Here is a 274,525-nt window from a genome sequence, read left to right as displayed (position 1 = left end):
CCTTTGTTTCTAACTGAATCTTTTGTTATGCTGCTGAGGTCCTCACTAAGTTCCTTGAGCATCCTTATAACCAGTGTTTTGAACTCTGCATCTGGTAGATTGCTTATCTCCCATTTGTTTAGTTCTTTTTCTGAAGTTTTGATCTGTTCTTTCAATTGTGCCATGTTTCTTTGTCTCCTCTATTTGGCAGCCTTCCTCTATTTGTTTCTGTGTATTAGCTATAGCTGCTTTGACTCCATGTCTTGGTAGTGTGGCCTAATGTAGTAGGTGTCCTATAGAGTCCGGTGTCACAGCCTCCCCTATCACCCATGCTGGGTCCTGGAGGTATGCCCTTTGTGGAGTCAGAGTACACCCTCCTTTTGTAGTTGAGCCTAGGTTGCTGTTAGCAGGTCAATAGGAGGGATTTTCCCAGGTCAGTCAGCTGCAAGCATTGGCTGTGACCACTAACCGCCAACCTCCACCCTCTGTGGAGGGTCAGCTGTGTGGGGGCAGGGTGGTGGTGCTCCACTGTAGTCTGTACCTGTCTACTGGGTGCACTGGCCCTGGGGTTTCCTGGGTGGTGCAGACCAAGGTCAGCCCCTCCCTGTGTTTTGCCTGGGCCACCCTTCCTGAGCTATAAAGCTATCTGAGATAGCTGCTACTTTTGCTGGACTTGGAGATTTCCAGGTGAAGCCAAGCTGTGAAACTAGGCTGGCTGCTGCTAATGCTGGGCCAGGGGCTCACTTAGGCCAACTGTTTCTTGTTTGATAGAATTTAGGAAGTTGTGAAGCACAGCCATGACCAGCTAGCTATTCATATGGAAAAGCAGCTAGGGTGGGTCTGTAAGATGGGTGGTGCTGAGTCTCTGGGGATCTCCAAGGTGGGTCACACAGTGTTAGCTAGGTTGATGGGGTCTCAGATATGGTACCAGCTTGCCAGCTCTGTGGGGGAAAGATTCAGAAAAGGGACAATGGTCTCTGCTTACCTTGATGCCAGACACTTAGTTTCTCCCTGTATAACACTGGTACCTTTCAAGCTGCTACCACGGTGCTGGAGCTCAGGGGGAGTGAGTCTGAGTGAGTCTGTGTGTGGGTTCTTTAAGAGAAACTGCTTGGGGCTCCAGAAGTTTCTCCCACAGACTCAATCCCTGCTGGTTTTTGCAGCCAGAAGCTGTGGGACTTATCTTCCTGTAACTGGAACCCTGGGCTGGGGTCCTGGTGTGGGGCTGGGACTCCTCACCCCTGAGCTATCCCTCCTGAATTTTTATCCACCACATGTGGGTGAGGGTCCAGCCCATTCCAGGTGCCCCTCCTACCAGTCTGGGTGTATGTGGTTTTTTTATTCCATAGTTGTCAGACTTCCATTCAATTCGATATCTGATGGTTCTGAGTCACGGTTGTTCTTATATTTTAGTTGTAATTTTGATGTGGTTGTGCAAAGAGGCAAGCCATGGCTGCGTATGCTGCCATTTTAACCAGAAGCCTGTGACTAGTATATCTTTGGATTAATGCAGGAAGTCCTCTTAGGCTTTCAAACTGGCAGGGATCCTGTTTGGAACTAATATTTTGGGAGCAATTAGAGGTTTGTATGAGGGAAACAAAGATTTTGGTGACATTGCTAGAGCAATATTGCATAATGTTAAAGCACCAACCTATAAGCTAAGGGATCTGGGTTTAACCGCTCTTAGTTTTATATCTAAAGAGAAGATAATAGAAACATTTACCTCACAGTGTTGCTGGCCGTATTACATTAGTAATGATTTGTAAAATGTCTAGCACAGTGCCTGGCCCATAGTGCTCAATAAAGTTAGCCATGAACCCATCTGCATATTTCTGGATAAAAAGTCTGTTTAACAGAATACTATGAGATCAACAGATGGGGTAGTTAAGAAATTGAGCTCACCTGAGGTAGCACTTAGACGTAAGGAGTGGAGAACCCACGGAGAAGGAAGGTGTATCTCTAAATTCTGCCCCAGTTACAGCAGTGGAGCTGAGGAGGAGGGAGGGACCTAGGAGATGCTGTACTCTATCTGCCTGGACTCCTCACAGCCCATTACAAGTGACACAGGGTTTGGGTCTTTTCCAGACACGTGGATGTGTTGTTTTGCTGAAGAGATCTCTCACTGAACATCATCCCCAGGAATTTATTTGAATAAAAACTTCCCCACCCAGAGGCTTCTTTCTTTTGCAAGGTTAGATTGAGCAACAAGCAGGTAGGAATTTCCTGCCTAGATCATTTTGTGGGTGGGGTAGAAGTCATGGCCCATTTATTTATTTTTAATCTGGTCTTAGGTGTCTGGTTTGAAGAATTGGTAGTAGGAGATGTATGTATTATAGGAATTGGCCCTATAATGAAATTGGAAAGGAAACCTCAGGGCCTAAAAAGTATATTAGGCCTTGTCTCATTTTACTGAATTGTTGTATAAAGTTTAAAAATTAATATATAAGGCTGCTCTGTTTCCAACAGAATGGATTTTATAGGCCTATGGAGTTCTGTGTACAAAACTGAAGTGGTGGTTGGATCCAATATGTCTATTAATATCTATGTCGTACAATTATGACTGGATTATGTAAGAGTTAATCATCGCGCTGGAGAACAAAACCAAAACAAGTAAACTAAGACTCAGACATGCAGCTGAGGCAGTAATCTCAAAACGTGACCTAGAGAGGGCTTTCCAGTGACTTAGACTGGTCCAAAATGCAGTTCATTTAATAATCATTTATTGAACAACTAGTACAGATACCGCACTATGCTAAATACTGGGGATAGAAAGATGGGTAAAACACTGACCGCGATCTTGAGAAACTCATTTCTAGATGGAGGTGCAAACATACACACACACTGTGGTCTTTTTCTTCAGGTCTGTTTCCAATACAGAATTAAGTACAAAGCCTCCTCCTCCCAACTCAATCACCCAGTCTCACTTCCACGTGCCTGGTGTTTAAGATGTCATTTCCGCATGAAAATGCAAGCCAAAATCATCTGTGAGTTCTGGTGCTCAGGACCCCAGTTCTGTCAGCTAAGCCAAGGGAATTTTAGTGGTCTCCAAAATATGTGTGATTCTGCAACAATCCAAGAGCAAGAAAGTGAATTCAGACATCAAGGTAAAAGTTCAAAATTTTAATGAGCCCATCCTGCAATGGCCTTTACTGATGGGCAGTTTTGGGGGGTGGGGTGGGGGAATTGACATTTAATGGGTGGCAGCTACTATAACAGAATGTATTTTTTAAGGAGCAAGTTTTACATTTTTGAGAGCTGTTTCGAAGAACAGTTGGGTTTGTAGATGGAAGAAAATTTAGACTTCCGTGTGTCTATAAAAATCAAGCTGTGAACTAAACTAAGGCTATGTAATTCCTACCTGGAAATCTATGTGACTTACGTTGAAATGAAAGGCTTTGGTGAAACTTTGGAAGGACAAGTTATCTGTTTTGATACCAAGATAAACTTTGACGATAATTTAAGGTAACTATAAAGACATATTTTCTATGAACAACAAATAAAAAATGCATTGGTTGAAAATGAAGTCACCAGATATGACCTCAAATACATAAAACTAAATGGGAATATCACTTGCTTTGTGAATAGTGCTGGATTAGACATGCCTCCATATGACATGAGTTTGCATAACAGTCCAAACCCACCCAACTTTTTGGGTCTCAGTAGTTATGTAAGGGAAGCACAGGTGTAGTAAATGTTTAAATTGATTGTGGCTGATGCTTAGGTTGAGACCACTCTCAACATTGTTTTAGGTGGAACAGTGAAATTTCCTGTCATTGCTGACTGGCAGCATGAGAGACTGCCGAAAACTAGAACTCATGGCTCTGGGGGTCAGACTTGAAGGAATCAGTATCTTGAAGTCTCAGAACATACTCAACGATATTCATCTCCCTGTCACTTCTGGCATTGACTTAAAGGATGTAGTCAAGAAGGCTGTGGCCAGCAAGGCAAAGTTGTTCTTCTTCTTTTTTTTTTTTTTTTGTCTAATCCATGGAGGATAGAAGTCTCCATTCCCAGAAAAAGGGATAGTTCTCATTACTAGGAAAAAAGATAATCTCTGTGACCATGCATTTATTTTAATAAGAAAAAAGCAACACATTCCCCCCTCCCCATTTTGAAAGAATGAATTGGAAGTGTACTTTGAATAAATAAGAAGATGAATGGATTTATGAGTGGATACATCAGTGTGGATGAGTGGACAGATGGAGGGGAGGAAAAGGTGATGAACAAGTAACATGGATAGGGCATTTATCTGTTCTGAATTTTCTGAGACTATCCATATTTCAAATATTTACTCTCATTGTCAAATTGTGTTTTATATGATGTGTCAGTTTTTTCCCCCAGAAAATATGTTGCCCCATAAATGGAGACATTTTACCTACTAATTTAATATGCAAACTAAAAAAGATGAAGATTACCATAACATCCTGTCTTTATTCAGCACTTACTGAATGCTATCTGCTAGGTTCTGATGAGCAATGACATTAGAAATGTAAATGATGTGGAGCCTGTCCTCAAAAAGCCCACTGGCTATTGGCAGAAAAGGTCATGAGAACAGGTAAATTCAATGCGAGAGAGTAAGTAGTACACTAGAGATATAAATGGATTTCTGATGGGAGCCAACTAGAAAGAGCGTCTGTGATATATCTTTCTTCAGCATGCCTGGAATTTCCTACACGCAATAAAAATATTCCACTGAAGAGCACGTGTCCTCTTGGCTCAGTGGCGTGTCAGTACAGTGCCCTCTCATTCATGAGTGCACGACAGGTATGCATGTCACGGAAATGCCTGTTGCTTTACACTTTATGGCATCACGTGTTTAAGTATATCACATAGTTACCATATAGAACAGCCTGGAGTGATGTGCCTTTGAATGTTTGACTTCTCAGCTCTTGCAATTCCACATAGCAGCCAGACTTAAGTACCTGTTCTTTCTTTTGTTATTGTAGAAAAAGCATTTCTTCTATGAAGCATCTTGAAAATGCAGAAACATTACTTCTATATTCACAATCCATTAACTTCCTTCACTTCAACAAGCGTCTCTTGAGAGTCTACCATGAGGAAGACCCATAGTTTCTAGGGGAGAATCCACGTATTTACGTCCTAAAAATTAGTTGTAGCTTAAGGATAATAACACCTGATGATCACAGAAATAACGATAAAAACAACTACTACCTGCACGTTGCTGTCATCACGTACCAGGCATTATTGTAAACACTTTACATATTAACCAGAACAACATGGGGCTCTCGCAAGTCTCTGACTCAACCGACTTCTTTGGACTTAGGAGTAAAGGATGTGAGAAATTGTGTTTGAATGTGTGAGGAAGTAAAGTCCTCTTTTGAAATCCCCTTCTTACTTGCTAGATCACTTGAGCCAGTTTTTCCTTAGAGCCAGTATAGAAGGAACTGTTACAGATGGCAGAATTATCAACAAACATTAAAGGCAGAGAAGTAGCCAATAATAGTTGGGAGAACTGTTGAGGCTCAGAAGTCACAAGAAGGTGAACCAATGTCTTTTTTTATCACATCTATCATTTTAGGTAACTAGGAAAGCATGCTTTAGTTAAACAGAATAGCATTCAATTATATTTCTTCTGTTCCCTGTTCTGCTCTTGTCTTTAGATTTACCAGTAAGTGCTGAGTGACTGGGACACCTATCATATATTAAAGTAGACAAGTATTCATTTTAAAATAGGAAAGTAGGGAAAAAGTATTCAAGAGAAAAATAAAAATTCCAAGAGCCATGCCATCATGCTTTCAACATCCCAATGTAGAGTCAGCTTCAGGTGAATAGTGAGTTGCAAAAGTATCCACAAATGTTCTTTTTGTTTTTATTTTTCTCATTGAAATGGCAGGAAAACCCACTAGAAGAGTTGCTGGTAGCTCAATCCTGATGGAATATAATTTATAATTTTGTGGTTATGTTATGAGCATGAACTAAAGACATATTCTTCTGCAAGTGAAGAATATGAAGAAATCTCTCGTATACTTAGTTATATGGAGAATGTCTTCAAACTGTAGATAGTCTTTTACATTCTAATTGAAACTGGTTTTCATCAATGGGAAGAATGGGGCCAGGGATACTTGGAACAGTAGTTTTGCATAAGAATCCCTTGGGTAACCATTTTCCCAATAAACATGCCAAAACATCACCTAGGTCTAGTGAATCAGAATCCTTGGGGGATGGGGCCCGTATATGTATACGTTTTCTGAAAACTCTCCCAGGTGATTCCAACGTGCACAGCTAATTAAAACCCACAAACTTAGAAGGTAAGCCAAATTCTATAAAAACATCCACTGCAGCTCATTTATTTCATATTTTAGTATGCTCTTGCAATAAAATTATAAAATTTGTATGTTACCTTAGGCCGAACCTTGTAAACAGGACTGTTGTGAATAGGCTGCAATGTGGTTATCTCCTTTCTTTTCCTAAATGAAACTAGTTCTTTACCAGCCCAATAGCAAGAGCATTTAATAGACATTCCACAGAGACAAACAGTGTCTGCTATTAACGTTTTTTAGGCCTGGTAGATATGGTAAGGCCACAAGAACTAGGCCAATTCCTTTACAAAGGAACAAGATGTAGCAGACAGTGAAGAGGGTAAGGCCCTAAAGCAAAACATTTTAAAAAAGAATAACAGCCAACATTTACAGGCCCTTACTTTGTGCCAGGCCATCTGCCAAATGCTTTGCTTGCATTATCTCATTTCATCCTCACAACAACCCTAAAGGTGGGTTCTATTATTATCTCCACATTAAAGATGAGAAACCTGACACGGAGAGGTCAAGGTCACAAAGCTAGTTAGTCAGGATGGTCACAAAGCTCTCAGGGTTCCAGGCAGTCTGACTGCGGAGCGCATATTTGAACTACTACGTGGTAATTGTGTCTCAAAGTTATAGTAACTGACTAGTATTTGGTGAGAAGGAATAAAGAGTGCAAGTTTTATTGTTTTGTTTTTTCCCAGATTGTTAATCAAAAGCAGCCTCATGCACAGTGGCAGTTGGGATGTATTTTAGAAAAAGGGCAAGAGGAGTGGATATCACCATATGCCAAGAGACCATACACACCTCCTTCCTCTTTCACTCCTCTTGCTCTCCTTCTCTCCTTTGATCTTTTCCCTTTCCTCTTCCGCATCGCTTTTCCTTCTTCACTGCTTAGGTCATTGGTCTATAGACATCATCTACAGAAATTTATTAGTGTTCTTGGGAAACCTCAGGTGTAGAGAGAGGACAGAAAAAGCCAAACGGTATGCCAGGCAAAGAAGGAATAGTAGGAAGTATGAAGTGAGAATGCTATGAGGGGAAAAGTAAAAAAAAAAAAAAAAAAAAAAGCTAGGGCTGTATCCAAGCTGTGGGGAGGGAGGGTGCCATAGGTGGCTCTCCCAGCAATTAGGGCACAAATTGGGTTCATAGGGAACTGGAGGAAAGGGAGGTGGCTACACGTTTGAAATGGCTGAGCTGAGAAATACGAAAGAGGTATGCAGCTGGGCACAAACAACACTGCTATCTCTATTTCCTCTGTGCCCAAGCAGGAGATGTCACCAGAAGCTGGTAAGGATAAAAGGTCACACAGTTTTTTTTAACTGAGAGGGACCACTACTTAATAAGACACTTGTCCCACGTAAATGTCAATGCAATTACAAAGTCAATATCTAACCACTATACTGTACACCTGAAACAAATATAATATTGAATGCCAACTGTAATTAAAAAATAAAAAATATATTATTATGTGGGGGGAAAAGCATTTAAAAGTGGAATTATAAAATCATGTCATGTTAGAATGAATGGGAGCTTTGAAATAAGTGAGTCAGGTAATTTTTAAAAATTTTAGCCATAAAACCCCTATAAATGACTTTCAACTGTGAACCCCAAGATGTAAAACTGACAAAGGCAGATGTGCTCTCAATAAAGCGGTCGTGGGCCAGTGTCCCTCTCCTCCCTCTCCTTGTTCCCACTGCATCGTGACTACCTGAGACATTTCTAAGAAACCTTAAGGCTCAAAGGGACACAATTTAAGAATCAACAATTTGGGCCCTGGCTGATGTGGCTCAGTGGATGGAGTGCCGGCCTGCGAACCAAGGGGTTTCTGGTTGGATTCCCAGTCAGGTCGCATATCTGGGTTGCGGGCCAGGTCCCCAGTTGGGGGTGCACAAGAGGAAACCACACATTGATGTTTCTCTCCTCTTTATCCCTCCCTTCCCCTCTCTAAAAATAAATAAATAATTAAAAAAAAATCTACTGTTTGGTGCACCAGCCCCCTTTTACAGAGAAACAGTTGAGGTGCAGAGAGGTGACAAGACTTGCCAGAAGGAAATACTCCTCGCTTGTGCCCCATGCAGTGTGTTCTCTGCAGTACCACCCTGCCTTCGAATCAGTGAACAGAATATACATATATATTAGCACTTTTAATGTGCAGTACTTGATCCTGGATGCTATAGTTTAGGATATAAAAGTATAAACTGTGGGCTTCAAAGAGTTTATAACTTAATTGGGAAAACTTGAATTAACAATGTAAAAGCTGAATAGCTGAAAGAGACCGTGAGGTGGGACCTAACTGACCACTGCAGGAGTGGCATACATTAGAACTTACTGATGTCTGTCCCCGAGGGTTCGGTTTTTACCCTCAGTGGGAACCTTTTGAGCACATCTGGAGTCCCTTGACTTCTTACCTGCAGGCTCAAACTGCCCAGCTGCTCCCCCAAGGAAGGATTTAAAACCCCCACTGGCCTCCTTCCTCCTGCTCAGTCTCAGGTGTAGTCTGTGAGCTCTCCGGAAGCGCTTTCTGCCCACTGCTTCTGAGCCCATGTTGTGAGAACTTGCCTTCTCTGAGAAGTGAGGCCTTGCTCTGCTTTTTCAAGTTCTCCTCCTTAGGAGTGGACTTTGCCCTTAAACTCTGGTGACTGAGGCCTTTACCTCCTGGTGAACTTTCCTGAAGATGCTGGCTGGAAATTTCAAGAATTGTCTGTGTTGGACCTCTCTCTCTTTATCTTTTTTGCCACCGTGTTTTGTGATGGTTTTGTTACTTTATATTGCTTGCATGTCAAGTATGAGTCTGCTGTTTTCTGGGTGTACTATTTTCTGGAAACAGTGTTAAACCTTTGGGTTTAAGCAGACCTTGTCCACAGTGGCTGAAAAGGTCCTGACTCTTCTTGTTGGTGACTTTTCCTGGTCTCAGCTGTTACCAGACTAACTGAATGTACTTTATCCTCATTTGAGTGCATATATATATTTCAGGACTTTATGTTCACTAAGGGGTTGGAGAGTTGTTTTTGACAACCTGACTTGCAAATAGGAACATGAGTGAACTAACAACCTCACCCATACCTCCGGAACCTGACTTTACCCTGGTAACACTGTGTCGGTGTGGCGTCTAGTCGAGTTCCTGGAAGAGAATATTGCTCTGAGACCTTGCATCTCCTTCCTCAATGAGGAGGACCAACTCTTGAAGACCAAGGATATGGGATATGTCATACAGGGTGGCCCACCTCACTGACAGTTTGACATACGTGGAGGAGTTACTGGAGTCCTGTATAGCTATTTGGTGTTTTTTGCTAGTGTTCTAGAGCCTAGAACCTACTGATCATATGAAAATCAGGCTGGATCATTTGACTTAAGGGGTAAGGAACCAGACACCATGTGAGTACCAGACACCATGGCAGCACTTATGGACGAGGCCTGACAAATTTGTAGGGAGGAAAACTGTTGGTGTGAGAAGCAGTCAACCATCTTTTTAATTCTAGGCTAGAAGTCTTTCTCCAGTGGCAGGTGAAGTGCGTCACATCCGAGAGGAGCTCACGCCCCAGTTATTTTCTGCAAACCTGTGTCAACTGTGGCAGTGTGAGAATTTTCCAGCTGTCTATCTGGGGTACACCAAGGGTGGAGATGGCTCACTTCCATACTAAAGGCCAAACAGCCCTGCTTTATGTCGTCTGCTTCCAGCACCTGCACAGGACCTGGGACTGGCTTCCTAGCCAGTGCTTCATGTGGAAACCACCTTGTTTGGAGGGATGGGGGGTCGCACTTTTCACGGCGTCTTCTAGTAGGGCTGGATGTTTATCCACCTTGACTAAGTTTTTAGTGATAAGACTATTGGCCGTAGCCTCAATATCCAGGAGCATGTAGGACCTCACCAGCTGGCACTCCCATTGGGCACATGTGCTAGTGCTTATTTGGCTAGGCATAACCGATGCGAACTGACACACCTGAGAACTGGGCTTTCCTTTAAATGCTGTCTCCTCCATGGTCTAGGCCAGGGGTGTCAACTCATTTTCACTGGGGGCCACATCAGCCTCACAGTTGCCTTCAAAGAGCCGAAATAATTTTAGGACTGTATAAATGTAACTACTCCTTAGGTGTTAAGGAGTTGAAATTACATTTGGCCCTTTGAAGGCAACCACTTTGAAGGCTGATGTGGCCCCCGGTGAAAATGAGTTCGACGCCCCTGGTCTAGGCTCCTTTAGTCTGGGACCAGCATTCCACAGCTGGTGGCAACATTCCCAGTCTCCCCATCGGTGTTTCTCGTGCAAGGAGTGTTCCGCCATGTTTCCTATGGCCCAGGGACTTAGGTCACGGTGATCAAAGTCTGAAACCCAAATCCTTACGACCCCCTCGTACCAGATACCCCATTTGTGTAAGGAAAGAACCCGGGGTACTCTGGCTGTGGAATACTCTAATCTCGCCTGCCTGCCATCCTTTACCTTGGGACAGTCTCTGCCAAACACTTGTTCCAAACCTGGCCTAACCAGGAGAGTGAGCTTGGATCCTGACGTGAAAGAGGAGTGACCTGAGAGCACAGCTGTGGGCCTGGCAGGACGGTCCTGAGGCTGTGCTGTGCCTCTGATGCTGAGTCCTAGATCATCTTGAGACTCAGCCATACTTTTTCAAATGGCATGACCAAGAATGCAAGGCATTATACAGAAGTGAACTCCTTCCTATAATCTCTCTCCTTGTGATAACTAGGTCTGACCCCCTCCTCCCTCCCCAACCACCTCTTCAAGATATTGGGAAAATCATTCATTAGACTTCTTTTAGCTAATTGACACCCTGGTTTCATTCATCATCACTCTGTTCACTTCAACAGCGAATGAAAAGGAAGGGGACGTTTGCAATCTATACCATTCCATCTTAGCTGCTCTCATAGACGCCTTCAGTATGGCCCAAGGACTGAGCTGCCCCCAAGACTGATGGTGCTCCATTGCCAAAACACCTCCTAGGGCAGACCCCAGCCCTCGTGGAGCTCCTGCCAAGGTGCACCCCTCCACTGCTTTATTAATTGGCAGATCCAGGGGCCCATCTTAGACCTTTGGCACTGGCCACTGTGTCAACATTTTTGATTCCCAATTTGCTATTTGCTCTGTGACTTGTGGCTCTTTTAAGGCCTGTTCAACTTTCTGCATCTTTTTGTAGTGCTTTGGATTCTATAATTTCTAGTTCATTTTTCTTGGTATAAAACTGGACTGATTTTTTAGTGACTCTTTGTTGGCTTGTAACATCTGCTCAATATTCCTGACCTTGATACTAGTTTTTAGACTCCTTTTTGGACTCTAAACAGGAGAAACCTGGGATCACTTCAGTGACGAGGTACCTCCTCGTGGCTTGCCTGTGAGTCAGACGCCTTTGGTGATCCCCCTGCTCTTGAGGCAGGATCTTGATTTCTTAGTATTGGTATTTGTCCAGGATGCCTTTTTCCGGAAGTTGCTGCTTCCGCTGCTGCCATCTCCTGGTCAAAGGTGCTCCCTGCATTGAAGGAATGTAGCTCTGAACTCACTGTATTTCTTTGGGACCTACACCCCCGTATCTTCAACAATTTATCCCTAACACCTTTTGTTTCCTGAATTCTCAGGCAAGGTTTGACTAACTGCCCTGCCCCACCCCTGCCTCCATGGGTTAGATTAGAACCAATGAACACAAAGCCACCGTCACAATAACATTTATACCCATTGGACAGAAAGAGCATTTGAAACTTTAGAGGAATTTGTAACAAAGGGGATGACAAAAGGAATCTGTTAGAGACTCAGAAACCCCACACAATTATTTTGATAGAGATGGAAAATATTTTTTAACTTGAGATCATGGTCTACTTGTATCACCACCTCAATAATTCAACTTCACGAAGTTTCTTATTTCAAATGATTTTTCAAAGCTATCTATTTCCATTATAGTGTGTTAAATTTCATGTAGAGTTCCATAATCAATGCTAATTAATTATTAATTCCTCACCCTGAGACTGTCAACAGGCTTCCCGAAGATGTTGAAAAGTAAATTCTAGGTGTAGTTAATTTCCTATTAACTTCTTGTTCCCCTAAGCCATGATTTCAAATAGGAGAGAAAATGATAATAGCCAACTTCATTCCTGACACTGAAAGATGGAACAAAAGAAGAACGTAAGACAATTAATGCTGTTTGTCTTTTTAAAAATTAATAATATAGTATCTACACTTTCAGTTAAGACTCAGAACATACTATTTTATTGAAGGTTTAAAACTTGCACTGTGTAAATTATTCTTGAATGTATAATACTTGCTTAAAAGATGCAACCACTTGCTTAAAAGATGCAACCACTTTCTTAAAACATTTCTCATGTTCGCCATGTCTGTATCTGTCTTATAATGCTTGGATAGACTTCAAAATTTCCACAAAGACATTTTTTCTGCAGTGGTGTCCCTCAGCATCATACATGCAATTGGGAAGAGGAGGGACCTTGAGTTGGACTCCTGCCTCTGTAGTATCTGTGTAAACCTGGAAAAGCTGGTTAACCTCCCAGCGCCTCAGACCCCACATTTGTAAAATTGAGAGCATAAAACTTACTCCTACAGTTGTTTTCATTAGGACTAAATAATAATGTATGTTAAGTGTTTAGTCCTTTAATACCTCACTGAAAGGTAGTAGTAGGTAATTTTTAACTTGTAAAACAGAGCCCCTTTATTCATGTGAGAACAGAGACATTAATGTAAATCACTCCTAAAAATGCCTCCAACTATGTTTGTCCCAAAAAGGCTAGTGTGAGTAAATCTTTGCCCTTCAGAAGTTTGGCAAACAATTTGTGATGTTCTTCCAACTGGCAATGCACTGGGGTCCTTATGCACACAAAACGGTACTTTCTGAAGAGGCTGTGTACGTGAGTGTGTCTGTGTGTGCACATGCATAAGCTTTAACAAGTATGTTCAGACTCCTCAGGATAGGAGAGTTTATTTTTTGTTTTTGTTCTATTTTTTAAATATATTTTATTGATTTTGCTATTACATTTGTCCCATTTCTCCCCCTTCACTCAACTCCATCCTGCCCACCCTCTCCCTCCCACATTCCTTCCCTATAGTTCATGTCCATGGGTCATACTTATAAGTTCTTTGGCTTCTACATTTCCTACACTATTCTTACCCTCCCCCTGTCTATTTTCCACCTGTCATCTATGCTACTTATTCTCTGTACCTTTCCCCCCTCTTTCCCCTCCCACTCCCCTGTTGATAACCCTCCATGTGATCTCCATTTCTGTGGTTCTGTTCCTGTTCTAGTTGTTTGCTTAGTTTGCTTTTGTTTTAGGTGTGGTTGTTAATAACTATGAGTTTGCTGTCATTTTTACTGTTCCTATTTTTGATCTTCTTTTTCTTAGATAAGTCCCTTTAACATTTCATATAATAATGGCTTGGTGATCATGAACTCCTTGAACTTGACCTTATCTGAGAAGCACTTTATCTTTCCTTCCATTCTAAATGATAGCTTTGCTGGATACAGTAATCTTGGATGTAGGTCCTTGCCTGTCATGACTTGGAATACTTCTTGCCAGCCCCTTCTTGCCTGTAAGGTCTCTTTTGAGAAATCAGCTGACAGTCTTATGGGAACTCCTTTGTATAACTGTGTCCTTTTCTCTTGCTGCTTCTAAGATTCTCTCCTTCTGTTTCATCTTGGCTAATGTAATTATGATGTGCCTTGGTGTGTGCTTCCTTGGGTCCAGCTTCTTTGGGATTCTCTGAGCTTCCTGGACTTCCTGGAAGTCTATTTCCTTTGCCAGATTGGGGAAGTTCTCCTTCATTATTTGTTCAAATAAGTTTTCAATTTCTTGCTCTCCCTCTTCTCCTTCTAGTCCCCTATAATTTGGATGTTGGAATGTTTCAAGATGTCCTGGAGGTTCCTAAGCCTCTTCTCATTTTTCCGAATTCTTGTTTCTTCATTCTTTTCTGGTTGGATGTTTCTTCCTTCTGGTCCACACTGTTGATTTGAGTCCCAGTTTCCTTCCCATTACTATTGGTTCCCTGTACATTTTCCTTTGTTTCTCTTAGCATAGCCTTCATTTTCTCATCTAATTTGCGAGCAAATTCAACCAATTCTGCGAGCATCCTGATTACCAGTGTTTTGAACTGTGCATCTGATAGGATGGCTATCTCTTCGTTGCTTAGTTGAATTATTTCTGGGGCTTTGATCTATTCTTTCATTTAGCTTTTTTTTTTTTTTTGTCTCCGAACGCCTGTTATGTAGTAAGGGGTGGAGCCTTAGGTGTTCACCAGGGCTGGATAACGCTGTCACTGCACTGTGACACTGTACGTGGGGGAGGGGTCTGAGAGGGAGCAATGGTGCTTGCTCCACTCTCTGCTGGTTTTCAGTCACTCCTTCTGCCACCCACAATCAAATTGGGCCCTTTTTGTGCTGCTTCCTGAGTGGGTGGGTTTGTGTATGTTCTAGGCCCCTGTGGGTCTCTCCAACGAGCTCTCCTGTGAGGCTGGGAGTTTCTCCTGCTGCTACCTCAACCCCACTGGTGTTTTCAATCAGTGGTTTGAGGCTTTATTTCCCCATGCCGGAACTCTGGCTTGCAAGGTCTGTCACCTGGTCCACCAGCTGCAGCCTTGCCCACCCCACTCCACAATCCACCACCTCGCTGGGTCCGCTAGCTGCCGCCTTGCCATGAGTCCTCTCCACCTGCCTGTCTTCGCAGGGAGGATGAATGTTTCTTCTTTATTTCCTTGGATATTGGACTTCCACACAGTTTGATTTTCTGTCAGTTCTGGTTGTTTTTTGTTTTTAAATTGTTGTTGTCCTTCTTTTGGTTGTGTGAGGAGGCACAGTGTGTCTACCTATGCCTCCATCTTGGCCGGAAGAGGAGTGTTTAAATAAATTGTTATCTTGCCTTAAAAACATATTTCCTATTTAAATAGCTTATATACTTTAAGTCAGAATTGCTATATTTATAAAATGGAATATGGACTTGCCAACAGTTAGAATTTTTGAGACATAATTTCATGCATTCTTTAATAATTTGATAATCTGAGCAGCGTACCATCTGGCTTCTTGGTCCCTTGTATCTTATAAAATTAAAACATTTCATGTAAAATAAAAGTTCCAAATATATTAAAAACATGGCAGTTTGTCACTCTGAGCAGATTTTTGAAGAGCTCTATGTTGATGAATAATACAGAACATTTTTATTCAGTGGTTGAACACTTGCGTAAGCAGCAGGGTTGATTGTTCAGTATGCCAATTGCTGCGCCCTGGCCCCAGAGATTTTGAAACGCACACTATACTTAATTGGGGTTCAGAGACCATTACAATTTATAATTGCTTTTAGTTGACTCATGTCCACTGGGGTCTAGAACTCTGCATTTTAAAAAATCTTCACCTGAGGATAGGTTTTATTGATTTTAGAGAGGGAGAAACATCGATCAGTTGCCTCCAGTATGCACCCAGACTAGGGATTGAACCAGCAACATAGGTATGTGCCCTGACAGGGGATTGAACCTGCAACATTTTGGTGTATGGGATGCTGTTCCAGTCAACGGAGCCATCTGTCCAGGGCTGGAACTCTGTGTTTTAAACAAGTTCTCTGGGGACTTTAATGCAGCATGTCTAAGGATGGTCTGAGGGCCATCCTCTGAGAAACGTGCCCTAGTGCAGTGGCCTCTAGCGTGCAGTACGTACAAATTTGGTACCTGGAAGACTATGTTGGAAATTCTATTTGTAGTTTTATCTAAAGCAAATTAATCTTCATTCACCTTTAGTATACTGGAGGCTTCATTAAGTCTGCATGTCTGATTGCCACATGTCACCGACTTTGAGAGGAGCTCTAAAAGAAGAGTGGAGTGGGAGTGTGCAGGCAGGGGAATTGCCTGTGGCATCCTCCCTCCTTTGCTTTAAGCAAGCCATGATTTTTGTGCCCGGTAAATGCTTATACAATCAAAAAACTATTTTTGCAAAATGAACAAGTGGGTTAGAATCTAAATTTCCTACAGTGAAGATGAATAAAGATAATAATTCAAGTACAAATAGCCAATAGAAAATGGCAAAATTGATGCTCCTACTATAAAGTCTTAGTTAGCCATAATACAAGTAAAAGCTAAGACCATCTAATCATCTGTAACAAAAAATCTGCTCCTCAAAATAGAGATGATCATAAAGATACGAAATGACTGGCATCCAGTATAGTAAGTGGGGAAGCTTGCCCTCTTTGAGCAATGTATTTGACCTTTGACTCTTTGACCTTTGTATTTTAGGATCTTTGAGATTAATGACAGTATGAAACCATTAAAGTAGTTAGACATTTTTTATCAATTGTTTATAAACTTTTAAGAGATTTTTTTCTTGTAGAGTTAAAGAAAACATTTTTTGAAAATTGTTCCATTTTATCATAACCTTTAAAATTCCACAAATCCCCCTCCTCTGGCCACCTTAAAGATTTTCCTGCACCCTGAGCTGTCTCTCCTTATTCTCTTCTACTTGAAAGTATGATGCAAAAAACAATTATGAAGTAAGCAGGACTTCAACTTCAAGAATAAAGAAACCATTTCTGGGGTAGAGGTTAATGCTTTACAAATAAACCTTGTTTTGGAACTGACCAAATCTTCAAAGCAGAGTTTTTTATATTCTGTATTACCAATTAGAAGGCTGGCCCCTTTTCTTTTCTCATATATATATATTTTGGTTACTTTTCCTCTAATTACTGCATGAGATTACTTTCACCATATGACTTGTAAAACTCCCAATTTTCATTGAACTTTAATCACCACGGCATGAATAACGCATTGAGTCCTGAAATGTCACAGTGAAGAGCAAATGGTTTTATATAATGTATTCTTGCTGCAGTTTCAAGAAGCCAACAATTCAGGGAAGCAGCAGAGAAGACAAAAGTTTGAAAAGGAAATTTGATACAAATTTGTCATTTACCCAGGAGGGATAAAGTAGGAAAAGAATAAGTGGAGAGGAAAGACTGAGGAATGAAGTGTTATTTTCCTTAACTATAAATAAGGAAAAAAGCAAAACTAGTACACTTGCCGCTGGGGACAAGTGGGGAAAAAACCCAATGGTAGCCAAAAACAAACATGATCTGGGTTGAGGAGAAGGGAACGGGAAATTAGAAACCTCACAAGCACAGGAAGTGCATTTGAAACTGCAGTGCAACTGCAGTGCAACAGTATCACATTTTGGAGCCATAGTAAAAATACAACAGTTTTCAAGAATTGTTGGGAACATTTTTGACCTTTCCTGATTGACGAACCTTGAAGTAGAAATTTAATAGCTATTGGAATTCTACCTTTGAGTGCTTTATTAGTTATGGGAGTGCTTACCCTTCTAGCATTCCCTTCTTAGGTTTTGAGACAGATCAGATTATAATAACCCAGCCAGATGGTGTTTAACCCCCTTCTGAATCACCCTGTTAACTGTCTGCCCACATTTTTCTTGCTAATAGAACCCTAATTTTGTTTTTCTGCAGGTAGAGTGCAGTCTATCAAAGTGTCCTGATCTCAGGGACAGGTCTTATCCCAGCCCCATGGAATTAATCATGACTGTCCTAAAGCAGCCACAGTAATTCTCCTTCCTTCCGCTAGTGATTGGTCTGGGGTCAGCATGTGGGGATAGTTCCTATTGCTGCTGTACAAATCAGCACACTTACTGTTTCACAGTTCTGTTTGTTATTAGTTTGGGTTGGCTCATTTGGTTTCTTGAGTTTTATAAGGACAGAATCAAGTCATCTGCTGGCCAGGCTCTCATCAAGATGCTCTGGAAAGGATCTCTTTCCACGCTTATTGGCAGAATCCAGCTCTTTGTTGGATTCTTGTTTGGTTGTAGGACTGAGGTCCCCATTTCCTTTCTGGCTATCAGCTGGGGGCCACCCCTAGCTCACAGAAGCCTTCCTCCCATCCTTGCACATAGACTTCACCTAATGGTCCTTCACACGTGGGATCTGCCTTCTGCTTGATCTCTTTTGCTCAAGCCAGAGTAAATATTCTGCTCTTAAGAAATCGTGGGGTTGTACTGTGCCTCTAGAAAATTTATTGTAAGGCCTGTAGACTTAATTATATCTGCATAGTCGCAGGTTCCAAGGATTAGAGTGTGGTTTTCTTTGGGGGCCCATTACTCTACCTATGATGTAACCCATGTTTGATCAAAGTAACAGGGGGGCCCACTGGCAGCTTTATTTCTTGGATGAAAAGACAGAGACCCTCCTGCCTTTTTCTAGCTAAAGGTGTTAGTATGTGGACAAGATGTCTGGAGTGGCAACAGCCACCTCATACCAGGAGACAGCAAGAACGAAGTAAAAAAGTTAACATACCAAGGATGGTGGAGCAAGAGACTAGAAAGTACCTGGGTTCTTGATGACATTTTTGAATAGCAGAATCAAGGCCAGTGATTACTCTTTCCTGATAGCTTGTCATATGAGGAAAAATAGCTATTTAGTTAAGCAATCAAACCAGTTTTCTGTCACTGGCAACTAAAAGCAATTCTAAATGATATGCTGCTCTTAGCCTTAATTTCCGGAACTTGACTGTGGGACAGACCTCAGCTTTTCCAAGCTTTAACATACAGTGTCGGCTAATCTAATTAAATTCATTTACACTGTAATTCATAGTAAATGTCTTCAATGGTGATGCCAATCCTAGCTTCACCCTGGGACTGTGCTTAGGATTATAGAGTCCAAAAAAAGGGTCCAGGGGTCAGCAAACTATAGCCCATGAGACAAATCCTGCTGGTATAAGCCAAAGGAACTAAGCATGCCATTTACATTTTAAAAGGGTTGTTTATACAAAACAGAAACAGAATATATGACCAGAGACCATTGTGGCCACAAAGCTGAAAATATTTATTATCTGGTTCTTCACAGAAAAATCTTGCCAAATGCTGCATTAGTTCCTAAAGGACTGAAGCTGAGACTAGGGTTTTATTAAGAGTCATTAGGTCAGCATGCAATAGCTTTGAAGAATTATACATCACCGTGGAAAGCTTTTGGCACAGGCGAAGATAAAGTTTATTTTCAAATTAATTTTCTTCTCAGTTCAACATTTATTGAATTCCTATTTATTACACGACTATGGAAGATACTGGAATTATATAATAAATAAAATAGGGTCTTAATGTAACTAAAAATTGGTTCAGGGAGTCATCTGCTCTGTGAGAAAAGATAAAGGCCTGCAAAAAAAGGGTTGCATGCAAAATTTTACATGTATCCACCTTTTTCTAAGGACATGAAGGCAAGGATAGACAGTAGGTTGTTGGAAATTTGGGCCTGTAACTCAGGAGCAGAAGACTGGAAAAGGAAAGAACAACCATTTACAGCTACTTTAGGTGTGGTAGTTAATTATTACTTCAATCCCAAAATGTAAATGCTACTTTTCAGTTTCTACTTCAGGTCATACTCTAATGTCCATGTTGTTTTTACTAAACTAAACTGCCTCCTAAATGGAAGCCTGGGCTGAAGAAAGGAAAGTCAGGCCTGAAAGTAAGGATTAGGGAATGATCCCCAAATCTCATTAAAACTCCGGGAGACACCCAGGGAAAGACAGTAGAATAAGAAGAAAGGTTCAAACCAAAAACCTGAAGCACTGCCTGCATTTAATTGTGGAAATAGGGAGGGAAGCTAGTGAAAGACTCTGAAAACAACTGATTAGAATGTGTAAAGAGAGCTAAGAGAGAGTAGTTTCGAGGAGGCTAAGGATTTCAAAAGTTTTAAAAGCTTCAGTACCTTCAAGTAGGTTGGATACAGAATTGAAACAATTGAATTTGGCCAATGGGAGATAGGGGAATGTTTTACAATGCTGTTCAGTTTGGTAGCCAGTAGTCACATGCAGGTTTTATAATTTAAAAAATTCAAACTTTAGTTCCTTAGTTGTACTAGCTATACTTGAAATGCTCAAAAGCCACATGGGCTCGTGGCTACCACATCGGACAACTCACATTATAAAACATTTCCATCATAAGAGGAAGTCCTATAAAAATGTGTTTTTGAAAGTAACGGTAGTGTCGAAGCAAGACCGTGATGGGGGGGGGGGGGGGTTCCCTACGCCCTCTTCAGTAGTTTGCAAAGTTTGGTGGATCTGACCTCTTCAGCCTGCATTTGCTAGTTTCACTTTTGCTATTCAGTTCTAACCTCATTGCTCTCCCTGGACTATTGCAATGGCTGCCTATCTGCCTTCCAACTTCTTCACATCGTCTGTCCTTTATGCAAATCATTCCTCCAAACAGCAGTCTCTTGTCAGTGCCACTAATGGCACCGACTAGTCAGCCAGCCTTAACTTTTTTTTGATAATCCATTGTGGTGCGGGTGTGGGTAGGGGTATCGCATCGAGACTTCAGGGAAGTACGGTAATTTCCTCTCCACTCCCAAATTTCCTCCCCTGCACTTAATAGCTCATAATCCAACGTGGGTACAATGATTAAAACATATTTAATCACACAAATAACATTAGAGCAGGAACAATGGCTAATCATCACTCTCTTCTGTGTCTTTTTATTTCAAATCTTTTTCCTTTCTGTCTGCCACTGCTGTGTCCCAGTTAATAATTTGTTGCTTTCCACTTTACCATTGCAACAGCCTGTTAAATAGTCTCCTTACTTCCAGTCTCTCCTTCCACATTCCACGAGAAGCTCTGGTTATATTGCTCCATTCCTTCCAGGGACCCCCTTACGCCTGCAGAATAAATAATGTGGTCTTCCATAATCTGGCGCAGCCTACCTTTCCTGTCCTACCACCCTCTACATGCTTCTTACCACTCCGTGGTACTCACCATTCCCCGGGCACGTTCACCTGTATTCACCTCCCTCTCTCTCGCCCAAGCAGTGTCATCTTTCGGACTCTGGGGCCCTCTGCCATTCCTCGAATATTCAGGAGGAAAGATGCACAAAGAGCCCAAGAAGGGGGTGCGTTACTGAGGGACCCAGGAACACAAATCTGCTTGACCGTGTGTCTCTGGGGAGCTACCCTAAACAAGCTGCACTCCCAACCCTTTCTACTTCCCCGAATAACACAAGCGAATTTTCACCGTAACAGAGAAAGATTTACTGGTCAAATCTCTGAACAGAGAACGACTCCTTCCGGAGCTCCGGGAGAGGCGAAGGGGGTTGTGGGAGCTCCCTTCGTCGCCCTGCAGGCTCATGGGAAATGTAGTGCAGTTCTCCAACATGGCTGCGCCCAGGTGAGGTGATTTCCGAGTACCCTCGGCAGCTTTCTGGGGTTGATGGGTGAGGCTGGTGAAGGAGAGAGCACCCACCTGGCGAGAACCCTCCCCTAAGCAGAGGCGGAGGTTTGTGGCACTTCTTACTCGCGGGCATGACGGCAAATCGTTGCTCTTTCTTGTCGGCCTGTTCGGGTCTCTATCGGCTTCACCGCGTTGGGCCGAAAACCTAGGGAGCAGCGAAGGGATAAAGTCCCCAGCGTTACTCTGGTGCGGTCCCTGGGCAGTAGGTTGTCTTTTTGTTGGGTGGTTCTGTCAGTGTTTGAAGTGCATGTGTTTGTGTTTAGTGCGGATGCCCATGTGACTTCTGTGTCAATCAGTTTTTCCTCTGGGACCTGGTGGTTGCAACCTGGGGAGTATTATTTCGGCGCTTCTTGGGGTTTTATGACTCGTGCCAATCCAGTGAAGGAAAGGCATTTCTAGAGATCTGGTAACTCACACAGCTGAATCTTGCTGTGCTATTATTTGAGTTATCCCAGAGACTCTTGGGCTAGTGTCTGCTTTTGGTTTTGATTTCAATTCACAAAATAGCGCCTGCGGGATGCTAGGCTGTCAAGTCTGTGCCCTTAAGTTGATGACAGCCGTCTGGGTGAGCGCAACACACAGACAGGCAGTTGTACCACAAAGTGACAACTACAGAGATAGAGATGCTCACCAAGTATTAATGAAAGCATTTAAGGCGGCTTCCGTATTCAGAATTATGAAGAAGAGATTTAGGAGGTAAGATGGCAAGGTTAGTAAGTTTAAGTTTGGGCTTACTCAATAAACGTTTATGAGGTGCTAGATTCTGTTCTAGGTGCTGAGTGCTACAGCGTGAACAATCCAGACAAATTTCCCCTTTCGTAGAGCTAACTTTCTAGTAAATTACAGGAGGAAGATGGAGAATGAACAAATTAGTGAGGGCATAAAAATAGTGAGTAGGTGTTCAAAGAATCAAAACGGGGTGATATGAAAAATGATGGGGTCAATTTTTTCTAATTATTTTAAATTAAAAAATTTTAATAGGTAATGCAATTTGATTAGCTACAAAGTTCAAAAGTTACAAAAGAGGAAAGCTCCCTTTCATTCGCATACCAATCTACCCATTTCTTTTTCCTGAAGGTAACCCATATCACTAATTTCTTATAAGTCCTGGAGATTTGTATGTATACCCTGTATATCTGTCCTATACTTCATAATCAGGCCTCATTTGATAGGGATTTAAGTTCTTTCTAATCTTTGCTGTTAATTAAGTATAATTTATATACAAGCACAGGAATGTTTGTCTATAGCGCTTGGTTCATTATAGGCATTCTGTTATTCAAGGAGGGTGAGGACCCACTACTGTTATCACCTAGGGCAATATCCAATTGAGTATATTGGGGTTAAACGTACTAGCAGAGCATGTGTGATCTCTAAACTCTTGTTATCCTACAGAGAGACTGGACATGATTAGACTTGACCTGCATGGGTAGTATTCCAGTAAATAGTGACCTCACTCCTGTAATATCCCATAACACTCCCGTAACATGGCAAGGAGCATGCAAGCCTTTGTACAATAGTGGAAATTCCTTGGCCAGGGAAGTGGCCTTGTCAGAAAGGGAGCATCTCCAGAGCTCAACAACTGGTATCAGCCTATTATTCCTTGTTGAGGTGACTCAGACTGGCTGGGCCAGTTCATTGCCAAGTCACTGGAATGGGGAACAAATGAGCCTCCAGAGCTGTTGGGATTTGTTTCTTCACATGTAATGATGATATTGCATGACCAGTGAAGGAGAAGGGAAAGGGAATAACAGAAATGTGATTATGAGGCTCCATCTGCTGGTGCTGAACTCTTAATGTCCTACTTTTTAAAAGATGTTTGCAACATTTTTCTTTCTCATTTCTTCCACTTTGCAGTCTTTGCTCATGTTACACACTAAGAAAAAATCAGTGCATTCATCCCTTGTTCTCCATCGCATACAGCAAAGATGCCGTTCCAAAGACGATGACCTGGAATGGAATGGCAATAAGACAGTTCCTTTGAGGGTCCTCAGCTTTTCTTCTTAAACCATTCTGATCTGGCTCTTCTGGAAACTAATTTAGTAATAGATGCATTTAATCCTTGTAACAGTTATGTGATAGTGAAGGATTAACACAACTAGACATTAGTTAAAGCAGTAAAAACTTTTTATTCAGTAACTACTGACAGTAGGGGAAAGAGCTGCACAAATTCTTTTCTTTTTTTTCAGGCTTTGGTAAGTTTTATTGGATCAAAATTTCAACAAAAGGTGTCTTTTATTTACAGAATTTAATGTGCGTGGGCACTGTCCAACCCACTTGGACACAAGTGAAGCCTGTTTATATATTTTCTTATTTTCAGTTTGCATACAAAAAAATGTGTTTGCGTCACATACATAAAAATCCCGATATTGTAAATGACAACCCCCCTTACCAATCCCTTAATTAAATATAAAAACAGCTTCAAAAACATATAATTTAGATTGTTTAATAGTGAAATGTAATCCAGTAAGACTGAAACTAAACATTTCAGGTCCTGTACCAAATAGTAGAATACTTGGAGGCCTTCAGGATCCTTTGACTGATTTACATCAATGAGAGAACCTATGTTTGGTGTAGTAAAAGAAATGTGTTCATGTCCAGTTACAATTCCAAGTTCCTGTTGGCCATCCCTGTCGGGGGGAGGCCACAAAGCATCATCTTCCTTTGTAGTTTCACTGTCATCAGCAATTCTCTTCAGTTCTTCCATTACACTCTTGTGTTATGTAAGCCGCGTTTCTGATCATGACATCATTTTTATAATTGCTGTTGTTGGCATATCTAATTTTTCCATCCGACCGGAACTCAAACTCCAGAAACTCGTGTCCAGACTTGCCCTTGTGCCCGACATAGTAGCGCAAGTAGAAATCGCTGGCCAAGGCCATTTTTGTCTGCAGAAGCCCGCCAAAGGCTCAGCCCTCATTTTGTTTTATAGGGAGAATGGGGAAGGCATAGAATGAGGTGCTTAATAGAGTCAGAGAGAATTGAAAATAAGACGGGGACCCCTAAAAAAGCCCCCGGAATTATCTTCTGGAGGTCGGGCCCCTTGTAGCACAGGCTTCCCCCACTCGGCGAGGGTTCTAGGATCCCATCGGTGTACCAGCTGGTGGTGTTGTAAGAGGCTGCTTTGGCTTCAGTGAATTTTTTTTGAAGACTGTTTCAATGTGTTTGTCCATTTCTTGATGGGTGATTTACAGGTACACCTGCCCACACTGCACTGAGTGTTCAGCAGCTTTTGACCAAAAACAGCGTGACCCCCAAGCCCCACCCTCCCTATTCACCTGATCTCACTCTGAGTGACTTTCTTTTATTTCCCTGATGGAAAAACGTCCTCAAAGGGAAATGTTTTGCTGATGTGGACGAGGTGAAACAAAAAACAGCAGAAGCACTAAAAGGCATCAAAATCAACGAGTTCACAAACTGTTTTGAGCAGTGGAAAAAACATCTTGATAGGTGTATTGCATCAAATGGAGAGAGTACTTTGAAGGTGACAAGTTTAAACATGTAATAAATACACAATTATTTATAAATAAATTCCAGTTTTTCTGGGGTTCCACCCTACTCCCCCTCAAATCAAAAAGACTGGTCAGTGCAAATGCCAGTCGGCCAGCCTTGTTTGCTACTGGCAGTTCTCAGAGTTTGATGCGGTCCTGCCACAGAGACTGGGAGCCAGGCCCTGTCCTTCCTGATGATTGCATTTCAAAGGAATGGCTCTCAGAGACACTTCTGAGTTGCAATAGATACATGCTTATAATTGTAAGCCTTTTTTGGTAAATGCTCTAAGAAAGGGAGGTCAGGGGTCTGTGGTCAGATTTTGCTAGAATAGTGAAATGTCCTGGCAGCATTTTGAGTGAGTATTTTAATGGGTAGCTGGGCATTTTAATGGGTAGCTGGGGTCATTCTAGGGACTTAGCTTTGTGCTATTATAAGCCATGCTAGAGTTTGGGTCAGATTTTTTAGTCCAGGGTTTGGATGGAGTTATGTACCAAATAGGCAGTATTCCTAGTTTATTGGTGAAGAAACCTAAGCACAGAAATAAATAATTATCTCACACTGGCTCAGCTTAAGTGGTAAAGCTGAGTTTTGAACCTGGAACTTGAACCCCTAAACATCCTTAAACTGTCTTACAGCACTGCAGAAGCTCTGGGGAAACAAACAAAAAAATACAATTTAATCCCTGTTTTCAAGGAACTCATAGCCTGGTAGAAAGGGACATACATTAGAAAAAAACATTATAACTAGTGCAATGTTAAAAATATCCCCATAGCTACTTCCTTCCCATCTAATGATGACACCTACAACTTTCTGACCTTGTTCCCTCTCCTTTTAACACTCTCTAGCTTAAGAAATACCTAGGATGACTTCATGTGTCTCTTTCATGTCACATTTCTCTCTTTCCTCCCAGAAAAACTTCTCTCCTGAACTTTGTGTTTATCTTTTCCTTGCTTTTTTTTTTTGCATTTTGCTGTATATATTTCTAAACAATCTATGCTTTACTTTTGGGTTTTGAACTTTATATAATTGGAATCATACTGTATATTCTTCTGTGAAATTTTTGTTTTGTTTCTTTTTTTTTCCTTTCCTAACATTATGTTTGTGAAATTTGCCTGTAGCACATTTTACCTAGAACCTTATAAGTAAAGGAATACATCACTTATGGTAAAATAGCTCACTTAATACAGCTGGAGCATTGGAATGTTTTGTAGAACCCCAAGAGATGCTGTTAGGTGTTCTTGCTTCTTTGTTACCTAAGTATTTCTGTATTGTCCATGCATCTGTTTGTTTTCATTTCTTTTGGTTGGTAAAAGGTAAAGTAAGCATTTAAAAAAATTGTCATGTAGAAATATTTATGAACTATAGAGTACTCATATATGAATAGCATCAATATAACTGCCCCTTCAGGACTCTTAAGGTTGACATTTTGTGCTTTTTTTTTTTCAGTATTGCCATGGATAGCAACCATCAAAGTAATTGCAAACTCAACAAAACTGAGAAGAAGTTCTTAAGGAAACAGATTAAAGCCAGGCATACTTTGCTGAGACATGAAGGCATTGAAACAGTATCCTATGCCACTCAGGTGACCTAAAGCTATTATTACCATTTGAATGTATATCTGTTGCCATGTTAATGTGTTACAGTGATATTTGTTAGTAATTGCCCAGAGAAGAAGGCTGTAATTGTTCAGTCCTGTATTACATCTTTATTAAATATACACATTAGGACCTGCTAACTTTTTATTTTTGGACAGAGCCTTAGTGTACTTGGAATTTCCATTGATTGTGTTGGTTGATTGAGAGGAAGTTGTGGGTATGTATTAACTTACCACTGTTTACAGTTTATAAAGCTTACTCAAATCCCTTATTATATTTAATTTCCTAAAAATCCTTATGAGATAGATGAGAAAACTAAGGTTTTGAGGGGTTGTGATATGTCCATTGATATTAGGTGGCTGAAACCTAAAGCTAGAGCTTTTGTAGTCTTCCTTCTTTTCTTCCTACTTCATCTGTATTTATCAAGTGTTTTAACTATATGCTATAAACCACTTTTTCCATATTAGATTTTATTTACAAAGCCTTTTTATCACTTTATGGCAATAATTACATATTGTGGGACTGAGACTTCCTGGGCCATGAATGAGAAAAACTTACTTTGACTCTTAGATCCTCCACTTATTTGGACATGAGCAGCATCTTTTGACCTCAGCTTTCTTGCCTGGAAAGAACAGAGCATCGCATACTTTTTTTATCCGTTGGATTGTCAGATTCTAAGAGGACATGTACGTGACAGTACTTATTAAAGTACCACGTGAATATCAGGTATTCTTATGATGCAGGGTGAGAGTAGGAAAGAAGCTTAGCCACCATTTAACTGAGGACCAAAGACAACAATTGAGAAGGTGAAGCTGGGATGAAAATTTAGGTCTTTGGTCTCTTAGACCAATGCCAGGACTCTTCCCGTGTGTCGTGCGTGTGCCGTCTTCTGTGCAGTGACGTGGTTCAGGAGTGAGTACTCGATTGAGGAAGGTTGAAATTCAGCTGGTACAAGGCCTTTAAATTTTGTTACATATGAAGGACTTCAGAGAATTTAAACCAAATACCTTTAAAAAGTTTGGGATAGACAATAGATTAGGGTTAATATGTTTGCAAACATTTTCTGCCAAGAGCCACTGAAACTGTGTGGTATTCAGAAAACTATACTGACATTCCCTGTACTCGTTTCTTCCCAAGTGTAACTTGCTTGCTCTTCCCTGCACGGGTCATGAAGGGAAGTGGTAAGAAAAGAAATGCGTTCAGGGTCTTGGCTGCCACTGCAGCTTGTTTTTGGTCTCGTATCTCTAGGAGCTTTCTTCTTACCTTTGTGGCTTCCAAAGTGTCATCTTATTTAGGTTTGATATTTTTCTCCACAGTATTTTTAAGGGAAAAGAATACAATTATAGAAAGACCTCTAATTATATGTTATCTGTTCAGGGGAGAACAAAAGCTCTTTTCACCATGTGCTATAAATACAGGGGCTTTTGTGTAAATTTATGGCCATTTGTGAGAGTTTTCTAGAGCAGTGACCTTCAAATTGTCAGGACTGAAGATAACTTTTAAGATATTTCTGGATTTCCTTCTTCATATTATTGGGAAAATTGCTTGGCCAAAAATCATAAATAAAACAATTATTGCATTTAAGTACATTGTATAACTCATATGTAATAGGAAACACTGAACTTTTGTGTGTGTGTGTGTGGTTTGCCCTTAGAATTGCCTGCAAATCACTTAGACAGCATCTTTGAGTGCCACTAGTGTTCTCCAAGTCACACCTCATCTTCCTCAGTTCCTCAGGGGACACTTGCCAGTTACAAAACCTTTGCAATTTCTTAGATTTGGGAATATGGAAATGTTTTTGTAATTATGGCTGCATATAACCAAATTATTTTGGTATTTTAATTTATAAGTCTCACTGAATGAGGTCCAGGACAAGCCATCTGAGGCTAAATTTTACACTGTATTTTATAGTTTTGTAGTAGTGTGTTTGTTTATTATGGTACATGTATACTTGCTTATATAAAGTATTGGCTGTCCCCCAAAAGCATAGCACTTTACTTTTCTTATTATCCAATTTTATAACAATTCTAATACATACTTTTAAAACAAGGTTCTAGATATTCCTGTTTTGCATATAATGAAACTAGTACATTATGTTCTAATCTCCAACTTAGTATAAATCAGGTGTTAGCAAACTACCATCCTCAGGTCAAATCTGGCTTGTGAGGTAAGAGTGAGTTTTACATTTTTAAAAAAGATTTTATGTATTGTTCTGGCTGGTGTAGCTCAGTGGATTGAGCACAGGCCTGCAAACCAAAGGGTTGCCAGTTCGATTCCCAGTCAGGGCACATGCCTTGGTTGAGGGCCAGGTTCCCAGTAGGGGGCACGCGAGAGGCAACCACACTTTGATGTTTCTCGCCCTCTCTTTCTCCTTCTCTTCCCCTCTCTCTAATATATAAAAAATATTTTCAAAAAAGATTTTATTTATTTTTAGAGAGAGGGGAAGGGAGGGAGAACGTGGGAGAGAGAAACATCAATCAGTGCCTCTTGCACACGCCCCGACCGGAACTGAACCCACAACCCAAGTGTGTGCACTGAAAAGGAATCGAACTAGAGAGCCTTCCCTTTGCGGCACAGTGCCCAACAAACTGAGCTACACTGGTCAGGGCGAGTTTTACATTTTTAAATGTTGTTAAATAAAAACAAGACTGTGTAACAGAGACTTATATGACCTTTGGAGCCTAAAATATTTACTATGTGACCCTTTTCCGACGTTGGCCAATACCTGGTATAAATGATGGAACTAATGAGAGTAGGCTCTCAGTGGTTTACTTTTGTTATGCTACAAAGTTTTTAGGAGTCGTGAATCATAAATTAAAGATCCTAACACTATGTAGAATGTTCTTTTTTAGAGTACAGAGACTAGAAGGGCACTAGGCTATAATCATTAGAATCCCTTGAATGAAGTTTAGTGTAGGACTGCAAATGACAGGAAGTAAGCCTGAAGTTTAAAAAGGAACAAAAAATTAATTACAAAATGAATGAATTACTCAGGCCTAGAGGAAAATTGTCCTATTTTATATTTAATATGATCTGAATTGGTTTTTCTTTGAGCCAGTACCTTTACTTTTAGTTTTTACTAAACACTGTATAATGGTGATACCAAAAGTGTGAATTCTGGAAACTGACAGGAATAAGTTTGAAACCCAGCTGCTTCTGATCAGTACCTTAATCTGATTTTCTGACCTTCAGGTTCTCTCTTGATGAAGTGGGGCTAATATTACACAGTTTGTAGAATGTTGTGAAGATTATGTTCATGAGGTTTAAGTAGGACAAAGCATGTAGCCAGTGTCTGGCAAAAAGCAAGTCTTAGTAACTCCTTGTTCCTTCTTCTTTTCCCCTCCTCTTTCTGTTTCATTAAGTTTTATTTATGAACAGTAAAATTCTGTCTTTTAATTTGTATGTAGGTCATAAAGAAATGAATATTTTACTGAAAAGACTTTAAAAAATCCATGTTATTTAAAATATAGGAGTATTTTTAATCCCCAAATATAGTAAATTGATTTACATACTTTGTATGAAATTAGACAACCAAATAACCACTATAAGGAAACCCCTTTTTCTTTTATAGTTATACCCTTGTAGAAATCTTATTTTAAAATAATCCTATTTTATAATATTTAAAAATATTCTTTCAAAATAAAGTTGATATCAATTTTTCATGTTAACTATCTTTTTTTGTTTGTTCTTTAAAGATTCTGGTTGTTGCCAATGGTGGTTTGGGAAATGGTGTGAGTAGGAACCAACTGCTTCTGGTTTTGGAGAAACTCGGACAGGTGGATGCTCTCTTGATGCCACCCAGTAAGCCCTACTCATTTGTGAGATACAAAACTGTAGAAGAATCCAAGAAAGCCTATGCTACCCTCAATGGAAAAGAAATAGTGGATGATCTAGGACAAAGGATCATTCTGTACTTGAATTATGTGGAAAAAGGTATTATCATTCATGTATCTTTTTAAAATTAGTTCTTGCTTCTGTTTGAGTTTACTTTTCATACCTAAGTTGGGAGTTTCAGTATGTGTAGACAACCTGACATGTTTATAGAGGGACATATTGTGGGTATTATGAGAAACTTTTGTTTCTTTTTTTTTTTTTTTGCTTTAAATGACTTTCCCCTTTTCAATTACAGTTGATATACATTATTATATTAGTTCCAGGTGTACACCTCAGTGATTAGACATTATATAACTACTTAAATGATCACCTTGATACATCTAGTACCCATCCGATACCATTCATACTTACTACACTATTATTGACTATATTCCTTACACTGTACTTTACATCCCCATGGCTGTTCTGTAACTTCCATTTGTACTTCTTAATCCCTTTACCTTTTTTACCCATTTCCCCAAATCCCCAGCCATCTGCCAACTGTCAACATGTTCTCTGTATCTATGAGGCTGTTTCTGTTGTTCTTGTTAGTTTAATTTGTATTTTAGATTCCACATATAAATGAAATCATATGGCATTTGTGTTTCTCTGTCTGACTTTTTCATCCAACACAACATCTAGGTTCATCCATGTTGCAGATGGCAATATTTCATTCTTTTTTATGGCTGAGTCATATTCCATTGTATATATTTACCACTTTATCCATTCAACTATTGATGGACACTTAGGTTGCTTCCTTATCTTGGCTATTGTAAATAATGCTACAGTGAGCATATGGATGTATACTGTATTTTTTGGACTATATGACACACCGGACCATAAGATGCACCTAGGTTTTAGAGGAGGAAAATAGGAAAACAATTTTTGAAGCAGAAAATGTCCTGCCCCTGCCTCCTGTGACCTCGCTCTACCACTGCCGCCCCCCTCCCCCAGCAAGCCAGGTAAGCTACATTTAGACTATAAGATGCACCCCCATTTTCCTCCCAAATTTGGAGGGGAAAAGTGTGTCTTATAGTCTGAAAAATACGGTATGTCTTTCGACTTAGTGTTTTGGGTTTCTTCAGGTAACTACTCAGAAGTGGAATTGCTGGGTCCTTCTTTGCCTCTTGTTATATAGCCTTTGTTTTAAAGTCTGTTTTGTCTGATACAAGTATTGCTACCCCAGCTTTTTTTGTTTGCTTGTTTCCATTTTCATGAAATATATTTTCCCATCTCGTTACTTTCAGTCTGTGTATAATTTGAATCTACAGTGAGTCTCTTGTAGACAGCGTATGTAAGGGGCTTGCTTTGTTATCCATTCAGCCTCTATATCTTTTGATTGGAGCATTTTTAAATCCATGTGCATGTGAAGTAATTGTTGATAGTTATGTATTTATTGCTATTTCATTTAAATTTTTAGCCTTTTCATTCTTCTTAAAGAAGACCCTTTAACATTTTTTGTGATACTGGTTTGGTGGTGATGAACTCCTTTAGTTTTTTCCTGTCTGGGAAGCTCTTTTATCTGTCCTTCCATTCTAAATGATAGCTTTGCTGCGTAGAGTAATCTTGGTTGTAGTTCTTTGCTTTTTATCACTTAAATTTGTCTTGCCAATTGTTCTGGCCTGCGAAATTTCTTTTGAGAAATCAGCTGAGAGTCTAATGGGAACTCCTTTGTAGGTATCTCTGTGCTTTTCTCTTGCTGCTTTTAAAATTCTCTCTTTGTCTTTAACTTTTTGCATTTTAAGTATGCTATGTCTGGATGTGGTCCTCTTTGGGTTCATCATGTTTGGGACTCTGTGCTTCCTGGACTTGTATGTCTATTTCCTTCACCAGGTTAGAGAAATTTTCCATCATTATTTTTTCACACAAGTTTTCAATTCCTTGTTTTCTCTCTTCTTCTTTTGGCACCCCCAAGATGCAAATATTGGTATGTTTGAAGGTGTCCCAGAGGCTCCTTACACTATCCTCAATTTTTTGGATTCTTTTTTTCTTTTTGATGTTCTGATTGGGTGTTTTCTGCTCTTTCATCTTCCAAATCTCTGATTTGATCCTCTGCTTCATCTACTCTACTGTTGATTCCCTATAATGTATCCTTCATTTCAGTTAATGTGGTCTTCATTTCTGACTGGTGCTTTTTAATGTTTTCTATCTCCATTTTTATGTTTCCTGTTCTTTGTTGAAATTCTCACTAAGTCCATCTACTTCTCCTCTGAGTTCATTGAACATCCTTATAACCAGTGTTTTGAACTCTGCACCTGGTAGATTGCTTGTCTCCATTTTGTTTAGTTCTTTTTCTGGAATTTTGTTCTGTTCTTTCATTTGGGATATGTTTATTATCTCCTCATTTTCTTTATATCATTGTTCTTTATGAATTGTTTTAATATCAATTAGTGTAACCTTGGTTTCTGACTGGATCTTTTTATGCTATGAGGTCCTCACTAAGTTCCTTGAGCATCCTTATGACCAGTGTTTTGAGCTCTGCGTGTGATAGATTGCTTATCTCCATTTTGTTTAGTTTTTTTCCCTGGAGTTTTGATCTGTTCTTTCATTTGGGCATGTTTCTTTGTCTTTTCATTTTGGCAGCCTTCCTGTGTTTGTTTCTATGTATTAGGTACAGCTGCTTTGACTTCTTGTTTTGGTAGTGTGGCCTAATGTAGTAGGTGTCCTGAAGGGTCCAGTGGGACATCCTCCCCTATCACCCAAGCTGGGCACTCCAGGTACACTCCCCATGTGGGCTGTATACACCTTCCTGTTGTAGTTGAGTGTTGATTGTTGTTGGCATCTCAGTGGGAGGAATTTACCTCTAGGCTTATGGGCTGCAAGGACTAGATTTGACCACGGTGGAGGATCAGCTATACAGGGACCCACCAGGCTTACTTCAACAGGGTTCTGGTGCCCACTGAGTCGGTCCCTTGAGTGTGTTGCTTTTGGAGGTGGTTGGTGGTACTGGTGTGGTCTGAAGCTGTCCACTGGGTGTGCTGGCTCTGGGACCTCCTGGGAGGTGCAGGCCAAGGTGAGCTGCCACCTGGCATGAGCTATAAAGTAACCTGCAGATGGCTGCTGCTCTTGTTGGTCTTAGAGGTGACCAGGAAAGGGCAAGCTACAAACCCAGGGTGGCTGCTGCTTGTGCCTGGCCTGGGGCCACTTAGTAAGAGGTGTGGGGCATGCTGAGACCAGATGCTGCTTGCTTAAGAGATGTTAGGAAAGTCTGAAGCATGAGCTATGGCAGGCTCTATGGAAAAGCCACTGGCAAGGGCTGGAGTGGGCCCACAAGATGGTTGAGGTGAGGTCTCAGGGAATCTACAGGGTGGGGTGAACAGTGTTAGTCAGGTGGTTGGAGACTTAGATATGGTGCTCACCTGCTGGCTGTATAGGAGGAGGGCTCAGAAAAGGAATGGTAGTCTCTGCCAGTACTTCTGTCTGGGAGAAAGCTGCCCCTCCAGCTCTTGCCCTGATGCCAGACAACTCAGTTCCTCCTCATATATACCTGGTGCCTTTTGAGCTGCTGCCCTTATGCTGGAGCTGAGAGGAATGAGTCCGAGTAAGTCTGTGTGTGGCCCCTTTAAGAGGGATGCTTGTGGGGGGGGCTCCAGAAGCCCTCCCTCTCACTCAGCGGCAGTCCGCACTGGTGTTTACAGCCCGTAGTTATGGGAACTTCTCTTCCCACCACATGTGGGTGTAGGACTAGCGCAATCCATGTCTCTGCCCTTCGTACACGTCCTGATGGGCTTCTTTATATCCTGAGTGGGAAGACTCCTGCTCAGCTAGATTTCAGGTGGTTTTGAGTGATGGTTGTTCTATAGTTTAGTTGTGATTTTGATGTGGTTGTGGGAGGATGGGAGTTCTGCGCTGCCATCTTGTCCACAACCAAGAAACTTTGGTTCTTAGTGAGATTTAAAAAATGACTCCGTCTTGTTCAAATAGAATATTTTAGTAACTGCTGTTCTATTTGCTGTGGGTAATTGCAGTGGATAAAATGTACCATAATTTTTATCTTGGTCTTTGTTTTGCACTTTTAATATGTTCATGCCTTTTAACATTTCTGTTTCATAAAATGAGGATTGAGAGTTTTTTCAACTGATAAATGGCTATTGGATAGTTATTTGTATATAGGAACTTTAAGTTTTGTATGTGACTATTTTAATTTGGTTTCCCACAGCACAATGGAAAGAGTTGGGGCTTCAAGCCTTACCGCCAGGCCTCAAAGTAGTGGAAGAAATTATTTCTTCTGAGGTTGAGAAACTGCTTTTGGAAAGCATTAACTGGACAGAAGATAAAGACAATCAAAATTGTGAGTAAACCTTTTAAATTTGATTTTTAAAAGTGTCTGCAAAATACTATGTTACTAATCCTTCTTTTCTTTTCCCTCTTTGGTTTATTAAAACTCTGATATTTCCTCAAAATTACTTAAAGTAGCCTGGATCCAATGTTAGGCAAGTCTTACCAATAACTCCTAGTAGCATTAATAATAAATGATACTTATATAGTTGTTAATTTTAAACTCCAAACTGATTAATATAGACTAGCCAACGTTGGCTGACCTACCATTGGTAAGCACTTTTATATATATCATCTTATTTGATCCTCTCTCCAGAAGGCAGATTTCCTGTGAGGAATCGGCATGTCATTCGTCGCCATTCTGTTATTTCGCAGTTAGAGCCATGTGGAGGCATTTGCAAATTGGTCACTCTGACTGTTTCCAGGTCACTAGTGGTCTTGTGAGTGGCAGTATACGTGCTTAAGGCTTTCAGACTGATTGGGTGGAAAACTCTTAAGTTGTGAGATGGAATGATTACTTTTATTAAAGACAATAATTTAGCAGTTAACAAAAGTTGCTATTACTAAAGTAATCCTTATAATGTTGACTTTGAAATACATGAAGGAATGAAATTCTTTTTTTAGCAAATAGTTTACTTTCTTCTCTTCATACAGTTCAAAAATCCTTAAAACACAGAAGAGTAAAGCATTTTGGTTATGAATTCCACTATGAGAATAACAATGTAGATAAAGACAAGCCGTTACCTGGGGGTAAGTAATTGTTAATCAATGCTGGTCCAGAAAAAGTTTAATATATTAGAAATAGATCATAGTTTAGGGTGTTCCATTTGTTGTTTTTAGGTAAACTTTCAAAACAGTTGATTAAACCTAAAACATTTTAATTAGCTAAATAGTGCAGTTTTGTGTTAATAAACTTCATGCATACAGATAAAGCTAACATTTCTTTTGAACACTGTACTTACGTTCTTCTTAAAAATAGTACCGTTAGCAGTTTAGCATATATTATTCCAAACCTTTACAAAATGAGTTTATATCCAGATTTAAGAGTGTATAGTTATAAACATGTAGCATTATATTGTATAAGTTGTATATTCATATATTACATGTAGTGCTCCAACTTGTTCTTATCCCTTTATGATGTATCTTGGAGACCTTATATAGTTTTTCATTTTATTGAATGATAATAGTAGCTTATTTGATCAGTTCCCTTTTGATAGACTTTTTTCCTCTAGTTTTTAGCTTTTTTTACAAGTAGTGCTTTGGTGAATATCTTTGTACATGTCTCTTTATGCATCAACCAAGAGTTTCTAAAAGGAGATTAGTAAATTTAGAATTATGTCAGTTACGTTTATTTAAAAATGTTAACAGAGCCCGGTCCAGGAGGCTCAGTTGGTTGAAGTGTCGTCCTGTACCCTAAAGGGTTGCGGGTACCGTCAGGGTACATACATAGGTTACGGGTGAAATCCACGGTCAGGGCACGTATGGGAAGCAACCAAATGATGTTTTTTCTCTCACATTGATGTTTCTCTCTCTCTTTAAAAAATTGACAAAAGCATATCCTTGGGTGAGGATTTAAAAAAAATGTTATAGGTACTGACAAATTGCCCCTAAAACAACTATAACATGATATTCTTACCAACTGTGTACCCCTTCCCCTCTTCCAAACCAAATGTGATAGTTGTAAAATTTTTAACTTTATAGTTACCTGATTAATAGTGAGATTGGTCATTTGTATTTCTTTTCCTGTAAATTCCTTTTCATATTTTTACCATTTTTTCTAATGTTTAATTTATTAATAAGAATTTACTATATAATGCAGATATTCATCCTTTGGTTGAATTGTTAAATTTATATTTTTATGACTTTGGTCTTATTTAAGGGTTACCTTCTGCCATGAAATAATATTTATAACTTCAATGAAAGTTAGTTCCACTTTGAAAAGTGTTTTTTTAAAAGAAATAATTTAAAATAGATTTAAAATATATTGAATAATTTAAATTTAAAAAGTGATCAATTTAATTTACAGCATAGCATATGGTAAATTTTATAATTTTATTGCTATTTTACGAAATACCAAAATTATAGTCAGCAAAATTGTTATTTTTGGATATTTAATTTGATAAAATCAATATAACTATTTATTTAAGCATTCATCTTTATTCACATGTGCACAGATTTCTTTTTTTTTAAATATAGTTTATTGAGAATGCTCTTACAGTTGTCCCATTTCCTCCCCTATACTTTAAAAGATTATTAGGAAGGTTTTCTTTCTATTTTGCTTTGTGTGTGGGTTTATTGTTATATTTGGATCTGATTACTAAATTAAAAGCTGTGTGATTTTTATCACAGTGACTATTTTTTATTCTTGGGTAAAATATGCAAAGTAAATATCTTAATGTGTTTCACCTTTATGATAAATGACTTCAGGTCTTCCTGACATTTATGATAGCATTTTGGAGAAATGGTTGAAGGAAGGTATCATTAGGCATAAACCCGATCAATTGACTGTGAACCAGTATGAACCTGGGCATGGTGAGTATTTCTTCTTTTAAAATCACAGTCAATTCATAACTAATCAGAATATAACTCTCTTAAGATCAAAGATATGTTATAGCCCAAACTCTTAGAATGACTTGCTTATGTTTTGCTGTGTTGACTTTAATCCCTTGCAAATCTGTGTCAGTCCCTTGAGAAACTTTCATCTCAAAGTGTAAAAAGACACAATTGGTATTTTTGACTTTTCTTTGTTCCCCTCTCAATATTTTATTTAGAGAGGGAGAAGATTCCTTTAAAAACATGGGAGACATGTATAAAGGAAGAAACCAAATAATTTGCAAATGCCAGCATACCTTGTTTTATTGCCGTTTGCTTTATCATGTTACACATGTTGGCACTTTTTACAAATTGAAGACAAGGCCCTCCACCAGCAAAAATATAACTCACTTTATTGCAGTGGTCTGGAATTGAGCTATGCCTGTACAGAGAAGAAGGCTAACTGGTTGGATGATCTTGTTCTTTTTTTCTCTGTTGAGAATGTGGAAGACAATTCTAGGATGACATGTTACTGAAAAATCTTTAGGTTGTTGATATTTTTACACTTGTTAGTAGCATCTTCATCTGATATTTGTAGTAATCGAATGATCTTAAAAGTTTTATTAATGCAGCAGTTACGGGCTTTTCCCCCTGCATTTATCACCCTGTATTATGATTGCTTATTTGCCAAAGTCTTAACTGTGGTCTTTAAGCTCCTTGAGAACAGGGACTGTCTTACTTCCTTTATGTACTCTCACCAGGTAGCAATGTTCCTTTCCCTTAAGAGATGCTCAGTTAACACAGATTGACAGATTGGTGGGGGAAACCATATCTTAATTATTTGTATGCTTATCTTTCACACCTGGCTATTGCTTTTGTTTGGGTAATCAAGTGTTTAAGGGAAAAAATGCCTTCGTTATTTATTTCTCATAGCTTCCTCTTGGGCTGGGGGTGAGTAAATGTTGTAGTTAAGCGGTGACTTTCAAGCCTTGCTTTTAGAATCAAGTCTCACTTGAACATGAAGTTAAGATACTTTTAGTGTATATTTATTTAGTTTATGTATTTAGTCACACTGACCCTAAATTATTCCTTGTAACTAAACTTATAGTGTACTCCTGATTATCAGACAATGTTTTCACCATAATGGTGTGAGGCTATGTTTAGAGATGTCTTGAATCTGTTAAAAGGAAAAATGAAGTAATGTATTGTCCTGTCTTCCATCTCAGGAATTCCTGCTCATATTGACACACATTCTGCTTTTGAGGATGAGATCATTTCTCTCAGTTTGGGGTCGGAGGTAAATATTTAGATTTTTTATTAGCTATCAACAAATGTCTTGCTTTATATTCAGTATCTTTTCCATAGGATTTCCCACATTTCTTAATTCAGATGAAGATTTGTAAAATGAAAAGTAAAGGCACCATTAACACTTTCATTTCTTACAGAATGTGAAATTATCACAGCTTCTTTTAAGTGTCAGAAGTTTTATCTATAAACTCATCAGATGCCAGGAAAATCCCTGTCATTTAATTTTTTACACATTTTACTTTTAAAAGTTATTTAAGATCCAGACTTTTTCCTTGGCGCAGTAATTTACTGAGGCAGCATTGCCATCTAGTGGCAAAAGATAGTAGCTGCAACTGTAGAAATGTGAAGCAACTAAAAGTGTACGTGTCTGAAATTTTGTAAACCTTTTAACCTATATTACTTGATTCACTCCCTTCAGAAACTTTGACTAGTGCAGGGTAATGACTTTATTTTTACAAATGAAGGGTTAGAGATTCATGTTTATTCATTGACTCGTTTGTATAGCTGCATTTTACTTGAACTGCTGGAGAAGCTATCAAAAAAGGAAAAACAAAACCAGAAAACCTCATAGACGATAGTACGGTGATTAGCAGGGGGAAAGGGGATGGGGGGAGGTAAAAAGCCGTAAAGGGGGGGATACATGGTGATAGAAGGAGACTTGACCTTGGGTGGAGAACACACATTATAACAGACTATGGAATTGGACAACTGAAATGTACATGTCATCCCAATAAAACAAAGAAAGAAGCATGATTTAAAATGATCCATCCAAACTTCAGATAGGAACCAGAATTTTAAATCTAGAAGGATCCTTTCAATATGAGGTCATCTAATCTAAGTAGAGTTGCTTCACAATCTGATTTTGTTCCTAGAGGAAAAAACTATTTACTACAGTATTCTTTTTTGTATTTGTGTAGTTCCCATCACTAGGTCTTCTGGTATTTGGCTTTTTAACCTTTGCTGAACTTGTGTGATCATATTGATACTGTGACTAGAGAGTAGTGCTATTTGTTTCATAAGACAAAACTATCTTGTTAATTTCATCTGTGGATTCTTATTAAGTGCTTTCAAAAATAATGAGGATGGGAAGAAAAAAGAAAGAGCTCTTCTCTGGTTATTTTCTTTTTTTTTTTAATATAGTTATTGATTATGCTATTACAGTTGTCCCATTCTCCCCCCCCACTCCACTCCATCCTGCCCACCCCCTCCCTCCCACATTCTCCCCCTATAGTTCATGTCCATGGGTCATACTTTTAAGTTCTTTGGCTTCTACATTTCCTACACTATTTTTACCCTCCCCCTGTCTATTTTCCACCTATCATCTATGCTACTTATTCTCTGTACCTTTCCCCCCCTCTCCCCCTCCCACTCCCCTATTGACAACCCTCCCTATGATCTCCATCTCTATGGTTCTGTTCTGTTCTAGTTGTTTGCCTAGTTTGCTCTTGTTTTTGTTTTAGGTGTGGTCGTTAATAACTGTGAGTTTGCTGTCATTTTTACTGTTCATATTATTTATCTTCTTTTTCTTAGGTAACTCCCTTTAACATTTCATATAATAAGGGCTTGGTGATGATGAACTTCTTTAACTTGACCTTATCTGAGAAGCACTTTATCTTCCCTTCCATTCTAAATGATAGCTTTGCTGGATACAGTAATCTTGGATGTAGGTCCTTGCGTTTAATCTTGGGTAATGTAATTATGATGTGCCTTGGTGTGTTCCTCCTTGGGTCCAGCTTCTTTGGTACTCTCTGAGCTTCCTGGACTTCCCGGAAGTCTATTTCCTTTGCCAGATGAGGGAAGTTCTCCTTCATTATTTGTTCAAATAAGTTTTCAATTTTTTGTTCTTCCTCTTCTCTTTCTGGTACCCCTATCATTTGTATGTTGGTAAGTTTCAAGATGTCCTGGAGGTTCCTAAGCCTCTCCTCATTTTTCCGAGTTCTTGTTTCTTCATTCTTTTCTGGTTGGATGTTTCTTTCTTCCTTCTGGTCCACACCGTTGATTTGAGTCCCAGTTTCCTTTGCATCACTATTGGTTCCCTGTACATTTTCCTTTGTTTCTCTTAGCATAGGCTTCATTTTTTCATCTGGTTTTCGAACAGATTCAACCAATTCTGTGAGCATCTTGATAACTAGTGTTTTGAACTGTGCATCCGATAGGTTGGCTCTCTCTTCCTTGCTTAGTTGTATTTTTTCTGGAGCTTTGAAGTGTTCTGTCATTTGGGCCTTTTTTTTTTTTTTTTTTGTCTTGATGTGTCTGTTACTTTAAGGGGCGGAGCCTTAGGTGTTCACTAGGGCAGGGTATGGTTGGTTGCTGTGACGCTGTACGTGGGGGAGGGGCCGAGAGGGAGCAATGGTGCTCGCTTCACTCTCCTCTGGATTTCAATCTTTCACGCTGGTACCCACAATCAAACTGGGCCCCTCTGGTGCTGGTTCCCGAGTGGGTGGGCCTGTGCACACTCTAGGCCCCTGTGGGTCTCTCCAACAACCTGTCCCGTGACGCTGGGAGTCTCTCCTGCTGCCGCCCCAACCCCCACGGGCGCTTTCAATCAGAGGTTTGAGGCTTTATTTCCCCAAGCTGGAGCCCTAGGTTGCGTGGTCTGCTTCGCTCCCCCGGTTTATCTATGCTCGAATGTGGGGCCGCGGGGTGCTACCTGCCACTCTGCCTGCCCCGTTCTCCGCCACTCTGAGTCCGGCCCTCTCGGTTTATCTGCACGAATGTGGGGCCGCAGGGTCTGCTAGTGCTCGGACTGCCTGCCCCGTTTGTCCCACACTCCGCCAGTCTCGGTCCCGCCACAGCCATGTGAGTCCTCTCCACCCCGGTGCCCGTCTCCGCCTCTCCTACCAGTCTGGATGAATGATTATTTTTTATTTCCTTGGTGTTGGACGCCCTTGCCGTTCGATTTTCTGTCAGTTCTGGTTGTGTGAGGAGGCGCGGTGTGTGTACCTACACCGCCATCTTGGTTCTCCCTGGTTATTTTCATTTTACCTCTTATCTTGGTTTGTAGCTTTAGGGGCTCAGTAAAGGACACTTTGTCTTTTCCTCTCAACTGTGTAATCTACAACGCTTTTGTGCCTCCAAAAGTATTCCAGGTAATGTACACATATTATAGGATTGTATATGTTAGGACGCTTTTAGCTGCAGATAACAGTAGGAAACCCAATTAAAAATAATTATACAATTAAAACAAGTTAATATCTTATAAAACAAGATGTTTTAAAGAAGACTAGTTCCAAAGTAAATTTATTAGCTTAGCTCAGCGATGTAATCAAGGAACCAGTTTCTTGCCCTCTCAAATGCTGTCTCCCTACCTAAGGACGAGCACAGGGGAAGGAAGTATCCAATACAGGGTAGGATGATCGGGACATGTGAGAATAATATACCCCCTGTGAACTCAAGTAGGCTTTTGCTCTTAAATACTCCTTCTCTGACAGGTTTTTCTGCTGTAAAATACAGCCTGCATTTGTTGTTCGTGCATGTTTTGAGATACACCCTTGACATAAACCTCTTTGTGATAATGAACTAGTAATGTTATTGGACAAGTAATTAGTTCAGCAAGTACCATAGACTTGGTCAGCTAAGGGTGAAAATGAACATTTAATGTGCATCTACTTAAAACTAGAACCAAATATTTATTGTAAATAAGAAAAAAAACTTTTTTTGATTAGTACTTATCTGGAAAAATGAAACTAAAAATTATGAAGATAGTTTAAAACTTTTTTATTTAACAAAATTTATATTTCAAATATGCAGTCATTTTTAGACCAGAATAAGTCATATACCTTTGCGTTAGTATTGTTTTTCTAATAAAATATGGTAGCAGTTCACTTTTTTAAAGTATATTTTATTGATTATGCTATTACAGTTTTCCCCCTTTATCCCCCCTCCCCCCGGCATCTCCCAACCCTCCAGCATTCCCCTGCCTTAGTTCATGTCCATGGGTTGTACATATAAGTTCTTTGAGTTCTTTTTCCTATACCATTTTTGACCTCTTCCCATCTATTTAATGCCTACCAATTATGCTTCTTCTTCCCTGTACCTTTCCCCCCTTATTCTTCCCTTCCCCCTCCCCACTGAAAACCCTCCATGTGCTGTCCATTTCTCTGATTTTGTTCCTGTTCTAGTTGTTTGCTTTGTTGTTACTGTTTTTTCTTTTTTTTTTTTAAGGTTCATTTGTCGATAGTTGTGAGTTTGTTACCATTTTACTGTCCACATTTTTGATCTTCTTTTTCTTAGATAAGTCCCTTTAACATTTCATACAATCGTGGCTTGGTGATGATGAACTCCTTTAACTTGACCTTATCTGGGAAGCACTTTATCTGCCCTTCCATTCTAAATGATAGCTTTGCTGGATACAGTAATCTTGGATGTAGGTCCTTGCCTTTCATGACTTCAAATATTTCTTTCCAGTCCCTTCTTGCCTGCAAAGTTTCTTTTGAGAAATCAGCTGACAGTCTTATGGGCACTCCTTTGTAGGCAACTGTGTCCTTTTCTCTTGCTGCTTTTAAGATTCTCTCTTTGTCTTTAATCTTGGGTAACTTAATGATGATGTGCCTTGGTGTGTTCCTCCTTGGGTCCAGCTTCTTTGGGACTCTCTGAGCTTCCTGGACTTCCTGGAAGTCTATTTCCTTTGCCAGATTGGGGAAATTTTCCTTCATTATTTGTTCAGATAAGTTTTCAATTTCTTGCTGCTGTTGTTCTCCTTCTGGCACCCCTATAACTCGGATGTTGGAATGTTTAAAGTTGTCTCAGAGGTTCCTAAGCTTCCCTTAATTTTTTTGAATTCTTGACTCTTCATTCTGTTCTGGTTGGATGTTTATTCCTTCCTTTTGTTGCAAATTGTTGATTTGAGTCCTGGGTCCTTCCCTTCACTGTTGGTTCCCTGAATATTTTGCTTTATTTCATTTTGGGTATCTTTCATTTGTTATTTCATTTTTTGACCAAGCTCAATCAGTTCTGTGAGCATTTTGATTACCAAGGCTTTGAACTCTCCATCAGGTAGGTTGGCTATCTCCTCATTGCTTAGCTCTCTTTCTTAAGTTTTCCTCTGTTCTTTCATTTGGGCCCTATTTCTTTGTTCGGGGAAGCTGTTAAGTTATAAGGGGGCGGGCCTTAGGTATTCACCAGTGTGGGGCAACCCTCCTTGCTGTGCTGCAGCACTGCTTGTGGGGGAGGGGCCAGAGAGGGAACAGTGCAGCTCCCCTGCTCGTTTCTAGCCCCACTTTCCAATGAACTCTCATGTGAGACTGTGAGTTTCTCCTGCTGTGGCAGCTGCCATGGCAACCACCATAGTCCACAGCCAGCTCTGAGTCTCAGTTTCCCCTTCAGTCAGCCCTGCTCGTGTAGCCCCCTGCTTCACTGCAGCCAGCCCTGCCCTCATGGTCCCCACCTTGCTGTGGGTTCTCTCCATCTGCCACCTTACTGGTCTGGTTGTTCTATTTGACTGTTTCTTTAGTTCCGTGGTTATTGGAGTTCCCTGCAGTTTGATTTTCTGGCACTTCTGGTTGTTTATTGATTTTAGATTGGTTGTTATCTCCTTTTGGTTGTGGGAGGAAGTGAAGGGTTACTACCTGCGCCTCATCTTGGCAGGAACTCCAGCAGTTCACTTTTATGGCTTGATTATAAAAGAGCCTTCTCCCCCAAAAAATTATTAAAGTCTTTATCAGTTTTTCCAAAGTCTCTCTTAATCCTTTGATAATCCAAATTATTTCATTTTGAAGTACCAATTTTTTATCATTGTTATTTTATCTCTTTTCTTCAGTTATAAAAGTCCTGATTCTGCCAGATTTCAAATATTAAGTAGTTTAATGACATCCCTTTCATCATCTTCAGGAAGTCTTCTACCTTTTGCAAGAATTTTGATATTAATTTTTTTTGTACTTACATTGCATTGGCCAATATTTGTAGCATCAGGATTCACTGAAAGGCTGACCAAAAGGGTTACCACAATGAGTAGAGATAGCTGGTGGTATTGAACGAAGAAATATTTGGGCAAGTACTAATTTTGTAAGAAGTTGGTTCATCAGAAAGTATTTCCTATTATGACTTTTACTACCGAGTGACCTGGGAAATTAGGTATTTTGTTAGTGAAGACCCTGTTTATTGAATGCCTACAGGGGGCTACATCTTTCATTATATTACCTGTTCTCTTTCCAGGCTTATGTACATAGTTATTGAGTCCTGCTCGATCTCATGAAATAGGGTATTGAATACAGGTTTTTTGTGAAATGTCTTGAGTGATCCAGTTTCTCTATTGCCACCTGACTGGTTTTAGGGCTTCTTTGGGTTTTCTCAGGCTGGCGTCTGTGTAGTTTTCCCAAGAGATGTTCTGCTGCTAGAACAATTCTCATCACTTTTATTTGTCAGGAGTGACTCACAGAGTATTGCTTTTCTAGGAGTTTATTGCTTTAACAGGCAAACATTTCATTATTTTCTGATATTCAGCACAGATTGTGGAAAAAAAGATATTTTATTTATAGAGCTTAAAAAAACAAATACAATGTGGACGCTGGGCATATTAAACATGTCTCCAAGTTCATATTCAGCCCTCATGGTTTGCATATATAAACAATATTTACAGCCTCAGAAGCCAAGTAATTTCTCCTTCCCATTTTTATCTTGATCCCAGGACTCAGACTTTATTCTTTAACCTGCTTAGTCCTTGGAGTATTTACACTTACAAAGTTCTGTCAAATGGATTGTCTCTGCTGTGCAGCTTTGATCTCTCTTCTGTTTTTTATAGGTTATTTATGATATTCCCCATCTTCTCAATAGTGCCCTTAGCATTAAAAGGATAATGGTTTGCCACCCTAGTGGGAGTGTATTTCTTTTGCATTTGTGGTATGTGTGTGCCTGTGCATGCTTTGTATCTGCCATGGTTATTATTTTTTAAAAATATTTTATTTATTTATTTTTAGACAGAGGGGAAGGGAGAAAGAGAGGGAGAGAAACATCAGTGTGTGGTTGCCTCTTGTGCGCCCCCTACTGGGGACATGGCCTGCAACCCAGGCATGTGCCCTGACTGGGAATTGAACTGGTAACCCTTTGGTTCGCAGGCCGGCATTTAGTCCACTGTGCTGCACCAGTCAGGGCTGCCATGGTTAATTTTATATGACTGTGTATATTGATGTAGATGTGGAAACAAAACATAACTCTGACATGGGATATTTAGTTGCATCATAGTACAATCAATGTGGCATTGGGTGAAATTTATTTTTTTTTTACCCATTATGTCTCTAACATTCAAAATTTATAGGGACAAGTAGATCTGTTTGTGGTCCAGAAATAAATGCTCTGCCTTATTTGATCATGTTTGCTTTTATACATTGAATTCTGTTTTCACTTTTCAGCATTGTCTCTAACAAGTTGTGTTCTGAAGATCCTGCTTTTGTATAATTTTCTCATTTTTTAAGATCTCTTGGAAGCTAAAATTCTCTTTGTGTAAATTAGGCAAAAGGGATTCTGCTGGCAGTTCTTAAAGTATACTCTTTATGTTGCTTGTATGGAATAAGATCTTTATTCATGCTTCTGCAATGAGCATAACAATAAAGAGATAAACCTATTTCAGCCAGGAGTCTGCTATCGGTTTGTTTCATAATGTGACATTATAAAATAGAACATTTTGTTTTATTTGGAGCCTTCAGAGTATCAATTCTTCTGTCTTTTTAGTTGTAATTTGTAGCGACTTTCATTCTAGATGGCGGCATAGATAAACATGGCTTGCCTCCTCACACAACCACATCAAAATTACAGCTAAAATATAGAACAACCGTCACTCAGAACCATCAGGAATCGAGTTGAATGCAAGTTTGAAGATTATGGAATTAAAGAAACCACATCCATCCGATGGGTAGGAGGGTGGGGCACAGATGAGGAATGGGCTGGTCCCATACGCACATGTGGTGGATAAAAATTCGAGAGGGATATCACAGGAGCGAGGAGTCCCAGACCCACACAAGGCCCTCCGGCCCAGGGTTCCAGTGCCAGGAAGATAAGACCCCGTAACTTCTGCCTGCAAAAACCGGTGGGGATTGAGTTGGTGGGAGAAATTTTTGGGGTCCCAAGCAGTTCCTCTTAAAGAACCCACACATGGACTTTCTCACACTTACTCTATCTGATCTTCAGCACCAGGGTAGCAGCTTAAAAGGCACCAGTGGCCTACAGGGAAAAAACTGAAGTGTCTGGCATCAAGGCGAGAGCTGGGGACAACTTTCTGCCAGAGAGAAAGGTGGGCAGAGCCAAAGTCCTTTTTCTGAACTCTCCCCCTGCAGAACCACAGAGCTGGCAGGGTGGTGCCATATCTGACACTCCCATCAACCTGGCTAACACTGTTTGGTCCACCCTGGAGATCCCCAGAGCCTAAGTCCCACACAACTTACTGTCCCACCCAAGTTGCTTTTCCATATGAATGGCTGGTCTTGGCTCATTCTTCACAACTTCCTAAATATTCTCAACAAGCATCAGCCAGCCTTAGTGAGCCCCCAGCCACCATACCTCTTGCTAAGTGGCTCCAGGTCCAGCACTAGCAGCAGCCAACCTATATTCACAGCTCAGCTTCGCTTGGGCATCTCCAAGCCTAGCAGCCATCTTAGATTGCTCATAGCTCAAGCAGGGTGGCCCGAGGCAAAACACAGTTGGGGGCTGATCTTCACCTGTACCACCCAGGAAACCTCAGAGCCTTTGTACCCAGTAGACAGCTACCGACCACATCAGAGCACCACCGCTCTGCCCCAAACAGCTGATCTGCCACAGAGGGTGGTGGTTGGTGGACAGTGGTCACAGCCAGTCCTTGCAGCTGACTGGCCTGGGTAAATCCCTCCTATTGCCCTACCAATAGCAATCAAGGCTCAACTACACGAGGAGGGTGTACTCAGCCCACAAGAAAGGTGCACCAGTTTGGGTGATAACAGGAGGCTGTGCCACTGGATGCTACAGGACACCTACTACATTAGGCCACACTACCAAGACAGAGTCATAGCAGCTCTATCTAATTGTAGAAACAAACACAGGGAGGCTGCCAAAAGGAGGAGACAAAGAAACATGGCCCAAATGAAAGAACAGATCAAAACTCCAGAAAAGAACTAAACAAATAAACAATCTATCAGATTCAGAGTTCAAAACACTGGTTATAAGAATGCTCAAGGAATGTAGCGAGTACCTCAGCAGCATAAAAAAGATCCGGTAAGAAACGAAGGATACACCAATTGAAATAAAGAAGAATTTACAGGCAAACAACAGTAGAGTGGATGAAGCCAAGAATCAAATCAATGATTTGGAACATAAGGAAGCAAAAACCAACCAATCAGAACAATAAGAAGAAAAAAGAATGCAAGAAAAATGAAGATAATATAAGGAGCTTCTGTGACTTCAAGTGTTCCAATGTTCACATCATAGAGGTGTCAGAAGGAGAAGAGAAAGAGCAAGAAGTTGGAAATCTATTTGTAAATATAATGAAAAAAACTTCCCTAATTTGGTGAAGGAAATAGACATGCAAGTCCAGGAAGCACAGAGTCCAAAACAAGAGTGATGCAAAGAGGCCTAGTCAAAGACATATCATAATTAAAATGCCAAAGGTTAAAGATAAAAAGAGAATCTTAAAAGCACCAAGAGAAAAGAAGTTATTCCCTGGCTGGTGTGGCTCAGTGGATCCAGCACCAGTCTGAGAACCAAAGGGTTGCTGATTCAATTCCCAGTCAGGGCACATGCCTGGGTTGTGGTAGGGGGTGTGTGAGAGGCAACCACACATTCATGTTTTTCTCCCTCTTTTTCTCCCTCCCTTCTCCTCTGTCTAAAAATAAATAATAAAAAATAAAATAAAATAAGTTAGTTGCCTCCAGGAGAGTTCCTATAAGAATGTCAGCTGATTTCTCAAAAGAAACTTTTCAGGCAAGAAGGGATTGACAAGAAATATTCAGTCGTGGAAAGCAGGTTCCTACAGCCAAGATTGCTCTACCCAGCAAAGCTATCATTTAGAATAGAAGGGCAGATAAAAAGCTTCCAAGACAAGACAAAACTAAACCACCATGAAACCATAAAAAATCACCATGAAACCATAATAATATGAAATGTTAATGGGACTCATTTAATAAAAAGGAGATCAAAACTATGAACAATAAAATGGCAATAAATACATATCTATCAGCAATTGAATAAAAAAACAAGCTACGCAAACAAGAACAGAGACCGAATCATGGATATGGAGAGTGTTTTGCTGGTTGCTAGATTGGAGGGCTGTGTGGTGGAATGGTGAAGAGGTGAGGGGATTAAGAAGTACAGATAGGTAGGTACAGGATAGCCCTGGGGTTGTAAAGCACAGTATAGGAAATTGAGTAGCCGAAGAACCTATGCCCCTAGAGACCCCTAGAGACCCCTAGATGTGAACAGTGGTGTGGGGATTGCCGCAGGGAGTGGGACTTGCTTGGTGTAGGTGGGCAAAGGGGGAACAATTAGTACAACTGTAATAGCATAATCAGTAAGACAGAATTTGTAGCAAGGCAGGAGTATTACACCATTCCATGTACAGTGTAGAACTAGAGTAAAATTTATCATTTGAGTAGTTGTTAATTGCAAAGTCATTTAATTTGGACAATAATGATATTAGAAGATACATCCAAATTTCAAACATTTTACTTTAATTTACAAATAAATTTACTCACCAATGTATCGATGGAGAGTGTTTCTGTGAGGGTCCACAGTCTGCCTTGGCTTTCCATTTTTTATTTCTTTAAAGTGAGACAAAAATTTAAAGACATCCATCTGAGTTTTTATTTTAATTTCAACGATTTTATTATTGAATCATGTTACAACAGTTTATTAATTTGTTTATTTTCTTTGAGTCTTTCAACAATGTTCAACTTAGTTTATACAGAAAAAAAACCTTGCCTTTTTAACTCAATTTTCATTGGTTTACATAATATTTAATTGAATTAAATAATTGCAAACCAGTGTAGCCAGCACGAAGAGGTTTGGGAACATACACATTGACTTGTTAAGCATATGACTCAACCAGTAAAAACAGAAGTACATGAACCTATTAGAGAGTTTCCTATTATCATTAAACAGGGCATGAGTATGCTTTACAGAAGAAATGGAGCATAGTGATTGGTTAAATGGATGTCTGTTAAAATAGCTTTTATTTATGTGACCAACATTGCCTCAGGCAAGGTGGAGATACCAAAACATTTCCAGCCTTGATTATTTTTCCCCTCAGATTTCAGACCTGAATATCCAACCCTCTAAAAGACATTGTCTCTCCTCTAAATCAAAACATATTATCGTTTATTTTCAGCCATTTACCACCCACTGCTATTCTTTCACACAAAACAAAACAGACTTTTGCTCTTCCTGGGTTTCCTGCTCTGGCTTATTGCCCCCCAATTGATTAATTTAGAACCTGGGAAATATTCTTGACCTGTATTTTGAAGATTATGAGTTTTGCTCTCAAGCACTATTTTTACTATATCCCACAACATTTTCTTAAAAAAAAACCCCAGCATTCTAGAGGTGTAATTGTCATACAATAAACCACACATATTTATATATATACTCTCATGAAATCTTCACCACACTCAAGCAATGAATATGTTCATTGTCCCCAAAGGTTTTCTCATCTCCCCCTGTTACTCAACACCTTAGATTACTTTGTATTTCCAGAATATTTTTATACAGGAATCATACAATGTATACTCTTTGCTGTGTGGCTTCTTTCACTTGACACAATTATTTGAGATTCATTCAAATAACGAACCTAATCAACAAAAGAAAAAAGCAAACAAAATATAACCAGGGACATGGAAGTTAAGAGCAATCTAAGAATAACCAGAGGGGAGTGGGGAGGGGGTAGTGGGGAGAGGGGATTACAGTAACTACTATAAAGGACACGTGGACAAAATCAAGGGGGAGGGTTAGGCGGGGGAGGGAGGTGGGTTTGGCTGGGGTTGGGTGGAGGGGTGGGGAGAAAATGCAGACAACTGTAACTGAACAGCAATAAAAAAATGTTTTTTTAAAAAAAGTCTAAGCTTAATTGGTATCTTTACTTCCTGATAAACAATGCAAGAACACTTTAACCCCATCACTCCTGTCTATTTTACATCCTACTATTTTTGTGTTTGGATTCTCTTAATTTTGAAACATATTTCTTTGATTTGGATGCTGTTCATTGAGACCTATTTACTGTTTTCTTTGCTCTTCTTTCTTATATCCCACACCTTCCATCTGGAATCATGGTCCTTTTGTATAACATACAATGTTTAAATTTCCTTTATTCTAGGTCTGCTGTTGGCTAACTCCATTTTATTTTTGGTTGAAGTGTCTTTATTTCACTTTCCTTCTTCAAGGCTATTTTCACTGGGTAGACTTGGAGGTTGGTTATTTCAGTGCACAAAAGACTTCATTTATTTTCTTCTGGCTTTCCTGTTGCCCTGTTACCTTTGAAGGTGGTCTTTGGTTTTTTCCCTCTGGCTTCTTTTAATGTTTTTTTAATCTTCCCCCTTTCCCCCTCCACAGTATTATTTGGCTGTGCCTAATTATCTTGCTTATTTTGATGGGTTTGTTTATTCTGCTTAGGATTTATTGGATTTCTTGAATTTATGGATTGTTCTTTTTCCATCAGTTTTGGAAAACTCTCAGCTATTATCTCTGTAGATTTTGCCTCAGTCCCATTTTCTTTCTTTATCTACTTTTTCTCTATATTCTCTGTTTCATTTACCCTGTCTCCTGTGTTTTCTGTATTATGTCTCTCCATGCTTTACTTCAAATAGGTTCTTCTGTCACTAATTCTTTTTTTAGTCTTGTCTGATTTGCTGTTAAACCTGTTCTTCAGTGGCCTAATTCAGTCATGGTATTTTTCTGTTTGAGGATATCTGTTTGGCTTTTGTTCAGATTTATAGTGTCTTTAAAAATATCATTTCCAGTTCTCTGCTGAAATTTTCGAGCTTAGCATTTATATCTCTTAACATGATAACCATCTTTGCTTGATAGCCTCTGATATTTAAATATTTGAGGTTTCTGTGGTTCATTTCTGTTCTCCCTGCTAGACTATCTTTTTTTCAGAGCAGATTCAGAGAGTCTGAGATGAAGACTGGTTTTCTATATTTATAGAAAGCTCACAGGCAATTGTGACATTTAAATAGGATTTTGAACCATTGAGTTAGAAAATGCTGAAATGCTAAATCTGTATAATATCAACTCCAAAGACAGTAGCGTTTCAGATTAATCTTTCAGACAAAGAGTAAATTGAAATGAAGTAATATAGGCCCCTAGTGGCAGTTCTAATCATTATTCAATTAAATATTCCAGTGCAGTGCTAGAAACTGAAAAAGTTAAAGCCCGTGTGTATTGTTTTCATCTTCTTAGGTGTTTGCAGTGGGACTGGATACAGCTTTGGATAAGTTAGGAGACTTGGGTTCTAGCACATTCCTATCAGTAGCTTTTAATGGACCGTGGAGTGCTTTCATTTCTGTGCTTTCTGTCATAAATTGAAGTTGGCATACAGTCTTAAATTTTAATTGTCATAAAGAATTGGTAATCATTTAATAGTAATAATAGCAGCTGCTGTTCCTCCCACTCCTGCCTCCAACACTCCATACCATGGTGGTCATTACCAGCCACCACCTGTTCTTTGCATGTGTATGTCACAGCTATATTTTAAACTGAGATATAATTGACATATAACATTATATTTCAGATACTGATGATTCGATACATGTATATATTATAAAATAATCACCACAGTAAGTCTGGCTTACATTCATCACCATACATAGTTAGAATTGTTTTCTTCTCATGAGAATGTTTAAGGTCTCTCTTAGCAACTCTCAAATATATGGTACAGTATTTTAACTATAGTCACTGTGATGTACCTTACATTCCCAGGACATAGGAAGTTTGTGCCCATTACCACCTTCATCCATTCTACTTTCCCCCCACCCCCCGGTTGTGGCAACGGCCAATCTATTCTCTATATCTCTGAGTTCTTTTTTTCCTTTTTTTACATTCCCCACAAAAGCGGTATTATATGGTATTTGTCTTTGTCTGAGTTATTTTACTTAGTATAATGCCATTACAGTCCATCCATGTTGTCGTAGTGACAGGATTTCCCTCTTTTTCATGACTGGATAATATTCCATTTATACACCTAACACGTTTTATTTAGTCATCCATCAATAGACATGTATAGTTGCTTCCATGTCTTGTATTTTATAATGCTGCAGTGCATATGGAGATATGTGTATCTTTTCAAGCTAGTGTTTATGTTTCCTTCAGATACATACCCGTGAGTGGAATTGCTGGATCATGTAGTAGTTCTATTTAGAAATTTCTGAGGGTCTTCCATACTGTTTTCCATTGTGGCTGCACCAATTTGCATTCCACCAACAGTGCACAAGCATTCCCTTTTCTCCATATCCTCACGGACATTTGTTATTTCTTGCCTTTTTGATAGCCATTCTGACAGGTGCGAGGTGATATCTCATTATGTAGCTACCATCTATTTCATGCTACGTCTTCATAGGCATTATAGCAAGTTCACGTTTCCTTATAAGGAGCAATCCGGGGCCTCAGGAATAGATATACACATTGCTGTTATTGTTCTTGTTACTTTGGCTGTCTCTCATTTCGGTTATCTGTGCATGGGAATCTGTTGATTTATTTTGTGTAAGGAAGAAAGCCAGAAAATAAATAAATGAAATTTAGGAAGCCTTCTACCCCCAAATGTAAGATATACCACCCTCTTTTTTCAACTATATTGTTTATGATGATTTCATATACTTATTCAAAAATATTCTTTGAGTGTAATCTACTAGACAGAGTCTAACAAGTAAATAAGAATTAAATCTAACAAGTAAATAAGAATTAAATCTACAAAAATTTTTTAAGCTACAGTGTTTCATTACCTTTGTAGCCTTATCATATATAAACTAAAACTTAATTTTACTAAAGTGGTTTGTGATTGACTCTTCTTTGGAGAGTCCATTTTTGGATGGTGGTGGATTTCACTTCACAGTTCCTGCAAACAAATGAAACTGCGTTGTGTTGAGAGCTGATAGCAAGTCTTTCATTGCAAACACATAAGCACGATCATATTATCTCATGGGCATTTAAGCTTAGCATTATATATATTGAATATTGAATATTCATTGGTGGCTAAAGTGTCTCCAATTTAGCACCTTTTCTTTACAAGCTTATTTTTCTCTTACACATTTTTTATTTTGTTCTCTATTGTGCCATTTAGCAGTGTGTTTAGACTATTAAGCTAAAAGATACTTTCTCTGTTTATTGTACATTTTACTTGAGCTCAGCCAGATAAAAATAGATCAAAATCACCTGTACCAGGGGCAAAAGAAGAAGAGATAGCAGAATCTATTCATTCAGCAGCTGGGACCTAGTTTTTTTGTTAGGCAGAATTGTGTTTGAAAGGCAGAATTTGCTGACATGTGCTGTAAAGTAGGTTTGTTTGTGGTGTTTCCTTTTAAAAGTTTAGCCTTGTCTCATTTTGCTTGTTTCACATATGCAGTACCTTAGACAAGTTCCCAGGTCTGCTCTAACTGTGTACATGGTGCTTGCTGAACTAGGACAAGTTTTCACACCATGAACATGAAATAGTGCTCTGCTTCTTGCGTCCTTTCTTAGGAGCAATGAGAAATAAGTTCCTGTGGCTACAGAGGTATTCGGTGGTACAGTTGCTGCACCTTACTTCCTGCTGGACCACTGCTCTATGTCATACGGTGCCCTCTCATCTTCATGTTCCAATTCTTCATGTTCTAGAGATTTTTTCCTCTCACGACAAGAATATTGAGGCCTTTACTTTATAGTTACTTCTCACTAGTGGCCAAGGGAGCAGAGCTTTGTTACTCATTTTCAGATGGGAGGTCTTGTGTCCTGTGTATTGATTTCTGGGATTGTCGCTGCCATTGTCTCCTTCCTTTGAGTTCCACAAGTTTCCATTTTCAAGAAATTTAGCAAATGGATTCGAGCCTCTTGTTTTTGTTGTTGTTTTAAAACACACTTTGCTAGCAGGAATGATGGAGGGGAATGGGTTTGTTGTGGTTTTTGATTTTCGCTTTTCTACAAGGATGGATACTAAGCCGGCTTACATGGCGTAGGTAGATGATGTAAAGGTCACTGACATTAGACTTTGGTCTCCAAGGTGTCCTAGGGAAAGTGTTTACAAATTCTTCTGCCTTGGAAAAATATGGCATACCAGTAAGCTTCTCTGCCAGCTGCTTGTCAGGTTAGCAAGTATACTTCTAGGAGTATCATCTTTTGTAGAGAGACGGAAAACTATATTTGTTTTACTAAAAATATTCAAAGTTCTTCTCCCCCACAGTGGACTAATTATCTCATGTGTAAATGTAGGGTAAGTATGTAAACATGCATTTTTGACATTGTTGTGTTTTTTCTTGAATGGTTTATAGCTTCAATCTGGGTCCGTGCAATTGTGTTGGTCTCCTTTTTCCATCTCTCTTTCCCACTGTTCAAACAGGGTAGACATGGCCATGATGAAGTATGTGGAATCACTTGTTTTCTCTTTAAAATAAAAAGACAAACTCATTTCATTTGAGTCCAGTGAAAACATTATTGCGGCTACGGAGGATTTTTATTTGTCAGGCTGCGGGAAATAGGCGGATGTCTCTCCATTCTGCTACGTTCCGTAAGGTGTGTCCTGCAGTTAAGGTCACTTCTGCCCTCGCTGCTTTCCTCGTTCTCTGTGGACCGCATAGCCTTCTTCACACCCTGCTGTCTCTCGCCCAGATGCCCTTCAGGGTTTCAAAAGATGAATGACATCAGCCCATTTCTAACCAAACAGGATCGAGATTAAGTTCTTCTTCTTTCTCAGAAGTGTACGATACATTCTTCAATTTCCTGTTTAGCCAACACGGAGGTCTGTTTATTCCTTCATGTACTTTTTGTTAAGCATCTTTACTTGAGTGATAGAGTGATGGCTGTGTCTGGGGTTTAATCTTGTATTTTGGATGTGGAAAGGTTTTACAAGATCAGAATGTCTAGGCCTTTATGTTTGCTTGCCTTGAACTGAACACTGTCTTCAGTCAGGCCCCGAGAGCCTTCTGGAATCTTGATCTTTATTGACTCTGCCATCTCAGAAAATAAAGAAAATAGGTAAAACCAAAAGGGGTAATTGGAAAAAACTCCTGTGGAGCAAAGCTATTACATTGTAGGGTGATTGAGCAGTTGCAGGGAGCATTACTCATTGTCAATCTATAGTGAATTTTCTAAATCTTTTTTTTTTTGTCTTTAACAAGCATTATTTAGTTAGATACAGATACTTTAAGTATGATGATACTGGTAATACTTCATATTTGTGCTGGAATGCTTTAAGAAGAAAATGTGCATTTAATTTCATAAATAAAATTATTTTCTAATTAAAAATATTATACTCTAATGTTATATACCTGTGCAATAATAGAAAATAGATATATTGGTCTCTGCCCCAGGTTCTTGGCACAGAACTTCTAAAACCCTTATAATTTCCTAAGTGATAAGAGACTAGGAGCATCTTTTGTTCTAATATTTTCTTTCACTCTAGTTCCTAACACAGAGTTTCTAAATCCCTGTGAATTTCTTGGGTAATAGCAATGTCTTTTGTTTAATGTGATGACTCTAATTGGCTCCTGGATGGGGGCTGGTCACCAGAAAGCCCAAGTAATGATTAGAAGCTTGGAATTTTCAGCGCTGTCCCTCATTTTGCAGATAGGGAAGAGGGGCTGGAAGTGGAGTTAATTGATCGTGCCTATATGATGAAGCCCCTGTGAAAAGTCCGATAGTGTGGGGTAGGGAGAGCTTCCAGGTGGCTGAGCACATGAGGTGCTGGGGGAGTGGTGAGCCCAGAGAGGACTTGGAGGCTCCGTGCTCCTTCCCACATCCCTTGCCCTCTGCACTTCCTCCATCTGGATGTTTATTTCATCCTTTTATAGTCAACTGGCAAATAGTAAGTGAAGTGATTCCAAATTAACTGGTATTATGTTCACAGTTCTCTTGTCAGTTCTAATCATTTATTGAAACCAAGATTACCCTATTTTGAAATCATTACTCTCTGTAGATAGGAGAAAATATATTTAAATTTCACAAATATTATAGGTGTTGTGTATTGTAAAATATGTTGGCTGTTAATTAGGTAGAAATTGTAACCTCTAGGTGTGCAGAGAACATGTCTCTTACCATTGCAGCCTTGGACGCCTCATGTGATGATTATTCAAATACGCATAAATACTATATGCGTATTGGTCTCATGAATGAATCGGGGTATAGTCTTGCAGAATATTTTCCCATCAACAGCTTTCATCCAGAGAGTTGTCATTCCTTTAAGCCACAAATGATTGTCTCTCATAAAATAATTAATAAATTATTCTCATTATTCTTTGCTGTGTGTAGACCTTAATGTCTATTCAGAAAATTGAGACCTGTGTGTATTGATTTAAAAAGAGGCCACAGTGGGTTTTTATTCCCAACATTTTATTGTGGAAATTTTCATACTGAGAAGTTGAAAGAATTGTACAATAGATACCCGTATACCTATCACCTGGATTCTATACTTAGCATTTGAACATATGTGTTTTATCAAGTATCTATTCATCTATCAATCCTCTTTAGTTTATCTTCTTTTATTTATATATTTTAGGGAAGGTTCAGGCATTAGTATACTTACCCCAAAAACTTCAGAATTCATCTACAATGTTTATAAATGGAATGCTTTTGGAGTAAGACTATTTGAAATTATATGTAATCATTTGGAACAGATAATTGTTGAAAAATTAAATTCTAATATCTTATTTTATTTTCAATATTTAGATTGGAAGGTCAGATGAGAAAAGGATAAACCAGCTTAGATCTGTATAATTTTTTATAGTTTCTAAAAATATTCATACAATATTTTGATATAATATTATTAGTAATAAATTGACACAATATTATTAATAATAACAGTAATTGAATGCTTACTTTGTATCTGGTACTGTGCTACAGTTACCTTTAACAAAGGTACTGTGCTAAATTCTCTTCATCCCACTGATTTGGTTGTTGTATTTATTTTTTAAGTGGATTGATTTGTTCACTTAAATATTTCTAAGCCCTGAGGCATGCCTTTTAAATTCACATTTGTCAAAATGCTGCTGTGTTTAGTCTTAATTCTTTTGGTGTTTGGGTTCCTGAGAACAAAAACATTTTCTTGGATATTGTATCTTTATAAGTTGCTGTTCATAATAATGTTTGAGCACAACTTGGGAAGAGTGACTGAAAAAGTTCATGTGTTCTTTGGTGATCTCTTGTAAATTAGCCTCTAATATCCAAAATGTTGCATGACTTTAAAAGCAAAATGGATTATATGAGAATCTGCATCTAATAATTATTTCTCCTTGGATTATTAAGTGTTACAATTCTATTAATAATAATAGTCACTATTTTTTTTGTATTTACTGAGTGCCAGATACCGTGGTTTGAATCATTATATGTTTAATTTATTAAAACGGAGGCACAGAGATTAAACGGCTTACTTGTCCCCTAGGTAATATGACTAGGAAGTGGAGGAGCCAGCCTGTGCATGTTTCAGCTCCCCAGTCCTTGCATTTGACCTCCACCCTAGTGTTTTGTGTATGATCCTTAGGCCACTTGCGTCGTAATTTCCTGGGGTGCTTGCTGGAAATGCAGATTCCCGAGCCCCTCACCCGAGACCTTGCTGTCTCCCTCTGGATGAAGTATGTTTTTTAGTTGTTCCGTTGGTTTTTGTGTGCACCAGAGTTTGGGAACTACTGTGCTATGCTATCCTATAAGCATTATCATGTTTTAATCTCTCTTAGCCTAGAAAGATAGCCAGAATCAGTGAATTGTTCCTATCCTTGGAGTTCATGACACTTTGGATTAATCTTTATGCTTTTGTCTTCAAGATTGTCATGGATTTTAAGCACCCAGACGGTGTCACAGTGCCAGTGATGTTGCCTTGTCGGAGTTTGCTGGTGATGACAGGAGAATCCAGATACCTGTGGACCCACGGGTAGGCACCTGATGACAGGATACCCTTTGCTCTGTGAGACTTCCATTCCCTTCTTTCCTGTGAGAGCCACAAGAACCCTGCTCCACACCTGCACATTGTGTCCTGTGGGTTTAAGCCCCCAGGGACACACATGGAGTTTTGTTTTGTTTTTTAAAATTAACCTTTTCTTCTGAAAAAAATTCAAATTTACAGAAAAGTTGCAAGCATAGTATCGTGAACTCTCTTCACCTTTTACTTAGATTTAACAGTTGTGAACATTTTGCCATGTGTTTTGTCTCTCACTTGTTATCATCATTATTATTCTTGCTGAGTCTTAGGAGGATAAGGAGGATAAGTTACTTCATTGCATATTTCCTAAGAGCAGGACACTTTCTGTATCGGAGGTTGGCAAATTATGGCTTGTGGGCCAAATTTAGCCCTTAGTCTAATTTTATACAGCTCTTTAGCTAAAAATGGCTTTTAGATTTTTAAAGGGTTAAAAAAACCCAAAAAACCCCAATGTGCAACAGAGACTGTATGTGGCCCTTGGTGCCTAAAATATTTACTGTGTGCCTCGTTACAGGAAAAGCTTGCCAATCCCTGTTCTATAAACCTTCAGTGCGGTCCTCAAATTCAGGAAATTCAATATTGGTAAAATTATCATACCAGTACTCTTATCATACTCTTATTCAATCAATTTTTAACTTTTGCTAGTTATGCTTTATAGTACTGTTAAAGAAAAACCAGAGCCTATCAGGAGTTAAAGTAGCAAAACTAGATTTTACTTGGGAATTCTTGCAATAGGGGAAAGAGACCTCAAAATAGAACTGGGCTCAGTTTTAAATACAAGGAGAAATGGGGATCTATAGCCAGAAAGCCCAGGGCTGAGGATGGGGCTTGCTGGATGGCAGGTTACTAAGAGGAAACCTCAGTGGTAGGTAAGGAGGGGATTCGGGCTAAACCAACCATATGGTTCTTGCTGAAGGCAGGCCAGGGTGATCGGGTACTGGGGGATGAGGGGAATGAAGAATTTGGTCAGCTATCGAGGACGATCAGATATCAGGGGCAGGGGATTCTGGCTCAAGTGGACTCTGCAGGATTCTTGTTAGACTCTGGAGGACACGCCCAAATACAGAACCTGGTCAGGCTCAGAGGAGTCAAACTAAACTTCGGTCAGGCAGGGAATCTTTGTCAACACGTCACGGTTAGTTTTCCCTCTGATCTAGGATTCTGTCCGTGATCCTGTATCACCTTTAGTTGTAAATTCTCGTTAATCTTCTTTAATATGAACCAATTCCTCAACTTTTCTCTGTCTCTCATGACATTGACACTTTGAAGGAGGCCAGTTGTTTTTTAGAATACCCCTCAATTTGAGTTTGAATGATTGATTCTAATCTGAAAGAAATGGGTTATGCACTTTTGGCAGGAAGATACCTTTCAGCCTTTGAGAAGGAAGCATCACAATGCTGAAATTTACATGCATCGTACTTAAAATACTGCTGAGTTCTGTACTTATTAATACTGACCTGCTTGGAAATTCAGCTGATGTATTTATAAGAATTCAAGGAAATGAACATGTAAATGAATTTGTAACCTGTCCTAAATGTGAGCCATAAAAACAGGTGGCCTGATTTTGCGCACTCACTGAGGCTTAAATCTGCCTGGCTTCTTCTTCTTTTTTTTTTTTTAATGGTTGTTTAAAATATTTTACTTACAGGAAATGAAAATGGTGATGTGATCCAATAGTTTCAATTATTCCTAGAATTTTGATAATACTCACATTTTCTCTTTTTAGGTTCAAGCATTTTTACTATTAGTAACATTTAAACTTAAGAGTAATGGCATTTATAGCAAGTACAAAATAACAAATTACTTTTTATAGGCCAATGTTTTAAAAATATTTTAGTTTATTCTGACTAATGGTACAGATTAATTCTAAACATTGTTTTGATCACATTATTCACTTGTTCAAAGCACATTGTGTTGTAAATGTTAAGAGTAGTACTCTGGAAGATTGAATTGCAGGTAATATTTATTTTTAAACCTCTCTCTAGAATCAAAATTCTCTACAATAATTTCAAGGGAAAAAAGCTCAGTATTATTTTTAAAGGCTCTAATTGATACTCGTTGCTTGTAAAGTGATTGCCTGTAATGCATGTATTAGGAAGAGAGCAAAGAGGAGGGGGCTTATAGGGAGGGAGGGGGCACCGACAGAGACAGGAACAGAGAGAGACCGACCAAACGAATGGTATACCAGCTATTGAGGAGTTCACCAAAATCTCTGTGTAGAAGGGAGAATAGATTGAAAAAGCACATTTGATGTACTTAACACTACAGGGTAGGGCGCAAGTAGGTTTATAGTTGTGAGTATATGAAACAGTGTATTCTTATATTATTTATTATTGTATTTTTTGTAGAACAACTGTAAATCTACTTTTGTCCTACTTGTGTGTATAAACTATAGGAAATAAACCTTGATAAGAACTTTTTTATCTCTGTGGTACAAAAAGCACTAGAAAGCACTGGTGAATAGAAGAATGTTGATTAATATGGTCCTATAACATTAATTCCAAACACTTATAATTTGATCTAGTTTTAATTTAGTATTCTAGCCACCATGCCCTAAATCAGCAGTCAGACTCTTTGGCTGGGGCAGTGATGGTCCACATGGTAACATTTAAAAAAATTTCCTGCATATAGAGGACTTCTGGCCAAGATGGAGGCCTAGGTAGATATGGTTTGCTTCCTCGCACAACCAAAAGGAGGACAACAACCAATTTAAAAACAAAAAACAACCAGAACTGCCAGAAAATCGAACTGTATGGAAGTCCGACAACCAAGGAGTTACAGAAGAAACATTCATCCAGGCTGGTAGGAGGGGTGGAGACAGGCGGCTGGGGTGGAGAGGACCTGCAGCAAGGCCGTGACTAGAGAACTGGGTGGTCCCACATTTGCGTGCAGATAAACTAGAAGGAGCAACTGGGGAGTCAGACAGACTGTAACCCAGGGTTCCAGCACAGGGAAATACAGCCTCAAAACCTCTGGCTGAAAAACTTGTGGGGGTTGTGGTGGCGAGAGAAACTCCCAGCCTCACAGCAGAGTTCATTGGAGAGACCTACAGGGTCCTAGAATGTACACAAACCCACCAACCTGGGAATCAGCAGCAGAATGGGGCAATTAGCTTCTGGGTAGTAGGGGAAGTGAGAGCTGAGAGCCGAGCAAGCAGCATTGTTCCCTCTCTGACCCCTCACCCACATACAGTGCCACAACGCAGCAAAGAAGGTTGCCCCACCTTGGCAAATACCTGAGGCTCTTCCCTGACAATGTCACAGGTGCACCGAGAAAAACAAATATGGTCCAAACGAAATGACAGATCAAAACTCCAGTAAAAGAACTAAACAATGAGAAGATAGCCAATCTATCAGATGCAGAGTTCAAAACACTGGTAATCAGGATGCTCACAAAAATGATTGAGTATGGCTGCAAAGTAGAGGAAGAAGTGAAGGCTATGCAAAGTGAAATAAAGCGAAATATACAGGGAACCAAAAGTGAAGGGAAGGAAACCAGGACCCATATGAATGATTTGGAACAGAAGGAAGAAATAAACATTCAGCCAAAACAGAAAGAAGAAACAAGAATTCAAAAAATTGAGGAGAGGCTGAGGAACCTCTGGGACAACTATAAACATTCCAACATCTGAATCATAGGGGTGCCAGAAGGAGAAGAGGAAGAGCAAGAAATTGAAAACTTCCCCAATCTGGCAAAGGAAATAGATTTCCACAAAGTCCAGGAAGCCCAGAAAATCCCAAAGAAGTTGAACCCAAAGAGGAACACACCAAGACACATCATAATTACATTACCCAAGATTAAACAGAAGGAGAGAATCAAAAGAAGCAAGAGATAAGGACACAGTTACCTATAAAGGAGTTCCCAGAAGACTATCAGCTGATTTCTCAAAAGAAACCTTGCAGGCAAGAAGGGGCTAGAAAGAAGTATTCAAAGTCATGAAAGGCATCACCTACATCCAAGATTACTCTATCCAGTAAAGCTTTCATTTGGAATGGAAGGGCAGATAAAGTGCTTCCCAGATAAGGTCAAGTTAAAGGAGTTTGTCATCACCAAACCCTTATTATATGGAATGTTAAAGGGATTTATCTGTTAAAATGAAGAAGATCAAAACTATGAACAGTAAAATGACAACAAACTCACAGCTATGAACAACTGAGCCTAAACAAACAAACAAACAAACAAAGCAAACAACTAGAACAGGAACAGAATCACAGAAATGGAGATCACATGGAGGGTTATCAGTGGGGGAGTGGGTAAGGGAGAAATGGGGGAAAGGTACAGGGAATAAGTAGCATACAGGGTAGGTAGAAAATAGACAGGGGGAGGGTAAGAATAGGTATAAGAAATGGAGAAGCCAAAGAACTTATATGTACAACCCATGGACATGAACTGGGGTGGGAATGCCTGAGGACGGGGGGTGCAGGATGGAGGGGGATAAGAGGAGGAAAAAATGGGACAACTGTAATAGCATAAACAATAAAATATCCTTAAAAAAATTTCCTGCATATAAAAATCAGGAGATTTTACATAAAAATCTGAATTTTCTGCTTTTGAAAATTGGGAAGGTCTGACAACACTGGGCCACAGTATCATCTGGTAGTAGTCGCCAAGACTGTCAATGGTTGTCTTTTTCTTTTTTTTTTTTAAGATTATATTTATTTATTTTAGAGAGGGGAAGGGAGGGGAAAGGAGAGGGAGACAAACATCAGTGTACAGTTGCCTCACATGTGCTCCTTGTTGGGGACCTGGCCTGCACCCCAGGCATGTGGCCTGACTGGTTGTCAAACCGGCGACCCTTTGTTTTGCAGGCCTGCATTCAATCCACTGAGCCACACCAGTCAGGGCAATGGTTGTCTTTTGATGAGTCCTACATTTTCAAGTTCTTTAAAGTTCTTACCACTTTCTAACCCTTGAAATAAGGCTCAGTATCACCTGTCACTTATCACAGTGCTTGCATAATTGTTTTATTTTATAACAGAGTTAAATGAAAATAAATATTTCTTGAACTCATGTTGGTATTAAAAGTAGGAAAAGGAAACCTAGAATGAATGAGAATGTGTGTTTTAAGAAAAATGGAAGAAAACACTTTGTTTTTTTTGAAATGAGGACTGTCCCTGTGTGTTTAATGGCAACAGTATATTTCTAAATAAATCCATCTGCTTCACTCATTTATGTTATTTGACTGGCCTTGGGCGGTATTATTTCATGAGTTTATGTGAACTCTCCTTGAAATTATTTTTGCAGTTTTCTTTGTGCCAGGCATTATTGTAAAAGCTCTACATATATTAACTCATTTACTCACACGGTCTGAGTGGAAAGTTTCTTCCATGGTTTTGTCCCCATTTTTAAAGGAAATTGGAGCATAAGGAGGTTACATAACTTGTGCAAACTCACAAAACCATTAAGATCAGAGGACAGGCAGTTGGGCTTCAGGATCTGTGCTCTTAAGCGTGATGTTATAGCTAAACTTGTTTGCTCCCTCTCCTCTGAATTGGTACTGTGCCTTCTCGCCTTCACACTTTAGCCAACTCTGAATGCAGTAAATTTCCTTTTCTTTTCCATTTACTTTTTTAAAGATTCCATACAGCTCAGCTTTTACTTCCTTTAAAATTTATAAAGCTTTTTCTGACTACATTGGCCTGAAGTAATTTCTTCTATATCTTAACTCCTAAAACACTATATTATTTTCCACTGCCTTGCAGTGTTGTTTTTATTGTATTGAGCTACCATATTTTGCTGGTATAATGCATACCTATGTTTTTGGCCCAAACTTTCAGGAAAAAAATTTTTGTTTTAATTTTTTAATTCAATTCTTTATTTTTTTTACTGTATTTTGCCATGTATAATGAGCACTTTTTTGCCCAAATTTTTGAGGGAAAAGTAAGGATGTGCATTATACATGGGTAGGGCTAATTCCATATCTATATACATGTTTTTAATTCTTTTATTTATGCTTATGCATTAGAAGTGTAACCAGAGACATTGAAATAAAGAACAAAGTGACAGTAACCAGAGAGGAGGGGGAAGGGGGATAACAGGCGAAAGAAGGGGAAAGGTCATCAAGTAACACGTATAAAGGACACATGGACAAAGCCAAAGGGGGTAGGATTGGGGGTGGGGCAGGGGAAAGTGCTAGCAGGAAAATGGAGACAACTGTACTTGAATGACAATTAAAATATGTATATATTTTTTTAAAAAAGAAGTGTAGCTGTAGGAAGCAGTAATGATATCCATATGCAAAATAATACCCCGGAATATGATAATTGGTTTTGTTTCTAAATATAAATAACTTAGAAACTGAATTAAAAAATAAAAATGAAAGTTTTTTTTCCTGAAAGTTTGGGCCAAAAATGTGGGTGCACATTATGTGGGAGCACGTTATACATGGCAAAGTATGGTATATTCAGATACTTGTTTTTTGTATTATAAAGGAATTTTAGCATTTATTTTTGGACATATTTTGGTACAAGGAATTTTATGTAATAAATAATCACAAAACACAAGAACAGATACAAGGTACAAGAAGTTTTATGTACTGGCAACAAATTTACAATATTTATGCATCATAGAAGGCCAAGAACTCTTCGCTGTGGTCAACGTCAGAAGTATTGTCTTCTTCAATTTGTATATTTCTGGTGTCTTCTGAAGAGTTACTTTCCTCATCTCAGTAAATTTCATCGTCCTCAGTTACATCCATAGCATTGCTGATGCCTCATTTTTTAAACAATTTCACAACCACTCCCTTCTTGACACCATTCTATGATCTCAGGATCCAATCATGAACCTGGGGCGATGGATGATTTCTTGATTCTGCTGTATGTGTTAAATCATTACCAGCTGACTGCATCCACGTCGACCACTCTTTCTTCATTAGGGCCTTGAAGGGCTTGTTTACTGAACGTTAAGAGGTTGCAGTTGGCTGGTTAGTCCAATAGGTATCACGGCAAGTTGGGTTTTCAAGTCTGCTGCAATTGCTTTTGCACTTTGTGGAACATGGGCTTTGAAGTGATCAAAAACAAGCAAAGCTGTTTTTTTAAGTAGTGCTCCAGGCCTTCATGACCAGACTTTGTTAAACCAGATTTTCATTCCATCTTCACTCATCCATCCTTTTTCATGCACATGGACAATAACTCCACTTGGGATCTTTTCTTTCGGAAATGTTTTTCTTTTAAGGATGATCATAGGAGGTAGCCTTGTCCTACCTGCACAACAGGCTAGAACAACAGTGAAATGTGTTTTCTCACGACCACTAGTTCTAACAGCCACGGTCTTTGTTCCTTTGACGTCCACAGTTCTGTTGGCTGGCACATCAATGTGAGTGGGACCTCATCTCATCCATATTGGCAGTTTGGGACAGCTCAGAGTTGTAGGGTTTTCAAAGGTTGTTAACATAAGAATAAAATTCCAAAACTTGATCCCATAGGCTGCTGGAAGTTTTGGGGCAAGTTTAGTTCATGTCCTCAGGCTCAGACCTTCTCTCTTCATAAAGTGAAAGCACCATTTAAGTCAGGGGTGTCCAACCTGTGGCCCGCAGGCCACATGTGGCCCAGGATGGCTATGAATGTGGCCAACACAAGTTCATAAATTTACTTAAAACATTGCTTAGTTTTATTACTAAGTTTTATACTAAGTTTTATTACTTAGATACGTACATTTTATATGTTAGTGGTCACAAACTTGGGACTTGTTCAATAGGACCTGCTTGATGATTTTAAAAGATTATTGAAAGGGCTGCTGTGTAATTAGGGTTATTTAAGGATTTTTTGCTTCTCTGTGGTGGCAGATATCATGAAAATTGTGCAGACCATTTTTGGCTCATCAGTTTTCGTTAGTGTTTGTGTGTTTACTGTGTAGCTCAAGACAACTCTTCTTCCAGTGTGGCCCAGAGACACCAAAAGGTTGGACACCCCTGATTTAGGTGTCCCTGAAAAACCATCAGTGTTTTTTCTTGTGCAATCCTTTTACCTTCTTCTTGTATCATCTTGGTCAAAACAGAGATCCCAGTTTGACGCTGCTCCAGAATCCAGGTCTTCACCTCCCCACCTCCACCTGGTTTGGAAGTTTACTTCTCATTGCCTTCTTCTGTCTTGGCATCTGAAGAACTTTCCTTCCTGTTGTTTCCACAATCTGATAACACTCTCTGTGGGAAGAGGCCCAAAGTGTCTCTCGGCAGCTCTGTTGCCAACCTTTTTAACATATTTAATAACTTGAAGCTTAAAGCTTGCAGTGTACGAAAACCGTTTCAACATTTTCCAAGGGATTTTCCAGTAATTTCTCCCACCTAAAGTGCATGAAAAGCAATGTCCTGTGATTCACCCTATGGTAATGAAATAGGCATCACCTAGCTTATCAAGTGGCTAATAATCGGCACCCTCTATCTTGTTCTGTGGGTAACAATACCTCGCTTTTCCTTTCATTTCATTGAATTGTGGCTGAAACTGCTTTCATTGCAAGTTCATCATAAGTTCAACAAAATCGTAATCCAGTGTATTATTTTTGCATATGGATATCATTATTACTTTCTAGAGTTGTACTTTTAATGCATAAGCATAAATAAAAGAATTAAAAACATTATATAGATACAGAATTACTACTGCCTGTGTATAATGTGTATCCTTATTTTTCCCTTAAAAATTTGGGCAAAAAAGTGTGCATTATACATGGCAAAATACGGTATTTAATGTATAAAAATGTTTTCATTTTTCTATTTAATATTTTCCCAACTGGATTATAAGTTGAGTGCAGGGGTAAAAAGATATTCAGAGATGTTTAAAGAATTCATTATTCTTAACATGGATTACCTATTCCTAAAAGTTTGAGATTGGTGCCAGAAGTAACGTACAGCTTGACCTTTGCGTATGATTTAACTCTAGGCAAGTAAAGTAATTGACTTCAGAGAACTATATTAGAGAACTACTTAGTCCCCAAGAAAGAAATTTGTTTGCTAACAAGAGGTTCAAGAGACTCATTTTTCTGAAATATCTTGACTTTGCTGAACATCATAGTTTTAATCATTTTAAGCTATCAGAGTAGCAGTCATATAAATTCAGGCAATAATTGCTTGCTTTACTCCTAAAAAATTTCCTTTAGGGCCAGTTTTTAATTTTTTTTTCATTTTTTAAAAATATAATCTTTATTGTATTTTTCCCATTACCATTTAGTCCCCTTATACCACCCTCCCCGCAGCAGTCATCACACTGTTGTCAACGTCCATGAGTCCTTTTTCCTTTTTAGGACAAATGTTTTAAAAGAGCCACTCTCACAATTTGTTTCATGAGGTTGGCATTATCCTAACACCAAAATGTGTTAGGATATGATAAAGAAGAAAATTATAGACCAGTTTCTTTTACAGATGCAAAAATTCTTCTTAAAAAAACATGTTTATTGATTTTAGAGAGAGAGGAATGGAGAGAGAGAGAGAGAGAGAGAGAGAGAGAGAAAGAAAGAAAGAAAGAAACGTGGACATCGACTGGTTGCCTCCCACACATGCCCCTACTGGGGATTGAACCTGCAACCCAGGCACGTACCCTGATCAGGAATTGAACTCCCAGCCTTTTCGTGTATGGGACAACACTCCAACCGAGTCACACCAGCCAGGGTAAGATACAAAAATTCTTTAACAAAATGTCAGAAAACCCAGTCCTGTGATACGTTGAAAGTACATCAAGACCGAGTGGAGGTTATCCCAGGATTGCAAGATTGGTTTTAACTAACATCTGGAAACCAAACACTATAATTCACCACGTTAAAAACCAAAGGGGAAAAATATATAATCATCTTGATTGATACCGGAAGTGTTTTTGACTGAACTCAGCATCCATTCATAATAAAAACTTGGCAGACTAGGACAAGAAGTAAACTTCTTCAGTCTTATACAGGGTATCTGAAAAACCCACAGCTAACATCGTACTTCATGTGTGATACTGAATGCTTTTTCCTAAGATACTGAAGTGGGCAGGGATGACTGCCCTGACCACCTCTGTTTAATATTATATTGCATGTGTTAGCTGATATAAGTCAAGAAAAAGAAACAAAAATCTTACAGATTTGAAAGGAAGTAAAATTCTTCATGAATGTAAAAATAGAAAATCCTAAGAAATCTACAAAACACATGTTAGAACTAATAAGTGAATATAGCAAAGTTGTAGCATACAAGGTTAATATTCAAAACTTAACTTTTGGAAAATGAAATAAAATGCTTTTAAAAATAGCAACAGGGAGGAGATTGACTGTGGGAGTTGGGGGTGGGCTGGGCAGAGGAGAGCAAAAGGGGAAAAATTGGGACAACTATAATAGAACAATAATAAAATATTTAGTAAAAAATAAAATAGCATCAAGACTTGTAAAGTACTTCTTTTCAGTACTCTGAATTAATTAATTAATTAATTATGATATGATTTAAAAAGCTATCAACCTGGGAATTCTAATTCTTTGTCTTAAATCTTAAGCTGAGATTTGATTCTCACACAAGCGCACACACAACATTGTACTAGTTTCAGATGCACACCATAGTGATTCTCTCTGTGTATGTATTGTGAAACGGTCATCACAGTAGGTCTAGTTCACACACAGCTACACGTTTTTTTCCTTGTGATGAGAACTTTTAAGATTTAGTCTCTTAGCAACATTCAAGTACACAATAGTTTTATTTAACTATAGTCACCATACTGTATATTACATCTCTAGAATTTACTTTATAAATGGAAGTTTGTACTTTTTCACTACTTTTCATTCATTTCACAACCTTCTCCCCCCTCCACCCCCTACCCACTCCAAATCACCAATCTGTTCTCTGTATAAAATTTTTCATTTTTCTTTTTTTTTTATGTTCCACATATAAGTGAGATCAATGGTATTTGTATTTGTCTGACCTATTTCACTTAGCATAATGCTCCCAAGGTCCATCCATGTTGTTGCAAATGGCAGAATTTCCTTTTTTATTGGCTGAACAATATCTCATTGTGTGCATATGTGTGTGTATCACATTTTCTTGTTTCATTTATCCATCAACGGACCCTTAGATTTTCTCCATATCTTGTCTATTGTGGATAATGCTGCAGTGAATATGGGGTACATGTATCTTTTTGAGTCAGTGTTTTTTTTCCTTTGGACAGATGCTCAAAAGTAGAATTTTGGATCATATGGTAATCCTATTTTTAAGTTTTTGAGGAACCTCCATACTATTTTTTATGGAGACTACACCAATTTACTTTCCCACCAGCTTTGCACAAGGCTTTTTTTTCTTCACATCCTTGCCAACCCTTGTTAGTTCATGTCTTTTTGATAATAGCCATTCTAACACATATAAGGTGATACTCATTGTGGCTTTGATTTAAAATTCTCTGATGACTAGTGATGTTGAGCACCTTTTCATGTACCCGTTAACCATGTGCGTGTCCTCTTTGGGACATCCATTCAGAATCTCTGCCCATTTTTAAATCATATTGGGGTGATATCTTTTGCCATTGAGTTGTTTGAATTCTTTATGTATTTTGGATATTAACTCCTTATCAGATATATAATTTACACATACTTTCACCCATTCCATACACTGACTTTTATTAATGGTTTCCTTGGTTATGCAGCAGCTTTTTAATTTGATGTAGTCCCACTTGTTGTTTTTGCTTTTGTTGCCTTTTGAGATTTCTAATTCTAACCACAGATTGAGTGAAACAGCATAATATTGACAAAATGAAAATTGAGAATTAAAATATACTACATTATTTTATTATAGGATCAAATTTATTTTAATTGTATGGTTGAACTTTGTTCTGAATGTTAGAAAAACTTATTTGTTTCTTAATAAAGAGATATCAACAAATTAAGTATAAAATTATACCTTTTTCTAATTTGGGAGATTTTTCAGGGTTAGCACATTTTCTGTGAATTTGAAATCCCCTTCTGTAGGGTAAATAAAACAATAGTTGGCCTCAGATTTATTTGTTTTATTTTATTTTATTTTTAAAATATATTTTATTGATTATGCTATTACGGTTGTCCATTGCCCCCCTTTATTCCCCTCTACCCTGCACACCCCCTCCCATCCACATTCCCCCCCTTTAGTTCATGTCCATGGGTTGTACATATAAGTTCTTTGGCTTCTCCATTTCCTATATCTACTCTTAAACTCCCCCTGTATATTTTTTACCTACCCTGTATGCTACTTATTCCCTGTACCTTTCCCCCCTCTCTCCCCTACCCACTCCCCCACTGATAACCCTCCATGTGATCTACATTTCTGTGATTCTGTTCCTGTTCTAGTTGTTTGCTTAGTTTTTTTTTTTTTTTTTTTTTTTTTTTTTTTAGGCTCAGTTGTTCATAGCTGTGAGTTTGTTGTCATTTTACTGTTCATAGTTTTGATCTCCTTCATTTTAACAGATAAATCCCTTTAACATTTCATATAATAAGGGTTTGGTGATGACAAACTCCTTTAACTTGACCTTATCGGGGAAGCACTTCATCTGCCCTTCCATTCTAAATGAGAGCTTTGCTGGATACAGTAATCTTGGATGTAGGTCCTAGTGACTTTGGACCTACTTTTTTCCAGCCCCTTCTTGCCTGCAAGGTTTCTTTTGAGAAGTGACCTGATAGTCTTCTGGGAACTCCTTTGTAGGTAACTGTGTCCTTTTCTCTTGCTGCTTCTAAGATTCTCTCCTTCTGTTTCATCTTGGCTAATGAAATTATGATGTGCCTTGGTGTGTTCCTCCTTGGGTCCAGCTTCTTTGGGACTCTCTGAGCTTCCTGGACTTCCTGGAAGTCTATTTCCTTTGCCAGATTGGGGAAGTTCTCCTTCATTATTTGTTCAAATGAGTTTTCAATTTCTTGCTCTTCCTCTTCTTCTGGCACCCCTATGATTCGGATGTTGGAACATTGTAAGATGTCCTTGAGATTGCTAAGCCTCTCCTCTTTTTTTTTGAATTCTTGTTTCTTCATTCTGTTCTGGTTAAATGTTTCTTTCTTCCTTCTCCTCCAAACTGTTGATTTGAGTCCTGGTTTCCTTCCCATCACTGTTGGTTCCCTATAGATTTTTCTTTACTTCACATAATGCAACTTTCGTTGCTGCCTGGGTCTTTTTTATGCTGTTGAAATACCCAGTGAATTCCTGGAGCATCCTGATAACCAGTGTTTTGAACTGTGCATCTGATAGGTTGGCTATCTCTTTGTCGCTTAGTTGTATTTTTTCTGGAGCTTTTTACTGTTCTTTCATTTGGGCCACTTTTTTTTTCCCCTCTGGGCGTGCTTCTAACCTTGAGATAGGCAAAGTTTTTCTTAGAAAGGTATCAAAACACTGTTACTGTAATAGAAAAAAAAGACAAAGTAAGTGTAACAACATTAAAAACTTCACTCATCAAAAGATACCATTAAGAAAATGAAAAGGCAAGCTACATGTAAGGAGAGAATATCTATAATACAAATATCTAACAAAGATTGGGCATAAGATTTGAACAGATCCTACACACATAAAAAGGATCTGTGGATGGCTAATAAGCTCATGAAAAGATATATAACGTTATTAGTCATCAGAGAAGTACAAATTAAAACCATAATTTCATATTACTTGCCACACTTTTTAAAATAGCTAAAATTAATAACTAGAGATACCAAAATATTTTATCAACAGGAGATTTTGGGTAAATAAATAGTGGTATGGTCATACACTGAAATTCTACACAGTGATGAAAAGGCAGTGTACTACTTATACACACAACATGGGTGAGTCCCAACATTATTATGTTGAGTGGGTAAAGCCAGACACAACACAGTGCTGGGTGTACATGAAATTCAAGAACAGCCTATAAATGATACCAGAACAGTGGTTGCTTTGAGGTGGGGAAAAATTGACTGGAAGGGTCACAGGGGAATTTTCTTGGGTGATGGAATGCTCTGTATCTTGATTGAGGTTGTGGTTACATGGTTGTATATGTTTGTCAAAAGCCATCGAACTGTACACTTAAGATCCGTGCGTTTCACTCACTGTGAATTTAAAAGGGCCATGTTTCCTCACCAGATCACTTGTTTTTTCCATTTGAAAATTTGCTCTTGGTCCAAAGACCCCCTTTAAACTTTCGTAACAATCCACAATGGCTTATACTTCTCTTTTTTATTTTTTAATCTTTGTTTTTTAAAAAATTTAAAAGTTTATCATGCCCTCTTTTGTTCCATTATCTGTTTTTTTCTGCTGTTGGTGTCCTTGACCCTTCATTTCATGTATTAGGAAAGTTGTATTTGAAACTGCAATGATGTTTATATAGTAGTCTACTTCTGTTAGATTTTTTTCATTTTTTCCTTTATTTTGTGTCTGTGTTATTAGTTAGGTGTGTACAAAAATACAGGGCTTTTATATGTTTCTTTTGGGATAACCCTGTTACCATTATTAATGCCCTTTTTTATGTCTAATAATACTTACTGCCTTAAAGTCTACTTTGATTGAGCTATGCCATTTTTCTTTTGATTTTGCTTGTCATGTATAAAATTTATTTATTTTTTTGGTATTTTTTTTGTCTTTTTATTTTCAACTATTGTCTGTCCTCATATTTAAGTGTCTCTTGTAATCTGCGTATAGTTGGATTCTGTTTTTTTCAATCTGGTCTGAAAACCTTTGTTCTTTAATTGGATTTTTAGTCCTTGTACATTTAACATAATTACTGATATTGGATTTAAATTTGTCATGTGTTTGTTTCCTTTTCCCCCCATAGTTCCATTTTTTCCCTCCTTCTTAGAATTGGTATTAATTAAATATTTGTTATTCCATTTTTTCGCCTTGAATAATTCATTAGCTGTACATTCTTTTAATATGATTATCCTGAAGATAACTTCTTAAAAGATAAGAGACTTCTATTTCTTTGTTTTTTCTGCTGTGCTTAACAATTCAGGGAATCCAATAGATATTTGTAATATATTCTTCTAGATCTCTATTTACTTAATGTTTTTAAGGGATCTGAAATAATATTATGAATGCAGTGCTAAATAAATTATTTTGATTGTTGATTTTAGAATAACACCTAGAAAATTTGATACTGTTCAAGCATCCAAGGGTCACAAAAGTGGAATTATCACCCGTGATGTTGGAGACTTAACTTTAAACAAGAGGGGAGTACGGACATCGTTCACATTTAGGAAAGTGAGGCGAACACCTTGTAACTGTAGTAAGTATATAATTTTGATTCTATTGTAAAATGGAATAAATCTGGTATGAAAATCTTTAAAGTCCCAACAGAACCAAAGAGAGCTTTGTTTCAGCTTCTCTAATGGCATTTTCCACGTTTGCCTGGTAACATACTTGCATACACTTTTCTTAACCACATTAGAGTTTATATTATTTGAAGGTAGGGACTGCATCTTATTCATGTTTGTCCTCTACAAACAGTACTTGAGCATAGCTGGATACCAAATATTTTTTTATTGAAGTTACAGTTTAGAGTGCTACAGTTATAAGACATTTGCAGGACTCCTTATTTATTGTTTTCTGTTGATAAATTGCCTTTGTGTCAGCTAAAAATAATCACAAAAGTAGGTTTTCTTGGAAACAGCTTGTCAAGTTTTTAAATTACTTTTCATACACCCAAGAGGGAAGTTAGAGATGACAGACTGTTCTACAGTGAGCAGATAACTCTAGGGGACAAACGGTGGTTAGCCAGCTTGGAGACCTGCGAGGGGGTGAAGGAAGTGCCCCACCCACACTTTGTCAAGAGATGTCTACACAACTGTGTCATGACCTGTGTGTCTTAGATTCAAATAAAAACCCCTTTCATTTCATAAATAATATTTGTACTGACAGTGATGTAAGACCTTTTTTACATCCTAGGGGTTTTAATTATGGGAGGTATCTATCATTTGTTTTTGGATTTAATCATAATCTTAAAAACATTTAAAATTAAACACCCTTATTATATCTAAAAGACATTATCCTGTTAGAAAGCTTGAAATCTCTACTGTGGCTCTTGATCTCAGGAAACTTGAAGTCTAGTTGGACAGACAAGCTGGTCTTCCTATGCAAATGTTTCTTTGTTGTGGGCATTCATTAAATGGAAGGGATCCTGTAAGAAGCTCTGATCATGTAGTCAGTTTACAGATTTTTTTTTAAGTTCAGGGCCGTCTTTTGGATAATTCTGATCAAAATTTATGGATTTTTAAATGATAAGCGTTGCTACTCCTTTAGATAACTTAGATGGTCATAATTCCAAGAGAATAAAATTTTACTAAGTCCAGTTTAGGATAACTGTAGGTATAGTGTAGTGTAATTATAATTCTGATTTAACCAACATAGTGAAACCTATCTGGTTTTACATCTGTGTTTTAGAGTCCTCGGACTTTCTGGGGCCACCTTTTTCTTAAATGAACACTTAAAATGTTTAGAGCTTCACTTCACACATTAGTAGGGACCAGATACCTTAGACCCATTTGAGACTTTCTCAAGGGTTGGCATACTCCAGTTACTGAAAATCTCTGAAGCCATCAATGCTGCATCCCAGTTCTATTTCTAGTTGTTGTCCTAGTCTTGTCTGTGGTTTCTCTGGGAGTACTACCCTTTTACTTGGTAGAATACTACTCTTGAAAAGATGTTGTCTATCACAAACTTTGGCTGAAGACTAAGGAAAATTATAGCATGGCAGAGAACAGGCAAGGATTTATAATTAGTATTATCCATTATTGCAGGGAACAACTTCAAAATTAATTTGAGACATTGTAAACTAAATTTCCTCCATCACATCCTCTACTTGGTGGTGTTCTTAGGATTTGCTAATTCTTTTGAAGGAGGCAACCCAGTGTTGTCATTGAGAATGTGGGTTGTGGAGTCTCCACTCCCTGGGTTTGAATCCTGGCTCTAGGATTTACTGTCTTTGTCACTTTGGGATGATTACTTAATATTCTGTGCTTCAGCTTCTCATCTGTAAAATGGATGTAATATTAGTACCTATCTCATAGTGTTACTATGAGAACTGAGATGATTCATATAAATTTCTTCGAATAGTGTTTATTAAATACTTGTGATTATTACCAAATGACATATTTCTTCTAGGTTTTGTTCTTCTAAGAGCCCTAGAGCCCCCAGAACTCCTATCTCCTTTACCCACCAGGAGTAAAACCCTAAATCTTGTTAATGTAGCTAAATTTCTTCTGCTTATGCCTGGCCCATCAAGACGTTTTCCTGAGTAAGAGGACCCTTGATGCCAAGATGAATAGGCATCTTCATTATAAAGCATGCAGAATTGCAGTCACGTTTTCTTGCAAATGAGTTTCCCCCCTTCTTTTTCTATTAGGTCCATCACACATATAATAATTAGACTTGCTAGGTAATAGCTATTTTTTCACTGATGAGTTATAGGCTTCTTATCCCTGGTCACCAAATTTGAATTGCTTTTCTTTTTAAGAAAGCATAAGACCTTCTGAATCATTTGGATAAAAATAAAAGGTTTATATTGCCTATTTTTTCATTAGGTTACCCTTTGGTTTGTGACAGCCAGATGAAGGAGCCACCTCCATCATTTCCCAAGAATGATAAAGAAGCCTCACAGTTGGAGCAAGAATACGTCCATCGAGTTTATGAAGAGATCGCGGGACACTTCAGCAGCACAAGACATACTCCTTGGCCACGCATTGTGGAGTTTTTGAAAGCTTTGCCACGTGGTTCATTAGTAGCTGATATTGGATGTGGAAACGGAAAGTATCTTGGCATAAATAAGGAGTTATATATGGCAAGTAATTGTTGCTTCTGGCTTTCTTTCTACAATACGTTATTCATAAGGGTATTATCACCTTCTTCCTCATGATATGATGGGGTTTTTTTTAGGTTGCAGAAAAATTATAACCAACAAATTGAAAATTAATGAATACTCTCATTCTTTTTTACCCCCGTAGATATTCATGGGCATGCTGTTGTTTGCATTTTTCCCCCCTTTAGACACTGCTTTCTAAGAAGAATATTTTATCAGTAAAATATCTCATATTTATAAAAACTCTTTACACATTAGAAAGGATTTTTATAGAAACCATTTTCTTTGTTTAGATCCTCCTAGATATGAGAAAGATAAAGCAAATATTCTCATCCATCTTTTTTGTAACTGAAGAAACTGAGGCTCACAGAGGTTATATTGTTTCCCTGATGTCATATAATATGGAAACATAAGTTGAACTTGGACCCATGCCTTCTAACTTCACATCTAGTGTCCTTTTTCTCATACCAGAACAACAACATAAAGGTTATTTTGTATTGGTGTCTTATTTTTGAAGGAACTAAAGCTCAAGCAGATTAAAAAATTGACCATGGTTACAGTGCTGAATGTAGGATATGAACCCACTTCTTGTCTGATGCCAAAGTTTCTGTTTTCAGTTACTTACTTTCCTTTTCTGTGGACCACTCTTTTTTTTCCCTGCTGTGCTACCAAGTAGGATGTTCTCCCTGCACTAGTTCATCGTTGTAAATATTCATGTCAGCACTGCTCCATGAGTACTGGAGCTTCTTTTTCTCAAAATTAGGATAGGAAGGACTAGAAAATAGGAGTAGGTTAGGAAAATGAGAGCAGTTTCATTCATGGGCTATGGTAGTATGTCAGATTGCTTATACTTTATGTTTACTTCATCCTAGATCAGGGATGTCAAACTCATTTTCACCAGGGGCCATATCAGCCTTGAGGTTGCCTTCAAAGGGCCGAATGTAAATTTAGGACTGTATAAATGTAACTACTCCTTAACAGTTCAGCAAGATCTTGGTACTGCCGCCGGGTAGAAACAAGGTGCTGGGCCGGATAAAACAAGGTGGAGGGCCGGATTCTGCCTGTGGGCCTTGTGTTTGCCACCTGTGTCCTAGATATTATACACCTACATGAAGAAAGACATTTAATATTGCAATTAGTAGGAAAGGTATAGTTTGTACATTCAGGTAAAAAACTAACTTTTCATTAAGATCAGACATTAGTATTTGTATATTGTTATGCTTATAATTAAATTTTAGTTTATAACAATAAGGTCTAAAAAAATTTAAAAATATATTTATTGATTTTAGAGAGAAATGAAGGGAGAAAGAGAAACATCGATTGGTTGCCTTCCACATGTGCAACTGTGGATCAAACCCACAATCTGGGTATGTGTCCCGACTCAGAATCAAACTGCCAACCTTTTAGTATAAGGGATGATGCTCCAACCAACTGAGCCACACTGGCCAGGGCTAGTGAGTTAAGTTTTGATGTGTCACTTAAAATCACAACTCTAAGCACAGTTCCAAACAAGGAACATGCTGTCTTGTGGTATTTTAAGATACTGTACGAAAGTGTCTCCCAGTAAGTTCTGCTTTTATACTTTCTTGATGCTAACCTGTGGCTTCATCTAGTTAGGTATCATTTGTGACAGTGAAACTAAGCTGAAGTCAACTTCACTGACTTAGTCATAATGATAAAATTTTCCTGTTACTATTGAGAAAATGATTACTTGATAAACAGGTAACCAAACCAAAATCTGAAGGAAGCTGGTTCAAGAAGGAATATATTTAGAAGGACTGGAAAATCACAAGTACAGTCACTCCCTATTGTCTGTGTTCATTTTAACAGTGGCAGTCTGCATGTATTCCTTCCTGTCTATTGTTCCTGGAGCCTACTGCCTTGTCTGAGCTTTAGGGAAGGCTCAGGAAGTGTTGTTTAAGCAAATGAATGAAAATTACATGTCTGGTTGTAGCTCTGGCTTTTATTTTATCAGAAATTGAATTATTTATGAAAAAAAGGGAAACCTGTTTTTAATCTGCTGAGGCTCCCATGTGGATGGAGCCACAATGCTTGAATGTATTTTGAATAGCCATCTTTGAACGTGAGAATGTGTATTTTGACATTCATGAGGGGGTGTGACCTGTGACATTCATTTTAGGTATTCAAATGTAGGCTAGTCTCATAATCTAAAAAATTACTAATATCACTTTATATGTAATTTCTTTAGCAAAATGCATTTTTAAAATACCAGCTTGGGTTCTCATGGAAATAGTTTTATGAACTGCTTTTAATTTCTGTCAGAAGTGCAGGTGGTGAATTTGTTCTTATATGATTTCAACCATGCCTGGGCTTACTCTTCTCTTTAATTCAAAATTTTTACATTCTAAGAACAATTTCTTTTTTAGACTTTTTCAGTTACTTTTCATTTTTATCAAGTAACTATTGGCTTTATTTTCAGAGTTAAATTTATAAGCAAATATTTTATACTTTCGAGAGACCAATTGCCTTTATAATAGTAACAATGATAGATGAGGTGTATGTGGCCTGCCTCGTTCTCTAAAGTGATTGTTCTGTGTAGACACACTGAGTCCAAATGTGGTTCTTAGGCAGTTGATTAACATGTGGTATGGACTTTCTTGGTTGCTGTACACAATTGGGATTACAAATATAATAATAATACCAGGAGTCAATTTATAATTATAAGAATTGGAGATATGTTTATATAGGCCTCTTCTGGACATTTCTTCCTTCCTTCCTTCCTTCCTTCCTTCCTTCCTTCCTTCCTTCCTTCCTTCCTTCCTTTCTTTTTTTCTTTCTTTTTTTTTATTGTCAACTACCCTAGAAAAGGAAAGAGCAGAAAGGAAACTAACAATGTCAGATACCTCTGTGTGCTAGGGCTGCGCTGTGTTTTCTCATGTACATAGTTCATGCCATTGGTATTACTGTCTGTTTTACAAATAGAAAAACTGATGCTCAGGTTTGACATGACGAAGGGTAAATGGTATCAGGGTAAGTATTAGAATCTCATTTCCAACCCCAGAGTCCATATGCTCTGGTGCTCTGCCAAGACAGACTCTAAAGGCTAGCTGTGGTGACAGGGAACACCAGACTGTACACTCAGACATGACAGGAATCGTGTTTGTTTTGTTGTCCACTTACTTGTCACATAGTAAAAGCCTATTACTTGTTTGTTGAACAGTTAGGCAGGAGCGCCCTGACTGGTGTTGCACAGTGAGTTGGGCATCCTCCCACAAACCGGAATGTCCTCTGTTCAGTTCCCTGTGAGGACACAGGCCTGGGTTGTGGGCCAGGTCTTTGGTGGGGGCGTATGAGAGGCAGCCGATTGATGTTTCTCTCACACATCGGCGTTTCTTTCCCTCTCTAAATAATAAATAAATAAAGACTTTAAAAAAATAGGGAGGAACAAACCTGTGAATTCACATGGTTTCTTATTGGCCTGGCCAAAAAGTCCATTACGTTTTTCCATATGCAGGCCCTAGTAGTGCTTAGTTGTCTTTAACTTCTTTCCAAACAATATTGTTAGATTGTATACTGACAGCTGTCATATTAGCGTGCATTAAAAAAAGGTTTTATCAAAATTGTTAAATTTTTATGTAGCCATTAAGTGTTCTGCAGCCTTAAAGGAAAGGTGACAGCCTCAAAATGTGTGGACCTTAACTCAGAGTAAGGTACCTTTAGGGTACCTGGATTTCTCTGCATAGGACAAGGGTTTTGGTCCAGTCCTTCTTCCATATGCTAATAATAACTAACATTTGCATAGCACTTTTATCATTAGTAAAATGTTTATTATACATTATTTGATTCTCATATTAACTCTGAGAAGTAGGTATTTTTATGAGAAGGAAAAACAGGCTCTGAGATATTAAGTAGCTTTCTTATGTTGCTCAGCTAGTTATTGCTGAAGCCAGAATTTAAATTTAAATCTAGATTTTAGAATGCATTTTACTATACTTTACCTTCTTTGCCTATTTGCCTGCACTTTAAACTATATGCTACCAGTGTGATTTCCTATAATTGTATATTTTGTTAAAAGTTTTAAAAATATATTTCTTAAGAAATAAAAATAATATAGTCACAATTCAGAAAATAAAAGGAAAGATATTCACCTGTTATCCTAATACCATAATAAAGTAGTTTATTGTGAGGAATGTCTTTTCAGTATTTATCCTATAAATTCTTTATATACTCATAAGTTTGCATATAGTTTGATAATTCATTTTATATTACTTAATATTTCCATTTTGATTTATAGTCTTATATAATTCTTGGACTTCATGATCTTCTAGAGGTTGACATTGTTCCACGTGTGGTTGTGTGCAGCGGGGAGCTCTTATACAACATTGTAGCGAGCACGCACGTTGAGAGACACTGTGATACATGAGGACCGAGAGAGTCTTAGGCTTAAATCCTTGCTCCGCCACTTAGTTACTGCCCACCGTGGGGCAGATTACCTGGGTTCTTTGCAACGAATTCTCCTTATCTGTAAAATGGTGGTAATAACACCTAACTCAAAGTGTGTTATGAGGGTTAAGTACATTAATACAAAAAATCTACTTTAATACTTTTTAAAAATATATTTATTGATTATGATATTACAGTTGTCCCATTTGCCCCCCCTCACTCCACTCCATCCTGCCCACCCTTTCCCACCCACATTCCCCCCTATAGTTCATGTCCATGGGTCATACTTATAAGTTCTTTGGCTTCTACATTTCCTACACTATTCTTACCCTCCCCCTGTCTAGTTTCCACCTATCATTTATGCTACTTATTCTCTGTACCTTGCCCCCCCCTTCCCCTCCCACTCCGGTGTTGATAACCCTCCATGTGACCTCCATTTCTGTGGTTCCATTCCTGTTCTAGTTGTTTGCTTAGTTTTCTTTTGTTTTTGTTTTAGGTGTGGTTGTTAATAATTGTGAGTTTGCTGTCATTTTTACTGTTCCTATTTTTGATCTTCTTTTTCTTAGATAAATCCCTTTAACATTTCATATAATAATGGCTTGGTGATGATGAACTCCTTGAACTTGACCTTATCTGAGAAGCACTTTATCTTCCCTTCCATTCTAAATGATAGCTTTGCTGGATAGAGCAATCTTGGATATAGGTCCTTGCCTTTCATGACTTGGAATACTTCTTGCCATCCCCTTCTTGCCTGTAAGGACTCTTTAGAGAAATCAGCTGACAGTCTTATGGGAACTCCTTTGTAGGTAACTGTGTCCTTTTCTCTTGCTGCGTCTAAGATTCTCACCTTCTCTTTAATCTTGGCTAATGTAATTATGATGTGCCTTGGTGTGTTCCTCCTTGGCTCCGGCTTCTTTGGGACTCTCTGAGCTTCCTGGACTTCCTGGATGTCTATTTCCTTTGCCAGATTAGGGAAGTTCTCGTTCATTATTTGTTCAAATAAGTTTTCAATTTTTTTTCTTCCTCTTCTCCTTCTGGCACCCCTATAATTCGGATGTTGGAACGTTTCAAGATGTCCTGGAGGTTCCTAAGCCTCTCCTCATTTTTCTGAATTCTTGTTTCTTCATTCTTTTCTGGTTGGATGTTTCTTCCTTCTGGTCCACACCATTAATTTGAGTCCCGGTTTCCTTTGCCTCACTATTGGTTCCCTGTACATTTTCCTTTGTCTCTCTTAGCATAGCCTTCATTTTTTCATCTAGTTTTTGACCAAATTCAACCAATTCTGTGAGCTTCTTGATTACTAGTGTTTTGAACTGTGCATCTGATAGGTTGGCTATCTGTTCGCTGCTTAGTTGAATTATTTCTGGAGCTTTGAAGTGTTCTGTCATTTGGGCCATTTTTTTTTTTGTCTTGGCGCCTCTGTTACCTAAAGGGGCGGAGCTTTAGGTGTTCACCAGGGCAGGGTTACTCTGGTCGCTGAGCTGTGATGCTGTACGTGGGGGAGGGGCTGAGAGGGAGTAATGGCGCCCACTCCACTCTTTGCTGGATTTCAGTCACTCCCTCTGCTACCCACAATCAAATTGGGCCCCTCTGGTGCTGGTTCCTGAGTGGGTGGGCTTGTGCACGCCCTAGGCCCCTGTGGGTCTCTCCAACGAACTCTCCTGTGAGGCTGGGAGTTTCTCCTGCTTCCGCCCCAACCCCCATGGGTGTTTTCACTCAGAGGTTTGAGGCTTTATTTCCCCAGTGGAGCCCTGGGTTACGTGGTCTGCTTTGCTCCCCGCCGTTAGTCCTGGTTTATCTATGCGCGAATGTGGGGTCTCAGGGTCTGCTAGTGGTCAGACTGCCTGCCCCGTTCGTCCCACGCTCCACCAGTCTCTGTCTCGCCACAGCAATGCGAGTCCTCTCCACTCCGGCTGCCGTCTCCGCCCCTCCTACTGGTCTGGATGAATGTTTATTTTTTATCTCCTTGGCGTCGGACTTCCATGCCGTTCAATTTTCTGCCAGTTCTGGTTGTGTGAGGAGGCGCAGTGTGTCTACCTACGCCGCCATCTTGGGTCATACTTTAATACTTAGTGGTACTCAGTAAAAGGCAATCATACTAGCCTGTTTAGCCTTTTTCATATTGTGGACCATTTTCTTAGGATAAATTTTTATGAGAATAATTATTGGGTCAAAAGTTGTGAACATTTTTATTTTCCTTAAAAAATGTTTGCCAAATTCTTTTTTAAATTGGGTGAGCCAGTTTGTATGTACTGTCACTGACTTTATGAGAGCAAGTTTTATCATGTTGTTATCACTGTGGTGTACTGTGGTTTTAAAATGTTTTGATACTTTGATAGGAGCAAAGTGGAACCTTGTTTTAGTTTGCACCTTTGACTATTCAGTTGAATATCTTTTTCAGAATTATATGTGTATGTTTTGTTGAAGATTCAAAAAATTATATAGGAGTATAATTATCCATTTTAAGACCAACCAATACGTGTTTTTTGTCATTGATCTCTATCCAACACACAGAGTTTTTCAGTATCTGTGAGTATTTGTAAATAAGCCATTTTCTGTCCTGTTGTTGACAGTATGCAGTATTATTAGGAAGAGCTTAAAATACTTGGCACTATCCTTGGTATAAAAACTTAGGGAATTTAAAAACAGAAAGGAAAGACAAAAAACAGTGATGGTTCAGCTGTACTACATGGAGGACGTAGTCAGAGTGAGTGGGAAATGGGAGTACAGAGCCCTGGGGTCACTGGTCGCAGGGACTCTTCATCAGACCCCGCGCTTTGTTACTAAAATTGCCCCACTCTTGTTGGTGAAAGGAGTGAAGAAAAAGTACACTTTCTCCGATTTTGTTTGGCTGCCATTCTCCTTGTTCTGTTTGATCTGTGGTTCTCAGACAGTAACTTTCCTCCTTTGAGTAACTATGGAGCTCTGTCTCTGGAGATTTGTTTTATGGGCAAGTTGGATTTCTTCCTGTTGACTTTTAGCAAAGTACAGCAACCTATCAGAATTGGGCACCTCAAACTTCTATTTCCATGAATTAAATTTTACTGTAAAATAAGCTAGCAAGCACCAAAATCTAATATACATCTTCCTTGAGTAGTATTTTTATCTTGTTATTGTGACTGTTGGCTCAGTGACATAGAATGTGGATGGAGATAAATAAAGGTAATAAGCCAGTTATGTACCTTAACCTGGTAAAAGGAGCAGCTAGTTGGGAATTGTGCCACTGTTGTTACTATGGGTCCTTAGTACTTTTCCATTATAAAGTATGTCAGAGGGAAATTGCTATACTTTACCTCTGGCTTGGTACCTTATATTATACCTCAGAAATGAATGCAGCTTTGGGATAGAATGTAGAAGCTGTTTAATGCCAATTAGAAATTGAGGAAGTTTATATTAACTATGACTGTCTTGGCAGTATGATTTAACTCAGTAAGAATTGCTTTGACATGAAGATTCATATTCTTTGTTCTCAGATGGATTGAGAGAATCCAAATGGTCAATGTCCACTACACTGATAAGTGAATAAATATAAGTGAATTGTTAAGTGAATAAGTATAAGCTTGAGGTGGCTACTTCTGTTTGATGAAATCTACTTGTACATATCGTTTCTCTATTGTAGAGACTGGGTTAGGTGGAAACATTTGGGGATAATTATTAGCTAGTGATTTAACATTTCTTAAACACTCCCATTCTTTCCTCGGTTTACACGTGCACATTGTGCACATGCCTGCTCTCTGTGCACGCACATGCACGCACACATGACATTGTTAAAACTAAACAGCAATGTTGTGTACAAACCGACAATAGCAAAACTAGGGAGGAAGTAGGTAGTCTCGACCCCCAACCACTTCCACAGGAGCAGACGCATGCACAGAGCGTGGTAGACCTCGCCTGCTTGGGAAGGTGAGCAGATGCCGCTCGCTGCCCTCTGTGTTGTCGTTCCCACAGGATGGTTTGGTTATACTCACAGGTTTAATTACGTACAAATTTTGAATCCAGCACTTTATTCTTGATAGATACAGGGCCTGGCACAAATAACACCCCTTTTTATTACATAATCATAAGCATATAATTCTATAACATAACAATATCACTTTTAAGCACACCATATGACATTTAGGTGAAATGTTCAAATTAAAACTATAAATTATTACACCCACATTATTACCCTATCTACCACATTCAAGCAGGCCTTACTTCTGCCAGACTATATATATACATATATGTGTGTGTGTATATATATATATATATATATATATATATATATATATATATATAGAGAGAGAGAGAGAGAGAGAGAGAGAGATACTAAGTGTTTAGCAGAACAAATATCAATAACTTTAAAAATGAAGTAAATTATTTTACTTTTTTATTGTTTTGGTATTTTATTTTCTGATTGCATAAGTAATACATATTGAAAGTAAAAAGAAGCAGGAAAAATTCAGCTATTTTGCTGCTAGCTGGGCCATCAGAGTGTGCTGTCTACAGTAATGAGAGATACCTTAGGTCCTCTTATTTGTAGCTCCCTAAAAGACTGTCTGTGTTTATGGGATAGTTTCCACTTTAAGTGTGTGATATTACAAAGAGATCTAGATTCTGAATGCTGATCAATTAGATGCCAGTTAGGACCTCCCATATATACCACTGTCATTGGTTTCCACTCCCTAATTTGAAGTCTGTTTGATACCTGTTAAGGTAATGAATGCTGTCCTGTGAATTATATATTCTGACTTTGTACTAGTTGTAAGAATGGATAATATTGTGGTTTTAGACCATTTCACAATGAATATGAAATCTGTCTCATAACTTTATATTAAGGAATAAATTAATTGCTCTTAACTTCTCATGACATTTAAATAAGATGTTATGACTTTCTTTCTCTATTGTAGATTGGTTGTGATCGTAGCCAAAACCTTGTGGACATTTGTAGAGAGAGGCAATTTCAGGCCTTCGTCTGTGATGCACTGGCAGTACCGGTCCGCAGTGGGTCTTGTGATGCCTGCATTTCCATTGCTGTTATTCACCATTTTGCAACAACAGTAAGTACTGTTTTTCTCTTTCCCAGAACTTGTAACTCGAGTGGCAGGAAATGTTCATGGACTTCACTGGTTTGGACCCTGTACTAGCTTTTCATTCCTTTCCTTTCTCTTGTCACATTTTGCACTGTTTGCTAAAAGAATGTGTGCAATGGAGTTAGATGGGAGGTATATGAGGGGGGACCCCCCAAAAACCCTGAGTTTGTTTATAAAAAATTGTGTATTTGTTCTTACATGTTTAAACTTCAGTCACCTTCAAAGTACTCTCCATGTGATGCAATACACCCATTGAGATGTTTTTTCCACTGCTCAAAACAGTGTTTGAATTTGTGGATTTTGATGCCTTTTACAGTAGTGTCTCGGTACTCATCTTTAATTCGTTCCAGAACTCGTGATGAGTGTTGAAACTGATGAGTACTGAGCAAGTGATGAGTGCTGAAGCATTTTCTCTTGAGGGGCGGTGTGTGACTCATACAAGCTCGAGTAAGCGCGATGAGTCCCGAGCAAGCACAGAGCGCTGAAACAATTTTCTCTCGTGAAAATGCAATGAGTTCAGGGTTTGATAAGTTGAGGCCAGCGAGTACTGAGGTATGACTGTAGCATCTGCTGTTTTTTGTTTCACCTTTTCCAACATGGCAAAATGTTTCCCTTTGAGGACTTATTTCATCCAGGGAAACAATAAAAGAGTCACTTGGTGTGAGATTGGGTGAATAGGGAGGGTAGGGCACTGGGGCCATGCTGTTTTTGGTCATAAACTATTGAACACTCAGCTCAGTGTGGGCAGGTGTGCTCGTAAATCACCCCTCAGGAAATGGGCAAACACATTGAAAGAGTCTTCAAAAAAAATTCACTGAAGCCAAATGTAGCCTCTTACAACACCACCAGCTGATACACCAATACAGATGAGTTCCTAGAACACTCACCTAGTGGGGGAAGCCTCTATTTACAAGGGGCCCGACCTCCAGAAGATAATTTGTTTTGGGTGGGTTCCCCCCTGTACTTAGTTAAATTGAAGCCTGATGGGACTTTATGCTTTTATTGCTTCATGTTTCTGCCTTTTTCCTATCTTGAGTCTTACTCATCTTTAAGTTGTTTTTTACTATATCATTTTATTTTTTTAATGTCCAGAGTTTATAATACGAGAGCCAGAAGCACTTTCTCCTAGACTCAAGTTTGTAAATTCTCAGTTGGCTTGTGAGGCCAGTAGGGATGCTTCTTTTTGGGTAGTTTGCTTTCTGGGAAGACTTCATCAGGTCCTCAATGGTCATCTGATCAAGTGGAATTATGTTCTTCGTCTTCTCCATCTTTTTCTCTTGTTGCTCAGTCCTGGTCTTCGAGAGAGACAAAAACTCAGCACAGTTTTTCACATCTTCTTGTTCTTCAGCATCCACCAGGGGAGGGGTCCCCAGCCTCTGGACCACGGACTGGTAGCAGTCCGTGGCCTGTTAGGAACCTGGCCGTACAGCCGGATGTGAGCAGTGGGTAGCGAGGGAAGCTTTGCTTGCATTACTGCCTGAGCTCCACCTCCTGTCTCCCTGCCCACCCCCTTCCCTGTCTGTGGAAAAGTTGCCTTCCACGAAACCAGTCTCTGGTGCCAAAAAGGTTGGGGACCACTGCACCAGGGCATAATATTTATCCTCTGGCACAGGAACCTTTAGGGCATTAAACTTCTCAAAACCATCTACCAAGCCATCCTTTGCTACATTGGCCTTGTAGTAGACCCAGTTGATAGCACGTGGATTCTCAGGTAGAGTAGCCAGTCTGGAGGCGAGGGTCTCATTTCAGGAGTTCAGGGAGCTAGCAGTGGCCTTCTGTTTTCAAAGTATGATGTCCCCAAAAGCTACTCAGTCAGTGTTCTTTATAGCAAGTTTTCACCCAGCCATCTTGAGATCCTTCAGACTCCGGTGGCCCATGGTCCACAGCAGCCTCCTCACCTTTAAATACTACCTGTAAGACTGAGAGAACTCTGTGCCTCTTAAGTACACCCTTTCCTCAGCCTCTGAGCCTCCTCTCTATTTGTTCCCCATCCTTTTTTCTCAACTCTCACGCTCATCCCTAATATTGGAATCTCACTTCCTTCCCATTCCATTTTTTCTCTTTTCAAAAGTTGGGTACTTAACTGGTAGCAGTATGTCACTGATGTATGTATGTATGTATGTATGTATATATGCACTTATTTTAGCATATTAAGTAATCTCAGCTGTTGTACTCATGCCTTTAATCAGTCACATATGTTACTAATTTTAAAATAAGTGAATTTTATATTTTTATAGGGAAAAAAATCTGTTTTTCCTGGAAGTCAGTGATTTCTTCCCAATCTAAGCGATAGCTTTATAGATGACCCTGTGTGGGGTCACCAGCAGTTCCAGTTTATCTTGTGACCTTCACTGAATTCAAAACAAAACAAAATGGAAAACCCTCTATGCCTCTATTTTATTAACAGAAATAAAAATTTCCTTTTCCTTCCTTCTTCAATACTGTTTTTTGGCCTCTGAATCACAGAACAAAATTCTCCTTACGTTTTTTTCCTTATTTTCAGTTTTATATAAGATATTTCATTAGATTTTCTAGGCAGTTTATCTTAATTGAAAACAGTCCTATAGTCAGTTATATTTCTCTATTTTATCTCTCTCTTCCTGGCTGATAAATGGCAACATATTTTTTGCTAGGAGCGCAGAGTGGCAGCTCTTCAAGAACTTGTTCGACTCCTGAGACCTGGCGGGAAGGCACTCATTTATGTTTGGGCAATGGAACAAGAATATAATAAGAAGAAGTCCAAGTATCTCAGAGAAAACAGAACTAGCCCAGGAAAGAAAGAGGAGATCAGCAATGACACATCAGTGCAAGAAATGTTTGTGGAGCAAATGCCGGGCGTGGGCAATCAAGATTCAGCATGCTCTGTCCCCTGTATTAATGACTCTCCGAAGGGAAGATGTAATTTGCCTGTTCACACTAACAGGACTTCTTTTCATTCTCAAGACTTACTGGTTCCATGGCACCTTAAGGGAAACCCTGGTAAAGAAAAATCCATTGAGCCGTTTGGTCCAGTAGGAACCCATGACGCAAGTCCTGTGTTTCATCGTTACTACCATGTGTTCTGTGAGGGAGAGTTGGAAGCTGCCTGCCAGACTCTGAGTGGTGTCAGCATTCTGCAGAGCTACTATGATCAAGGGAATTGGTGTGTGATTCTTCAAAAGGTCTGATTGTCCCTATGAGCCCATCATATGCAGGAAAGAAATACTTAGCTTTCTTCTCTTTTTTAAAGGAGAATAAATTAACTGGGTTTTTAAAGAGAAAACTTGTGGTTAAGTGCCAAAGGAGTGCACCTGAGGGGACTTTGACATCGAGATTAGTGAGGAAACGTTTAGTCTACTACTGTTGCTGACCTCACTTTACCCATAAATGTAGGCTTCCATGGGGAGGAACAGGGATGGCCTTTTGAAGTGATTGAAATAGTTTACGAAGTATTTGGGATCCTGGGGTAAGTGTATAGCATTTTGAAGATAAACTTTTTTTTATAAAATGTTACTAAATGAATTCAATTTTGTAGAGTCATAGTGAAGAAATTATATAACACTTTAATAAAATACCTGTCAGAAAATTATCTGAAATTTTATCTCTGATTGTTAGCTCCATAAAATAATAAACAATAACCACTGTGTCATCACACCTGACCGGCTTGACACGTAGTAGGTGCTCAGTAAAATTTTAGCCAATCAGAAAATATCCGTACATTAGTAGGAGTTTCACCAACAAACACTGGACTTCTGTGTACCTGTTACTCTTTTCAGCATTGGGAGGGGAGTGGTGGACAACCTTGGACAAAGTCCTGGTCCTTGTGGAGCTTAAGTTCTGGAAGGAAGACAGACAATAAGCAAATAAATAAATAAATGCTTCGTGCCAGATAGTGATAAACGCCATGGGGGAAAAACAGGAGTGGAATTTCACCTGGCAACAAAAGATTATTTTTAAAGGGCTAAATAACTACTAATCCTGACTGTAGTTTATTACCACGAGTTAACTGGTATTCCTAATGCCTTGATGTAGGTGCTAAAGGCAACCCAAGTATGCTCTTTTAATTCCTTTATTTTTTTTAAAGATTTCATTTATTTATTTTTAGAGAGAGGAAGGGAGGGAGAAAGGTATAGAAACATCAGTGTGTGGTTGCCTCTCGTGCGCCCCCTACTGGGGACCTGGCCTGCAACCCAGGCATGTGCCCTGACTGGGAATCCAACCTGCAACCCTTTAGTTCCCAGGCTGGTACTTAATCCACTGAGCCACACTAGGCAGGGCAAAACTCCTTTATTTAAATAGAAAAAGTTAGAACCGTCAGTCGGACCTAGTTATGCTCTTACAGCCAAAGCTGTGGTTTCATTAGTGGGCATTTCTTGTTTATTCACAATTTGTTCCAGTCCAGGTGCAAACAGGGGTTATTTTTCACCTACAAATGTTTCATAGTTACCAAGTTTACTTACTACTTAGGTCAGGCTTCCAGGAGGAACAAAGGTAGAAAGTTCCTCAAAGGGATATACAGCCTTTAAACAGATGACTGTGCAGTGGGGGAAAGGAAGTAATTAGACCTTTTGAGGATTACTGGACTCTGACTGTGATCTGACACTAATTCCAGGAAACCCACGGCATCACTGTGGTCCACAGTCAGAGCAGGGACTTATGGAGGTCAGGTGGTCAATGGAGTTTTTCTCACTGTGGGCCCATCTTGTAGTTATTTTCTAGTTCCAGAGTAAGTAATTGGAATAGACGTACTCAGCAACTGCCAGAATCCCTGCTTGGTTCTCTGTGGAGTGAGGGCTATTGTAGCTGAAGTAGAAACCACTAGACCTGCCTCCCTAAGGAAAACAGTAGACCAAAGGCAATACCACACTGCTGCAGGGATTGCTGAGATTATTGCTACCATGAGGGACTTAAAGGATGTAAAGGTGGTGATTCTTACCGTATACTGATAAATTCCCATTTCTGGTTGGTATAAGAAACATGGATATCGGAGAATGACTGTGGTTACTGTAATCTTAATCATATAACTGCAATTGCAGCTGCTGTTTTATTATTTTTTAATTAAAAAAAATTTTTAACCACAAAAATGGTTTTATTTTGTCACTGACAAAATGCTCAACACTGAGTGTATCATTATTTTATTTGGTTTACTTAAATACCACTTAACTATGCATTATAAATATATGTTTACATTTAAGAAATATATTAAAGCAGCCTTCTGTAAACATAACTCCTTCTCAATATACTACCCTGCTTTGTTTCATACATAATCTACAAAATCACAAAATTGTTAACTCTTATGGCCTAAAGAGTATACACAAATTTTGACAAAGGAGCTTGACAAAGGTGTTTTATGACTTTATAAATAATAACACGCAGTTTTTATTATCAGATAAATGACTCATCATCACTAAGTCTTATTGTCTCCCAACCAGTTCCCCCAATAATAGACCTTACAGTGCACCAGGCATTTAAAATTCAAAATGATCCAAAGACTAGATTTTTAAGCCAGTACAGAAGGTTCCATTTAAATAACAAGGAACCTTTCTAAAATCATTTGTCCAATAAAAAAAAAAAGCTACTAAAGAGTACTTGCTTGTTCTGTCCCTTAAATGGAAGCTAACAAAGTCTAAAATAAAAGCAGATTAAATTTGCATTACTCTTGGGAAAAACATTCCATCAAGATTTTGTTACAGAAACAGAATCAATACTATCCTAAATTTTCTTAAGTTTATTTTGAACCAAACTTTTTTTAGTTAAAACTTCCAAGGTACAAGTATGCACACACAAACATAATCTTAGACATTATGGAACATTTAATTATTTGGTCTTTCGTTAATGACTGGGAATGTTTATTCCTTTAGAAAATAGTAACACATCTATTAAATGGCGTCTCCCACTCAGTGCTAAGATGGCCACTAGTTACCTGTTGAGCGATTCGATAGCTGCTCGGGATACTGGGTAAGCCTTCAAGTTATTTTTAAATTCACAAACGGCGGTTGCAATTCTGTCGACTCTCAGCCCAATGCAGAATAAATCCACTGTTATTTTGCATAAATGATTCAAAATTAGTTTATAATGGAAATGTCAGCAAGTCATGACTAGCACATTACTACTAATGGCTTCCACTGCACTGCAGCCGAACAGCGGATGTGCACACTGGCGGAATGCTTAGAAAATTAAAGCTAGCAGAGCTAGAAATAAGGAACACGTGAGTGTGAACGTCACAATGCCAAAGCATTCAAGGTGTTTTAAAAAGTAAGATGTGACGTCAACACATCTGATGGTTCTCTCTGTAAGCCACTTTTCATTGACTTATAACGCTGTGGTTTTATAATTCCTTTAAAAAGGAAAATGTTGCTACACTGCTTCATGCGGGAGTTCTGTTGTACACATTCTTGACTACAATGCGACCTTCAAATCCTCCTGCAGAGCTCGACCTCTCTTCAGGATTTCTCCAGAAAGTCAGCTCGTCATATTTCAGCAGCCTTTCGTGCTTCAATGGCCTTAGGGAGTTCCTTAATCGCTGACGATAAAGCTTCTGGATTAATTCCTTGTTCACAAAGCTGTATACAAATAGAGTCTTCATAGAGCAGAACGTCCGTGATCTCCCTCACCTCATTCAGATTCACCACAGCTACTACTGGTCCTGGTGGAGGCCAAGGGAGTTGGAAGAAGGGTCTGACCTGGAACTCAGCTGCTGTTTCAGATGTGGTTTAATTCCTTGAGCAAATGAACACATCCCCTAGTCCCTGGTTTGCAGCTGGTTTAACTATCAAAATACATCCCCAACTCGTACTTTTTCTTAGTTTATTCTAGCTAAATACTGTATTACTTGAGTAGTTCAAAAAATGTAATTACTGAGCCACATTTTGGGTTCTTGATCTGTACTTCAATAAAAATCTTAGTTCTTTGACACTGAAATTGTGATTTACTTAGCAGTAAGCAGCGGCTTCTCAAGGACATACCTCGAGGCACAACCTCATAACTAGGTATTCAAAAATCTTCCCAGGCCTCTCCAGCTCATTAATTACCCCCTGCCCTGAGCGCCATACCATGTACAGCATGTACCTCAGAATTTATTACTGTGAATTGATTCTGCTTTGTGCTGTTCACAATCATTTCTTGCATTTTATGTCACCAAGCCCTGCTGATTCCTTCTAAATATTTCACGCATTGATTTCTTCTCTCCTGTCTTAAGCCTCACCTCTGATTATCTACGCTGCTACCAAAATGAGTTTTATAAAATCTGAAGATTGGCTCTTTACCTAAACTCTTAACTCCTGTTTATAACAGATGTGACTTGTTCAAACTGTTCTGTCTAGGTCTCTCCTCTTAAATCTCTTGGTCCTCACCTCACACCCAGGTCTCTATTCATACCAAATTATTCGCTCCTTCCCATGCATGCCTCATATTTTCCCTCTATTGCTTACTGACTCTTACACTTCCTGCTCCCAAAATGTTCTCTCCTGTTATTCTCTCATACTCAAATCTTACTTATTGAGACCTACTTTCAATATCTCCTCCATGGAACTCTTCCCCATTCCCCCAGAATAATTTCTTTTTTAATTCATAATTTCATCTGGGGTGCTCTAGTTCATTCCTTTGTACCTTATTTGTGTATATGAATTATCTTCTTTATTTTAGAATGCAAGCTTACTAAGAATAAGAACCCTGTTGATACATAGTAAAGAATCAGGAATTATCAGTTGAAAGAATGTCATAATTAAACATATTAATGCTAAAGTTTGAGAAGGAGATTTTATATATATTATACTTCTTGTGTCAGGTTTCGTTACCCTAAGAAGCACAGATGTGTAAACGATAATCTGGCATGATAGAGGTTTAGTAATGGGGTAAGAACTATATCATGCTATTGGGTTTTAAAGAGGACACATTGTCACTCCTGGTGCTTGAACAAACCATTCATTGGTTTGCTCAGTATGCGATGGAAGTATTAAATACCTGCTATATGCCAGGCACTGGGCTGATCCTAGGTAATGCAGTGGTGAATGAAACAGACTTGGCCCTTCTCTCTCTGAAGCTTAACGTGTTGTGAGGTGGACAAACAATACACAAGTTAATATGCAAATGATTATATAATTGCAAATTCTGGTAAGTGCTCTAAAGAAAGAAATTGGACATGCTGACAGAGAGTAAAAGCTGAAGAGCTCATATAGACTGATGAGGCTACCAAAAAAGTAAATACACTTTTAATTTAAAAACTTTAATAAGGAATATATTCACATCATTCAAAAAATTTAAAACACTAAAAGGTGTCTTACCACTGTGTAGTTTTCCATGAAAACCTTTTCATTATTAAAAAAAATTTAAAATACTACCAATTCAACACCTATTATCTGTATGCCCAGTCCCTGGCATCTTGCTGCTTTCAATTGTAACAGCAAACGGCCCCCAGTGACCCCTGCCTTCCATCTTCATTTCTCCCTTTGGATGTGGGCTGGCCCCTGGAACTTGCTGTGATATCACACGATGGGATGTCATTTCCATGATTAGGTTATAAAAGACTCACTTGTGCCTTGCTAGCACCTTTCTGTTTCCTTCTTGGTTAACATGCTTTGTTGCCGGCTGCTGTGTGGGAGAGGCCACGTGGCAAGGGCGGACTTTGGCTAACAGTCAATGACGAACTGAGGCCCTTAGTTCAGCAGCTCGTCAGCAACTGACACTGCTGACAATCACTGAATCAGCTTAGAAGCAGATTCATCCGTAATTGAGGCTTCCGATGAGACTGCATTCTGGGCTGACAGCTTGATGGCAGCCTGGTGAGAGACAGCAAGTCAGAGAACCCAGCCAAGGGTGTCCAGATTCCTGACACATGGAAACTAAGATTAAAAAGTACATTATTTTAAGCCAGTAAATTTTGCAGCAATAGGTAACTAATACACCAATCTGTAGCTATTATAAAAATATGCATCTACATCTGTACATTTGCATATACCTCAGTAATGTATTTAGGAACAACTCCACAGTGAGAAATTTCTAGCTCAAAGGGAATGATGTTTGTAAATTTCTTTGATATTTTCATACACCCATTAAGGAATTCATACCAATTTATAATCCTACCAGCAATGTGAAAATAATTCCCCATCTGAATTATGAAAATGTTGGTTTTCCCAATTTGGTCTTTTAATTTTATTTATTTATTTTTAGAAACAAGGGATGGGAGGGAGAAAGGGAGAGAAACATATGTGTGCAAGAAAGGCTGCCTCTCCCATGTCCCCAACTAGGGACCTGGCCCTCAACCCAGGCATGTGCCCTGACCAGGAATTGAACCAGCAACCTTTCAGGTCACAGGTCACTGCTCAACCCACTAAGCCATACCAGCCAGGGCGAATTTTGTCAGTTTAATAAGTGGAAAATTATAGCTCAGTGCATTTAATTTGCATTTCTCTTAGAGTGAAATTGAATGTATTTTAAGGTATTAAGTCATTTTTTTTTAAATTGTTGTTCAAGTACAGTTGTCTCCACTTCCCCCCCAACATACCCCCCTGCCCCACCCATCCCTGCCTCCCATCCTTGAACCTACCCACCTTTGGCTTTGTCCATGTGTCCTTTATATGTGTTACTTGATGACCCTTCCCCTTATTTTCCCCCATTATCCCTCTCCCACTTTCCCCCTTGTTAGTGTCACTTTGTTCTTTATTTCAATGTCTCTGGTTATAATTTGCTTGCTTGTCTGTTTCGTTGATTAGGTTCCACTTATAGATGAAATCATATGGTATTTGTCTTTCATTGCCTGGCTTATTTCGCTTAGCATAATACTCTCCAGTTCCATCCATGCTGTGCAATCTTTGGCTTCCAAACTTCACATAACCTGGGATTCTGATGGCTGTTCACTCTGTTCTTCAGAAGATTGGCTAGGTGTCCCAGCTGGGTGCATGGGCGAGTGGGTTTCAGCTCCCCCTACCCTGCCACCATCTTCTGATCTGTATTAAGTCATTTGTAATTCCTCTCTTGCGAATTGTTTCCACATCTTTTGACCATTTTTCTATTGACTTAAGTTCTTGTCTATTGACTTTCAGGTATTAGCCCTTTGTGAGATGTGGAAATGATTGTTGCGGTTTCCAAGGAGGACATTGCTGGTTTTGAGACTAACATGGTTGAAATTTTATTGTACTATCTAGCCTATTTCTATTTTAGTTTGTTTAATTTAGCTCCTTATTGAGTTTTGTTTAAACAATAACGTTAATTTTTAAAAATGCTATTTCAGCACCCAAGGATATGAATGTAATTATTTTTTCTTATATCTATAATCTGATAAATTATTTTAATAGATTTGTTAATAGTGAATCATTTAACATTTTTTTCACTTGTATATTTTACTTTTTCATTTAATAGACTAATATTTTAATCAGAATTGTTGCATTGAGATTTACATATGAAAATAGGGTGGGGAGTTCTGGTCAAGATGTCGGTGTAGGTAAACACGATACTGGTGTCCTCCCACAACTGTAGCAGAAGTACAGCTAAAGTACAGAACAACTACCACTCAGATCTGTCTGCAATCTAGCTCAACAGAAGTCCTGCAACTAAGGACATAAAGAGGAAACTGCATTGAGACTGATAGGAGGGGTGGAGACACGGAAGAGGTTGGTCCTACACCTACATGTGTCAGATAAAAATTGGGAGGGACATCTCAAATGCACCGATCCTCCCCTGAGGAGTGAGGGGTCCCTGCTCCAAACCAAACCCTACAGCCCAAGGTTCCAGTACCAGGAAGAAAAGTCCCCATAACTTCTGGCTGTAAAAACCAGAGAGGATAGTGGCTGAATGACACAGGGGCTTCTGGAGTCCCAGGTGTTCCTCTTAAAGGGCCCCCAGACACACTTATTGGACTGACTCACTCTGTGCTCTGGCACTGGGGCAGCAGGGACACAAAGGCTGGAACTGAAGTGTCTGCATCAGGGTGAGAGTTGGAGGGGCAGCTGACCAAAGTGCTGACAGAGGCCATTGTTCTTTTCTGAGCCCTCTGCACACAGATCTGGTAGGAGCCATGTCTGAGCCTCTATCAACCTGGCTAACACTGTTGGCTCAGCGCTAGGGGATTCAGCCCTGAGAACCTGCCCCACTGAGCTTTTGGGCCCATCCACATTGTTTCCAGTCACTTTTCCATTAAAAATGGCCTTTCTTGGCTCATGCTTCAGACTTTCCTAAAATCTCTCAAAAAAGCAGCACCTGACCTTGGCATGCCTTGTACTTCTTGCTAAGTGGCCCCAGGCCTGGCACTAGCAGCAGCCAGCCTTGATGTGTACCTTTTCTGGCCTTTCCTGGGCATCTCCAATCCCAGCACAAATAGCAGTCATCTGCAGATAGAATTGTAGCTCATGCTGGGTGGCCCTGGGCAGGACACAGAAGGTGGCTGCCCTTGCCCCATACCTCCCAGGAGGCCCCAGAGCCACCATGGTAAGTGACACACTCAAGGAGTGTCCTCAGTGGGCATCAGAGCCCCACTGAGGTAAGTTCTACTCTATGGTGTGGTCCCTTGCACAACTAATCCTCCATGGTGGTCACAGCCAGTTCTTGCAGCTGATCAGCCTGGGGGTGAACCCCTCCTATTGACATGCCAACAGCAATCAAGGCTCAACTACACCATAAGAGTGTACACAGCCCACACAGGGGGCACACCTGGAGTGTCCAGCTCTGGTGAATGGGGAGGGTGTGTCACTGGACTTATAGAACACCTACTGCATAAGGTCACTCTACAAAGACTGGGAGACTTCGCAGCTCTACCTAATACATAGAAACCGACACAGGGAGGCTGCCAGAATGAGGAGACAAAGAAACATGGCCCAATGAAAGAATAGAATGAACTCCAGAAAAAGAACTCATCAAAATGGAGATAAGCAATCTACCAGATGCAGAGTTCAAAACACTGGTTATAAGGATGCTCAGTGTACTTGTGGGAGGAGTAGAAAAACTTAGTGAGAACTTGAACAAAGAAATAGGAAACACAAAAAGCGAGATAAAAAACATAAAGAACCAGTGAGAAACAAAGAATATATTAACTGAAATGAAGAATACGTCAGAGAATCAACAGTGGAGTAGATGAAACAGAGGGTCACATCAGAGCTTTGGAAGATAATAAAGCAGAAAATACCCAATCGAAACAGCAAAAAGAAAAAAAGAATCCAAAAAAAATGAGGGTAGTTTAAGGAGACTCTGGGATAAGCATACCGACATTCACATCATGGAGGTGCCAGAAGGAGAGCAAGAAATCGAAAAACCTATATGAAAAAAATAATGATGGGAAACTTCCCTAACTTGATGAAGGAAATAGGCAAACAATCATAGAGAGTCCCAAACAAGATGAACTCAAAGAGGTCCACACCAAGACACATCATAATTAAAATGCCAAAGTTTACAGATAGAGAAACTTAAAAGCAGCAAGAGAAAAGCTGTTTGTTACTCGCAAGGGAGCTCCTGTAAGACTGTCAGTTGATTTCTCAACCTTTGCAAACCAGAAGGGATTGGCAGGAAATACTCAAAGTGATAAATCATACAACCGTGATTACTCCACCCAGCAAAGCTCTCAGTTAGAATGGAAGGACAGATAAACAGCTTCCCAGACAAGAAAAAGCTAAAGGACTTCCTCACCACTAAAGGAGTATTAGAAAAGAAGTTAAAGGGTCTTCTTTAAGATAGGAGGGGGTTATGAATATGGGTGGAAAAGTGAAAGGATTTAGAAATACAAACAAAGTTACAGAATAGTCATGGGGATGTAAAGTACAGCACAGGGTATATAGCCAATAATATTTAATAAATGTGTGTGGTGTCAGATGGGTACTATATAAAGGTGATAACTTAAAAGTTATATAATGTCTAATCACTGGGTTGTACACCTGAAACTAACGTAATATTGTAAGTCAACTGAAACTAAAAAATAAAAAATATTTAAAGTAAAAAGAAACCTGTTTGTAGTTTTCTTTTATCTGCAGTCTTTGTCAGGTCTTAGTATCAATGTGATATTCTCTTTATAAAACTAATGTGGAGCCCTGGTCTGGTGGCTCAGTTGGTTGAAGTGTCCTTCCGTACACCAAAAGGGCTGTGGGTTCAATCCCCGCTCAGGGCACAAATCTAGGTTGTGGGGTCGATCACTAGTCAGGGTGCACACGGGATGCAATCAATTGATGCTTCTCTCACATTGCTATTTCTCTCTCTCTCTCCCCACTCTCTCTCTTTCTAAAAATCAGTAAGCATATCCTTGGGTGAAAATTAAAAAAAATAAAAGTTAAAAAACAAACTAATGTGGAACTTTTCTCTCTACTTGTCCATTTCTTTCCACCTCATCCTCAAGCTCTAAGGTAGTTAAATAGTATTGGGATCATCTGCTCCTTAAAGGACTGGTAGAATTCTTTCTGAAGTAATCTGTGTTATTCTGTCTTGTTTTGTTTGTTATATTGATTAGGGATTAGCTCTCTTGACAAATTCTCTATTTCTTCTATGGAAATATAATTATATCTTCTGCCTCTTCTGGGGTCAGATATTATATCTTAGAATATTATCCCTTTTTACAGAGGTTTTCATAATTGCACAGGGTTCCATAAAGTGATCTTTTATGATTTTTTAAAATCCTCACCCAAGGGTATGTTCACTAATTTTAGAGTGAGAGGAAGGAGGGTTGGGGAGAGAGACAGACAGACAGACAGACATTGATATTAGAAACATCAATTGGTTGCCTTCTGTATGCGTCCCAACCAGGGATCAAACCTGCAACCCACATATGTGCCCTGACTGGGAATCCAACCTGCAGCCCTCTGGTATATGGGACAATGCTCTAACCAACTGAGTCACCCAGCCAGGGTTTTTTAATGATTCTTTAATTTTTTTTTTCCAGTGGTTACTTTTTCTTATTGTTTTTTTATTTTGGTTTCTGAACTTCTCCCTTTATCACTTGATTTAGTTAGTAGTTTGTCTAACTTTTCTCCAAAGAATTAGCTATTGAATTTAACTGTTTTCTTGTATTTTCTAACTCATTAATATCCTTCCTTCTGCTTTCCTTTTTGAAGCACATAGTTAATTCATTTATTTTCTTTTTCCTTTTATATTGGTGTAAGTTTTCTATTTCCTCTAAGCCCTTGTTTAGGTTCTGAAAACATTGATTCCATCTTGACTGATTTTAAGAAATCTGGCAATTTCCATCGATGTTTTCTTTTTGATCAAAGAGTTACTTACATAAAAGACTTTTAAAATTTCCAGGCACAATGGAAACTTTTATTTTCTGATTTTCTAATACATTTAAAAAAATTCCCTAACTTTTTTTTCTAATTGCATTTTTGATCTGAGAATGCTGTCTGAGCTGTTTCTACTTTTTAAATTTTACTGAGACTTAGTTTGTGGCCTAACATATTACTTTTTGTGAATATCTGAGCATCTGAAAAGAATGTGTTCATTTTAGGGGTATAAAGTTAGCTATATGCCAGGTCTGTCCAGAAGGTATCCAGCCATGTAATATGAAAAATAGAGACAATTGAAGAAGATACAAGAAACATTGTGCATAGGACAATGACACCTCAGTCTCCTTCAAAGTAGGCACATTGGGACCTCACACAGTTCTCCCAGCTGCCCCATCATATTTTCCTGAATCTCATCATCGATGGTCTAAAGTCTCTTCCCTTTCAAAGGTGATTTTAGTTTTGGAAAAACCCAGAAGCCACAGGGTACCAAATCTGGGCTGTAGTGGGGCTGAGTTACCTGGTTGATTTTATGTGTTGCCAAAAAACTCTGCACAAGATGTGAAGCACGAGTGGGCATGTTGTCGTGATGAAGCTGCCAATCACCAGTTGCCCATAGCTGCGGCCTTCTGAATCATCTGAATAGTTTCTGTAGAGAAATGTTCAAGCTTAATGCAAAATTTGATGCAGATTCATTGCCCTACTCACTTAGTCATTTTGAATGTGATGGCCACACAGTACACATGCTCGCTCAATGGCGTCTACTGCTGCCACTGACTAGTACAGTGAAGTTGTCATTGTTCACACATGTGCATTCCAGTCCACTCTCCTTGGCTGCCAGGTTACATTGATGTCACACAAACTATTCTTGTTATATTAACAATGGCTGGACTTTTTCTGGACAGACCTCATGTGTATATCAATTAGATCTGTCTTATTTATCACATTACTTGAGAACTCTCTTTACTTATCATGTTGGATTAAAGCCATCATTAACTTTTTTACACCAAGGTTAGGGTCCAGTATCATTAAACATGGTCTGTTTAAGGATTGCTCTCCTTATAAGTTGGGGTCCAGCAAACAGCCCAGATGACACACTCTAATTAGTTAATAGGGGAAAATTTAATGATGGAGCTGTTTACAAAAGTGAGGGTAAGATTAAGGAAAGCCATCAGAGAAAGGTGAAGTGCCCATGCTGGCAGCAGCTGGGAGCCATTATTCTCCCTGGGCCTGAGGCAGCGAGGCCAGGGCGAAGGGCATGGTTATGGGAACCCAGAGAAGGTGGCTGTGCAGAGGGCTGTCTGACAGCAGCTGTGGCCTTTGCTAAGAGAACACAGACTATTTAATTAACAGCCGGACAGGTACGGAGTTAGGGGAATAAATACCCTCACTTCTCTCTCCTGTCCCCGGTCTTCTGCCTGTGTCTCTCACTGGCTGAACCCAAGAGGAAACCAGAAGCAAAGACTTCTGGTAAGGTGGTCCGCAAAAATCAGCTTCCTGGGGCACAGAGGTGGGTGAAAGTCCGGAGTGGATTTCCTCACACCTGACTGACTGCTCACTCCCATTTGGCCCAAAACCTAAAAGTTAATTAGTTTTCTCCTTCCCTTTCCAAGGACCTAATAAGACCGGATATCATCTTGGGAGTGAGGAAAATTCCTTTCAGAGAGAAAGACACAGAACTAGGTAATTTACCAGAACCAATACCTTGCAAGCTTACACTAGGTATTACTATTACTAGATACCTCTGACCTTCCTCAGAAATTAGAGGATAATGAGGGGTAGGAAGGAAAAAGACAGAAGTTCTCTGAGCTCTAAAGTCAGAGAATCTCTACTTTAAAGTTCAGTTTAAACAAGACACATGGGCTCATCTGATCGTGTTCTGTCCTCTCTCTACAAAACACTACATAGGTTAAGGAAGATTTCATTAAGGAACAAAAAAAATCTTTGTGTCTCTAATTAGAGAATAATCTTGATAAAAATCCTGCTTGAGAAATGAATAGACCCAAGTAATCTTGGGTTACACAACGTTCATACATGAAAGCCAGGATACTGTCAACATATTTGATCATCATGAGAAACTTTACGCCAAATGGCCAAATGACAGTTTTTATCCTGGGTTCCACTAAAAGAACATCTTCAGATTGTCAGGACTATTGTGAAATTGTATCATTTAAAATACTGGAAACTTCCCACAGAAGCAGATGGTCCTGCTTCTATCTAGGCAGAGGTGTTTTTTTTTTTTCCCCAGGCAGTCTGGAACATTTTCTTAGCTGAACAAAATGTCAGTGAGAAGTCTCTCATGAGGGAAAATTGGGTTTGAAAACTCCAAGCCGGATGAGTTCCTCCAAAGCCCTTCTGAAATGAGAAAAGCCCCCGGTGATCTCCGTGCTTCCCAGAGGAGGAAGACAAGGCAAGCATGCCTGTCACGGTCCAGAGAGGGGAGGTTTGCACTGACCACCAAGTGGACTCTGGTCCACCCATTACCTACCTGTCTGGAAAACCAAAAGATGTGGTTTCAAGAAGAAACTTGGACAATCACGGAGAAAATGCTCTTGAGCACAAAGTAAATCTCTGCATAAAGAATTACCTGGTGGTGCCTGATGGAAATGCAGGTTCCTGGGCCTGGGCAGCTGGATAAACTAGAATCGCTGAGGCTGGGACCCGGGTCTGTGTGCTTTTTGACAGGCTCCCTAGGTGATGTTTGTGCTTTAATGGTAAAAGGAGATTTGATTCTGTGCCTGTTTTAAATACTTGCGATGAGCTCAGGGGACCCAGGCTCAGCTTGCAGCTTCCATCATTGACCAACTGTGTGGGCTTGGGGAAATAACAAACCACATCCACTGTCTGAACCAGAGGTTCTTCATCTATAAGTTGGGGGGAGATAAAGCCTCCATTATACAGTGAATAACAAAGGTTAGAGGAGAGATCTATGGAAGAACTTTGTGAATTGCAAAGACCTAAATAAATGATCATTGGTTAGTTATAACAATGAGAGAGAGTGGAAGTGGAACAGATTGGTGTAGGAATTGAGAGAAAGGCAGAGAAACATTTGACTAGGGTAACCAGGGAAGAAATTCATGGACAGCGTGGTGTTTTAGCTGCGCTGTGAAGAATGGGTGAGGATTTCAGTAGGTGGAAACGGTGGGGTTACAAAGAGGTGAACCACAAGGCACACACCTACATGATAAGTCTGGTTTGACTAGAGCAGTCGTTCTCTACCTCACCGCACAGTAGGATCACTCGGGAGCCTTTCAAAAACACAGAGGTCTGGGCCACACCCCAGGCCAGTTAAGCAAGATTCTCTGAGAATTGGGGCCTAGGCATCTGCAGATGATTCTAATGGGTAGCCCCGGCTGAGAATTATTCTGACCACGTCATCTATATAGGGGAGAGGGGAATGGGAGATGAGGCTGGAGAGGGAGGTTGGGGTATGACTACACAGGGTTTCACATGCCAGTTAAGGAGAGTAGAGCTGATATAATTGGAGCAGAGTCCTATGGTTTTCTGAGCAGCAGAATGATTACATTAAAGCAGCCTCAGGGAGGTTAATCTGGTGTAGGTGCACATTGTAGAATGGACTGGGCTGAGGGAAGGCAGAACAGGGTGCAAGGAGACTAGTTAGGAAGCTAGCAGAGTAGCTCATGGATGATGTAAAAGAAAAACATGTGAGGCTCTCTTAACAAAAAATAAGATAAAAATGAATTTTTTCTTTAAGGGGGATGTACAGCCTCAAAGCACTGTAGGGCTTGACAGCTGGACTGAAGGGTAAACAGCAGGTGTCAACACCTATGTATTTTTGGTTCCTTTCCATTATAGTAATTGATCTGAAACCACCTAACTTAAAAAGTAAAGAAGGTATTCTTTTAGCACTCAGAAATTTGAGGGCTTACTGTTTGTTTTTTTAACCCCTCTCTCTGTTCCTTCCTTCTCACAGATTAAAGACCTTTGGTGACTTTTGTTTCAAATGCTTCTTAACCATTGTTCAGGTAATTATACTTCAGAGAACAATCATAAATGTGAAAATTAAAGGTAATTTTTAAATGAATTAGTTAACTTAAAAAAATGTAAAAACTTACCAAGCTTTCTTAAAGGGGCAGGGATGTCGAGAAAGATAAATCTGGTGTCAGTTGCTCCACTGTGGGAGGCGCCACCCTTCCTTCCTTCCTTATCTCCACCTGGTTCTCTTCCTTCTTTTTGGGATCGAATAGAGAAGCTAACCCCAAACATTAAAATTTTATTGCCCCAGAGGAGACTAACCAATTCTGTATCTAATTTAGCAATCTTATTCAAGCATTTCTTTCCTACCAGTCTATAAATTTCAGTTATTCACATGATTCTGCAGTGAGTGATCTTGTCCTCCCACTCGCTGGTTCTCTCATTAAGGGTCGAGTAAAACTGTGACATGTGCTAAAAATTTTGCCTGAGCATTTTGTACAGGATCTGACTATTGGTAAACCCAATCTGCAAATGTCACATTCAGGCGACCTGCTTCATGTGAGCCAGGCTTGTGTTTAAGAAGCAGCATCCATGGGTAATAAACGTACTTAGGTCTTTGGCAGCTGTTGGTCTCCTACAGCTCACTGGGTGACGGAAAGTAACGGCCAACTATTGTCATCCCCCAGTCCTGGTCACCGTGACTGACGTTGTCATTATTTTTCAATGCGGGGTGCTGTGGAAGCAGGGAGAGAATATTTCAATGGTTCTCTGACACAGACAACTTTTTAAAAGTCCTATTTCTTCTAGAGCTGCATTGTCCCATATGTTAGCCACTAACCACAGGTGGCTATTACAATTTAAATTAATTAAAATAAAATTAAAAAGTTTAGTTTCTCAGTTGGACTAGTCACATTGCAAATGCCCAGTGACCACTCGTAGCTTTGGCTACCACATCAGAAAGTGCAGATGAAGAACATTTACATCATTGCAAAAAGTTCTACTGGACAGCGCTGGAATAAGAAACTTCATCCTCGTGTGAAAGTGTACAATAACGCAGACTCCCCCAACCCCAGGAGTACTTCTCTGGAAATCTGGCTTGAGAAATGAAATATCTAAAGAGGCATCATTATTCTGCACCATGCCATGATGTACTTTGCACACCTCTCCCCTTTGGTAAATGCTATCTTTTTCAGTGACACTTGTTCATGAAAACAACTGGACGTCAGATACAACATGAGCCCTCAGTATGTACTGTAGCCCCTTCGTGTGAGCTGAGGCACTTCGGAGGAAAAATGTGCTATAGCCTAGCAAGTAGGGTGGGGTTTCCTATTGATACGATTTTGTTCTACTTGCTTTCTAGAGGTACATTGACACTGAACTTTACAGGTTTTTGTTAAGTAAGAGAAAAAGAATGCAGACCATTGGGTTTTCCTTCAAGATGAGAAGCCATGCTGAAAGATAAGCTAGAGTTTGAGGAAATAAGCAGAAGCCATAGAGGAGTGGTAGCACCCAAACTCACACATTATAGGCCTCCTGGCATCTGGCTCTCTGTGGCAACACGGATATCTTTGGAGAGTTGCCCCTTTAGATTACAAATTTACTGGGGAATGACCACGTTTACTTTTTGAGATATTTAGCACGTGCTCACTAGTGGCACTCAATTAGTATAACCTAATACGAAGTAGAGAACGATAAAAGTTGTTGCAGTTACGGAGCAATGAGGAGACTCGCTGCCACTCAGACAGGGCCTCCTACCTGAGGTGGAAGGTGCACTGGTGACTATTATAGTCTAGGTTTGGGCCTCGGGTTTGCATGTTCAGAAACTCACTTTTGATAGGGAGGCCAGAGTTGATCAGGAGCTCAGTGCTCAAGGTCGTAAGAGACTGATCAAGTCCTTTTTGTGCCTGTGCAATGGAAGACATTTCTTTCCAGAGACTAGACTTCAACAGCTAGCACATGCTATACGTATGTTCTTGCTTGTAGTTCCAGGCACTCCCTTGTCAGCACTAAGGTTCTTAGGAGGTAGCATTCGTCCTTAAAGATTCTGTGGAATCCATAGAATAAAGTGAAAATGGTGTCCCCTGAATTTGTGCCATGACAGCTGGGAATTCTAGCCCAGATAACTGAAGAGTTCGGAGGGACATTTTTCTTACGCCATGATAAGAATTGACAAAAGAACAGATCACGTCTCTCTGGTGATTGGCGTGTCAAAGTCTTCTCAGCTTTTTCCTCTTGGACAAGGTGGCTAATGCCTGTTCTTAGCTTTCTTTCTTTTCTAGGCTCCCAAAGACTGTTCACTTTCTATCACATGATTGTTCCTCAGATGTAGTTCACCTCAGTGCAGAGCAGGAACACTTTTTAAAAACATAATATGCTTTGACCTGTAAGTAATAAAATTGGACTAAAATGGACATAGAAATATGTTTTCCACTCTCTACCCCTACTTTCTACTTAGCACCTAAATAATCTTTTATGTGAGATTAAAAGGGCTCAATCATTACAAGAAATATTTTTTTCTTTGATGTTTTATTAAAGTTATGCCTAATATCACTGTCTTTTCTACTGTGAAAGGCAGTAGAAAGTAAATCATGGGTAGTAATATTCTTACTGAAATCAGATTGCCTGGGGTTGTTATGTAACTTAAACTCTCTGTACTGCCCATCTGTAAAAGGAGAATAACACTAGTACCTTTCTTATATGGTTGTTCCCAGGACTGCAAAGCCGATGCATGTAAATTGCTTAGCACAGTTCTTGGCCTGGACAGCACACTCAGTAAGTGTGAGGTTTTGTCCTCCCTCTCTCTGTCTTTGTCGGCTCTTTATCCTCCCTCTCCACCCTCTCTCAAAGTTTTGATGATCTATTTTACTATAACATCACTTTCACTATGAGGTACACAGCCACGGTTCCTAAACCTGTAACTTTGCATCGTGCTGTCACTGAATAAATGTACTCTCTAATTTTTTCCTTTCTGTCTAGGTTGTTCTCCTATTAGTGTTTGGTTACCATAACTATCTGCATGTTATTTTTTTGTTTTGTGTTTATATTCCAAAATGTAGCTACTAGTGAATTTACAATTACACATGTGGCTCACGTGATATTTCTGTTGGATGGTGCTGCTACAGATTTTTCTCTTCTTTGGATCAATTAATCTTCACTCTCTTTTTGTGCTTGTTATGCTAATCAGTGGTCCAGTGGTATAGCTAATCCAAGTCTTTTCTAAATTCCACCTGAATTCAGATGGCAGCTGACTTTACAACCCAGTTTTTGCTTGCTACTATTTACAGGGGCCATTGACTCACTTCCTTGGATTAACTAGTGAATATTCGCCATAAACCATTTGGATTGGCAACCTGCCAGTTATGCAGGAGCTAAAAGTCTGACCCAAACAATGAAATTGATTCCTCCGTGTGCTGAGCTGCTTCTCTCTTATTGGAGATAGACTTTTTTCTTTTTTATCATATTTATTGGGGTGACACTGGTTAACAAGATTATACAGGTTTCAGGTGCACAGGTCTACGGCGTGTCATCAGTACACTGTATTGTGTGTTCACCCCCCAAGTCAGGTCTCCTTCTGTCACTCCTTCTGTCACCAAGACTGACTGGCTCCAGCCAGCAAACAGTCTTTTGTGGCGTCTCCTCATATAATTCTAAGGCACAGTGGTCAGGGAAAGCACACTCATTTTAATAAAATTACAAGCACAACATAACTAGCAAAGGATGTCTGCTGCTGGGTAAAATAATTGTGCTCCAAAGCATGTATGATTTAGGACAATGCTACATGGAAATATGTCATTACTCTCTTCCATTGCTCTGGGTAATTAAGAGTTAATTGCTACTTAAAACACAATGAAGTTTTTGCATGTGAAAAATAGAAATTCACAGTGTGTTATTCCTTACATTCCTAGCTTAGAGCACTAAAAACCTGAAGACTATAGGTTCAGCCATCCCAGGTCCCAAACCAGTGAAAGCAACTGGCAAAACCTTGGAGGTTTCAAACCTACTGAGATGGAAGGGATCAATTTTCTTGACCCCTTGCCACGCAACATATCAGTGTTTCTATTGAGTGGGGCGTGCAAGTCTGTACCAGCAAGAGCTGGAGGAACTAACAGGGGCAGAAGATATGGCCACCTCCATGGAGAAACAAAGTTGTTAAGTTATCAAGATCAAGGAACTTTAACCAGTTCTGCTCTGAGTAGGGCAGGTGTCAATATCCAAGGGATTCAGGCCAAGGGGAAGACCATGGGGATTCTTAGTAATCTGGTAGGAGTCAGAGTCACACAGTTTGGAAGGTCCTTTCAAAATAGTGTGAGAGATAACCAAAGCAGGGGCCAGTCCCAGGAGAGGCTGTCAGGTGGGGGAGATCGGCTCAGGGTCAGGTTTTGGTCTCAAATCCAGCCCCAGTTGTGCCCCAATGGAGGGAAAACTGGAAAGTGGAGAGAACTAGTCATGCAGATAAGCCACATGGAGCGGGGATGGGAAAGGAAATCATCGAATGTGCCAGATTCAACCCAGGAATGGCAGGTGCTCGGTGAAACAGTAGTCACCTCCTTCCCTAGGCTCCCAATATCCTGCTAATTTAGACTTTGGCAAAATATTGGGTAGAGCCAAACTTACTGTGTAGCAGACCTCTAATGTCCTCAGTAGTCAGGACACATCAGACAGAGGGACAGAGAATATTTTCAAAGCAATTCTACTGCAGCCATAGACAATAAAGAGTTGGTTATGGTGACATCTCTAACCTTAAATTCAATTATCAATGTCAATTTATTAAAGTTAAATTAAACACATTAGCACTTAACTAATGTGGACCAGGGGAAGTGAAGATAATTTTTGGACTATGTGGTCTTTTAATATAGGCTGGCTACTTTGGGAACCAATGATCTGTGACAATTCCGGAGAAGTACTGGCAGGTGGACTTACAGGGGAATGGTTTTCTTAGTTTTTTTACTTGACTTGTAAATATAAAGGCAATAAAATCTAGCCAATGCATTTGCCATAAAGATTTTAAAAAATGATTTGGTGCAGTATCAGGTACTTAAGAAGGGTATGATAAGCCCTCAGCGAAATCTAAAAATAATTGTTGCTGATACATACACGGAGCACTTACAGGTTTGAGGCACTGTTCTCAGGTTTATGTTTTAACTCACTTAATTCTCACAAAAGTTCTATAAGATATATTATTATTATTTCCATTTCCCAGATGAGGAACCAAGGCAGAAAGCAGATTATGTAAACCGACACAGTTATTAAGTGGCAGTTAGTATTTAACTGGGGAAGTCGAGCGTTAGAACCTGGCATTTAATACCTCACTGATCCCTTGATTACAACAGAGGTTAGAAATCAGGGGCTTTTGAATCTGTTATTGACTTCCGCACATTGTTAGTAAAGGCTCTTGGCTTTTCCTTGAACTCTAATCTAAAGACAGGCAGCCTTATGTTGAAGAGGAATTAAGACTGGTTTAACGTTGCCCTGGCCAGGTGGCTCAGTTGGTTAGAGTGTTGTCCCGTACACCAAAGTCTGCGGGTGCGATCCCCAGTCAGGGCGCATACTTAGGTTGGGGGTTTGATCCCTGGTCAGGGCACAAACAAGAGGCAAACGATCAATGTTTCTCTCTCACACTGATATTTCTGTCTCTCTCTCGCTCCCTTCTTCTTTCTGCAAATAAAATTTAAAAAATATCTTTAGGCGAAGATTCTTTTTTAAAAGATTGGTATAATGCTAGGATTCCCATGTGATAGATTATCCTAATTGGGACACTTTCAAAAATAAAAAGGGGTACTATTAATAACTTCACTAGGAAAACTAGAACATACATCCAAGGTATGTTTTAATTTCAAAGACATGCAGAATACTGGTGAGGTTGCCAGTATTGTACACGTTACATATTAATACATGTGTATTACTATATGCGGGATTTTTCCCTCCAGACCCTGTACCTATATTTTAAGGGAAGTTTGAAGGATTTTCAAGAATGATCTTGACTATGCTTGACATTTGCCTTACTCTTGGATGATGGAATTTAACCCCCATAGAATGTGAACTCACTATGTAGATAGGTTAAACTTTTTCAAACATATTCTCTTTTTCTCAAGATTTTATTATAGAGGGTAAGAAAGGGAGAAGAGAGGCAGAGAAACATCAATGTGTGGTTGCTTCTCATGCGCCCCCCACCGGGGACCTGGCCTGCAACAACGGCATGTGCCCTGACTGGGAACCAAAGCGGCGACCCTTTGGTTGGCAGGGTGGCACTCAATCCACTGAGCCACAGCAGCCAGGGCTCAAACAAGTTCTCTTATCCAGCAGGCTAGCCAACCTGTAGAAAAATGTTTATTGAGATACTCAGTATAAACTGCTAACTTGACTTCCTGTAAGAAATAGCATGAATTTTACATAAATGAGGTCTGAAAAGAGTGGGTTTTTTAATTTTTTTAATCTATTTATTGATTTTTTCATAGAGAGAGAGGAAGGGAGGGAGGAAGAGAGAGAAAGAGAGGGGAGGTGTGGGGAGAGAGAGAGAGAGAGAGAGAGAGAGAGAGAGAGAGAGAGATTCGTTGTTCCATTCATTTATGCGTTCATTGGTTGCTTCCTGTATGTGCCCTGACCAGAGATTAAACCCACAACCTTGGCCTATCAGGATGACTCTCTAACCAAGTGAGATACCTGGCCATGACCTCTGAAAAGTGTTTTAAACTACAAGTAGATTAATACATTTCTTTAGATAACTCATTTATTCGCAAAAGTTGTTGAGCTCCCATGTGCCAGGCACTTTGCTAGATGCTAGAGATACAGTAGGACACAAGCAAATAAGCAAGTAAATAGTCAAGATAATTGCAGGTAGAGGTAAGTGCTCCAGTGAAGATAAAACAGAGTGACGTGACAGAGTAGTTGGGGAGTAGTGTCAGGGCATGGAAGTTAGATTGTGTGACCAGGGTAGGCTCAGGGAAGGGACATTTGACCTCAGGCACAAGTGAGCAAAAGTTGAATCATGTAAGAGTTCCTGGCAGAGAGAACACCGAGTGCCAAGGCCTGAGGTGGGGAAGAGAGCGGGAGGGAGTCTCACATGACTGAGGCAGCAGAGTATTTGTGAGGCGGGAGGAGGTGAGGTAAGGGAGGCTGTGAAAGGATAGCAGCTGTGTAGCTCCTTCGCCCCCCCATCTTTCAACACCTCATTATCCCTTGAGTCTGGCGGTCTTTAGAGAGGAACAGGACTGAATAATGTCAGCACTGGCAGGAGTCAGGCCTCACTGATCTTCCTTTTTCTTTCCATGGTGGCGGGACAGGGCAGAGCAGACCCTGTGAGATGAACACAGATTCAGGCAGCTCGTGAGGGTGAGCCAGGGCATGGCAGGCAGCTCTGATTCCGGCTGTAACAATACCAGTTTGTCTTTTCCCTACAGTGCCTAGTGGGGTGGGGGCACAGGAATATCAAGAAAAGAAGGATCAAAATCTAGTCTTCACTGTCCTGCTGTGCCCACTTCTGTTACTCTTCCAGTAGAAGGGCTGCTTCCTTCTCCACGATAAAAAGACCTTTCAAAGTGTTGTGACTGATAGTGATACAAATTTGCTGTGTAAACCATACCAGAGTGGTCAGACAATATTTAATGTCATGCTCTCTTCAATGCTTTAGGTGCCAGGTGAGCAGGTGCGGCAGCCTTGCCAATCAACTCTGCCTTGGCTTGTTACCCTGGCCCGAGCCGCACCAGGTGTGCCGTGTGCAGCCTCCCTAATAAGGTGAATCAAATCAGACACTCTCCAAGAGGCCGTCGCTTTTTTTTCCCTCAAAACCTACTCTGGAGCTTAAAAGATGACATTCATATCCTAGAGGAGTGAAAAGCATGTGGCTTCTTAGAAATTCTTACCTTAGAGACATAAGTGCAGCTACCAATCAGAACTCTCCCCTTAGATACAGATGTGCCAGGTATCCCTGAGTTGCCAGAGGCAAAAATGAGAGGGAAATGGCCTACCCCAATCTTCCTTTATCCGCACAGGGCCAACTGGATTAAGCACTCCTGCCCAGACTCCTGATGCAGAGAACTATTTATTGGGATGTAAAGAAGACAAAGGGCGAGGTCCTTTGTCCCTTGGTGAGAGATAATCTCATAACTGAGGCTTCCTTCCTCACGGTGATGGAAACTCCTCTTGTACCCAGGCTTAAGCAGTACTAGACCTCCGACTTCTGCAGATTTTTCAAGGGAAAAGCCCAGGAGTTAAGTCAGGTGTCAGTGCCATTCGAAGCAGCAGGATTCTTTGAAGTTTGCTACATCAGGAGAAGGGATCACTCCAGTTCACTCCTAGTGAATCTGTTAGATGTAGGGGCGGTCGGTTTACCCGTTTTTGTTTGTTTGTACCTCCTGAATGTGCCATGTTTTCTCATGCCTCTGCACATTTCGTCACACTGCTCTTTCCAGAAGTCCCCCTCCCCTCCCATCCGTTACTCTGCTAACTCTTACCGGTGTTTCCAGATTCAGTTTAGGATTACTGCCTTTTCAGAAATCTCAACACTGAGCTAGGAGCATCTTTCACCCCATCCCGGCATCTGCAGTCCTAATCACCCCAGGGATTTCTCTGTCAGAGCCACTACACACCTTGAAGTTTATTCACCAAAAGTGTAATTATGGTAGACACTGTTTTAGGCACTGAAGCAAAAATAAACTAAAATACCTGCTCTAACAGGACTTATTTGGGGTGGAAAATAGGCCGTAAATGAATGAATACATTCGTGTAATAAGATACTACGCAGGTGTAAAAAGGAATCAGGAGGAGAGACACATCTTGCTACGGAGTGATCTCCAGGATGTATTGTCAGTACTTGGTACAGTTCTGGATGCAGCCCATCGCTTCTGTGCAATGTCACTTAACTTTATTCCAATTAACTAGTTACATCTAGATGTTGGATTGAATTTGTGTTTTTGTCTTTTGTTTTTGGCAAAAAAATGTCTTGTCAGCGATACTATGTACTTCCTACTGTATCACATCATAAAGAAAAGATGTCTGGTATGTTTCCTTTTGTGCTTATAGTTTTAAAAAAGAAACTAAAAAAACATAACCAAAGGCTAATGAAAATGATCACCTATAGGGAAATGAGTGAACAGGAATATAATAAATAAGACCTCAGAGTGTGTCTTGTTGAAACTGTATAAATATGTACATAATATAAACAGAGCATTCCCACTGAAGGAACAGCATGTGCAAATGACCTGCACACGCTTGGTCCACTCAGGAAGAGTGAGGATGTCAGTGAATAATTTTGGTTTGCTTGTTTGCCTGTGCTGCTAGACTGCAAGGTTTTAACAATATAGCTGATGGTTTTCATCTAGGTAGACTCTGACTTTCTATAGAGCCTGGCTCATATTCTACATTTGATACAAGTTTGTTGAATAAATGAGTGAAGGTTGTTTGAATCCAGTCATTCAGTGTCCTGACCAGGGGGAAAACGGAGAAGAGTAAGGCACTCGTGGGATCTCATTGCCATAAAATAATGAATTTGTAACTTTCCTCATCAGTCTTCTCTGAATCAGAGAAAGGCTAGAAAGTCTCTAAAACAGGATAACTGAGGCAAAATTAAAATATTAGCGTGCTATTACAGATCTTTAATGTATATGGGAAACCAAAAAGCACAATGCTCCTTGGAAAGTAACACTTTATTAGTTGTACCTGCATTTTACTATTACAACTATTTAAAAGCAACAGTTTAACAGAAATAAAACATGTAAACTTATAAATGATAAAAATTATTAAACAAAATTTTTTAAGTAAATAAAATTATAAATATATAATAATAAGCAAATCATTGCAACCATGAATTCTTTAAATGCACAAGTGTGTTTACTTCCTAGGTGAGAATAAGATAAAACTCTCAGTCCTTTGCTCTTTATTTCTCTCTCTCTCTGTGTACTACATGTACCTTGTCCCCACATGTGTGCCCATGTACAGGGACCAAAGAGCTGAATGAGGTGCGACCCAATTGTCATGCTGTTCTCTCAGTTTACCTCTACCTATGTTGAGGCCTCCAATTTAATGCATAAAATACATGCACAATAATGGAAAGGAAATGTTTTATTGGCCTCTGAGTGATTGGAGATGCATCTTTCGAGTTTCTGGAAATAGGAGACTGGTTAAGGAAAGGTGAAGAAAGATTCCTTCTGTCCGCTAGAATCTAGGCTCAGCGAGGGCAGGGCGCTCATAGCCACGGGGCCTAGTGGAGCATTTAGTTTATAGGTGCTCAGTTGATGGTGAAGATGTGAATGAATTCAGTGTATCCATTGGCAGCACGCTTATGCTGCTCCATTACATTCTATTCTGATGTGAAGAAGGAAAGAGCAGAAATCAGGAGTGTTTAGGGGTTATCTGGGGCAAGAGAACTCATTCCTTTGGAACTCATTTTCCTGCTCTTTGAAATCATTGGACGAGATTATTTTAAAAATTCTTTCCATTTCTAATAGACAAATTATCAAGGCACCTGCTTAGTACCACTGTATTCATCCTCTGTTTTCCCCTTTAAAGTTGACAGCCGAGAAACCAACATATTGTAGCAATCTATGGAGAATAGAATCATAAAAAGGCAAATAAAATTTCTAGACCATTGTTCAATAGAACTTTCTGTGATGATGGAAATGTCCTATGTCTGCACTTTCTAGGAGCAGAATGGAGGAAACGAACACTAGTATCCACGCATTTAGAGGTGCCTATTTTAAATTAAATGACTTAAAATGGGATAAAATATAAAATTCAGTTTCTCTATAACACTGGATTTCTTTCTTCCCTTCCTTTCCCCTCCTCTTTCTTTCCCCCTCCCTTCCTCCCCCTTTCTTCCTTCCTTTTTTCCTTTTCTTTCTCTTTCTTTCTTCTCTCTCTCTCTCTTTTCTTTCTCCTTACCCGACAGAGGAACGGTGAGGGAGAGGGGCAGAGAGAGAGGGGAGATCAATCAGTTGCCTCCCGTCCGTGCTCCCACCGGGGACTGAACCCTCAGTAGCCACATGTTGCCAGTGGCCGTTCCTCTTGTGCACTGCGATACAGATGCGGTGGCTCTGTGACACCTTGTAGATGAGGACGGTGCCCTAGATGTTGGTCAAGCAACAAGGAATCTGGGTCTCACTGGGATGATGGAGGAGTTCCACCACCTGTTGTAACCACCTTCACATAGTCAGACCATTATACAACTGCAGGTTGACTTCTGTCTCACTTGAGCTGTGGTGTTTTTGGGTTCCTTTGTTACGGGAGCTTACTCTGTATTGGAGTACAGTGATGTGACTAAGGAAAGGAAAGGTGGTATGGGAGCACTTATTCCAGTCCTGAAGGGTGAGGAACATTCATTTGAAATAGTGTTTTGTAAAAAAAAATTCTTTCTTGTATTTTTTTCCATTACCAATTAATTCCCCTATACCCCCTCCCCCCAGCAATCACCACACTGTTGTCCATGTCCACGAGTCCTTTTCCCTTTCTGCTCAGGTGTGAATTGAGACAGTGGCCTCATGTATAAGCAATATCAACAAAATATTTGTTTTTAAAGTTCTGAATACTGAACCTGAACTTTAAAAACCTCTGTCTAAGCTTTACATTTAATATAGACAACAGATGTCAAATCTTACTCAGAAAAAAACACGAACTCTTTGGTGCCAAAAGAGCAGCCTCTCATAGGCAGTAGTCTTCAAGAAGCAAAAGGTGTCCCGTGATCATTTTGCTGCTGTAATTCCTTGTTGTGTCAATGTCATCACAGAAGGACTTGCACTAAGGGAACATCATAAATAAGTGACACGAGAAGAAGATTTTTTTTTTTTGTCTCTGATAATTGAGCCCTCATTCTCCTCCCAGGGCCTGGTTCTAGAACATGTGTTAGCAATTATCTTGGAGAAACAGATTAGATATAATCATCTGTTGAGATTGGTAATATTAAAATGGAACAAACACAAAAGAATGTCTAATCATTTAAATTTTGAGCCTAAGAAATCAAGTTTAAAGCCTTTTTCTCTGACTCATAATTATATATTTTTTATCATGCAAAGCCAATGGGTTTTACAATGTGAAACTCATTTGGCATGATTAAGGTTGATTAACTCGTTTCTGTAACTATTAAAAAGTAGTAGAAAAAAATCTGGAGAATGACTTGTACATGGTGCACCTTCTCAGATGTTTGTAGAAAAAGTAAATGAATGTTTTACTTTGTTAAAATTACTGTTAAACCATTTCACTCATTAACAAGCAAGAAGTGACTCATGACAGGCTGAAGTTTCTCATTTGGCATTGATAGGCAATATAGAATAGTGGTTAAGCCCACACACAGCAGCCAGAGATTATCTGAATTCAAAAAGTAGCTCTATAATTTTTGAGCTATGTGAACTTTGCAAATTATTTAACATTTCCATGTCTCAGTTTCTCATCTGAAGAATAGATAATAGCAACTCCTACAGCACAGGGCGTTGTTCAGGACTATGGGAATAAACTTTTATAAAGTACTTAGAACAGTGCCTGGTACATATTAAGTTCTGTATGTGTTTGGTTAATAAGCTGTTAGGTTGGCCAGGAAGCCCATTTAGTTTTTTCCATAAAATAAAAGACACATTTTTTTTCATTTTCATCAATAACTTTATTGATTTGGACATCTTGAGAATGTCAGCTATTCTCTGTGTGCTATAATGTTGACTGCTCTCAATTAATGTCTCGATTTGATCATTATCAACTTCAACTGGTCTCCCCAGCCATGGAGCATTGTCCAGTGAGAAATCTCCAACATGAAACTTCACAAACCACTTCTGACACGTTCGATCAGTCACAGCACCTTCTCCACACACTGCACAAATCTTTTTTCGTGTTTCAGTTAATTTTTTCCTTTATCGAAATAATAAAGCATAACATGCCAAAAATGTTGTGTATTTTCTTCCATCTTCAATATTAAAAGGGCTACATAAAACTTCAGCAATTTTGATGTTTTTTTAAATGCATGCTGATATGACACTGTCACAATACAATCTAACAAAATTGTTTTGAATGAAATTAGAGACAACTAAGTGCAAATGGAGCCCTCTTATGGAACAAAACCAAACAAACTTCTTGGCCAACCCAATACATTCCAGAGCGATAATTTCATGACAGCAACAGGTGATGTTTCTGGGTAGTATGGAAGGTTTAAGTCACTAACACTCAATCAGAGGTTCACATCCCCAGGGCGGGCACAGAACCTCTAACTTTAGATTGAAGAATTATATTCAATATGTGCATGTTTAATATCATATTTCAATATGTGGAAAACCTCTAGTTTTCTAAAAATATAGACTATAGAAAACACGAAAGTACTCCCAGCAAGCTATTTGGTAGATACTGACAAACTGACTCTAAATTTTATAGGGAAAGAAAAAAAATCCCTCAATTAGCCAACACAATACTGAAAAACAAAATAAAATACTCGCATTTCCCAACATTAACATTTTCTATAAAGCTACAGCAAAAAGACAGCATGATATTGGTGAAAAATAGACATGAATTAACGGAACATAAAGAGCCCAAAAATAACCCACAGAAATGTAGTCAATGATCTCTGAAAAAGGAGCAAAATTAATTAAATGAAGAAAGGACAGTCTTTTCAATATACGGCAGCAGAACAATTGAACAAGCACACGCAAAAAAAAAAAAAGAACCTAGATACAGACTACATTTTTCACAAAAATTAACTCAAAATACATTATAAACCTAAATGTAGAGTGCAAAAATATAAAGTACGTCCAGAAGGAAACATAGGAGAAAAACAAGCTATGTTACCTTGGACTTGGTGATGGGTTTATAGATACACCAGTCTGTGAAAGAAAAAATTAGTAAGTTGTACTTTATTAGAATTAAAAATGCTGCTCTGCAAAAGACATTGTCAGGAGAATAAAAAACAAGCCACAGAACTGGAGAAAATATGTATAAAACACATTTCTGATAAAGGACTTCTATTCAAAATATGCAAAGAAATCTTAAAACTGAACATAAGAAAAGAGAGCTGGAGAGACACTTCATCTGATATACAGATAGCAAACAAGCATATAAAAAGATCTTCACCATTATTTGTCATTATGTAATTGTAAATTAAAACAATAAAGATATTATGCATACCATTTAGAATGGCTAAAATCCCCCAAACTTACACCAATTGCTAGCAAGGATGTGGAACAACAGGAACTCTCGACCAGTGATAAAGGGAATGTAAAATGGTGCAGACAATATATTTATTTATTTATTTTTATCACTTTATTTTTTATTACTGTTTGCATTCAACACTATTTTGTATTAGTTTCAGGTATACAGCACAGCAGATAGAAATTCATACAGGTTACAAAATGTTCCCGCCAATAATGCGATTGCCCACCTGCGCACCACAGATAGTTTTTACGTATTGTTAACTATGTTCCCTGTGCTTCACCTTACGTCCCCATGCCTATTTTGTGGTCACTAATTTGTACTTAAACCCACCATCTTATATCACCCTACCCCCCAACAACCTTCCTCTCTGGCCTCCGTCAGTTCTCTGTGTCTGTGTGTTTCATTTGTTCATTTACTTTGTTTTTTAGATTCCACATATAAGGGACATCATATAGTATTTGTCTTTCTCTGACTAGCTTATTTCACTTAGCATTATACCCTCTTGGTCCATCCATTTTATTGCAAATGGCAAGATTTCATTCTTTTTATGGCCAAGTAAGATTCGATTGTATATATGTACCACAACTTTTTCATCCACTCATCTATTGATAGGGTGCAGATGCTTTAGAATAGAGTTTGGTAGTTTCTTCCAAGCTGAGCATAGTTCTACCATACCATGCAGCAATTGTACTCCCAGGTATTTACCCAACTGATCTGAAAACTGTCTACACAAAAACCTGCGTGTGAATGTTCAAAGTAACTCTACCCACAACTGACCCAAAGAGAAAGCAACTGGGTGTCCTTTGATATGTGACAGGGAAGGTAACGGCACATCCATACAATGGGACGCTATTCAGTGGTAAAGAGAAATGACCTATCAAGACACGAAAACACATAGATGAGCCTTACTTTCATATTGCTGAGTAAAACAGGGCTACACACTATATGGTCCCAGTTATATGACATTCTGGAAAAGGCAAAAGGGTAGAGATAGTGGAAAGAGTGGTGATTGCCAGTGGTTTGGGGACATTTCAGGGTGGAGAAATCATTCTTTATAATATTTTACTGGTATATGTACATGGCATTGTGCATTTGTCAAAACCAATAGAACTCTACAGCACAAAAGTTAACCTTAACGTATGCAAAATTAACAAAAAGTTATATAGGAGGTGCGGGGATTCAAGGATGAAGTGCAGGACACAAAAGAATCTGTGTTACAAAGAGAGGAAACAGCCTCACTGAAGGAGGCGGGAAAAACGGCTGTGGCCTAAGTAACTTTGGAAATGAGTGGAGTCTGTAAAACAAAGTAAGAGAAACCTCTCATAAGCACTGTTCTGTAGCCGATAAGCGAGCTGAGTAAGTAGGTAAATGGTCAGTAAGAGGCGGGAGCCAGGTCTCTCACTGCTGGAGTGGGAATTTGCAGGTAAGCAAGGGGAGGAGGCTGGAACGATCTATGTGGTAACTGAATCGGTGGTATCGGTATGAACTCATGTTTATCTTAATATAGACAAGGATGGTCAAATACAGAAATATTTATAGACTTGTGGACAACATGGCTTAGTAAATAGACATAATTTTCTTTGTCAGTTAAGGGGGCCTACAAGGAAGGACACTCCAGTAGCAATGAGCACGCCTTGCACACTTAGCTTTCTAACACCATTCTCCTAGAAGGATTTTTTTGAGAAATGATTGATTGTAGAACTGGGGCAGTAAAGATGATCCTGGAGCATCTGTCACACCAGAAAGTAAGGAAGTGCTAAAACAAAACAAAACAAGAGTCCATACTGATGGGACATGTAAAAGGGACACAAGAGCCAACTGAAGGAGCTCCCAATGGCCAAAGTTGCAACAATTGAATAAGAAAATAAAGTAGTATGGACTTTAACTGAGAGTATAAATATCCATGAATCCACAGTGACACAAATGATTGCATTAAATAAATAAAGACAAATCTATGAAGAAGTCGAAACAGTTGATGCAGATATTCCACCCTGAGGAAGGTGCAGCAGAGGCTCCTTTCATGTGGGCCACACACAGGACCTTCTTCTAAAAAGCACAGTATGGAAAGGGAAAAAATCCTGGCAAGCACTACCTCAGCCCGGTGACCACTGTTCATGTCCTCAATGATGAGCATGAGAAAAGTCCCGACTGAGGGGCATTGTACAAAAACGCCTGATCAATACTCCTTAGAACCGTCAAGGTCATCAAAACAAGGCAGGCCTGAGAAACTGTTACAGATGTGAGGAGCCTAAGGAGACACAGCAACTCGTGGGATGTGATAGATGGGGTGGGGTCCTGGCAAACAAAAAGGGCATGAGGTTAAAACTATGGAAATCTAAATAAAGTATAGACTTTAGCAAGATATTAATAATAAGAGGACACTGATTGTGGGGTAGGTGGAAACTTCCTATTTTAACTTTGCAATTTTTCTGTAAATTTATAACCGTTCTAAAATACTTGGTGAAACGAACAAAATGTATATCTTTTCATCCAGTGGGGAAACAGAGAAGGAAAAATGAAAGAGTACTTTCGAATGGTGTCTAAAATTAACATGGACTGCAAAATGAATGTGAATATGTGATGAAAATTACGCTGAATTTCCCAAAGCACATAACAGACTATTCAAGTAGGGTGTTAGGGATCTGGGAATAGAGCCCCATATACTGGGGGTGTGATATAGACATGGGCGTACGATAAAAGTACCGTTTCAAGTCAATGTAGAAATAATGAAGCAAATCAATAAATGATGTTGGACTTTTGAATACTTATGTGGAAAAAAATGTTACATCCTGTGCAGATCTGTCTACCAAATCTACTTCCTCTTCCATAGTCTAGATTTTTAACTGGGAGCGGCTGCAAAGCCAGGGGACTTCTTTTCACATCCCTTGTGCATTGGGGTGTGGCCATGTGATTAGTTATTGGCCATGTTTTGTGAGCACATGGAATGTATTCCATTTTGGGCTCAAGTTTCTTACAGAGTAGGCATGCTTCTCCAACGCTTTTTTCCTTTCCATTGGTTGGATGCCGAGAGAAACACCCTAGGTGCTGGTGAAACAAGATGAAAGCAGTCTGGGCTCCTGAATGACTCCATGGAGCAGAATTAACCATCGGGAGGAACACCTACCACGGGCCATTGTAAGAAAGCAATTGTAAAACTGAGCCATTTTTGTTTGTTAACCATAGCCTAGTGTAACTTAAATTTAGGACCATTTTTTCCCACTTATATAAAAAGTTTCCTGATTCATGGAAGAGCTTATCATAGAAATAAAGTTGAAGAGGCAATGTACGAAATAAATATAGTGAATATGTTTATGGAAAGGTGCTAACCTCAAAAGTAATCAGGAAAGAGCAAAGTGAAACAGCAGTGATATAGCATTTGAATTTCATTTATCTATTTCACAAAAACTTAAAAAAACCTGGTATACAATATTCATGAAGAGTTGTAACCGTCATGCTAATGGTAGTAGTGTAAATTGGTAGACTGGAAAGCAAATTTGTGTGCAGACACACAAATATATGGGGCAAAGTGGGGAGGGCGAGCAAGGGAGAGTTTATATTGTTAGAATTTTTACTGTGGAAATGTATTATTGTAATTTTACATAATAAAGAAGCAAAACATTTTGAAATCGGAGAAGGGAAGATCTGGTAAGCTAGGAAATTTGTAACATATAATTAAATCAAAACAGATGGTAATAATATTTATAAATACTAATGGAGGATTTTTGAAGCCAAGCAGGTATAATAGAGAAAATATGATAAAAAAATCCTACAAATAATTTTTTTAAATTTAGAAAATTCAAGAATGTGTATGTGTGTGTGATTGTAGATGGTGGAGAAAAGGGGTCCAAAAGGCTTAATTTTGATGAGAATGAGAGGGTTGGGCAAATAGATGATCCAGGTAAGGATATATGAATTGTTATTACTTTTACTTAATAATGAAGATATAAAACGTGTAGTCATGTTATAGAAGAGCTGTAAGATAACAACTAGCACAACTAGAACATATAGTAGGATTTTCACACCAATGATGGAAAGCTTGACCGAGCCAGTGAAAGTAAGGAAAGGGTAAAAAAAAAAAAAAGAAAAAAGAAACAGTAAAACTAATTGTACAGAGTAAAATTTAAATAGAAAAGTGTGATATCTGATATAGCAGTTATTACACTAAATGTGAAGGCACTTATTTCTCTTAAAAGATAGGGTTAAAAATTTATTTTTATTAAATAAAATTTACAACGGCTTAAATAAGCACCGATAAATTATGGAGTACAATGCAAAATTCACATGACTTTTTCACATCCTGGAGAAAAAAATCCACCAAAGCAAAACACCAAACCTTCAAAATAATTTTGCCTTGTCCTCTACCTTTCAGGTCAGCCTCCCTGCAGCCCATTCCTCCAGCCAGGGAAACACTTTGGCGAGAAGGGCACTTCGGTGGAAAACTCTTGAGATGTACAGGCTTAAACTCTACAAGCTTCTAAACTACTACGGTGATTTTAAGAGGAAATAGGTGAGAATATTGTTGGTATCGTGCAAAGAGCCTAATCAATATACAGTGACATTAATCCTGCTCAGGGGGACCCCAGGCCTCGAAGGAGGGCACCTCCTCAGTTCAGCCTTCAAGCCCTCCCTAAAACCTGGTGTTGCAGTAATCACCGGAACCTTAAGCGCAGCTCAGATCCGCGCATGCTCCCTTGGTGGAGCAGCCCCGTTCTCTTCCAAGTCGGAAGTCCTGTTTGTTTATTAATTACGACAGTCGTAAACTAAGATTTCGTGACGGCTTCCTAACTTTAGCACGACAACAACTATGGCGGCTGCCAGTCGTCATTTTGAAAGTGCGAGGAGTATCGAAGAGCGTAAGGAGCAGACCCGGATCGCCAGGGCCGAGGTGTTGCGCCAGGTACATCCGTTTCGGCGCTTTTGGAACCAGGCAGAATCGTGGGAATGGAGGTTATCTGGGAGCCGGGCCTCTGGCTTTTCTCCCTAACTCCTCTCTTCTCCCCCACCTCAGTATCACCTCGTCTGGGTTAGAAGTGGGTCTCTCTTTGGGATGCGTGCGGACTCCTGGGGATCTCCCGCCTCCCAGATGCTCCGGCAGGCTCCAGTGGCTCGTTTTCTTTTCGGGAAGCCCTGTTTTTGTCCTCTGTTTTTCTTGTTCACATAACCCGTCCCTAATATTGCTGTCCCATAGGCTGCGCACTTTCGAGGGACTTGGCCACTAAAAACGAGTCTCCCCAGTGTATTTCACAGCCCCAGCCCTGTCTCGCTGTGTTGTGAAACGAAAACTTTAATCTTCAGGAACGTGAGACGCATTGGAGTAAATTGTCTTTGACCATTACATTCTCCTGTCCTACTATATTGGTATCAGTTCTTGGCTTATTATACATCCTTACTGATGCAAACAAGGGTTGACACAAGAGACCAAGAAAATCTTACTCCTCGGAAAAAGGTTGAGAACCGTTGTATTTCTCATTAAGACTGAGATGCAGAGAGGTACCTTACAAAGAATGAAGGAAGTAAATTGTATGAAATTATCTGAAAAGATGTAAAAAATGTGGCAATGAAGGGGGAAATGAAAGGGAGAGTATCATAGAGTATGTGAGGGTTTTTGTTTTTATTTGTTTGAAGATGGAAGATTTTAAACAGGTTTAAATGCAGATGAGAAGGAGCCAGTAGAGGAGATAGGAAGGAGAAGGCATAATGATACGGCCAGATTTTGAAGGGAAAGAGTGGGTGATTGATTAATCTTTGACAGGTGAAGGGTCAGTATTGCTCTTTGATTTGAGCATATGTGACATATATGTATAATAAAATATTTTTCATTCTTGTCTCTTTGGTACTGTGGGCAGCTTTTGGAGAGAGTAGGGTTTGTAACCTGTGATAAATATTACAATGGAGATATGCATAGAGTTTGAGAAGCCCGAATCCAACTTTGGAGTTTGGGGAGAGAATGAAGAGGCAGGAACAATCTCTTAGGAAGAACTTATTTTATTTGACTTACTTTATTGTTGAAGCATGAATAAAAACTAGCAATATGATCATTTGCATTTAGAAAGATGACTCTTCCTGAAGCGTTTTTTGGGGTGTGGGTAGAGGGTTATGGGCATTGCAGATTGAGGGTATGGACGTCAGTCCCTTATCAATTAGAAAAGTCTCAGGCAGTCGCACTGGGATGGTGAAGGGGCAAGAGATTAAAGTCAGACTTTAAGTTGGGAGCTTAGGGAAAGGGGAAAACCTACAATAGGTCCCAGGGTTCCGTCCTTGATTGGGGGCTCAATTCACTAGAGATTGGTAATGTGATAGGTAATGTGGAACGAGAGGGTTTTTCTTTTCCTTTTCTTTTTTTCTCCTAAACTCTTTCCAAATGCTTTGGTAGAAGCGAATTTCTGTCAAGGGAAAATTGATTTATGAGAACATATATGAAAGTGAGAGAATTTGTTTTACTTTTTTGTGAGAAGCAATTGGATCAGTGTTAATTTTCCTCTCAACATTTTAGGCCAAATCCAATTTTGAAAAGGAAGAAAGGCATAAAGAGCTTAAACGACTTCGAGGTGAGGATACATGGATGCTGCCTGATGTGAATGAGCGGATTGAACAATTCTCACAAGTGCGTACTAAGAGGCTTCCTTGATTTAAGCATGTCTGACTTATTTTTTGTACTTAACTCAAGTTCATATTGGAGGAGCTACTTCATAGACTGTTTTCAAAAGTTATAGAATGAATATTACATAGTAGGCATTACAGAATAGTTTTATCTCTGGCAAAAATAATATATTTTGATATTTTGGACATTATGACATTGGCCAGATTTTGTTACTTGAATTGGCTGATAGAAAGTTTAGCTTCAAATTTCTGAACCATTTGTACAGGCTTATGCATTTTAAGCTTAATGTCATGTTTTTTGTCTCAATTCCTGTTTTCTTTTTTCATAATTCTAATTTATGCTATCTTGTTATATTTTAAATGGCCTGATAATCTAGAAATTCTTTTGGGGCCATAGAAGGATATATACACATACATACATATAAACATGTGTTTGTATATATGTGTGTGTTTATTTGATTATATATGTCTGTCAAATGAATCTACAAATAAATTAAAACTTCCCTCATATTTTCTGATAAGATATCTCAGCTCTGTGATTTATTAGTAGTGCATATATTTTAGAAGTATGCTAAGGTTTCTTAGAAGATTTTATTCATGTAGTCATGTTTCTTGTTCCATTTCCTGAAAAATTTAAAGTTTTTTGGAACGTAGATTTTTTTCCTTGAGATACTTCTTTTAAAGTAAGTTAAAATTTAAGTCCTTTTTTCTACAAAATGATTATTTATAGGAACACTCTGTGAAGAAAAAGAAGAAAAAAGACAAGCATTCAAAAAAAGCAAAGAAAGAGAAGAAAAAAAGGAGCAAGAAACAGAAGTATGAAAGAAACAATGAGTCAACTGATAGTTCATCAGTAAGTATGTACTAAGACTAAGCAAAGCATCTACTTGAGAAAATTTAGTTTAAAGAATAATGTATGGGAGCTTAATAGATAGGAGAACTTAAAAAATATTAGTAGTTGGGATATGAAAATGCCTGGTAGACGTCTACTTGGAAATGTTCAGGGAATATTAGAAATACGGGTCTTAGGTTAAAGAGAGAGGTAAGAAGATGGAGATGAGATTTGGGAGTCACTGCTTATTGAAGCCATTAGAATAAATGAATTGTCAAGGGAAACTGAAAAGAAAGAACACCTACAATGAGGAGCCAATAAAGACGTTCCGTAGAGGCCGTTGGAAAGTTAAGAGAAGTGGGGTAGAGCAGTGCTGTACAAATGAGGGAAAGACATTCCAAGACATTTCAAAGTCTGGTACCCCTATTTGCTTTTTCACAGAAATTAGCATTTAAGTCTTTAACATATAGTGTGTTTATATATTTATCTTCAGGGCCAAAAGAAAGAGAATGCTGGGTCTGCTCTGTCTCTAGCCGGTTCTGGGATGAGCAGACTTACAAAGGAGAGGAAGGCAGGCCAAAGCCTTCCAACTTGTTTCCAGGAAGGAAGAGTAATACTGTGCTTACAGAGCAATGAGCCGGAGATGTTAGGGATAATTGGTCTCTTAGGTATGATCTTCAGAGGCTGTGCTTTCAGGTGAATCACCATATTCCAAAGTCTGGCCCTCCTGTAGTTTCAGAAAGTAAAGTTTTGGCAGCATACCCTGAGATGATGATTGGCTCAGGAAAGCCTATCTTAATGAGAATGCAGTGTATAAACTCATAGTGAGAAATATAGCTGGATTGTTTTGTCAAGTAGCTAGCATATTTAGTAATGGTAGGAACATTTAAATATATAGAAAAAATGTTTTTGGAGTATAACGCGAGGCAAATACAGTTAGAAAATCTTAAAGTAAAAAGAAGATAAAGGCACTCTCTTTACATTTGTGGGTTTGGGTTGCGGACTCCATGGAGAAATTGATAAAAGTGATCTTTTCTACAAAAAGAAATTAATATACAAAGTTATTTATTTCATTAGGCTTTACAAAACTCCCTTGAGTTTACGTGGGATCACAGGTTAAGAACTCCCATCCCCTGGGGCTAGATCTGCCAGGCTGACTAAACATGTCATTTGGTTAGGGACATTTCCCTATATTAGAGACATATTACCCTGTTCTTTGTTCTTTCCTGGAAATGTATGTAAGTTTTTTTTTTGCAACATACAATATGTACATTCATATATACCTATTAAGTTGCATAACATATACTTGAATGCATGCTCAGTACTCACCTCATACTGAAGTGAATTTAGGAAGGAAAGAGAAGCCTATGCTGACAGTGAAGGGAAGGAAAGATGGAAGGATAGTTAGAGGAGTATGTGTATTTGAGAGGTCTTTTTGAGAAAATATTTTTAGGGAAAGAAGGATAAATAATGAAGAGAATGACAGCTGTGGATTAGCGAGGCCCCAGGGAGAAAGCTTTGATCAAGAGTAGCAGCATCTTCTGAGCTAGGAGGGAAGTTGTAGAGATGTGCACAAATCAGATAAGTGAGGAGGTATTGGGGAAGGGGAGCAGATTACCGACTGTTTCTGCTGCTGTTCTCTGTTTTGTGGAGAAGATAAAATCATCTGAGTAGATAATTTGGGAGTGGAAGTAGGATGGAAGGATTGGGGAAATAATATAAATTTGAAATGATTTTGCTTCAATAAGAGAGAAGCAACAAATGAATTGCTGAGGATCCATGTGAGGTTGTAAGGTATATCTTGACTTTATCAAGGTTTCTGTTTTTTTTAAAGCCAACTTTACTGAGGTATAATTTACATATAATAAAATGCTCCTATTTAAAGTGTACTATTTGGTAAATACATCTGTTTAACCCTGCCAATTAAGATAGTCACTCCCTCTTCCCCCACTCTGGGAACAGGCAACCATATATCTGCTTTATGACGTAATAGATTAGTTTTCCTTGTTCTGGAATTTCATATAAATTATTTGTATAATGTGATCTTTTTTGTGTTGGGCTTCTTTGGCTCAGTATAATATTTTGCACTCATGTATGTAGTTGGATGTTATCAGTAGTTCCCTTTTTCTATACTTTGGTGTATGAGTATATCACAATTTGTTTATCAGTTTACCTGTTGAAAATCATTTGGATTGTTTTTTTTTAGCTTGGGGCGTTTATGAATAAAGTTACTGTGAATGTTTGTGTACAAGTCTTTTTGGATACATGTTTTTATTTCTCTTGGGAAAATGTCATTGTTTTTAAAAGTGGTGGGACTATTTTACACTCTTATCAGCCGTGTGTGAGATGAGAGTTCCAGTTACTCTGCATTCTTACCAACACTTGGTATTGTCCGTTTCTGTACTTTTGTCCATCCTACTGTATGTAGTAAATTTTGTGTGAAGTCATCCCTGAAGACCAATGATGATTGTAAAGCATCATTTTAAGTCTTTATTTGTCATTCTGTGTTTTCTGTTGTGAAGTCCAATGTATCAATTACTTTCTTTTCTCATTATTTTTTCTTATTATTACTTTTGGAATCCTGATCTTTGCACATCTCAAGATTGTGCAGATTTTTTCCTATGTTTTTTTTTCTACATGTTTTATAGATTCGACCTTTTTGCTTGTAAGGGATCCATTCTGACTTAAGTATTGTTTATGGTGTGTAGTGCCAACATTTAGTTTTTTTTCGTAATGGTTTCCAGTTATTCCAGCATCATTTGTTGAGAAGGCTGACTTTTCTCTAATTATCCTTATGTGAGCTAATTTCTAGATTCTCTCTTCTGTTCCACTGAGGTACATGTCTCTCCTTGGCCAATAAACAAACTGTCTTAATTATTGCAGTTTTAGGGTAAGTCTCAGAATCAGGTATTATAAATTCTGTGATTTTGTTCTTTTTAAAAATTGTTTTGGTTTGTTACATTTTAAAAATAAATTTCGGAATCACCCTAGCACTTTCAACAAAAATGTCTGTTGATATTTTGATTGTAATTGTTTGCATCAGTGGATTAATTTTGGGAGAATTCATATCCTAAAATAGCAAGTCTTCAAACACATCATGAGCATGGTATAGCTCTTCATTTATTTCTCCGCTTTAATTTCTATCAGTGTTCTGGAATTTTCAGTGTAGGAGTCTTACGTATCTTTTGTTATTTTTTTCATTTTATTTTCTTGGGGTGCTATCATAAAAGGAGTATTTTTAGAAAATAAATTTCATTTTCTATGTGTTTGCACCTTTACAATTGATTTTTATATATTTACATTTATCTTGTCACCTTAATATATTTACAAGTACTAGTGCTAGTAGTATTTATTTATTTATTTATTTTTAGAGAGAGGGGAAGGGAGGGAGAAAGAGGGAGAGAAACATCAATGTGTGGTTGCCTCTCCCACATCCCCTACTGGGGACCTGGCCCGAAACCCAGGCATATGCCCTGACTGGGAATTGAACCCGTGACCCTTGGTTTGTAGGCCAGCGCTCAATCCACTAAGCCACACCAGCCAGGGCTACTAGTTTTTTGTTGTTGATTTCTTAGTACATGATCATGTCATGTGTGAATAAAAAAACTCAATTTTTTCTTTCCACTCTGTGGCTTTTTTTTCATTTATTAATTGTTCACTAGCTAGGACTTCAATTTAGTGCTGAAAAAGAGTGGTGAGAGTGTACAACCCTGTCTTGTTCCTTATCTCAGGAGGTAAATGTTTAGTTTTTTACCTTTAAGCATAATGTTAGTTGTGGATTTTTCATTTATGCCCTTTGAGGCTAAACAAATTCTCTTCTATTTTTTTTTTCTGAGAGGTGGTGTCTTGAGCAAGCATCTGTCAGATGCCTTTTCTGCACCTACTAATATGTGATTATATGATTTTTCTCTTCTGTTAATGTGGGAATTACGTTGGTTGATTTTTGAATGTTATGCCAACCTGCATTCTTAGGATAAAACCTATTGGATCATTTTTGTTTACTTATTTATAAAATATTTTATTTTTAAATATACATTTATATATATTTTATATATAAAAACATTTTGATATATATATATTTTCTGGTTCATTTGCTTACAATTTGTTGAGAATTTTTGCATATGTATTTGTGAGGGAAATTGGGTTTTGGTAAGGGGAATGCTGGCCTTATATAGGAATTGGAAAATATGCTCCAGTTTTCTAGAAGAGTTTGCACAAGATTGGTGAGTTTTCTTCCTTACGTGTTTGTAAAAATTTACCAATGGAACTTTTTGGGCCTCAAGTTTTCTTTGTAGGGTGGTTTTTAAGCACAAATTTAATGCCTTTAATATCTATATTAAATATTTTCTATTCTTTAGTTAGTTTTGGTAACTTAGGTTTGCAAGGAGTTTATTTCACATAAATTGTTGAATTTATGTCAAAAGTTGTTTGTAATATTCCCTTATTGTTTTTTTAATGTCTGTCAAATCTGTGGTTATATCCTCTCATTTTTTATTTTGGCAGTTTTGTTTTCTCTTTGTTTCCTTCGTCGGAGTCGGTTTTGGGTTATCAGTTTTATTCATCATTTCAAAGAATTGTCTTTTGGTGTCATTGATTATTCTGTTTGTGTGTTTTCTGTTTCATTTATTTACACTGTCTTTTAATTATTATTTTCCTAATTCTTATTTTGTGTTTAATTTGCTCTTCTTTTTTCTAATTGCCTAAAGTGGATGCATAGATTATTGATTCTAAATCTTCTTTTCTAGTAATTATTTAATCTGTAAATTTTCCTTTTAGCGCTGTTGTGTTTTCCTGTAACTAATTTTGATGTGTTATATTGGGTTGGCCAAAAAAATTCGTTTTTTTTTTTCCCATAAGATGGCTTTAGTAGTGCTTAGTTGTTTTAACTTCATTCAAAACAATTTTAGTAGATTGTATTGTGACTGCTGTCACATCAGTGTGCATTTCAAAAAAATAAAAATTGGTGAATATTTGTGTAGCCATTTTAATATTGAAGGTGGAATAAAATAAGAAACATTTTTGGCATATTCTTTATTATTTCAAGAAAGGTAAAAATGCAACTGAAATGCAACAAAAGGTGGAGAAGGTGTTGTGATAGAACGTGTCAAAAGTGGTTTGTGAAGTTTTGTGCTGGAGATTTCTTGCTGGACGATGCTCCATGGTTGGGTAGATCAGTTGAAGTTGGTAATGATCAAATCGAGACATTAATTGAGAACAGTGAACATTATACCGCGTGGGAGATAGTGGACATACTCAAAATATCCAAATCAATAAAGTTATTGTTGAAAATAAAAAATGTGTCTTACGGAAAAAAACACATGAACTTTTTGGCGACCCCACTATTTTCATTGTTAGTCTTTTCAAAATATTTTCTGACTCTTTTTTAAACTTATAGGTTATATATGTTTTAAAATTTCCAGATATTTTTGGATTTCACCAGTTTTTAATTTTGAATTGTGCTATTGTCATTAAACACATTCTGTATAATTTTGTTTTTTAAAAAACTATCGAAACAAATTTTATTGCCTAGCCTGTGATTTATCTTGGTGAAAAGTTCATGTGTGTATTTGAAATGAATGTGTGTCTACCTGTTGTTAGGTGTAGTGTTCTATACATGTCAATTTGGGAAAGTTGATTAATAACCTTAAGTCTTCTGTATTCTTACTGATTTTCTGTTTGTCTCTTTTATCAGTTTATGAGAGAGCAGTTATTAAAATCTCTAAACTGTAATTACGGATGTATCTATTTCATCTTTGAATTTTGTCAGTTTCTGTTTTATGTATTTTGAAGCTATGTGAAGTACATACACATTGAGGATTGTTATATCTTTTTGATGAATTGACCATTATATTATGAAATGATCCTCTTTATCTCTGGTCATGTTCTTAAGGTCTACTTTGTATCATATTAATAATGCCTCTTCAGTTTTATTTGTGTTTATATGGTATATCTTCTTTTATTCTTTTAGTTTTAATGCATCTGTTTATGTTTAAAAGCTTTTTAAACATAAAAAACTTTTAAAAACAAGAAAGTATTTTTCTTGAAGACAATGTTTATTTGGGTCTTGCATTTTTATCTAGCCTACCAATGTCTTACTATTTAGTTAGAGGATTTTTCTGCACTATTTAATGTGGCAGCCATATTTGATTTTTAAAATTTAAATTAAAATTCATGAAAGCTGTATCAGGTTGAAAGTTCTTTTCTTCACTCTCACTAGCCAAATTTTTTAAGTAGTCACATAATGCTAGGGTAGTGGCTACCATATTGGACAAAATTCTGTTGGATGGCACTGGTTTAGATGTTATGTTTAAGGTAATTATTGCTCTGATTGAGTTTAAGTCTACCATGCCACTATTCCCTTTTCTGTTTCTATAATTTGTTCTTTATTTCTTTCCTCTTCTTTTTCCTGACTTCTTTTGGGTTAATTGAGGGTTTTAAAAAATATATATTTTTTTAATTTAAGTATATTGTATTGATTTTGCAATTACAGTTGTCCCAATTTTTCCCCCTTTTGCCCCTCTCTGCCTAGGTACTCCCCTTGCCTCCAGCGGTCTCCTCACTTAGTTCATGTCCATGGGTTGTGTGTGTAAGTTCTTTGGCTTCTCCATTTCCTATATTATTCTTAGCTTCCCTCATCTATTTTGTACCTGCCAATTATGTTTCTTAATCACTGCACCTTTTTCCCTTTCCCCTTCCCAGCTGATAACCTGCCAAATGATCTCCCTATCTGTGATTCAGTTCCTATTCTAATTGTTTGCTTAGTTTGTTTTTGTTTTTTAGATTCAGTTGTTGATAGTTGTGAATTTGTTGCCTTTTTAATGGTCATGGTTTTGAATTTTTTTTTTCTTAAATAAGTCCCTTTAACATTTTCTGTAATAATGGCTTGGTGGTGATGAATTGCTTTAGCTTTACCTTGTCTGGGAAGCACTTTATTTGCCCTTCCATTCTTTTTTTTTTTTTTTTTAAGTTTATTTAATTTAATTTTTTTTTTATTCTTGTGTATTCTATTATAGCTGTTGGAAACAGGGAACAGATTCACAGGCATTTGGTTGTTGAATTGTTAACTTTTCTTAGAATCTAAAATATCTGCCCTGTGTGATTTTTAAAATATATTTTATTAATTATGCTATTACAGTTGTCCCATTTCCCCCCTTTATTCTCCTCTGCCCTGCACACCCCTGCCTCACCTGCATGCCCCTCTTTTAGTTCATGTCCATGGGTCGTACATGTAAGTTCTTTAGTGTCTACATTTCCTACACTATTCTTAGCCTCCCCCTGTGTATTTGTACCTACCATTTATGCTACTTATTCCGTGTACCTTTTCCCCCTCTCCCCCGCCACTCCTCCTCTGATAACCCTCCCTGTGATCTCCATTTCTGTGATTCTGTTCCTGTTCTAGTTGTTTGCTTAGTTTGTTTTTATTTTTATTTATTTTTATTTATTTATTTAATTTTTTTAGGTTCAGTTGTTAATAGCTATGAGTTGTTGTCATTTTACTGTTCATATTTTGATCTTCTTTTTCTTAGATAAGTCCCTTTAACATTTCATATAATAAGGACTGGGTGCTGGTGAAATTCTTTAACTTTACCTCATCTGGGAAGCACTGTATCTGCCCTTCCATTCTGAATGATAGCTTTGCTGGATAGAGCAATCTTGGATGTAGGTCCTTGCCTTTCATGACTTTGAATACTTCTTTCCAGCCCCTTCTTGCCTGCAAGGTTTCTTTTGAGAAATCAGCTGATAGTTTTATGGGAACTCCTTTGTAGGTAACTGTCTCTTTTTCTCTTACTGCTTTTAAGATTCTCTCCTTCTGTTTCATCTTGGCTAATGTAATTATGATGTGCCTTGGTGTGTGCTTCCTTGGGTCCAGCTTCTTTGGGACTCTCTGAGCTTCCTGGACTTCCTGAAAGTCTGTTTCCTTTGTCAGATTGGGGAAGTTCTCCTTCATTATTTGTTCCAATAAGTTTTCAATTTCTTGCTCTTCCTCTTCTCCTTCTGGCACCCCTATGATTCAGGTGTTGGAACATTTCAAGATGTCCTGGAGGTTCCTAAGCCTCTGCTCATTTTTTTGAATTCTTGTTTCTTCATTCTGTTCTGGTTGAATGTTTCTTCCTTCCTTCTGGTCCAAACCATTGATTTGAGTCCCGGTTTCCTTCCTGTCACTGTTGGTTCCCTTTTCATTTTCCTTTATTTCGCTTTTCATGGCCTTCATTTTTCTTCTAATTTGTGACCACATTCAACCAATTCTGTGAGCATTGTGATTACCAGGGATTTGAACTCTGCATCTGACAGGTTGGCTGTCTCTTCGTTGATTAGTTGTACTTTTTCTAGAGCTTTGATCTGTTCTTTCATTTGGGCCATTTTTTTTTGTCTTGGTGCTCCTGTTATATAGTAAGGGGCGGAGCCTTAGGTGTTCGCCAGGGTGGGGCAACCAACGTTGCTGCTGGTGCAGCTGTATGTGGCGGAGGGGTCCTAGAGTGAACAGTGCCGCTTGTTCTGCTCTGTCGTGGCTTTCAGTCACTTCCCTTTCCACAAGCAAATTGGGCCCTTCTGGTGCTGATTCCCAGGTGGGTGAGTTTTTGTACATTCTAGAACCCTGGGTCTCTCCAAAGAGCTCTCGTGTGAGGCTGGGAGTTTCTCCCACCGCCTCAGTCCCCACAGGTGTTTTAAGTCAGAGGCTTTGGCATTTTATTTCCCCCGCGCTGGAACCCTGGGGAGTTAACTCCTCTGATAAACCACAGAGGAGTGTGTGGTTTTTCTCACTCCTCTGTTGTTCCTCCCAGTTCATCTGCATGTGAATGTGGGACAGCTTGCTCTGCCAGCCACCGCCTTGCCCTCCCCTGTCCTCCAGCTGCCACCTTGCTAGGAGTCCTCTCTGCTACCCGTCTCCGCTCCTCCTACCAGTCTAAATGAATGTTTCTTCTTTAACTCCTTGGCTTTCTGTCAGTTTTGGTTGTTTTTTGTTTTTAAATTTGTTGTTGTCCTCCTTTTGGTTGTGAATGGGGGTACAGTGTGTCTACCTATGCCTCCATCTTGCCCAGAAGTCTCTGCCCTTCCATTCTAAATGATAGCTTTGCTGGGTAGAGTAATCTAAGTGGTAGGTCCTTGCTTTTTATCACCTTGAATACTTCTTGCCAGCCCTTCTTGCCTGCAGTTTCTTTTGAGAAATCAGCTGATAGTCGAATGGGAACTCCTTTGTAGGTAATTCTCTGCTTTTCTCTTGCTGCTTTTAAGATTCTCTCTTTATCTTTAACATTTGGCATTTTAATTATGATGTATCTTGGTGTGGCCCTCTTTGTATCCAACTTGTTTGGGTCTCTGTTGTTTGGGGTTTCCTAGACTTGTATGTCTGTTTCTTTTGCCAAATTAGGGAAGTTTTCTTTCATCATTTTTTTCAAATAAGTTTTCAGTTTCTCGCTCTTCCTCTTCTCCTTCCGTTACCCCTACGATTCAGATGTCGGCACCTTTGGTGGTGTCCCAGAGGTTCCTCAGCCTGTCCTCATTTTTTGAATTCTTGTTTCTTCTTTTTGTTCTGGTTGAATGTTTATCTCTTCCTTCCAAACATTCCAAATTTGTTTGAATCCCAGCTTCTTTTCCTTCTCTGTTGGTTTCCTGTGGTTTATTCTTTATTTCAGTTAGTGACCTTCATTTCTTCCTTTATTTTTTTGCTGTGCTCATAAGGAGGTCTCTGAGCATCCTAATAACCAGTGTTTTGAACTCTGCATTTGATAGGTTGGCTATATCTGTTTTGCTTAGTTCTTTTGGGAGGATTTTGTTCTGTTCTGTTCTTTCATTTGGACTTTTTTTCTTTGTCTCCTCAATTTATCAGCCTCCCTGCATTTGATTTTGTATATTAAGTATAGCTACTTTTACCCTAGTAGCATGGCCTGTTTAGATGAGGCACCTGTAAATTGTGTGGGGTGGAGCTTTAGGTAATTGCCAGGGTGGGCCAACCTTCACTGCTTTGTGGCTGTGTGGGGAGGCCTCCATGGGGGGACTGCTACCTCCTGGCATCTGGTGGTTCGCCAGGTGCTCACTCCATTTCCAGTCACCTTACCCCCTTCCTGTGTGGGACTCGTGCCCTTCCAGCTGCTGCCCTAGTGGTGAATCCCAGAGTGGGTGGGTTTGCGTCTATCCTAAGAGGATGCTGACCCTTTAAGTGGTGAAAATCCGGCAGTTTCTTCCACCGCCTCAGCCCCTGTAGGTTTTTACAGCTAGAGGTAATGGAGATCTGTCTTCCTTGTGCTGTAATCGTGGGCTGTGTGGTGTGGCCTTGTGCTGGGATTGGTTGCTCCCAAAGGTATCCCTCCTATCTGTTTGCTGCCACCTCCACCAATGCTGCCACCTTTCTGTGCCACGCCGCTTTTCCTCCTGTCTCTGGGACTCTACCCCTCCTGCCAGTCTGGATGAGTGTGTCTTCTTTAAGTCCTTGGTGGTTGGACTTTCATACAGATTGATTTCTGACGGTTCTTGCTGTTAACTAGTTTTGAGATCTGATTGTAATTCTTTCTATGGTTGTGTAAGGAGATGTAGCATGGCTACCTATGCCTCCATCTTGACCGGAAGTCCCTTTTTTTAAGTATTGTATTGCAACTCCACTATAGGCTTACTGGGTATACCTCATTTCTTTTTGAATGACTGCATTAGATTTTATATATATCTTTTAACTTACCGTGCTTTACCTTCAAATAATATTATATCATTTCACATTTATAAGAACATCACAACAGAATGTTTTCATTTCCCCTTAATATTATTTTGTACTATTGTTGTCAACATTTTACTTGTACATATGTTACCAACTCCACAATAGATTGTTGTTATTTTTATTTCAAACAGTTATCTTTTAAACTTCAAGTTAAATGTGAAAAATCTTTTTTATTTACCCACAAATTTATTATTTCTGGCATTCTTTAATTATTTTGTGTATGTCTAAATTTCTAATGTTTTCCTTTTGCTTGTTGTAGAAGTTGTTTAATATTTCATGAAGTATAGGTCTGCTGACAGTGAAATCTCAGCTCTTGTTTGTGTGAAAATTTCTTTTATTTTTGTCTCAATCTTAGTAACAGTATTTTTACTAAATACAGAATTTTAGGTATAGTTCTTTGTATGTGCTTTAAAATGTCAGTTCATTGTCTTTTGGCCAGTATTATTTTTTTTTTAAGATTTTATTTATTTTTAGAGAGAGGGGGAGGGTGGGAGAAGGAGAGGGAGAAAAACAACTTGTGATTGCTCTTGCGTGCCCCCTCCTGGGGACCTGGCCCACAACCAAGGCATGTGCCCTGACTGGGAATTCAACGTGTGACCCTTTGATTCACAGTCCCTCACTCAGTCCACTGAGCTACACCAGCCAGGGCAGCAGCATTATTCTTAATGAGACTTGTGTAGACATTTTTATCCCTGTTCCTCCATGTGTAATTATTTTTTGCTCTGAATACTTTTAAAGTTTTTTTCTTCACCATCTTTTTTTTCTTCTTTTAAAGGAAATCAGTTATGATGTGTCTCGATACGGTTTTCTTTGTATTTCTGTGCCTTGAGTTCGTTGTGCTTTTTTGATTTATGAGTTCATAGTTTCCATTAAATTTAAACCTTTCTGGCAATTGTTTTGTGAAATGTTTTTTCTGTCTCTTATTTCGCTAGTCTCCTCAGTACTGTCCCACAGGTCACCTAGCCTCTGTTCATTTTCTTCTGTGTTTCAGTTTGGATAGATACGATAGTTATGTCTTTAGCTTCAAGTTCACTGTCATTTTCTTTTGTAGCATCTAGTTTGCTCTTACCCTGTTCAGTGATGTTTCCGTTGTTGGTATTTTTCTTCATCAGATATTTCAATTGTGTCTTTTTTATATCTTCAAATTGTTTCATTATTATGTTCATATTTTTCTTTCCTTGAGCATATTTATAATAGCTGTGTCAAAGTCCTAGTTTGACATTGCTATTATCTCTCTTTTTTTTTTGTTCTTTTTCAATTAACTGCTTTTTCTTGCCTTTAGGTCACATTTTTCTGCCTTGAATGTCTAGAAAATACTAGCTGGATACTGAGGCTTGGTGAAAGTTGTATTGTAACTGCTGGATTTTGTTAACTTCCTTTGGGTGTTGAGTTTTCTTTGGCATAGTTAGTTACTTGTGGATTAGCTTAATCCTTTTGAAAGCTGGTGTTTAAGTTTCCTTAGTGTGTATCTAGAGTAGCCTTAACTCTATAGAGCTGATTTAGCCTTACTAGTATGACATGCTAAGGCATGGCCCTTGAGGGTTTTCTGCTGGTTGTTTTGGGTATTTAAAATTTCTCTATTCTGGTTGGTAGGAACTAGAATATCCTCTGGCACTTTGTGAGCTCTGGGAATTGTTCTGCTTATAGCTCTCTAGTAATTGTTCCTTGAATGGTGGTTATTCTTTGCCTGGCTTTGTGGACTTTGTCCTAAGCGTGTTCACTCTGGTATTCAGTTAAAGACTGGGTGGGGGGGGTCTCCTGTGTAGGTTTCTGGAACTCTTTCTCTGTACAGCTCCCTTTTCGTGGGTATTGTCTGAGCCTTCATAAAGTTAAAATTATGTTTCCTTGGCTCAGTGAGGTTGTCATATTTGGCTTGAGTTATTCCTCTTGTGCCATGGTCTGGAAAGTGCCACTAGGCAGAAGGCAGTAGAGATTGTAATGGTAGAGTTCATTTCATTCGTTTCCTTTTCTCAGGATCATAGACCTGCCATAAGACTCAGCATCCGAAACAATTATTTCATACTTTTTCTATTTTCATTTCTATTTCTATATTTTTCATCTGATGGCATTTATTTTGTCATGGACAGAAGCAGAAGTCCTCAAGGACCTTTGACTTATTTTTAACTTGAAGTACTTTCTGTCTTGGTTCTATATTCTAGGTTTTGACTATTAGGCTTAGAGGTTAATTTTGATGGCTACCCAGGAGGAAGAGAGTTGGAGCCGTGAGAGGTCAGGGGGCATATCGATGTTTTATGAGTTTTATAGGTAAAGTGGAGGATTGAAACTAAAATTGGCAAGAGAATGAGGTCAGCATGGGGAGAGGGCATTTACTGAGGAAATGATGCTTGAGTTGAGACTTGAAGGATGAATAAGAATTAGCCTGGCATTTAAGGGGGTGTGTGGCATTTCATGCCAGAGGAAATGTAAGAGTGAAGGCATGGGAGTATGAGATAACATGGTGTATAAGTGTGTGTGATATATGTATCTATTGTAAGCAATTTAATAGCATTAAATTATAAAATGAGGGGAGTGAGTGGAAATGAAACTGTAAGAGTTGATAGAACCTTGTAAACGAAGAGGTGGCTGTATTCTGTAGGGATATCATCTATTTAGGTTCAGTTGCATTTATGAGAAAATCTCTGAATTGTCATTGGTTAAACAAATAGTTAATATTTCTTTCATAAGAAAGAAACCAGGTGGGCATTCTAGGGCTAATGTCTAGGATAGACATCTACCATCTTGCTCCTCCATCATCTTTATAACGTTGTCTGTTAGTCTAGATAATAGGAAAGAGGATATCATCTCTTTCTTAACTTCCAGAAAGTCCCACACAATACTTTATTTTCATGTCATTGGACACTTTATTATAGCCTTCACTTTCCGGCAAGTGAGGCGCATTATGTCTCCAAATAAAATTGGGTTCCTTTGGGAGGAAAGAAGAGGAGCAACTGGCAGCCTTTGTGACAGGGAGCTACAGAAGAGGAGCACTGTGGTCAGATGTGCCCTGCTGTTGTTCTGAATGTATTCAGGGTGCGGGCTGGAGAAGGAAGGGGCGCAGGACAGACTGGAGAGCAGGAGACTGATTTGGCTCTTCCAGTTGTCTAGGTGAGACGTAAGAAGATTTAATGTAGGGTTGCTGCTTTTTGTTTGTTTGTTTATTTATTTATTTATATTTATATTTTTAAATTAAATTTATTTATTTATTTTTATTCAGTTACAATTGTCTGCATTTTCTCCCCTTCCCTCCACCCCACCCCAGCCAGTCCCACCTTCCTCCCCCACCTCTACCCCCCCCCCCTTGATTTTGTCCTTGTGTCCTTTATAGTGGCTCCTATAGATCCCTCTCCCCACTATCCCCTCCCCACTCCCCTATGGCTATTGTTACAATGGTTGCTGCTTTTTAAGAATGGAGAGGAGGGGATATGTATTAGTTGGCACTCTTGGGTATAGGTAACAGAAACCAAACTTAAACTGGTTTATATGATTTATTTGGACTACAGAGTCTCATAGGACATCTAGGAATGCAGTTGGGATTCAAGAATAGCGGGAGTTAAAAGTCATCAATGCTTTTATGAGTTTTCTTCTAATAGGATACCATGTGACCTAGGCAAGTAACTTACTTAGGGGAGCTCTTCTTATCTGTAAAACCAAACTAATATTTCATGTCAGATTTTTTAAGGAGTCGCATGAAAAATATGTGAAAATACTGATTATGATACTTAATGTGGAAGAGGTGATTGATATATCTGTTGAAAACAAAACCCAAATTCTGGCATACTGTTTAGCACATAGGGGATGCTGCTAAATACCACTTCAGTGATTGAATAATCTGTTATTTAAACATAGTAAGTGCTTTTCCAGCCTAGATGTTAACTGAGATCTCTGCATTTTTAGATCTGGAGGAATCTTATATTTGAAACTGAGGCAAACTCGTTTAGTTGGGTGCTGTTTCCTTTGTTCTAGTTCAGCAAAGATGTCAGTACTGCTTGATGTTGGTAGGATCTGTAGCTCTGTGGTGAAGTGAGTTCTTTATCCAGCAGTTCTGATCTTTGCGTTTTGCTTTCCCTTGACTTGGTAATAAACTACTAAAAACATAGAAATAATTTTAATTGGGGCTTTGTAAGTTCATTCCTAAAGAAAGAGTTTACATGTTCTTTCTTTAAATTTTTCAATGTAATTTTTTAAAGGGGAAGTATAGTGTATGAATTTTTTCTAGGAAGCTGATTTTCTGCTATTTAACAACAGCACACAGTTTTTATAAACAAGTGTGCAAATTTGAGAATTTACTTATATGCTAAAAATTCTTAGAGCTCTGAAGATGAGTGGGTTGAGGCTGTTCCATCCCAGACTCCTGGCAAGGAAAAGGCCTGGAAACTGAAGAGTGAAAAGTCAGAAAAAGAAGATAACAACCAAAGTATTCAGGTAAGTCACCTGATTTTAAATAAAGAAGTGTGAGCTTATAAGACTAGATGAGTATTAAATGAAAGATGATTGTACTTTCTTATGTAGAAAAACTAGATTTTGAAAACAGTATACTTTATGAATAATTTTGGCAGTAATGCTATTTATTGAGCCTTTAGACTCCCCTTCTCCTTCCATGGGAAAGTAAGTGCTTATCTCCATTACGATCCCTCTGGAAGGGTTCCTCCCTCTGGTTCTTGATGGAGAAGTGGGGCTTCCCCTGCGTATACTTGAAGCCTTTACTGTTACCTTTGTCCGCCCTTTCTACAGTGTGTAGAGTTGAATCACAGTTTTTCTTTTCCTTCGCCTCATAATTTCTGTAGCAAGCTTATGGTTGGATGGTTCCCAGATTTTGGGTTATAGTTCATGTGCCTGAGGAATAATGCTATTTATACACTATTAGCCACAGGGAAGAAAGAAAGCTGAAAAGGAACTAATGTTTGAGTTGCTGTTGAGTGTCAGGCTCTAGTCTGGATGCCTTAAACCTCTTTTCTTGTTACCCCTTAAAACAGTCCTGAAAAATAGGGATTTTATTTCATTTTATAGGGGAGAGAATAAGACGTAGACTAAGAAACGTGTTTCAAGTTAGATAATCATACAGGATTAAACCTAGGTTTGAGTGCCTCTTATTATTAAGTGCTTAGTGTTAAGTTTGATTTTAGATCAAAATGACTTTTTTTTTTTAACAGAGGGATGAATGGATGACTGTTGATTTTATGTCTGTTAAAACTGTGTCACCATCATCACTCAGAGCTGAGAAGGAAACTATAAAGAAAATAGAGCAAGAGAAAACCCAAACACTTGAACAGGTAAGATATTGAAAATAGTTTAACTTTCTAATTTGCCTTAATAAACTGATAAGACATTTTATACACATGTAGTTTTACTTGTAATATATTATTTGTTTGTGGTATGTAATAAAAATCAGTGGGAACAACTATGATATATAAGTTCTTTTAAAATAAGTTTCCTGTAGGAAGTCAGTTTAAAAATATACTTGATTTATTAATCTAGGGCATATATAGTTAATTGGGTTTGGTTTATAGCCTGGGTTCATAAGGGCTTGAACAGTGCTGCCTGTGTGGTTTGGAAATTATTAAGGAAAGAATTTATTTGAAAGTGTTCTTCAGTCGGTAGTGCCTGGAGTGCTTGGCAGCAGTAAGCACCGGTCCTTTCTGGAGGATCACGCTGTCCACTTACACAGCGTAAGTCTCCCAGGAGTAAGTTCTGTGGAATGTGTGCTCATCATCTAAGGTTGTAAAGTGCACTCACGTACCAGGGTGGTCTGTGAATGAGAGTCATCCGAAACAATAAACAGCAGAATCAGACCCATAAACCTTTATGTTAGAATATTGACTAGTTTTGTACAGTAACAGGAGTAGAAAATATGAGTAAAGGATCACGTAGAAGGCAGATTTGAGAAAGAGCAAATAAGAACTTAAGGAAATGAAAATTATTGCAGTTGGAATTAGAAAGTCAGTAGATCGTTGAATAACAGATTGAATCCAGCTCGAGAGAATTAGAATAAAGAAGAGTCTTTAAGAATTTACCTTGGGTGAAGCATAGAGGGGCTAAAAAAGGAAAAGTATGAAAGAGTGATCATAAGAGTCCTGCGATCAGTGTTGTTTCTGTTTTTATTTCCTGCAGTTTAATTTTAATTCTGAAAATGTAGGTGTGGTTAATAGTATTGGCTTATAGTTGAGCAGCTCTCCATTTGAAACGTTGGAAGCTAGGGGTTTTGGAATGTCTCGACAAGTTCTGTAAAATGTCTTTGTCTCTGAGTTAGACCTGAAGGAACTGAGACTCGTTGTGCTAAAAGGAAAAGGAAAAGTGCAACGGAAGGGTAATCTGTGGGCAGGGGAGTAAGAAAGGGGAGCTGTCAGAAGTCCGGAAGTTGGTTTCACCCATTGCCACTACAGGCTTGCTCCTTAAATAATGCTCTGCGGTGTGTGCGTGTTGATGGCCTGCTTTGTTAGTCCTGCTTCACTTGGGGTCTTTTGTTTTGCTGTATTCAAGACTGTTCTCCGTGTCAACCAATAGAACATAGTGATCTCCTGAATGAATATCTTTAATAGATTGAAATAATGATTAGTTTTTCTTAGAAATACTTTCAATAAAAATGCTTTTGCTTTCCTAAGAATCTGATACTTTTTGTGCTTATCATAGCAACTTCCCAGCTTTGAATTTCAGGCTTTCTAAATTAACATATCTTCTCTTACAAATTCTTATATGAACCTCTGATTTAATTAAATCAGCATCTATTGATTTACTCATTTGCTATGTGGTTTTTCGTTCTTGTTGCTACCACTGTAGTTTGAATGCCACTTCTTAGATGTCTGTCTTCCCTCCCTGAGCCTTACCTCATCTCTACTGGAGTTGAGTTAATCGTGTGTTGTAGTGAACTGAGGACAGTCCCTGGAACTCAGAACCACTTAAGGTTAAATGTTATGGTTCAAGCCCTAATTTCCTCTTACCTGGGCAATTACAGTCACCTCTGTGTTTTTCTTTTTTTTTTTTTTGAGTTGATTTTTTAAATATATTTATTGATTATGCTATTACAGTTGTCCCATTTCCCCCCCCACTCCACTCCATCCTGCCCACCCCCCTCCCTCCCACATTCCCCCCCCCATAGTTCATGTCCATGGGTCATACTTATAAGTTCTTTGGCTTCTACATTTCCTACACTATTTTTACCCTCCCTCTGTCTATTTTCCATCTATCATCTATGCTACTTATTCTCTGTAGCTTTCCCCCCCTCTCCCCCTCCCACTCCCTTATTGACAACCCTCATGTTCTAGTTGTTTGCCTAGTTTGCTCTCGTTTTTGTTTTAGGTGTGGTTGTTAATAACTGTGAGTTTGCTGTCATTTTTACTGTTCCTATTTTTGATCTTCTTTTTCTTAGGTAACTCCCTTTAACATTTCATATAATAAGGGCTTGGTGATGATGAGCTTCTTTAACTTGACCTTATCTGAGAAGCACTTTATCTTCCCTTCCATTCTAAATGATAGCTTTGCTGGATATAGTAATCTTGGATGTAGGTCCTTGCGTTTAATCTTGGGTAATGTAATTATGATGTGCCTTGGTGTGTTCCTCCTTGGGTCCAGCTTCTTTGGGACTCTCTGAGCTTCCTGGACTTCCCGGAAGTCTATTTCCTTTGCCAGATTGGGGAAGTTCTCCATTATTTGTTCAAATAAGTTTTCAATTTTTTGTTCTTCCTCTTCTCCTTCTGGCACCCCTATAATGCGGATGTTGGAATATTTCAAGGCGTCCTGGAGGTTCCTAAGCCTCTCCTCATTTTTCCGAGTTCTTGTTTCTTCATTCTTTTCTGGTTGGATGTTTCTTTCTTCCTTCTGGTCCATACCATTGATTTGAGTCCCAGTTTCCTTCGCATCACTATTGGTTCCCTGTACATTTTCCTTTGTTTCTTTTAGCATAGGCTTCATTTTTTCATCTGTTTTTCGAACAGATTCAACCTAGTCTGTGAGCATATTGATAACCAGTGCTTTGAACTGTGCATCCGTTAGGTTGGCTATATCTTCGTCGCTTAGTTGTATTTTTTCTGGAGCTTTGAAGTGTTCTGTCATTTGGGCCATTTTTTTGTTTGTTTGTTTGTCTCGGTGCGTCTGTTACTTTAAGGGGCGGAGCCTTAGGTGTTCACCGGGGCGGGGTAATGCTGGTGGCTGTGCTGTAATGCTGTACGTGGGGGAGGGGCCGAGTGGGAGTAATGGCGCCCGCCTCACTGTCCTCCGGATTTCAATCTTTCACTCTGATACCCACAATCAAACTGGGCCACTCTGGTGCTGGTTCCCGAGTAAGTGGGCCTGTGCACACTCTAGGCCCCTGTGGGTCTCTCCAACCACCTCTCTTGTGAGGCTGGGAGTCTCCCCTGTCGCCCCAACCCCCAGGGGCGCTTTCAATCAGAGGTTTGAGGCTTTATTTCCCCGAGCTGGAGACCTGGGTTGCGCAGCGGTCTGCTTCGGGGCCCGCCGTTCGTCTGGTTTATCTGTGGGTGAATGTGGTGCAGCAGGGTGCTACCCGCCACTCTGCCTGCCCCACTCTCTGCCACTCTGAGTCCTCTGGGTTTATCTGTGCAAATGTGGGGCCGCAGGGTCTGCTAGTGCTCGGACTGCCTGCGCCATTTGTCCCACACTCCGCCAGTCTCAGTCCCGCCACAGCCACGCGAGTCCTCTCCACCCCGGTGCCCGTCTCCGCCCCTCCTACCAGTCTGGATGTGTTTATTTTCTATTTCCTTGGTGTTGGTCCCCCTTGCTGTTCGATTCTCTGTCAGTTCTGGTTGTGCGAGGAGGCGCAGTGTGTCTACCTACGCCGCCATCTTGGTTCCCCCCACCTCTGTGTTTTTCAGCACCCTGCAACTGATGTCAGGTTGTTTTGCAAAGTGCAGTTCGATCATGGTGTTCTTTATTGATGTCTCCAGTGATTCAAGTTACAGAGAACGTGTCTTTGCCATTTCCGATGTTTTTTTCTGGTGGAAGAAGCTCCACTAGTGGTATTTCATGCCACCCTCTTTTCTCATAGTGTTCTTGAGGATATGGAGTAAATTATCTATTTTGAATTTGGAGAGAATAAACTAGGCGCGCTTTGCTTATTCTGCCTTTCCTGCTTGTGGAACATGCTGACTGCAGAGACCAGGTGGGGAATGAGGTAAGGGGGGTTGGTTCGGTGTACCTGTACCTGGGAAAGTCTGCCTCGTTGTTGGGGCCAGTGAATAGGCCCATTTGATTTTAATGGAAAGAAAAATTCTCCAATTAAGCCTTCATCAGCAATAAAGGTAATTTGTCTTTTAGCTCCCATGTTTCTTATTGTATTTTTTAAAAAACTTTTTCAGGGCCTGGATTGGAAAAAAAGTGCAGCATTTATTGTTTTACTCTAAAGGCTCCCCCGAAAGCTGCCTGCAATTACAGTCCATACACATTAGATTGGCCTCTTTCTTTTAGGTAGTTTGTACCTCAACCAAACCAGGTTAATTGCTTTCCTTCATATTTCTCTGCAAATACCTGTCTCTGAATTTTCGTTCATCTGTTTTTGTCTGAGTGAATTCCTTCTCTCTCTATGTCTGCATCCTCTTTACCCTTCTAGGCCTGACTTGATATATAATATGAAATTCTTCCTATTTCCTTTGACTGAAATAAATTTCTTCCTTTTGCTTCGATAGCACTTTATTTTTTCCTTTCCTATATAGTATTTGCAGTTTTCTCTAAAGTACTGTAATTGAATAGTTTTAATCCTGTTTCCCTTACGAGATTATAAACTTTTTGAGAAACCATTTTGTTTATATTTGTGTCTTCCCTTAGCAGCTAGTATAGAACTCTGCATATGGTAGGTGCTTTTAAAATATTTTGTACACTTGAAATTATAGAAGATTTATTATTCTTTACCCCATGATTTTACCTTGTTGCTACCTGGATTTAGTTCTGAAGTTCATAATCTAAATTTTTGGTTTTTGCTTCAGTAAGAATTCCAATTGTTGTATGCAGAAGTAGACCACTGAGACTAGTGACTGAGACTAGCCAGTTTTCAGATCTCTACACATCAGTTTGAGTGTGTTGGTCCTTGCATGTCATCATATTCTTAACACATGATAAATACTTGGTTTGAGGAAAAAAATGGCCCTACCCTTAGAACCAGATGTTAATTCTTATAATGGGAGTGGGGACGAAGTGAAAATAATGGGGAGAACTCTAAAATGATGGCCCTTAATGAAAGCTTGGTATGAAGCATGTTGCTTTATATCTCTTGTTGATTTTGAGGATATCATTTCTTTTGTTTTCTGTGCTATCGTTTTTCAAAATGTGGATCATGAACTTAATTTATTGAAATCAGTATTTAAAAATACTGATATCAGCATGTATTTCATGCAATAAAGATACATTTTGTTTCCTTAGTTTTAGAGACAGACACATGCACACACACACAATTTCTCTTTGGGTCAAGGTCACAAAAAAGTTCGAAAACCGGTGCTCAAGGTTATGTCTGGGTTCTCTGGGCCTCTTAAGCCCACGTTGTGATATATATAAACTATAGACCTATAGCGCAAACCTATAGAATGAGTCTGTAGCATTGAAGAGATGCGTACCAACCTTTCAGTCTTTTCTTTACAAGCAAGAGATCACCCCAGCCCAGGGCTTGGCTTCGAGTGGTAAGACTGGCTTCATTCTTTGTTGAATGAAGGAGGAGGAGCACTTTTAGTGTTGATCTTACATAAATTGAACTAAGGACTATCGCTTTCTGCTTGCACATAGAGTTCAGTAGGCCTGTGGCTTCAGTTCTGCTTATTACTTCTTTGCATTTCTCTTCTGTTCTGGGCCACAGAATTATTTATCTTTTTTTGAACTGAAGTATGTTTTGTATTTTGTTTATCTTTTCTGTTTGTCCTGAGCAGGGGGGTTGTGATGATTGGAACTTTTATGATCCATTTTGACTAGAAGGCCTGAGAGCGTTGTAGAGATTGATTTATGTTGATATGTTTTATTTCTATTTCACCTTTTAATCACTGCATAGTCTTTCATTGTCTCTGACATACTGTAAATATTTATTCCTTTTGGGTATCTATAAATACCTACATTGTTTGCTGTTTTTCACTTTTACAAATAGTGCTAAATGAAGGTCCTTATATATAGGGTGAGCAAAAGTAGGTTTTACAGTTGTTAGTATATGAAACAAACACAGAGTTTATTCTTATTATTTATTTATTGTATTTTCCACATGAACAACTGTAAACCTACTTTAGCCTCACTCTGTATTTTTTCTCATGCACATGTGTGCAGATTTCTCCACTGTGCGTATCTAGAAGTAAAATTGCTGCTATATAGTATGCACCTATCTTTTATAAATATTTTGAAAGAGATTGTAGCAATCTATACTGCTCAGACAATGTATGTTCTTTTACCTTACTAAGTATCTGTATCGCCAAACTTAAACATTTTTGTCATGCTAATTGATAGGTGAGAAATGGTATTATATTGTTTTTATATATATCTATCTGATTTCTAGGAGAGAGGTTTTTATTTGTTTTTTGGTCATTCAGATTTCTTGTACTATGAACTGTTTATGTTCTTTTGCTTATTTTTCTTCAGTTTTCTTTTACTTAATGATTTGTAGTTTTGATTTGTAGTAATTCTTTATATACTCGGTCATTTTTCATTGGCATGTTTTTAGATAGTGTCTCATAATTTGTCTAGCGTGTTGTCAGTTGTCCTCCTCAGTATGTAATGCCAGCTTTTTTTATCCTGTTGCATATGTGATGTGTATCTCTTGAGTGTCTAGATAAGACCACTGGAAGAAATTCCTTGATTTTAAATACCATGAGATACTGTAGTACAGGTGACAGAATCTTTTTTAGTATAAAAGAAATCAAATCTTACGGTTTTGCTTATCCTCTAAGTTAAGCTTTAACTTAAATTTTGTCCTTTGAAGATGTACTTTTTTTGTCTATCATAATTTTTCTTTTTGATAATGTAGTCGTTCATGTCATTGGAAACTAACATTTAACTCTTTCCAGTCATCTAATTGCCATTATTAATTCTAATAATTGCCATTATTAGTTCTCACATTTTCTGACCTCCTAAAGTCAAGATTGGAACCCCTAGTATGTTGTTCCATAGCACCCTTTACCTTCATAGCACTTAATGTATTGATGCTGCTTCATTGTCTGTCCCCTTTCTCTAAACCATAGTTTCTTTGTTGGCCAGGACTGTGCGTGGCTTATTCATTGTAGCCCCAATGCTCAGCATAGGCTTGGGACACAGGAGGCACTTGACTTGTGACTAGGCTGCCATTCCTGATTTTTGCTACCATGTTCTGACTGGATCCCTGCTACTAATCATTAAAAAAAAAATGTTTTTATTTATTGATTTTTAGAGAGAAAGGAATAGGGTGGGGGAGGGTGGGGGCAGGGAGGGAAAGGGAGAGAGAGAGACAGAGACAGAGAACGAAAATAGGAGATAGAGAGAGAAACGTTGATTTGTTGTTCCACTTATTTATGCATTCATTGTTTGATTCTTGTGTGTGCTCTGAACTGGAATCAAACCAGCAACCTCAGCTATTGGGACAGTGCTGTAACCTACTGACCTACCCAGACAGAGCCTCCTGCTTCTAATCTTGCTTTTCTTCACACTCTCTCCTCTGAAACAAGTTTGCTCCTTGTGTAATACCAATTGAGTCTCTTATGGCTCACTGTTCCTCAGCATAAAACCTTAACAGCAGTGTAAAATGGTTTATGTGGCCTAGTCCCTGGTTATTGTACAACCTAATTTCTTAACCACTGTTTGCTTATACTACTAATTACTTTAAGTTCCCTGAAAGTGCTGTTTTCACTTTTCTCTAGGGTTTTATGAGCATACTGTTGTTCCTTTTACCTGGAGCACCTCTGTGCCTCCCCCCACAAAAGAAAATTGGGCTAATTTCTGCTCATTCTTAGGTCTAAGACTGCACATATTGCTTACTCTAGAAAGCCTGTAATCATTCAGCGTAAGAGGAGTTTGAATTATATGTGGCTTTAGCACTCTACTTTTATAAAGCGTTTGTCGTTTACTTGTTTGTTGCTTGCGTTCTTATCTCATAAGCTAGCAAGGGCAGAGTTAGGCATATCAATTGTTACATCTTCTGTATCTAGCACTGTTCTGGTTCATAGTATAGGCCTTTAATGGAAGCATTGGATGAATGCTATTTAAACACTATTTCCTGAAAGTTGCAAAAGAGTGTCTTAAGAATGTTTTAACTATTTGTCCAAGGTTACAACTGTTAACTGAGTCTCAGATATGTTCTTTATTAATACATTTTATGGTGGGATTATTTTTAAACTATAACTTCTGAAAATGTTTTGTTCCAGTCCAGGCTGCAGGAAAGAGAATTGAATCCATACTGGAAGGATGGTGGGACAGGTCTTCCACCAGAAGACTATAATACGTCATCGGTTACTAAAGGTATCTCTATAATTTTGTTGTAGCCACACAGGCCTTTCTTATAACTTGGTATTCTGAAGGCAGTGAACTGAGTTTGTGAGTAGATTGGCAACATGCTTTATAAATTTCAAAAATGCTTAATAATCAAAATCAGATTTTGGGATGTAGTAAATCTAAATTTTATCACTGGTTATATTAGTATTTCTGTTTGATGCTGTAATTTTGATCAAGTTCATGATTATTTTTGTTTGTATTTTCAAAACAACTCTTAAGTGTATTGATTATCTGATGTGAAATTTGTATGGTTTCATGTTATGAGCATCTATGGATTATTAAACGTTCAGTTTGCATATGACAAGCAATGATTAAATGCTTGCAGTCTTTTTGAGTTCTTATTTAAATTATTAGTAATTGGGAGAATGATACATTTGGCGGCAAACTAATTATATTTTTATATTAATGATTTTAAATTTGAGGTTTATTTTGAATGGATTAATACAAAGTATGATTCTGCGAGGAAGTAATAATGCTTGTTTGTTACATTCAATAACAAAATATAAAAAGTATTAAGTCTGAAATTTCATGAAAGTAATGCATAAACATTAAAGATGTGATTTCATATATTTCAGAAATTTCTACTTTTTCAACATTTGTAATAATTTATATTGACCTTAATTAAGATAATGCTATTATTTTCCAGCAGATGAAAACAAAATATTTGTCATATAATTCTACTTCATACGGTAACTTAAAAAAATACTTATATGCCAATTAAGTGTTGCTTTGATATAAAATCAACTAAAAGTTTAACTACAGTTAACCTAATGTACAGATAATACTACTGTAAATCATGATACTGTTTTTTCATCTTAGTAATTTATCAGGATATTTTTTTGCTTTTTATACATAGTTTACTTTTATTTTGGCCATTTAAAATTCTTTTGTATTTTTAAAAAAGATTTTATTTATTTATTTATTTTTAGAGAGAGGGGAAGGGAGGGAGAAAGAGAGGGAGAGAAACATCAATATGTGGTTGCCTCTCATGCTCCCTACTTGGGGGGACCTGGCCTGCAAGCCAGGCATGTGCCCTGGCTGGAAATCAAACTGGTGACTGTTTGGTTCACAGGCTGGCACCCAGTCTACTGAGTCACACCAGCCAGGGCTAAAATTCTTTGGTATTTTATGTATAGATTCTCTAGAGCCACCTTACAGGTTTTTAAAAAATGTGTAGTTTTTCTTTAGTAGTTTACTTTAAAGGTATTAGCAATAATAACATTTTATTTATTGCCTTTCAGCATGGGTAGAAATGTCTTTGTTGGTCATATAATAGTAACTGTAGTCATACAAAGATCCTTTTAAAATACTATTTTTCAGAAACTTAAAAACAAAAGTTTGGGGAGTAGTAAGTTAGCTCAGTAACCATTACTAGGTAGAGCCGATGTTATGATCCAGGCGTATGTCACCAATATTGTCATAGGACAATCAATGGGTTCATCTGTGGGAAAACTTGGAATTAACAAAACCAATCTTTGGGTGTTTGCAGTCAGCAGCTTCTTAACTTCACTGAGTGTAGAAGACCCAAAGTTCTGCCTTAGGTAGGATCTTTCAGTGGGACGAAAGACACCAGGAGAAAGATGACCTTTAACAAAGCTTTTAAAGAGCTGTTCTTTCTTCCCCTTCGTCACATGCTTTCACCATTTCCCTTTCCCACTTTGTGTTTTCTTAGAAAGGAAAAAGGACAGAAAGCTTATGTCTGTCAGAGGTTCACATCCCAAAGTTGAAATTAGTTTTAAGAAGTGATCTGTAGTTTTTACTGCATGTGCAGATAGTGTGGTCTTTCTGTTTAGACCAGTGGTAGCGCTGAAATGGTTAGGCACCTAAAAGTGTTACAAGTTTAGTATTGAGGTATGTAAAGGTGATACGGTATTACAGTTTAGGAGTCAGATTTCGGAGATAGTGTACTTTTATTAGACCTTTGCATTTCCACTTACTAGCTTCATGATTTTGGGAAAGTTTCCTGATCTCTCTGAGTTCAGTCACTCATCCGTAATAGGGACTAATGATAGTACCTACCATATAGTTATTGTGAGGATCAAATGAGAAAATCTGTTAGCACAGTATCTGGAATATAGTAATACTTAATAATGACGATGATGTCAAATACTTTCCTTACGATTAAATGTTCTGGGAAGATTTTATCAACTTTTCTTTTTTTGGTAATGATCGAGGTGCTATATTTTTTAATAATTAATTCGTTAATCTTAGGTTGCCTTTATTTAGACACAATTCAGTGGAAAAGTAAGTAAACTTCTTAGCTTCCAAACAAAATTATTTAAAATTATATTTTAGTAATGGGAGTATTTGTACATTTTAAAGTATACATGGCACATTTACATATCAGCTTATTTTCATAGCAACCATGTGAAGATAGTAAAGTAGACATTATTGTCTTAACTTTATAGCCCAGGAAACTAAGGCTGAGAGTGGCCAGGTAACAATTTGCTTATAGTCATGTGAGTAGTATTAGAGCCCAGGTTTTCTGATTTCTAGTCCATGGTTAGTTAATCTAGATTCTTCATGAGAAGACTATGTTTGTTACCATGTAGTTACTAAATACTTGCTCACAAAACTCTTTTATGTTTCCATTATTTTTGTAGATTCTGTTCCCTCTATTTTTGAATTGTCTTAGAATCTTGAGTTGGAAGAAATTTCAAAGGTGGTTTCAATCTACTGTGTTATATTACACATAAAGATTCAAAGAAGTCAATGACTTCCTTAAGATCTTTGAACTACTTAGTAGCATCAGCAAGACTAAAAATCGAGGTTTCCAAATCTTTAAGTTTATTGCTATAGTTATATTATCCTGTGTTCTGAGAATAATGGGGAGTGTAGCACTGATTCATTTCATTATATATGGTCTATAACCATATGGTCTTTTAATTATGATGGAAGCATACTTTTTTTCAGTCTCTTAATTTTTGACTTGTAAAAATAGCTTTAAATACAGGTATATATTAAGTGTTGCATACCAATGAATTTCTTATAACTATTTGATATATGTTTATCTCAGCAAAGAGGCCTGGGGCTATGTTTTATTCATGTTTTTGCTCCCTACTGTATGCAACAAATGTGCATATCCATTGTAAATTTCACTAAATATTTGTTGAATTGAATTTTATGATTTTGGTGCTGCAAATTGGTATATTTATTTACTTTTTAAATATTAAATCTGGTGATTTCTCTTTTTAAAAATACTGTATTTGTGATCTTTAATCATAAAATTAATAAGACTATTGAAATAGAATATAAACTGACTGAAGGTGACATTATTATATAAATACTTGTAAATGTGTGGATTTTACTCATGACTGAATTGACTGAATTTTTATTCTTGCTAGATTTTCATAATAATTTTCAACACAGTGATTTCAAAGTAGTCTTACTTTTTCTCAGTTTTTTTTCTCTGAACTGTTAATATATTGGTGATCATTCAGGAAATTTTTACGGTGTCCATTAGCATTTTATCAGTTTTACAAATAAGTATTTAAAATAAAAAATTGAATTACATAGTTGGGACACTAACATAGGTATTAATTGTAAGAGGTTTATCTAATCTCTGTAGAAATTGCAGATTTAGACTAACTTCCTTGAGTAGTTTCTTGTTAATTTTAACCTCATAGACTAGAAAAATAAGGAAAAAAAAGAGCAAGAGCAGAATAAAAAGTGAATCATTGAGTTTACTAGAGATATAGGTTTTGAAGCAGAAAGTATTTTAGACCTGTAAGAAAAGACCCATTATCTTAGAACAAGTTGCTTAGTAAAGATAAACTTAGATTTGAATGATGGACTAGAATTTGAGGGTTGAAAAATCTGTCTTTTCAAGTAACCATTTTATTGATGTTTGACACTTACAAAATAGTATACAACTCAAGTATACTGACCATTTTCACAAAGTAAAAACATCTGTGTTATTGGCACACACAGTTGGAGAAGCAGAACGTTGTTAGCATCCCCAAAGCTCCTTTGTGTCCTTCTGGTCTCTACACTCTTGCCAGAAGGGTTACTGCTGGTTTCTAGCACCAAAAATCAGTTTTTCCTGGAATCATACACTGTATGATTCCAGGAAAAACTGGAATCAGTGTGGGGTTGCCTCTCATGTACCGCCCACTGAGGACCTGGTCTGCAACGCAGGCACGTGCCCTCTTTTCTTTCCTGCTGCTTTGCCCACATTTTCAGATTCATCCATGTTTGTATAATTGTACTCACTCATTCTCATTGCTGCATAGTAGTCTTTTTTAGAAATATAATTTATATAATACATGTCCATTTGACTAATGGTAAACATTTGGGTTGTTTTCTAGGCTGGTGGGATTACCGCAGATTTTTAATGAAGATTCTTATATGTCTTTTGGGGTCTATGTGTTTGTGTTTTTATTGGTTATAGAACTGGGATGATGTAAGGTAGTCCTATATTTGGACAAGGAAATCAGGAACAGAATTTTTACTTAAATAATTGATTAGATTTTTTCTTTGTACATATCAAAAGTGTGATGTGTATAGAAGGAAATATAAGTGACTTAATAAAGTTTGTTGAAGGCATTCAGATTTTCATAGTTGGTAATCATGACTAACTTAAAATAATTTGAATTAATATACATTTAAGCATTATCTATAATTTCCTTATTTCATTTTGTGATGTATGGAGGTAGTTTCTCTTCCCCACCCCCCACGTGTGCCTTTGTTCCTTATTTATTTCCGGGAATGCCTTGCCTACTCTTACCTTTGTTTGAAGAATCCCAACTCATTTTTTTGAGCCTGGTTTGTGAAATTTTTTCTTACCTTTCCTTTAGAAATAATCCTCCCTTTTCAATTTTTTCTATAATTCTTCATATCTTTTTTATAATATTTGGCCAATATTATCTCTGTTGTTATTACTTATATCCTTTTATCCTCATTCTTTTAGATTACAGTTTTTTGAGGATAGTTTTACTTATTTTTTCTTTCTCAGAGTCACAAACCTGTACTTTGCATATGTAGGCATTCAAATATATGTTAAATTTTAAATACACTTATGCCTTTTATGTGCAAGAAGAATATTCAATTTTATACTTCAGAAGTGATTTTATAAGGAATAAATATTAATACTGTTATACCAAATGAAAAGTATAACTGACATTTAGTATTGAAATTTAGTTTCAGTAATAGAAGATGGTGGATTAAGCTGGCTAAGGAAATCTTATCAAAGAATGCAGGAACAAGCTGAGAGACAAAATAGAAATTTTGAAGACATTGTAGCTGAAAGATATGGGGTAAGTATTCATATTAAGGAGATCATGTGTTATTTTAAGAGTTATATGGAAAATTGTGTCCTTTTTAAAATTCTGTTTGAAATTAAATATGTTTAACTTTGTCAGTGTTTTGTACCATGAAACACTTTTGCATTGATTTGGTATTGAAATTTTTAAAAAGATTTTATTTATACACATTTTTAGAAAGGGGTAGGGAGGGAGAAAGAGAGGGAAGCAACAGTGTGGGGTTGCCTCTCATGCACTGGCCACTGAGGACCTGGCCCACAACGCAGGCATGTGCCCCTACTGGGAATTGAACTGGTGACCTTTTGGTTCGCAGGCCGACACTCAAGCCACTGAGCCACACCAGCCAGGGCTGATTTGGCATTAAATTTTAAATCTATATACTGTTGAAACCATTTTTCTGCTTTTCATTTATTATGTAAACTTACATGACATTATCAATATAAAATTGAGATTATGTGCCTGTTTGATATAAAAATAACATTTTTTCATTGTGAGGAAAGCCTCCATTGTATACCTCTAGAGATATCCACTGTTGAAATTTTGATTTATATTTCAGTTTCTTCCCCTAGAGTTTTTGTTATGTTCCAGAGTTTTGGAATATAACTGTTTTTTAAGAATATATCTATTTCTTGAAACAATGGAACCATGCACCAGTACATGACATTTGAAGACCAGTTCTCCTAGTCACCATCTGTGGATCTTTCAGTTTCAGTAGCTACTGATGTCCTTTTTTTCTAATTTCCAGAAAAAGCAGGTTTAGAAAGTAGTAAGAGTTTGAAAAAAGAGGGAAAAACTATCTTTTAAGATAATTTTTGTGAACATCTTGATATATACATTTTTCTAGATAAAATAAATTGTTTTGTTAAATTAGGCTTATAATTTTATTAAATAGGCTTATAGAATATATCCTGTTTCTTTCACACTTACTAATATACACATAGTTGGATGTCAGTAAATACATACATTTTAATGACCTTTTAGTATTTTAAATATATTTATTTATTATGTACCATTACTTAATAGTCAATGGAGGGACATTTATATGTTTTTATTTTTTTAAATAAATAACACTGTTAAATAGCACTTTGCTGACCATCTTTGTACAATGCATTTTGCATACTTAATCTGGATATTTTCTTTCCTTTTTTTAATCCTCACCAGGGACATGCTTATTGATTTTAGAGAGAGGGAAAAGGAGGGAGGGAGAGAAAGAGAGAACCATCGATGCAAGAGGGAAACATTGATGGGTTGCCTCTCATACTCACCCCAGCAGGGGACTGAACCTGCAACCGGGAATTGAATCTGTGACCTTTTGGTTTATGGGACAACGCTACAGCCAACTGAGCCACACCAGCCAGGGCTTATCTGGGTATTTTCTTAAGATGAATTACTAAAAATGAAATTGCTGTTTTAAAGGATATAGCAAAATGAGATAAAGATATAGCCAAATTTCTCTACAGAAAGATTGATCAAATTATATTTTCAGTAAAATGACTTTGGTAAACAGATTTTTCTTTACTTTTATTTTTTATTATTTTATTAGTAAATTGGAATATTTTTCTTTTTTTTTAAAGGATTTTATTTATTTTTAGAGAGTGGGAGGGAGGGAGAAAGAGAGGGAGAGGAACATCAATTTGTGATTGCATCTCCTGCACCCCCTACTGGGGTCCTGGCCTGCAAGCTAGGCATGTGTCCTGGCTGGGAATTGAACTGGCAACCCTTTGGTTTCCAGGCCGGTGCTCAGTCTTTTGAGCCACACCAGCCAGGGCTGGAATATTTTTTCATATATTTTCTGGCCATTTGTATTTTTTAAGTGAATTGATTATTGATAGTATTTACCCATTTTTTCTTTGGGGTATTGATTTATTTAAGACCTTTTAATAAATCTACTTATATTTCTTCCTCTTAGTTTCATTTAAAAAATAATGTTTAACAAATATTTTTTGATTGACTACTATGTGTAAAACTATACAGATAAGTCAGATGTGGTCCTGGACTTCTAGGATTTAAAGTTCATGTTCTAGTAAGGGAACAAGACATATATAAATGACTTTAACACCAAGCCAACTGTAATAGAAATAGTAATAGAAAAGAAGAACTCTATCAGGGTGTGGGGGGATGAGAGGGAGGAAGGATTGTATTTGTTATGGATAAGTTTATTCGTACCTAACAAAATACATTAGGTTTTTCTTTCATGACTTAATATTCTTGATAAAATTCACTTATAGGCATTCTCCATCCCCAAAATCATAAAAATGTGCATCTATATTTACTTTGAGTATTCAGTTTTATTTTTTATACATTTATTTTTTCTGTAATATATATTTGTATATGGTTTGAAGTTGATATCTAACTTTCCATAAATCTTCAGATTGTTGTTTACAATATATTGAATGAATTATTCTTTCCCACTCATTTGAAATGACATTTATTATATATTAAATTGTCTTTTATAAAAGGTCTGTTGTTTTACTTTCAAATCTATTCTATTAATTTTTGCATTTACTGGCATTGGTACCATACTATTATAATTATTATAATTTTTAGTAACTGATGCAAATAGCAAATAATTAGTGAGTATCTACTATGTAGTGGAGTCTTTTATTAGTTATTAAAAAATTAGTTTTTCATTATGTGTTTATATATTTATTTATTTTGCTAAATTTAGAATCACTTTGTCAACTTCAAGCTCAATAGAAACATTTTCCAAAATTCATCATAACCTTTCAACTCTTTTAGGCATTATGATTTGAATTTAATTAAATGAATAGATAAATTAAGAACACTTAATACCTTATTATGTAGAGTCATGTTATCCTGGAATACTAGATATTTCTCTATTTAAATTTTCATTTACACTCTTTAGTAAATTTCCCTGTGCAGTTTTTATTCGTGTGTCCTTAAGGATATTGTAAATATTTTTTTCAGTTGTATATTAAATCTTTTTTCCCTTATATTTTTTGATGTGCTGTTGGTGCTAGTCTGCTAATATTCTAAACTCTAATGTTTTAAGCCTCATTAAATCTAATTCTTAATTGGCTAATCTGGGAAGATAGTTATATGCCATTGATGACTACTTTTGGCTTCTCCCCTTCAGTATTACAATATTTGAACTGTCTTGACTTCTCAAATAGAATTTTAGAACTTTGATAAAAACACTGGAAGCAAGTTTTCTTGTTTTTCTGTGTTTAATTGATACCTTCCTGCGTTTAAGCTGAAGATAATCATCTTTAAAAAGTATCTATGCATTCACAGTTTAGTCAGAGATGCTTTTTTGTTTGGTTGCTTTTGTTTTTAAATTAGGAAAAGGTGGCTAATTTTTATGAAATAACTTTATAGGTGTCTTTTGAGATGATATATTTTTTCTTTTTCTTGTTAATGAGGTGAGTGGTATTAATAGATTTCCTAATGTTCAACCATTCTTGCATTCTTTGAGTGACTCCTATTTTTAAAAATTAATTTTTTTATTACAGTTGACATTCAGTATTATATTAGTTGCAGGTGTTTATATAGCTTATGAAATGATCCCCAGATAAGGCTACTTTGCAACCCAACACTATACATATACTCATTACAGTATTATTGACCCTATGCTGTACTTTACATCCCTGTGACCATTTTTGTAACTGCTGATTTCTACCTGCTTAACCCTTATTTTGTAACTGCTTAACCCTTTCACCTTTCTTACCCATCTGGCAACCATCAGTTTGTTCTCTGTATATGAATCTATTTCTTTTTTTTTGTTTGTTTGTTTATTTTGTTTTTAGATTCCACATATAAGTGAAATCATAAGCTACTGGCCTATTTCACTTGGCACAATACCCCTAGGTCCATTGATGTCACAGATGGAAAGATTTCATTCTATTTGGTCATGACATTTCCTTTACTGAATTTATATCTTAATATATGTATAAGTTATCTTTTTACGTTATTAAGTTTTGATAGTAGGAGTTATTATGTTTATTATTTGGATTTCACATTTTATGTAATTTCTTAATTCTTTAGAACAGTTGAGTCATCATAGAATGAGGCAGTTTGACCTGTAGTTAAGAACATTGGCTTTGTAGTCATATGGTCCTGAATTTCATTGTCAGGTTTATTAGTCTATTGCTTTGTGACCTTAGCTTCACTTCTTTCCCATTTTAAAAGCATGACTATTAGTATCAATCTCATATAATTGTTGTGAATGTTAATAATTATTTGAGTGCTTTTCATATGCCAGGCACTGTTAAAATCTTTGTGTTAAATAAGTTAATTACTTACTTAACTTATAACAACAGTACAATTATTATTATTTTGTAAATGAGGAAACAGAGGCAAACTCAGGTTAAATAACTTACACAAGATTGCATAGTCAACACATAGATTTGAAGTTGGGTATTGTCCTTCGAGCCTACTAAAATTATGCAAACAATGTAATATAATAAGCATCGAATAACTTGTAGTAATTGCTGTTATTGTTGCCTGTATTTTATCATATTTTATTGAATCTAAGAAGCCACTAATTCTAACTGCCTATGAAGAGGTGCTTTCATTACAAAAATATTTCCTCTACCTCACTGCCATCATTTCTGTTCTATATATGTTGTCACTGAATTTAAGAAACAGGTTAAATCTATGTTTAAAAAATTTGCTTTACATGAAATATTACGGATTATCTCTGCCTAGTGTAAGGTAATAACTTTAGCATGTTTTCATTCCCCCATCTCATATTTTAGATTTTATTGAAAAATATTTGAAATTTTAATTCCAGTTATAAATTTAAAAGTACACATCTTATTCTTGACAATTATATTAAACTTCTCAACTACCAGAACAATTATTTAGAGTTACTTGTTACATTTGCCATTTGGTTGATAGCATGTCTTCCTTTTTTCAGTGATCTTTGCTCTAATTCATTTCTGGTTTGTCATTCTGATCCTGAGTAATTTCCTCTACCCACTGCCCCTAAATTAGTCAGTGATTTGCTTTCTGACCTTCTGCATTTTTGATAATGGTTTTCTTTTGTCCATACTAGGGTAGGATAGTTTGATTGTGAATGGAATATAGAATTATTGCCTTACAATTTTTAAAAAAAATTTGATGTTTATTCCATTATCTTCTATCATTTAGTATTGTAGATGAGAAGTTAACAGTCTTACTTTCTTTCCTTTGGAGGTAATGTGTTGTTCATTTACCTATTCCCATCTGTTTATATGCTCCTTATGTGAATTTTGAGACTCAGGAATTAGGGTTTTTAACATATGAGTCTTTGTATGCTTCATTTTCTTCCCTTTCCTAAGGATATTGGGTGAGCCCTTTGGATCTGGAAAATTAGTTGGGGAAATTTTCTTACATTATTATATTTTGTTAGTGCTTGCTTCTCTCTTTGCTCTTTCTTTCTGGAAATACTAGTACATGCATGTTAAATTATCTTAGATTAAGTGTCCATGTTTCTTTTTCCTTATAACATATCTATTTACCATCTTTTCCTAAGTATAGAGAATTCCTGGGCTAGTGTTGAATTCACTAATTTGTATTCAATACTTCTATTCATCCACTCACTGTATCTGATGCTTATAGATGCACAATTTTTATTTACGAGTCTTTCTTGTTCTTGAACTCTGCTTTTTTTTCATGGAGTCTGTTATGTTTTTAGCAATGTACAATAGCAACTGCTTGAATCTCAGTGACAGTAGGAATTATTTTATATAATTATTTTACTGTTTTCTGTATTATATATTTTACTTAAGAGCCTTCTTTTCACGTCCCAGATTTTTTTAATTTGGTAAATTTTCACTGAGTAATCATATTTTTAAAAGTATTCATTTTGGGGTAGTATATTAGTTTGCTTGGGCTGCCATACCAAAGTTCTACTGACTGAATGGCTTAAACAACAAAAAATTTATTTTCTCTCAGTTTAGGAGAATGGAAGTCTAAGATCTAGATGTCAGCAGGTTTGGTTTCTTCTGAGGCCTTTCTTTTTGGCTGCCTTCCCAAGGTGTTCTCACATGTTATTTTCTCTGTATTCTTACCTGGCATCTGTGTGTGTGTCCAAATTTCTTTTCACAAGCACGTCAGTCAGATTGAATTAGGGCCTAACTTAACAACCTCATTTTAACTTAATCACCTCTTTTAAGGCTGTTTCTCAGTATGTTCATGTTCTGAGGTACTGTGGGTTAGAACTTCAACATAGAACTTTGGTCCAGGGGAGGGGAGGCACTGTTCAGCCCGTATCAGGTAGGATGCTTGGCCTCCCCCCCGCCTTTTGTTGGGTTTTTCTTTCACTGTGTTTCAATAGTGCATCATGGCACAGAGGCATATGGGGTATAAGTCATTGAACCTTTTAAACTTTTATATATCTTCTTTAATTTTTCTCCTTTTTAGTCAATGGAAATATTTCAGTTGAAATTAGAAGAAGCTGAAAAAGCTGCATCCACAAAAGAAGACTGTAGACGAGAACGTTGGAGGAAGCCAGCATATTCAGAAAAAGCACAAAGTGGTCAAGAAAGTAGAAAATCAGACTTGAGAAAATCTAACAAAAGTTCAAGGGATAGATGTAGTTCAACAGATATTACTAGTAATAAAGATAAGTTTAGTGGTGATGAAAAAGATAATAGATCTGGGTCTTCAGAAACATATAGAAGAGACTTTAATTCAAGACAAAATACAGAGTTTTCTTCTCTTGGAAATTTGAGACCTAAATTTTTAAGACCCTCTGATGACGAAGAACTTTCATTTCACCGCAAGAGCAGAAATTTTGAACCATCTGGTTCATCTTCAGCACTGGCTGCTAAGGGTTCTCTGCATTGTGGTTTTCAAAAACCCACAGAGAACAGTGAAGAAAATTTATCATCACAGGTTCTATGTGATGAGAGAGGAGAGAAGAAACATTCAAATCAAAAGCCATTAGAAACCTGTGGCAGTGTTGACTATGGACACATTTCAGAAGATGCAAGAGAAAAATCACAGAATGAAAGCTTGAGGGATGCCTCTCTGAAAAAAGAATATCTACAGGACACAAAGTCTTCATTTGCTGGGTATTTTGTCATTTGTTTTTTAAATTGATAATATTAAGGTCTATTCGATTCAAGGAAGTAAACTGTATTTTTAGGACATCTGTTGTTAATTAGGTGTGAGTTGTAATCTCCTCTTAAATTTGATGGAAGAGATAAGACATGCACATTTAACAATTCAGTCACTTCATTTTATGGATTGCATTTCATTTCACAGTTTTATTTAACATAAAAAGCTGCAAGAATTCAATAGCTGTATTTGCTTAAAATTTGTTGGTTTTTTGCAACTCATAAAACTGAGTTAATAATCCTTTTAAATGGATGCACTACAGAAAATATTTTGGTATGTTACTGTTTCCATATTACTTTCTTTTTTTTTAATCTAAATATATTTTTAAAATTTTTATTGTTATTCAATTACAGTTGTATACCTTTTCTCCCCATCCTTCCACCCCACCCCAGCTGAACCCCCCTCCATCCCCCAACTCCACCCTCCCCCTTGATTTTATTCCATATTACTTTCAAAGGAAATTACCCCATTGTTAAGAGTAATTATAATTGTAAATATCGCATGTCTACTGGAGGTCTGGGAGACTGAAGGAAGATATAGCCCAAAAGAGAAGTGAAAAAGGAATGTGAAGGAACCTGCACAGGGCAGCATGAATTGTATAGTGGTGGTTTTATAGAGGAAAAAAATAATCCACTTTTGATAGTTGAGAGGTTTTAAACCTAGTGTTAAGAGTTTTCAAAGCAAAATATAGGTAGGATAGTGGTTGTATCTGTAATGATTAGGGAAGTAGGTAGTACTTACTGGTTTTATTATTCTTGTACTTATTATATACTTATATAAAGTGCTGGATCAGTAGAATAGGAAACCCAGGTAGAGTGAAATCAGGCCTAGGAAAACTTGACTTAGCCATAGAGGTAGGTCTGTAGGAGATAACTGTGAATAGAAAATTAGTATTCAAAGGATAATGACTAAATTATACTTGAATGTTCAAAATATGTTTAAAAATACCACCAAATGAATGTGATACTGAAGGAAGAGGTTTTAGGAAACAATAGAATTCAGTGGTGGCAGGCATAGGTTTAAGCATTGTGGTCCTGGGTCATGAGTCTGATAAATTGCTTTTGTTAACGACTCCATCTGAAGCTATGCATTGTAATGCACAGTGTGCTGCTTTCAGTGGGAGGAAGCTGGCAGAATCTGGACAGTCAAATGGGCTGTGGTTCTGTGGTTCAAGCCAGGGCTTTGCTCCTGGGAAACCAAAGGAGAAGCCTAGTTGTACTGACCTTATACACATGACAGGGATTAGAGAATGTTTAAGGCTGTGTACATGTATAATTGTCCAGGCTTTACTCCAGGTACTCAAGAGGGTAGGCTGTTTCCAGTTCCCAGCCGTCAGTGGGATGAAGCTCTTATTTCCTGATTTCATTAGGATTGGCTTAACACTTGGATGATCTGTACGTCTTGAATTCCGTGGCTGCAGCTAAGCAGATTATGTGCAACAGCCATACCTCTCCAAGTATTCTGTCTCTTTCTCTGATTGCTTCATATTTGCATGTTATATTTAAATGGTAAGCTTCTGATAGATATATTCTAATACAAGCACTCACTAAAAGCTGTATTTTTTTGGTATGGAGTCAATATTCTTTGTTAGCTGCAGTAATTGTGATGTTGCAGTTGGTTTGAGGCTTTCCACAAATTCCTTGATAAACTGGAGAGGGAAAGAACAATCTAGGAGTCATCCACATGTGTACACCCTGAGGTCAAAGTAAGAGACCAACACAGGACCTTGAAGAATGTCTATTTTTAGGGACTGGAAAGATTTCAGTGAAGGATTATTAGAAGCTCTTAGTTTATCTCAACATTATCCCTGCTCTGGTATATGTTGAATTCTCTATAAAATGTCAGAGTTGTAGGGAGGTTTAGAACTAATGAATTTTAGAACTAGAAAGAAAATCATAGGCTTGATTTTAGAATTAGAAGAAATCATAATCTGACCCCTACATTTTTGAGATGTAGAAATTAAGGCAACTGAGGTTGTGAACTGCTTACTGTTATGTAACTAGGTCTGCCAGATTTAGCCAAAAAAAAAAGTTCCTTGCAATATTTGGACGTACTTGTAATAAAATATTTGTTATCTGAAATTCAAATTAAACTGGATGTAATGAATTTTATCTGCAACTATATGTAACAGTCATTTCCTGGGTCTGTGATCGTTTTACCAGAAAGAACATATGTAATATAATTATTATAAAAAACTTTATATATGTGTGATGTAGTTTCACAATGCATGTACAATTTTGACCCTTGTTTTTTTCCAGTTAATATATCTTAAAGATCTTTTTACATCAGCCTATATGTATGTACTTTTTTCATTTTAAAGGCTCTTTCATATTCTATTGTAAAACATCAATAGCTCCCGGACAAAATAGGTTTATAGTTTGTTGCTCTAACAAATAAGATTGAGGTGAATATTTTGTATGTGCCTCTTTGCACACTACTTAAGTATAGCTGTAAAATGAATTCCAAGGAGTGGAATTATGTTTTGTTGTGTTAACCAGTTTATACTCTTACCAGTTGTAGATGAGAATGACTTTTTTCCTTCTTTGCTGGTAGTGTTATTGAACTTGTTAATCTTTGCCATAGACTTGTTGAGAAACAGGAACTTTCTTTGATTTACATTTAAATAGGAGTGAAGTTGGGTATATTTTTATAAAAGTTGATCATTTTTATTTTTGTTAACTAGTGTTATATTTTGCATATTTTTAAAGTTTTTTTGTGAGAACTCTATAGTTATCATTCAATGTATATAGTTTTTTTTATCATTTGTAGTTTTCCATTTCTTTATTTTTCTTTTTTATTCTTTCATTCATTCTTAATGTGATCATATTTATCATTCTTTTTCTTTGTCCTTTTTGGGTCCTATCTAAAGTGGCCAAAAAACACCCTCTAGTATTGGCCCACATGATTAAGAGCTTCAGGCTTATTATCTTTAGAAATAAAATGTATTTGCATATGGTTTTGTTTTGTGGGAAAATAGCTATGTATTTTGAGGAATTTGAGACCTAGAGTAGTACATAATATGAACAAAACTAATGTGATGTCCTTAACTTAGATTTTATAAAGTTAATGTAAGGAACTAACTCATATTATGTAATATTTTAATCTTTGGATGTCATTCTCTACAGTTTATTATTGTGGCCTGGATAGACAAAAGAAGGATGCCAGGTTCTGAAGGCTTTGCGAATAGGCATGAGATCCTTAGAGTAGAGAGAATATCTGAGGATAAGTGGTGAGAAAAGAATAATTAAAGGAAAGAGATCTGTGACTGTCAGCATGCAAAAAAAATTGCAATATGATATACTCAAGGTTTTAGATATGTCATTGGGCTAGAGCTCTTTTAGGTGTTTGTTCCTCTTTTAGTTACTTGTTCAGCAGAAGTTTTCAGCCAGAGGGGTGTTTGTGTGTGTGTCCTAAAGGAAATACGTTTTAATATGAAAACAGGATTTTCTTTTTAGAAATTAATTATGAAGAAGACTTCTGAAGTAGCAGTTATCCTGGAAAGTTAGAAAAGCTTGTCCTTTTCTCTTTTCTGTAGGATAATTGCAGATGTCACGGAGATGTTTCTTTTAGAGCATGTACTCATCCTTGTAAAAGCTTATGGAAAGTGAGGGTCCATTCTGCGCTGTTTGCTGGTGTTAGCAAGATGAAGTAATGTATTCTTTGGTCATTGTGTGCCCAACAATTCTTATTTAATGTCTGTATGTGATACCTGTTACTGTCCTATTAAAGTATATTAAGTATCTATTAATATTTAAAATATTAAGTATTAGACATTTTTAGAATTCTAGTATATCTTCTCATTTATCCTCATCTATTATTCATCTACTAATAAACAGTGTAATTTCTGTTAGAAAATATTCCCACTCCTCAAAATGTTGTAGAGTGTGAATTTCATGACAGTGAACGTGGCCTCTTTTAAAGGTCCCTTGTGCTTTCAATTATCTTCTTGAAACTTGTGAGCTTTGGTTGGATTTTAGCATATCTTCATTTTCCTCTTTTGATTGAATTTTTAAGCTTGTATCGAAAAGTGAAGGGGAAGAGTAACATTTCTCAAAAAAAGGGTAGATCAAGTAAAATACAAAGATGTGCCTTTGGATAAACAATAATAGAGGTCATTGGTAATTTACTCAAGAGTATTATCATTGGCCCTGGCCTGTGTGGCTCAGTCACTTGGAGCATCATCCTATGCACTGGAAGGTCACAGGTTTGATTCCTGGTCAGGGCACATGCCTGGGTTGCGGGTTCAGTCCCCACTTGGGGCACGTAGGAGAGGCAACTGATTGATGTTTCTCTCTTTGTATGTGTGTTTCTCGCCCTTCCTTCCCCACTCTAAAAATCAATAAGCCTGTCCTCGGGTGAGGATAAAAAAAACATTATCATTGTAAAATAGGATTTATAAGCCAGATTTCATAGACTAAGTTATGATTACGGGTTATGAAATGATAGAGATAGAAAGTATATGTGGGATCCATGGATTGAATGAAGTGCCTCCTCACTCTCTACCTTTTTTTCTTTTAAGGTGAAGATACTTGAATATGTTTATATTTTAATGGGAAAGAGTCAGTGTCATTTTTAGAAGAAGCTAATACATGGAGAGATGATAGATGGACTAATTGAGCAAGACCCCAAGATTAGTGTGGATGAATATAGGATCCAGTGTACTCATACAAAGTAGAAGCATTAGCTTTGGGTGGCAATGTTAAAGAAATGGAAATTGTGGCTACAGATTCTGGGTGACAGGAGAAAATTAGAGGAATTCTTTTCTGAGGACTTAGTGCTTTTCGGCATATGATCCCCAGAATATTAGTGTTCCCTTTTTGGTCTCTATATGGACTACAATGAATATGGTAGCTTCAGAAAAAAAAAAAAAGTAATGTAAGAAAGTTCACATACAGCTAACACAATTGAAATGTCCTTGCCTTGTTTTGGCTTACTGAGATTAGCTTATTTTACTTTTACCAAAACATTGGTACCTTTGGAACACAATTATCTTAAAATTGTTAGTCCACTTGTACATTATGTTTGCTTTAAGTATTCATTAGAAACCGAAAGTGTGAGGAACAGACTGTTTCTTTTACTCATTCAAATTTGAGAAAAAGCCTGGAGGTTATTTTTGTATCAGAGATGTCTCTTGGAACTAACTTACATGATGTTGACAAATTCTTTTTGCTTTTCTTCTTACATTTTGTGGATGCTTCTACTTCCTAAATCTGGTTACATAAAAATAGTTGACATGGTATCTGCCTTCAAAGAACTCACAATATTGAAGAGGCAGTTATGTAGATATGTGAACAAATAGGGTACGTAAATGCCAAGATACTTATAAGGATAGGTGGTTAACAGTTATAGTACTTGAATACAAGAAGGGGCAATACTCTTCTGGGATAAGATTAGGAGGAAGAGAATCCAGGAAATTGTGTAGGGAAAAGTAGTGAGCTCTTGAAGGATAACCCATTAGGCACTAGTTGGGGAAGGACATCCAACGTTGAGGGAAAACGTGGAGAGAGGGCATGGCATAGTTTAGCATTTGCAAATAGTATTTTGGAACATAGGTGCAGTAGCATCTTTAAATCTTGTTAGAATGCTTGGCAAGCATTAGCCTCTCTACTGAGTGGGAGAAAAATGGATAAGCAGATATTGCAAATATTGCCTTTTTTGTCCTATAAATGGCTCCAGAAACATTTTTTTTTTTTTGAGTTGGACAATATCCTGTAGTGATAGGGAATAAATATCTCCAGGATTTGAATAGATTATACTTGGATTTTAGAGTCCAATGTAGTGTGAAGGTTAGTTTGGGAAGTGGAACAGATTTAAAGATGATATTACTGGTTGGGAGAATATAGCTGAGAGAGAAGCAGTCGTGAACCAGAGGAGTGAATGTAGAGAGGAGGAGCTTGAGTTGGCAGCCATGACTCAGTGGGGAAGCTTTTAATTCTGTGGCCCCTCAAAAGGATTTGGTTTCTTCTTATCTGTGCACCAGCTCTAAACTGTTAACTGCCCTTGACCAGATTTCACAATTGGATTTGAAGCATGATGGACAAAGAACTGATTGGAGGATTCTTCTTTGACTCAGTAATTGGCTTTCACTGGCAAAGGGAACTAACCTTTCTGAGAGCACCAGGTTAAGCGTTCTGTTTGGAATGTTTGTTCCTTTTTCTCAGTCAGATGTGAAGTATCTGGTCTGAACAGTAGCTTATTTTTATATCTGACATGTCCTTGGAATTTAAATTAGATAACTTTACAAATTCTTTCTGCTCATATTTCTATAAATATATTGCTACAGTTACTGTAATTTTTACAAATTATTGCATTTAATCCTGATAAGGTGAGGGTAACTATAAATCATTCTCTGGACCCTGTAGCCTCCGGGAGGTTAAGATACTTGCCTGACCATAAAGCTAATACATGACAGAGTCTGGATTTGAACTCATGTGAACTTGACTGCAAAACTTCTTTTCTCATAATACTAAGGGGATTTCTTGAAGGGATAATGCAAGATAATGATTGGTGTTCTAAAGAAGAAGCTTTTAGTGCTTTATGAAAAACTTGCATTAGGAACTTTTAGAATTTAGGAGTCTGTTTTTAGGTATTTATACCTTTATTTTGGTGCATATTTGTTAGTAGGCATGAGTCTCTTGACATTTGATATAGTAGTTTATTAACATTTCTAGTCTTTCTCCTTAGAAGGAAATGGATTGATGGATGCCTTTTGGCCTTCATTTTTTTGTTGACCCTATCTCACTTAAGCTTACTTGCAGAATGGCTGATTCTCTAAATAAGTGAGCTCAGTAAGAACTCCTGTATGGACTTGTGTCTGGATTATAGTAGGCATCCACTGGATTAACAGAGAAAGGTTTTGAGAAATATTGGGGAAACCACCCCCTCACCCATTTTCTTCTTCCTCCATTTTTTAATCTCAGTTGGCTGGTGTTGAGATGAAAATGGATGAACTAGACCGGAACTTTGTAGGGGGAAAGAAACCCTGGTCACTGAAGAAAAGCAGAAAAAAGAATGAAAAACAGCCAGAAAGTTTCTCATTTAGGAATCTGGCAATGGCGGCAGACTGTGGGGCAGGCCAGCTTCTGCGGGAATAATTGCACTGATGCTCTTTGGAATGGGCACAACTGTTAATCTGTTTTATATTGTACATGCATATAAAATTTAATATTTATAATTTCCACATAAAGGACAGGAATAGTAAATTTTCAAAGCAGAGAATTTTGGAATTAACTGAATGGGAAAGAATGCAAATTGAGAAAAATTATGTTGATTAGTAAGTCAAAATTTTTACTGAAATATGATTAGGTTGCCTGGAATTCAAACAGATTACATTTACAAGACAATAGAAATGACTTGTACCTCAGAATTTAATTTAAAAAAGTGATTGGAAACTATTTCCCATACGAAAAAAAGTACAACTAATGATACCAGCAGTACCTCAGTCCACAGAAGAGCATAAAAAGTAATGAAGTTATCCTCTTTACACAAATGCAGTGCCTGTAACTGTTTGTCTTACCAGTTTTTAAAATGTAGACTGAAAGAGCTTGAGGGGAACAAAAATGTGTTACTTTCTAATGATGTTTTACGTGAAATATTTTAGGTATCTTAGTTTCAGCACCAGAATATTGCCTTTCCTTTCACCAATGAGAAGAAAAGCTCAAATGCTGTCTATGAAAAGATTTTATATTTTGCCCAAAAGGAATTCACTATTTAAAAATAATTTCTATATATGGTTGGTTATTAGGTCAAGTTTTGATTTGGAGGTCTGTTTATGTGTTTTTCTATTTCTCAGAATGTATATTGAAAACTCAGTAGAGTTTTCAGTAGAGTATGAGTAGAGTATGATGATATCTAAGAATTCATAGAAACTAGTAATATCATAGATATACTCTTTATATTTGAAATTTATGACAGAATTTTTTCTGCTTTTTAAATTTTTTATCACTCTCCTATGATGGTTTTTAAAAACAACTTTACTGAGCCCTGACTGGTGTAGCTCAATGGGTTGAGCTTGGGCCTGTGAACCAAAGGGTCACCGGTTCAATTCTCAGTCAGGGCACATGCCTGGGTTGCGGGCCAGGTCCCCAGTAGGGGACACCAAGAAGCAACCACAGACTGTTTCTCTCCCTCTCTTTCTCCCTTCCTCTCTCTCTAAAAATAAGTAATAAAAATCTTTAAAGAAATAAAAACAACTTTATTGAGGTATAATTGACATATAATAAGTTGCACTTATACTCTAAAGTGTGCAATTTGTTAATTTTGAAATATGTGTATTCTAACAAAATCATCATTCCCAAAAGTTTCCTGGTACCCTTTCATAATCCCTCTCCTCCACCTCTCTCCACACCCTCCCAACCCCTTTAGACAACTATTTATTTTCTTTGTTTCCTTAAAGACTTGTTCTCATTTTTTAAAGTCTTACATACATGGGGTCATATTTCACATTTTCTTTTTGGTCTGACATCTTTCACGCAGCATAATTTTGAGTTTTGTCCATTTTGTTGTTATAACAGTCATTCATTTCTTTCTTTTTTTTTTTTTTTTTTGGATGAGTATGCCACTGGTAGGTATATCACAATTTGTTTTTCCGTTCATACATTGGTGGACGTTTAGAATATTTCCAATTTGGAGCTATTGTAAGTAAGCTTCTTTGAACCTTCAGGTACAAATCTTTGTATGTACAGGTGCTTTTTTTCCTTTTGAGTAAATACCTAGGAGAGGAATAGCTAGATCATATGGTAACCACAGGTTTAAATATTGAGAAACGGGATGTTTCACCACATGGCTATATCATTTTACGTTACCACCAACAATACATGAGATTTTTAGTTCCTCCACATCCTTCCAGGAACTTGTATGGTCAGTCTTTTAAATTTTAACTATTCTGGCGGATGTGTGGAAGTATCTCTTCGTGGCTTTCATTGCATTCCCCTAATGACTACTGATGTTGAGCATCTACTGATGTGCTTGTTTGTCATCCGGATATCTTTTTGTAAGTGCTTAGGTTGTGTAGTAATTTTAGTTCTTTCAGCTCTTTGTTGGTAATTTGAATTTTTTTATTTGATCAGTAAGGCTAGAAGTTTATCAGTTTTATTGATTGTCTTAACCGATTTTGGTTTCATTGCATGTCTTTATTGTTCTGCTTTTTATTAATTTCTACTCTGATCTTTATTTTTTCCTTGTATTTTGTTTATTTGAGGTTAATTTTGCTCCTTTTCCTGCTTTCTTAGTTATAAGCCGACATCATTAGTTTGAAAGCATTTCTAACAGAAATACTTAGTGCTATAAATTTCCCCCTAAGCAATGCTTTAGCTGAATCTTACAAATTCTAATATATTTTATTTATATTTCTGTTCAGTTTCAAATACTTTAAAATTCTCTTTGATTTTGTTCTCGTCCCATGGGTGATTTATAGGTAAGCTATAGGTATGCTATTTAGTTTCCAAATAGTTGAAGATTTTCCAGTGATCTTTGTTGATGGTTTCTAATTTAATTTCATTGTGGTCTGACAACATAGTTTGTATGACTTGATTCCTTTAAATTTATTGAGACTTGTTTTATGACTCAGAATATTGTTTATCTTGGTAAATATCTGGTATACATGTAGAAAGAATGTGTTTTCTACTGTTTTTGTGTGGAGTGTTTCTGAGTGTCCGGTAGGTTTAGTTGATGGTGTTATGCTCATCTTCCATATCTTTGCTGATTTCTTATTTACTTACCCTATCAAGTATTGAGAGTAGAGGGTTGAAATCAACTGTAATTGTAGCTTTGTCTATTTCTCTTGACAACTTTATCAGTATTTTGAAGCTCTATTATTAGGTACATAATGTTTAGAGATTCTTCTGCACAGTTGATGTCTTGACCTCTTCTTTATGAAATGACTTTTTTTGTGTGTCTTTGGTGGTATTTTTTATTCTGTACTCTAATTTATCTGATATTAAAGAAACCACTTCTGCTTTCTTTTGACTAGTTTTAAAACATGATATCTCTTTTCCCATTCTTTTATGTTTAGCATATTTATGTCTACAGTGCATTCTTGAGTTTTGCTTTATTATCCATGTGACCGTTTTTGCTCTTCAATTCAGGTGTTTAGACCATTTATAGATAATGTGGTATAATTAGGTTCAAACCTGTACTTTTCTTACTTGTTTTTTATTTGTCCTGTCCTGTGTATTATTTTTCCTTTTTATATGGCTTCTTTTGGATTGAGTACTTTTATGATTGTTTCATATCTCTTAATGTTAATCTGTCTCAGGGAAGTAAGCAGGGCAGCTGTATGTTCCAGGAATATGACATTGGCTTGAGATTTTTCTTCTGTGAAGCTTCCATAGTATAGATTTGGTACATTATATTAGTTGTAAATTAGTTTAAGCCGTCTGAATAATTCTGGGTTGACTTTGCAAAACGACACATGATTGTCGTTTTTATTCTTTGAATGCAGTTAAATATGTTACTTCTTTAGATTATTAGTGGTATCACATTGGATGAAAAGAGTTTCTGCAGATGTGTGGAATTATGGTCTAGTTCTAGTGTTTTTACTTATTTTTATTTGCTTGTTTTAGAATGTGTATGGGAAGATTAAATAATGAAGAATATTTGACATATTATTTGCCTCATTGTTAGTGGACCTTTTCCAGTTATCATTATGACTCATAAACCATCATAGCATTGTGACAAGAACCTTAGACTATTAATTTATGGTGGAACATTGAGATTGTATGTGTTTATTTATGAATCACGTTCTCTTGGTATTGATGCTTTGTTGAGGCTAGTTATAGTAACATCTGAGTCTTGATGCTGTTATTTGCATTGTAGCTGTATTTCATATGCTCTTAATCTCCCCTGTTCAAATAGAAGTAGTCCAGAGGATGAGTCGGTCCACATCCTGAGTGTTGATGAGAAGAACAAGTTGGGAGCCAAGATTATCAAGGCAGAGATGATGGGAAATATGGTAAGGCTTGTATGTTGTTCCTTTGCAGAGTAGTAATATTTAACTTAAGATGAGTAATTTTGGAATTTCCTTAGCAATGTGGATATAGCACACTTTGAGGATAACTGCTGCTTGTTGATCATTTAAAGAAATTATTTAACACTTCTAAAAACAGAGCTGTCTGTCTGCTTCTAAATAAATTACCTGTTTTCTCTGTCAGATTTCTGAAATTTAAGATTCTAGGGAACTAAATGCTTTTAATTTTATTCTTACTATTTGCTTTGTTCTAGCATTTCTAACTTGAATTCAAACAAATTACACTGAGCAACTTATTGAGCATTTTTGAAGGAGATGAAGATATCACTGACTTATTTCCCTTTTTAAGTTTATTTTTACTGTTGACACTATTACAGATATCCCCACTGACCCCACCCCCCTTTTCCCACCTCCACCCATGCCCCTCTGCCTCCTCCTCCTTTCTGGCCATCATAACACTGTTGTCTGTGTCCATGGGTTATGCATATATATGTTCTTTGGCTAATCCCTTCACCTTTATTCATCTAATTCCCCCTCCTCTGCCCCTCTGACAGCTCTCAGTCTGTTTCATATATTCATGCCTCTGTTTCTGTTTTGTTCGTCAGTTTATTTTGTTTATTAGATTCCACATATAAGTGAGATCATATGGTATTTATCTTTCTTTGACTGGCTTACTCCACTTAGTATAATAATCTTCACTTCCATCCATGCTGTCACAAAAGGTAAGAGTTCCTTCTTTTTTTACTGAGTAGTACTCCATTGTGTAAATGTACCACAGCTTTCTTATACTCATCTACTGATGGTCATTGGGGTTGTTTTAGATGTTGGCTATTGTAAACAACACTGCAATGAACATAGGTGCATACATTCTTTTAAATTGGCATTTTGGAATTCTTAGGGTATATTTCTAGAAGTGGGATCACTGCGTTGAAAGGCAGTTTCATTTTAAATTTTTTGATGAAACTCCATACTGTTTTCCACAGTGGCTACCCCAGTCTGCATTTCCACCAACAGTGTACCAGGGTTCCCTTTTATCCCCATACTCGCCAGCACTTACTGTTTTATTGTGGGTATTCTGGCAGGTATGAGGTGATAATCTAATTGTGGTTTTATTTTTTGTTTTATTTTATTAAGACTATAACACATATAACCATATAATGAAATTTTTGCTTATGTTCTTTATAAATTATCCATTTTATTAACTATTATGGGAATAAGTTTACAAAGTACTGAATAAAGAATGCCAGATACACTATGAATGTTTTAAAATATTAAACTGGGCATAGTTTGCAAAAACTATAATAATATGTTGTTTTTGAAGCTATTTTTTTTTGTTTTTGATTTTTAAATATATTTTATTGATTATGCTATTATAGTTTTCCCATTTTTCCCCCTTTATTCCCCTCTGCCCTGCACATCCCCTCCTTCCTGCATTGCCCCCCCTTAGTTCATGTCCATGGGTCATACATATAAGTTCTTTGGCTTCTACATTTCCTACACTATTCTTAACCTCCCCTGTCTTATCTTCTACCTGCTATTTATGGTTCTTATTCTCTGTACCTTTTCCCCCTTCTCTTCCCCTCCCACTCCCCCGCTATGTGATATCCATTTCTGTGATTCTGTTCCTGTTCTGGTGGTTTGCTTTGTTTTTGTTTTAGGTTCGGTTGTTAATAACTACGAGTTTGTTGTCATTTTACTGTTCATATTTTTGATCTTCAATTTCTTAGATAAGTCCCTTTAACATTTCATATAATAAGGGCTTGGTGATGATGAACTCCTTTAACTTGACCTCATCTGGGAAGCACTTTATCTGCCCTTCCATTCTAAATGATAGCTTTGCTGGGTAGAGTAATCTTGGATGTGATGCTTGCCTTTCATGACTTTGAATACTTCTTTCCAGCCCCTTCTTGCCTGCAAGGTTTCTTTTGAGAAATCAGCTGATAGTCTTTTTTTTTTTTTAATTTTTATTATTATTCAATTACAGTTGTCTGCATTTTCTCCCCAACCCTCCACCCCACCCCATCTGAACCCACCTCCCTCCCCCGCCTCCACCCTCCCCCTTGATTTTGTTCATGTGTCCTTTATAGTCGTTCCTGTAAAGCCCTCTCCCCACTATCCCGTCCCCATTCCCCTCTGGCTATTGTTAGATTGTTCTTAACTTCAATGTCTCTGGTTATATTTTGTTTATAGTCTTATGGAAACTCCTTTGTAGGTAACTGTCTCCTTTTCTCTTGCTGCTTTTAAGATTCTCTCCTTATCTTTAATCTTGGGTAATATAATTATGATGTGCCTTGGTGTGTTCCTCCTTGGGTCCAACTTCTTTGGGACTCTCTGAGCTTCCTGAACTTCCTGGAAGTCTGTTTCCTTTGTCAGACTGGGGAAGTTCTCCTTCATTATTTTTTGAAATAAGTTTTCAATTTTTTGTTCTTCCTCTTCTCCTTCTGGCACCCCTATAATTCGGATGTTGGAACATTTCAAGATGTCCTGGAGGTTCCTAAGCCTCTGCTCATTTTTTTGAATTCTTGTTTCTTCATTCTGTTCTGGTTGAATGTTTCTTCCTTGCTTCTGGTCTAAACCATTGATTTGAGTCCTGGTTTCCTTCCTGTCACTGTTGGCTCCCTGTATGTTTTCCTTTATTTCACTTTTCATAGCCTTTATTTTTCCTCTAATTTGCGACCACGTTCAACCAATTCTGTGAGCATCCTGATTACCAGGGTTTTGAACTCTGCATCTGACAGGTTGGCTATCTCTTTGTTGCTTAGTTGAATTATTTCTGGAGCTTTAATCTGTTCTTTCATTTGGGCCATTTTGGGTGGGTTTGAGTACATATTAGGACCCTGTGGGTCTCTCCAGTGAACTCTCTTGTAAGGCTGGGAGTTTCTCCTGCTGCCTCAACCCTCACAGGTTTTTTTCTCAGTCAGAGGTTTTGAGGCTTTATTTGCCTGCACTGGAACCCAGGGTTTCGAGGTGTATCTCACTCCCAGTTGTTCCTCCCAGTTTATCTGTACTCGAACGTGGGACCGCGTGGTCTGCCAGCCACTGCCTTGCCACAAGTCCTCTCCCCCCAGCTGCCTGTCTCTGCCCCTCCTACCGCTCTGGATGAATGTTTCTTTTATAACTCCTTGGTTGTTGGACTTCTGTACAGTTCGATTTTCTGTCAGTCCTGTTTGTTTTTTTTTTTTTAAGTTGTTTTGTCCGTCTTTCGGTTGTGCGATGAGGCACAGTGTGTCTACCTATGCTTCCATCTTGGCCGGAAGTCTAATTGTGGTTTTAATTTGCATCTCTCTTACAAGTAGTGATGTTGAACATTTTTTCATATGATGTTGGCCATCTGTGTATCTTCTTTGGAGAAGTGTCTACTGAGGTCTGTTGCCCATTTTTTAATTGGATTGTTTGTCTTCCTGATGTTGATTTGTATAAATTCTTTATATATTTTGGAAATTAACCCCTTATCTGATTTATCATTGACAAATATGTTCTCTTATATAGTGGGTTTCTTTAATATTTGTTGATGGGTTTTTGTGCTTTGCAGAGGCTTTTTAGTTTGATGTAGTCCCATTATTTATTTATTTTTTGTTTCCCTTGCCCAAGGAGATAATATTGGCAATAGTACTTCTACAAGAGATGTCTGAGATTTTACTGCCTGTGTTTTCTTCTAGGATTTTTATGCTACTTTTTTAGTCATGTTTTGTTAAGGACATGTATTACTTTCTTAAATTCCCTTACTTAGGAAGCTAAATTATGAGCGCCTTATAAGGATGGTTAATTAATTTATTCAAATTTTAAGGCAATGTGTTTGTGTCTGATAATGTGCTAGATACTTTCGAATAGGTTAGCTCCGTGATTTTTCAACTGGTGTGCCACAAGAATTTTTAAAACATGCAATACCTGACTATTTAGTCAGGGACACTGACTCTTTTCCCTTAGATTGCTAAATTAAAAAAATAACAACAGTCACTACAACAATTGCCATCTGGTATAAATAAATCCAAGTTTTTTTTTTTTGTCAGATCGACAGAAAACAGTATAGTTTTTTGGTTCACTACAGAATTTTAGTAATTAGTTTATGTGGAAAAAGGTTGAGAATCACTGGATTAGCTCATTTAAATTATGTAATAATGTGATTTAGACTGATTGGCTTCAAAATTGAATAGGAATAGGGATGATTTGGTAGGAGCAGCATCTATCTATCTATCTATTATATTGTCACATTTCCGTTACACTGATCCATGTTACATTGCACATGGCAGATTAGCAAAGTCAGGTAGCTTTTTATGTCTCGACAGAAGAAATTCCCTCATGGTCCTAGGAATGTACTCATCTCAAACTCAACTGTAGGTAGTCTTCTGTTTTGTTGTACTATCAGTTCAACACTCTTAGCAGAACTGAAGGTGGCCAAATAACATACTTATATTTTTATTCATTTGTTTGTCTAATAAGAGGCATATCTTGCATATGCTGCTCTCCCTCTTTGAATCTGGTCCTTGGTAACAATGAACTTCAACTCAGAACTTTAAACCAGAAATTGATGAGATGAAAACTGACAACAAAGAAAATAAAGTTTCAGTTTTGAAAGCAAGGGGTTTAACATGTTAAAAGAAGTGTTTCTGTGTACTGCAGTGGAGAATGCTATTTTTTGCTTGTCATATAAATCTACTTGCATCTTTATGATTTATTGCTTTGATGCAGTTATTTTATGTAAATTCCTGTAGAGTTCCTAGAGTAAAAGTAAAATATATTTAGATTTTTTTCTAAATTACTTATCATCAATAAAGAAGGTCATATTTTAAGTCTTGCAATATCTCCCTTCTTAAAAATAACTAAGCTTTTGAGGACTGGAAATTTATAGTACCTAAGAAACTATAAAAATGTAATTCTTAAGGTTATATATTTCTTCCATCTTCCTATCTTCCCTAAAATACATATTGTTATAATTGTTTACTTTCAAAATGCATCCATTATTCTCTCTGTTCTTCTTGTTTGCTTAGAATAATGGATAGAGAGAGCATTCGCCAGATGGGAGGGGATGTGGGGGAATGGGTGAAGAGGTGAGGGGATTAGAAGTACAAATAGGTAGTTACAGAATAGCCACGGGGATGTAAAGTACAGCGTAGGAAATGGAGTAGCCAAAGAACTTATATGCGTATGACCCATGGACATGAACAAAGCTATGGGGATTGCCTGCGGGAGTGGCAGGTGCAGGGTTGACGGATGGCAAATGGGAAAAATTGGGACAGCTGTAATAGTATGATTAATAAAATACAATTTAAAAATTAAAAAATTGGAACTTCAAAAAAATTGAAAAAAATGCAAACAAATGCCACAGGTATTTGAGAAGTTAGTAACTGAAATAAGTTTGTTTAGAAGTAGTATACTAGGCTGTGATTTGGTAACTGAGTTTAGGTGATGGCTTCATGGGTGTTTACTATGCTCTTTTTCTTTCTATTGTATGAATTCGAAATATTACACAATGAGGAATTGAACTATATATATTCACACATGTTTTTCTTGTTTTTCTGTTTGAAGGAACTAGCTGAACAACTTAAAGCCCAACTAGAAAAGGCAAATAAATTCAAAGAAACTGTAACACAGATTTCATCAAAAAAATCTGGGGTAGAGGTAAGTAATAAAAGTTTGTTTGTAGGTATAAAATTACCTTGTACAATGCTACTTGGCAGTGGTAGTATTTTAATATGAAAGGTGTCTCTGTCAGTGTTTTTCTGTGGTATGTGATTGTTTGCTTGTTTTTAAAATTTATTTTCATATGAATTGTTTTATGTTCCACTAGTGCAGGTGTGTCAAACTCACTTTCTTTCACCGGGAGCCACATCAGCCTCGTGATTGCCTTCAAAGGGCCAAATGTAATTTTAGGACTGTGTAAATGTAACTACTCCTTAACAGTTAAGCGAGAGCTCGGCTCTGCCGCCGGGTAGAAAACAAGGTGCCAGGCCAGATAAAACAAGGTGGAGGGCTGAATTCTGCCCGCGGGCCTTGTGTTTGCCACCTGTGCGCTAGTGTGTCCTGATGGGAAAAAGCCCAGGCCAAGGAGACCTGCTTTTGTTGTGGACTCTGTCATTTACTGACTCTTTGTGCAAATCACACTGGTTTTTAAGTTCTTGCCCTTTAGAATGAGAGCCTTGGGTTTGGTATGCATGTTATGTAAAACAAATTATTTTGTTCCATGATTCATTCATCCATCTATTAGTGAACAAAACAGATAAAAACACATCCTGCATGGAGTTTCATGAGGGTAGGGAGAAAGAGACAATAAATAATAAAATAATAAATTAGTCAGCATGTTATGTAGTTATTTACATATAGGTGGTATTTAAACTGGTGTTGCATGAAGTCACCCTGAGAATAAAGGTAGGGAGAAAAAGTTGAAGAGCTGAGTTGGGTGCGTTAGAATGTTGAGAAGTTTATAGCGAGGCTTATAACTAATTTTAAAGGACTGTACTCAAAGATTAATTTACATAACTTAATGTTGGTATGAGAGGAGAATGTTTGCAGTGGAGATGAGAATGTATTAAGTCAAGTTCCATAAAATTTTCTTCAAGCTAACATTATTAATGATTTAGACAGTAGTATAGAGTGTATATTTATGAAATTGGCTGCTTTTACTAAGTTGTACTAGCTAATGTTTTTAAAAAGTTGTTAATTGAGAACTTCTTGCACAGGTTAAGGAATTGAGAATGAGAAACTTTGTAGGATTAAAATGTAGGGACTAAAGGAAAAAAGCTAAAACTAGGTACTGTACAGTATATCATATAGTTTTGCCAAATTTATTTTTCCAGGTGTCATTGTGGTCATAATACTTTTGTGCTCTGAGACTTTTGTGGGTTCTTAGTGCTAACTACGTTAAATACTGGCCCTTCCTGCAGTACAGCCTCTCACAGGATAGCCCCATTTTTCAACCCCACCTCCAAAGCTGTCTCATACGTAACCTACCTGTCTCCTCGACATTTACATATGCTATTAATGATCTGTGTCAGATCCACCCTCTTGAGCCTTGTCCACTTTTCAGTTTCTCTCTGCCTCCTTTATGAACCCTAAGAATTCTCAGTGGACTTTATCTGTTCACATTTGTATTCTTGTCATTACCCTCTAATCTGTACCTATCTTTTTCCTGACACTGTATATGGAGGGTTCTAAAGTTGTGGCTGGACTTCAGGTTATCCTTGAAATTGAAAGCACTTCAACTAAAAAAAATTAAAGCAGATATTCTGTTAAATAACATTTCTTCTGATTAAGGATACTGTAGAGTAATTGACAGATTGTATCTCATCCCTTGAACATATAACTCTATATTATTATCGATGCCCTGAGGTATTTTAGCTCCTCCTAGCTTTTGAACATTGGACCTCGTAACTCAGTGGAGTAGAATTCAAACTTGTGTTCAAAGTTGTGTTCAAAGTAGTGTACAAAGTAGAATTTCTATTTGTCAGCTTTTTTGGGAAACTGTTTCGTTCTTTGAAGCTCTCAAAGAACCATTTTTATCTTAAGGATTCCTTGACCGGAAAGAAAATTTATCTTCTTTGAAGAGATGAGATACTTGCACGTTTAGTTCAGGTTTTGTTGAAACAAACCCCTGCCAACAATTCTGAAGTAATTTCCTACTGCCATTAAAGTATTTATTCCTTCAGAGTCAGGGCCTGATGGCTCATCTGCCTTTCAAAGTACAGTAGTTTAGTTAAGACACGAGAATGGAATTCATATTTGTTTACTACACCACAGAAATGTGCTGACTTTATAGAGGAAAATCTTGGAATACTTCTGATAGAAATTTTGCCTGTTCAGAGGAAAGAAAATCCCATTCATACAACAGTTGAACTGAGAGGAATCCTTTCATTTTTTACTTTGTTAGAAGTGTTAGGTATTATGAATAAGGTAAATCTCTTGATTTAATGATCTATGAATATAATTTGACTTTAGTGAAAAACAGGAAACACTTGTGATTATTGATTTGCTTATTCTATTCCCCTTTACAGGGTGAACTATTTAGTATGTAGGGGAACGGCTCTTTCTTTTAGTTCATTTATAGTGCCTACGTTAATGCTTGACACATTATAAATAACGAGAAATACTTAAAATATTTGTTGTATGAGTGTCTACAGTTTATTTTCTTCCCTATAGTTTTCTATTGTAAACCTTAAAACACCACGAACTTGGTAAATCCTCTAGTCTGGCCTTCCTATGAGTGTAGCGTCCTTATCTAAGTAATCACCCAGGTGCATAGTATCTTCATCTAACTTCTGCTGGGCACTGAGTGATGAGATCCATTGACTTTGGGAGGATTGCCAGTTCTGTGTCAGGACAAATCTAATCTTATTCTTTACTATTATTTGATGCTAATCTGCCCTTCTTTAACCAGTGAACAGTCCGTCAGGGAATCACATCATGGACACATTTCATTTAAGGGAATTCAGCTCTATACTTTTTCTTTTTTCTAGCAGCGTAGGAAATTCAGTGTACTGTTTGCAGTAAATAATGAAATAGTCACCACATAATGAATGGTGCAATGGCTCAAATGTTTAGTTCACACTGCTGGCAAAGAAGAGAAATGCGTTATTATAACCCCCAAGCAGCTGTGTGGAGATGGTTTCATAGGCATCCTCTTGAAAGCAATTGGAGAAATTAACTGGAGGCCTTAGAGGGTCATAGAGAAATATTAACTAATAACTAATTAAAGAAATAGATAAACTCATCTGTGGCATTTTGTACATAAAGTCAGGCACTTGAAAGTACTTCCAGTAGTTCGACCATAATTCATTATTACTGTAACACTGTGTTTTGAATTGGATTCTTAGATATATTTTAAGTTCACTATATTACCATTGCTGTGATTCATAGACTGTGTTGTATGCCTACCTTATTATTTTATGTTTTGGCATCCCAACCACTGCAACTGATACCCAGAAAAACTGTAAAACAGAAAAAAGGAATTCCAAGATTAAAAAAAGTACAGTAATGATTATTTGCCTTTCATTTTTAAGCAGTGAGGTTTGACCGTTATTCAACAAATATGTTTTTTTTAATTTTTAATTTTTATTTTTTATTGTTGTTCAAGTACAGTTGTCTTCATTTTCCCCCCACCTCTCCTCCTGGCCCCACACATCCCCACCTCACACCCTTGATCCTACCCCCCTTTGGCTTTGTCCATGTGTCCTTTATACATGTTCCTTGATGACCCTTTCACTTCTTTCCCCTGCTATCCCCCCCCTCCATTGGTTACTGTCAATTTGTTCTTTATTTCCATGTCTCTGGTTATATTGTGCTGCTTGTTTGTTCTGTTGATTAGGTTCCACTTATAGGTGAGATCATATGGTATCTGTCTTTCACCACCTGGCTTATTTCACTTAGCATAATGCTCTCCAGTTCCATCTATGCTGTTGTGAAGGATAAGAGTTCCTTCTTTATTTCTGCTGCGTAGTATTCCATTGTGTAAATGTACCACAGTTTTTTTATCCACTCATTTCCTCATGGGCACTTAGGTTGCTTCCAGCACTTGGCTATTGTAAATTGTGTTGCTATGAACATTGGGATGCATAGGTTCTTTTGAATTGGTGTTTCAGGATTCCTAGGGCATAATCTCAGCAGTGGAATTGCTGGGTCAAAAGACAGCTCCATTTTTAGTTTTCTGAGGAAATTCCATACTGTTTTCCATAATGGTTGCACCAGTCTGCATTCCCACCAACAGTGCACTAGGGTTCCCTTTTCTCCATAACCTCACCAGCACTTGTTGTTTGTTGATTTGTTTATGATGGCCATTCTGACCAGTATGAAGTGGTATCTCATTGTGGTTTTAATTCACATCTCTCTGATAGCTAGTGATGCTGAATATCCTTTCATATGTCTCTGGGCCCTCTGTATGTCCTCCTTGGAGAATTGTCCATTGAAGTTCTTTGCCTATTATTTAATTGGGTTGTTTGTCTTCCTAGAGTGGAGTTGTGTGAATTCTTTATATATTTTGGAAATCAAACTCTTGTCCGGGGTATCATTGGCAAATATATTGTCTCATACGGTTTTTTCCCTTTTCATTTTGCTGATGTGTTCTTTAGCTGTGCAGAAGCTTTTAATTTTGATGAAGTCCCATTTGTTTATTCTTTCCTTTATGCCCCTTGCCCTAGGGTTCATATTGGTGAAAATATTGCTGTGTAGAATATTTGAGATTTTTCTGCCTCTGTTCTCTTCTAGGAATTTTATGGTGTTGCAACTTATAGTTAAGTCTTTTATCCTTCTTGAGTTTATCCACAAATACTTCTTTTAAAAATTTAAATTTTTAATTATTTATTTTATTTTATTAAACTTATTGGGATGACATTGGGATTAATAGGATCATATAGGTTTCAAGTGCACACTTCTGTGACACATGATCTCTACGCTGTACTATGTGTCCACCACCCACAGTCAAATTATCTTCCATCAACACATATTTGGCCCCCTTTACCTTTTACTACTCCTCAACCCCCTTCCCTCTGCTAACCACCATTCTGTTGGCTGTGTCTATGAGTTTCAGTTTTACATTCCATATATGAGTGAAATCATGTGGTTCTTATTTTTTTCTGACTGATTTCTTTCACTTAGCATAATGTTCTCAAGGTTCAACCATGTTGTTGCAAATGGCAGTATTTCATCTTTTTCTCTTGCCTGAGTAGTATTCCATTGTATATGAGGTTGTCTGGAAAAAGTCCAGCTATTGTTAATATGATAAGAACAGTTAGCTCAACATCGATGTAACCTGGCAGCCAGGGAGAGTGGACTGGAATGCGCATGTGTGAACACTGACAGCTTCACTGTACTGTCAGTGGGGTGGTCGACGCTGTCGAGTAGGCATGTGTACTGTGTGGCCATCGCATTCAAAATGTCTGAGTAAGTAGAGCAATGGTGAATCTGCATTTAATTTTACATTAAGCTTGAACATTGCTCCACGGAAACTATTTGGATGATTCAGAATGCCACAGCTATGGACAACTGGTGATTGTAACTTCATCATGACAACACACCTGCTCATGCATCATGTGTCACACAGAGTTTTTTGGTAAAACATCAAGTCACCCAGGTGATGCAGTCCCACTACAGCCCAGATGTGGTGCCCTGTGACTTCTGGGTTGTCCCAAAACTAAAATCATCTTTGAAAGGGAAGAGATTTCAGACCATTGATGTGATTCAGGAAAATACAAGGGGACAGCTGATGGTGATTGGGAGAACTGTGTGAGGTCCCAACGTGCCTACTTTGAAGGGGACTGAGATGTCATTGTCCCATGTACAGTGTTTCTTATATCTTGTATCTTCTTCAATAAATGTCTCTTTTTCATATTACATGTTTGGATACCTTCTGGACAGATCTGCTTTATCCATTCCTCTGTCAAAGGATACTTTGGTTTTCTCCATGTCTTGGCCACTGTGAATAATGCTGCAATGAACATAGGTGTTTATCTATCTTTGTCAATAAATGTCTTTGAGTTTTTCAAGCAGACACCCAGAAGAGGGATTGCTGAATCACATGGTAACTCTATTCTTAATTTTTTGAGGAATTGCCACACTGTATCCCATAGTGGCTCTACCAGTTTACATTCCTACCAGCAGTGAATGAGGGTTCCTTTTTCTTTACAATCTCTCCAGTACTTTTTATTACCCGTCTTACTGATTATAGCTAAGCTGATAGGTGTGAGGTAGTATATCATTGTAGTTTTGATTTGCATTTCCCTAATAGCTGGTGAAGTTGAACATCTTTTCATATATCTGTTGGTCATATCTGTTTGTATATCTTAGGAGAAGTGTCTGTTCAGGTCCTCTACTCATTGGATTATTTGTTTATTGTTGAGTTGTATGAATTTTTGTATATTTCACATATTAACCCCTTGTCAGAGGTGTTTGCAAATATCTCCCATTTGGTTGGTTGCCTTTTCGTTTTGCTGTCAGATTCTGTGCTGTGCAGAAGTTTTTAATTTGGTATAGACCCACTCATTTATTTTTGCCTTTACTTCCTTTGCCTTTGGGTTCAAAATCATAAAATGTTCTCTATGGCCAAAGTGTATAAATTTAGTACCTATGTTTTCTTCTATGTAATTTATTATTTCAGATCTTTTATTTAGGTCTTTGATCTATTTTGAATTAATTTTTATATATGAGGACAAACTGTTATCTAGTTTCATTATTTTGCATGTGGCTTTCCTATTTTCCCAGCACTATTTATTGAAGAGGCTTTCTTTTTTCCATTGTGTGTTTTTGTCTCCTTTGTCAAAAAATATTTGCCATATACATGTGGTTTCATTTCTGGGCTCTGAGTTCTCTTCCATTGGTCTGTGTGTCTGGTTTTTCTGTCAGTACCATGCTGATTTGATTATCGTGGCTCAGTAGTATAATTTGAAGTCAGGTAGTGTGATACCTCCAGCTTTGTTCTCTTTTCTCAGGATTGCTTTGGCTATTCAGGGTCTTTTGTGGTTCTGTACAAATCTGGTGATTTTTTTTGTTCTATTTCTATAAAAAATGATATTGGAATTTTGATGGGGATTGCATTAAATTCAAAATATTGCTTTGGGTAATATGGCCATTTAACCATGATTCTCCTAGTTCATGAAGATGGAATATCTTTCCATTTCATTTTATATTTTTCATTCTCTTTAATAGTGCTTTGTTATTTTTGAGTATATAGGTCCTTCACATCCTTTGTTAAGTTTATTTCTAGATATTTTATTCTTTTGCTTGCAATTGCAAAAGTTTCATTGACTTTTTAGTGAATTTGACTTTCTTTATACTGATAATTCATGTAGAGAATAATTATTTCAATAGGGTATAAGCTTCGTATAGGCAACGACTATATTTCTTTTAGTTACTACATAGGGTAGGCACTTTTACAAATACTGAATGAATGAATGAGTCAGAGAGGTAAGGCAGAACCAGGAAAGTGAAGTGCTTAAAATTGGGGAAAAAAGACTTTTAGGCAGATAATATGGGGTCTGGCAGAAGTAATAATGCCCAATTGAGTGTGATTGGTAGGGTAATAATATGGGTATAATAATTTATAGTTTTAATTGGAACATTTCACCTAAAATGTCATATGGTGTGCTTGCATGTGATATTGTTATGTTACAGAGTTACATGCTTACGATTTTGTAATAAAAATTTTTGTAATAAGAAAGGGGCACTATTTGTGTTGTACCCCGTATAATAAACAGAATCAAATGCTCTCCAGTCAAGTTAGATGGTAATTGGTATTTATTAGATTTAGTAATTTGAAAGTCTTTAGGAGATTAGCATTAGCAGTAATATAAACTTAGAAACCAGATTATAGTGTTTTGCCTATCTCCGTTATCCAGTAAGAAAATGAATAGAGAGATGCCCTTTAAAACATGACAATTCATTAATTAAAGAATAAAAGTAGTGATAATTTTTACCATCCACTTAATATTGTGTGTGAATGTAAGATCAAGAAGAAAATTGAAATGAGAATAATTTGCTTTGTTATGTTTCAACTTGATTTTTGATAAAGTAGTTTACTAATAGTCTTTATGTAGTTCCTTATTAAAACCTTTCCAGTAACATTCTCTTTATCATAGAATAAAGTTTACTCTTATTCTATACTGTACCAGGCATGTAAGTATTTAGCTAAAAATTTGTAGGAAAAGATTACAGATTGGAAGTGTGGGAGATGTAACTTCTTCCAAAAATTCGGGAAAGTGGAAAGCATTTCAGAACTGATAATGAAAAAAATAGAAGTTGTGTGGAGAAGCTAATTTAACAGTTGTGTAGAGGAGCTCATTTAAAAAGCTTGTTTTGTCATTTAGTTGCTTTATTTCTTATAATTGGGTTTTAGGATTTTTTTAAATTGAAGAAACATTTATAAAAATGACAACTAATGCATAAGTGATAGACCCTTTTAACATTGTCTAGATGATCACCTTATTTGAAGTTTGCTTCCATGATTCCTTTAAAAAAAAAATCAAGTAAACTTTTGATATTTTCCCCCACTTTTTCCCTAAAAAGATTATGATCATATTACATTATGGTGGGTAAGAAAAGTCTAGGAGACTTAAGATAATCCATAATATTATGTGAAAGCTAAATCACTTTTATGCTTTTATGTCATTGTCGTTATTAAATATAAACCTTCAACACTCTTCACAGTAGTTTTGAAAGTTATCTCTAACTATTTCTAAAGGGTGAAGACCAGCAAGAAGTGATTCTTGTCAGAACAGATCAGTTGGGAAGAGTTTGGCCTGTGAACACACCAGGAAAACCTCTGGAATCTAAAGGAGGAAGAAGGAAGAGACAGATGGTATGTGTAACACACATCTTTGTTTCTTCAGAATTCCTTTTTTTCTTCTTGGGGCTTTCTTTTCATCAGACTACTTCAAATTATTTTCTGAAAATTCTGCATAATGCAAATATTAGATGGCAGTAAATTATGTCATTATTTTTATTTTTAGTTAGATCCCTTTGCCTTTTATAAAATGGAATGTAATTCACTACAGTTTTCAAAAAACTGTGAACGTTGACTTTTTACGGCAATTTTAATTTTAATGTACATTTCTTTAACATTATTTCTAGCTTCCTTTTATATACTTTCCATAGGTTTTATGGAAAACTTTGATCTCCTAGACCTTTTATCTGTGTTAGCTACTTTGAGACCCGGTGGTGGGATAGCCATGCAACGTCTTAATTATGTAATTGCTGTGATCTTTATAAACCTAATTGTCTTTCCCATCTTTCAGCTCTAGCAATTCATTTTTGTCACTACCTTGAGGCTCCTGAGATGGAAAAAGCAATGTATTCAGTTTTCCCAAATTAGGGTTTTTTAAAAAAAATTTCTAAGATCATACAAGTGGTGGTTTAGTCCACAAAAGTTTAGTTCATTCAGTTTTTCTGTCAAATGTTTACTGTTTTCCTGTAAAGTACCTGTGCTGCTAGATATAATAATGATCTCATTCAGCAAAAAGGCCTGGAAGAGATAGCTCTTCTAATGAAATGTGAGGGTTTTGGGGCTTGGAGGGGGGATGCGGCAGGAAAATAGGAAAGGTTTAAACTACATGAAATGATAGAACTGACTAGGGACCCAAGTTGCAACCCAAAGTTGCATTGCCAGATAGCATTGGGGGCTCTTTCAGAATTGCTTGCTACCAAACAGTCTAGGTACAGCAGTACAGAGGTAGACACACTTATTCAAGATTGAGGTTTGCTTTTCGAGTACAGTGAAAGGATAATAGAGCCAGAAATTGAGGACCTGGAGCCAGAGAATGATTGAAGTCATGGAACATGCCATTTAAGTAGTGAAAGACAGGAATAGTCGGGGAAAAATATTGGGGATGTGGTTCCAAAGATTTCAAAGAAATTAAAGAGCGGATTTTATTTGTATAAGAAAGTGTGAAAATAATATTGGGGGGCTTTGATTTGGGAGGAAATAAATAGCACTTTTATTTTTCACAAGTAGGTATGGAACCCATTGGTAGGAAAACACAGGATTGATTTAGTTACGAATCACAATATTTGCTCTGTTTCTGATAGAGCTGTTTGATTTGGGTTTGCTAATACTTTTCTGTTTTCAACATGCTTACTTAGTTTCTGGATAACTGCAGACTTCCCTCCATAGTGGTAGGGAATTTTACTACAAGGAGGAGACGAGTAGAGGGGACAGAAAGGAGACAGTTATTCTCCCTTTTCCCCCAAACTCAGAAATCCGTTAATGTCGTGGCTTGTTCCCTGGGCAAGAGGAAAGGAAAGGAGCAGAAAAGTAGGGACTGTTATTCTAATGGAAATTGTTCCACATGGAAACAAATAGAATAGGAATTTATAGGAAGGTAAGATTGTGATACATAGTGGGATTTGTACATTTAATATCAGATTTCTGGGTAATTCATTGAAATGTTTCAGAAACTTATGTTTTCACTAAATTAATGTTCACTTTGTCATAGGCTTCAACCCATGAGGAAAAAGAAAGGGTCAGATACTTTCGTGATGATGATAAGCTAAGCCTGAATGATTTAGTCAAGAACGAAAAGATGGGAACAGCAGAAAATCAAAACAAACTTTTTATGAGAATGGCATCTAAGGTAAGATATATTCTTAGATATCTTTGGATTTTTGGAAAGCTGCTTACTCATTCTAGTGTTGATCTACTTTTCAGACAGAGCTGGTTCTTTCTAATCCTGATTAATTTTATTAAATTAAAACCTGGGTAAGACATATTAGGAACATACATTTTGGAATTGATTGGGAAATATATATTTAGGATTTAGTTTGTTTTTAAATATGAACTATGGCTTAGTTTTTTAATGTATTCCATGAAAATGTTAATTACATATTTGATCTACCATTTAAGGGTAAGTTTTAGGCCAGAGATTAATGTCAACAGTGTGATGCTATTAGGTTACCAGTCTGTTTTGTCACAGTGCTCCTCCAGTTCTTCATAATTATGCCACGAGAGTGTATTTGGTATAATATACTATAGATTAGAGAGAAGACATCTTGGAGTAATATTGTCTATTTATATGAAAATTTTATTTTTACATGAGATTGTATATTAATACATAAATATGGATAGTAGTGTGAATTTTTGTTTCAGATAGTATTTTTTGTTGCAGTCTGTTCCATTGCAATCCTTTCCAAACACTACCATTAAAGTTTTTTATAAAAGAGAAATATTTAACTTAGCTCTATAATAAAGTTTTACCCCACTGGAAAAATTCAGCTCACTGACTATATATTTGCAAATAAAGTTTTATTGGTATACAGCTATGCACATTAGGTTACATATTGTGTATAATGGCCAGGTTGAGGAGTCGTGACAGACTTTAATAGCCTACAAAGCTGGTATTATCTACTGACTGGTCCTTTACAGAAAACATTTGCCCATCCCTGCTTTATGATACCAGTATTTACTTTTTGATGGTAAAAATTTGAACTGGTGTCTGATGGACAAGGAGGGACACTGTACTGTACTTTTTCAGACTTTTTAAAAAACTGTGTGAACATATTACCTGGTGAAAAAAATTAAAACTGGAATAAAGGTAACCAAAGTAACTGAGTGTGTATGTGGGGGGGAGGGGTAAAACAATCTTGGGTTTCAATAGAAATGGTAATTCTTCCGATCACCAAAAAGCGTGTCGGATGTTAAGGTTAGCACATTAGGATCATTTTACTTTTGTTTATTGTGTGGAAAATACTAGAAATTGCCTCAGCTCTGGAAATTCAGTGCAGAAATAAAGACATTTTTATGAATGTTTTCTCAGAAATGGGACAGATCACTTAATGTGGAAGTCTGAATTAAATATAGTTTTTAGTAATCTATCATAGTCCATTTAGGTTTATACACAAGATAAAAACTTGTTAAAAATTGTAATAGTCATTTATGGATTCAACAGTTGTTTATTGAACACCTGATTTGTGCTGTAGGTAGAGAAGTGGTCAAGTCAGAGTTCCTCCCCTCAAAGGATGACACAGAAAATGAACAAATACATGATAAACATATAACATAAATAATGTATCACAAAGTAGAATTTTTTTTTTTAGGGAATAAAGTAAAATGGAGATAGAGTGGTATCTGCAGTAGAGTGTTGATTGAAGGCCTTTTGGAGGTGATATTTTAGCAGAGTCTGAACCAAGTGAGGGAGTGGTCCATGTGACTATCTAGGGGAAGAATATTCCTGCAGAAGAATCAGGGAATGCAATGTGTCTGAAGCAGAGATAAGCTTGAAGAGCATTAAAAGACAGCAAGATGACACATGTAACTGGTAGTAGGGGGAAAGGGAAGTAGAAGATGAGATGGGAGACATACTAGGAGGCAGATCATGTAATGTCAAACAGGCTATTGGCATAAGGACTTTTTGTTTTTGTTTAAATGGTGGGAAGCCTTTTGAAGGTATTTTACCAGGACCGTGGCATGATCTGGTTTATGTTTTACAGTTGTCCCACAGATCTCGTATATTCTGGGGTTTTTTTCCAGTCTTTTTTTCCTCTCTGCTTTTCAGTTGTGGAAGTTTATATTTCCCCATTCTCACACTCAGAGATTCTTTCCTCAGCTGTGTCCGGTTTACTAATAAACCTATGAAAGGCATGCTTCATTTCTTTTACAGTGTTGTTTTTATCTCTAACTTTTTGTTCTTTCTGAAAATTTTCCATCTCTCTGCTTCCATTATCCATCTGCTCTTGGTGAGCCTGTGCCCCTGGAGCGTGTACCTCACCAGTATTTCTCGCTGTTTTCCAAGCTTAGTTGGGATAGGATGGCTAGAGGAGGCTGGAGCTCTATAGGTAGGTTAGGCTCTGATGAAACCCTAGCCAGCTGAGCTTCAGTAAAATAGTGTTTACTGAGGGCAGACCTTGCTAAGAAGAACAGAATGTTGTGGTATATTTTAAAATGGTTCCCTTTCTCTGGGAAACAGGAGTGGATTTTTTTTCTAATCATTACTGAGGACCTGGCAGAGCTCCTAGAGGGGTAAAGTTTACAAAAGTATGGGGTGGAGGGCCCTGTGACTGGGTTCTCTGGGAAGTTTTTAATTTTCAGGCTGGTCCACACTGAGCCTCTAGCAGTTGGTCAGTTACCCTGACACTGCTTCCTGCAGAATCACTGGTTTCTGCACGGATGAACTGGGACTCTTTGTACCCACCTTCCTGTCTCTCCAACTTTGGGGGCAGCCACTTTCCTGATGGGACTTAAGAAATTATTAATGATGAAAGTCTGAAGACAGCCCTGGAGCACTGTCTGGAACAGGATAAAAAGGATTTAACAAATGAGACTGAGAAAGGAGAGGGAGAGAAGGAAAACTGAGGGTGTGGTATTTCAGAAGCCAGAGGAGACAGCAAGGAAGTGTTGAATAACTGTCAGCTGCTTGTGAGAGGTAAAATGCATCCGTATTGGTAAAGAAGAAATAACATTTGCTCTGCTGATGTTATAATCTTGTATGTAGAAAACCCTAAAGACTACCAAAAAGGTATTAAAACTAATAAATAATTGAATAAAATTTCAGGACACAAACTCAACATACAAAAGTCAGTTGCATTTGTAGACACTAACAATGAACTATCTGGAAAAGAAATAAAACTATCCCATTTACAATAACATGAAGAACAATAAAATACTTAGGAATAAATTTAACAAGGAGGTAAACGATCTGTACACTAAAAACTGTAAGACATTGATAAAAGAAATTGAAGACAAAAAGAAATAGATACCCATACGCATGGATTGGAAGAGTTAATGCTGGTAAAATCTCCAAACTACCCAAAGCCTTCTGTAGATTGAATGCAATAACAAAATTCCATTGGCACTTTTTACAGACATAGTAAAAGCAATTCTAAAATTTGTATGAAACTGCAAAAGACCCTGAATAGCCAAAGAAATCTTGAGAAAGAGGAAAACTGGAGGCATCACACTTTCTGATTTTAATCTATAATACAAAGTTACAGTAATCAAAACAGCATGGCACTGGCATAAAAACAGACACATAAAACAGTGGAACAGAATTGAGTAAATATCTATGACCCATATGTGGTCAACTAATATTTGACAGTGGAGCCAAGAATACTGAATGGGGAAAGGTAATCTCAGCAAATGGTTTTGGGGAAACGATGTCCAAGTGTAAAAGAATGAAATTGGACATCTATCTTACACTTTTTACAAAAATTAACTTGAGCCAGGCCTGGCTGGTGTGGCTCAGTGGATTGAGTGCTGGCCTGCAAACCAAAGGGTCGCTGGTTGGATTCCCAGCCAAGGTACATGTCTGGGTTGTGGGCCAGGTCCCCAGTAGGGGGTGTGTGAGAGGCAACCACACTTTGATGTTTCCCTCTTTCTCCTTCCCTTTCCCTCTCTCTAAAAATAAATAAATAAAATCTTTAAAAAAATTAACTTGGATAAAGGACTTAAATGTAAGACCTGAAACCATAAAACTAGAAAAAAACAGGGAAAAAACTCCTTGATGTCTGTTTGACAATGAATTTTTCTATATGACACCAAAAGCTCAAGCAACAAAAACAAAAGTCAACAAGTTTGACTACATCAAACAAAAAAGTGTCTGCACAGTAAAAGGAACTCAACAAAATCTACCGAGTGGGAGAAAATATTTGCAAACTATCTCTCTGATGAAGGATTAATGTCCAAAATATATAAAGGACTCATCCAACTCAATAGCAAAAACTCCAATAATTCATTTAAAAATAGGCAGAGGTATTGAATAAACAAATTTTTGTAAAGATGACTTACAAAATGTCTAATAAGTACATGAAAAGATGTTCACCATCACTGATCATCAGGGAAATACAAATCGAAACCAGAATGAGATATCATCTCACACCTGTTAGAATGCTGTTATCAAAACGAGAAGAGAGAAACGCTGCTGAGGATATGGGAAAAAAGGAACTCTGTGCACTATTGGTGTGAATTTAAAGTGGTGCAACTGCCGAGGAAAACAGTATGGAGACTCCTCAAAAAATTAAAAATAGAACTACCACATGATCCATCAATTCCACTTCTGAGTGTATATACAGAGAAGATAACATCTGCAGCTCCATATTAATTGCAGCATTTTTCACAATAGCCCAGACATGCAAATAACCTAAGTGTCCACCAACAGAGAAATGGATAAAGAAAATGTATATATGTATGTATATAGATACATATATATGTTTATGTACATACAGACCTTGAAGGCATTATGGTAAGTGAAATGAGCAGACAGCAAAAGACAAATAGAATGTGATTTCATGCATATTTGGAATCTAGAAACATCACACCCATGGAAGCAGAGTAGAGTGGTGGTTGCTAGGGCTCAGAGGGAGGGAAGAGAGTAGATGCTGGTTAAAAGGTACAACCTTTCAGTTATAAGATGAACGGGTTAAGGGGATCTAATGTACAGCATAGTCACTGTAGACAGTACTGTATTGCATACTTGAAAGTGGCTCTGAGCGTAGACTTTTAATAGTCTTAAAGCAACAACAATTATAAAATGGAAATTATATAACATAAAGGATATGTTAATGGACCTTTTTGTAATAAACATTTTACAGTATGTACGTGTCAGATCATCACATTGTACATCTTAACCTTACACAGTGTTATGTGTCAGTTAGATCTCAGTACGGCTAGAAAAATTTTTTATCAATGGTATTTGATCCTTAAAGGTTTCATTCCCAGTCTATGTTAGCTACAACAGGAATTTTTGACTTAGAAAATTATGTCCTAGTTCTATAAAATGACAATTTGGATTAAATATTCACATGAAATCATCCTTATTAAATGAATTTACAAGAATTCTCCCTAGGATAGATAGTAGGCACTCATTAAATATTTTCCCTATCTTCCATTCAGTTTTTATACTATTCATAAATGAATACTTCTTTTAAATGATTTAGATATTGCCTAATAATTGGCAGAAATCAGCCAGAACCGATAGCAATAAGTAAACCTACAAACTGGACAAACTTTTGAGTGTGTAACTAATACACATAAAATTCAGATTTTAAAAAAGTATTGATTGACCAATTTATGTATTGCTGAATTTGTAGTGGTGCTATTAAATTTTGAAAAGCCTGAGGAAATTATTTCCTATGTATTATTTAATGGGGCTGTTAATTCTGTTGAAGCAGCTAAGGCAATGAAGTGCCATCCTGCTGTGTCCTCCTGCAGTCAGTTGTTTTAACTTTATCAGGTCTTCTCTTTTTTGGCTAAAGATTGATTTGTGTGTGATAACAAAAGGAAGAGGGTTGGCTTGAATCATGTTCGGTAATTTCTTACAGAAAAGGATAAACTTTCATTTTTAAATACAAAAAGTAATGCCTGTCCCTAGCCTGTATGTGGTGGAACTAATTACAGATTGCTGTAGAAGAAATGTTGATTTGGCATTGTGATTTTTGTTCATCATGGCTAATAATTAACCATAGCATATTAGCAATTTTTTTGTATGTTTAATAATTAAAATTAGCTATGCTAAAAATTTGAAGAATGCTAAAAGTTTATAAAAACAAGTTATTTGGAATATTGACCATTTCTATTAATAATGTGCTTAATCCCTTCACTCTTAAAAATTTATGAACTAATGTAGCTGTTATTAAATGTTTAGAGATAGTAATATCATTGGTGTGTAATTTAGATATTTTAAGTATTTTCTTGAAGACACTACAAGAGCTCATTACCCTATGCGTCTTTCATTAGTTAAAAGGCTTTGGTCTAGGATAGAGGTTAGCATGCTTTTCCCTAAATGGTTAGATAGTAAATATTTTTAGCCTTCTGTTGCAACTAGTAGCTCTGCTCTTGTGGCATAAAAGCAGCTCTAGGCAGTATATAAATGAGTCATGTGGGTATATTCCAATAAAACTTTATTTACAAAAAAAAAAACAGGTGACTGTCCTGATTTGGCCTGTGTACCATGGTCTGTCCATCTTTGGCATAGAATATCTAAATGTTACATATTTTTATGGCATATGTCTTTGAATTTGGGTGATTCTTTTACTTAGTAGTTACCTTGAAAATTGATCTTAAGAGAACTTGGGAGAGGTAACTCAAATCAGGAATAGGTGATATAGATCGAGTTCCTGTTTATTTGTTTATTCAGTCAACAAATGTTAATTGACTGCCTTCAGTGTGTGAGATGTTCTGCTGGCGAGGGGATACATGGCACATTAGGGAGACATGATCCTTGCCTTTAGGGAGCTTGTGGGCTAATGAGGAAAAAGAAGCATTCGATAAATAATTATGAGCAATGAATCCAGTAACTATGGATGTGAAAACTACTGTCAAAGACAAGTGCAAAGTCTTACTGAGAGCAACACCAGGGTATCCTGACCTAAACTTGGAAGTAGGAAATATTTCTGGATTTACAGAAAATTTGGTACTACTTATGGTTCATATTCAGTTCTGTCCTTTTGTATTATATGTATTTATTTCATTTTTACTGTCCATTCTTTTTTTTTTTTTGTAATTCTGAAATTCAGATTATGTTCACTTTGCAGTCATATTTTACCATTAAATTTTTAATAGCATCTCTTATGACCCGGTTAATAAAGCTGACTCATGTCAAATATGAACTGGATTATATTTTTATATTTGGATAGGATGATTATAGTTGGTGGCTCTTTTAATCCTTTCTATATTTTTTCTGAATATTTACAGCATAATTAATGAAAAGGAATAATAAAAATACATCCTGACAAAAATGAGTATGTGCATCTATTATCATATAGTATGTATGTAATTTAAGTATGGATAACTGTATTTATTATGATTTCTTAGAAGAAAATAGGTATAGAGTAACTTTTGGTATCTTCCTTCAAAATCATAAAACTAAAGAATATTTAATTCTAGAAAGGGACTTTACTAATGTTGCTTAACTTTCCACATTAAACTAATGATGAAATGAAGACTCAAAGAGAATTAAATGGCTTATGCAAAGCTAAGTAACTTTTCCAAGTTTGCATAGCTAATGAGTTGCAAAAACCAGTAGCAGAAGCCTCAAGCTTTAACTCCCAGTCCAGCGTGTTTTCATTAAACAGTACTACCTGTCAAATGACTCAGGTTAATGGATAGTTGTTGATTGTTGCCCAAATTTAATTGTCTTTGTACAATTTCCATGTGTCATTTGTTGGTATTTGGGAATAAGTGGTATGTGCTTTGCTCTTTCTTAAAATACATTCTATTGACTCCAACATTCTTTAAATATAAACTCTTCCATTTAAAATCTAAGACGTCAGTGTTTCCTTGGCAACATAAACTTAGGCACATCTTCATGAGATCTATATACATCTTTCCTCATTTAATTTTGTTAGCACTGTGGGCAGCAATTTTTTACTTTTTGTACTGGTAGTGTGGTAAAAATGGACTGCAGGGGAGGGAAAATGGAGGGGACAAGAAAAGAATAGGAAAGAGAAACACTCAGAGTAATTAGGGTTTTACCTTAAGTTGTAAGAAAACAAGATTTTATTTTCTAATAAAAGATACTTATGTTTCTGTTTTATTTTTATTTTGACTTGAGTTTTACTTTTCTGAATCTGTGACACTCAACGCTTGATGTTTTCTGATGGAAGTAGTCTTTAAAATACTAAGTACATATTCCCATAATATATACTAGAACCTAAATTCTTTATGCTTTGTTTTTGCATGAAAAAATAATACAATAATCAATAAACAATAATGAATAAACTCTCACAACTGTAAACCTCCCTTTGCCCACCTTGTCTATTTTCCTGTGATCGTAATCCTTCTGGAGCAGAGTTTCTCGGTGGTGGCATTATTGATATTTTGGGCTGGCCAACTCTGTTGTGGGAGGACTGTTTGTTTATTATAGAATGTTTAGCAGCATCCCCGCCCTCTACTCAGTAGATGCCAGTAGCATCCACACCCACCTCATACTGTGACACCTGAAAATGTCTCCAGATATTGCCACATGTCCCCTGCTAAGAAAGTCACCCCCAGTTGAGAACACTACTCTAGGAGAGAATAGTAACTACTGTTTTTTGAGGACTTGCTATATATCGGGCTGTTCATATACATTGATGCTCATAATTATCTGATGGCCTTGGTATCATTAACCCCATTTAATAAACAGAAACTGATGCTCAGAGATACTCAGTGTGTTGCCTGTAGTCCCATATTCCTTTCCTGAACCTGGTTCGTTTTCAAAGTTTTTCCTGTATCAGTAGATGATGCTACTGTCTACACTGGATCAGGAAGTTAGGATTCATCAGTGACACCTCTCTCCCCCTCATTTTCCACATCGAATCTGTCACCAAGCTTGTCCTCCCCCTACTCCCAATCACTGTGCTTCTCTTCATTCCCATTGCTGCACCAGGTGTATGAAAATAGCCCTGTAACTGGTTTGCTGGCGTTTCTTACCTTTTTCCGGGTTCTTTTTAACTCTACCTTACTGAAGGCAGAGTAATTTTTTCCCCCCAAAATGTATATCTGCTACTTTGGCCTCTATGTTAAGGCATTTCAAATGGCATTTGGCTGTTGTTAGGTTAAAGACCAGATTTTTAAACGTGGCCTAACAAGACCTTGAATGATCTGCACTTTGCCTCTCTAGTAGCCTCATCTTGAATCTTGTTAGCTTTGCTTTGCTTCCTTGGTTCCAGCCATGCTGGTTTTCACTCAGTCCCTCAAATGTGCTTTCCCCTCTGCTGCCACAGACTCTTTGCCTGTGATGTCTCTGCTCTCCTTTACCACCTTCCATATCGTCGACTCCTCCTGTTCATGCATACTCTTTCCGGGAAGCTTCTTTCACCTCTGTGCGTTGGTTCCCTCTACTAGGATTTCAGATTGCCGTTGTAGCTTTAATTTGACTTTTTTACTGAGCAACTCTTTAGTTAATGTCTATCTTTCCCACTACTATATAAGTTCTATATTTTGGAGATTATGTTTGTTTTGCTCACCATTGTATCCTGGCTATCCATGAGAGTCCTTAGCACATAAGAGAGTTCAGTAAGTATTTGTTGTCCGGAATCACATACTTGAGACTTGAAGTTGAGTGCAAAAATACCTTTCTCACTACTTTATTTCATAGAAAATTCAGATATTTTCTGTTTTTCTCAACAATGCCTGTTGTTTTGATTTCCAACTATTATTTTAAAAACAAGTACAATCTCTCATGTCTGATCATTGTTGACCATCTTATCATCAACCTTTTCTACATTTGTAAAAATTTTGAAGTGGTCATACCACTGAACTGCAGAGAAACAGTTCAAGTTTTATCAGATAGAAGAGGTATGGTCATAGGGATAGTCAGATAATGGGGCAGCTTTCCTGGAATGTGTGGGTAATTTGTAGTACACAGAATCAAGAATTGAACAGATGTTTTTAAATTTCAAAAATAGTGATATGTTTGAAAGCTCCAACACTTAACAAATAGCATGATGAGAATATGTTAACTGTTAAGCTGCATGAATAAAACTAGTAAAAGTTTAATAGCATCCTTTTAAAAAATAAGCATTTGTCTGTAACCCATGCATTCATTTGAACATCTAATACATGGAATTACACATCAGCCAATAATACTACTTTGGAGAATATTCTTGAGTTCTACTTGTAATACCTATTATACTTGTTGGATTAATATGCATGACTCAATAAAGCCATAGATGGAAACACTGGAAAAGTAAACTTAAAATTATGCAATACCAATTTTAAGAAATGTGAACAAACCTTTTGGAATAATTTTCTTAAAGGTGTTATACAGAAATGTTAAATTATTTATACAGCAAAACAAGGACAAGAGGGATTATGTATAATGTTCTCAGGTCTTTTAGGCACAGAAAGATCCTAATGAAAAGCATTGCCAGTTGTTTGTAAAAGCTAACATTAAGGTTTATTTTTATTTACGTAGGTAATAAGAGAATGTGAAATTAAAAATTGCCCTGATTTTGCTTTTTGATAGGTCAGATCTCTTACGCTACTTATGGCATCAGAAATACCAACTTTAATGTTCTGTATTTAAGATGAGGTTTTCTTAATTCTGTGATTCAGCATCAGCGATTCCTTCTCTTTTCTCGGGCATGATAATTTGTTCGCGTGTGATTGTTTTTTTTCTTCCGTGAAAAAAACAATCATTTATGAAAGGGTGACTCATTCTTGTGCCATAAAAACTTACATTTCTAACAAGTTAGTTTTAGTTCTCATGTTTTGTGAGGAGCAAAGATAATAAGTAAGAAGTCAACTTCAGGATTTAATCATCTGGAAGTAAATGATTTGTTATGTTACCTCATCAGATTTTAATTGATTTATTGGAATTCCATTTTTTTTTTTAAATAGACTTTGATAGTACCTAAAATTATGTGTGGTCCATCTGGCATACTGTTTAGCTGCTGACTTTTTAGCATCGCCGAGGTACATGATTTAACAGGAGAGCAATTTTTAGAAAGAGTTTTTCAGCTGAGAGTTGCTATAGGAGGATGTATTTCATTTGAGATTTTCATCTCAACTAAAACTTAAACTTAATCGTCATTTAATCATCAGCAGGCAGTGCATCAAAAGATTGCCTTCCTTGTATGCTTGCTTGTATTCATAACTGGAACATGGGTATATTTTTAGTCATTTCATAAAGCTGATACTTGAAAATTAATAATCATCAATAAAGTAGTTGGTAGTGATGGTGGTTTTTCATGAACTATGGTGGTTTTAATTATTTGTAGAAAAGTTAGGGAACATGGTACTTCAAATAGTAAGAATGTGTAAGGTGAAGACCAAAATCACAACTCAAGTTATGTTGTCTTAATACATCATTTGCTCTTATTTGTCTTTGCCAATTGACTTTAGTTCCACTTTGAAAAGTAATTCCTTGTTAGTCTTTGGGTTTTAAATAATCTTAAAAATGTATGGAATCATTTCCGTATTTTATTCCTCTAACATGTTATAGTGAATATTTCAGTATCATAATGCTACAGTATATAAATGGTAATTGGTAGTGGGAGAAACGGGATTCAAAAAGTTGCTTCTAGATAAAGTGTCATTATAGACCAGAGAATAAGACAGGCATGTGAATTTTTTTCCCCATGATGTGTCATGGTTTCAAAATGTAGCATTTGTGCCCTGGCTGGGTGCCCAGTTGGTTGAAGTGTCATCCTGTACACCGAAAGGCTGTGGATTTGATCCTCAGGGCATATACCTAGGCTACAGGTTCCATCTCTGGTCAGGACATGTTCCTCCCAGTCAGTGTTCCTCCCTGACATCTCTCTTTCTCTTTCTCTCTTTAAAATCAGTAAATATATCCTCAGATGAGTATTAAAATGCAGCATTTTGGTTTCTTCTCTTGATGCTAATCAAATGTTAATAGATTGTAGGCTAGCTTTTTAAAGTTTCTGCTCTAAATATAACAACTATTTATTGATTACTTGGAGAAGGTACCTTAGGAGCCCTATTTTTTTATTACTGTTTTTGCCATGTGTAATGCGCATGTTTTGTCCAAATTTTGGAGGGAAAAATAAGTGTGCATTATACGTGGGTAGTACCTGAAATAACTTGTATCTGTTCTTGAGTTTTGTAACTATTTGTTACATAAAATTTCTTGTACCATAATATGTTCAAAAATAAATGCTAAAATTCCTTTATAATACAAAAAAACAAGTTATCTAAATATAAATGAATAAAGATTGAATTAAAAAATTAAAATGAAAGATTTTTTTCCTAAAAGTTTGGGCCTAAATCAGGCTGTGCATTTTACACAGCAAAATACGGTATATATAATGCTAATGTCCTGGTTATCCAGTTTTTGACAAAATGTATAATCAAAGCAGCAAATTAAAAGTGGGGAACAGACTACCACAAGAAATGCTTGCAGCAGTGGAAACTGACAGCTGACTCAATATTGAGAGCAAAGAATGAGATGGAAAAACGGAGGGAAGTAACTAACAAACCGTGCACGTCTTAGTTGATAGAGTTCTCACAGAAGCAGCCAGCCTTACAGAGGACAGTTCTGGAGTTATGACACATTGTAGTAATTGTCCCAATCACTATACTGTATTGCCAGGGAAAGATTTATATTTCCATATACTATGTTTGAAAAGGCGGGAAGGTTTATAACATTGGGAACATTTCCTTTCAAAATAAAATAAGAAATGTTTTTATACTTAAATGGTAATCCATTAGCTATTTGGAAATTTGGCTGTTCAGAAAGACTCTACCAGTTCACAGTAACAGTTGTGTTATAATCATCATTCATAATTTGACATCTCCCACGTTTTTACCAATTACAAGTCACTATTTAATAAAATCTTGACTTCTCTTCCCTTGAAAATATATTTAAGAGGTTTAGCTCTTGACTATGATATGTATTCCAAAGGAATGTTTTAACAGAATATTCTTTAAGATGCTTAAATACTTAAATTATGATTTGGAAGAGTTGCTGGCAAGGGAAAGAAAGGGAGTAATAAAGGAAAAGAGGGAGAAGTTGGGAGTAGTGTATCTGAGCAGGCTACAGAGAGTCAGTTCCTCTCCAGAGTGTGTAGAGAGGGGCTAGGGGTCAGTGCATGGATGGCAGGATTAGTTTAATAGGAGCACACCTGCCCTTGCATTATAGCAGGAGGGAGGAAGTACGAGCCCTGTGTTTGGATGGTTTGCAGGTTTAGTGTGGTAGGAAGATGAGGAAAATCTTTTCTGATTTTAATTCTTGAGGCTGTCTACTGAGAGTGAGAGGGGAGTTGGTGGAGTGCCCAAAGTTGAGTGGTGGTCTTCTGCAGTAGCCACGGTGGAGAAATGGCAGGTTTTTCTGTGTTGAAGAGCCACTTCAGCTTATGAGTTTATAGTGGAACTTTTAGCAAAATTTAGTGACTTTTCTATAATAACGTACATAGGACCAGAGAACGAAGGTGATTGACTGCATTCAGAATAGGCTAAAATAGTATTGGATTTGGTCATTAGGGATAGTAGACTGAAGCAGGGGAGTGGTTTTGCTTTATTTTCAACTGTCATATTATACAATTGACATTTGAAATGTCTGAATTTTAATAGTGTTATATACTGTTTTCAAACAGTGGTTAATGATATTAAAAATAATATTATTCCTGGAATATTCTTGAAAAAATGTTGTAAAAGCAGAGCCCTTGAACAAAAGCAGCTTGTTACTATTTTTAGAAGGTTAAATCTGCATCAGTCACCTTTCTGTTAGAGAAACAGACCTACTAAGAGATACACAGATACGGGTTTCTCACAGGGATTTGACCTTAAGAAATTGTGGGAGCTGGTTAAGCAGTCTCTTGAAGGCTTTTGTGTTTGTATCTGATGTGGGAGCTTGAAGTCCAGAGGGCAGGCACTTTGGAGGGAATAGTGAATGTAAAAAGGAGGAGAACAAGTTGGAATCCACGAGCATGAGCTGAAACTACCAAGAATGGACAGAAACATGTGTCAGTTCTTATTGCCTCTGACCTTGGTGGTATGGATATTCTATAGCCCAGGCCAGGAGCTAAATGCACACAGCTGGCTTGAAAGTTGGAGAAGCTGAAAGAGGATGGAAGGAAAGATAGAGCAGTTGCAGGTGAAGCTGCTGCCTTACAGCCCGAGGTGAACTGCATCAAAGTGATAATGTATGCGTTGTTGTGGCTTCATTTCTATTCGCCAAGCCTCCTATAAGAATCTCTTCTGTTGCCTGCCCTAACCATAACACAGATAAGGGAATTCTGGTAAATGTTTGACAGATGAGACAAATTGACAATGACCGCAACCCATGCCTTGTTACCTTGGTACATCTCCCTAAACTATATTTAATTTCCAAATAAAGAAAAGAATGAAGTCATGCTTCTAACATGTTATAACTATTCCATAAACAACCAAAAGCTTTCCAACTCTTTTACCAGAATACAATACAAAACTACTATTAATATATTTTGTGTTAGATGGCAAGGGGATGAGAGGGGAAGAAAAGAAAAGGAATGGTTAATATTTACATGTATATTTACACATACATGATGTGGACCCCAGTCGACAGGGTCAGTGTGTTGTAGCTGCAATAAACAAATTCACATGGACTATAGAAGTCCTGTGGAGAAAAAGGGACGGCATGGCCACTCTCTAAGTGAGAGAGGGCGAGAGGGCCCGGACCCCTGCCTGAACAGGCTTTTATTGCGTTTCTGGGTACATTACATTGAGGATGGTCCTCATTTACTGTGCACAGGTTTGCTGTAGGTGATTACCTTTTACAGATAACAAACAAAAGAATGTTGCTAATTACTTCAAAGAGAAGGATGTTGCAGATCAAGGGGAAAAGTGGTTGAACTGCTTATACTTCATACTTGGGAGGTTTAGCTTAGATTTTAGGAAGTTACTTTAAAGATATGCAGTAAGCATTTGCTGCCTCAATTCAAGGTGAGGGAGTTTTAGCACAAGCGAGCCTCATAGCAGCCTAGGTACAATGCAGGCCTGATTCCCCACGGGAGAACCTATCTGTGGGCGTGGGTCCTGTGTGCCAGAACTCAGTCCCCACTGGCCTTTCTGAGTAGGAGCTGGGCTACATTGCCCATACCACGCCGATAGGTTCCCTATGTATACATGTTCATATAAAATATTGAAAGGCTATTATAACTACTGTAGTATTAATTTCTGAAACTGGTTATGTGGTTTTGGCAGAATGATGGGGAACATGGTAGATTAAATGGGCTGGATCATTAACTGGTCATTTGATCTTTTCCTCCCACAATTTTTTTTTTGCTTTCCCCTCCTCCTAGACTCACTGCATTCTCCACAATCTATTAATAATTTGTCCATTAAAAAATGTTTTTAAAAATGTTGATTATTGTTGCCAAATATAGGAAGATGGTGTAAGAAGAGGGAATTATAGTTTTTGTTCTTGGATAGATGAATATCATATTTCAGTTGTGTTGAAGTACCATTCAGACATAATTGGCAAGACTGTACCCTATTTAATTCAAACACTATGAGTAAGTCAGAAAGTTTGGCAGTATCCATGAACACAGATATAAAGAATAGGAATACTGTCTTCTGTGTACAGAAGATTTTATTTATATTGAATAATATTAGCCGATCAGTTATGAACTGATTTTTAATAACAATGTTTTCGTAGCATGTGAAGGCTCAGTTATATATAAAAATGCAGATTCTTTTCCTACTAATATATTTTTAGAGAAGATAAATACTTACTATTACAATTGGGTATGTTTATTTTGGATGAAATTTAAGTTTTCTTCAAATTCTCTATTCTGCTTGAAAGACTACTATTCAAAGTATACTCTCTTTTTTTAAAGATGGGTTTCTTAAGCATGAGAGGCCCACTGTATACAATACTAGGCACTCTTCAGTTTTACAGTTAGATTCACCTGTGTTTGATTCCTTGCTCTGCTTCTTAATAGCTGTGATTTTGATTGTTATGTAGTCTCTCGTGGCCTCAGCTTTTTAATCTGCCAAGGGAGAATGACAGTTCCTATGTCGTAGGGATGTTTGGATGAGAGAGTACTTAAAGTTTTTATTAGTACCTAGCACATAGTTGCTCACTATTATGAAAAAGATCAGTTATGATATTTAAAAAATGTAAAAAATTTTAAATAATTGAGATACGGGTCTGAAGTTAAAATAATAATTTGTAAGTTAGGACAGTTTACATAAATAGACAAACCTGAAAGAATAAAGAGATATACCAGGATTAATATGAAGAAAAAAGAAGATACAAATAAATTCTTACTATGGACAAGGAAGCTAATGTGCTCTGGGAATACCTAAGTAGTAATCTTTTTACCTGATTCTCTCAGTCATATTTTAGACATTTTCTTCTGTTTACATTTTGTTCCATTTTCTCTTTTCTTGTAGTTATTTAAGGTAGGAGTTGACATTTAAGGCCTTTCTTGTGTTCTAATACAGGTGTTCAGTGCTTTCATTGCCCTGGGGAATTCTGCTTTACCAACATCCTACATGTTCTCACATGTTGGGTTTTTGTGTAGTTTTGGTTTTTTTGCTATTCAAAAATACTTTCTAATTTTCTTTTTGTTTTTGTTGCTGATCCATGGGCTATTTGAAAGTGTGCTATTTAGTGTCCAAATAGTTGGCAATATTCCACATATCTTTATGTTACGAGTTCTAATAACTCCATTGTATTCAGTGTACATACTTCATGTTACCTGAATCCTTTTACATTTATTGAGACTTGTTTTATGGCCACGAATGTCATCTATCTCGGTAAATGTCCTGTGTGCACTTGAGAAGAATGTGTATTCTGCTGATGTTGGGTAGAATTTCTGTCATTGTCAGTGAAGTCAAGTTGGTTGATGGTTTGTTCACGTCTTCTGTATGCTTAGTGATTTTATACTTGATCTATATAAATTTTTGAAACTGGTGTTTAAACTTCTTACTATAATTGTGGGTGTTTCTATTTCTCGTGCAGTTCTGTCAAGTTTTGCTTCATATATCTTGAAACTGTTATTAGGTACATAAACTTTAGGATTGTTATGTCCTCTTGATGGTATGACTCTTTTGTCATTATGAAATGACCTTGTCTGTCCTTCACAATATTCTTTACTTTGAAATCTACTTTCTCTGACATTAATAGAGCCACTCCAGCTTTCTTCAAATCTTTTAAATATCTGCTAAGATCCAAGTGTCTTGCTTTTGCTTTGTAATTGATGATAAAAGGTAGTTCTCTTTTTGGTGCTTAGTAGACTAAGTAGAACTTAGAACTGAGTCTAATGGAAGTGAAAACACAAGTTAATGGGCAGTTATGATACAGGGTGGTCATCATAAGACTGATGGGAATACAATATTGGAGGAGCTTAGAAGATCTAGGGAAGTTATTTCATGGAGGTGACAACTAACTCTAAGCCTCATATTGGAATATGAGTAGGAGTAGATTGGCAAAATGGGTCAGAGAGTGGTATGTGCAAAGCCTGAGCATAACAGTACTTTTGGGGACTAAAAATAGGGTGGCTGGAGCATAGAGTTTGCATAAGGATGGGATCAGATGTGACTGGAGAGGTTATCAATTCCAAATCAGAAAGAGATTTGTAATAATGGTGGTTCACATTTATAAGTCCTTACTGTGGGCCAGGCATGTGTTGTGAGGATTAAGTGAGATAACCCTATTGGACAGATAATGTTGTAATGACCATTATAAAATGAGGAAATAAAGCATAGACAGCACAGAGAGATTAAATAACTTGCCCAAGGTTATAAAGATAGGCAATAGAATTTTACCAAGGTCATTCTATCAAGTTTAAGCTTTTAACCATTATACTTTTCTGTGTCTATGATTTAGTAGACCAAACCAGAGTTTGGACTTGATTCTGTTCACAATGCAGAGCTCTTTGAGGATTTTAATCAGGAACATAAATTTGTGTTTTGTGTTATAAAAGTATCACCCTGGGTACAGTTTATGTTGGGGGTGGTGTGGAGACGGCACCTAGAGATATAGTTGAAACATGTTTCATGTTCTGTGTGGAACATATGCTGATTTTAAGTGAAAGTGTTTCTCTGTGGTCCAATTTCTCATCTAGTAAATGGAAATGAGAATGGTCCTTTCTTCATAGGAATGGAAAACAATCACCGTATATAGAATTGCATGTAGTAATTACTCAGTAAACATTAGCTGTGATGATGATGATGGTGGTGGTGATGGATTGGCCCTTGAAGGTCAAGCTTAAATTTTAGTCATGTTTTCTTTTTCTCTTGTTTTTAATGTAAGAGTTATCATAGAATTTACAGATATGATTTAAATATGCTATAGTACAGTAAAATCTTTACTAGTACCTTTTACCTCTCACTACTGTTTTGGTTTTTCAGTTTATGGGAAAAACAGATGGAGACTATTATACTCTGGATGATATGTTTGTCTCCAAAGCAGCTGAGAGAGGACTTTTCGGTGAAGAGGAAGAGAACCAGAGGAAAAAAGCTATTGCTGAACATCGGAGTCTTGCTGCACAAATGGAAAAATGTCTGTATTGTTTCGACAGCTCTCAGTTTCCCAAGCACCTTATTGCTGCAATAGGTATTAAGGTAAGAAATACAACATTTATTGTTCTAAGGAAGCAATTCAGTGGTGTAGGTAGTTTTGCTTTTTTCATACTTACACGATTCCTAAGGAATCTGTCTTCTCTTATTATGTGTTTCAGATATTTTTCTCTTCTAGGGCCTTGTGACCCACAATTCTTAAAATCATTTTTAGAGTGAGTGTACATATTTAAATGACATGATTCTGCTCTTTAGAGAGGCAGCATTGGGTAGTAGTTAAGGCCCTGGACTTTGGGAGCCGGACTATCTCAATTCAAACTCTAGCTCTGCCATTTACCAGGTGTGTGACCTTATTTTTATGGTTGGCACTTGATTCTCCTTATTAAAATCACCTCAGAGATAAACTCAGTCTAAAGTAGCTTCTTATTATTCCCTTACTTTCTCATAGAACCTATTTATTTCCTCATGGAATACCTCATACGTTGAAGAAGTTTACTGTATTTTGTTTCACTTGTTTATTGTGTCTCTTCCCCAATAGTCTATAAGTTCCATGAGGATATAGGTAACTTTTCCTCCTCATTGTATGCCAAACATACATGTTTATAATATTTCAATAAATTTATGTTGTTGTAATCACTTATTTCAATACATTTAATAATTAAAGTCACTTATTTCAATAAATATTTGGTGGTTTAATTCTTATATTAGGTAAATCATTATTATGTACCAGATATATGCCAGACCCTAACTAGTCATTGGGGAAGATAGAGACTCAGATATAATTGTGGAGCTTGTTATTCTAGTGAATTAGGGAAGAAAATAAACAAAGTAATAATTTCTCTGATTTATGAAAGTGTTACTTATCACAAAGCAGATTAAACAAGAGACTGGGATGAAATGATGGGAAGTATTTTTGAGAAGGTGGTAGAAAAAGCTTCTGAGGAGGTATTTTGTAAAGATATGAAAGATGAGAAGGAACAAACAACATGAAGACATGAATGAGTAATGTTTCAGGACGGGGCATAAGTGAGTGAAAAGCCTTGAGGAGGAAATGAACTTGGCATTGATGGAACCAAAAGAGGACTAGTGTAGATGGAGTGGAGTGAGTGAGAAAAAGTGATGGGAGAAGAAGTGGAATGAATGAATGCTAATTTTAGGTAATCGTAGTTTTGGGAACATACATATACATTTTTCTTAATTAATTTGTTTGTTGTTGTATACACACATAAACACCCCTATATACCCAATGGCTTTTCAGTTCCGCCTATTGCATTTAGGTCGTTAAGATAGTCAGTTTATTTTCTTTTTCTTCTTTCCCTCCATACTTTATGAAAAAAGATAAATGTAAAAATCCCATTCAAAATTTGGTCAATTAAAGCAAACCCACGTTAACTGGTTACTTGTATAAATTTTTGTTAAGATCTTTTCCAGACCATTACATAAAATTTTATATTTTTGTAACTATGACTTATGAATAAATATTTCATTCCTCTCTAGTCTGATCCCTACCTTTAAAAAAAGTAAGAATAAATTAGACATAAAGTAACAGTTAAATTTTTCCTGCAGTGTTTCAGGAGAAGTGTGGGTTTGTTTTCAGTGACTTCATTTCCCTGTGCTTGAAGACAGTCTGGGTTTAGGGAGACACAGGGTGTGCAGGCCTTTGTCAGTCTCCTGTTTTGTAAGGCCCACAATTACTTTGCTGTTAAGCAGAAATGATACATAGTATTTCAGAACAATCCAAATTCTCACTCTTCTTGATTTTCTGATATTTAAAGTTAATGTTTTAAATCCAAATGTATTAATGGGATGGTATTAGTACTCATTAGAGTCAGACAGTTAATACCATGCTGGTCATCAGCTGTTTCTGCTTTCTCTTGCCTTTTTGTAAAATAAAAGTCACCTAGCTACTTTTGTGTCTTACCACTATGCTTTGCTTTAAAAAAAAAGAATTGACTTTTTTAAAAAGTTTTTTTAATAGTTTATTTTTTATTGTATTTTTATTGTATTTTTTATTGTATTTGATTTTTTTGACTTTGGTTTTTAAGAGCAGTTTTAGATTTATAGAAAAATTGAGAAGATAGTACAGGGTTCCATATACCTCACACCCAGTTCCTTCTGTTATTACATCTTATATTAGTATAGTGGATTTGTTACAAGTAATGACTCACTGCTGGTATTGTTTTTAATTGTGAATATGTTTGTGATTTTACTATAAACTTAGGTATTTACAGTATCTGTTTTAGGTATTTATATTTACTCCTGCCTTGTCCTTTGTCAGGAAAGTTTTAAAAATGTGCATTATTTTCTTAAATAAATACAGAAATATTGTCTGCCATACAAAATTTTTCTAGCTAAAATCTAGCAAAAAAAATAGCAGAAAATGAGATCAAACCCCTTTGCAGAATATTATTTATGTTTCTCATGAATACCTTTTGCTCAGTATACACGAGGTCTGTCCAGAAGGTATCTAGCCACATAATATGAAAAATAGAGACATTTACTGAAGAAGATACAAGAAACTTTGTACATAAGACAATGACGCCTCAGTCCCCTTCAAAGTGGACACCTTGAGACCTCACACAGTTTTCCCAGTTGCCATGAACTGCCCGTCTTATTTTCTAGAACCTCATCAACAGTCTGAAATCTCTTCCCTGTCAAAGGTGATTTTAGTTTTGGGAAAAGCCAGAAGTCACAGGGCACCAAATCTGGGTTGTAGGGTGCTGAGTCACCTGGGTGATTTGATGTTTCACGTTAAAAGCTCTACATGAGACATGATGCCTCAGCAGGCATGGTGTTTGATGAAGCTGCCAATTACCAGTTGCTCATAGCCGCAGTCTTCTGCATCATCTGAATAGTTGCTGTAGAGCAACGCTCAAGCTTAATGCAAAATTTGATTTGGATTCACCATTAGCTCTACTCGCTCAGTCATTTTGAATGTGACGACCACACGGTACATGTGTTCACTCAGCAGCATCTACTGCCCCCACTGACTAGTACAGTGAAGTTGTCATTGTTCATACATGCGCATTCCAGTCCACTCTCCTTGGCTGCCAGGTTACATCAATGTTGCACAAACCATTCTTGTTATATTAACAGTAGCTTGACATTTTCCAGATAGACCTTGTACATACTAATTGACCCTTTTTAAAAAGTGATAGCTTATAATGGAGAAATAGCACCAGCTTATAGGTAATACATGTATGTAAATAAATGGAATTTAGCCAAAGAAGTAAAGCCATACAGAGGTTATTTCCTTTTTCTCTTAGTTGGGTTAATTCTCTTTTCTCAGCCAATGAGAGGAAGGAGGACTGAATTAATAAACATTAGTTAGACATCTCTGCTGTTTCCAGGCCATGTGTTTTTTTATCTTTGCAAAATTATGTCAAGGGCTTTTAAAGCATGTAGCTTTCTCAGATCAAGAATAAAGTGTCATTCATTCTGCCCTTGGGGAAGCTTAATCTTTGATATGTAACAGTTAAAACTGAAACTTGTGTTGTTACTTTGCAGTTGATTAAAAGCTATCTTCATGGCTTTTAAAATATTAAGTATTTTTTAAAATACTAGAATATATTGCTTATAAACAAGGGTGCTTTATTAAATGTTAGTCAGATTTCCCTACTAAGGGTTTATCTGTTGCAACTGAGAATAAATAGCAATAACATTTCACATTTGCAATTTTTTTCTTTGTAGGTGTATTTATGTTTACCCAATTTTCAATCTCTTACCGAGGGTCACTGCTTGATAGTCCCTTTGCAGCACCATAGAGCAGCTACCTTATTGGATGAAGACATCTGGGAGGAAATTCAGGTTAGCATGATAATGTTCATTATTATTGTAACACTCAATGAGCAATGTTTACAAAACTCTTGTGATAAATCCCAACAGGTTTTATACCTTCATTGATTTTTACTTTCTGAACTTAAAATCCTGTATGCATTTCCGTAGTTGTGCATATCTGTGGATTATGATGTTTTCACCATGGTCCCTCATGTACTGCATGCTTTGAAAGCCTTTTAAAAAATTTATTGAGATATATTGACATATAACATAGTTTCAGGTGTGTGGCTGAAAGCTTTTGTCTACTAAATAAACTGACAAAGTAATTACTATTTTCACTTTTAAAAAATCAGTGTAAGATTTCTATTTCTAATCCGTGCATTTGTGAAACATGAGATAATCATTCTTACCACAGTAAGATAATACAATACAGCCAAAAGAAAAGACATTTTCAGAAAATAAAAAATAAATTTTGGAAGTCAGATGTGTATATTCAGCAGTTATTATATTTATATAATGGAACTGACTGTCTCTGCTGCTGTGATTTTTGTGGAGATTTTATTACCAGCTTTAATTTCTGTTCTTTAATAATCTGGCCCAGAGTTTGGATTCAAGGACTCTTTTTTCATCTTTTTTTTGTGTGTGTGGCCTCAAGAAATTGTAAAGCACAATATAGGTGAAATTGCTGCTGAATTATTTCAAGACCTCATAGTGATGGGGGGGTAGGCGGGTGGGAGAGAAAGGGAAAGAGGCGAGGATGAGATGGGTGGAGGGAGGGAGGGAGGGAAGGAGGCAATGAAAGAAACTCTTGTTTTTCTGATACCTGACAACTGAATAGGGGCTGCAGGGACTCCTAGTTAGAAAAATGTGTGGGAACATTGAGACTTCAAAAGAGACTCTCTCTGGTCTAGAGCAAAATATACTGCCAAATGGATTTTAAGTAATACAGAAATCAAGTCTGTGTGTTTTATATTTCTGTAAGAGGTTAAGCTACTTGATGAAAACATTGGGGTGGATAAAGAAGAAACTTGGTCAGTACAATACACATGCGTCCATGAGTATAAGATAATCCAAGTGTTGTGAGAAATGCAGGCACAAGAGCATTTATTAATTCTGCCCAAAGTTATGGTATATTCTAGTACAGGTTACATTATAGTTTAGCAGATTTTATAAGCCATATGCATTACAGAAAATTGAGTGAGGGAGGAAAAGCCAAACTGGTTTATGTGGATAATGGCATTATAGCTCTTTTTGTGTGTGTGATTGAAGAATATGTTGGAAGTTGTAAATTACTGTAACATAGTAAATGAATAAAATACCTGAACTCTAGCTTATTTAAAGAAATAGACTTTTATGATTTTTATTTTTACTTTCAAATATGTATGAAAACTCAAGTTATGTCTTGGTGAATATCCTTATGGTCATTACCTCTTTTAGAGAATATATTTACAAAAATGATTAGATTTAGCAAAATACATTCTTGATAAATACAGGAGCCATTTCAAGTGATTTTTTTCACCATTCTCTAGTAACATTTAAATTAATTTTTATATTTAATAAAAAATACAAATATAAGTTTCAGCAGAGCCTATGGGAATAATCACAAATTTTGAATAAGTTCCATTTTTTTTTAGTTTTATTTAAAACATAGTGAAACTCTTATCTCTTTTAAGTTTATTTTTATCAGTTTGACAAATATGTTTGATCATATGTTACAGCCAGACACTGTAGGTCCATTTTAAAATATCCAGAATTAACAGTATGGTGGTGGAGTTGTGGGTTCTTCTCTACAGTGGGCTTCACTTTCGGAGTGATGTAAATGGGCCTGTTTCATTGGGAAACCTCTAGTGTTGGTACCTTTAGGTCTTTTTCTTTGGGCCAATCAGAATCTCTAGAAAAACCCTTTTATTCTCTTGCCTGGAGCATTTAAGCCAGGTTGCCAGTGTTTGGGAGTTGAGTGGGGGAAGAAGGCTGGGTGGCAGGATGTTGAACATTTATTTAAGAACATTAAGTAACACTTCCTATAATGCCCAAGTTTTCAGACTGTATATTCTCAATTACCTAGTTTTCCCAGCCCTGCCACCTTCTCCAAAGGATAATCCTACAGGGTTAGGCTCCTGTGGAGGAGGGACTCTGACCTGTTAATTGCTTTTCTAAAGACTTTATCTAGCCATCTATTTCTCACAGCACTTCGCTTTTACTTCCACAGTTACTTAGTGTTGCCAGTTCCTAACCCTTTTGAGGATCTGCAGCTTGGCTTGCTTCTTTACTCTCTCTCATAAGCCCTTCCCTCTGTACCACCCAGATATGAACCAGCCTGTTGTGCTTAAGTCAGATAGTCACAGGTGAACTGATTTTCAGTGTATTTTCTCTCATTCTTTGTTCTAGTAGTTTTGTGCTGTTTTTAAAAATTAATAATCATTTTTGAGAGGTTCCCCTGTGAAGGGCATAGAATTAAATGTGTATATTCTATTCTGTCTCATAACATATATCTTTGGATATAACTTTATCTTTACAGATGTTCTATTTAGGAAATTTGAGTAAATAATAGTATTAATATTACATGATAGCATTGAAATTTTTAAGGAAAATAGTTTTTATTTCAAAATAGTTTACTCATATCTACTTGATATTTTTGTAATGTAACTTGGTACATATAAAGAATTCTAACACCCTGTAGTATAGTTTACTTAAATATATCGTAAGATGACTAAATGGTAATGGAAGAAAATACAATAAAGATTATATAAAAATGTTAAAAAAACAAAAATAATAATAATTTGAACATTGTTTTTACCACACAAAAATATATTGTAAGGAATTTTAGTCTAGGTGTGTTAGCTAAATGAAGAGTGGCAGTTAGTTTAGAAATGTGGAAAATAATGATTACCAAAGGGTGAAGTGTTTGCTACGAGGGATATAGAGATTGAATGTTATCCCCATAGCATGGGATGTCTGTATCTCTCTAGCATAAAATAGTTTTTGATAATGAACTAAAAAGCTTTCTTCATTGTTTAGTTGTCATATAACTATAAAAATGCATATTTAAATATGTACATTTTATTATATTGAACTTTAATCGAGTTGATAACCTCAGATTATACCATTAAAATTTATTTTAAAATTAAAGTCATGTAGAGAGAAGTACTTAAATGTGTATGTATGTCCTCTTTGAAGATATTAGTGTGATGTTTGTATATTTTATAATATGGAACTATTCTTGTATCACTAATTTAGTACTTTTGAGTTTTCATTTATAATCCCTGACCTCTTGAGTCTGTCTGCACTACTTCCAACAGCTAAACCAGGAAAGGATTAAGAGCAAACATGAGGAAGAAAGTTTGTGAGATAATGTTTGGGTTGCTTAAATTTTGATTTTTGATTATTACTGTTGTTGCTTTTTATCTAATTTTCCCTTCAAAAATGTTTGGTTTTCAAATATATAGCTCCACTCTGGTAATGATTTTCCCTTCTAGTATATAAAATTATCTTCTCACCACAGAACTAGATAAGGAAATAAATAACAATTAATTAAAAATAGTCATAATACATAAAAATTCACAAACATAGTAACTTAAAATAGAGACAATCTAAAAAAAACTGTATAAAACCAAATTTGTATATTTCCCATTGATTTTGTTTTTTAGTTGTTTTGTGCATGAAATATCAGGCAGGTGAAGGTAACTGCCTGGGACGTGCAGTTGAGTAGAGGGAACTATAGGGCTAACTGTTGTCACTTTCTGGTTCATCAGCAGCTTCAGTCATAGCACTGTTGTCAGTGAATTGACCATCTTATTATTCTTCAATTCTCTTACAAATAAAACCTAATTCATAGTACCTTCAGACAGCCGATGTTAATTTCTTGTATCACAGTCCAGTGTGGATTGGACGGACAGTTCTCTAAGGCAGATCACCTATAAGTAGCAAGTCAGGCGTCCAGACCCCTTTCCTGGTCCGGCTGTCCTATGGTGGAGTCCTGCTCTTTCAGCACCTGGGATGAAAGAAGATGAACATGAGAAGGCACACTGCTTCAGCAAGCAAGCGATGTATGTCATTCCACATACATTCATTGCTCAGAGCTAAATACAGCCTTACCTAAGTCCCAGGGAGGCTGGGAAATTTAGTGCTCTTGTTTGCCCAGAAAGAGGAAAAGGAAGGAATTTAGGTAACACAGTCTTTTGAGGAAGCATTTTTATCTGCAGAAATCAGTTCGGTGGCATGGCAACTATAAAATTTGAATAATCAATTTTACCATATAGACATCTATACCAGCATTTTATATTATTTATCATAATTTAGCCTCAGTTGTATGTGTGCTGTATCTATTAATGTGATTTTATCAAGTGTACTAAGTCAGAATTTTTAAGAGGAAATAATCTATAATCATCTATAATGATTTATCTCACAATCACCTGTAATGAGATTATAGGTGAAAAATCAGCAGTCCCTTACATTATTAGCCAAAGACTTTGAATTTAACAACAAATTGAGTGTTTCAGGTAAAGAGGCTGTGTTCAATTTAATAATATTGCTGTAGTGAGAAATGAAAAGTGAACCCCATTATCTGTTGCTTACTAGGTACCTCTGTAGTTCACCTCAAATTGTAATTATTTGCCTCCCTCCCTCCCTTTCTTCCTTTCTCTATTTGCTCTTACTTTATAAAATGAGTGGAAAACAGAAAAGTGATGAGTGATCAATAGTAAGTGATCAGTGGAGGCCTGGCAGGAACCCATAATGTTCATCCCCTACCCAGCAGTAATAAGTAGTCTCTTCCATTTTGGGGTGTCAGCAGAGGCTGAGTGGGGGACCTGAACTTCTAGACAATGTCTCAACAGCATCCTGGTCGAATGTGCAGAGAATTATGTTGAGTGAAAAACACCAACCCCAAAAGATTATATGATTCAATTTATATAACATTCCTGAAATGACAAAATCAAAGAAATGGAGAACAGTTGGTTGTTGCCAAGGTTTCAGAAAGGGGCTGGGGGTGGGAGTGAGTGTGACTAGAAAAGTTGGCAACAGTATTGGAAATGCTCTGTATCTGGACTGCATCAACATTGAAATCTTGGCTGTGTGTGGTTTTGTAAAATGTTACCATTGGGGGAAACTGGTGTAAGTGTACATGGGATTGCTCTGTATTATTTTGACATACTGATATTTTATCATGTTTAAATACTTTTAATTAAAATATTAAAAAGTTATAAATCGAGCCAACAAAACTAAATAAAAAGTGTTTCATCCTCCTACTCAGACGAATATACTTGCATAACACTCCACAAGGCCAAGTTTGAATCTGTAATTCTCTGACACTGTGGGGTCTACACATGGTGCTGTAGGGAATTGGCTTTTGGCTCCAGGTCTTCAGTCTGCTCCCTGTTCTTCTAATCCCTGGCTGCATGCTATACTGTGATGGGTGTCCTCTAAGTACATGTTAACATTGTGGACTCCATGTGTAAGCTCCTCGACAAACAACTGTTCTTCAGGTCTAGTAGTGTGAAATAAATAGTGACTAAGTAAATAAATAAAACAATAAAAAGTAGGGATTTTTAAAATAATGCTGGGTTATTTGGGAAAAGAAAACAGTCTTTTCAGCTTTGGTTCATTTGATTTTCATATGCTGGTAGGTCTAAATTATATGTGAAAATAGGGGATTGCTTGAATATACAAGGTTGCAAATGAAGGGTCAGCAGACATAAAAGGGAACCAGCAAATGAGGATGCAATAGGAAGCAATTAGAAGTAAATTCTCCTTGTCTGTTACTGAATTTAAAGATGCCTACCTGCTCAGAGCACCTTTTCCAGGCTTATGGATGTTTTCCTATGATTTTACTGTCAGTTTTGCATCTTTTACTACCTGAATTTGATTTTATCTCTTATTTTAGTGTATTGGAACCAATAAATATATACATAAAAATATGCAGTGTGAGTTTCAGTTTTTTAAAAAAATGTTTATATATGTGAAATTATGTATTGCCTTATTTACCTAACCATTTTTCTTTCTTCAGATGTTTAGAAAATCATTGGTAAAGATGTTTGAAGATAAAGGATTGGACTGCATATTTTTAGAAACTAATATGAGCATGAAGAAACAGTATCATATGGTTTATGAATGCATTCCTCTTCCGAAAGAAGTGGGTGATATGGCTCCCATCTACTTTAAGGTATTTATAGATAATCTTTACATGCATACGTATATTTTGCTACAGTGCTGTTTTGTAAATACAATCATCTTTATTCTTGTATTTTTCTTCAATACACCTACATGAAATTTTATATAAATAAATAAGTAAATACATAATGCTGTATAAATTTCCATAGAAAGCGATTTAGGATTTTGAGCTCTGAAAGCATGCTTTTTTAAATGTGTGAATATGCTAGCAACTGGTAATTTATAATTACTCTTTCATTTTCTCAGATGAAAAATCAGTTTTATCTTGAGTACTTCCACATCAAAATTATAGTCATAACTCAAGAAAACTTATCGTTGAAATTTATGAGAGCCTTAGTTACATATAAACAGTACAAATAACAATTTCTGACAAGTTATAGCTGTAAGTTTTAATATTTAGTACCTCATTATGCTATTTGTAAAAAGAAACTAATATCTAACCTTGACATCCACTTTTGGATATATAGTAAATTACGAGAGTTCTTAATTAAGTGTCATAATATTCAAGCAACTTTTACTAAATCGCATGTGTTTGATGCTGACCTGAATATGCTGTATTGATGGTTTATAGACTTGTGTAAATATATACGTGTACAACCGTGTATGAAATAGTAACATGCACAATGGAAAAAGGAGGTAATATTTCGTGTGATGGTGTTGGGAGACTTAGGAATGCAATGTTTAGACAGTATAGGATGGTAATGTTTATTAATGTGAACTATACATTTCAGTGAAGAGGATTATAAAATGTTTTAAGGCTAGTGAGGTGGTGAAAATCTACTTTTCCTCTAGACCTCTTTTAAAAAATCTGAATGTTTGATTTAAACAATTATGCTATTAAAGTATAGGAGGGTAAGTCAGATTACCCCCAAATCCATGCCAATCCTATGTTAAAAAAATCAGTTGAGTCAGTTGAGAAAGAGACTGTTATACTGGTGTTCAGTGGGGGTGTTTTGGTATTTCCTCAGTATATATAGTCTTAGGTGGTTGTGAGTATAGGCATTGAGATATAGGGTACAACATATGGTCATTAAAAATGCATTTTTTGGATTCAGCTTCAATTTTATATAGAATGGGCACATTGGAGTGTCAACACAAGCGACCCATGCCTTTTAATTGGGGAACAGTATATCTGATGCATTTAAATTGTCCTTATTTGAATGTTAATTTCATCATTAAAATTTGCTTTGTTAATAATGATACTATACAAAAATGAGATTATTTCATACTCATCACCCTGGCCTTTGTATTAAATATTTCTTTACCATAAATACTAGTCATATTGCCTAGCCTAGAAAGTCTTATAATGCCATTCGTATGTTTTTCCCCTGCATGTTTTTACTTCTTTGTTATGTAGCCAGAAATAGTTCAACTACTTGGTTGCTAAAAAGCATGTAAATTACTCTTTTCATACTGGGAAGAAGAGCTGTAAAACTAAATGTATTTATTTGAGTAGATTTCTATGAATAGAGTAAGGAATTTGTAAACTTTTATATTCACAATTTATGTGCAATATTAAATTGCTTGGTGTTATTAAGGATTTTTTTTTTATCATATAAAGTTGAGCTGAAGTTAACATAAGTACAAGAGTTAAGAGTGAGAAAAATACAGCTTGGTTAAAGGTAAGACTTTAAAAAATCAAGGAGTTCCAAGTTTAAATAATAGAAATTAAAGCCTATCCATTCAAAATCACTTACAATGTATAATATACCCTGTAGTTAGTTTACTGTGTTATTTCATTTTTAAATTGTCTCATTGTATTTGCATATATATTATTTTTCATTAACAAATGCCTATTTCTTAGAAAGCCATAATGGAATCTGATGAAGAGTGGTCTATGAACAAGAAATTGATTGATCTCTCTTCAAAAGATATCAGAAAGTCTGTAAGTATCTTTTCCCCCCTAATATTAGAAATTACACTTAAGGATCCTCATTAATTTCAGCATCTTACTTGAGAATGACCATTTGTCTGGTTCTACAAGTAAAGAAGAAATTCTTTTCATTTTGCTTGATCTAGCAAATGCACATTTGTTCAAATGCTTGTTTGAATGTTTATTCCGGCCCTCCTGGCCCTCCTGTAACTGGCTGTGACAGCCATCACACTCTGCCCCGGGAGTTCCTCTCACGGGCTTCCCAGCCTCCGTGGGACGAGTGGTGAGAGAGGCTTTCTTGTCATAGAATTACAGTGAGAGACATTTTCCTACAGGTTCTATTTTGAATTTGGAACTTGCTTTTTGTTTGTTTGTTTGATTCTTACACAAGGTTTCCTGTTAAATCCCTTTAAAATAGTTAAATATAAGTAGGTAGTTACAGAATAGCCACAGGGACCTAAAATATAATATAGGAAATGGAGTGGCCAGAAAACCTACTCATGATCCATGGACATGAACAATGGTGTGGGGATTGCCTGAGGGAGTAGGGGTGTTGGGTGGAGGGGGGCAAAAGGGGAGAAACTGGGACAACTGTAATAGTGTAATCAATAAAATGTAATTTAAAAAGAAATATACAGACTGCAAAAATTAATTGATCTGACATATAACATATAAGTGCATTTTTGTTCATGAGAAGTAGACAGTATTACATAAAATAAGATGAAATAAAAAATAAAATAGACTACAGGTTCATTATTCTGTTGGGGAGCTTTTTCACCATTTTTCCTAGTTCACTGTTCTTACAGAACAAGTTTTAGATACAAGGTTCACATAAGTTGAGTTCTTTTGTAATGACTTCTTTCTTTTCTAGAAATGCAAATTAAAGGGAATAGAGGTAGAATTGTGACTTCCATTTTTGTTTTTTTATTTAAAAAGTGATTTAGTTTACAAATGTTTATTAAGTGTTTCCTATTTACCAGGCACTATTTAGATGCTTGTCATGCACAGTGGAACAAAACAGAGAAGATCCCTGACTTGACGGAGCTTACATTTTAGGGCAGGATTTGGGAACCTCCAGCCTGGGTGCTAAATCCAGCCTGCTGCCTGTTTTTATAAACGGAGTCTTATTGGAAGACAGCTACACCCATCTGTTTATGTTTTGTCTTCGGCAGATTTCATGCTACAAGGGCAGACAGAGACTATGATCTGCAAAGCCTTACCCCCTCACATATTTTATTTAACTTGAAACTTCTCTAAGCGTTTTTAAGTTTGCTGACCCCTGTTCTAGAATAATTGTCACTAGAATATTTCTCTCCCATTTCTTCTTTGGGGGAGCTAGACTCCTGTTATCTGTGACTGATAGGGTTCCTTATTACATTTATTATATCCCAGTCAAAAGATTCAAATTCCATTGCATTATTGAAGAAAGTTTTAACTCTAAGATAAAATATTCTCTACCATCTTTTTTCTTCCATTTCTGGTGAATTGAGCTAGATAATATATTTAAAAACAAAACATAAAAACCCTCCTAAATGTCCTATGTACTTCTGTCTTAACGAGCCTATAGAAAAATGTATCTAGTGTACATACAGCTTTTGTGCCTGTTTTTTACTTGTTATACCATAATTTCCATTGCCATTAAATATTGTTTTAGAACATGATTTTAATGGCAGTTGAAAATATTTTAAAGAAGAAGTTTTGAAAGAAATATATTCTCCATTTGCTACACTGTATATGGAGTTTTCTTACTGGTAAACCACCACCTACCTAGTATAAGTTTGTTTTTTAAAGATCTAGATAAATACTTAAGTACCCAGAGGGCTCTAATATTTTAACTTAACCAATATGCAAAATAAGAAACATACAGACTCTTGGTAGTATATTCAACTTTGAAGTATTTCAAATATAGCACTAGTTGCCTTTTCTAAGTCACCACATAGCATTGCATCTGAGAGTCACAGCAGATGGAGAACAAGCCAGGTGACTTGTTAAGGTCCTTTTGAGCTTCAGGATTTAGGAATTAGTGGGGGGAATTGTGGAGAGAACTTGAGTATAAGAATAATTCCAAAGCAGGTCACTTTTTAGGTTAATAAGCTTTCCAATATCTTTTTTAAGTGATAAAAGTGTTTTGAGCATGAAGTGAACAATCTTGAGTTATTTTAACATTATTTTTATTCTGAAAAAAAATCTCACTCTCCTTCTTCCAAGACTGCTGCGTCCTTGGCAGTTTCATGAAGTGTTTTACCTGCCTTATTGTGCGTGGGGTGTTGTTTTTCCCTATAGTAGAGTCTTAGCTTTTAGCAGAGATTCACGTATTTGTAATTCATTCTGATTCTTTGTTGATTTATGTTTTTCCTTGCTGTGTGAGTATAAGCTTCTCTTTTTAGGCCCATTTTGTTTACTTTCTGTGGGTCTTTGGACACCTTTGCAGTGTAGTATGAAGTTTATGGAAACATACAAGGGAAGCAGATCTGAATATTTATTGTAGAAGAGTTGACATGATATTCAATAACTTGTCATAAAAGTGGTCATTTTTTACATAGCTATTTTATTGAGATTTCATATGAGTTCTTTCTGAACTTTTAAATGTGATTTTTAAGTTTAATTTTATGAAAAACATATAACACTTTAGGGGCTGATTTTTTAAAAAACATGTAACACATTCAGAAACTGATTTTTTTTTAACTAAGGAAAGTCAGTCTCAAGAAAATTTTGGATTTACCCAGAGACCTTCGAACTCAGAGACAATTATATGAAGTCAGGAGTAACATCTGGAATATTAAAAGGAGAATATTAAAATATTACTGTTTTTCTACCATAAATAATTTTTTTGCAGGTATAGTGGTTATAAAAAACAGGTAACTCTCAGTACCTGTGAAGAGTGGTATCAAAGTTTTAACTTCTTTCCCTCTGGCTGGTTAGGCAAGGAGAGACAAGTGCTAAATGTGCATATATTTTGATACTAGGAAGACCATGGCTTGTACCTTTTGCAGCAAGAGCACAGAGGAGGAGTTGTGGTAGAAGCTGTTCTTCGTGTAGCAGTAGTTCAGAGTTCGTTGTGCCATCTTGGCAGTTCTGCCGTAGACAGTTGGCATTTGGTGTACGTATTAGTTTCCTAGTGCTGCTGTAACAAATTACCACACACTGAGTGGTTTTAAACACCACAGATTTATTATCTTATAGTTCTGGAGGTCACAAATATAAAATGAGTTTCACTGGCCTGAAATTAAGGTGTTCAGCAGGCCTGCGTTCTTTCTGGAGCCTCTCGAGGAGACTTTTTCCAGCTTCTAGAAGTCACCTGCATTCTGTGGCTTCATCTTTAAAGCCAACAGTGTATGATCTTCCAATCTTTCTCTGAGTCTCACCCACCTTTTTCTCTCTTGTGAGTACTTTTGTGATTACATTGGGCCCACTGGATAACCCAGAATAATCTCCCCATTTCAAGATTGCATAACTTAATTGCATCTGCAAAGTCCCTTTTGCCATATATAGTAATATATTCACGACAAAATAATGGATTAGATTATTGGTATATTTAGGGGGTCACTATTCTGCCAAACACAGTATAATACAAACAAAAGGCAAGGGTACTCATTACAAATCGCTCCCTTGAGTTCTCTCTCCTTCCAGTGCTGTCCTTTAGTTGATGTATTTCTGTGATACTGTTTCAGTCATTCAGCTTTGTGTTTCACACATGAGGATCTACTTCAGAGAGCAAAGATATTCTCATGGAGCCTTCTGTCCTTTTTTCTTTTTTCCACCAGTTTGGCACAAGACACTAGTGTTCGGGAGACGGAAATACAAGTGATATTTGAAGACCTTGACTGTGCCAAATGCTAGGCCACGTGCTTTATGTGAACTTTCCGTTTGATTCTCACAGCAAACCTCTGAGCTCTTCACAGTTCTCATGAGACTCAGCGATGTCAAATAACTTGCCTGTGCTTACATAGTTGTAAGGGTTGGACCTGTGATTAGAGCCCGTCTCTTTATTTTTTTCTTAATTATCTAGGTCATGCATGTTTATATTTTAAAAATGTGAAGATTAAAAAAATACAAAGTCATAAAACAGTAATCTATTTCTTTGCATATTTTATAAACTGATTGGTTTTTACTTATAGTTTTCCTATGACATACATAACTCTTTATTAGCCCTAATTTAAAATGCTTTATGTTATTTCAAGACGACTGCTTTCTTCCACCATACTATACTGTCTCTCTTCAAGTCACGCCTTCTGGAGGACACAATACAAAATACATAGATGTGATTCAGAGTAGATGCTGACGGTATGAGGGGATTAGAGAGGACAGGTAGTACTATTATGTGACTCACTTGAATAACTTCTGACAGAATTGGAGCTTGGAGGGAAAACTTGCATGGACAAAGATTTACTTAATTGATAAATAAATAAATTACAGCCTTTTCCAATCAAGATAGAGTTTAAAATACTGTGTGTGTGTGGAAAGAGAGAGGGAAAGGAAATGGGAGGAAGATAAAGACCCTTGACCAATGTAGATTTGAACTGCATTGATCCACTTAATGTAGAATTTTTAAAATAAATCACTGTATTGTTTTTGATCTGTGGTTGGGAGTCCATGGATGCAGAGGGCCGCCTGACTGTATGCATTGATCTGTGCCACTTTATAATAGGGGGTTGGAGCATTTTTAGATGTTAATACCCGTGGGGTCCTGGAGCCAGTTCCCCAGGGATGCTGAGGGTAATTAAGTTCATCTGGAGTCAAGATATACATGGATTTTCAAGTCTGTGGTGTCAGCACCCCTGACCGCTGAATTGTTCAAGGGTCAGCTGTAGTTAATCCTGGAAATATTTTGAAATGAGGTTGGTAAACTAAGTATTGCCATACCCATCTCACTAGTTACTAAAATTATGATTGTTCAGGTTTAATTTATCTTAGATCAGTAAATAATAATAAAGTCTCAGTGGTATTATAAACAAAGCTTTATGTATATGGCTAGGCCCCCTTCCTATTCTGCATTGCAAGAAAAATATAAGAAAGCTTATTTTTATTCTCTATTTGTATAGTCTAAAGGAAATTACTCTGCTGTTATATTTTCAAAACATACTTTTCTTTTCTGTTTTTCCCAAAGACAGGGAAATAATTGGCTTTGATTATAATTGTTGAATGTTATGAAGAGCTGTCTGACTGAAAGGCTGCGAAATGAAAGGTTTGAGAATGTTAGGTCGTTGCTTCAGTATCGACTGTCATTGAATCAGTATTCAGTGATTTGGAAATTCATTGTATACTTTTTCTTGAGGGATACTTAACTACTGCCATGCGAGAGAGCAAGAAGAGGGATTAAGCATGGCTTTCTGATTTCATATTGTATTCATGTGCAATTTATCTGTTTATTTAGGTACCCAAAGGCTTACCTTATTTCTCTGTGGATTTTGGCCTCCAAGGTGGGTTTGCCCATATTATTGAAGATCAACACAAATTTCCTCATTACTTTGGAAAGGTATGTTCATAAATTTAATAAAATTTCCATATTTAGCCATTTGGTAGCACTTTTCTTTTGAAGGGAAGTCAAAACTTTGGTAACAGTATATACAGTGAGGTTGTTCAGTACTGTTCTACCCAAGCTTTAGAGGGATGACCTAGACACTATTAATACAGTCACCCCAGAATATTTGGTACAGTCAGAAATGTCACTTTGGAATGAAAGATTTGTTACAGTGTCAACAGTGACTACAGTGGAGTCAACCAGCTTTGTGCTGAGAATGATACTCAGCAACATTTATTGAGGGCTTATACTGATACAGGTATTATTCTAAGCACTCACTTAATTCTCACAATATTTCTGTTATGTAGATATTGTTATTACTATTTTACAGGTGAAGAAACTGAACTGTAGAGAGGTTATATAATTTGCTCAATGTCATTTGCTAACAAATGAGAGAACCAGGGGTACATGCACTCATGATTTAACTGGAGAGCAGACGATCTTAACTCTTCATTTATAATTGAGCATCATGTAGCTAAGGATTATGTGACTCATTTCATGCATAGTTTCTGGCCAGATACCAGAATGCAGGTCTGATGGTCAGTAGGTTCTTTTCAGTACTACAGACTGCCTTCTAGGGGCACAGCCCTTACACGTGTCTGCTGAGGGTGTGGCTAGTGTGTAAGTAGTATTAGGGACTGGAATGAATTAATGTAGCCAATGAAGCACTCTAAAGAACTCTAAAGAAGTCCAGGCAATAAGAGCTCTAGAAGTGACCTTGCAATCTAGTGTAGCTCGGCCTTTCTGCTCAGGTCATCTCCTAAATCCTCGAGGAGACTTGATGAATTCCCAGGGTTCCCTGTTCTTCCTCCCCACTTTCATCTCCTGTGAAAGACCAGCATCTACAATGAATGGGGACATGTCAAGAGGAACCTCAACTCCAGAGGTTGGGCTTACAACTTTCATGCTGTTGCCCTTACAGGATTAACCAGGGGCCCAAAATCGTGTGCATCTTTGAACTGTTGAGGTATATTACAGAAACTAATTTGAGAAATTTTCAGAATATTTTTTCCAAACTTAATTAGAAAGAAATTTGTTTTCATTGTTCTGAAAAATTCTGTTGTTATTCAGTGACGAATTTTGTCATTGAACATATGTGTGGATTTAGTTTTTTTAAACTTGATTCTGATGAAAATGAAGTAAATTATCATTTATTTGTGTAAATTTAATTGGAAAATTGTCTTCACTCAAATGTTATGCATATTTATAGTTGATATGATACTGTTGTGATGTTAAAGTGAAAGCTTCTTCAGTTAACATTGCATCACTGATTAATTTTTCACAAAAAGTGCTTTTGAAGAATCAGTTTGTGAGCCCAAGAATTCCTTTATTCTGCTGCCTGAGCAGTTGTTCACAAAGCAAGAAGGGATTGTCTCTTTCCATTAACAACTGTGTTAGTAACAAACAAGAATCAATCCTATGTGGTACACATAAGAAAAAACTTGATGTTTCATAGAGACAATATTAGGTCAGTTTATAAGCTAGGCTTTCTTAAACTGTGTTGCTTACTTGGACCGATGCCAAGAAACTCTTGCATTCAATCTAAATTTACCTCATTTCCCCTGATGTCTTCTATGAACTATTGGCTTCTTTATTTCCCAGCCTCAATGATGGAGATTCCCATTTCCATGAAACTTTTCCTGATATATTTAACAAATGGAATCTTTTTTCTTTTGAGTCTCCTTATAATTTGCATTTACCTGTTCTACTTTGTAAGACAGTCCTTTTCATAGTTGGGTTATTACTCTGGCTCTCACCACAACTCCACATTTGTTATGAGCTCTCTGAAGACAGAGCGCTCATAAGTATGTTGGTTTCTTTGTACCCCTTCAGTATTTCACTCTTCCTTTACACAGTAGGTTCCCTTGGTATGGTTGTTAAGATGAAGAATCTATGTCTTAGATTATGTCCAAGATCTTACCACACATAGCTGGATTGAGTATGCAGAATTCAAGCCTTAGCCCATTGTTTTCCTAGACTGCCTCTCTGTAAATATTACAGTCTTCTTGTACCTTTCTGTACATGGATACTCAAAAGCACATATTTGATTAATTTCTGTACCTAACAGCACAGAAAGAAGATCATGAAGGAAATAATGTAGAATAATAAAGAGATAAAATCCATTTCTTTTAGGGATTGGAGTGTGACTTTTAAAATGAAGATGATTTTTACCTTTTAATTCTTGATTTATATGTATCATATTAAAATTGCTTTTGATTCCTGAAAAAGATAATAGTAGAGGAAATTGATTTATAAATACACTGGCTAGCAGAGAAAACATTAATCTGAGATTCAGCCACAGTTGAACAACAAAGTTAGTAATTATTAGATGTTGATTAACTCTTACTTCACTCTGGAGCAGCTAATAAGGAGTAAATCAATTAAAATTCACTTTCTCAACTACTATAAAGGACACATGGACAAAACCAAGGGGGAGGGTGGAAGCTGGGGAGAGAGGTGGGTTTGGCTGGTGTGGGGTAGAGGGATGGGGAGAAAATGCAGACAACTGTACAACAATAAAGTAATAAATTAAAAAAAATCACTTTCTCTTTCTCTACTTTGCTGCTATGTGGTAGGTGTGTTAATGAGCAACAGAATGGACAAACTGCTTGACAAGGAGACACAGCTAGGACTCCTAAGGTTACAGGGTTTGCATAGTTAGAACTAATTGAAAACAAGATGTGTTTAACTTGAAACTAATATTTATGTAAAGTTTGAACATTTTCATGGAGAACAACTTAGTGCTGTATTTAGTAGCAGAATAAGCAAATAGTTTCATTCCTGTTTTCAGTATTTATACATACGTGTTTGTATTTTTCTCATTCTTTAAAAGGAAATCATTGGTGGGATGCTGGATATAGAACCAAGACTTTGGAGGAAAGGGATCCGAGAAAGCTTTGAGGATCAGAGGAAGAAAGCACTGCAGTTTGCCCAGTGGTGGAAACCATTTGACTTCACCAAAAGTAAAAAATGTTGAGTCATACCTTTCATGTTTTATTTCCTCTTCAGATTTTTTTCAGCTTTATTTCCATAGCACCTAGCTAAACTACTGACCCTCGGGTCACAGCGAAAGTCATGCTCCGGATCTCTGACAACTGTGCATCACTGGATTTTGTCATTTCCTTCCCCACCTGCTCCTGCGGACTTCATTGCAGTGACTGGAACTAAGACCAGATGTATTGGGTGACCTGCTCACGTTCCTGTTCTGTACCCACATCTTGGTGTTCTGAACTCGTCAGTGAATACATAGAAAGGCTTTTCCAAAGGATTAGCTAAGAAGTATAACAAATCATTGGTTGAGAAGGAGATGGGTTGGCTTCAAGGGTGACTCTATTGATTGACTTCTTTTCCATTTTTAAAATGAAGAGTTGGCATATTCAGTAATAATACTTGAAATTTCTTTTCATAGCATTTTATAGAAGATCTCTTAATCTTCTACCAGTAGTGTGTGTGTGTGTGTGTGTGTGTGTGTGTGTCACTGCGATTCTTTTTATTAAAGGAAAAAGAATGTTCCAAAGGTAATAAAGAATTGAACGAAGGCCCTGACTGGTGTAGCTTATTTGGTTGGGTGTTGCTCCGTGGAGTGAAGGGTTGCTAGAACGGTTCCTGGTCAGGGCACATGCCTGGGTTGCAGGTTCAGTCCCCAGTTGAGGTGTGTGTGAGAGGCAACTGATCGATGATTCTCTCTCACATCAATGTTTCTCTCCCTTTCTTTCTCCTTCCCTTCCTTCCTCTCTAAAAATAAGAAATAAAATCTTTTAAAAAAGACATTAATTTAAAAAATAATTACATGAAGTATTATAACATGTTCATGATTTGTTTTTAATTCTAGATTTTAAAATAGTGTCTTTGAATTTCAGTGATTTTAAAAGTAATTGTTCTAAAAATGTGATTTTTAAAAATTATATTTTATTGATTATGGTGTTACAGTTGTCCCAATTTTTCCCCCTTAGCCTGTTTCCACCCAGTATCCCCCACTCCCTCAGGTAGCCCCCACACCATTGTTCAAGTCCATGGGCCATGCATATAAGTTCTTTGGTTACTCCATTTCCTGTACTTTTTTACTGTACTTTATATCCCCATAGCTATTCTGTAACTACCTATTTGTACTTCTTAATCCTTTTACCTCTTCAACTATTGCCCCACAACCCTCTCCCATCTAGCAACCATCAAAATGCTCTCTGTATCCATGATTCTGTCTCTGTTCTTCTTGTTTACTTGTTTTTTAGATTCAACTGATGATAGATATGTATTTATTGTCATTTTATTATTCATAGTTTTGATCTTTTTCTTAAGTGGTGAGTCCCTTTAATATTTCATATAATCAGGGCTTGGTGATAATTAACTCCTTTAGTTTTTTTTCTTGTCTGGGAATCTCTTTATCTGCCCTACGATTCTAAATGATAGCTTTGCTGGGTAGAGCAACCTTGGCTATAGGTCCCTGCTTTTCATGACTTTGGATATTTCTTGCCAATCCCTTCTAGACTTCAAAGTTTCTTCTGAGCAATCAGCTGACATTTTTATGGGAACTCCCCTGTAGGTAACTAACTTCTTTTCTCTTGCTGCTTTTAAGAGTCTTTCTTTATCTTTAACCTTTGGCATTTTAATTATTGTGTGTCTTGGAGTGGGCCTCTTTGCATCCATCCTGTTTGGGTCTTGCTCTTCTTCCTGGACTTGCATGACTATTTCTTTCACTAAATTAGGGGAGTTTTCTTTCATTATTTTTTCTTGCTCTTTCTCTTCTCCTTCTGGCACCCCTATGATGTGAATGTTGGTGTGCTTAAAGTTGTCCCAGAGGCTCCTTACAGTATCCTTGATTTTTTGGATTCTTTTTTCTTCTTGCCGTACTGATTGGATATGTTTTTCTTCCTTATGTTCCAAATCATTGATTTGTTTCTTAGCTTCATCCACTTCACTGTTGTTTCCCTGTAAATTGTTCTTTATTTCACTTAGTGTCTTCTTCATTTCAAGTTGGATCATTTTTATGCTGTTGAAGTACCCACCGAGTTCCTTGAGCATCCTAATAACCAGTGTTTTGAACTCTGCATCTGATAGATTGCTTATATCCATTTTGTTTGTTTTCTGGAGTTTTGGTATTCTTTCATTTGGGCCATGTTTCTTTGTCTCCTCATTTTGATAGCCTCCCTGTTTGTTTCTGTGTATTAGGTAGAGCTGCTTTGACTTCATGTCCTGGTAGCATGGCCTCATGTAGTAAGTGCCCTGTAGGGTCCAGTCACACAACCTCCCATATCACTGAAGCTGGGCACTCGAGGTGCTCCCTTTGTGTGGGCTGAATACACCCTCCTCTTGTAGTTGAGCCTTGATTGCTGCTGGCAGGTCAGTGGGAGGGATTTACCCAGGCTGGTCAGCTGCAAGGACTGGCTGACCACTGACCACCAACCTCCACTCTCTGTGGAGGATTAGCTCTGCAGGAACTGGCTGGTTGTGCTCCAGCACGGTCTGCAGCTGTCCACTGGGTGTGCAGGCTCTGGGATTTCCTGGGTGATACAGGCCAAAGCTAGCTTCCACCTGTGTTCTCCCGTGGGCCGCCCTATATGAACTATAAAGCAACCTGAGATGGCTGCTACTTGTGCTGGGCTTGGAGATTCCCAGGGGAGGCGAGGCTGTGAATCCAGGCTGACTGCTGCTAGTGCCAGGCATGGGGCCACTTAACTGTTTCTTGTTTGAAAGGATTTAGGAAGTCAGGCAGGAGACAAGACCAGCCATTCATATGGGAAAGTCACAGTTAACAGTTTGGGTGGGCCTGTAAGTTGGGTGGAATGCAGTCTCAGAGGATCTCCAGAGCAGGGCAAACAGTGTTGGCCAGGTTGATGGAGTCTCGGATATGGCATCCGCCTGCCAGCTCTGTGTCTCTGTGGGGGGAGGGCTCAGAAAAGGGACAGTGGCTACTGCCCACCTTTCTGTCTGGGAGAAAGCTGTCCCCTACCTCTTGCCTTGATGCCAGACACTTTGGTTCCTTCTTGTATGTCACTGGTGTCTTTCAGGCTGCTACCCTGGTGCTGGAGTTCAGAGGGAGTGAATCTGAGTAAGTCCATGTGTGGGCTCTTTAAGGGGAACTTCTTGGGACTCCAGAAGTTTCTTGCACCCACTCAATCCATGCTGTTTTTGACAGCCAGAAGTTGTGGGGACTTATCTTCCTGGTACTGGAGCACTGTGCTGGGAGGCCTGGTGTGGGGCTGGGGCTCCTTGCTCCTGAGATATCCCTACCAAATTTTTATCCACCACACATGGATGTGGCACCTACCTGTTCCGCATCTCCGCCCCTCTTACCAGTCTGGATGAATGTGGTTTCTTTAATTACATAATCGTATTACTTACGTTCCACTTGATTTCTGACGTGATGATTGTTGTATATGTTAGTTGTAATTTTGATATGGCTGTATGAGGAGGCAAGTCATGTTTACCTGTTGAAGATACCAAAGGTTAACAGTTCTAAGTAACACAATGTGTATAGTTGTTTGGGATTTGTATGAAAGTTAATTTTAGCCACATCATCGTCTTTGCACTGTGTTGGTTACTATAAAGTCTTACATGATAAGAGGGTGCTAAACATCAGGAGCACATTCTGTTGTCCCCCACTTTAAGTTTCTTCATTTTTCCTTGTTCTTACACTTGGTGTCCCTATAAAATATGGCCGTGGTGTTAAGAGTTCTCCTGCTGTTTTTGATGTGGAAGATATTTTTATAGTACTGTTTTTAGAAGATGTTGGTTTTTTGGAGCTGATGCTTGACATTTTGTAATGAAGTGTTGAATACCTGGGATCAGTGTAATGTGTGCTCTAGATTAACTTACAATTCTCTATAGTAATTTTTAATGTTGACATCTTATTTCATTATGTTAAAAAGAAATGGTTTTGTTCTATTTATAGTTTTTAAATTTCACAATAAGTTGAAGTTTAATGGGTTCAGTTTCTCAGTATTTGCAATTTCAGTATGTTTATCAAATAGGCCCTTGATAGTATTTTCTTTATTGCTGTGCTCAGACTTTTGGCTTTGCTGTAGTACCTTACAGGAGTCTATACCATTCATTTATTCTGTGTCGGTGAGTTAACAAACAGTTGTTGGCAGGGCATTTTATTATATGCTAGTAGTGCAAAGCTAAAAACTACTTTCCCTGCCTTAAGTAATAAGGTTTAGTGGAGAGACAGTTCATCAATAATTACAGCACAATGTAAGTTCAAGTGAGACATGTGCCGAATGTTTTAAAGCACAGCGCTAAAGGACTGTGTTACATCTCTTCTGTCTTCGTTTTTAGCTGATGATCTTATCCTGTTTTACTGAGACAATAGAAGCAGACAGAAGGGAATTTCTACCACTGTACCTGCGATCCCTACCCATGTACTATATTTTTCCTCTTGCTAAGCGTAGATAAATTATTTTGTTATCCTTATCTAGGGCCAATCCACTCATTTATGAACTGGATTCCATCCCTTTTCACCTACTCAGTTGCCCCCACTCTCAGCATTCTTAGGGTCTTCCCGCTCCATGAGGTTATTCCTACTGAGCGTACAAGTCACTGTCCAACGTATCAGCAACAATCTGTGGCACCACATCCCCCTTTAACCATTTCGTTTCTCCAGGTGACAGCAAAATTCATTTCTAAAAAATCTGTTTCTTCTAAAACAAATTATTTTAAGCTCTTCAGTGAACTTTCTACAGGGACTAGTTGAGTAGTTGGCGCTCAGTGCTCATGTTACCCCACCCACAGCCTCAGTGACGTGTGTGGTCCTTCCCCTTCTTGAAACACTGTCTACTTTGCTTCTAGAGCGTCATTTCTTATTTGTCCTTCTTTTTTAGTGGCTGCATCCTCTCAATCTCCTTTGCTGGTTTTTCTAATCTTTTCAACCTCTAAATGTTGAAATGCCCATTCTCAAACCTATCTTTAATATACTCGCTCTCAAAGTAGTTTCATCAGTAAAATGGCCTTAAATAACATTTTTAACTTGGCTCATTTACTCAACATATATTTAAGTGTCTCTTTCTTTATGCCAGTCACTGTTTTACACGCAGGGGAAATGCTGAATAAAACAAAAATCCTTGTCTGTGTGGAGTTTTCATTGTATCAGGGGAAGACAGACAATAGTCCTTAGACATAATAAATAAATTATCTAGAAAATGTCAGACGTGAAAAGTACTATGGAAAAAGGAAAAGTAAGTAGAACAGAACAAGGAGGTGTCTTCCAAATTTATATCTTCACGCTGGACCTTTTCACTGAACTTTACAATCATATACCCAGATACCATGTCAACTTGACATATCTGTTGCATCTGTATCTGTCATGGGGACGTCCAAACTGATCTCTGTTTTTCCCGTTTGTTATTTATAATAGCCATTATGTCTTATAGTTTCATACATGAGGAGTTTGGTCAGGGTTCAGGTAGATGATTTGTATGGTGCCTCAGCTGGCGTTGCAGAAGCATCTGGAATGACTGGGGCTGTGTGTACAGGCCTCTGTTCTTTATATGGTGTGTGCCGGAGCTGTAAGAGTCAAGATGCTCCTGCCCTCACATGCTGGTGTCTGCACTGAAATGACTGGAACAGCGAGGGCCGGGCTGGTAACACTTCTTTATGGAAATCTCGGGGTCATTGGATTTGCTATGTGACTTTTGGCTTTTTCCAGAGCAACCATTCTGAAAGATAGTTCAAGAGAGAAGAGGAGGAAGGTGCCAGTTTTTTAGGACTGGGGGTCTTTTTAGGAACAAGGCCCAGAAATTAGCACAGCTTCATTTTTGCTCTGTTCTGTTTGTCCAAGTTGTAACCTCTTTTATAGTTGTCAGCCCACCTACATTCAAGAAGAGGGGTCATAACCCTACGTCTTGATAGAAGTGGTGTCAAATAGTTTGTGGCCATCTGTAATCCACCACAGTCTACCCATTGGCCACAAATTCACACTCCTCCCCCCAACATGACAAATACAGGATCTGGCACAAATAACACCCCCTTTTTATTGCAGAATCTTTTATTACAAAACCATAAGGACGTAATTCTGTAACATAACAATGTCACACTCGAGCACACCGTATGACATTTTAGGTGAAATGTTCAAATTAAAACTATAAATTATTGCACCTGTATTATTACCCTACCAACCACACTCAAGCAGGAGTGACTTCTGCTGGACCCTGTGTATTCACATCCTTCAGAAAAGCCTTGTCCCGGTAGGACGTTAAGCTGAGGCTTGGGATGGAAGATCCTGTCTAAGTCAGTCCAGATGGAGATGAGGCTGTTCAAGTGCTTCACCTCTGAAGACCTGTGGACTTCACAGAGGTAAATTATCTGCACCACACACACAGGCACCAAACACAGAATAGTAAGCGAAGCATACAACAGTAGCAGTGGGCACATTCATTGGAAAAGACCAGGACCTGAGGGACATCGCAATCACTGTGTGCTCTTATTCTAAAATTAAGTTGAGCCTGTGTTGTCAGCTGCTTGATCAGGGTCATAGACTTGCTTCTTGAGAATGATTTTATGGGCTCCTTGCTGGGTTGTGTGTACCTTTGGTTCAGCTCTGAGTCAGCCTTTATTTTTCATTAGAAATAAATCAAGATTTATGTTCCCATCTAAGGCAGAGTAACCATATTATCTTCTGACGGAAAGAACCTAAAAGTAGACAACCCCTATGAAATGGTGGTTTTCAAGACATGGGATATCAGGCAAAAAGGCACAATGATCCCTAAGAGGTGGGAAACAAATGAGATGAACCCTGAGACTGCCCTTTCTTACTGCTTCCAGAGTGTTCCCATCTCGTGTAAGGTGGGGGAATCCAGGCAGAGCCTATTGAACTAACTGAAGTGAGGAAGTAGTTATATGAGTCTGAGGAGATCAAGACAACAGAACAGGTTCCTAGAGAAGGGACAGCTGCAGAGAGAGAACTCCAGGAATCTTCGGAAGGTCCCTTTCAAGTATCCGTGCACTGGTTGGTGTGTGCATGTGAGGAAACTTGAATACCTGAGAGACAAAGGTTGACCTGAGTGGAGGAGAGGTTAGCATTTCCCACTAGCTAGAATGGAAAATTTCAAGATTGACCAGGAATTGGGTAGGGAACACAGAAGGGTAGTGTGTGGTGGTGGAGAAGACAGACAAATCTTAAAAGCAAGAGGCCAAAGGATCAAACCGTTTCTTAAGTAACTTAAATGTATCCCAGAACGAAGCTCAAAAATATTTATAAGGATATAAATAAATCCAGTAGTCACAACACAAAATTCACAGTGTCTGGCCTCTAGGCAAAAAACTATCAGGCATACCAAAAAGCCTGAAATGGTAACTGCCTGGGTAAATACGTGATTTTATTTTATTATTTAAATTTCTTTGACGTTCTACTGTTTAAACAAAAGGAATTAGTGTGAGGTTTATAACATGTAAAATAACAAATAATAATACAAAGGTAGGCAGGGAGAAATGGAAGTACACTGTTTATAAAGTTGCACTACACTTGAAGCATTATAATATAACTTCAATTTAGACTGTGATAAAGATGTATAGTTTTGAACTCTAAAGCAGGCCCTAAGATGAAAAAATAAGCAAATAAAGATTTTAAACAATAAGCCAAAAAAATATAAAATGGAACATAATCATATCAATCCAAACGAATGCAGAAAAAGAGGAAAAGGGAAATAAAGTACATACAGGACAAACAGAAAACACACAAGATGATAAATTTAAACCTGAACATTCTATCAATGTTCACTTCTTCCTGCTGCATGGCAGCCACAGTCTAAGCCTACAGCACACACACTTCCTATCTCACTGCGTCTGTGGGTCAGGAGTTCACGCATAGCCTGCCTGGGTCCTTTGCTTAGGGCTGTCCAACCTTTTGGCATCTCTGCACCTCACTGGAAGAAGAAGAGTTAGTTGTCTTGGGTCACACATTAAATACATTATGACACGTAATCACAAAAAAGTCTCATAATGTTTTAAGTAAATTTATGATTGTGTGTTGGGCCTCACTCACTGCTATCCTGGGCTGCATGTGGCCCGTGGGCCACAGGTTCCGTGCCCCTGCTCAGACTGTAACCAAGGTGTTGGCCAGGGCAGGGTTCTCATCTGGAGGCCCAACTGGGAAAAGGTGCACTTGCCCACTTACGTGGTTCTTTGCAGTATTTAGTTCTTGCAACTAGGACTAAAAGCCTCGGGTTTTTTGTTTTTTGAGGGTTTTTGTTTTTGTTTTTTTACCAGCTGTTGGTCAGAGGCTGCCCCTCTGGAGCTATAGGGCATCAGCAGTTTCTTACCACATGGGGTTCTCCAGCATGGCCACTTGCTTCCTCAAAACCAGCAGGGGAGGACATTCCAGCAAATGGCCACTGAAATCTTTCATGGTGCAATCATGTAATCACACAAAATCACATACATCCATTGCCATATGCTATTGGTCAGAGACATGTCACACTTGGGGGTGGGATCACACAAGGATGTGAACACCAGGATTAGAGCATAGTGGAGGCCACCCACACTAAGAATTTGCCAAAAGTATGCCCCTTCAAATTTTAAGAACCTTAAAACTTTCATTTCTTTGATCTTGTCCGTTCTCCTACATTTTATTTTTGTATCTATTGTAATCCACAGAATACATTATTATTTTAGCTCCAAACACTTATTTCTATTTCAAAGTAATTTTTCATGAGAAAAAAATATTCTTCTACATTTATTCAAATACTGGCAATTCCCAGTACTCTGCATTCCTTTGACTTGATCCCGGTTCACATTTGGTGTCACCTAAGTAAGTGGGCATAAAGTCATTTTTTTTCAGACTTGCCTCTTCTGTTTCCTGCTGTTCCTAATTCATTATGTAGTGATGTTTGCTTATTTTTTACAGCTTAATGATCTCACTAATTCTTTTTTGTTAAATCATCTTGTTTTTGAGCTTGTGCTTATTACATTCAGATTTTCCTCAAGTTCCTTAAGCGATTTATAGAAACTTACTACTTTCATGTGAGTTTTCTTCTGGTCATGTTCTTTGTAGTTTGCATGCTTTGTTCCGATTTATTTATACATTTATTCTTCTATTAATTTTTTTGTCACTGTGTGTATGCAGTGTTACTAGGATGTCACTTTTCATCTTGCTCATGCTGGAGATCTGTGCTGTGCTTGCTATGAAAAGTGGTATCACTTGATTTTCCTCACACTTTAACTTGGATCAGTTTGTTTTCCAATCAGTTCTATAATTTGAGACCTGGATATTTTATATTCTCTACATTTTTTGTAGCCTGAGGGAATTGTGGGGCAAGGTGGAGAGTAGAGGTGTGGTTGAGATAGTTTCTTGTTTTGTTAGAATTACTGATCTCTGTGTTGTTTCTCTGAGACAGTAAATATTTTGTGTCAGAGTTTACATTATCTGGCTAGGAATCTTTCCCATTAGGGAAGATCTGTGGGATTAAATTATTTCCCAACTCAGTGTCTAGCACTGGACCAGTGACTTCAAAAGTCAGTTCCATTGTCCACTTTTTCATAGGTTAACCCATTTATCTCCAGCCATTTGCACTATTTTCTCCAGTAGCTACTTATTTTTGGAAGCCGCAATAGCAATATTGATCCAGTTGCCTACTTCAAAGCAAATTAACTGAAAAGACTTTTTCAGTGTTCATCTGACTTATTGGGCTGGCCAAAAAGTCCACTTAGTTTTTTCCATAAAATAAAAGATACACTTTTCATTTTCACCAATAACTTTATTGACTTGGATATTTTGAGTATGCAGGCTATCTCTTGCTATTGGCTTCTAGTGGGTAGACACCAGGGGTTCTGCTAAACATCTTCCAATGCATAAGACAGCAAAGAATTCTTTGGCCAAAATGTTATTACTACTGAGTAACTTCACAAACCATTTTTGACATGTTTGATCAGCCACAGCACCTTCTCCATACACTGCACAAATCTTTTCTTGCATTTCAGTTGTGTTTTTACCTTTCTTGAAATGCTAAAGCATAATATGCTGAAAATGTTACATATTTTCTTTCATCTTTGTTATTAAAACGTCTGCACAAAAAATCACCAGTTTTGATAAGACATTTTAAATGCACCCTGACATGACAGCTGTCACAATACAATCTAACAAAATTATTTTGAATGAAGTTAAAGACAGCTAAGCACTACTAGAGCCGTCCAATGGCAAAAACTAAATGAACTTTTTGGCCAACCCAGTACTTCCTCTGTAGGACTGTAATATTCATTCCTACATTGTTGAATATTACTTGAAACTCCTCTTCTTACTTCGCTGGAGTCTTGCCTCTATTTTCTTATTCTGTGATTGTTTCTTATTCACATAGTTTCTGGTTCCTTTTTCTTTGTATAGTCCTTAAATGAGTTCTCTATCTAAACACCTCATTATGCATTATCAGAACCAACCAACATATCCCCCCAAAAAACATTTTACTTATCTTCAAATTTTTTTTCCTCATATAGTTCCAGATTTGAAAAATGAACCCCCATAAACTCGAGTCATCTTTTGCATCTTCTACATTCAGTCAGCAATCACATCTTGAACAATATGTTCTCGTGACATCACTCAAATAGCCTCCTTATTTTTATGTGGTAAGGCCTCTTCCTCCCTCTTCAGCATTACTGTAACAGTCATTTCCCTTCAGTAACATCAGAATTATTTCTCTAAAAGTCGTACCTCTTCAAGGGTTCTTCTTTACCTGTAGGATGAAGTCCAAGTTCCTCAACATGAAACAAATATTCTTCATAATGTGACTTCATCCTACACTTCTATTGTCACTTCTTTCTTTGTATGCTCATCTCACTCCTCCCAGCCAGTGAAAACCATACTAAATAAACCAAGCCCACCTCTTGAAGGTATAGAACAACTCACAAGGCGGTGAAGGTCTAGGAGAGATGAACATTCTGAGAAGTCGGCATTTGGTATTGCTTTACCTGTAGGGTTACTGATTCCAGCAGCCTTGCAGCATTGCATCTGCTGCATTCTTTATTCAGGGAGCCACACCGATGGTCCCATTGCAGAGGGAGGCAAATAGACTCCTCCCTTTGCTAGGGGAATGGCAAGATACTGGAAGAGCATGCAGAGGAAACAAAATTATAGAAACATTTTTGGAAAATACAATTTGTTATGGGAGGTAAATGGAGCTAAAGACTTCAAGACTTCGCATTGAAGCAGGCAGGAGTACCCACTAGCATTAGACTTTGAAACGTCAAGGATACATAGTGTAATGGCTAATTTAATCTCTATAAGACAGTTAAGGTATCTTTACTAAACTAATAGATGGGGAATATGGGATAACAAGAGAAAATAAGGAGAGAGAAAAGAACATAAAGCATATGGTTAAATAGAAAACCTATAGTAAAATGGAAGTTTTAAATCTACATATACCAACAGAAAAGATTGTCAATCTGTATTTAAAGAAACAACCACCAAATTTGACCAATTTTCTGTGAAATGTGGACCTAAGAAGGAAGGTCATGGTTTGTGCTTTGCAATCTGGTCTCCTTCATCTCCCACAGCTTATTCATTAAATGAGGGTAGAGTCAAATGAGCAAATATTTACTGAGTACCTGCTGTAAACCCCAAACTGTGTTGGGCACAGTGGAAATGTGGGAAAGTGTAAGATGGGCTTTCTATCTTCAAGGAGATTAAAGTCTAAAGCCATTAAATTATGAAAACTTTAACCATGTTAAAATAGTTGATATTTAAAAAAAAAACTAAGAACTTGGAGACCACATCAACAATTTCTTAAGGGAATGAGAGGTAGTTTAGGATGGAGAAAGTTCAGAAAACTGTGGAATTTCCAGTAAGTCAAAGGATAAGATTTGACTAGACAGAGTTGTAGGACAGGATGTTCGGGGTTGGGTGGAACAGCGTGAGAACAGTGCAAAGGTGGGAAATACAAAAAGCATGTTGGGAGGATAACAAGTAAAGCAACTATTTCTACAAAAGTCATTTGGGGAATTCTTGGAGATAAAAATACCCTGAAGGATTTGGGACAAATTTTGGGAAGTCTCAATCTAAGTGATTTGGGCTTTTTCCTATCAGTATCGTGGCACTGGTGCAGGCTTTAAAAAGATGATAACCTACCTGAAGTAGTGTATTAAGAAATTAACCTGGACGAGAGTATGTAAAATTCATGAAGGTCATTTGGAAGGTCTTGCAGTGATCTTGTTAGAACGAAGGTAAGGGCTGGAACAAGTGTTGCAATCTTGGCCAGACGTCCCACAGACACACCAATGTAGCGATACAGGAACAGAGTGCTGCTGAAGGACCAACAAGTAAACGAGTTAGAGTGTTCCTTTTGAGATACTGGCCTGTGCCTCTTCTGTGATGCTGGGTTGGTCAAAAAGTTTGTTCGCTTTTCTCTGTACGATGGCTCTAGTAGTGCTTAGTTGTCTTTAACTTCATTCAAAACAATTTCATTAGATTGTATTGTGACAGCTGTCACATCACTATGCATTTAAAAAAACCAAAATTGGTGAATTTACGTGTAGCCATTTTAATATTGAAGATGGAAAAATGTGCAATATTTTCAGAGTGTTACACTTTATTATTTCAAGAAACGTAAAAACACAACTGAAATGCAAGAAAAGATTTATGCAGTGTGTGGAGAAGGTGCTGTGACTGATCAAACCTGTCAGAAGTGGTTTGTGAAGTTTTGTGTTGGAGATTTCTCACTGGACAATGTTCCAGGGTTGGGTATATCAATTGAAGTTGATAGTGATCAAATTGAGACATTAATTGGGAACAATCAATGTTATACCACGTGGGAGATAGCTGACATATTCAAATATCCAAATCAATAATAAAGTTATTGGTGAAAATGAAAAATGTCTTTTATTTTTATGGAATAAACTAAATGGACTTTTTAGCCAACCCAGCACATGCTATATTCTCCCTGTTCAGGTAGAAAGAATTGGAGCAGGCTTCTGTGGTCCCATGGTATTCATAAAGAGAAGCAGTTAAATGAAATTTCATCACTTACACTTTTCCTTCTTTTCTTTTATCATTTGTGTTTTTATATCATTTAAAATGGTCAATTTAAAGTACTTGAGAGAGAATCTTTGAGCTATTGACCTCAGCACAACTGTGGAGAGTCCGCTTTTGGACAGAAGATGTGATCGCCTGAGTTAAACATACCCAGACAATCCTGATCTCTTAAACATCTGGATAAAAGTTGATAAAACTTTGGAATCTTCAGCAGTAACTTTCAAATATCACCAACTCTGTCGGTAAAAAGGGCACTTATTTCTTGATGATTTATTGGTATCTCTGTGCTCCATAATGATCATCCTGGATTTATCTCTAGGAAATCTGCGGTAACAGAATTTATTGCATAGTTAATGCTTTCATCAATCTTATCTTTCTAATTAGTAGTCTCGATTCAGAAACATTTTAATGATAAACAGTCAGACATGTCAATCTTACTATTACCTTTTATGTACCGAATAGTAAGGTGTTGGTCATCATTTGCACGGCGGCCATATTTCATTATATTTAGCATATTTAGTGCCGCCCAGTGTCAGGCTGCCCACTGGATGCAGTATACAAGTCAGTAATCTAATGGAGTTGTGTTTTTGGATTTTAAATGAAAGCATTGTAGCAACAAGATAAATGCAACCTCCTTCAATTTATTTAGATTTTACCACCAATACATGAAGTCTTATTTGGAATCACTGTAAAGAGGATTTTTTTTCTTTAGAATGTGTTTCTTTAGACTTCTTTCTTTTTTTAGAATGTAACTCAAGGGAATAAAGAAGAATGCATCATTGAAATGTCTTAAATAATTGGCTGATATAATTTTTGAGATTTCTATATCACTACATAGAGTGTTCATAATATTCAAACGAGCTTACTTTTCTAGTAAGTAGGAAATAAACTGCTCAGTTTTTTAGACCTTACTTGAATATTTCAAATTATTATGATCTGTTAAGATTCATCTTTAAAACTTCTAAATGAGAACCAAATGGGTCATATCAGCAAAGCAGTGATCAAGGAACTTGAATGCCCATGATAACATATTCTATTAGAAGGCAAAAACTGTTTTTTCTCAAGTGGTTTACTGTGATTAAATTTTATGAACTGTTCATTGAATTCAAAGACCTGCCCCCAGAGAGTGTATTCTTGGAAGAGATTTTACATAGCAGTGATAAGATTCTGCTTATCTAGCTACTTACAATCTGGCACTTGGATTTAGACTTAAAGTGTGCATGGGCCCCAAAGGACCTAGGCATACAGTAATACAAAGACAAAGGCACAAAGGGGTTGGTGAACTGATTACATTGGAGGAGACCTTTTAAAAAATGACAATTAAATACAATGCATGTTTCCTGAGTAATTCCTAGATAAGAAAAAGAAAACAACTATAAAGGAATAGTTGGCAAAATTTGATTAGAACAAAGGGGTTAAAAAGAGATTGTATCTCAAGTACTAGTATTGTAATGATGTTGAATTTCTAGAGTGCAATAATTGCATTGAGTTATGTAGGAGAATGTTTTTGGAGATGCACGCTGAAGTATATAGGGGTGAAATGTCAAAGTCTGCAAGTAGCTCCCAAGTGTTGGGGGGAATATCTATATCTATAGATATGTCTCTATCTATCTATCTATCTATCTATCTATCTATAGATATATACATATAAAGAGAGAGCATGCATGCGCAAATGAGGCAAAATGTTAAAACTGGTGAATCTAGGGAACAACATCAAACATACTCAGTGTAGTATTCTTCAAATAGCAAATGTATGAAAGTCTTTCATAATAAAAAGTTTGGAAATGCATATACAAGTCATAGAAAATTAGATTGGGTGAGCAATGTAGTGTGCATCCAGTTATAACTCATATCATACCCAATTCTTATTTTCATAATACATATTTCTTTTTTAGTGTTATTGTTTTTTTTTCATTTTTTAAAATTTTATTGTTCAAGTACAGTTGTCTCCCTTTTCCCCCCACCACTGCCCCCCACCCCAGCCATCCCCACCTCCTTCATCTGATCCCACCTCCCCCCCCCTTGGTTTTGTCCATGTGTCCTTTATAGTTGTTCCTGATAACCCTTCCCCCTTTTCCCCCATTATCCCCTCCTACTTCCCCTCTGGTTACTATCAGTTTGTTCTTAATTTCAATGTCTCTAGTTATATTTTGCTTGCTTGTTTGCTTTGTCGATTAGGTTCCACTTAAAGGTGAGATCATATGGTATTTATCTTTCACCGCCTGGCTTATTTCACTTAGCATAATGCTCTCCAGTTCCATCCATGCTGTCACAAAGGGTAGGAGCTCCTTACTGCTGTGTAGTATTCCATTGTGTAAATGTACAATAGTTTTTTGATCCACTCATTTACTGATGGGCACTTAGGTTGCTTCCAGCACTTGGCTGTTGTAAATTGTGCTGCTATGAACATTGGGGTACATAAATTCTTTTGGATTGGCATTTCAGGGTTCTCAGGACATAATCCCAGCAGTGGAATTGCTGGGTCAAAAGGCAGTTCCATTTTTAGTTTTCTGAGCAAATTCCATACTGTTATCCACAGTAGCTGTACCAGTCTGCATTCCCACCAATGGTGCACTAGGGTTCCCTTTTCTCTACATCCTCTCCAACACTTGTTTGTTGATTTGTTTATGATGGCCATTCTCACCAGTGTGAAGTGATATCTCATTGTGGTTTTAATTTGCATCTCTCTGATGGCTAGTGATGCTGAGCATCTTTTCATATGTCTCTGGACCTTTGTCTGCCCTCCTTGGAGAAGTGTCTGTTCAAGTCCTTTGCCCATTTTTTAACTGGGTTTTTTGTCTTCCTAGAGTGGGGTTGTGTGAGTTTTTTTTATATTTTGGAGATCAAACCCTTGTCGGAGGTATCATTGGCAAGTATGTTTTCCCATATAGTTGGTTCTCTCTTCATTTTAATGCTGTTTTCTTTAGCTGTGCAGAAGCTTTTTATTTTGATGAGACCCCATTTGTTTATTCTTTCCTTTCTGTCCCTTGCTCTAAGGGACATATCATTGAAAATATTGCTGCATGGAATATCTGAGATTTTCCTGCCTCTGTTCTCCTGAGGACTTTATGGGGTCACCACTTATATTTAAGTCTTTTATCCACCTTGAATTTATTTTTGTGTACGGTGTAAGTTGGTGATCAAGTTTCATGTTTTTGCACGTAGCTGTTCAGCTCTCCCAACACCATTTGTTGAAGAGGCTATTTTTACTCCATTTTTATTCTGCTGCCCACTTTGTCAAATATTAATTGACCGTAAAGACTTGGGTTTACTTCTGGGCTCTCTGTTCTGTTCCATTGGTTTATATATCTGTTCTGATGCCAATACCAGGCTGTTTTGATTACAGTAGCCTTGTAATAAAGTTAGATATTAGGTATTATGATCCGTCCTACTTTATTTTTCTTTCTCAAAACTGCTGCAGATATTTGGGGTTGTTTATGGTTCCATATGAATTTTTGAAGTGTTTGTTCTGTATCTGTGTAATATGCCATTGGTACTTTAATAGGGATTGCATTGAATCTATAAATTGATCTGGGTAGTATGACATTTTGATGATGTTAATTCTTCCAATCCATGAACACGGTGTATGTTTCCATTTGTTTGTGTCTTCCTTAATTTCTTTCTTCAATGTTGTGTAGTTTTCTGAGTACAGGTCTTTTACCTTCCTGGTTCAGATTATTTCTAGGTACTTTATATTTCTTGTTGCTATATCAAATAGGACTTTTCTCCTGATTTCTGTTTCTGCTATTTCATTGTTGGTTTACAGAAGTGCCTTCAATTTCTGAATATTGACTTTGTACCCCACTGTTTTGCCAAATTCACTTATTAGTTCGAGCAGTTTTTTTTGTGGAGTCTATAGGATTTTCCATGTACACTATCATGTCATCTGCAAACAATGACAATTTTGCTTCCTCCTTTCCAATTTGATGCCTTTTATTTCTTTTTCTTGTCTTATCACTATGGCTGGAAATTCCCATACTGTGTTGAAGGGGAGTGGTGAAAACAGACAATTTGTCTTGTTCCTGATCTTAGTTGGAAAGTTTTTAGTTTTTGCCTGTTGAGTATGATGCTGGGTGTCAGTTTCTTATATATGACCTTTATTATGTAGAGGTATACTTCCTGTACTCCCACTTTGCTGAGTGTTTTATCATAAATGGGTGCTGTACCTTATCAAATGCTTTTTCAGCATCTATTGATGTGATATGATTTTTATCTTTTCTTTTGTTTATGTGATATATTATGTTTATTGATTTGCGAATATTGTACCGTACTTCCATCCCTGGGAAGAATCCCACTCGATCATGGTGGATGATCTTTTTAATGTATTGCTGGATGTGGTTTGCCAATATTATGTTGAAAATTTTAGCATCTATGTTTATCAGTGATATTGGCCTGTAGTTTTCTTTCTTTGTTGTGTCTTTATCTGGTTTTGGGAGTAGGATGATTCTTGCCTCATAAAAAGAGTTTGGGAGTCTTCCCTCTTCTTGGATATTTTGGAATAGTTTAGGAAGAATAGAGGTTAGCTCTTCCTTAAATGTTTTGTAAAATTCTCCTCTGAAACCATCCAGTCCAAGGCTTTTGTGTGCTGGGAGTTTTTGATTACTGCTTCAATTTCACTAGCTGTTATAGGTTTGTTCAGGCTTTCTGCCATTTCTTCATTCAGTTTGGGAAGATTACATGTTTCTAGAAGTTTGTCAATTTCACCCAGGTTTTCATATTTCTTGGCATATAGTTCCTTGTAATTTCTTATAGTCCTTTGCATTTCTGTGGTATCAGTTGTAATTTCTCTTCTTTCATTTCTGATTTTATTTATTAGGGTTCTCTGTTTTTTCTTCTTGAGGGATCTGGTTAAAGGCTTGGCAATTTTGTTTATCTTTTCAAAGAACCAGCTCCTTCATTTTATTGGTTCTTTGATTTGTTCTTTTAGTCTCTATGTCATTTAATTCTGCTCTGATCTTGATTATTTCCTTCTTTCTACTCAGTCTAGTCTTTGTTGTTGCTCCTCCAGTTTTTGTAGATGTAGGGTTAGGTTGTTTTTTTTGAAATGTTTCTCTTTTTTAGGTAGGCCTGTATTGCTATGAACTTCCCTCTTAGGACTGCCTTCACTGTGTCCCATAGGTTTTGGACTGTTGTGCGTTCATTTTCATTTGTTTCCAGAAACTTTTTGATTTCTTCCTTGATCTTATTCTTAACCCACTGATAGTTTAATAGCGTGCTATTCAGTCTCCATGAGTTTGAATATTTTTGAGTTTTTTTCTTTGAGGTTGGTTTCTAGTTTTAAGTCTTTGTGGTCTGTGAAAATGCTTGATAGGGTTTCAGTTTTCTTGAATTTGTTGAGGCTTGTTTTGTGTTCTAGCATGTGCTCTATCTTTGAAAATGTTCCATGTGCATTTTAAAAGAATGTGTATTTAGCTTCTTTGGGATGAAAGGTTCTATGTATATCAGTAAAGTCCATTTGGTCTATTGCGTTGTTCAGTTCCACAATATCTGTGTTGATTCTTTGTTTGGAAGTTTGTTCACCGTGGGGAGTTAAAATCCCCTACTATAATTGTGTTGCTGTCAATATTTTTTTAGAAGTCCTCCAAGATTTTCCTTATATATTTGAGTGCTCCTATGTTGGGTGCATATATGTTTACAATATTCATGGCTTCTTGATGGATTCTTCCATTGAGTATTACAAAGTGTCTTTCTGTGTCTCTTTTTTATGGCCTTTGTTTTGAAGTCTATTTTGTCTGATACATCTGCTTTTTTTTCCTTTCCATTTGCTTGGAATATTTTTTCCCAACCCTTCACTTGCAGGTGTGTAGGTCTTTTGTTCTGAGGTGGGTCTCTTGTGGCATATATGCGAGTCATGTTCTCTTATCCATTCAGCTACCTTATGTCTTTTGATTGGACTATTTAACCCATTTACATTTAAGGTTATTATTGACAGGTACTTATTCATTTTTCCCCTTTGTACCTGTGTTCCTGTCTCTCTTGCTCTTTTTCTTCATCTTCTTAAAGCAGTCCCTTTAGCATATCTTGCAGAGCTGGTTTGGTAGAGGTGTATTCTTTTAGTCTTCTTTTGTCTGGGAAACTGCTTATTTCACCTTTCATTTTAATTGAGAACCTTGCTGGGTGGAATAGTCTTGGTCACAGGCCTTTACTTTTCATTACTTAGAAAGTTTCTTGCCATTTCCTTCTGGCTTTAGTGTTTCTGTTGAGAAATCAGCTGCTTAGCCTTATTGGAGCTCCCTTGTATGTTACTTCCTGTTTCTCCCTTGCTGCCTTTAAGATTCTCCCTTTGTCTTTGAATATTGCTATTTCAATTATGATGTGTCTTGGAGTGGACCTCTTTGGGTTCTTCTTCGTTGGGACCCTCTGTGCTTCCTGGATTGTGTGACTTTCACCAAATTTGGGAAGTTTTCCATCATTACTTTTTCAAACAGGTTTTCTATCCCTTTCTCCCCCTCTTTTCCTTCTGGTATCCCTATTACACAAATATTATTGCATTTCATGTTGTCTTGTAGTTCTCTTAAACCCTCTTTGTTATTTTTGTGTCTTTTTTCCTTTTCTTGCTCTTTCTGGGAGTTTTTTCCTGCCTTGTCCTCTAGCTCACTGATTCAATCCTCTGCTTCATCTAGCCTGCTTTTGATTTTTAATACTGTGTTCTTCAATTCAGAAATTGTATTCTTCATTTCCTCTTGGCCCATGTTGATAGTTTCTATGTCCTTTTTCATGCTGATGTAGTTCGCAGCAAGTTACTTGTAGCTTCCCTGTGGTTTTTGGTAATGCTCTGTGAGCTCACTGAGCTTCCTTATAACCATTGTTTTGAGCTCAATATCTGATAGTAGATTTGCCTCTATTTCATTTAGCCCTCCTTCTGAGGATTCCTCCTTTCCTTTTGATTTTTTTGTCTTCCCATTTTGGGGGAGACTCTTCTTGTTTGCTTTTGCTGCTTAAATTGATCTGTTTTGACTCCCTGTCTTCGTGGTGTGAACTTCTGTGGTAGGAGACCTGTGTGATTCAGTGGTGCACTCCCCTCGATCTCCTGAACTTGATGGTCTTGGGATGCCCTTTATGCTGTTTATGTTGGCTTTCTGGATGTAATTGGGTTTTGATTGTTGTTGGGTCATTCTTTGGTGGGTCCTTCCCTCTAGCTGGTTGTGGTGGGTATGCACAACAGCATACCCACCACATCTTCTGTGCTGTTGTGCAGATGTTGCCAAAACAAAACCACACAGTGCAGGAGACAAACCCACACCTACAAAAATAATGCACCACCCCCCTGCAATGCCACTATCAACAGCAAATGAATCAGTATTAATAAGAGATTAAGACTATTGTAAGAAAGGAGAGCTAATATGAGATGATGTCCTGAAAGAAAAATGATTTTGAGAGGGTGCGAAGAGGAACATTAATAAGAGTTGAGAATCAGAACAATACGAAGAGATAAAGTAAAATTTACATCATAAATAAAAATGGGAATAAAGAAGGTGGAATGGAGTAACAGAAGGGAAGCATAAAGTATTAGGTTTAAACAGAAATTAAAATAGAGTGAGAGAGAAAAAGGAAGGAAATAAAAAGTAAATAAATAATAATAAAAAAGGAGCCAAATTGGAGAGAAAGGTCCACCACAGCACTATCAACAACAAATGATCTAGAATTAATATAGGTGGGATGGGAATAAGAGGGAAAAAAGAAGAGTGAAAAGATTAAGAGATGTCTAGAGGAACAGGAAGTGATTTTGAGATGAGAGAGGGAGAGGGAATACCGAGTGAGGCACAAAAACCAGGCTAAGACAGGGAAAAATTAAAATTTGAGATGAAAAGAGTAAGAAAAAAGAAAACAGGTAGAAAAAGAAAAGTGTAGGATGGAAGAAAAAGAAGAAAGAAAAAAACGGTGAAATGGCTAAATTAAAATTAGTGATAAAAAAAGAGTAGGAGAGGGGATTAGTAAAATTTGAAATTTGAAATTAAAAATTAGTGAAGCTCTAGAAATAAAATTCAAAAAATGCAACAACTACCCTATCCATATTAGCATGCGAGAATTGCTAAAGTTGGAGAGGATGCAGATACTTTAAGAATGGGGAAGAAGGATGTGGTGGGGCAGAGTCCTTCCTGGGGTTGGGGCTGTTGTTTTCCTTCAGGCTGCTGCTGCTGCTCACAGGGGAGTGGTCTGCCTGAGCAAGATGGCTGCTGCAGTATGGGGGATGACTCAGCACTGGGATCCCACCATCTACTCTTTCAGTTCTCTCCCCAAAACTTCTGTACCCAGTTTCTCCTCAAGGGTCTCTAGTCAGCTCTGCCCCTCCTTTCCAGGGGTCTACTGTCTGTGGCCAGCTCTCTTGGTTGTTAATCTAGTCACTCTGCACTCAGCAGTCATGCTTAAGCTCCATAGGGTGGGGCAGAAGCCCTCCTGGGGTCGGGCCTGTTGTTTCCTCTCAAGCTGCTGCTGCTGGGAGGGGAATGGTCTGCCTGAGCAGGGTGGCTGCTGCCATATGGGTGATGACTTAGCACCAGGATCCCAGCATCTACTCTCTCAGTTCTCTCCCCAAAGCTTCTGTCCCCAGTCTCTCCTCAGGCACCTCTAGCCCTCTGTGCCTCACCCCCTGCCCCCAACCTTTGCTGGAGCCAAGGGTAAGTGACTACAAATGAAAATCTGTGCATTGGTCCTTTAAATGGCTCTTTGCATCTCCAGCTGTCTGTCTCTGGCAGAGAGCAACTCTGCCGCTTTTCTCTGCTGGGTTATCTGTGTACTTTTCGGGCTCTGGTGCTCTAGGCTGGGGATCCCAGCTTAGGGTTTAGATCTCAATCTTCTCAGGGTGATCCAACCAGCTGCTTAGTTATCCCTCTGGCGCTGCCACCTGTGGGCACCCAGCCAGCCCTCTTGTATCTCTGTCGTACTTCTTACCAGTCAGGTTGAGCTGAAGCTGATTCTTCTGTCTGTCTGTGGTTACAAGGCTTCTCTCTTGCTGTTATTCAATTCTTTGTTCCAGGTGATTTCTCCACAATTTAGTTGTAATTCCAGATTGGTGCTGTGGAGAAGTTAGCATGACTTCCATTCATTCCTCTGCCATCTTAGGAGCTGAAAGATTATGTTTTTCAATGGCTTATTTCTTGGGTACAGATACAGTTAGAATAATGTCCCTATGGATCTCCAGAATTTCCCCTAGGGGGCAGTACTGCCCCTGTTGTGAACAACTGGGTTGGCCATTTGCTAGTACAGCAGGGATATTACCTTGAGACATCACTGTGATTAAACCATGACTATATATGTTTACTGAGTGGGTGAGGAGACCCATGAGACATCGATCTGTATGCATTGCTTTGCCTGAAGTTTTTGAGTGCTTTGCTATACTGGGGAGGAGAAGAAGTGGGTGCCCGAGTTATAGGTGAGAGTACTGCAGGGTGTCTGTTTTTCCCCTTAGTTCTCATAGATTTTGTTTAAGCTCCGTGGAGCAATAAAGTCCTATGTAAAAGTTGAAGAGACTTTTTTTTGAACGGTTTCTGAGGGAGGTGTAGACACCAATGTATTATTTGTGTATCGGTTCATTTACAAGACTCTTGAATGCAATTTTTTTAGTCTTCCTTAGTTTCTTGAAATTTATACAATGGAGGAAGTTTTCCCCAGGCCCCTGGATGAAACTTGGACAGGCTCATAGCTTTCCTGACTAGTATTAGGTAATGTTACCTAAGAGTAGATAACTCTAAGTTCCTCTAATTCCTTGGTTTAAAATGCCTAGTTTGATATATTAGAAAACTCTTCATTCCAAGGTACAGACTTCCTATTCTCTGGGCGGGCCCTGTAGTGGGTAGACCCCTTCTGTCTCTGGAAGAGGGTATGGTTGAGTTTTGATTTTTTTTTTTTCTCCTCCTTTACTAGCTACTCTTGTTACTGACTGCTCCAGATGGAGTTGGAACTGTGAGTAGGAAAGGGGAAAGGAGACCAGAGAGTTTCACTGTGGAAGTCTTGTGGTAACTTCAGGCCTTCTGGGTCTGGCAGATGTAGAAGGCTGGCTGTCCTGTGCCCACATTCAGGGCCTTTTGGAGGGTCCCCTGCTGGGCTGTACTGACTGTCATGTGTGATGAACTCTCCTTCTCCATTGTCCCTTGCCTGTCGGCCCTAGTTTGGGCAGGCTCCAGTCTAGTGTCTTTCCCACTGGAGCCCACAGTTGGTCCATGGAAAACAGTCATGAATCCTTTGACTCAAAGCAGTGGAGGGCAGGGCAATCCCTGCACAGCTGCCTCTACTTTGCTGTGACCATTGGACACCAAGCTAGTCACATTGTAATGGAGGAGAAGCCATTAGATTTCTTAGGCGGGTGTCAGATTTTAGTCCACTGTTTGTTCCAAACTTTAGAAGATACCTGTCAAGCTTTTCGAGTGATCCCACTGAAGGTCCTCTCCACAGACTGGAGGGAAGGAAGTAGAGCTGCACCTTTGCCCCTCCCCTTTGGGAAGTGGATGGTAATCGTACTCTCTTCATGCTCTCTTGCTCTCTCCAAATGTTTTCACAAATCCTCTCTGACTCTCCACTGCCTCTCCACTTTTATACCGTTGATGCGAGTTTAGAGTTTTCCAACTTCCTTTCAAAGTCTGCACCTTGTAACAAATCACTGTGGAATTTTATGCCTATTTTATGGTGGAGGCTCATTAAAAACTTCCAGTTTAACATTTCATTTTCCTTAGGTTCCAGGTGGGAAAAGGAGGCTAGATGTGGTGAGGTTAAATTTAAATTTGACTTGGACTTCACCACTAGTTTTGTGATCTTGGTTAGGCAAGTCACTTAACCTGTTTGTAAAATACAGGTAATGTATTAATAGGGTTGTTGTAGGAAGTAAATGAGATACCCTGTGTAAATCATTTAGGCTGGGGCATGGTAAGTGCTTAATAACTTGTAATTGTTGTTATCCTTTCCATTTCTATGTGCTGCTCTGATGCCTTCAGAGTTGGCAGATTTGGGAACAGTACAGGATATTTTCTCGAAATGTATATCAGCACCCTTGTGGTAGGCAACTCGTAGCAATGATGGGGTACCCTCTGTGGTATCATGGGTAGCAGACACCAACCAGGGGACTGGAATAGTAGAGATGATAAACTGGACTGTGAGTATCTGTGAGATACCCCTAGAGACGCCTAGGTATAACCTGGTGAGATGTAGCAGGAAGAGAAGTCCTGTATGAGCTTTCTCTCGGAAATTACAGTGGAATTTGTTATAACTGATAAAGAGTCCATCAGCCAAATGACTCAAAAGTACAGAACAGAGCTTATTAGGTATACTTTTTAAACTTTTATTGAATCTATTGGGGTGACATTGATTAATAAGATTATATAGATTTTGAGTGTACAATTCTATAATAGTTCATCAATATATTGCATTGTGTGTTCGCCATCCAAAGTTAATTCTTCTGTCAACATATGTATGACCCCCTTTACCCTCCTCTATCTCCTCTATCTCCTTCCCCTCTGGTAACCACCACACTGTTGTCTGTGTCTATGAGTTTTTGTTAGCTTTATTTGTTTATTTGTTGCTTTCTGTTTTATATTCCACATATGAGTGAAATCATGGTTCTTCATTTTTTCTGACTTATTTCGCTTAGCGTGAGATCAGATTTGTTAAGGCATATAATTGTATTTTCTTTTGATGAGAGAAATACTGAAATGGTTAGAATGTGTTCAGCTGCAGCTGGAATACCTTACTGTGACTTGTGAAGTAAAACTTTATTTTCTCATGTAACTACGAGTCTGAGTGTAGGCAACAACTTGCATTGGTTAGCCGACTCCAAATTCTTATGGCCAGCCCTCTGCAATTCTTTATAGCCTTCTATTCTGATCACAAGTTTTCTGCCAGGCAATTGAAGGCACACCAGGGCTAGCACATTACTCAGCCCCAGGGGCGTCATCACATCATAGCCTGGGAGACAGCACCCTTGGAGTGGAGCAGTTCCCACGTTGCACAGTTATCACGGTGGTCCTGTTGGTAATGTGTGGGCCTAACACTCAAGTTCTCATTTTTTTTGACTTCAGAGACCACGTGTTCTCTCTGCCATATATAATTGGAGTTGTGGGCCCAGCTGGAAGGAACAAGCACAATTCTTGATCCTAGAGAGCAGGAAAGCAAGTTTTGTTAGTAAGTCTTAGCCTAGAATCTAAAGGGAATTTGTATTATCTCAGGATCTTCTGATTGGGAAGTGAAAATAATGATACTCATTCTGTTTCTATGACACAGGGAGCTGGTAAGTACTCAAACAATTTCCAGCAGCCTTCAAAGCTGTAATCCAGCTCTGGCCAGGTAGCTCAGTTGGTTAGAGCATCGTCCCAATATGCCACGGTTGTGGGTTTGATTCCCGGTCAGAGGACATACAAGAATCAGCCAATGAATGCATAAATTAATGGAACAATAAATTGATACATGTCTCTCTCAAATCAATTTTTAAAAAAATTTAAAAAATAAGCTATAATCCAGAAGGACCATAATCTAGGTATGAATGCTACAATGAGTTCCTTTATAAATTCTCTTTGAGTTCATGACAAACCTGACTTACACTTAATTCGACATTATTGTTAAGAGACGATGTCTAGGGAATCTCCCATGTTTGTTTTTCTAAATGACAAATGCTGGGATTTTTAATTTACATACTTTATTTCAACATCTGTGAGGTTGTGAGACTATTGAACCTTGAGTTGACTGGGAGCATGCATGGAATATGTTCTTATTTATATATTACATTTCCTGGTTAACTATCTAAATCTTTAGTCGTTTGACTTCCACATTAGACGAAATAGTTTACATATTCCTAAAACACCATTCATTGTCTTTCAAAGCTAAGAACAGACAATAAATAGTCTGGCATTTTCATTAGAACCTGCCTTCCTGTGCATTTCAGCAGGAATATAGCACAGCTGACTAATAGGTGGCAGTTTGAGCTGACTTCAGACCAGCCCATCCCTCTACTTACATCACAAAAGACAGCATGGGAAGAATGCAGGATGAGAACAATGTTGTTCGTTTTTTTCTTAAGTCGTACCTTGGCTTTCTTTCCTATGCTCATTCCAGTTCACTCGGAGGTTTTCTGTCCTCAGCAGTGTAGTGAGGCTTGTCAGCAGAGCACCTGCCATCTTAATACCCAGTTGTTTTTCAAAATGTTGCCATTAGAATATGAGATGAGACCATACAGTCCAAGTCGTTCAGCTTCTCCCTCTCTGTTCTTTGTCCCTCACACCTGACAGGTGGGTGTTCAGAGCGCTGGGTCTGGACCACTCTTCTAGGAACCTGGGACTGGGTACCACTACCCTCTCTCAGAGCCTGGAGCTGAGTAGCGGCATGCGTAGGCTGCCACCTTGGGCCGACCTCTATCAACCAGCACAGACCATCCAATTGGGTTGTTGACCCAAGAAGGCTAAGCTGAGAGGGAGAATCTAGGTGGGAGACAATGGGTCAAAAAAACAGGGAAACAAGGTAAATGCTAGAGAATTTGAAGCAAATGGTAGGGGCCAGATGCAGAAATTACTGAGGCCTTGCAAAACATACATGGTTCCTACCCTTAGAAAGGCTGCGATACATGACGGTGACAATAGGGGGACATGTATGTTGGAATACAGGTGTGCATAGGTGTTGTGAAGGGAATTGAAGGACTTGAGGTAGGTGGGAACAGGAGGTATAGGTCAGGGGCCATGTGACAGGGAAGAAGATAGGGAAGTGAGCCTTGAAGGATGAATGTTATTTAAGTAAGCAGAAGATAAGGGAGAACATTGCAGAAAGGGACAACCGAGTGCAAACTCATCAAGTTGTCATTTAGCAAGTAGAGATGACAGATATTCAGAACAAATATTCAATAACTGAAGGTGAGAATGTAGGAGACCCAAAAACTGATACTGGTGAGGACATTTCTTCTATACTCACAAGTTAGGACTTTATCTGTGGGTAAAGGGAATAATTAACAATTTTAAGGCAGTGTAGAAGGATCTGATTTGTTTAGAAAGATCACTTTGTCACCCATGTGTTAGATGCCTTGGGAGGACCTGGCACAAGAGGAGGGAGATTAGCTTATAGGCATTTGCAGTATAGCCCACTCGAGAGATGGAAGGACGTGGACCAAGGAAGTGGCAATAGCAGGTAAAGATATATTTGAGAAGTATTTTGGAAGCGGGTCATAAATGGGTACCAGATTTTGGATGGGTGGAGGGAACACAGGAGGAGAAAGAAGAGGTTTGGGGAGTGGTCAGGGGAGATAAACCAAATGAAGGTGTTTTTGATTTTTTGAATTTTGTGAGCTCTAGGACATTCAGGAAGAAAGTTTCGAAAGTGGAATAGTCTTCAGGAGAGTGGTGACCCTGGAGATAAATCTGCCTGTCATCAGCTCATGGATAGTAGTTGCATCCATAGTCTGGATGGCATTAACCAAAGTTAATGTGAATAAATTCTGGAGATGTAGCTGTAGTTACTACCATACTGTACATTTGAAAGTTCTTAGAGAGGTTGGAACCAAGATGGCGGCGTAGGTGGACACACTGTGCCTCCTCGCACAACCAGAACTGACAGAAAATCAAACGGCAAGGAAGTCTGACACCAAGTAGATAAAAAAGAAACATACATCCAGACCGGTAGGAGGGGCGGAGACGGGCACCGGGGCAGAGAGGACTCGCATGGCCGTGGCGGGACCGAGACTGGTGGAGTGTGGGACAAATGGGACAGGCAGTCTGACCACAAGCAGACCCTGCGGCCCTATAATCGCACACAGATAAACCGAGAGGGCTGGACTCGGAGTGGCGGAGAAAGGGGCAGGCAGAGCGGCGGGTAGCACCCTGCAGCTCCACATTCGCACACAGATAAACCTGGATGAACACAGCGGGGAGCAAAGCAGACTGAGCAACCCAGGGCTCCAGCGCAGCGAAATAAAGCCTCAAACCTCTGATTGAAAACTCCCGTGGGGGTTGAGGCGGCAGCAGGAGAAACTCCCAGCCTCACAGGAGAGGTCGTCGGAGAGACTCACAGGGGCCTAGAGTGTGCACAAGCCCACCCACTTGGGAACCAGCACCAGAGGGGCCTAATTTGATTGTGGGTAGCCGAGGGAGTGACTGGGGTCCGGTGGAGAGTGGAGCAGGCGCCATTGCTCCCTCTCGGCCCCTCCCCCACGTACAGTGTCACAGCACAGCAACCAGCCTTACCCCACCCCGGGGACCACCTAAGGCTCCACCCCTTTAAGTAACAGACACCCCAAGACCAAAAAAAAAAAAAAAAGGCCCAAATGACAGAACACTTCAAAGCACCAGAAAACATACAACTAAGCGAGGAAGAGATAGCTAACCTATCAGATGCACAGTTCAAAACACTGGTTATTAAGACGCTCACAGAATTGGTTGAATCTGTTTGAAAACCAGATGAAAAAATGAAGCCTATGCTAAGAGAAACAAAGGAAAATGTACAGGGAACCAATAGTGATGCGAAGGAAACTGGGACTCAAATCAATGGTGTGGACCAGAAGGAAGAAAGAAACATCTAACCAGAAAAGAATGAAGAAACAAGAATTCAGAAAATGAGGAGAGGCTTAGGAACCTCCAGGACATCTTAAAACGTTCCAACATCCGGATTATAGGGGTGCCAGAAGGAGAAGAGGAAGAACAAAAAATTGAAAACTTATTTGAACAAATAATGAAGGAGAACTTCCCCAGTCTGACAAAGGAAATAGACTTCCAGGAAGTCCAGGAAGCTCAGAGAGTCCCAAAGAAGCTGGACCCAAGGAGGAACACACCAAGGCACATCATAATTATATTACCCAAGATTAAGCAGAAGGAGAGTATCTTAGAAACAGCAAGAGAAAAGGACACAGTTACCTGCAAAGGAGTTCCCATAAGACTGTCAGCTGATTTCTCAAAAGAGACCTTACAGGCAAGAAGGGACTGGCAAGAAGTATTCCAAGTCATGAAAGGCAAGAGCCTACATCCGAGATTACTGTATCCAGCAAAACTATCATTTAGAATGGAAGGGAAGATAAAGTGCTTCTCAGATAAGGTCAAGTTAAAGGAATTCATCATCACCAAGCCCTTATTATATGAAATGTTAAAGGGATTTATCTAAGAAAAAGAAGATCAAAACTATGAACAGTAAAATGACAACAAACTCACAACTATCAACAACTGAACCTAAAAAAACAAAAACAAAAGCAAACTAAGCAAACAACTAGAACAGGAACAGAATCACAGAAATGGAGATCACATGGAAGGTTATCATTCGGGGGAGTGGGTGGGGAGAAAGGAGGAAAAGGTACAGAGAATAAATAGCATAAATGATAGGTGGAAAATAGACAGGGGGAGGGTAAGAATAGTGTAGGAAATGTAGAAGCCAAAGAACTTATAAGTATGACCCATGAACATGAACTATAGGGGAGGGGGAATGTGGGAGGGAGGGGATGGGCAGGATGGAGTTGAGTGAAGGGGCGGAAATGGGACAACTGTAATCGCATAATCAATAAATATATATATAAAAAAGAAAGTTCTTAGAGAGTAGATCTTAAAAGTTCTCATCACAAGAAAGAAAACCTTGTAACTATATGAGGTGATGGATGTTAATTAAACTTGTAATCATTTTGCAATATGCACATGCTCTATCAAACCATTATGTTGTATACCTTAAACTTACACATGTTACATGTCAATTTATCTCAATAAAACTGGAAAAATCAGTAAAAATGTAGAGGCCAAGGACAAAGCCGTGGAGCAGTGTTCAGCGTTGGTGAAAGTATCTGAGAGTAAGTGAAGGGTTGCAGTGCGTTGTTAGATTTGACAACAGTGCTCTTAGCAGAGCACTTCAGTGGAAGGTCAGTTTTATGTTGCGGAGAGGTGAAGAAGTCGAAATTGTGACAGCTCCATTTTTCTAGAGGTTTGAGTGTGAAGGGAAAGAGAAAAAGATTCCTAATAGCTGGATGAGATAGGCAGGTTGTGTATTATCTTTAACATACAAAGCTGAAGCTCTGAGAGGTGGTAATTTGCCCAATGTTGCCAACTGGTCCGTAGCAGAGCCCAAATGAAATTCCTGGTCTTCGGATTCTGAACACGGTTCCCTTCAGCTTGCCCACCTGAGTCACTGAAGGACAATCATGCAGTGGACATGATCATAATCAGTGTAAATGTGACTATGGTATTTCATCCAAAGTGGAAAGTATTACAGTGCAGGGGGAATTATTTCCCCGTTGGTCTGAACTTGTGGAATATGGACAGGAAAACTTCCTTTTAAGCCTCATTGGGCGTGTTTTCCTGACTGGGTATGAATGTTCCAGAAAACAACTCCTGTTTTCCTCCTTAGCTATGCCCTGACAGCCTTGTGCTCCTACTGTGATTTCAACTCATGACCCAACCAAGGATGATACAAAGTAAATTGTACTCCCAAGTATATTCATAGTATACAGGCCAATTACTTAGCTGCCTAATATACTCTGTCATTTGGAAACATGCGTCAGATGGAACCTTACTTCCTTGATGAAAGAAATGCATTGTACTCGGTGTTTTCTTTGGCAATGAAAGCAACTGTTCTTGCAGGGATATGCAGGCTGTTGGAGCAGAAGGGCCATCTGCATGCATGAGGACTGCGTAATGTTCTTTGCTTCTGTGTAAAGGTAAACTTCACGGGCAGACGTGATGACACCAGGTCCTCTTCTGAACTCAGGCCCTGTGGACTACGGTCATCGGCTCTGGCCTTCCTCACCAAGGACCCAGAATCCTGGAATTAGAATTAGATGCAGTGCTTGGAGACAAAGTTTACCTGGAAATATGGTATCCACCTCAGAAAGGATTAAGCCAACAGAGTGCATTCACACATCTTGTGAGTGAGCCTGGCCCCAAAATGGACTTTTGTCATAATTACTCAAACCCAAATATTCCTCAAGCAGCCAATTTGCCTCCTCCTGTGCGAAGCAGCAAGTTAAAGAATATTTCTTGAAATGGATGCTAAGCTGCTTAAGAGTAGGAATCATGTCTTATACTTATTTTCTAGTAAGTATGTGTAATTGTTTTATATCCTAGACTAATAAATGGTATGAGGTGCTACTTATTACTTATTTAACATACAGTCATGCCCAGTAAATAATTGCTGATTGATTTTATCCCATTTTAGGCACCTTAACAACCTAACTGCAATTTGTAAGTCAACCTAATGCCCACTCAATCGAAGAAACAGTACTAACGAGCTTCAAAGAAAGCTGCCTTCAGGGGTTATTGGCTGAAAAGCTATGCTGAGTGAATGTGATGCATCCAGGGGGAGAAAAAAAAGAGAGAGTATTTCCTTTCAATATTTTATTTTTCTTTTTTTTGCCTGTTAATTGTATTTACTATTTAGTTACATCCGATCACAGGTGCAAATAAAATAGATGTTTATGAGCTTTGTTTATTTTACACCCTGTTAAATGGTTTTATGAAATAAAAACTTAGCAATAGTGAAATGTTTCTTCTCTCTTTCTGCATCCCAAAGTTGTCCTTGCCTGTCACAGCCAGTTCTTCCTCCAACCCTTTGTTTTCCTGCATATTAGGGGGATGTGAGTCTAATATTAAAAGCCCTATGTGGAGTCAATGAGAGTTTGATATTTTTTATGAGAGCATAACTTTTCTTGAGCCACAAACTCTTCTCAGTTTTGTGAAAAATATTCCCGTCTCCAGAATCACCAGCCAACCTTCTGTCCTGACCAGGGCTGCGGCTGAGCCAAAGTAACCTGAGTTCATAAGCCTAATGAAGTGAGATCCTAAGTCAGAGAGGAGGCGCTGTGCTGCTCGTGAAGTTAATGTACCCCAAAGTTGTTACTGAGTTTAGAGCTGTATTAAAACTTTACTCAAATCTTCATAAGCTGCACACTCAGGCAAGGAGTACTAATTGACCAAACATATTCACAGATCTGATTGGGTAACGTGGCTTGAATCCTGATTTCTATTTATTGTTAGGAAATGTAGGAAAACTACATCTTTGATACAGTGGCAGATTTTGCCATCTGTGAAAGTGAAAAATACTGCTATTATATATTATTTACTTTACTTTATTTAAATCCTCACTTGATACAGTTATTGATTTTAGAGAGAGAGGAAGGGAGAGAGAGAGACATCAATGTGAGAGAGAAACATCCATCGATTGCCTCTTAATAAGTACCCTGACTGGGGATCGAACCTGCAACCTTTTGTTGTATGGGACGATGCTCCAACCAACTGAGCCACCCAGCCATGGCTGATGCTGCTATTTTAATGAACAAATCCAAAGACAATATTAAAGTCTTAGTCTGGCCAGTAAGGCACAGAACCTAACATATAACTGGTGCTCAGTAAATACTTGTCACTTGAATAAAGAGTGGATGGATACCTTGCTAATTGTGTTTCCCATTCCCCCACAGCCCGCTCCCACCAACTAGATTTTTAACTTGGAGAGAAAGGAATGCATGTGAGCACCGTTCATGGCCTTCCTTACTCTTTATCCAGATTTCGTTTTTGGAAGCTCTACATTACCAAAAAGTATCAAAGGAGAAAGGCAGTGGATCTACCTTTTCCCCAGTCTTTAGGGTAAGTTTATAAACAAGTTCAAGTTGGTTACTCACACATAGCTAAGATGAAAAGGAATTTTTAATGCTAAGGCTCCGTTTCTGGCTTCTTTTTATTCCTCATTCTCTAAAGAAAGTTATGAATATCCTAAAGGACTTCTGGACACCCGGTAGCTAAGATCAAATGAAACAGAGAAAATGATTCTTCACTCTTGGAAAGAACTGTCAAGTTTCTTTTCCAAATACAATAAATAGGTTGTTAAAGGGGACATAGGCCCTTGCCTCCTAATTTCAGCCGAAGCCTCACAGCTAAAGATGGTAGGGGAGGTATTCTCTCACTTTCTAAGAAGAGATGTTAGACTTGCCCAAACAGGACCTGCACGAAGATGGAAGAAAGGTATCTATCACTCACCTCCAGTCTGTGTTGGAGGAGACTAGGAGTGTCAAAAAGATTCACTTAAAGAATCTGTAAGAGTGAAGAATGCTTTGTTTTTTTTGTCCTCTTTCTCCCCTTCCAGCCAAGTGATAGAAGTTTCCAAGGAAAAGGCTCAGAGATTAGGACTTCCAAGAGAAAAATTGGTTGCAAGAAGGGAAGCTGGTATCTCACTCCCTGGCTAGAGGCTTTCTTAGCTGTAGAAATACCTAGGTCCATCTGGGATGGCTGAAGATTTGGAGCATGGTGAGAGTTTTTGGAAGGTGCTAAAACAGATCCCCATGAGTCTGAGGGCACACCTTAACCAGAGCACCCCATGCCCTGCCACCGCCACTACGGGCTGTCTTGGAAACAGTAAGACCCAGGACCAGCACAGCGCCAAGAAGGCACAGCGTGAGGCCAACAAAAAGATCGAGAAGCAGCTGCAGAAAGCCAAGCAGGTCCACTGGCCACGCGCTGCCTGCTGCTGCTGGGTGCTGCTGCAGAACCTGGTGAGAGCACCATTGTGAAGCAAATGAGGATCCTGCATGTTAACGGGTTTAAGGAGAGGGTGGCAGGAGGAGCTGCAGGCTGCCAGGAGCAACAACGATGGAGAATATCATCCTTCAATGATGGCTCCCATTTCTCTTCTTCCCGGCTGTGCCCCTTCACACTTTCCATGCTGGAATTGCTGTCTCAGGAACTTCTAATAAGAATACTATTCTGTTGTGGGAGGAGGAGGGATGGGCCCTACCACCTAACCTGTAAAGATAACTGAAAACACACACATACAACAACAAAAAAACCTTGAAAAACATAAAAAATGGAATAAAACACTTCATTGCCCAAATTATAGTGTAACATCCAAAATAGGCATCAGTGTAGCAAGTGACTGTCAGTTTAATGTACCGAAAGTTGGCACAGAAATAACAAGCTGAACAACCTACTGTGTTCCAGACGCTGTGCTAGCCCCCGGCCCCTACAATAGCGACCTGCCCTCCTGTCTCTGACTCTGGTCTGAAGTAAATGCAAATATTAACATACATGATAAATAAAACTTTACCTGTCCCAGCAAAAATTAAAAAGAAAAGGTAACAGCCCCCGTCTGGAAAACAGGAAGCTGGCTGAAACTGCCCGTGCTCTGGCATCAGGACATGAAAGCAGCCCGTGTTGAAAGATGAAAAATGTGTGAGTCCCCTCAGGCCAGGTGGCTGCCAGGGAAGAGCCAACCTTGGCCTTGGGGCTGCCAACCAGAGTGTGTGGTCCTCAGCAGAGAGTGGCCGCGGTGTATTACTGGGTGGCATTGAGGAGGTGAGGTGGGGACAAGGGTCACAGCGGAGCCAGAGAAGGAATCCATACTGGAAAGAACAGTGCAAAGTTGCCACAGGTTGCTGTTTTTGGAGAACTTGCAAGTGTGTCCCACAAGAGAGGGCCAACTTTTCTCTTTTTAAACTTTATTTTTATTTTATTGATTAGAGAGAGAGAGGAAGGGGGAGCGACAGAGAGAGAAACATCGATTTGTTGTTCCACTTACTGATGCCTCCATTGGCTGATTCTTGAACATGCCCTGACTGGGAGCCTAACCCCCAGCCTTGGCATATTGGGACGGTGCTCTTACGAGCTGAGCTACCTGGCCAGGGCTGAGAGGGCCCACTTGTCAATGTCTGTCATTACAAGTTTCCAGTAACCAGAATATGACAGCCCTAGCCACTTAAACTTCGGCTCCGTTTTCTCTAATCCCCCTGTCCACGACACCGTCCTGGGAAGAGCCCGAAGCATCAGAACTTGGGGTGGCAGGGGAAAGGAGCCAAGAAAGTCAGGAGCATAGTCAGAGCAGACTGAATGCTTCCCCTTCCCTGTGGTGGGTCTCACCCTCAGAGTCAGACCCGACCTTCCTAGGAAGGGAACAAGATGCAATTGGAAGACATCTAAGGTTGATTTAGGTGGACCAGCCACTTTCATTCCTGAAAATGAAATAGGTCAAAGAGCTATGAAACCTGCTTTACTGTAGAGAGACAGGGCGGAGAGACCTAAGTAAGCAGATTGATGGCAGCAGTGGGAGAAAGCTTTTTCTTTACCCCTTCAAGTTCAGTTTGCTTAATAAACTGGTCACACAGAAAAGGTGAAAGGTGAGAACTTACAGGAAATAGTGCATGGAAGTGGGATGTGGTCGTGCTGGTGTAAGCGTGGGCAGCTAGAGAATGAGATTTTCGTGTTTATTGGGCAAAAGCGTTGTTTTTATTAGCAGCTGTGTTAATAGGAGTTTTTATTTAGCAGTGCTCTCCTCTTATGGCAGAGTCTACCAGTTGCTAGTTACCAATGGGGCTTCTTTCTTTCTTTCTTAATTTTAAAAACTACCCACCATTACACCAGATCATACTTAATCTCATGCAACGGGTCTTGGCTATAGGATTAAGTTCTTGATATTGAGATTTATTGGAACTGATTGAGAGGAAATTCCAGAAAAGCTTTTAAAAATAGAGTACATTTTTCTCTTTCCTCTTTCCTTCTGCTTGCATTGTAGATTTGATGGCTGGAACTCTGGCAGCCATCATGGTCCAGGAGTGAAATGTTAAGGAAAGCCAGAGAAACATGGAAGGAACCAGTGTCCTTGATGACTCCATGGAGCTATCACACTGGCCCTCCCTCTCTGTAAAGCCACTTCTTTTGTGAAAAGAAAGAAATGTACATCATTTGTTTATTTTTAAAAGATTTTATTTATTTTACCAGAGAGGGGAAGGGAAGGAGAGAAACATCACCTCTCACATACTCCCAACCAAGGACCTGCCCTAACAGGAAATTGAACCAGTGATCTTTTGGTTTGTGGGTTGACACCCAACCCACTGAGCCACACCAGTCAGGCCTAAACTTACACTTTTTAAAAAAGCCTTTGTAATTTCTATTCTCTGTTGTTATTATCTATGCACATTCCCCACATCCTCACCAGCACTTGTTTGTTGATTTTTTGACAATAGCCATTTTGACTGGTGTGAGGTGATATTTTGTAGTTTTAATTTGCAATTCTCTGATGATTAGTGACTTTGAGCATCTTTTATCTGTTGGCCATCTGTATGTCCTCTTTGGAGAAGTGTTTATTCAGGTCCTTTGCCATTTTTAATTGTTTGGTTTTTTGGTGTTGAGTTTTATAAGTTCTTTATAAATTTCAGATGTTAACTGCTAATCAGATATAGTGCTGGCAAGGATGTGGAGAAAGTGGAGCCCTTTTGCCCTGTTGGTGGGAATGCAGACTGGTGCAGCTACTGTGGAAAGCAGTATGGAAATATCTCAAAAAATTAAAAATGGAGCTGCCTTATAACCTAGCAATCCCTCTTCTGGGAATTTATCTGAAGAAATCTGAAACACTAATCTGAAAGAACATAAGCACTGCTACTTTCATTGCAGAGTTATTTACAATCACCGAGATGTGGAAGCAGCCCAAGTATCCATCAGTAGATGAGTGGATAAAATAACTATGGGACATTTATACACAATGTGATACTACATGGTTGTATAAAAGAAAATTTTGCCCTTTGTAACAGTATGGATGGACCTGGAGAACATTATGCTAAATGAAATAAGCCAGTCAGAGACAGATAAACACCATATGATTTCACTCATCTGTGTAATCTAATGAACAAACTGAACTAACAAAATAGAGACACACTCATACAGAGCAGGCTGACATTTCTGGTGGAGGGTGGGACATGGTTAGGGGGTGGAGGGATTGAGCAAAAAGGAAAAAGGACTCATGGACAACAGTGCAGTGATTGCAGAGGGAGGGTGGGTATAAGGGAGATAAACGGTATGGAAAACATACAATAAAAATGAATAAATAAAAAAAATAAATGCAAGCTCAGACAGTCCCAAAGAAGCTGGACCCAAGGAGGAACACACCAAGGCACATCATAATTACATTACCCAAGATTAAACAGAAGGAGAGAATCTTAGACGCAGCAAGAGAAAAGGACACAGTTACCTATAAAGGAGTTCCCATAAGACTGTCAGCTGATTTCTCAAAAGAGACCTTACAGGCAAGAAGGGACTGGCAAGAAGTATTCCAAGTCCTGAAAGGCAAGGACCTACATCCAAGATTACTCTATCCAGCAAAGCTTTCATTTAGAATGGAAGGGCAGATGAAGTGCTTCTCAGACAAGGTCAAGTTGAAGGAGTTCATCATCACCAAGCCCTTATTATATGAAATGTTAAAGGGAGTTACCTAAGAAAAAGAAGATAAAAAATATGAACAGTAAAAATGACAGCAAACTCACAGTTATTAACAACCACACCTAACACAGAAACAAAAGCAAACTAAGCAAACAACTAGAACAGGAACAGAGCCACAGAAATGGAGATCACATGGCGGGTTATCAACAGGGGAGTGGGAGGGGGAGAGAGGGGGAAAGGCACAGAGAATAAGTAGCATAAATGGTAGGTGGAAAGTAGACAGGGGGAGGATAAGAATAGTATAGGAAATGTAGAAGCCAAAGAACTTATATGTATGACCATGGACATGAACTAAAGGTGGGGGAGGGGCAGAATGCAGGTGAGGGTGGTGCAGGGTGGAGGGGAATAAAGGGGGGAAAATAGGATAACTGTAATAGCATAATCAATAAAATATATTTTAAAAAATAAATGCACATTCTAAGTGGTACCTTTCCCAAGGCATTACAGCATACCATTACTCAGCAACACTGGGTATATCACCTCCCAAGGATATCTTGAGTTTCCCTCCTTCCTGGTGTCCCTGCCCTCACAGTCTCACTTCAGAGCCTCATCTTTTCTCACTCAGGTTACTGCCACGTCTTCTTAAATGGGCTTACTGCTTCCAGTCTCGGTCTCATTTCTACTGAACAAGTTTGCTAGGGCTGCCACAACAAAATACCACAGACTGGGTGGTTTAAACAACAGAACTTTATTTTCTCACAGTTCTAGAGACAGGAAGTCTAAGATTAAAGTGTCAGCCGGGTTGGTTTGTCCTGAGGCCCCTCTCCTTGGCTTTCAGGTGGCCACTTTTTTGCAGTGTCCTCACATGGCCTTTACTTTGCGTGCATGCATCCCGCATGGCTCTCTTCTTATAAAGACACCAGACTTAGTGGGTTAGGATTCCACCTCTATGTCCTCATTTAACATCAGTTAACCTTTCCAAAGGCCTTATCTCCAAATATAGTCACCCTGGGGGCTAGGATTTCAACATAGGAATTTTGGAAATTGCAGTTCAGTTCATAATATCCTCTACTTCATTGTCTAGATGTTTATCAAACTGATCTATGTAAAAAGCAAATCTTGGAAATGGGCACTCTTGGTGAGAGTACAAACTGGTACATTTCCGAAGGACACTCACAAATTTAAATGTGCACATTCATTGACCTGGTAATTCCGCTTGAAAATATCTTAAGAAAATAATTGTACAAGTGTTCAACTGTGGCCATTAAGTGTTTAAAATAGTGTAAAAGTGAATCCTGCACATATGTATGTGTGAATTGTGGTTAAATTATGGTATATTTCTCTGATGGTGTGCTATGCTGCTTTTAAAAGTGATAATTCAGAGCTATGTCTGCTGACATAGATTAATGTTCAGATATGTTGTTATAGAAAAAGGCAGTTTATCATCATTTATGACTTGGCATGAATGATGCTTCTCAGGTAGACCTTTTTTTAATCACCTCCCACCCACCACGTCTCCCCTGAGTGTGGGTGCCACTTCCCTTCCCATTTTTCCTTCAGCCAGTGCTGAGTGCCAGCTGTGTGTGCTGTGCAAATCTCCGTTCTTGCACTTTTATATTTTAATGATTCATTTATATGTCTGCTTTCCCACTAGAATGGGAATTCCTTGAAGGAGGAGATGGTTTTATTTGTCTTTGTTTCCAAAGATATTTTGGTACTTGATAAATGTTGACTAAAAGAATGAGAGGAAAAGCAGTGAAAGTAACAGAAAGTGTGAATAATACCAATATAAAACAAGGACATACAGTTATAGAGAGGTTTCCAGTGACAGTAATGGATATTGTATATAATGAGAACCCAGATGAATCACTTGAATTTTTGTAGCCCAGAAGAAATGTTTGTGGCTTCTTGTGAGTGGGTCTCATATATTCTCCACTGTTCCCAATACATGATGTATTTGACATGCAATTTAAGTGTATGTGTGTATATATGTATACATACATATATGTATATGTGTACATATATATATATACACACACCTAACTTCTGTTTATTGAGCTTTATTTTCTTTATTTTCTAGGCCCTTACCAGTCACTTCTTCCTCCATCATCAAATTACTTGTCCAAGGAAAAGAGTATTAGAATGTGATATCCTTAACATTTGCAGTCTTTCTGGAATTGTGGAAAACTACATATATTTATTCCATGGCAACTATGGCATCAGGATGTCATGTGAGATTTTTCTGTTGTCCTCAGATTTCAAAGTTAGGAATAAAAAGGTCCACACACACCATTAGCCTAAATCCAGAGACCTGCCAAAATGGACAGTGGCCATTTATTCATAGAGCTTCCAGTTCAGAGAACTGGCCTAGCATCACCCCTCTGTTCCTCCAACTGCCTTTCCCTGTCTCCTACTTCTCTGCTTCCTAGGCAGAGAGATATTTGGGGAGGCTGCCTATGAGAAGTGTGATGCAGTGCACCTGATGAGATGGTGTTTTTCTCCCCTCGAGACCTGCTGGTACGGAGAGGTGATGGGGGGAGGTTATCATTCATCCATGCAGTGAAGAGGGAGGGGTCCCTTGTAAAGATGGGGCAGAGGGGTTAGGATGAAAGGGAGACTGGCATGTTATCCCCTAGTTGAGTCTTTGCTAATTTGCCTCTGTGTTACCACAGCTGGGGGACAAAGAGAATCAAGAGGGGCACCGTTTTGGGGAGGGAACTGCCAGACAGAGATGGGCTGTCTACGTGGAGGTGGAGACAACGATTTCCACATGGGCTGATGGTGTCCAAGATGAGGGGGCATCGCCCAAATCACGGCTGAGGCCTAGAGCTGCTGCTGGGGAGAGGACCGCTCGTTAGAAGGGCAGGTTGCAATGACCATCAGCCCACAGGGAGCCCACTGTCTCTGCCCTAGAAAGGGGGCCCTGGATGCAGAGAACTGAGACCCCACTCAGTCAAGGATGGAGATGTCTGTTTCCCTCTCTTCCTCTTGCCTTCTCTGACTGGAAAGCGGCATGTAAGGAGGTGTGGGAGAGGCAGGCATGCCCCATCCTCCACCACAAGCTGCTAGAACCATACGGCGAGCCTGAATTAGGACTGGGGAGGGACAGAGCTAGGAGAAAAGCTTTGAATCATAGATGAAATTGAAGTTTAAAAATGAACAGAACTGATTCCTAGACATTTTGCTAATGTCTCAAGTAAGACATTTTTGAAAACCAAGTGACTAAAATGTTATGGAACCTAGTCAATAGAAAAGATGGGTATGGCATAGTACCATCGCATGGCAATTTTGGGGGAAAAAGAGGTTTCTTTTTTTTATCCCAACAATTGAGACTCCTCAATAAACTGGTTGCAGTGTGTGACATTCATCTCCACGGGAAGCCACCCTGATTTTCAGGGAGAAGCTACTCTTTTCCTTTGCTGATCTTAAGAACAATTGCTACTGGGTGACAAGCTCTGCTTTCCACAGGACAGTCTTAAAAAGGTGCTCATTAGCAGTTGGTAGTTAATGTAAGTGCTTTCTAATGTACCTTTGTTTAGAGCTATTTTTGTGTAATGAGCCCTGGAAAGCTGTGATGAAGCCACACACCCCTGTGGTTCTCACGCTTCCTGTAGCAGAGAAACGGCCTCAGCATCTGCACGCGCAGCAGATGCAGGACCAAGGGGCTGCAGCTGGGTCACACCAGTAGAGGCCGCCTGTCTTCTTTAGCCTCCGTATAGAAAGGAGTCGGCAGTTTCAAAAATGATGAATATTTGAGATCTGAAGTTAGGTAGATGGAAGCTGGGGATTGGTCCTGCAGTCGAGTATGTGATTTGATGCTTTCCCTTCTCCCTCTCTCCTCATAGTCTGTCTAGATTCCATCTTTTCTTCTTTTAAATCCTCACCCAAAGATATATTTATTGATTTTAAAGAGAAAGGGAAGGAGGGAGGGGGGCCGGAAAGGACGGGGGCGGGGGGGAGAGACAGAGAGAGAGAGACAGAGAGAGAGAGACAGAGAGACAGATACATGGATTGGTTGCCTCCGGTTCATGACCAACCAGAGATCGAATCCACAACCTTTTGTGCCCTGACTAGGGATTGAACTCGCAACCTTTTGGTGGACGGGATGATGCTCCAACCAACTGAGCCACCTGGTCAAGGCCCATCTTTTCTTTATTAGGCCCGCTCTTATTATTTACTCAATCTGTCATCCCTCAACTAAAAACAATGTTCTTTTTTCTTGCTTAAAGGAACCATAGGTATAACAGGAGACTATTAAGGCAGAAATATACAGGGTGCTCATTGAGAAAGGTTTTTTAAATGCTCAGGGTGGAGCGTACTAGTCATTTGAAACAGATCTTGGTCTGGGGAGTGTCACTTAGCTCCCTCAATTTACTTATGGAAACTTAAGTCAACTAGACCATGTTGAGAGTATCCTTCAGTTCTACATGGAGGGAGTTGGTCACCTTGTCTTAGGGGGTGGATCTGAGAAGGCTTTACTGAATGTTGGGTGGCTGAAGAAAATGCCTCAGTCCCGAGGAGAAAAGGCGGACAGTGACTGTGGGGACTGCAGTTGGGCCACACTGACCCTGTCACAGTGCATACTCTTCCAGCGCCCAGCTTGTCCCTGGGCTGGACTGTGAGGGTCACCCCTGAAGCCATGTGTGAACCTAGCCCCACTGTGGGGGAGAAGCCCATGGAACTCTGCTGGCTTTTGTTTGGGCTGAATTGAGAAAGGCACAAGGAGAAAGCAGCTTTATTCTCTCACACAACTGCCTTTAAGCAAGATTCAGAGCAGCTTTCTTCTCTACTTCTGGGTGATATCTTGTGTAAATTCCATAGCTTTATCGAGTCATTCTCATGTATTAATGAATAATTCCATTTTGCTGGTATTGAAAGTACAAGCCAGTCTAATATATAACTTCCAGCCTCTCATCCAATTCACGGTTTCTTCCCTTTTCCAGCTAAGCCCTCCCAGACCGGAAAACTGCGGGAGAAAGGAGGTCCTGTGGATGTTTAGTTAGGTCCTTCTGGGGCTCAGTTCGCTGAGTTGCCTCTGGCTCTCCCACAGTTGGAGCAGGAAAGAGAAGACAGGTAAGGAGCAAAGCAAAGCAAAACAAAACAACTCTTGTGACTTGGTGTCAGGTCCCTCTGGGGGTGTCAGATGTGCCAGAGCTGATCTTTTACTGCAGTTCCCAAAAGATGGTTCCGAGGCCTCTTTAGAGAATCTTGTATCTAGGGGGTCTCTTCCCGGTAGTTCTCCCCTCTGAGTGTCTGCAGTCTGTCCTCCACACACTTCATTTTGGGGGTTATGCAGCCCCTCAAGGTAGTCCTCTTGGCTGGGATTTTCTTCAGAATGACCCAAATCCACCTCTCTTCCAGAGGGTCTGTATCTTGTACTGATGATTGTGGAAGCACAGGCCATTTCTGACACAGCCTTGGTTCTTTTCTTGGTCACTAAAGGCTGGTCTGGCCAGCTTCTCACTTCTAGAATAGCTTATTCCCCTGCCTCCTCCACATTCCAGGAGAAATGTCACCCTCTCAGTGCTTTCCTAAGCCCACAATAAATCTGCAACATACAGTCACTCCTTCTACTGCTAAGGGTCCCTCTTATGTGGCAGGTAATGCCTGCTGGACTGGGTTTTAGAGATTAACTTGAGTTTTGCAAACATTGGTAATTCTCTTTGGAATGTGTGGGTACTTAATATCCTTTGTTCTTCATTTTGTAGTATGAGCCTTATCTGAGAACACAAGAAACATTCCATTTTAACTTAATTTTACACTAAGATGCCTTGGTGGGAAGCAACAGCAGTTCTTGCCTACCCTCCTCATACTTCCCTCTGTCCCCCACCAGAGGGTACATCTACTCTTTTGTGGCACCAAACATTAGGAAGATGAGCCCAGGAATTGGCCCTCTGCTCGCACTAGATCTTGCTGACGTACCACTATCCCACAGGGTCCCTTGTGGTCCAACACTTGTGCTCAGGGCTGGGAATCTTTGTGAGGACATGAGCTCCAGGGCCTGAGGTGCAGTGGTTTCCTGGGAGGTGTCCCTGCCTCTGTGGGGGCTGATGGGGCAGAATGGGTGCCGCACCCCTCACCACATGGCTGTGGAACTGTGCCTCTTCTGGGTGCTGGTCTCCTCTCCCAGCAGTTTGGGCTGTAAGGAAACAAAATGGAATAAAGACCAGTTTTGTTTTTGTTTTTTTTGAGAACAATAGAGGAATTTTTAGATAGACACAAACATTAATTAGCATCTCGATAAATTGTTCTGCCTCACTTAGGTGAGAACATGTTTTAATTAGTACTAGGAAGGGAAAGCACCTGACGCTGGCTATAAGGGGATAATGAGGGGACCTCACTTAGCTTTAGAATGGGGGTAGGGCATCAGAGAGTGCTGCTTGAGGAAGTTACGTTAAAGCCAAGATCTCAGGCGTTGGGGGATCAAGGAGTGTCCCAGACAAGTGGATTCTGTTAGTTTCCGTGGCTGCTATAACAAATGATCACAGACCATGGATGTTTCTTCTCTCAGTGTTCTGGAGGCCAAAGTCTGAAATCAGGGTGTTGGCTGGCAGGGCCACACTCCCTCCACGGTGCTCGGGGAGAATTCTGCCTTTTTCACTTCCAGCTTCTGTTGGCTGTATCACTCCAGTCTCTGCCTCTGTCTTCATATCATCTCCTCTTCTTGCTTCTTTGTCTCTTACAAGGAGGTTGTCCCTGGAGTTAGGGCTCACTCAGGTAATCCAGGATGATCAATCTCATCTCAGGATCCTGAGCTGAATTACATGTGCAAATACCCTTTTCCCAGATAAGGCCCCGTTCACTGATTCCAGAGGCATGGACATATCTTTTGGGGACCACCAGTCAGCCCACTACAGGGCCCAACAGTATGAAGTCCCAGAGGCTGTCTAGCCTGAACTCCTAGTGTAGCTCATGTCGGTATCAGCGCTTTAACATGCTGTAGGTTTTTGAATTATTGTCTTCAGTTTGGGAGACGTTTTCTGCCTCCGGAGCATGCACGCTCTGAGGGCGAGGACCTTGCCCTGCTCCCTATGCATCCCGCCCCACCTCCAGTGTCCAGTCAGCAGTGAACTCACGACACTCGAACTCACCTGCAGATGCAGAGTCGTGTCTATTCCAACCATTTGGGGACCAAGTCAGGAGATGACAGTTCTTGAAACTAAAATGAATAAGGCATCACAAATGAATTAGATTGCCTACCTGTAGAAATCTTTTCAGGAGGACATGGTTTTAATAAGTGTTTCTGATAAGATCAGGGAGCTTCTTAGTTCCCAACCAGGGACTTAAGGTGCTTCCCCAGAAAAAGTAAGCATCAATTTCAAATGTAACCAACGAAAGCGAGGCTGTCATCTTGGAAATAATGACATGTCTATCGCGAGGGTACGTAATGACAGAGTCTTTGATGGCTGTTAAGGAACACAGACAAAGCAAGTGTTTGGGATGAATTTGTAATTGCTAATCTATCATTGTCACAGGCATGGAGACACTGTGTCTGGCAGACATAAGTGTTCTGGTCACGTTAAAGCTGCACTACTGATTAGGTCTGGGACAAAACCCAAAACGTCACCCAAACCCCTTTGTTTGTGGTAGTCTGCTTACCACAAATCCTATGGGGACAAATCAGTTTCCCAGGTAATTTGACAGCTGGAGGTGAGGAGACAGGGGCAGAGGGACAGCTGTGCCCTGCACAGTACTCACGAGCGTTCAGTCACCTCTAAGGTCTGCTCTCTGTCTGCGCTACATCCGTCCTCATGGCAGTGCCCTGTGAACCTGGAGAGCAGGCGTCAGGTCACGGAATGGGACTGTTTCTAAGGCAAACCGATAAAATGATAGGAACGTGCCAGACCTGAGATGAGATCCTACTCATAATCTCTTGGTTGTCCCTCTGTGAGGAAGGTGTCCCACCCCTTAGGTTTGTTGTTTAGGAGAGAAACTAGGTAGCAAGGCGGGGGAGGTGGAAAGAGCAGCCCATAGATGGGGCCTTTCTAGCCTTGACAGTTAGTTGGCTGCTGAAGGAAGGATAGGTTGAGCAGGTAGGAAGGAAAGAGAAGGGGTCAGGGAAGGCGGACACAGTATTTTACATGGAAGGTTGCTTGGAACTAAGGTTTCTAATGTTCTCTTCCTTTAAAGCACAGGTGGCAAATACAGGACCCACAGGCTGAATCTGGCCCTCCACCTTATTTTATCTGGCCCCACACCTTGTTTCTACCTGGCGGCAGCACCAAGCTCTTGCTTAACTCTTAAGGAGTAGTTCCATTTATACAGTCCTAAAGTTACATTCAGCCCTTTGAAGGCAACCGCAAGACTGATGTGGCCCCCAGTGAAAATGCGTTTGACACCCCTGCTATAAAGGAGGAGATCATCTGCGAATAAATCAGACCAGAGGCAATAATTCTCAGATGCCAGATTCACAGATAGGCATCTATGGTAGCAGGATCCCAGGGTTCTCTTAAATTTTGGTTAAGAGGCTTGGATGCCTGAGTTCCATTGGGCCCTGGTAGCAATAAGGAAAATGCTCTTGGATTTATGATTACATATCATCTACTTAAACAGCCTGGGGAAAAATGTAAAAAGCACCAAAATACAATGGGCTCTATCACATACACTTGGCTTTTAAGCAGATGCACATTCGATTGCAGACTTTGTTTTCCCCCCAATTAGTCTCCAAATGAGTAACTCACAGTTTCCATTTGCATGGTTCATTTTGTTTCCTAATGAAGTAAATGATTATTTCTAGGTTCAAAGAAAGTCTTTTCAAGGACACCAGACGGATAGCATTTTAATCCTTTAAAAATGAAAAACTTTTCCTTTTCGTAGTATAAACAACACTTTGAACTGAGATCCCAAGGGATTTGCTTTCCCCCACCAGCCGCAGCTTATGGATGGGTGTCATTCGTGTACCTCTCAGGAAGAAGAGGGGGCAGAGCCAGGGGTTCCCCTCTCTGGTTACATATGACCCAAGGGCTGTCAACCCACAGGACTGGGAGGTGGTCTGGCATGTGGAGCTCTGCTCAGAGAGGAAGAAGCTGGGCTGCCTGGATTCCTACTGTCTGCAACTTGAATGGGGAAACATGGGGATAATCAGCCCATCAGGAGTAGAATCTGAAGCTGAAGAGGAGCTTGGTAGAAAGAGGCCAATCTGAGAGCCATGCTGGGCCATGAGTAAGTGAGCCAAAGTTGCAAATAAAAGTCTTTCTGTAGAATAACATCTATATAAGGTGGAGGACGAAAAAGCCAGTTGCAAGTAGGATAAAAAGAAGAGATGTGAGGAAGAGTTGAATTATGTTAGGGTCAGGACAGTAGTGTGAAAATTCATGAAGAGCTGGAGGAAACTACATGGTCTTTGATCTGATTATCTTCCATTTTTGGCTTCAAGGGGCCTCGTGGCTCCAAGTGGAACCTATTCCTTTACCTCAGGTCTGACCACTTGTCTTGGTTGCCTGGCCAGATTCCCATTTCCCTACTTCCTTGTTAGAGAGCTCTACAGTTGAAGTCACCATTTGAGTCCTAATGTTCTTTTTGTTTATTTTTAATCATGGGTGGAATTTGTTGGCTCGTGTACCCAGCGAGTCCGCAGGTGGGGCAGGCTTCAGTGGGCATTGCCAATGGGAGCGGGCTGCTGCCCCATCTCTCTGCTCAGTCTTGCCGGGGCCTCTCGTGTAGGCTCCCTCCTGATGCTGAAGAGGCAGCAGTTCCTGGGGCTGTGTGCCTCTTTGGGCAAGAGGAGGGTTTTCTCTCTTCTCTAATTGCTAAAATGAATTCTCTGAGTTTACTCCAATTTGCCAGTTTGGGTCCTGATCCAGTAACCAGCCGCAGATGGGCCAGCCCCACCTTTACTTGAGGGAAAATGGAGTAACTGCTGAGGGGAAACTGCAGTGTTCACTCAAGTCTCCGTTCACTGCAGCCATTTTTGGGCTTAAAACCATCAATGGCTTCCCATGGCAATAAAAATAAAATACGAAGGTTTTCGTCTTGG

The 274,525-nt window shown here is 38.1% G+C and overlaps 2 protein-coding genes and 3 pseudogenes across 4 annotated transcripts; 3 read left to right on the top strand and 2 right to left on the bottom strand.

Moving 5' to 3' along the window:
- The first annotated feature begins 21,337 nt into the window (after nucleotides 1-21,337).
- Nucleotides 21,338-92,609, top strand: ALKBH8 (alkB homolog 8, tRNA methyltransferase). Of its 2 annotated transcripts, none has more exons than XM_024570980.3 (12): nucleotides 21,338-21,481; nucleotides 26,372-26,507; nucleotides 30,216-30,453; nucleotides 34,553-34,684; nucleotides 35,326-35,421; nucleotides 37,099-37,203; nucleotides 38,430-38,500; nucleotides 58,404-58,510; nucleotides 73,553-73,704; nucleotides 75,998-76,254; nucleotides 85,566-85,715; nucleotides 88,382-92,609. In XM_024570980.3, exons 2-12 carry the CDS (start codon nucleotides 26,379-26,381, stop codon nucleotides 88,913-88,915), a joined length of 1,971 nt encoding a protein of 656 aa, XP_024426748.2. In that variant the 5' UTR covers nucleotides 21,338-21,481; nucleotides 26,372-26,378; the 3' UTR covers nucleotides 88,916-92,609. The 2 variants fall into 2 exon arrangements, with proteins under 2 accessions (XP_024426748.2, XP_053781193.1); XM_053925218.1 differs by having other exon boundaries at nucleotides 21,360-21,373.
- Nucleotides 23,833-24,315, bottom strand: LOC112314265 (protein mago nashi homolog 2 pseudogene; annotated as a pseudogene).
- LOC112314219 (ATP synthase subunit d, mitochondrial pseudogene) lies at nucleotides 86,880-87,595 on the bottom strand (annotated as a pseudogene).
- A 30,099-nt stretch (nucleotides 92,610-122,708) lies between the features above and the next one.
- Nucleotides 122,709-228,071, top strand: CWF19L2 (CWF19 like cell cycle control factor 2). Of its 2 annotated transcripts, none has more exons than XM_024570737.3 (18): nucleotides 122,709-122,864; nucleotides 124,461-124,571; nucleotides 125,298-125,420; nucleotides 140,416-140,529; nucleotides 141,258-141,377; nucleotides 149,418-149,511; nucleotides 154,684-154,799; nucleotides 161,172-161,824; nucleotides 172,728-172,821; nucleotides 178,363-178,455; nucleotides 186,998-187,114; nucleotides 188,748-188,885; nucleotides 207,026-207,238; nucleotides 210,884-211,000; nucleotides 216,975-217,130; nucleotides 218,943-219,023; nucleotides 224,386-224,487; nucleotides 227,366-228,071. In XM_024570737.3, the coding sequence occupies exons 1-18, from the start codon at nucleotides 122,772-122,774 to the stop codon at nucleotides 227,507-227,509; spliced, it is 2,679 nt and encodes an 892-aa protein (XP_024426505.2). In that variant the 5' UTR covers nucleotides 122,709-122,771; the 3' UTR covers nucleotides 227,510-228,071. The 2 variants fall into 2 exon arrangements, with proteins under 2 accessions (XP_024426505.2, XP_024426504.2); XM_024570736.3 differs by having other exon boundaries at nucleotides 172,725-172,821.
- Nucleotides 228,072-260,630: 32,559 nt separating this feature from the next.
- Nucleotides 260,631-261,095, top strand: LOC128780904 (guanine nucleotide-binding protein G(s) subunit alpha pseudogene; annotated as a pseudogene).
- Nucleotides 261,096-274,525: the final 13,430 nt, after the last annotated feature.

The sequence above is a fragment of the Desmodus rotundus genome, chromosome 5 (assembly GCF_022682495.2).
Source record: "Desmodus rotundus isolate HL8 chromosome 5, HLdesRot8A.1, whole genome shotgun sequence".
Taxonomy (NCBI): Eukaryota; Metazoa; Chordata; class Mammalia; order Chiroptera; family Phyllostomidae; genus Desmodus; species Desmodus rotundus.
The sequence above is the reverse complement of the archived record's forward strand: the minus strand, read 5'-3'. Positions and strand labels throughout refer to the sequence as shown.

Bases quoted from the DNA above. Each gene is read 5' to 3' on its own strand.
- ALKBH8 (XM_053925218.1), top strand. The intron at 30,454-34,552 runs GTATTATCATTC...GGTTTCCCACAG, and splicing joins CTTGAATTATGTGGAAAAAG to CACAATGGAAAGAGTTGGGG. The intron at 85,716-88,381 runs GTAAGTACTGTT...ATTTTTTGCTAG, and splicing joins TTCACCATTTTGCAACAACA to GAGCGCAGAGTGGCAGCTCT.
- CWF19L2 (XM_024570736.3), top strand. From the start codon at position 122,772: ATGGCGGCTGCCAGTCGTCATTTTGAAAGTGCGAGGAGTATCGAAGAG. The intron at 140,530-141,257 runs GTAAGTCACCTG...TTTTTTTAACAG, and splicing joins ATAACAACCAAAGTATTCAG to AGGGATGAATGGATGACTGT. The intron at 172,822-178,362 runs GTAAGGCTTGTA...TTCTGTTTGAAG, and splicing joins CAGAGATGATGGGAAATATG to GAACTAGCTGAACAACTTAA.